The sequence below is a fragment of the Microcebus murinus genome, chromosome 2 (assembly GCF_040939455.1).
Source record: "Microcebus murinus isolate Inina chromosome 2, M.murinus_Inina_mat1.0, whole genome shotgun sequence".
Classification (NCBI taxonomy): domain Eukaryota; kingdom Metazoa; phylum Chordata; class Mammalia; order Primates; family Cheirogaleidae; genus Microcebus; species Microcebus murinus.
The window spans coordinates 96,476,266-96,764,623 of NC_134105.1; the positions used below are offsets into that span (position 1 = coordinate 96,476,266).

The 288,358-nt window shown below is 41.0% G+C and overlaps 2 protein-coding genes and 1 long non-coding RNA gene across 6 annotated transcripts; all 3 read right to left on the minus strand.

Annotated features, from left to right (window-relative positions):
• Positions 1-27,455: 27,455 nt before the first annotated feature.
• TBX15 (T-box transcription factor 15) lies at positions 27,456-132,960 on the minus strand. Of its 3 annotated transcripts, none has more exons than XM_012761841.3 (8): positions 132,250-132,960; positions 75,475-75,688; positions 71,240-71,341; positions 69,394-69,565; positions 68,152-68,319; positions 55,711-55,775; positions 40,797-40,894; positions 27,456-28,508 (listed from the first exon to the last, which is right to left on the minus strand). In XM_012761841.3, the coding sequence occupies exons 1-8, from the start codon at positions 132,452-132,454 to the stop codon at positions 27,724-27,726; spliced, it is 1,809 nt and encodes a 602-aa protein (XP_012617295.1). In that variant the 5' UTR covers positions 132,455-132,960; the 3' UTR covers positions 27,456-27,723. The 3 variants fall into 3 exon arrangements, with proteins under 3 accessions (XP_012617295.1, XP_075856134.1, XP_012617296.1); XM_076000019.1 differs by lacking the exon at positions 132,250-132,960 and adding an exon at positions 128,190-128,623; XM_012761842.3 differs by lacking the exon at positions 132,250-132,960 and adding an exon at positions 88,240-88,904.
• A 10,624-nt stretch (positions 132,961-143,584) lies between these two features.
• LOC142876887 (uncharacterized) lies at positions 143,585-145,178 on the minus strand. The gene is made up of 2 exons (XR_012923739.1): positions 145,077-145,178; positions 143,585-144,578 (listed from the first exon to the last, which is right to left on the minus strand). It is a non-coding gene; the product is annotated as an uncharacterized LOC142876887 (long non-coding RNA).
• A 22,488-nt stretch (positions 145,179-167,666) lies between these two features.
• On the minus strand, positions 167,667-252,917 carry WARS2 (tryptophanyl tRNA synthetase 2, mitochondrial). 2 transcript variants are annotated; one of them, XM_076000020.1, is made up of 7 exons: positions 252,813-252,911; positions 252,367-252,715; positions 207,745-208,002; positions 182,978-183,058; positions 179,653-179,738; positions 171,837-171,955; positions 167,667-170,948 (listed from the first exon to the last, which is right to left on the minus strand). In XM_076000020.1, exons 3-7 carry the CDS (start codon positions 207,808-207,810, stop codon positions 170,500-170,502), a joined length of 801 nt encoding a protein of 266 aa, XP_075856135.1. In that variant the 5' UTR covers positions 207,811-208,002; positions 252,367-252,715; positions 252,813-252,911; the 3' UTR covers positions 167,667-170,499. The 2 variants fall into 2 exon arrangements, with proteins under 2 accessions (XP_075856135.1, XP_012617297.2); XM_012761843.3 differs by lacking the exon at positions 252,367-252,715 and having other exon boundaries at positions 167,675-170,948; positions 252,813-252,917.
• Between the last annotated feature and the right edge of the window lie 35,441 nt (positions 252,918-288,358).

The window sequence follows — 288,358 nt, forward strand, 5'->3', positions numbered from 1 at the left end:
CTGACATCATGGCCAAGGCAAATTGGAGAGGCAGCTGCCCTGGGTATCTACAAGTTCCTATGAATTACCTTGTTTGGAAGGAACATTTGAAAATTGCATCCTGAGTTCACTTCCTTTGTGCTTTAAGCAAGTTGAGGGTACTGAGAAGCTGACCAGTCTCGTAGGTGCCATAGCGGGGACAGAGAGAGTTGGGTCCATTCTGTCTACACAGTCACTCTACAGCCTCAAGTCCAGAATGGGAAGCGTCTGTGGCCAGGTGGAGAGCTCCATGAGGTTGGCAGAACATCCAGTAGCAGGGATCACAGGCCCAAGATCCGTGTTCTCTTGGCAAAATAGCAACTTCCTGCTTCAGCGTAAATAGGCTTAAAAGGCTTATGGAAATGGTTCTGAAGGATGATTGGCTATCCAAGAGCTCTTACAAAATGTTTTGATAAGTGTAAAAGAATCAGAAACAGATGGATTAAGTTTCCCACAATATACCTAGGGCTTAACAATTGACAACAACCAAAAAAAGTTTTTAAAAAGGCAAAAGGGGAACCACGTTTGGTGATTATCCAAATCTGAACCCTTGAAGGAGGGTTTGGGATGTTCTGCCAAATACCTAACTGTCAGCTTCTTTATTTTCTGCCAAATACCTAACTGTCAGCTTCTTTATTTTCTACCATCCCCAAACTATGGAACCTTAAATTTGTTTGTGTGCTATTGCAACCTTTTCCAAAATTTGAACCATGAGAAATGAGTCAGACTCCCTTTCGTTATGTAGATTTGTTTCCCAGTACGTGCTCCACAGACCAATTGTCCCAAGGGGCAAAGCCCTCCTGCCTTTGCTTACACCATCATCTCTGCCTAGAAGGCCCTTCCCTGCTGAATTAACCCCTCATGGCCCTCGAGGCTCACCTGCAATGCCAAAACCTGGGAGACATATTCTTTGGCCCTCTTTCAACCAGGTCCCCTAGCCAGCCTGACAACTGCACCTCCTATTGCAGTTACGCACCTCCTAGCCATCCTGTGTGGATGACTCCAGACAGCTGCCACCAAAAGCAAAGCCCTAGTTATCCACAAACCGAAGAATGAGCAAAGGCCAGTGAACACCTCTGAGAACTAAGTCTGCACTCCAGTGCCACACTGCTGCATCACTCCAAGGGATGTTGCAAACCTTGCATTCTATGAGGATGACACCCTCTCTAGCAAAAACCAATGTGCACAATGCCTTCTCGAGATGTGAAAAAAATCAGCCCTGCTGCACTCATTCATGGCCCTGCCTCCCCACACTCAGCCATGTGTGTCTGATGGCCATGCAACCCATGACACTGCAGGGGCAGGAACAAGCACTCTAGTTGAAGTGGAAAGGAAAGCAGAACCCTGTGGTTGCATGGGGGAAACCAAGATGTGGAGTGATCTGTTCACTGGTCCAGATTTCATGTAGGTCAATATTTCCCAAAGTGCATTCTGTGGATTGTTTGAGGTGTTGAGCAAAAATAAGATTCTCTGGTCATATTAATTTGGGATTTCTTCAAAATTTCTTAAAACATGTAACATGTTGTTTTGCATCACAAACTTCTAAAGGGGTAGTGGAGAGACAATAACTAGGTATGGTGGTTCCCATACTCATTTGACCAAGGAACTTATTTGTATAAAGCATCATTGTGGCTTTCTGAGAAATACATAAAACAAGAAAAAGATATAATGATTTCTGACTGTTCTCAAATAAATGGTACAGTGTCCCACCTCAATCTGACTGCCTGATTAGGAGCCCATAATAATTTTCTACACCAAGTGTCCTCAATGTGAGGTCTGTGTATGGGTTCCAGGAGATTTGTGAGTGCCCTGAAATTGCATGCAAAATTATATTCATGTAACCTTGGAAAAGGATCCTTCGGATTTGTGGAGGTGGGGACTTCAAGGCTCCAAAGTAAGGCAAATTCTCTACCAAGTCCTTCTTCATTACCTTGGTACAATGCAGGGGAAGGAAGGAGGGTATTCCTTTTATGCCCAGATAAATGGGAGCACAGAAACAAACTCAAAAACACAAATGTTTATCTTCATATTATCATCCTCTGGTCAATGTGAGTGATGCTCCTAATTTGATGCAGAGTCCTTTTCTAAGCAGGGTGTGTAATTTCCACTTTGAAAGGCCTGGTTTGGCATTTAGCCTCTTGATGAGAATTCTGGTTTCCAAGGCCCTCATCTTCTGCCATTCCACCTGGCTAGCAAGTGCATACATGGCAAATCCATCGAAAGGACTCCAGATGCCTTCAGGCATCACAGAAATGGGTCTCATTGTATAGGAAAAGGATCCAAGATAAAACGAGCAAGTTCAAAAGATCAAGATGCATTTTCATTGATCTTGGACTTGTAAGAGCTGCACCATCAATCACAGTCATTTAAAAATTCCTATTAATGGCCCAGAGTGCTGGGGCTCCCATATGGTTTGTCTTTGTAACATTTGGTCTTGGGCATCTCTTTGGAATCAGCATGAGAATCTGTCAGTGTCAGATTCAGACCCACGCCTGCTGCCTCACTCCTGGCAGCAGTGTAGGGGAGGAAGGAAGAACGTGGGCTTAAATATATGCTTCAGGACAATAGATATTTAAGGTTCAGCTAAGGAGCCAGAGGACTGACGATCCCTCAGCCTTGGGAGGAAGCAGAGAACTGAAACGAGATTCAGCCAAACCGAAGAGAAGGTCTTAGGACAGGTCCTGGAACCATAGTGAGGAAGCAGCAAGTTTGAAAAGGAATTTTGCCCCATTCCATCCATCCCAGATAAGCTGGTGACACTGGAACGGGCCTGACCTGATGTTCTCTGGTGGTGAAGCAGTGGGTATTTGATGGGCTGTGCATTTGGGACAAATCAATAGGACCTGAGGGAACACAAGGAGGTACAGCCATAAAGGAAAAAGGCTTCCTTCTTGCTCCCTCTCCTGCCCTCACTGAAGCAATGCAGTACACAGCAGCCTGACAGGTAGAAGAAAGTCCAGCCCTGCACTATCCAATATGGAAGCCACTAGTCACACGTGACAATTGAGGACCTGAAATGGCTAGCATGAATCTGAGATATGCTATACATGTGAAATTCACATCCAATTCAAAGACTCGGTATGAAAAAATATTGTAAAATATAGCATTAATAATTTTATATGGATTATGTGTTTAAATGATTTCTTTTATTTCTAGTTAACAAATAATAATTGTACATATTTATAGGGTACAATGTGATGCTATGATGCAGGTATACATTGTGGAACGATTAAATCAGGTTAGTTAACATATCCACCTCATCACATACTTATCATTACTTTGTAGTAATATATTTTTTATATTGAGTAAAATTAAATATAGTGCTGAAATTATTCTTTTTACTTTTTTAATGCAGCTTCTAAAATACTCAAAATTGCACATGTGAATCACATTATATTCCTATTGGAAAGCACAGTTCCAGAGCATGGCTATGTTAGTTTCCTAGGGCTGCCTTAACAAAATACCACAAACTAGGTTCCTTAAAACAAAAGAACGCTATTCTCTCCCAGTTCTGGAGGCCAGAGGTCCAAAATCAAGACATCAGCAAAGTGGATTCCTCTGGAGGGCTCTAAGGGAAAATCTGTTCCACGCCTCTCTCTCAGCTTTCAATGGTTGTTGGCAATCCTTAGAGTTTCTTCACTAACAAATGCATCACTCCAATCTCTGCGTTCCCTGTCATAAAGCATTCTTCCTGGGGCGTATCTGTGTCTGTGTCTCTTATACTCTTTTTGTAAGGGTACCACTCATATTGGATTTAAGGTGCACCCTATGCCAGCATGACCTCATGTGAGCTAAGGACATCTGCAAAGACCCTATCTTCAAAGGTCACATTCTGAGGTTCCAGGAAGGATATGAATTTGTGGGACACTATTTAACCCAGTCAAATGCTAAAACTTGTCCTTTTCAGGAAACAGGAGCCCAAGGTGCCCTTCCATGGGGAAGACACATGTTCTCAGTACTGAGTGGTGAGGCATGCCTGCAATGTCCCTTCCCAGCCTCACTCACCTGAACTCAGGAAGATTATAGTTTGGTGAGGGGTTTGCTCACAGTCAGGGCTAGAATTAGGAGACTTGGGTTCCAGCCCTGGCTCCATAATTAACCACCACAATGGGCATGAGCAAAAATGCTAACCTACTCTGAACCTCAGAGTTTCCCTACTTCTGCAATGGAAGTACCAACCCCTGCACTTCCAAATTCATAAAATAGCTGTGAGGATTTAGTGGGATAATTGTAAAAGTGCTTTTAAAAGTACTAAAAATCTAATGTCTTTGCTACAGTCTGCTGCCCACTCTGGTTCTTTCTCCATAGCTTTGAGACAAACAGGAGAATCATTCCACAGGCTGGAAAATCTGGGATCTCTCAGCTTCTAGCACAGATGAAGATGGACTTCTACAAAATCCTCCCTGCCCCCAGAATTGCACCTTTCAATCCAGTCTTCCCACTGTGACCAGAGGAATATTTGCAAATTTTTCAAAAAATCTAATCAGGTCATTTACTCCCTGCTTAATGAATTAACGAATGACACAGAGCTTGTCTACTTCTGGCCCAGACACAGAAGAAAGTTGGGATGGTGGGATGGTCTTCTGCTAGTCTTCCTCTGGTTAAGTCCCAGGATTGGGATTCAGGCAAAATAAACAAGATCTTAGTGAATGAAAGATTTGAAAAAGTTGTGCGATGTATAGAGGAAGAAATGCAAACTATGCTACACAGAATACATGCAGCCACACAGAGGAAGCCCATGACATCCAAGCCAACTGTGGAGCAAACCCAACTGGCTGGGCAAAAAGCAACAACTTCATCAAGACCAGATTCCAATGGCCCATCGAGAGAGAAGGATCGAGGAAGCCTGAATTAGGAACACTTGCCGTTTCTCGTTAGGCCCAAAAAATTATTTATTTTGTTTTTTCTAGACTGTTTTATTTGGCAAATCCTGAGTGAAATGGCATCCTCTTTCCCCAGGGTGCTTGAAGCTGCTTGTTTGTTTTTGCAATTGGCCGTTTTACAAGGAGGGGTCACAGGCACTCACACTGAGACCCAATGCCACCAGTGAGCACATTACTCTGCTGAAATAAAGGGTGTGGGTGAGGTCCACTGAGTGCCCCAACGGCCCTGCTTGAGTATGGCAATGCATTTCCCACCCAGCTTACTGATGGCTCCTGTCTGTAGCTCTGCCAAGGAGTCTTCCAAAGTCCTCCTCCCTCATTGTGCAGAGAATCCCTAAGCCAATTGGGAATTTGCTCTTGATGCCTCCTGCATGCCCAGCTACAGTCTCTATCAATTCTACCTCTTCCCTAAAATTCCCAGTGCTCTGAGAGTCTCCCATCCAGCCTGTTCTGGAAGAAGCTATGCCTATGTCATCTAAGTAGGGTGACCTGATGTCTTCAGTTTACCTGGGACGGTCCTAGTTTACACTCATTATATTGATATAATGATGCCCCATTTTCTCTAAAAAAATTGTCATGGCTTGGATGATGAATTACACCCTATTTTCAAAGTACGTTTTCTAAAAAGAGTTTTTTTGAATAATAGTGCCAGAAAATGCCCCAGAGCACTATGTTTCCTCACGCAGTAAGTTTGAAAAATGTCACTCATCTTTAAAGTTATGATTTATGTTAGCAAATTAGGAGTTCTCATGAGAAGTCCCTGCATAAAGATGTCTGCTTAACTTCGATAAACCCAATATTCCCAATATTTATTAAACCACACCCCTTGGTTTTCAATAAACACCTATTAACAATTTATGTGTATTAACAGGTTTGGAAGAGACTTCTCTGAAGTGCAAGGGACTCAGCATGCTGCTCCTCTCAGAATTTCAAAGTGATTCCTCAGGGAGAAGCACATGATCATCTAAAGGGTAGATGGTGCCCTTTGCAAATTACCCATGTTAGTCATAACCATATTTTTTAAATTAAAAATCAGACAATATGATCTGACATGTTGATCTAACATGGTCTTAAAATGAGATAAGATATTTGGAATCAAGACAGGCACAAACAAATATGTGACTTCTCTATGTGCCCCTGCCTCCACTCTTCCTCTTAGTCAACCTCAGGACAAATTTCAGCCCCTCACCAGAAGCCTGTGCGACCATTACCACTAATATGCCCCAAACTTATCTCTGACATGCTCAGGGGCAGTAACTGGTGCTGTTGCTCTCTCCCACAACCCCGCCTGCTATACCTGATGGCAATCAGCCACTAAGAGGCCGTGCCTGGACACAAAGCAAGCAAAGGGAGGTCCTTGCAAGGGCCTCCCTCCATGGGGTTATAGCAGCCTCCTCTCTGACTCATGGGGTAGAGATGTGAATGACTGTATCCCACCCACCCACCCTATAATCTTTGCCATGGAAACTGCAGCCTGTTGTACTTCTGACAAATTTGTGTGTCTAACAGAGCTAGAGCCTTATTCTGTTGCACAGTGCCCAGGACATAGGCAGCAATTGCAAACATTATAGGCTGGAGACACTTACAGCCTAGAGAAACTGACATCTGTGTTTCTTAACCATGAACTTCATTTTTTTCTGTCATATCTTTTATTTGTCTACTCAAAAGATCTATGCTAATGAAGTTCTTTTGGCTTTGAAATTTTTTTTCCATTTGATTACAGACTTGGTCATGGTTTTACAAGTCATCTTTAATGTTCTTCTGAAATCTCAAATTGTTCCTAGGTAATGTGCCAGTAGCTTTGTCTTACTAAGTAACTGCCCCATGGCCCTCAGCAGGAATAGGGAAATAGAATGGACTCTGAACATTTCCAGGTATCAATAGTGGATGATCATTTTCCGAAGATCTGGAAAAAATAATTCTACACTTTGTATGGAACAAGAGAAGACCTCGTATAGCAAAAGCAGCCTTAAGTAAAAAGAACAAATTGGGAGGCATCACTTTATCAGACTTCAAGCTATACTACAAGAGTGTGGTAACCAAAACAGCACAGTACTGGCACAAGAACAGAGACATAGACCAATGGAACAGAACTGAGAACCCAGATACAAAACTATCCTCATATAGACAATACAGACAAAACATATACTGGGGAAAAGAATCCCTTTTCAGTAAATGGTGCTGGGAAAATTGGATAGTCACATGTAGAAGACTGAAACAGGATCTGCACTTCTCACCTCTCACAAAAATCAACTCACAATACTTAAACCTAAGGCATGAAACCATATGTATTCTAGAAGAAAATGTTGGAAAAACTCTTATAGATATTGGCCATGGGAAAGAATTTATGAAGAAGACCCCAAAGGCAGTCACAGCAACAACAAAAATAAATAAATGGGACCTGATCAAATTAAAAAGCTCTGAACAGACAAGGAAATTATCATCAGAGCAAATAGACAACCTACAGAATGGGAGAAAATATTCGTATGATACACATCCGATAAAGAACTAATAACTAGAATCTATATAGAACTCAGGAAAATCAACAAGAAGCAATCAAACAACCCCATTAAAAAGTGGGCAAAGAACATGAACAGAAACTTTTCAAAAGAAGATAGACTAATGGCCAAGAAACATATGAAAAAATGCTCGACACCTCCAATCGTCAGGAAAATGCAAATCAAAACACGATGAGATAGCACTTAACTCCAGTGACAATGGCTTTTATCAAAAATACCCCAAACAACAAATGTTGGCATGGATGTGGAGAGATGGGAACACTCATACACTGCTGGTGGAACTGCAAACTTGTACAACCTTTATGGAAGTTAATATGGAGATAAATATGGAAATACCTCAAAGAACTAAAAGTAGACCTACCATTTGATCCAGAATTCTACTACTGAGTATTTACCCAAAGGAGAAAAAGACATTCTATAAAAAAAATCATTCTATAAAAAAAGACATTCTATAAAACATCTGCACTCAGATGTTCATAGCAGCACAATTCACAATTGCAAACATGTGGAAACAACCCAAGGGTCTATCAATACATGAGTGGATTAATAAAATGTGGTATATGTATACCATGGAGTACTACTCAGCCATAAAAAAGTGATGAATTAATACTCCTTGTACTATCCTGGCTGGAGCTGGAGCCCATTGTTCTAAGTGAAGTATCACAAGAACTGAAAAACAAGCACCACGTGTACTCACCATTAAATTGGTACTAATTGATCAACACTTACCTGCACATATGGAAATAACATTCATAGGGCATCAGGCAGGTGGGAGGGGTGGGGAGAGAATTGGTAAATTCACAACTAATTGATGCAGTACATGGTGTCTGGGGCAGGGCACACTTGTAGCTACAACTTAGGTGGTGCAAAGGCAATATATATAACCAAAGCATTTGTACTCCCATAATATGCTGAAATTTAAAAAAACAAAGGAAAAAACCATGGATGATATAAGTACTGTAATCCAGGGCTGGGCCTCTGGCAATCCACAAACTATCCTCATTTGTGGAATTATTTAAAGACATTGATTTACCTTATCCTGAGTCCCAAGACAAAGGTCCCCTTTGATCTTTGGGGAGAATGTTTCTTCTCACTCAAAGTGGACACTAGATCACATCCCACCCAGGAGTGACTTTGCAGAACTGGACAGTCTTTGCCCCTTCAAGTCACACTGACTGAATCCTGGCCTCTGACTGTCAAAGACTAAACTGGAAGAATGAACCCTATCATTGGTATGTCTCATTCCTGTAGAAATTTCTGCAGAGAACACGGAACGTAGCTGAAAGTTGAAAAGTAAGGTCTATATGACTTTATTAAAGAATCAAGGATTGTTTCTCTGTGAAAAGCAAAGCCTGAGTATGGTCCACAGTTTGTTATATAAACATAATATCTGCATGTCCACTGAGGCCAAAATAAGAGAAAGCTGGACTAGGAAACAATGTGGTTCTGCAGAAGGACACTGAGAGAATACTCTGAGTATGGGGTGATTAATTCATTCATTTCTCATTCGCCAGTCATTTAATGAAAATCTTCCATGTTTTGGCTACTGCAGTCCCTGAGCTTATGGAGACCAGGAAGAACAATTCCAGTTCTTTAAGTAATCACCAACTAGTAGGGAAGACAATATGCAAATGGATAGTGACTATCTGGGAGTTAGCACTAAGAGAGAAGAATGAGCCCCTGGAGGATGGAGCAAGCTGCTGATATGTCTGAGCAGCATCTTAAAAAATAGGAATTCTTCACACAATCAAGGTAGGCTGGCATTCCGGGTCAATTAAATGATCTCTGCAAAAGTGAACAAGTGTAAAACAGTATGGCCTTAGTTAGCACAAAGAAAAAATGAGGAAGTGGTGAGAGATGAGGCCGGTGCTAGATTGCCCAAAGGCACAAGGGTGGACAATTGAGCCCCCTCATTCAATAACTCTAAGATGCATGACCATTTTCCTACAGGCTGTCACCAGCTTTTATGCCATGGAATGATAAAGTAGCTCTTATTAACCATGTCAAAAGCTCAAAGTGGAAGGTCAAACCCAAGCAGGAATGAGGACAATGCTGATGGATTTCTATGGCCAGTTTAAGGGGATCCGTATGCTTACTGGAAACTAGCTGCACCATGGGCCAGGGTGATGTGCACATGTAACTCATACTGCCTTGTGAAGAGGCTTACGTGGGCTTTTCCAGACAAATGGATATTTCACCCAACCAAACATGCTTCCAGCCACAAGGGGAAACGTACTGGATTTTTTGCCTGGCTTAAAGTGTCATAATCATACCACATCCAGGCACTTTTAATGAGGCTGCTTGGGTCCACAGAACCATGGTACCACCCATCCAGTTAAGTGGAGTGGGTGTGGGTACCCGCTGGGCCAAGATTAGCATTTGCCCCAAACTTGAAGACAGCAGCACTACCCTCAAGAGAGCAAGCTGCCCTGAAAACTGAGCCCAGAACTAATTTAGCAGGCACAGTTTTATATAGCTCAATAGAAAAGGCAGCAGGGCCTGTGCTTTTCCATGAGCTTAAGGCCTGGAGTGAAGTGCCCCCCCCCCATGTCTTTTGATGAAGCCTGGGTGTGCAGCACAGAAACACTGGAGCTGGTAAAGAATTACTACAGGCACATCCTGCCCTTTGCCCCACGCTTTCTCATAAACATTATTGTATCCCGTTGGCCCAGAAGTCTCCGTTTTTGTTTCACATGCATAGTGACTTTTCCTAAAGATAGCCAGAGGCCATGTCCCTGGCACTGAGAGCCTCAGAACACTAGCGCTCTCTTTGCTACATTATCTCTCTGAACAATTAATTTTTAAAATGTATTCTTCTAGAAAATTTCCTACAAGATCAATTCGAATGCCCCTGTATTAAAAATTCTGCCATTACCAGGGCTGTCTTCATGGGTCCCACATCCAGAAAGCCCCACAATTGGTTTAATGCTCTGCTGTTGCCATCTTGAAATTCTCAATATATTTGAACAAGAAGCCTCACATTGTCATTTTTCACTGTCCTGCATATTATGTCGTGGTCCTGACTGCAACCAACAGAAATATGCCTGTGGTTTTGGAGTCATACTTTTTATATTTTCAAAGGGCATTCACATTTGTTATTTTATTTGATCCTCACAAAAAAGGCAGCCAGAAAAGGAGAGAAAGTGGTAGAAAAGATAAAGCCTTGCAGTTAGAAGAGGACTAAGTTCCAATCCAGGCTCTGCAGTTATTAGTTACATAAACTTGAACCAGTTATTTTAATTTCTCTGAACATTGGCTTCCTCTTCTGTGAAACAGCAAAACTACCTAACACACTGCAGTTGATGAGATAATAATGTATGTGACAATGCACAGCACGTGGTAGACACTGAATAAATCTCAGCTCCCCCTTTCTTTTCTAGCGCCTCTCTCTGTGTCCCAACTCTCCCAATTTGTAAGATATAAAAGTTGCATGTGAGAGGTGTAGATGATCTGCCAAGTGTGTTATTCTGGGCCCTGTGAAAAACAGAAGTCAAGGTGGGATTAAATGTGCAAAGATTTTATTAGAGGAAGCGCCTGTGTGAGATAAATGAGAGAAAGATGGCGGAGTTGTTAGACCAGGAAGCAAGTCTGACCCGGAGTGAAGGGGAGAGGGGGAGATGTTGGGGCAGAAGGGCCCTAGACTGCTGTACCATCTAAGGAAGGTCTAGCGAGCCTGCTGGGGAGTCCTTGAGCCGCTAGAGTTAGCTCTCAGCCAAGTCCCACATCTCCAAGGAATGATCTTGCCTTGGTACTCAGCTGCCCTCTGTCACTGGCTAGAGCAGCTTCTGGGAGGTGTGGCCTTGGAGCAAACCAGGCTGTGGATTTCCTGGAGCAGCATCTAGGCCCTTGGTCACTTAGTCTCCCTGTATTTGGAGGTCCGTAAGGTGCATTTTTATGGCCACGACATCTAACTCCACATTGAGTTGGTGACAAAACCAGATCCACCCTTGGCTCTCACTGCAGGGGATTCAATTAGCCCAGCATCTCCCTGTAATGTGAAAGAGTTGTTCTGGAGCCATTGTTTTCTCAAAAAGCAGAACAGTGTTTTGTTGGAACTGACAATCCTGCCTGGCCCTGGCCACAAAGGGTCCATCTGCTGAAAATGCATTTGTCCTGTCTCTCCGAGGAAGTAAAACTTCCACCCAGAATGCTTTGATTACTGCTCAACTCAACTCTACTGGATTTTTAGAGCCCAGGAGAGAAGACTCATTCAGTCACAGAGACATAACCCTTCCCATAGCCTGAAAGACATTAAGGTTGATTCAAGGGAAATTGTGCAAAAGTTAGGTATCTTTTGGCTGTTAGGGTCTATGAAATAACTTTTAAAGGAAATAAGGAAAAAAAGAAAGAAAGAGGGGATGGGGGTGAGGGAAGAGGAAAGCAACTTCTACTTTCAGAGAACTTTCATAAACGTTACAATATAGATACATTACTCTGAAACGTGGGTGGAGATAGGCAGGTGATCTTATTATTCCTATTTTTAAAATGTGGTTTCAGAAAGTTTAGATCACTTGCCCAGGATTTCATAGCTCATGGAAGGCAGAGCGGGAACTCCAGCCCACACCTGCCCTCCTCCAGCAGGACTGGGTCTGCATGACACCAATAAAGTCCTTCAGTTGAATCATAGAAAATGTTAGTCATTCCAGCAAACTGTTATTCTGGCAGCTCCAAGTCCTCTCTCTGCTCCATACACTTCCTCCCAAGCGGATTTCTTAGGGCTCTAGAGCCCAGGATACATAATCACTGCCAACACTTATGGGAGGGAAAAGGGATCACAAAAAAGTACAAATTTAATTAATCAAGTGTAAGCAGATGGTAGGGAGAGAAGAAGGGGAAAGAAAAATGAAATAAGAAATTCAGTCTAATTAAGAATGAATATAAATAAAGGAACATTTTAAAAGTAAATTCAAATTGACTTTGTTTTCACCTAAGTGAAATAATGACATGTAACTTGTCATTATTTTTCTTTATGTTTAATACACAAATCTGAACTTCACCGCCACTGTATTTGTTTTTCCTTTTTCAAAATGGGGTTAATATCATCTCCTCACAGGTACATGTTGGATATTAAAAGACATAATCTCAACTGTGGGTTCTTACCAGCATACCTAAGTGAGGTATTAGTAGAAATTCCTCAAAGATTTGCCTCAAGAAACAAAAACGATTTATAATATATGTCTCTCATTCATTCAAATGTTCCTCATTCAGAGTTTTGAATACTTCAAACAGGGCCAGAAATCTAGTTTGCATTTCTAATACATATTCTAAAAAGATGGACTTTTAAAATGTGGTAGGGACAAAAATATGTGGAAATTTGCTATTAACCCACTTGAATGCAAAACAACCATTTACCCCATTTAGAAGCATTGATTTGTTGTCCCCAGAAAACACACACAAATGTCAGGCTTATTCACTAAGAATCGGTCCAAAAGGAGATAAAATTAATTTGGGTGAAAAATAATAGGATAAAGCCAAATTTCTTTTTTTCAAATATCATTTTATTCATTCTTAATAGCTAATTCAGACCAGCTTGTTTATATCCTACTTCCTCTTGGCCACCACCCCCACAACTTCACACATACACACCCTGCCCAGTTCATCTAAATTAAAGACGTTTTACTGTGTTTGCATGGTAAATTTGTAGAAGCCTGTTTCCATCCGTGATGCCAAGTGAGAAAATGGAGACCCATGGCAAAAATTTAAAATAGGCATAGTGTCTTTTTATCCCACAAAATCACAGAACCAAAGCTTTCTCCTAATTTGGAAGCCCCTTCAGCAACATCCTTCGGGGATTCTCCTTTCACTTCCAAAGGAACTCTTAGACAAAGAGTTCTTAGAAATGCCGGAAATCATGGCCTCTAACTTCTAGAAAATAATCTCTTTACATTAAGTTGAAATCATCTCTTCAACTACTTGAAAGATGTTTATCATAGCATCCACTCACCTTATCCTTTTCAGACTATACATAAACAGCTCCGTCAAACTTTTGCTGTTATATGAAGGTCCCATTTCATATATAAAGGTCTCACAGGACATCTATGAATATACAGGTCCCATTTCTTTGAAACATGTAACTTGTCATTATTTTTCTTTATGTTTAATACACAAATCTGAACTTCACTGCCACTGAATTTGTTTTTCCTTTTTCAAAATGGGGCTAATATCATCTACCTTACAGTTACATGTTGGATATTAAAAGACATAATCTCAACTGTGGGTTCTTACCAGCATCTGTGTTCTGTTCGTCCTCCGGGGAGCGCTGGACTCCATGCTCCCGTCTCCGTTATAGCTAGGGGAGACGGTATGACTGAGTTATAGACAGTACAAAGTGGGCACAAGTGATACATACCACTTTCAGACTTATTCTCTTGCTCCCCACTTCCCAATTTGTTGTGTAAGATCCTCCCTTGCTTTCTCTATCTCCCTATTGAATGGAAACAACTCCAAGGACCTAGGAGAGGTGGAGTGGAGCTGCAAGGTAGAAAGAACCCAAGTCTCACGCATGACCCATACTGGTGTGCAGCGTAGGCAAGAGTAAAATTTTATTACATTAAGTCACTAAAAATTTCAAGTTGTTTCAGCTGGTAACCTAATACTGGTATGTATATTAGGCTAACACTTTCGAGTCAAAGCACAGTGCCAGGTACAGAGAAATGCTCAATAAATATTAGCTACTGTTACCAGTACCTAACAGTCAGATACCACCAAAAACACCTCTATCACTCTTGCTACTACTGTTTACGACTACTGCAGACATGAGACATGGTCTGACTGGAGTTCAATATAGTATCTTACTTAATCTACTGATTTCAGCCTAGAATTGAACCCACTATTTTAGGAGTTAGAGCATACTTTAACTCCTATTGAAATTCTAGTTAACTACTCTTGAAACAGAGTAAAACATCTTTTTTCACATTTTTTTCAACATAGTTCTCCTCCTTTTTGGACTTTAAAAGTAAGAATAAATGTACAGCTTTGTTAAGTTTGCTGGCCCATTTTGAAGACAGTTAACATATTTTTGATTCTTGATTCCCTTGTCCAGTATGTTATTTTCCTCTCTGAGTTTTTATATGAGCCACAAATTTTTCTGACATGCAATCTGTTTTCATCCAAACTGCTAACGAAGACGTTGAAGATAAGGCTAAGCACAGAACCCTGTGGTGTAGCTCTGAGGGGTCCCTGAAGAATTTAGAGCAGTCTAATCTTTAACAGTATTCCAACTCTACAAGCTTGGGCTGCCTTGTCATCCAATCCATATCTCCCCATCGTGTCCACAAAATATCTTGAAATCTTTGTCAAATGTCACATGAATAGTGTGATTAGCTCAGCTACAGCATTCTCTTAATGAATTAGTTTAGTAATTTTGACAAAAAGATAAAATGACATTTTCTTAACAATCCCAGGCTGACTTTTAAGTCATCATTGCTATCTTTCTCTAAGCACTCTCAAATCATCTTATTGATATATTCCAGACTATTGCCTGGGTTTGACACGAAGTCTATAGTGTTTAAATTCTCTTCCTCTCGACTCCTCTTTCAAAATAATGACATTTGCCCTGCTCCAGTTTCTCTGGGCGAAACTCTCTCTCAATATCCAAGATTTCATAACCATGACCAACAGTGGTTTCTTCACCTCCTATATACGTTTCTCTAGTAACCAGGTTATGGTTCATCTTGATCTAAAGGATTGAACATGATGAGGTCTGAAGCCCCATTCCCTTAGGCACAGAAAGTGCTTGTAGCTACCAAATACTGTAACTATGACTACAAATCACCCCAGCAATAGGTCAGGAAACTTAATCTTTGTTATGGAGCATCTCCAGGCTGGGAATTTAATTCTAACCACAATCCTCTGAAAACTAAGGTTCAAAGAAAAAAGTTGACCAAGGTTACACAACTAGAGTCAGGCTGATTCAGGAGTCAGCTAGGTCTTTTCAAATCCAAAACTCGGATTTTCCCCATTGAGTCACACCTACCTTCTTACTAGGGCTCTAATACTCTCTCCTCACCTATCTTGAGACACTTCTTCCTGGTGAAGAAATATGGAAATCTGTCAGAAACTGAGGTGCATTGCTATTCCCTTCTCATGTCTGTCATACATTGAAAGTGTTCACCAAGTGCTTGAGCGTGTTCTAGCAAAAGGATCTTTCTCATTTTTTTTACAAGTTTCAACTTACCCTGTATTTTTATTTTGACTCCAATCTCACCCTACATATTTAGCCTAAAATACCCTTGATGATGTTGAAAAGCCTTGGTTTCTCTGGGTCCTTGGGATATGCATTCTGCTCTTTATCCAGAGGTTATCATTCTTCTATGAATACTGTCTTTGAATTCCATTCTCCAGAACATCAGGGTTCTTCCCTTGCCCTCCTTTCTGCACTTTTAACTAGATCTGATCTTTAACTGTTCTGATCTTTAACTAGAAGATTCTTCTCGATCCCCTGCCCACACCCCCATCAGGCCCACTCTATACTGTAGCAGACTTGCAAGCTAAAGACAGCTGTCAAGTAACTATCCATCGATATCAGTGGATGAAAACTTCAAATCTCCCTTTACCTGGAGGCCTTTTTCATCTGTGGAATGGGCTGATGAAATGAGTTTCAGTGATTCCAAGCATAACTTCTAGAGAAAGACTATCAGGGTCCAAATACTAACTCTACCCCCTACTACCTTGGTGAACTTGGACAATGCACTTAATCTCTCTTGGCCTCAACTTATTTATCTGTAGGATGAGGATAATAATTCTGCTAGGACAAATGTTGGCTTTTACTTATAATCACATGAATCTTAATGTTGGCATTTTTGTCTTCTGGCAAATGAAAGAAGAAATGATTGAGGGCTAAGCACTCTAAAAGTTGCCTCTCAATTCACACCATGTGAGTGATTACCTCTTGTGCTTCGTGATAAGCAGGAACAGAATTTTTGACTTGTAAATGTCATCACAGCCAAGCCAGAAGTTACAAACTCAAATGCCAATGAAGCAGACTAGACGAAGACTCTGTCAAACTGCAGAGTTCATGACTGTTCTGAAGATGGCAGTCCTAATCAGCATCCACATAAAACTGTGACCTCAAAATTACCAAACTTTCCTTTGCTTTTGTCCCAAGAGATACCAGAAATCCAGGCTTTTATGTAAAATCTCCACTTTTTTTACATTTTGGCAAGTTACTCTTTAAACATTTAGCATTTCACATGTTTGTTAACAACATACCACCTGTTTGCAACCTCTGGCTTAAAGCCTGAAGTCTGAAGCCTTCACCCCTATCCAGGTCACAGAGTGGACTTGTGGCTACCACATGCTGTAACCATGACTACAGATAATCCCAGAGATAGGTCAGGAAACTTAATCTTATTTATGGAGCACCTCCAGGCAGGGAAACCTGCGTGTCCACTCAGCCATGTGCTAGAGTCACCCTTTTTTGCAACAGCTATTAGTTTACCACAAGACTGCTCTTGTCAGATCCCTCAGAATCTCCAGGTCAAATTCCTGGCCCATCCCAAGATTCCAGCCACTCACTGGTGACATTATTTATGGTATCAATTACTAATGCTCCTGAGATTAAGAACCTGGTAAAACAGATGCCAGGGATGCTGCTGCTAAAATTGTCTATGTATGGTTAGAGGCCGGGAGAAGCCCGCCCCTGCCCTGCGCATCTGTGGAAGAGAGGGGGAGGTCGTTGGAGCCAGCATCCAATGTGTTTTCACAGTCAAGTCTGCTGAAGCCCACAAGATGATCCATTTGGGGAAACCATGGCTGGTGGCAGCTGTTGAGTAAGCCTTGCTCATTTTAGGATTATGAGAGAGCTGAAGAAGCCTTGTTAAGTCGCTAAGAGCCAAGCCTATCTTTGGAATCCAACATAATTTTCCTGCAGATTTGATCCATAAAGAGCTAGAGCTAGGGGTGGTTAAGATTTAATGCCTACAAGGCGTCCAAATATATATTTTAAAAATTAATTTCAGCACGGTACTTGCAATTAATTAATTAAATTTAATTAAATAAAAAGCAACCTAAATGTTTATCTGCTGAGAACTAGATAAACATTCAGAGAAGCTGAATGCCAGCAAGTCAAGGAACTGGTTTCTGATTGAAAATGTAGGAGTTTCACTATCAAATGCTGAAAGGGAAATGTCTTCTTCTTTGAAGTTCTATACTTCTTAGAGTTTCTTGGCTGTGAAAAGAAATTTCAATAAAAACTATTAAGAAACAGTTAGAAATGCTTGGGCCAAGATGAGATACCTGAGTTTTCAAGTTTAATTTTCTATTCAAGTGAGATTTGTCAGCTTATTCCACTGATCTTTCTTTTCGGTTATTTCTTTAAGCAGAATCTACCCCAAAGATTGACCAAAAATTATGGATGAGCATCAGAGATGGCAAAGACCTTAGAAGCCACCTTGTGTGACACCTCTATTTTACAGACAGGAAACTCAAGCCCAAAAAGACCTGGAGACTGTCATAACAGCTGATTAGTGGCAGAGCTGGGACATGAATCTGCTACTCTTTCAGCCATGCCATGCTTATCCTCATGAATGACCCAGTGAAACATCAAATGACCCCAGTTTACCAGGAAAGCACTCCCATCTATCGCAATCTGGTCTAAGCAAGATTCCCACTGATTTAAAGGTTCCCCAGATCAACTTTAATGGAGCAGGCAGTCATGCTATTAGAATCATGTCTTTTTCGAAACACCTTTTTTGCTGACATGTTATATTCTGTCAGAAAGTCAAACGGATAAATACCAGCATAACTCACATTTATCAAGTACCCGTTACATGGCGCTCACTGAAATTAGGGTTTGGGGTTGCATTATTTTAACATTATCTTTAACAATCTTGGAGGTAGATTATGATCTCCATGTTATAAATAATAAATGATAGAACCAAAGGCTCAAACCCAGGCTTTTTTTTTTTTTTTAACTAAGTCTGGGACACTCTCCCTGTGTGCTGTCTTCCATGGTGTAGCAGAAGAAGCATTGGATTTGGTCCACAGACTGTAGCTTCTTTAGAAGCAAAACATGCTAATAAAATCTCTGCTTCCAGAGGGGAGTCAATGGAAATCAAATAAGAGTGCATTTCATTCTGTCATCTCCTGACCTATAAAACTGAGTTAGAAGATCAGACTCCTGGAGAGTTGCTGCCTCCAGGCCTTACAGGACTCTCTGCTCATTTCTTATTGCTCCAGATTTCTGAATCTTGTCTTCAGGCCAGTTTCCTGATCTCCTCTAATCACAGCAGCACTCCATTCTGTGCTTGGACATTCTGTGAAATCCATGGCCTCTTGGAACAGATGACAAGCCTTGGGCTTAAAAATCCTATAAACCTGTCCTCTGAGTATTTTGTGATGGGCAGGTAGGAGCTCTGAAGTCAAAAATAGTTGTTCATTTAAGTTCAAGGTTTACTCTACCATCTTCCCACCTCCCTCTTAATGTCACCTAGCTCTAATCCAGACCTACTGCTTAATGCAGTGGGGGGATAAGGATAGTTTTATTTACAAAAGTAGGACTCACTGGGACTTATGTTCCTATAATACAAACTCTTTGCAAGGCAGCATTTTCCCTGAGACAGTGGGCTGGGATGAATATATCCCCTACTACATTCTTCTTTAATCATTTCTCTGAACAGAAAGGACGATGTCATTGAAAGCTTAAAATGCACCTAAAAAAATATTCTTCAGTAAAGCCCAATAGAATCGAGGTGTGACATCCCCAAGAACAGCCAAGTCACAAAAGAGCCAGTCATGCTGGAGGCCAAGTTAAATAACTCATAATTTTGGATCTCTGGGTCCTGCTAGCACCCTTGAGTGTGGCCTTATAAAATCCCTGAACAGGCAAGACGGCCCCTGTTCAATCTTGCTTGACTTGGCCCCTACATGGGTGACTCTTCTGTGAATTGGCTTTCCCCACACATCTCACACCTTCCCACAAGTGACCTTTTCACTCTGTGCTTGGCTTTTCTGCAGTGGGTTAAGTGTCTGCACACATTCACATCATCAGGTTCCTGGTGTGAAGATGACGTGCTCATTGGTGATATTGCTCTCCAGATATGCAAAAGAGATTGGAGTTCTGCTCCAATCCCTGCAATCTTTTCCATGATAATTATGGATATAAGGATATGGCAAGATTATGAATGCCCTACATGTCTCCACTGTGCTGCTTCTTGTAGCCCCAAGCTTCCACATATCTAATGGTGCCTAGTCCCTTAGACTCTAAGTCTTAGACCATGTATTGTTATTTCCTAACACCCCAGAGCCATTTCCTCTGATATGAAATTTCCAGAACTCCACAGGCATGCTGCATCATGTGGCAGTGGGCTTCTGTATTTCCTTGGAGCATTACTCTACAGGCCATCCTAATTATAATCACTGATACCCTGCTTATCCTATGTGTGTGTTAAGCAGTCTCACAACTATCCATCATCATCTGCAGAAAGCTTTTCTGGAACTCTGGGTTGACCCAACTGTTCCCATAGTGTCCATTTTTAACTTTATCATAGCATTTCCTTACTACAGTAATTGTTTCTGGACTGTCTCCACACTAGACACATGAGAGCTCCAAAATTGTATGGACTCGCCTCTCACTTATCTGTGTACTGTCAACACTAAATCCTACGCAAAAAAAGTGTTCAGTGCATGTTGATAAGCCATTGTTGAAGGTTTAGTTGAACAGGTTAGGGTGAAAATTATTTCCAGGCCTATGAGTTAATTCTATTCCAGAAATGCTTTCTTTTGCCAGTATTACTTTGTCATGAAATATTAAGTATGACTTGTGTTGACACTCAGACAGAAGGACATCCATCCAGTTAGAGTTGTCAATGCAGAAAGGCTAATTCCTTTAACTCTCGAAGGGTAACTTTATTATGTCTTTGGGGGAGCCGTCCTGAGGGGGGTGACTGACTTCCCCCATGCTTTCACCTTGTAGGAGATAAGGAATTTAGCAGCTACCCAGATCAGCCTTTAGTTTGGTCTATAGTTCAGTATCCTCTGGCAATATCTTTCATAAATCCTCCCAAAAGACTGTGTCAGGCTTCATGGACATTGCCAAGCCAAACTACCCCTGATAAGATATATGAACCTCTTTCTCAACGTTTTTAGCCACTGCTCCCAAGCCCCACAGGCACGCAAGCATGCTCCAGGCTTACATACAGATACGGAATCCCAGAGATAACCTTCACCAATCTCAACACGCACCTTCATTTTTTTCTGTTCAGCTACATAGTAGAGGATGTTCCTGAGTAATTAAGTCTTGAGGAATCTTGCACCCTGGTGGTTTGAGCAGAAAACTGAGTTGTGTCAACCCTGAATCCTTTTGGCCTTTGCCCTGATTATTTCACTAAGGCCTCAATCTTCTCTAATTCTGAGGAGTTAAGGAAGCCCTTCTCTGGCCATGTTTCAGGGGAATAAGCCCTTGTTAGGGTGAGCTTTGGGTTTATGTAAAGCCCATGTTACAAAGAGACAAGACCAGAGTTTAGGAAAAAGGCTCAATTGATGCAACATGAAACCCCCCTCAGACCAGCAGACCCTGGAAATGAGAAGTGGAACCTGTGGCAGTTTGCCTACACGTTTCTGGGAGCCATTCTGGATGAGGGAATAGCTAGTTTTCCTCCAAAAAGAAGACTAATTAGTGAGGGGACCCGCAGTATTTATTGCTTTGTTGTGCAGAGTGCTTCACTCTGAGAACTCCCTCTTTGAGGAGCAGCATCAGCCACATCCTGAGGTCAAAGGCCTGAGCACTGTCACAGGGTTAGACCAAGCCCACTTCCAGAAGCTCAGTATGGAAGCCATGTGTGAGTATGGTTCCCAACAGACTGGGTCTTTAGGGATTGCAAATAGCGCTACATGATCAGGCTTTCTATTCTCCTGCCTTGGGGTAGGACATGCTATCCAACCACATGCAAAAATGACAGACTGAATAGAGTGCAATCCTAACCCTCTAGAGATGAATTCCACGGGCATGTCATCCTTGAACTCTTTCTGAATGAAACCGATGAAGAGGTGATTCCTGTTGCACTATAAGCTTTTTTAGGCTATGACTTATCTATAGCATTCTCAGCATTTTTCTCAAATATTTCTTAAAAGTCTGCTTTAACCAATTTATCATGCATTACTTAATAGAGCAGGCTTTAAAGTCAGACTGCTGGTGTGTGACCTCAGCAAGATTCTGCGTCTTTTTACATTTTTCTCTCATGTATGAGGTAGGTATAATAATAATATCAATCTCATAAAGTTATAGTTGAGAATTAAATAAGGTAATGTACTATGTACAGCACTTAGCTGACATGAGCCAGGGATGGTGGCTCAGGCCTGTAATCCTAGCACTTTGGGAGGCCGAAGTGGGAGGATTGCTTGAGGCCAGGAATTCAAGACCAGTCTGGGCAATATAGTGAGACTCTACCTCTACAAAAAAAAAGAAAGAAAATTTTAAACAGCTAGTGTGGTGGTGGGTATTTACAGTCGTAGCTACTCTCAAGGCTGAGGCAGGAGGATCCCTCGAGCCCAGGAGTTTGAGGTTACAGTGAGCTATGATCATACCACTGCACTCCAACCTGGTGAGAGAGTAAGAGAAAAAAAATAAAAATAAACAGAGAACTTAGCTGGCATGAAATAAGCACTTGGTAAATGTTTCCTGTTTTATAGTTCTCACTTGAGAAAAGTTCACTCTGCATTTTATGACTCCTCGGGATGTTTTAGGAGAATAAAAAGGAATTCCTACTGAAAGTTCTCTCTTAGAGATGAACTGAACTCCAGTGGAGTAAAGTCAACTGTTCCAGATTGTTTTGCAAAGCTGCTGAGAAGCTAGGACTGGAAGTTAGCCTTACCTTTACCTGCTGAGTTTATAGGAAAAGAAGATTAAGATTGGCTCAGGCTAGATTGGCTCAGGGGCTAGCAAAGACTCCCTAATGCCTAACAAATCTGTTTCTGTTTTTTCCCAGGCACACAGCTAGACCATACTGCACAGCTTCCCTTGCAGTTAGGTATGGTCATTGGAGCTCTAACCATTAGAATGGGGAGGGAGTCGTGTACCAGTTCTAGACCTGGCTTTTAAATAGCTCCCATGTTCAAGTTTTCATTCTTTCTCCATCTGCTAGCTGAATGGAGAGGGACCAAGCTATGTGTTGAAGATAATGGGGCCATGAAATGAAAGGAGCTGGATTTCCTAAGTCATCACTTGCAGAAACGCCTCCTGACAAGAAAATCCATGTAGGATTGTGAGATGGGTGAGACACAAACATTAATATGGTAAGATTCAAGGTTTATCTGTTACATCATCTAGAGACAGCATAAGAGAGACTTCACCTGTCCAAGTGTGGAGGAAGGAAGGATATGGAGTATAGCAAGATGGGGAGAACTCCAAGAATCCCCTTTACAGAGTTCAAAAACTGCCCCTACAATGAGAACTGCCAGAGATTGACTTGGCAATCCTTTGGCAGCCCCCTTTGTCCACTTTGGCTTCACTTGGTGAAAATACTGAAAATGACTCAAAAACCCTTTGGTTTTCTGTGCCTGTGCAGGGCCGCCAATAAAGTCTAATAAAAGCAGAAAGTGTGAGTAGGAAGCATCTGAAGTGGGAAATGCCGTTAGGCTGGCCCATAAAAGATGAGTGCTATGAGCAGTAAAATGAGCTAAGAAGGAAAACATGATGAATGTTTTCTCGGCTTTAAGCAGCAAGGTCCCCTTTCACCGTCCCACGTGGCACTGCGTGCCTGGCTGGAGAGAGCAAGGGGCTCTGTGCAGAGCCTGGCTTGTGGAGTGTGGCAGCTGAGCCTGCCCCTGGGGCCCTGGCTGGGGGGGGGGGGTTGCAGCTTGACCTCTCCATCGCTCCCCGGCCCCCACTAGTGCTTCCCAGGCTGAAGGTTCCCACCGAGACACCGTAGGAAATCCTGAATTGCCCAAGTTACAGAGCCAAGACACCTCACATAGGAAAACGGAATCCAGAGTCATGGTGCCAGGAACAGCAGGGAGAACATTATGGGATTTGACTCAAGGAAGTGAATATCCTCTCCCTCAGTCCCACTGCCATTCCTCATTGTCCCACACGGAGAATACATGTCTTCACTGTACTGGCCCCACCCTCACACTGAGACACTCTCCTTTTCCTCAGTTTATACAATTTCCATGAATTCTTCAAAGTATCATTCATGTCTAACCTTCTCTGTGAACCTATCTCCTTTCATTATATTCCCTATAAATCTCAGTTTTGGAAAAATATAGTAGTGGAAAGGCCTGGTTTGGAGCCCTGTCTTTGCTACTTGCAAGCTCTGTGATTTTGTGCACATTACCAACTTCTATGAGTTTCAGTTTCTCCATCTATAAAATAGGGATTGAAATACAAATCCTATAGGGTGGTTGCAAAGATTACAGAATATTACCTTGCATAATGTATAACACATAATAAATGTTCAAAAAAGTTAGTTTCCTCCTGAAATTCTGCAACATATATTCTCTTTCCCACCAATGTAATACTTTTATTGTTCACTATTTCATATGTATAATGTCTTAACTCCTTAACCAGGTTGAAATCTTCTTTCAGAAAGAATTTTTCTGTATCCCTATAGTACATAGAACAATTCTGAGAACATTATATAATAGTTTTAATTCTAAAAATATTGTTTAATAATTTTGCTTATGAATTATCAGTTATTATTAATCAAATTGTTATTAATTAGTTAACTGATCATTAGTTTTAACTTTTTACAAAAGTCAGAAAAATGGGATACCTCTCATCCTCTGCTATGGAATGACTATATTGGAGCCACATAAAAGATAGATTAGGATTTGAGGGGTTTCTAAATGGCTCAGTCCTATTGCAAATTAGTATCAATGCAACAAAACCATTGTAAAGACAAAAATGCCTGGCCCCAGCTGATGCAAGACTGACAGAGCACACCTTCCAGTGATGATGGGCCGCCCTCAGCATGAGTTAGAGTAAGCAAGCTCTGAGAAAATGTCTGCCATTTGCACTAGTTCAAATGTTACCTGCTTACAGCAGCCCTTTTAGAAAATCCTGCCCAAGAATAAGCCTTCATCCTCATTCCCCAGTCATTCTTTATTATCCTATTATTTTTAATTTCCACAAAGTAATTACTGCCATCTGAAGCTATATTATTCATTTATTTACTAATGTATTCGATATCAGTCTCCTACCAGACCATGAACTCCTTGAAGGCAATAGCATGCCTGGTTGTTCATTGCTATGTTTTCAGTGCCTATATTAGTGCTTGACACGGAGCATTCAATAAATATTTATTGAATTCAACTGGATGCATGAATGAAGCTGGTCGTGGGCATGGAGACCAAATCTCCAATTGATGATCTTAAGCCAAAAATCTCTTGTTTGTGAAATTTGTCTTTGTGGCTGGGTTTCCTTGGGAAGACAACTCTTCTTTAGCTTACTGAATGCAAATGGGTACAACAGAGCTTCTCTGAAACCCTCAAAGTCGCAAGCAATGAATCAAACATTTGGCATCAACCAAACAGCTCTGCTCTTGGATCTCAGCTCTCAAAACTCCCACTAATGAAAAATACTCCATAGAAGGAGATTATTAATTTATAGGCAAGAAGGTTCTGAATATCTCTAGCTTTATTAAATTGCTCGTTTTGAGTTTAGATGCTATCATTTTTCCTCAAAAACTTACTCGTTATTTTTTAAAATGTTATTTTGTTTTAAAACCATTGTTTCTTATTTCTATTAAAATTCTAAGTATCCTTCAAAGCTCAATTCAAGTTCTACTTCCTTAATAAAACAAACAACACCTTCTTATACTAAGCATCTTCTCTGAATTTTCAGTCTTTTATATCATTTGCCTCATATGTGTACGGTTACCTGAAAAGCGAGCCCTTTCAAGAAAGAAACTATGGCATGTATTTTTTACCCTCTGTTATGCGTAGTGGATGGTTACTAGCTCCTATTTAGATTTATATTAATTTATCACAGAATACTATATGAAGAACAATAAAGCTGTGTTAATTTAGGTAACCTTTAACTTGTAGAGAATAATAATTCAGCCGCACAACCATTTTGCATTATCCTGGAAAAATGGCTTTGATGGACAAATCCAACAATAATAATACGTACTGAGGTTCTATTAATATCATAGGCCAGGAACTGTCCTGGGCACAGAGGATGCAAAGATGAACAAGACAGCCCTTCCCTAAGAAAAATGACCAAGGTTGGAGCATCTTAGCCTATAGAAGAATAATCCTTCTACGAAACAGCCCTTTGTATGTAATCAATATGCCAGTTTATAATAAATTTTCACTGTTTCATTAAAGAGAATTGTGGGAAGATGAGATAATCATGTGAAATACATGGCATAGTGTCTGGTGGCACAGAGCAACTCACACAGGTTTCTGCTGCTAATGCGAAAGCAAACATACCATCAGAGTCAGACAGTGCGGTTTCAAGTCCTAGTTTCCTTTCTGCCAGGCTGCATGATCCTGTATAATTCGCTCAACTGGAGTACAGTTACTAGTTATAAAATGAGGATGAAAATGTTTACTTCATGGGGTCTGTATAAAGATCACATACAGTAATGTATATGAAAGTTCTATACTGATTGTAAAGCATAATGCAAATGCACACGTCATTATTTAATTCTTCTATATGAACAAACATGCAGAAAACAATTGCAAAGATTTTATTTAGCGGCTTTCTGTGCTTGGCACTTAGAAACAGAGTTCCGCACATAAGGGCAAATTTTTATACACCTTTTCTTCATACATATTTTACATACCCTTTTATTGCCCCCTTTTTTTAATATTCATAATATTGGATTCCCCACTAGGCACATAAATACATTTATCTACAACACCTCAAAACCAAAAATCTTAATAATATCTGTATTATTTTACTTGGTATTATTTTCATTTCCACACCATTTAAAAATTTTAGCTTGCACCAAGCTTCACTTGTTTTCTTATCATTAAAAGATTTGAAGGGAAAGGGAAAGATGAAGGGAAAAAAAAACCCAAAACTTCAAAATGCAATGAACTATTTTGATAAAAATAGAGCTCTAAGGGCAGGTGGAAGGGTATAGAAGACCCATCTGCAATTCCTGGAACATGAGGGAATTTTTCCTGCCCTTGGAGCTATGGGCAGGCATTCCAGGCAGGGGTGTCTGGATCCGGCATGTTTAGGCCAGGCCTCTATTTGTCTTTGCTCTTGGTATCATCTGCCAAGATTATAAAACTCTTCCTTCTTCGTACCCTTCGATTTCCCTTCCCTGCCAGGCTGCATGTGGTGGAATCAGCACTTCCCACGTGCTGCACCTCTCTTCTGGATCGCACATGTCAGAGCTGTGGGACCAGAGGCATTCCTCACCCTCCCTGCTCAGTGCCCTGCCCATGCAGTGTCCCAGAGAGGCTTACTCCTCAGTAACGCCATGATTCTTTCCATAACCTGTTGGGGGCCAAAGGGGAAAAAACCAAAAACAAATTTCCTTGGTGAATTAAAACTCTCATCATTGCTCACACTTTCTCTCTCAGTCTTGCTCTCTCCACCTCTCTCCCGCTCTATATTCTTTCTCTTTCTCCCTCTCCTCTTCAGCTGCTCTCACTCCCTCTTTCCACAGGTACCACTGGGAACGGTCAAAGACAGCATACTGAGCAAAGACAGCCAAAGTTCAAAAGCAATCTTCCGGAGGCCAAGTCCAGTTGCAGTAGATGTCTTCCCACCCTCATCGATGGGGAGGGGTTCCAGGACCACATGGTTCATTCCAGAAACAGGGGAAGCTGCAGGGGAGAAAGGCTGGCAGCTACTGCCGGCCAGTCCATCTAGAATCGTACATAGACAAATTCTTGGTGAAAGCACCCATGCCGGGCCTCCCTCCGCAGAGTTCGCCCAGTTCAGAGTCAGTGTGCATGTATGTGTGTGCACGTACAAGTCTGTGTATGAATATATGTGTGTACATATTCATGTATGTATGCATAGGTAGGTCTGTATGTGTATGTGTGTGTGTATGTGTGTAAATTTCCATGGCTGCTACACGCTTGCATCTCCCTTAACGTTATTATGAAGTGATTATTCAGTCTCTTCAAAGGCCACTCTGGAGCAGACAATGCTTTATAAAACTAAGGTTTGGGAAGGCAGAAGAATGGCCACTGAGTTATGGATGATTCTACCACAAGTATGCTTCAGTGGCTTAAAGGTGTCTCTGTTGTTCTTGGGTATGTGTGTTTTCCTTCTCCAGAAAAAAAAATAAAAATACACAGTTCCTGTTTTCCAAAGGCACTGGGCTCCAAAAGAGAAGGATCTGCCCACGGAGACTCTGGGGCCTTGACTGCCATAGACTCCGTGGTGTTCAGACTGGCCTTTAAACCATGTGTACAGACATCTGGGAGGAGGAGCCTGGGACCGCCCCGTACTGCCGGCCATCGCAGGTGTTGGCTGCCTGCTGATTGTTGGGCGAAGGGCTAATCATGTGCATGCTGTGCTCCATCCCCGAGGGCAGATACTGCCTCTCCCCAAAGGCCCCATTGGAAGGAGAAGAACAGAGTAAAGTGCTTTGAGAGGCGCTCAGTTTTTCCGGGCTTGCAGCTAGCCTAGGGGAGGTGGGGAAATTGTATCCATACAGGTTGTAGGGGTTGTGGAGGGAGAAGGCATTGTAGGAACTCTGCTGCATGTGGCCACCCCCGAACATGTGTGGTGATGAGGAGCTGGAAGCAGCATTGCCTGCCTGCATGACATACTGAAACTGGGATGTGGGGAAGGACCCCAGCTGGCCACCGTAGGCTTCCATCTTGCTGTTGCCAGGCAACGAGGGAGGAGTTGGTATTCCTGAGATCAGGGATGGAGTCCTCTGAGGCATGAAGGTTTCGGAGGGCTGAGTGGCTGAAGCGGTGCCACTCTGGAGCCTGTTGTAGCCACTGTCACTCAGCCCTGGGTAGCTCTGCAAGGCAGCCATGTTGCTTCGGGCACATGGTGGGTAATCAGAGAGGTTTAGGTTACACAGCTGGCTCTCTCGACAGCCCACGTTGAAAGTGTTGGGGGCCAGATGAAAAGTCGGAGGAGAACAGGATGGAGATAAAAGATGAGAAGAAGCCGAAGGGGATGGTGTCCCAGTGCTGGAGGTGGTTGGGGAAGTGCCTGTGCTGCCCCCTGAAAAACAAAACATGAAACCATTGAAACAGAGGCCTTTTAAGATGAGTCAGTCCAGGCCAAATGCAAGCCGTACAGGAGGTGCCTTCAAAGGTCCAAGACGGGCTGACTTTTGCAGAACCATGATTTGTTCTTAACTCAGCCAATGTATGCTAAGTGATTCCACCTGTGCACACACACACACACACACACACACACACACACACACACACACACACAGGCTCACATACACACACACTCTAAAAGGGAGGACAAAGAGGATGACAAAAAGTTAACACCAACTCTTGTTTGTTTCTCTCTTAGAGCTTTAGTAAGTCCTATGTTTAAAAATAATAATAAACCTTCCCATATTCACTTTGCCATTTCTCATGATCAAATTCACTTTCTAATAAGACCTCTGGTGATCAGCATTAAAATCCACTAGCTCAACTTTTCCTATTCTCAGTGGAAATGCACTAAATATGTATTTTAACCAGGGACTGTTGACTACTTTGCAATTATTAGTCTTCCAGCTAAAAATGTAGGAAATCAAAGGAGGACCCCAATTTCAGAGGAAGTAGGTATTCAGGCAGGGTAGCAGGTCAGGACTAAGGCCTGGGAGGGCAGGGCAGAGGGGCCCAGGTAGTGGGATGGGACAGTGCGGAGTGAGATTAAAGTTGTGTCATATGGGAGGCATTGGAGCACAGTTATAAGAACTAGGTCAGAGTAAAGCAAGGCTGGCCCCAAACGAAACCAATGATCCAGAGCCTCTGCTGCTCTTCCTTTATAAGTTCCTTCCCAGTTTCATAGACTGGAACAAAGACTATGAAGTGGAGTCTTTGGAGTTTTGATATTTATGAGCACAAGAAGCCCAAAAGGCCTTAAACTGACGGAGAGTCAGGAGATCTGAGTTCTACTCACAGCTCTGCTATACTAATCACCCATGACCCTGGGCACATTACAGTTTCTTCACCTAGAGATGAGAAATTGAGTTAGATCCATGGTTCTCAAGCTGAGAGGACCTGCCAGCTTTAAAAAGTGCTTATGTTCCAAGATTGCACATAGGACAAGCTGAACAAGCGTTTCTGGGCATGGAACCTCCATGTCAGTATTGTTTTAAAAGCTGACATGTGTAGACAGGGTTGAGAACCAATAAAACAACCTGAATTCCTCATTTTTAAGTACCCAGAGTAATGATTCTTAAACTTGAGTGTGCATCATAATCAGCTGGAGGGCTTGCTAAGCCATAGATTGCTGACTCCATCCCCACAGCCTTTGATTCTATAGGTCTAAAGAAGGGTAGTTCTAACAAGTTCTCAGGCAATGGTCCAGGGACCACACTTTGAGTTAGAGGATCGACCCCCTGATCTGTATTTGAAAGAGTTGATCTTATGCCATGTGAATGTTAAAGCTAGACAAGTGGGTGATACACCAACAGGTTGAGGGCCAATTCAATCCAACCTACTTTAAATGTGTTCTTAGATGTTTAAGAAGACCCAAAATGACCTTAACCAGCCTCCTCTTTCCTGAGGCCAGGAAGCAGCATTCACTTCCTCTCTCACCCAGTGGAAGTTAAAGACAGTGGTGAGTGCTAGGGCTGCTGGATCCTTTATTTGATTCCAGAATGAGTGGAATCATTCCATTTTGTCTTCCATAGGAAATCTCCCAGATGGAATTCTCTCCTTCAGAACAAGCTTGGGACTTGCCCAGAATTGCTGAGACCTGTGATCCCCCAAGGTACATGGTGCCTTTTAGGTCACCCACAACTCATGTTGGCACTCTTAGAAGCTGAGCACTAGAAACCAGTAAAGGGTATTTTAAGTGGAAAGGAGCAGGAATAAGGATTTTATCTGTGACGAAAAAGTTAAGAGAACCAGCAGGGTTCCAGAGATACTGGCATACAAAGAAACTATCCTCAGTGTCTTAGGAAGGGGTGTGGTCCCAGATGTGTGAATTAAGAGACAGATGCCTCAAAGACGAACCTAAAGTTAATGTTTAGCAGGCAATAAAAGCCTCAGCCTACCTCCACAGATATAGGTAATAGTATTGTGCAAGTACAAATACTACTGTACTATAATAGCCTTAGAAGTATAAATTCGGTTCTTGTTAGTAGTTTTTTCAGAGTTTAAGTTTTACAAAGCTCAACTAATATCATCTCTTCCATGATCAAAAAATTTCTCCAGTGAACTCTCAAGGTAGAATTGGATGGCTATAAATAGCTGCTGATTTTAGAGGCATTTCAGGAAATTGTCTTTGCTCATTTCTAGTTCACAACTTAAATTCCCTTAAAAGAAGTAAAAAGATTTTTATTCCACAACTTGAGATAAGGCCAACATTGTAAATACCACTGGGAGAAGGAAGCCAGCCGCTGGCCATGGTGGGAAGAGCCCTGGGCCTGATCGATTCGAGGTCCATTGACCTCTGTGCAGCTCATGACCACAAGCAACACAGGCCACCTCTTCAATCTCGTCAGCTATGACATGAGGGTCTTGAACTAACGGGACTCAGTTTCTGTCCTTCTCAGAATTAAATCTGTATCTAAGGATTAAAGTAATATATGGTGTAAAAGGTCAACTACAAGTACTCTCCAAGGAGTCATTTTAATATAATGAAGAAATTTAGAAAGGGGAAGATTCTAAAAGGAGGAAGATGAACATCTCATGCTTCTTGTTTTTGTATGGCTGAATGGCCAAGCCTAATGTGCCTTGCAGAAAACTCACAGATTCATTTTCTACAAGCCTGTGCTTCCTCTTTGAGGCATTCTGCAAATTTTCCTCCTTTTCCGTTTTAAATGCCATGAGCTTCACTAAAATAAGCATTATGGCACAAATGGAGAAACTTGACTCCAGCTGTAAAGAGATTTGTGTTTTATAGGATATGTATCTGGTCTCCTCTCTTTGAAAATCCATCCTTGCTCCCCCTGATCTGGTGTTTATGTGGTCCCTGAGGAGACCACCTGTTCAACATGCTGTACTGTCCTGTTATAGGTATGCTCCATCAGGCACTGGCCCTAGCCCTGCAGCAGGAAGTGCAAGATGAAGCAGATGACTTTCTACAACTCTAAATGGTTTTCTCTGATGGCCCAAGATTGAGCGAATGGTACTGATTTAAGGCCTCCATTGGTTTCACTACAAAAAATAAATAAATAAATAAATAAGAAGGGAACTATTAACAAGTTACAGGGATTTCTGCTGAGCAGATGAGAGGCACATGTGAAAAAGTTTGTAGTCAGCTTGCTTTGGCTTTTAAATGACATTCACTGGAAATGAGACTTGGTGGCCTGCTCAGCTTCAGGGGGGTGGGAGCCTCCATATGAACCAGTGTCTGAAGGGGAGGGCAGGTCTGTCCAAGAGAAGATCATAATGCTTCCATTCACTTTGAAGAAATGCCCTTATGCACTTATAGTACTCAATAGAGGTAATAGCTATTTTTAAGGTCCATATAGAGAAAGAAGAAAGACTATGATATTCATTTTGCAAAGAAGCACACTGAGATACTGAGAAGTCTTTATTCTCTTATTATCTAACAGCTTGTCAACTCTTAGACAAGATTGGAAGTGCCATCCAAGTGCTAAATAAGCATAAAGAAAGAGGCCACCCTCCCTGTGCATTTCAACATTTGGCGGACTAGAGACTCTCATCACAGAAAAACTAGGGCAGAGTGGGAGGCCAGGCCTCCCTGCCATAGAAGGGTCAGAGCTGCCTCTCAAAGCAAAGTAAGCCCCTCTCCCCTTCACCTTCCTCCCATCTGTACCTGCCAGGTCCTGAATGCTCTAAGAGTCCTGAAATAAATTTTTTTTAATAGATGAGAGTGCACTGTAGAGTCAGACAAACCTGGTTCCAATCCCAGCTGTCTTACTGATTATGGTACCTGAGCCAGTTAGCCTCCCCAAGCTTCAGGTTCCTTGATCATATAGATAGTATTGCTAATATCTACTTTGTAGGGATATTTTGAGAAATAGATGAGATATTACAAAGTGCTCATAACAGTACTTGACACATAGGCATTAAATATTCTCTTCTCTGAGAAAAGGAGTGAAGGGAAGAGAAAGGATCTTGGGGCATTTGGGTTCTAATGCAGATGGATCTCAGGTGTTGACCTCCATCCATGTGCTGAGCATCTTGGTCTCTCCACACAGTGATGAGCATGACATCACAACAGCCACGTGCCCATTGCTACAGGATAGAGGAGCCTCAGTGGCCGTGAGTGACTGAGCATTGCACCGAGTGGCAGCTGTGGGCCCACCCCAGCCATATTCCCAAAGGCTAAACCAACTTTGGTTCCTCCCTGAATTATCTATCCCTCCTCCACCACCAGCCCAGGATGAGAGTGGGCCGCCCCATGGCTCCATCCCTCCTCAAAACTGACAATACAGATGGGTAGATTGGTAGCTTTCCCACTTTTGTTAAGGGTCTTAATTCCCTTCTGAGAGGAGATTAATATGTAATGCCCTGAGTGGGCTAAAACTGTCAGGAGTTCTAGGACCAATCTCCCCCAGTCCCCACTCCCTGTGTGCTATTTTACCCACAGACCAAAGCGAGGACATACACATTAAAATTCACATATGACATTAACTTGCTCCAATATTCAGGGCTAACAGCCAAAACAACCAAAAAGAATACATGTTTAGCAGTGATCCCATACAACGACAATAACCTAGAATTTACTTGTGTACCATGAAGACAAGTTAAATGTGACCGTGAAAATCCTGAATACCAAACCTGCTGACTTCTGCATCTTTAAATTCATCACTTCCAGATTGTAATATGGGGGCTTTCACATACAGTTTCCTTTTGGATTTATTTTGTTATGCCTTTCTTCCGCCCCACCCCCACCCCCGCCAAAAAAATTTTGAAAAACAGTAAGACAATACCCCATCTGGGCCAGTAAAGAATAAATTTCCATGTAATTACTTGGTTCCACGAGCCAGACTCTTCTCTCCTATAACTCAATGGTGTCTGTCCCTCAGGAGTGCAGATTCACTGGGTATCCTTAAGAAGCCTTCTTTGATGCTTTCAAACAGGTAAGAGGTAAAATATCAACACCCTCTGGACTGATCCCAGGGAATAAACCCAGAGGCCATAAAATTTAATGAGCACAGTAACCTTCAGGTCAACTAAATAATTCCTTAGTTGAGAGGAGTACCCTTCTCATAATGCAAATGCGAACATTATAGTGCTAATGGGAATTGTGTGGTTTCTATCTTAGAAGGATTCCTAATGCATCCTTCTCCATAAAATTTAAATATATGATACATCCAAACTCCTTCCCTTTAAAATACTTTTAATATTTTCACCCAGTTCTCAGTTTTCACATTGGTCCTCTGTGTTCTGAGTCTATTTGCTTCTTAGATGGTCCCACTTTACACCTACCACATTCCGTAGGTGGACAGCTCCAACTTCTTCACTTTCCATTAACTTATGTTTTTTCTGCTACTTGTCTTACTAACTTGCTTGCTGCAGGGTATATCTGTTGTTATGGTCATTTAAGAATGAATCTGCCTCTGGCAACAATACCCAGTTTTCCCACTGGGAAACACCCCTCACCCATTCTCACCCCTTCACCCCCACCTCCAGGGAAGGTGCATGACCCAGGTCTAGACAATCAAAGCATCATATTCCCCCCACCGCTGTAATTAGTTCAGGGGTGACTCAATTAGAGTCAAGGAGATTCAGTGAGATGTTGCTAGAAATCTTAGGAGAAAGGTATATATCCTTTCCCATCATATTTAAACTTAAAAGATGTAGAGCCGGGGGTGCTGGCAGCATGTTACTGCCATGGGGAGGCTGAGAATGCAGTCAGCAAAGAGGAGAACAATGTTGAGAGATGGAGCCAGACCTGGTGATCTTTCTTGGGCTCCCGGATCAGGCTTTGCCTAAAATCAGCTACATGAATCTTTTCAGTTTCATGAACCAATGAGTTCTTTCTTATTTTGCCATTTGGGTTTTATTTTACTTACAACACTAAGAATCCTAATTGATACAGCTCTCTCTCTAATTCTACAGGTAATTCCAGTAGAATCCCTTCATGCAAATCTGAAGGGCTGAGGATATTAGGATAAAGCTGGAGGAGAAAGAATGGAAATGAGACTGAAATGAAAGTGTGGGCCACTTTTTCAGATGGAGGCTACAGATGATGCCTTCCTAAAATATGATAGATCACCTACAAGTAGTAACCAGGGCGTTCAGCTATCTGGATAGATACCTGGATCTGTAAAAGAAAATCTGATAAGACACTAACCTTACTTTCAAAAACTGATAATTTCTTAAATGGTTAAGTGATTAGGAAGAGCTGCTAGTCTGACCTCATTCTGGTCAATGAGAACAGGCTAAACAACAAAATGAAACGCTGGTGACTTTTCAAAAGGTGATTTTTCATATTAGCCTTCATGACAAATAAGGAATATAATGTAGAGAATAGAAAAACAATAGGTGCTGGGCTTTTTAAAAAAAAATTTCTAAAAGTTCAGGGGAAAGAAATGCACAAATACAGCAATAGAAAATATAAACGGGATGGTAATTTCAAAACCAACTTCAACCTCACAAATGGTAAGAAGATAAAAGAGGAACATCTAAGGACATCAGAGTGGCTATTCTCTAATAGGTTTGTGAAATGCAGGTACATAACACATAAGGAAAGATATATAAATAAAGGCAGAGAAACAATGGAATGATCTTGTGAGAATAACACTGGGAAGCCCAGAATTAAGCAGAGTTTTTAGATTTCCCTGACAGCAATAGCCATGTTCTTCCTCCTACTGGATTTATTTCTTTTGAACAAAGCACATTGCTTTAATTTTCTATTTTTGTCATTATTTCTGCCTCAACAAGATTTAACATTACCTATGAAAGCAAAAGAAACACTAATATTAATTGACTAGAAGGGTGAATAAGTGACACTTATGTACTTCCTAGTGTTAAAACTTCAAGGTCATTTTATTTACTCCCCATAGCATGTATACTAATACATGATCACCTGAAACCCTAAGTAATTCACCCTTCCTTGCTATTCTGTTATTTTTACTTAAAAATTTGGGGGCACTTTCTTCACTGTTCTTTATTTATTTTATTTTATTTTCCAATTTCCCTGTCCTTCAAATTTTAGCCTAAGGCTGTCACAATTTGGTGAACTTTTGCAGAACACATGGACACCAGTCCCTAGATACAGAACCTAGCAGAGTTGATTCACTCATTCAACCTCTGTTTGAGTTCCAAATATTTACTCAACCAGGGAGTGGTTCTACCCAGAGATTTAATCATGAAGGAAAAAATGGTGAGAAAAATGTGGATGAGAGATGTTAATGAAAGAATGATACAAATAAACAAGAGCACACCCTAAGGAGACTTAGCCTGCTCTCCATGGCAGAGAAAATTTCCCCAGGGAAGTGATATTTAAGCTGAGATCTCAAAGATAGACAGAACTAACTAAGAAGACAAGTGAGTGGAAAAGAGCCTTTCAGGCAAAGAAACATGTTGCTGGAAGGAGCTCAGCATATTTGAAAAATGGAAGTAATATGAGTGACAGTAGAGCCACAGGGAAGAGGGAAGGTGGTGTAGGTTGAAGCTAGAGTAGTAGTAACAGCAATACTAAGGATAATCACAGGGAACAGTTATTGAGTACTCTGTCCTAGGTGCTTTCTAAGCACTTTACGTATATTATTTTATTTAATTCTTATTGTTACTGTTTCCATTTTAGAAGTAAGGCAGCAAAAGCCAGAACATGCAAGGTCTAGGGGGCTATGTTAAGGAATGTGTCTTTCATACGTGAAAGTAAATTGTGGCCACTCAAGGGTCTTAAGCAAGTTGGGGGTACGGTATTGATGTGAAAAGATGCATGTTTTAAAAATATGACTCTGCTATTTGGAGAATAGCTTGGAGGGAAAAGTAGAGACCACAGAGGACATCATTGTCATTCAAGTGAGAGGTGTCAGCTCAGAGTGGGGGTGATTGGAGATTAGAGATGTGGACAGATAAAGAACTTGGCAATGCTTGGATATGGGGGTGGCGAGGGGAATATCCAGAGTGTCCTTCTCTAAGAAGAGGGTGCCAGGCCTGGGAAGTGGGTAATGTATTCAGCTTTAAACACACTGAGCATAAGGAACTTTGGGAACAAAACAGAATATGTAATCAATTACTCTTTGTTTTAATGGGCTGATTGAGATGCTTTCTGCCCCATCAGGAGCTCCTCATTCTTATTAGTGTGTGCCATGCTGCAGAATTGAAGTCTTGTCCTTTTGTAGCTAAAAAAAAAGGTGCTTTAAAAATTTCTACGTGAATATTCAATTACAAGTTGTACAGATGGGTATTAGTCCTCATCTTGGCGATAGATCTGTGTAAATTGGCTGTTTTGATCATTACAGTGGCCCCACAGTTCAAAAGCTGATGTCCATTGAATTGTCCTTCTTTCCCAATATTTTACCAGTATGACTTGCTTGGTATCTGATCCTTCTCACTTACCAACCTTTAACGAATACAGGTCAAACTGGTGAAGATCCAATCATCAACAGAGGCCCTCATGATCCTAACTCTGTTACTGCCTCACAGACACTGAAACCCCAGTGATATTGAAATCTGTAGTATGTCTGCTAGCACTTGAAGAGAAGGAAGGGCTTCTGTCAATGGCAGGTCCCCTCGTTTCCACAAATGGAGATGTAGTGCCACCTCTAGCATCCCTGGTCCAGAATGGTTCCTTTTAGCACAACAGGTATCAAATCACTTGAAGTCACTGCTCATAAAACTCTCTCAGTTTGGGCCATACCTATAGCTCTGTTATATATGAGGAAATGTAGGCACAAATTTGGATCAAGGGTATCCATTGGAACAACAGAACTGCATTGCACTTGACTATCACTGATCTAGGCTCTTGCTCCTTTTTCCTTCTGTGTCTGTATTGCCTCGATCACCTTCTCCAATCATAACCTATTTGGTTAGTTCATTTCCTCCATCTCTAGCAGTTTCCTAGCAGAAGGCTTTCCTTTGCTTCCATTTTTATCTCCAGGCCCTCCAGACTCTCCAAACATATAAACATCCTAGCTGATTCTAAATAAAGACATCTGAAGCTAAGACCATACATTTGACTTCATAAAAAAATGAAATATGGACCTATTTAGAGTTAATGCTCAAGTTGTTGAGCAATAAACCATCAATAGGAAGAGTAGATTAAATTCTTTGAGGAAAATTAAAGCTCTAGTAAGTAACAATGAAGAGAGATAACATGGTCTTGTGGAAAGGAACTGTCTTGTCATAAAGGAGATCTGCATGACTTTCTCAAGTCAGTTCTGCCACCACTTAACTGCAGAGATGATACCAGATGGCTTCATGCCTCAGTTTCTTTTTTGTGTCAAAGACAGAGGATAATGAATCCCATGTATTCTTCTACAAAAGAGAAAACAACTATTTAGAACACTCGAGTCAATATTTTTTTAAATAGTAGGATTTGAGTTTTTACAAAACTATGGCGAATATGTAAGTTCTTCCTTTGAAATTCTATCATCAGATGAGTCTTAATGAAAGAGAAATAAAAATGACAGCAAGAGCAGAATCAAAAAGGCATCATTAACCTCATCTAAGCAGAAAAGTTGAGCCGATCTTCATCAGTAACAACACAAAACTGTCTTAGGCCTGCTCTTTGACAGGACAGATATTCATGTGTTTGAAGCAATGAAGTAATATGGACAACTGAGTGAGTCGGTCATGATTTGGATCTTAGGTTCAGTGCCAATACTCCCCTCATTAATAGGGAATTTACTGCAAAATCAGTCTGCCACTGAAGTTTCCACTAAAAGTGCATCGCTCTCTATTCCTTCTAAGCCACAAAGCAGCTCAGCACAGATGGATGTGTCTCTTTCCTTCATTTTATGAGTGATGCTGTCCAGAGTTACTGGGCAGTTTTTAAAGGAAGAGAGAAGAATGGGTGTTGTTGCTTTTATGTCCTCTGTTAGCATCAAGAAACTGAGCCACATATTTTTTAATAATGAGAATCTGGATCAAGTTCAGTGTATACTTCAAAATATATTCCAATTAAACTATTTAATAGAGTTTTGGCTTTCTTCTAGCCCCATCCCACCACCATATGTATCCAATAATTCAACCTCTTCCTCCTTTCCAATAAAATATGGGGTCACTGAAGTGTTTTGAAAGTTTGGTTTCTCTAAACCATTATTTTCAGAGTGTCACTAATAAGCCTTCATATTGATAATATTGATTTTTGTAGTAGAAGTACCCTGAAACCTACTGTGCTGAATACCTAAGCAACTCATGCAGGTCCCCTGTCCCTGCCCAATGGCCCTACGTGTATTACAATGCAGGTAGCTATCCCCAATGATCACTCTGTATCTATATCCACACACAAACTAAGTGGTTGTGCTCCAAGACAACAGTAATCCTGCCTACCTGAGCCACAAGGCCAGCAAGCGATCTCACTCACCATTCATTAGGCACTTACTGGGTGCCAGGCCCTGTGGTAGATCTTGAGGACACAGCAGTAAACACAATAGTTGATATCTGCGCTTGCTCTCAGGAACTGGCAATATCCCTGCCAACCTCCTCATACCAGCCTCCTGCTCAGCTAGAGCTTGGAAAGCCGATGAGTAAAGCAAAAGCAGATAAGCAAAGCAGCACCTCAGAACTCATTCGAATCAAGTAAATGTTTTTGAATGATACTTTTTTGGTTATAAAGCATGTTTCCATAACTTGCTTCACAAAAAATTATCCCTCTTTTGTAGGTGAGAATACTGGCACTCAGAGCGAAAGTAAATTGCCCAAGGTTTAGAGAGTCAGTGACCATCAAATGTGAGAGTGCAGGTTTTCCTGACTCCCACAAAACCTCTGCCTCTTAAGGGCCATGAGGGCCTGAAATCTGTATTAACACCCTGAATAATTATTGACTCTGCTTCTAATCACAGCTTTATAGGGAACAATATAGTAAAGAGATGGAAATTCTGGATCACTTACCTCACCAGATCCCTGGGAGGAGCAATAGTCTAATCATGTTTTGAATAATTAATCATCAGAAAGGCAATACTTTCTGTCCCTAATACATCTTTCTCTTAAGCATCCACGTACAGGGACATAAGGGAGTTGAAGATGAAGATGATGATGACAAAGACAACAATAACTAGGAGTATTAAGTGCTTACTAGGATTTTAAATGCATTATCTCATTTAACCCTCACAAAAATTCTATTATATTCTCCCATATAAGGCAGAAGATGAAAATTGGGTGTCAGAAAAGTTGAAGGACTTGACCAAGGTCACATAGCTAAAAAGGAACAGTGATAATAGCCTTACCCAAGTTGTCTGACTCCAGAGTCTATGCTTTTAATCAGTACATTCATCTTAAAGCCTGCCATATTTCAGCAATTTGGGTCACAAACCCAATTCAGTATACAAAGTGCTAGATGTTCACCTGAGAAGGGGATGTAATATAATATATTATCAAGTCCTAAAATAGCCTTTCAAATGGCAGAACCACAAATTCAAAAATTGAGCTTCTATTCATGGCATCCATTTGGTGGAACAACATGAGCTCAGTCTGTAAATGCTGATCACTGCCACCCTTAGGCAGGGGCAGTTTGAAAGAGACTCATTAAGTATCTGACTCTTTGGGAAGCTTTCATCCAGGGACCCATGTGGATGGGTGCTGTGCCTGGGGAGGCCACAGATTAGCCTGAGAAAAGGAGTTGAAATCAGCCTGCAAACTGTCTGTACACATGGCCACAGCTTTCCCAACCTGAGTTACCAGGGAAAGGAGATTAGAAATTGGGTAAAAAGTACAAAACATCACGGTGAAAAGTCACTTGGCCCATCCACCTGAGAGGGGTGTTGTTTCAGATAAGCAAAAGGAAGAGAACACAATTTGCAAGGTTCAGATGAGCTCACAGCAGCCCACTCCTCACGGTGAGACCTGATGTCACATGTATTCCCATTGTCCAGAGCTAAGATTTTGCCCACTACAAAGACTAATGAGGCTGCCATGAGGAATGTATGAAGCTCTCTTCAAATAGCAAGGCCTATGTCAGTGCTTAGTAATAATAATAATAATTTCATCACCATCATAACCGTAAACATATAACCATGTTTTTAGGAAGGGAGAGGGAATTTTGAGTGCCAGGTGAAAAGCTGCCTCTGGAGCCAGCTTGTTTGCTCAAGTGGTGATGCTTTGGTTATTTATGGAGCTACCAAGTTCTCTACATTCCAGGAGAATTGGTATCACCCATATCTTGGCCAGGGGTCAGATGAGCTATATTCAGTTCAGTTCCCACTCCCTCCTCAGTCCTATCACCAAGTGGAGGCCTCATCCGGGGCTTTACCTTGCTGCTTTTGCATGGTGGTGAAATCCTCAAAGGTAAGTGTGCGCACAGGAGGTCTCCAGAATGCATACGTCTCCATGATGGCTTCAAGTCCCGTTCTGGAGGAAGAAAAACCAGCAAGGGACGCTATAAATAATCCTAAGAAATGCACTGACTTTTTAAAGATCCAGAGGTGGTTTGTCTAACAAGTGGCATAAACACAGGCACTGAGAGATATCACATCACCATCAGAATGACTTAGTCTGGAAAAGCACACGGCACAGATGATGCTGGATTGCGGGAGGAAGAACAAATTAACCCGATTCAGAATGCCTGCAAGCAAATCTACAACCATGATGGAATTTCACTGTGACGTTTCTTCAAAGAAGGTTCAGTCTGCATGAAAAAAGCATGTTATACGTTAAAGGTCAGGGCCACTACTCTCATGAGTACAACTGAGCAGAGAGCAGCACTGACTGTTTCTGTAGCCCAGGACAATGTCATAACCATTACCACGGTGTGCTGACGCAGCCTGTCCCACAGTCAACTCCACACCTCGGGTATGTGAAGAGTCCATGAAACTGTCAAACTGCTGTGGCTTTAAAGGCTGCTTAAGTCAACAGAAATGAGAAGGACAACAGAAATAAAAGGAGAGGTAAGCGATCAAATACACTCGGGTTTCTGTTGCAATAAGAAACACCTACCTGAAGGCACAGAAAGGGCTTGGTCTTCAAAATTATACCTCAGGCCAAAGGACCAGTGCATTTCTCCAAATATTTATCTGTGTTTTTGTAACCCAATACTCAAGTTGGTCTTTGAAAGTCACAAGCTGTCAGACTTCAGGAAATATCTGATATTTTACAAGTACATTCTTTTAAAACTTCTGGTTCACTGGAATTGGGAATTCCATAAACTGGACTGTGTGCACACTGTCTACATTACTCTTTAGTTAATTACGTCTGTGCCATATATATGAGATGTTGATACGTATCATTCCCACACACTTACTCATGTTATGCAGACACATTCTTGCTGATACTCCGTGTCCTCAAAACAAAGTATTGGTTAGAACTTTGTTTAAAGCTTTAAACACAACTTCTGATTATTGACTTTTCTTTAAAACTAACTATTCTACTTCTAAATTGAGGGAGTGGAAGCGCAGGGATTATGGAGAAGGAGAGTGGGAAAGAGCAGATGGCTTCAGTCTTTTCATTGCAAAGCCACTGAACAGTGACATGGTGTTCCTTCCCCAAACAGACAAACCTTCCCTTTTGAGATGAAATATATGCTGCTTGTCCTTCTCCTTGGGTAATACATTTCCAGAGTTCTCTTCAGCCTTACACACCAGGAACACACTGAAAAGTTTTATTTGAAGTGGGAACAAATATCCTTTTCTTACCAATGACTCTAGGATCCCTTGAGGTTCTTCTTAGATGAGCTGCTGATACACTGACTGACTCTTTGTGTTGGAAAATTTCCTCTCTGAACAGGCCTTACTCACACAGTTAACTTTCTAAAGTCTTCCCTGGAATCTGGGAGGCTTTAAATACGCCAATGTTGGCAATCCAAACTCTGTATTTTAAGAAGAGGTTCGGAGAAGAGAGTAGTGCATGGTGTTTATTAGCTGTTAATCTGTTAGAAGTAGGAATAGAAAACATCTCCACATAGTCACTCTGTATTAATGCTGAATACAGTACATGAAACTATTTGTGGAGAGAAAGAGCCCAGGCAATTAGGGAGTTCAGAATAATAAGGGGATAGGCAGATAAAGCCATGCTGAGCCTTGGTGGATAGAAGAAATAGATAAGCCAGGCTTAGGTCTTACTGCTTTGTTTTGGAATGTTGGCCATCCACCAGAACATCTTAGGATTCCTTTGAATGGCACAGCAGGCTCACTGCAAATGGCAAGGTCTTTGTTGTTCCACCTCCTGTCCCATTCTTCCCAGGAACATGCACCAATGATGAGGACAAACTATTAGCTCAAGGACAAAGAATATTACCTTCTTTGTTCATAATAAGGTGCTAGAAGTCTATAAAGTTGCAATAATACACTAATACACTACCAGTAGTTTATTTATTGAATAAATAGAAAATCAACCTTATATTCTTGGTCCATTTTGTGCTGCTATAACAGAATTCCACGACTAGGCAATTTATAAATGATAAAAGTTTATTTGGCCCACAGTTCTGGAGGCTGGAAAGTCCATGAACATGGCACTGGAACCCAGCCAGGGCCTTTGTGCTGCATCAGTCCATGGTGGAAGGCAAACAGGCAAGAGAGGACAAGAGCAAGAGGGAAGGTGGCTGAACTCACCCATTCCCATGATAATTAGTCAATTCTTGAAGTAATGGCATGAATCCATTCATGAGGGTGATCCCTTCATGACCTAATCACCTCTTAAAGGTCCCATCCCTCAACACGATTGCATTGGGGGTTAAATTTGCAACACATGAACTTTGATGGACACATTCAAAACATTGCAGTTTCATTTTTATAACAGGCAAAAAGGCTGTGGCAAAGATATTATCATTTTATTTAAGCATCCAACCCTATATAGCATAATGAGCATTGCGCCACCTATCCAAATCTAAAATCCAATGAAAAGACTGAATTATAGAATCATAGATTTATATTTTGGAAAGGATCTTGGATATCATCTTCTCTACCTCTTATGATACCATGCTGGATGGCTATCCAGCCTCTGTGGGTATACTTTGCCAGGAAAATTTCAGCTTTTTGATAGCTGTGTTTCTGACATGAGGCTGAAATCTCTGACATAGCTTTCACCCTCTGGTTCCATTATCAACAGGTAAACAGTGAGAGTGCTAGACACTTCCCACAAGTAGTCCATCTGCCACATTCCCATCCAAGAGACCTTCTTTAGCTTAAGAACATAAAGTACAACATGACACATATGAACTGGGGGTCTGTCTGGGGGTCTGTCACGACAAGGATCATTTTGGTGGTGGAACTCAAGGGAGGGGTTGTGACTCCCATAAACTAATAGCTAAGGCCACACATGCCTAACCACACCTTACTAATCCACTGTGGATCCATCTCCCACAGATTTATCTTATGTAGGATATAAATTATCCTATAATATATATTATCCTGCAGGATAATATAGACATTATAAATTTATATTACTGAATCTATTTATGTATTCAGCATGTATCTCTTTTTAGAAAAATTAATCCTATTTGTCTACCATATGCCTGATCTTTTATTTGTACTCAAACCCTATTAAGCTTCATTGGATAGCTCTAACTGTTAGAAGTACTCGTTCTATATATCAGGATTTGGTGTAGTGCCACAGAAAAATTAGATAATTCGTCTCTCTCCACAAGTAGCATGTATGAACCTCAAGAGCTTTGGATATCATGTTTTCTATGCCCCCTTGCCTAGCATAGTGCTGGTTACATGTTAAGATCTCAATTGATATGCACTGAATTAATAAGTAGAGGAATGAATGTTTTATTATTGGTCATTATTTCATAAACTGTTTAACCAGCATTTATTTTCTAAGCTTAAAACTTAGGAAAACAACATAGTATAAAACAAAGTCTCTGAAGACAGAAGAAATCCTCAGTATCAGAGATTTGGGAATTGTTTCTATAGCTGATTGTGATTGTTCCTTTATTGACTTCAGTCTCAGAGAGATTTCAGTTTTCCTTTGGTTTCTTTTGTTCCTGTCATGGAATTTCTGACCTTCAGCAGAGTCTGAGTCCCCTAGCAGAGGATAGTCATTTCTACACCTCATCTTCCCTTACAAGAGCTTTTGCCAACTACCCATTAACATCCTTAGCCACTTGGATGGCTATTCAAAGTTTATCCTGTGGTACACATTGTTTACTTATGCATCACCATTTTACCCTAGTTTTGTAAAATGTTATCTCCAGGTTTTTAAAAATGAATTCATTGTCTAAAAGATGAAAAAAGCAGCCTTAGGTAACCACATGCCACTAACGTGTTCCACATGGTGGGCCTCTCGGGGTCTGCTGCACACTGCTGATGTCATCTCTGAGGTTTCCAATCAGAAATGGTCAAATTGGCAAGTGTCCCTCTCTTACTTACTTTTCCCTATTAGCTCCAGTGACAACAAAGCCCACATCCAAACCTCCTTTGTTCAGTGATTTGGCTATAATCACCTCCCTGGCTTCCAGACCTCTTCTTTTTAGACCTTTCAGTCTGCTCATTGGCCAAACCAACAGAATATGCTGAAGAGGAGGGGGGAGAGGAAAAAAAGGAAGCAAGCCAAAGAGTTCTTTTGCAAATTGATGGTGCCTTGAGATCAACTGATTTAGAAAAATAGCCAGACTGTAAAGAAATATCCTTCCAACCTTCTCATTCCAAAAAAAAAAAAAAAAAAAGACAGTAGGATCATTCCTTTGAAGTTCAGCAAATATTTGATAATCACAACAAATATAAAAACATTCATGACCCTGTGAGGTAGCACACCAATGTATATTCCTGCTTTTCACTTGTCTTGAGATAGGGAGTTAGATTGTTTGTTTGTTTGTTCTGTTTGTTCTCCCTTTAGTTCTGTCTTTCCTAATTTTGAGTCTTCCCCATACTATTTGCTGGTGATAATGGTAACTAAGTGAACATATGCTATGAGTTGATTGGGCCACTGGTCATCTCTAAGTAGAAGACAATCAAGAGCTAAGGGAAGACTATTGAGTTAGGAGTCTTAAAGTCATAAAGGAGTTATGCAGCCAGGAAAAGAAAAATATGTGCTAAGTTCTGGAGATATAAAGGCAAAAAAGACACAGGGTCTTTACCCTTTAGGAGTGTTTAACAAGAAAGAGAACAAGATATAAATGACTAGTTACTGAGCTATGCAATAAATACTACACAGGACATATATATGCCAAGATGCCATGGAGCATTGAACAAGAAGTACTTAATACGCCTGGAAAACTCAAGGAAGATTCCACAAAATGCCAGTTGTTTAAGCTTAATATTAAAGGGTACTCAGCAGTTTTCCATGCAGACAAGAGGCAGAAGGGGGTTTTCTAAGTAGAGTTAAAGGTATGTGCAAAGACTTGGAGGAATGGAAGAGAAGGCATGTTTTAGTGACTAAAAATAGTTCAGGGTGACTGGAGTTCGGGGACAAGATGGGGAGGGTAGACACCAGGGACATTTACTTCATGTTAGGTGCTTAGATTTTATCTCATAGGCAGTGCTGTGCCTCTGATCTCCATTCATTTCCCTTTTTGTTCCATTAGCTGAAAAAAAAAAAAACAGAATATTCTGTTCATTCAGATCTAATTACCACAGCTCAACATTCTTAGACTGTCCTTGCTTCACTGTGATAATGTCAAATTTTCCACACTCCCTTCTCTTTACTGGACCTGAAATCAAATTACTCAGGTAAAATTATCAAGATTACTCAGGACATTTGATGTCTGGGGATAGTCTAAAAGACCTCCAGACAAAGGTCTGCAAGTTGACTAAACACCAAACCATCATCCAAAACTTGGTTTTGAATGGTATCATAAGCATATCCACATGATGAAGTAGCTATAATCGAAGTGCCTTACAATGGCTTGGAAGAGCAGGTGCCAACGGAGAGATGCTGGGAGCTGAGTTAAAATTGTTCCTCACCCAGTGGTTCTCAACTTGGGAATCCTGCCCTCCCTTGGAGTATGAATTAGTAGTAATGGCAGTCCATAAGGAGTTTTCACAGCCTCAAAAATATAATAAAAACCTATGACAACACAAAGTAGGTGAACTAAAATATTGTGTTCCTTTGCATTTGACTGGAATGATCTAACTTTAATTTGGTGATACTAAAATCACACAAGGGATAGATTAGCACAAGCTCTGGATCTAGATTACCTGGGCTCATATTGCAACCCCGCTGCTTATTAATGCAACCTTGGCCAAGTTATATAACCCCTTCCTGCCTAAGTCTCCCTAAGTATAACATAGAGGTAATGATAATACTTCCTCCTGTTACTTAATAAATGCAGATTGATTAAAGACAAAATATTCCAAAACAAGAGGAAAAGACAAAAAAAAGTTTGAAAACCATTGGTTTAACTTAAGCAAAAGAAATCCAACTGTTCTGCTCAGGTTGTGACCTACAATAGGAGAATGCATTTTTACCTTACTGGAATTCAAAGCTTTGTTAGCCCTTTGGCTCTGGATTAAATGTGGAGGAAGCTGTATGGTACCTAATTCCATTTTTCATTCTCTCCTCAAAGAACCAAAAATGTGTCCTTCGAGTCCCTGAAGGCCTCATTATCTCGCAGATATTAGAGCCTTCAATATGTTAGCCATTAAAAAGACATTGCTCTGTTCGATGACACCATTCCTGGGCAAGAGCCATAGATAACAAAACAATTGCCAACTTTCCCTGGCAAAGCTACATGGCCAAGAGGACAATGGTGGAAAAGGTTCATGACAGGAGAGGGAGAGCAAATAACAAAGCAGGAAAAAAAATGTTAAGTACTGGCTAAAAGAGCACAAGCCAGGGGACATGATAAACAGCTATCGCCTGGATGAACAGGAGTCCAGCTGCCTGTTGCTGCCAGAATCCAGCACAGGGCCAGCCACCTCGAACTGGAGATGCAACAGCGCCTGAGAGGGAGTCCAACACCGATTGCTTCCATAGATCTGCAAAAGAGCAAAAGCCGCCCATGCCAGGGATAACAAAAGGGTATGCAAAATCCACAGGGGCTGGTAGGATTGCCAGGAAAGAGCAGGATGAGATTGACTGGAAAAATACAGCCAATGGCTCTAGGGAGACGAAATGAAAATACAGAAATTGAAAGTGAGGAAGGTACTTGGGATGTCATGCTGGTTGAAAAAAGTCAAGTGGTTGGCTCATTGGCTCTAAGCTTGCTGCGTGAGACTTCAGGAGTGATGGGAAGTCAGAGATGGACCATGGCACGGTCTCTACAGATTGGCAAGCTGTGCCCAACAGAAGGGAGTTAAATCATTCCCCAGATGCTGTCATTGGCTGGATTTACAAATTCTGAAAGCTAGTACCTCACCATATTCAGTTTTACCATCAACAAAATGGGAAACACTGTGCTGACACCATCAACTTAGAGGTAAAAATGGACAAATTGAACTACTATATGAAATAATTGTTACTATTAATTGTACTTATGATTTGATTTCAGTGGCTAGAAATAAATATATGAGGTTAAACTGTATGAAATTGCTAGTATTTTGCCATTTTGACCTATAAATATAGTAATTCTCTATGTTTAGCTTAATAGATAAAGGTATAGGCAGATTAGAGTTAATTGGTTACAACAGAGAACTCTGCTAATGGATTTTTTTTTTTTTTTTTTTGAGACAGAGTCTCGCTTTTGTTGCCCAGGCTAGAGTGAGTGCCGTGGCGTCAGCCTAGCTCACAGCAACCTCAAACTCCTGGGCTCGAGTGATCCTTCTGCCTCAGCCTCCCGGGTAGCTGGGACTACAGGCATGCGCCACCATGCCCGGCTAATTTTTTTTTTTTATATATATATCAGTTGGCCAATTAATTTCTATTTATAGTAGAGACGGGGTCTCGCTCTTGCTCAGGCTGGTTTTGAACTCCTGACCTTGAGCAATCCGCCTGCCTCGGCCTCCCAAGAGCTAGGATTACAGGCGTGAGCCACAGCGCCCGGCCCTGCTAATGGATTTTAACTGAGATCCATCCTATACCCTTTCTCTTTCCACTCCCAAGGAAAAGTTGTTTTAGATTTCAACAAAGGTGAACTGGCCCTGAAGTTAATTTCTGGCTTTTCCATGTCCCTTCTTTTCCTTCTGTTAATGTGAAGCACTTTGATTCCTCATCTCATACTCCTTTTTCCACTGGGTGTTGTGAGGAGGAGGTTGGCCTGTAACAGGCGGCTCCTGTTTCTGCCCAAGAGAGATTGTTCTTTACTCTATAAACACGGCCTTGGGCCAGCTGCTGCTTGCGGGGGAGGGGGTGTCACAGGAAAATTCCCTACTCCCAAATATTTCCCCCACAGCCATTAGAGGGTAATTCCTTTCCTCGGGTTAAGTATTAACCTCATCAAACATCCTCTTTCAGCAAGCAAATATATCCATTCCCGTAATGCAGTGAATGACTCCATTTTTAGATCTCCATCCCCTGAAACATTACGTAAAGGGACACTGGGCACCAAGAAGGACTGCGGCCAGCCACATTCCCAGCACACGGCACTGCTGGCGGGACATACTCCGAGAATGAGCTCAGACTCAGATTTCCTCCTACACCTCATCCTGCAGGTCCAATTGTTTCTTCATTGAAGGGCAATCCATTAAAACTACTTATCCGCATGAACCAACCTCCCCATGATACAGGGCCTGCCGCTGGCTCCTTTCTTACGGTCCCTGAGTTATGGAATTAGAGTGTCCTTGCTCAGGCCTCCAGTGATGGCCGCCATAGAGAAAAATATCCCCTTCTAAAAGGCTGCACCAATTCCCTGGGCCAATGAAAGGCCACTCCACCTGGTGCCAACAAAAGTGGCTTCTAGGGCACTGCGCCATCTGGAAATGTCACATGGGACAGTCCGCCTTGCAGTTGTCATAAATGCAATGTAGCTGTAAGAGTAAAACCCAAGGTCAAAGGCAGGATGAAGGGCATCGATAGAGGAGAATCCAGAGTCTCTTACTCCATGGCACTTTTAAGACAAGTTCATAGAACCCCTCACTCCCCAGACAGATGATAATTTTAATCCTCTCCTTTTTATGTATGTGTTTGCTTTGGAGGAAGCCCCTAGAAATCACATAAAATTTCCCAAGCTAACTTGGGCTTTGTTGTAAAATCTTGGCAGCCATCCCTAACAGAGACAAGGCTTTCACATCAGCTGTAGGCTTAGAGACTTGCAGAGTCCTCTTTCCTTCCACTTCTTTGGCTCCCCCTTTAATGTGCAGGGCCTGGCATTGCCATACTCCCTCTAGCTGAGTACACTGGGCTCTCCAGGCATGTGGGCGGATGCACCTCCCATGGCTGCTTCTCGACAATGAGACTTAATGCAAAGACTCTTGCAACTCTTTGGCTTCATGACCCTTATAGTACAGGCTCCCACTGAGATGACCACCCCCAAAGACATAATTTTACCTCTCAGTTTACTACTGGGTGACCATTCTCAAACCCTATTCTGCTTTAACTCAGCCTCTGGGAACCCCTTCTTTCCTGAAGCTCACAGACACTGAAAATTGCTGGGTGTCCTTCTCCAGGGAGCCAGGCTGCAGGGGTGTGCCCCCACTATCCAGGGCCAGATCAGATGGTCTCAAGGGTGTGTGTGTCTAATCTACAGCTGGGCTAAGTCAGTGTCTTACAGCAGTAATCTGTCTCAGACCTGAATCAAAATCAGTGTTAGTCTTTCAAACTAAAGATTTGAAAGATTCACCTATTTAAAGATTCACCCATCCTTCCCTCCTAATGTGGTATCCAAAACTAGCTCCCCACTGCTGTTCTACCTGATTGCCCCTGGTTGAGATAGGGCTTTCTCACTCTAGAGTTCCTGGTTTTTAATTTCTCTGCCACTCATCAACACTGTTTACTGTTTTGTAAGTAAATAAACAACTGTTATTTTATTCTGTATACCTGGCACTGTAAGGGAAAAAAATCTAACAATAGGAACCTGGAAAAAATACAGTCCCAGTCTTCCAGGAGCTTACTTCTAGCAGGGGGCAGAGCCCAAGAACACAGACCACAAAACAGAAAAAAAAAAAAAAAAAAAAAAACTCAAGCTGAGGGAAGCTGTTTTTTGTTTTTCCCCAGCAACAGGAGGGTGTCACTCTCTCCCTCAGGGGGAGAAATCTCCCAAAGGTAACTGGATATTGTGTACTGGAACCAGCTTTGATTATTGGTGAATATATATTGACCACCACCCAAAACTGGATTTAGGCCACACAGTTTCTGAGAAATCTAGAAATAGCAACAGCTTAGAAGTAAGCACAGTTTCCCTCCCATTGCAGAGGCAATGCCTGGAAGCAAAATCTATCAGTGTCTTCACACCAAGAGAAATAGCCATGTATTACTCCTCCCCACAATGTGAACACACACATACACCCACTCTCAAGTTCACACATATACTCACATGATCACATTCACATACACACACACACACACACACACACACACACACAGGCTCCCAGTGAAGACTGCTAATCAGTGACATAATTACATGGGAATGGAAAGTAGCAGCTCCAAAAGTAAAGTTTCAAGGGTGGGGACCTTCCCACACCTCTCATCTGGCACTTCCTAAAGAAGCAGGAAGAGCTACATCAGGCTCTGACAATGGTGACACCATGGGTCTGAAAGGTGGACTCGCTGGGGCTCCTACTGGGGTCCTTGACAATTCAACGACTACCACCTCTTGTCTTCATCCAAGATCACAATCAGTTCTGAGGAAGACATGGAAGCCTAATGCAGTGGAGACCAAAATACCAATGTCACTGTTGTTAACGTTGCCTGGAGACTATGGCATAGGTGAGAAGACTGAATGAGCTGGGCAGAACTCTCCCAGAGCAAGCTGACTCTCCCAGACTGCAGGCCTCCTCTGCTAGGCTGACCACGCAATGCAAAGACAGCCTGGAGTGTGCTCTGCAGGCGAGCAGCTCCCATCAGCTCCCTCCTCCCAGACTCAGCAATACTATCAGTCACTCTGGTTCGCATCAAGAGGAAGAAGGGGATGGGGCTCGGAGCCAGGAGTACTTCTCCATAGATCTCTCTCTACGTTGACATGTCGAGAATGGGAAGCCAGTGTTCTCAGCCACAGGTCCCTCAAGCATTCTTCTCTACATACACTTTAGAGGACACGGCCGTCAGCCGGGGGCACACTCCGATGGCACTGAGTGTGAGAGGCTTACAAGACTCACATGAGACATTCGAGGAGCGTGCAGTGGGTGGCTGTGTCCTCCCCCTCTTTCCTTCCTCACTCCTCCCTTCCTGAGCCTCCAGATCACACTGGGATGGATGGAGATCGACAAACCTGAACGTGTTTTGGTTTGAGGTTTGGCAAACGCTGTAACTCCAAAGTATTCCACAAATGTTTTGTGTTCTGCAAAACCAAAAAACATTGGCCAAGCACTTTCCCCCTTAATTTTTAAGCCCATGTGTTTTTAAAGGAAATGTAATCCGTATGTTTTGGGTACATTTATATGCAACTCATCAAACCATGCTCCTCTGCATGAGCCACTTGATGTCTCAGACGCATGAGGAAGATCTTAGACGTGTAAGAACTCTGTTAGCACAGAAGAGGTGCTGGCTGGAGGGTGGTAAACTGGGTCTTGAGGCTGGCACAGAACCACCAGTTCCCAGAAGATTTACAAATAATTCTTTATATCCTCATCCATCAATCTTTCCCATCTGCAAAAGGGCATTAATAATTCTTCCCTTCATCAGATCCTGTGGGCAACTAATGAAAATTAAAGTGTGGTTATCAGGCAATTTTGAGATTTTTAAAGAGGAAAAAATGCAAGAGCCCCTGTACCTTCCCTAACACATTTATTTCAATCTAGCTTCCCAAAGTGCTGGAGGATAAAAATGCTTTCTACCTTTAATAATTCATCCATGCTCCATCATGAGACATAGAACTTCAGTGTCATTATATCACAGTTTCACCTGCTAGGAAATTTCAACCTGGCTTCTTGTCCTCTGCTAGGGAATCCTTTGTTTATAGGGGATAGAAAATGGATGATGAAGTCATGGGGATTAGTCTACAAAGACAGGCTGGAAATATACAGGTTGTTTTATTTGGAAAGGCAAATATTTTACATGACTTACTAATGTTTATAAGTAGATGAGGAGCTTTTAGAGGAAGGGGTTGTTCTCAATACTGGTTGAAGATAAAATAAGACAAGAGTAAACTGTTAGAATACAAAATGCACAGGCTTTGAATTCAGGCCGACTTGGATTTTAATCCCTGCTCTAGCTTTACTGTGTGACAGTAGGAGAGATGCTTAACCTCTCTGAGCCTCAGCTTCCTCATTTGTAAAATGCAGCTTGTTTTGAAGATTACAGACAGAATAAGCAAAGGGTCCAGAACACAGTAAGTGTTCAATCACAGTTAACTGATGTAATTACTAGTAGTACTTAAAGTAGCCTGCAGGTTTTGATGGGGCACAATGACAAATTCCCATGCTATCAGAAAAAATAAATAAATAAAAGCATTAAAATGGGATAATAAGGATCCATAGTTCTGCTTTCCCGGAGTCCTTATGAAGAAGAGCAGGCCACTAGGAAGGACAGACAAATAACTGTCTGCCCTGAGCAATAAGACATTCATCAGCCTCCAAGCAGGCAAAGGCCAGGGTCAAATGATATGCCAAGGTCCCATCTAGCCTGATGAGGAGACAGGGGGACTTCAGAACTTGAACTGAGATGTCATCACAACTTCCCAACCAGTGGCAAATCCTTCAAGATGTCTTTTTCTCAAGGTTAAAGAGTAGCTCCAATTTCTATAGCATAGATATAATGCTATAGGTCAACATGGCTTATCTCTCCCAATTTTCTGTTCTAAGTCATGCCTCTGCACCTCCATTTTCATGCAACTCAGTCACATTCATGAGCAGAGACTACACTTTGTAGCCCTAGGGCCTGTTTGATGTTGCACAAACATGCCTGGCACCTGTCTGTCTTTGCACTTGCTGTCTCCTCTGCCTGAAATACATACCTGGAAGCTTCCTTTATATCATTCATGGCATCTTATCAGAGAAATTATCCCTGTTCACCCTGTAAAAGTGGCTCCCACTCTCACTCTACCTCTTAACCTGATTTATTTTTCGTCTTAGCATTTATCAATAATTGACATATATATTTCTTGATACCTATGCAATATAGAAAACAAATGGTCAAAGTATATCCAGATGTCAATTTCCAAGGACAGGGTGCCTGTTAATAGAAAAGTGCTTATTAAGTAATCAAATTTAACCTTAGAAAAAGTGACCAAAAACTCTGAAAAATCAAGACTCCAATGGGAGAAAAAAAGCAAAGAAAATAAAACATTATTTCAAGTGCCAATAAGAAAGCAAACAAATACTAAATGCTACTGAGGATACAGAAGGAAGGTAAAAGAAAGAAGTAATTGAATAACTAAGGTCTGTAGGTTTGGCCCTTGGCCCTTGTGACAGTTGTGTCTAGAGCAGAAATTCTTAACTTTTGGACCTTTTTGAAAATATGAAGAAAGCAATAGATCTGTCCCCAGAAAAACATACACCTGCTCATCCACACACAGTTTTATTTATAATATCTGGGAGCTCACAGAACCCCTGAAATCCATCCATGGGTTCCAAACTAAAGATCTTAATGTCCTCACCACACATAGTCTACCTCCAGAAATATAGTCTAAAGTGAACATCCTGCCCCAAAGAATCACCACCAAGGAAGGTCTAATGGTTTCTTTATGAAAGGCCAGCTTCTCTTTTTCACTTTCTTATCACTAACAAGGTCCTCAGTAAGCCCAACATGCAGAAGCTACAAAAGGAGGCAATATGAAATAGCTCACAGGCACATTCTGACCTGGACGTGGAATATAAGCTAATGGAAACGAAGAGGATGGCCCCTCTGAAACAGAAGGAATAGATATTCATTCTTTGTTGGCTAAATTTTGAAAATAAAGGCCTTTGTCTTATTTTAAACAAAGAATCATGGAACAGGAAAACATTTGGCTTGGAGTCCATATGTCTGAGTTCTAGCGTGCTCTACCACTAAATAATAGTTGCTTGACCTAAAACATATTGCTCCATTTGTTATCTGCAAACTGGAAGTTTAAGTGAATTTTACGTTACTCAATAGATGTGACCTTAAAAAAATTCTGAGGTAAATAAAATTTTATAGAAATCTAAATGTATTTTAAATATATGATGTGCTTAATAAAGGAGTGATTCATAAAATATTTTGTGAAGGAAATTATTACCATGACTGATTTTTAGCATAAATCTGGGTTCTAATATAATGCATTACACATTTCATGAAGTGCTTCTAAACAAAAGTTTTTGGCTTATTCAAAAACCCTTGCAAAGAGAATACCAAAGATAACTCCAGACAATCTGTCATTCAGATGTAAATAGACACCCCCAAATTATGAACAAACATCTGACCATTCAATCGTTTTTGCAAAGCCTGTGCACTTTGTGAAACAGACGTGTCACATTTGCTGATTCAATATTGTCTATATAAGATGAAAATTTCTGACTGAATAACCTTAGATACAGCTGATTTCCCTAGCCATTTCAGTTCTCTCGTAGCTTTCTATGAATAACAGATTTTAATTTTATATAGGAAAAGTGAGATCAAACTTACAGAGAAGAAAGAATAATTATCAACCAGAAAAACAACACAAGGCCATTTACAGCAGGAGTAAATAGTCCTACAAATGTCAGCAATTCCTAAGAGTTTCACTCTACCACAACCTAGATGATCAAGTAGGTGGCGTTCTATAAACTCTCTTTACTAGAGCAGGAAACATCTAATGTATTTTGGAACGATTTCCTAGGAGAAAAATGGTTAAATTTTTTTCATAAAGCTTTAGCTCTTAATGGTTGTAATTTTCTGAAAAGTTTTATTTGTCCGCAACTCCTTGTTTCCTGATAATGCAAAACACATGAGATATCACTGCAGGTGTTATAGCCACCTAGAAGTGATTATCAGAAAAAGATAGCAATCTTTTGATGATAATAAATTACCATAAAATTTGTTTTAAGTGACTGAATTACCAAGTATAATATAGGGAGGAAAACAGGATGAGGAATTTGATCTGGTGATTTAGATTGCGCTAACAAAGAATTTGGAAAATTCAGCCTTTGGGGCAGGCAGTTTTTTGATTCTTGGATTAGCTATCCATTTTTCTTTGCCTAAGTCAGCAGAGTGGCAGAGCATGCAGGTGTCTTCCAAAAATCAGGAGCCAGGATCCACCAGTAGAATGTGGGGAAAGTAATGCCACATAGAAAAGAAATGCCAGTTTCCCCAGTTATTCTTACCTGTTTCTCCCAGAATCTCTGAATCCTTTAGCAAAGGGGTTTCGGTCAATTTTTAATCTTGTGATCTAGAAACAAACAAATAAGTATGAATTGTTTTTATATTAACTGATTTATTTTATTATTACTCCTAGGAAATTAACAACAACAAAAAATACACTCTGTTAATAACAGCTGTTGTTTTTATTTAGTTTCTGTTTAGTTTGAGATTTAAATTAAAGCTTGATATAAAACCTGGCCTGCCACACAGATGTCTGACCTACCTAACTCAGTTCTCTGTAAAAACCAATGTTTGCCCAGGATGTGACTCTGTAAACTCTCTTCTACTCACCTTCCTTGCCCCAAATGGTGATAAATCACTTGCTTAAACAGACATTGACATGGAAATTAGGCAATGGTCAGGTCCACAGTAAGTGACACACATTAGGTACTTAAAAAAATGCTTGAATGAGTAAATGAATGGTGAGCAAGTGAGTGAATAATGAATGAATGGAATCAATTCAATCAGGTGGAATCGGACTACCAGACAATCTGCCCCAACCTGAAAGACCCAAATAACTGACTGCATTTTCCATTTCACTTAAGTCATGCCTTGCCTGCTTCTAGGAATTGTTCATTTAATGACCTGAAATGTGCATGCAAAAGACAGAAAAAGTAGCTAGACTTTTGCCAAGATTTTACCCACAAGAAAGCTTACAAATGTGAGTCCGAATGGGGCAGGATACAGCACATCTCATTTAATCTCCAGGACTCACAAGCAAATCTGAAGAAACAAGGTAGCTTCACAAGGCTGGGCAAACACAACAATCCAATTGTGTCACCCAGGTTGGGGCCATCTGGTTCAACCTCCACTCAATGCATAAGTCCCCTTCCATTACATCCTATCTTAGCCCAGCAAACCCAGCCATGGTTGTATATATTACCCTCATGCCTCTAGACTAGAGCAAGCCTGACCAACATATTCCATATGCACTCTCGTGTTTTCACTCTCAGCCTTGGTCATGGGAGGCAACCCAGAAGTTTACGACTTGACTCGCTACATTCAAGCAATAGAGACTTAAGGGTAGGGGCTAGGAATCTCAGGAAAGAAGGAAAGGTACTCTCAATGAAAGTTAATCCTAAGAAGTGAGGAAATCTCATTATTTTAAGATGATCATCATATTCCTGATAAATGCAGAACTTATCACTAAGACCGCTAAAGTTATTTCCTATGCATATTGCAAAATATTTCCCAGTCTTTCTTCTGCTTCATTTCATCAGAGCAGAATTTCCCAAAGCCACAGTCTTTAAAGGTCTTTAAAATGCAATGCGAGATTCTGACAAACAGACTCTGACTTGAAAGAACCATGCTGGCTTCAAGGTTATTTTTCTCCCTGAACAGTCCTTGCCTTTAGAATGGCACACTAATAATGTAGCACTAATAATGTAGCCAAAGCAATTTTACATATATTTTATAGACCAGAGCAGGAGCCTAAAGCTTTGGCTTTCTAAAGTCCAGTGTCTGCCATGTGAATACTGTATTGAGTTTAAAGAGTGTCACTGCTTTTCTGTGCTTGACTTAAAATCAGTTCCTTCTTCCTCCATAATCCACAGCAATAAACCACACACCATATTTTCTTTTCAAGTTGGGGTTATAATATTTTATTTTCTCTTTCAAGTTGGCTTATCCTGTCCAACTCATTTATGATAGGGGGTTTTGATATATGATTGTGCTGCCATGTTTTGGGGGTCTCCACAGACCCCTGCAAATATAACAACACTCTACTTCATGGGCCGGGGAGAAATGGTTGAAAACTTATTTCCCACAGCTCATGGGATCCCAAACCAAGGGGTCTGTGTGGAAATTTAATAGACAAATGCCATCAAATGTTAGGAAAAATAATGCCTCTAACACTTGTTTCAAAGCTTTTAATGTGAGATTTAGAGAGCTTTAGGAGGAGTGTGGCTGTGCCACTCATTAGTTACTACCTAGTGCCTTTTGTGTGTGAAGCAGTGTGACAGGCAACACAGGTGACACAGAGTAGTGTACAGTGTGTGGCTATGTACCAACCATCTCTTCCCCCAAGAAGCTGATCATCTAGAAGAAAAAGCAGACATATACACTAATAATTACAGAAGATGACAGGGTTCACAATAAAGCCAAAGTACCATGAGAGCTTAGAGGAAGTAGCAGTTGCTTCAAGTCAAAGGGCTCTGAAGTTTCCCATTAGAGGTAGCATGTGAGCCAGGCCTTGAAGGTTGTATAGGATTTTAATGAAAAATACAAGAGGGGGGGAAAGGGACAGGGGAAGCATTTCATAAGGTTATGAAAGCCAGAACATCAAAGTGGGAAATAATATTATATATTTGAAAAACATTGAGTAGGCCACTTTGACCAGAACTATGGGGAAAGAAGCAGTGAGAGAAAACTAGAAAGGCCAGCTTGAGGTCACTTCATAGAAAGCCCTTATTAACCTGCTCAGGCATTTAGATTACTCAATAGGCAGAAGACAGCAATTTTACCTATATAAGCCAAATTATTATCTCAGTTAATGCTTGTGCTGACAACTTTGGCTATGTCTACAAATACCAAGGGTAATAAGACAATTTTTGGAGAACTAAACCAATGCATTTTTAATCTTGATAATCTTTAGTTTTAGCCCATGTCTCCTCTACCAAGAGGCAGCCTGGCTGACTCAGATCTGACATGTGTCTTCCATGGTATGGAAAGGAATGCAAATAGTAGCTGGGCTATAAGGCTTACCGTCCTATGGAAGACAAGGGTACGATAAGGTGAATTCTCATCACATAGGGAAAAAAAGTTAAAAAGCATCCCCTTCACAAATCCCAGGAAGTAGGAGAAAAGAGGAGACAGACCAAGGAGAAGCAAGCAATTAGATTTCATGAGCTTTAGCTCCCCCATTCAAACCAAAATCCAGGGGTGGGGGTGGACAGAGTCAGAGAAACTGGCAGGGTGACCTCCTTACATACATGGGGGTGGCTGTGTCACAGTAAAAATGCCACCTGGTCTGATTAAGCAGGAAGACGCCTAAGTTTGTCTCTCCAGGCTTCCCATGGCCCTTCTGTGGTAGCTAAGGGACTCTGAAGTCCTCCCAAGCCGTGATGGAGAAGGCAAGGTGACCATGACACGGATGTGCTACAGCCTTGCCTGGAGGCAAATGGAGGACCTGAGTGAGAGCTGAGGTGAGGCTGAGCCAGCACAAAAGACCCACAGGGCCCCGACTGAGGCCAGAAAGCAAAGCACAATTCATTTCAGCTGTCTCTTATCAGGAGAGCGTATCAGCACCAGGGACCCACAGACAGACCAGACCAGGGGCCCACAGCAGAGGCCAGTGAGCCCAGAGAACAGCACAGGGACGCCACAGGCAACCACAGAGAAGTAACATAAACCCCTCCTCCTCCATGCCTGCATATGCACTGTGCACCCAGAGGCCATGGGGTAGAGCGAGGGAGTGGGCAAAAAACAATAACTAAACCTTCACCCAAAGTAAATCAAGTTACATGAAGAGATATTCAAGCCAAAACAGAAAGTTTACATTTCAACCTATCCTACCCCAATACAGGGGCCAGGGCTTTTTAGGAAAATTGGCTGTAGAAAATTTTATATATATGTGTGTGTGTGTGCAATTACATATATATTTACATAATATAAGTAGTTACTTTTCAACCCTACTCCACAAACATGTTTATCAGTTAGACCCAATATGGCTATCTCCACTTCCCTGACCTTGGAGCAGATTACAGCCCCCTCTTGACTAAACTACTCTAAATGGCCTTCTGGTCTTGTCCCTGTCCAATGTCTTCTCTACACAGCAGCCCAAGTGATCTTTGTTAACATATAACTGGATCATATCATTCTCTTTAGTGGCTACTGCTGCTCAGAATTCAATCCAAGCTCCTCACCCAGCCTTGCAGGCCCCACGTGCCCTGGCTCCAGCCCACCTCTCCAGTCTGACCTGCACTACTTGCCCTCATCCACAGGCTCCAGCCAAACCGAGCTGCTCCCAGTGCTGGAATGAGCCAAGCTCTTTCTATGCTCAAGCCCTTCATATTTGCTCTACACTCAGATAAAAGAAAAAAAAAGCTCTTTTCTCTACTTTTTGCATAACTGACTCTTCGTCCTAAGTCTCACATTATCTCCCGAGAACGATCATCCCTGATCATCTCTACAAAATAGGATACTTCTGCTACTTTCTCTAATTGCACCCTCTTTAATTCTATCTTTGCTCTTAACTTAATTAAGTTAATTAACGTAATTATCAATATATATGCTGTTGGTTATTATACATTTATTTTTTATTTACATATTTACTGTCTGTATCTCTCACTCAATAGACAGGAACCATGTCTATTTTACACACCATTTAATGAAGCAGAACCTAGTTCGACATGCTATTTGTGCTCAGTGAGTATTTGTTCAACGAGTGAGTGAATGAACAAATGATAGTGTGGGAATCAGGGATTACCCATCCAAAAGATCCATGACAAGCTTTAGAAAAACCAGACCAGACAATTCTCTCAGTTCTATTTGCTTTCACTGCAGGCATCATAGACAAAAATCTTAAATGTCCTTTCAGTCAGAACAAGGTTACCTCTTGTGCAGCTAAAACTAGTCCACAGCAGTTGTGTTCATACTTGGTCCAGTGATAGAGAGAAGGAAGACGGAAAATATAGAGGTTGTGGAAGCATTTTTCTTCACTGATTTTATTTCCATAACCTTATACTGATTTACGTAGTCTGAGTTATTGAGGGGGTGGTTGCTGGCTTGCCACCATTAATTTTATTCATTGTCACTGACTTTTTGCCTAATAACATAGAGGCAGTTAATAAATGAGGTATACTTCACAATGCACAGTGCACAGGTAAATAGCACAACCTACAAAGGAAATGAAACTTAAATATCCTGAGTATGAGTTTACAGTACCAAAGCTAAAAGGGCCATCTCTTATTAACACTCTCTTAGTTATTTTTATTTTTTACCATATTGCTTGAAAGGTTTTCCATCAGAAGAAAAACAAAACAACAACAAAAAAAAACTTACCCCATATTCAAAAAAAAAACAAAAAACCTGCACTGATTTGATTGGAAAGTTAGAGCAAAACTGGCTTAATAATGTAGACTATAATGAGTGGCTCAGAAATCCTACTGGATTTGCTTCCACAAGCCTGGCTATGGTTTCAGACTTCCTATTTGGTTCATGTAGCCAATTCTCATCAAGAAGTGAGACTGTATTACCTGGGGAGAAAAAGACTATGCCTTTTGAGAATCTAACATCCTATTTAGGGGGAGGGGAAAGAAATCAAAGCTTAGCAGTCTTTTTCCTGCAGAGAAGACAAAGACTTTGCAATGGAAATTTCCTGTTAATTGCATGAGGACATGTTGGCATCAGTCTCTTTTAAGAAAAAGCATACACTATTGAGTCACCTTGTTCCCACCTCTTCCACCTTATTCTCCATGATGAGATTCTGGGCATGGTGTACCTTCCTCTCTGCCATAGACCTGCCAAGTTGGCACTCCAAGAGCAAACAATAGTAATAATAACTTCAGTATGCTAGCAGCCCTAAGAGGCTATAGGTCAGTCAGCAAGAGTGGGAGTAAGAAATGGAGAAAGGGAAAGAAAAGCACAAAATATTCCATAAAAATAGAAACATTTTCTTCACAGTTCACTACTGCTTGTATCCAAAGAGGCAGCACCACAGAGACAAAAGGGAACCAGTGGCAGAGATGTGTTGGGGAATCATTTGTTCAGTTATTTCATCATTTGCCAAGCCATGATTTCAGTGCTATGCACTATAGGACAGACACAAATATCTTAGAATTATGGAGGTGAGCTTCAGAATTTTATAGGCCAATTTAATCCCTCCCTCAACATTTGAGGTTCAACATTTATATCTCAATTTTTCATTCTACCAAGTGAAGAGAGTTAACATCTATCTATTCTCTCCTGCCATCATTATTTCATAAAATAAGTGATATTTTGTATCAGAAAAATTGAAAGGACAAAATAGAATAATGTAAAGTCTATAAAATTGAATTTTTACATCCATAAAAAGTCCCCATTTTTCTCATTTTTCAGTGGACCATATAAAACTTCTCCAAAGACTAGCACTAATTCAGACCAATCATCAGTTTGCAAATGAGAATACCGAGATGGAGTGATTTGTCAAAGGCAATAGAGTCTGTCAGCTGCAGAGTTGGGTCTAGAACTCAAGTCTCTTAACTCCCAAGTGATGATTTTACCATATCATGCTGTGGAGTTTTTTGGTAAAAGGCACAACTTTTATACTTTAAAAGCTTAAAGCATCAAGAAGATTGGACACACACACTTAAGATTAGGAGGTAATATGGCCATGAGAAGTACAGTGCCTCAACACTCCTAGAGTACATCATTTGCAGCTGAAAAAATAAAGAAGGTTGTAGGGCATGGTATTTTCACCAAACTTAAAGAGTGTCTAGACAGATAAAGATGAAGATGGGGGGAATTCCTGGAAAAGAAAACAATACATACAAAAGCAAGGCAGCTACAAGTTCAGGCAACAGTAGAAACCAACTTGATTGCTGTACTCTTGTGGATGCGTGATAAGGAATAACAGAAAATGAGCCTAGAAATGGAGTTGGTGATTAGCCACAGAGGACCTTATTGATGAGACTTGGGATCCTGGACCTAACTCCCTAGGCACTGAGCAGTCACTGGAAATTTCTGATGCAGTGCTGTGCTTCAGCAAGATCCATCTAGCAATGACATATGGGCTGGTTTGTGAGACATTAAGCTGCAGTCCAGGTGAACTAATTGAAGCTATCATAAGAGCCCAAAGTAGGGGGAAAGCAGGAACAGAACAAGAACAAAAGTAATCAGATTAAAAAGAAGAAAACACTCTGTCAGTAGAAGCAACAGTTAAGTGGCAGACTGGGTATGAGAGAGCCAGGTGCCCAGGCTGCATGACAAGATGGAAGTCAGTAGGAATATGGGCTTTAACAACTGGGAGGATTGGGAAGAGTCACAGATAAATAGTATAGTGTGGTAATCTTGCTTACAAAAATACCATGTTCTCACCTCTCAAGTGTGGACTTGATAAAAATGTATTGGGCTATAATATTGTGGATATAAAAAATAGATTACAAACTTGAAGGCTCTAATAATTTTCAAGCATTGACAATCATGTGTCAACTACCTTAGTTTGATGACAATAAATTACTCCTAATCCTCATTAAAAATTATGCAAGGGGCCGGGCGCGGTGGCTCAAGCCTGTAATCCTAGCACTCTGGGAGGCCGAGGCGGGCGGATTGCTCGAGGTCAGGAGTTCGAAACCAGCCTGAGCAAGAGCAAGACCCCGTCTCTACTATAAATAGAAAGAAATTAATTGGCCAACTAATATACATATATATATATAATTAGCTGGGCATGGTGGCGCATGCCTGTAGTCCCAGCTACTTGGGAGGCTGAGGCAGAAGGATTGCTTGAGCCCAGGAGTTTGAGGTTGCTGTGAGCTAGGCTGACGCCACGGCACTCACTCTAGCCTGGGCAACAAGCGAGACTCTGTCTCAAAAAAAAAAAAAAAAAAAAAAAAAAATTATGCAAGGAAATAAGAGGGATAAATTAGAATTCCACAACTATCAGGGGCCTTGGAAAGCCTAGGACAACACTTCATTTTCTAGAAGAAAAAATTGAAGCCCAATTATTGTGAAAGACATGCAAGCTTGCTCGGAGTACATAGGTAGCTAACAGAAAATTTAGAACTGAATCCCAGATTTCCAAATCGCTAGTCCATCACTGTCTGTGAACAGGACACTGCTTTTCCTTAGGAAAACAGGGTACCATTTCATTTCAATTGTATTTTCTCTATTGTCTTTTCTTCACTGTCTTCCTCCAAACAAGTTTCTGAAAACACTGAAGACTTTGTTCCTCTTAGCTCTCTCATAGGCCTCCTAACCATTTCCTTAAAAAGAAATAGATAAATGAACAGAGTAAATAGACAACCTACAGAATGAGAGAAAATATTTGCTAGCTATGCATCCAACAAAGGACTAATATATCTACAAGGAACTCACACAAATCAGCAAGAAGAAAACAAATAATACCACTAAAAAGTGGGCAAAAGACATGAACAAAATTTTTTCAAAAGAAGATAAACAAATAGCCAAAAAACATTTAAAAATGTTTACATCACTAATCATCAGGGAAACACAAATTAAAATCTTGATGAGATATCACCTTATCCCTGTCAGAATGGCCATTATTAAAAAGTCAAAAAACAACAAATGTTAGTATGTATGTGGTGAAAAGGGAACACTCATACACTGTTGGTGGGAATGTAAATTAGTACAACCTCTATGGAAAACAGAATGGAGGTTTCTCAAAGGACTAAAAGTAGAGCTACCATTCAATCCAGCAAACCCACTACTGAGTATCTACCCAAAGGAAAAGAAGTCATTTTATCAAAAAGACACATGTATTCATATGTTTATTACAGCACAATTCACAATTGCAAAGATATGGAACCAACCTGAGTGTCCATCAATGGATGAGTGGATAAAGAAAATATGGTGTGTGTATATATATATATATATATATATATATATATATATATAGCACAGAATTCTACTCAGCTATAAAAAAGAATGAAATAATGTCTTTTGCATTAACTTGGATGGAACTGGAGAGCATTATCCTAAATGAAAAATCTCAGAAACAGAAAAACAAATATTGCCTGTACTCCCAAGTGGAAGCTAAACAATGAGTATAAAGTTGTGTAACAGACTTCAGAGACTCAGGTGAAGGGAGGGTAGTGGGGTAAGGGATCAAAAATTACCTATTGGGAACAATGTGCACTATTCAGATGATCAGTACACTAAAAGCCCAAACTACACCACCATATAATTCATCCATGTAACAAAAAACCACTTGTACCCTCTAAATCTATTTAAATAAAAATAAATAAATAAATCCTTAAAATTGTGAAGAAAAAAAGAAATAGTAAAAATCAACAAAATTTTATTCCTTGGTTGAAATAAAGGAGGTATATTGACAGGTGGGACGGAGTTGGTGAGGAGAGAGGCAATAAATGAACAGCAATGCACAATACCCGTGTACCACTTTTATGTGTCCATAGTAATGTATATATACAAACATGTCACAGTTTAATATTAGCTAGAGTAAAACAGGGGTAACTAACGATGGGATCAATGTTGAACCTTTAAAAAAATTAAATAGATAAAGGAAACAATTTTGCCATATTGATTCTTCTCATTCTAGAATGTCAAGAAGAATAAAGACACAGTAATCAGTGAATATAGCTCACAAAAGAGAAGAATTTATGCTATCTAGCATCTTCAGGACAAATCTGAAAATTATTGTTAAGTAACAGCTCTGACCCTACAGGATGCAGACTCAAGATTCCTGGGGGAAAGACCTGAGTTACCTTGTATTACCAGAAGGTACTGTATTATAGTAAATCACATCTTCGTAGCCAAAGGGAATGTTAAACAATCATGCCTGTTGATTTATCCAGGGATTGGGGGCTTGTTAAACAGGCAAAAGTATTTATCTTGATCCCAAAATGGGCAGAATTGTGCATGACTCATCTATTTTTGAATGTCAGCACAACGTGAGTTCACCGATATAACAGAAAGACAGATCCAAGTAGGTACCTATTGTTAATAATCCCCTCGAGAGACAATGCAGCTCCTCCAATTTCCAACAATCCACTTTTTCCTTGATGGGAAATTTATCCTTTAAAATTTCCTCTATGCCCCACTCTCCCTCATGCCTGTGCACACCCTGCATGAGACTATCAGTGTGGCTGACTACTGGTCACTGGATGCCGGGTTTGTGTCAGGGAGTTTATGCACATTCCCTCATCCAGTCCTTGCATAACTCTCCGAGGCAGGTGCATTTGCAAACCAGGAAACACAAGTTGAAAGGAATTAAGAAACTTGCTGGAGGTCATTCAATTTGTCAGTGGAAAGGTCAGAAATCAAACCAGGTATATCTGCTGCCAAATTTCATGATCTTAACAATGGCATCCTGCCCCTACCCCAGCCCAGAGGCAGACAAAATATTTATATGAGTAGAATGTATTCACATGCTGAAACACTACCTGTAAGAGAAGGTAGAGGAAGTGAAAGGGATTTCAGGTACCCATGCTGGATCCCCTTTCATTGTCAAAGTGAGTTACAGCTTTCTAGTCTGAACTTGGGTTGAAAAATAATGGCTCTCCTGGCCTCTCAAACTGATCTCAATGAGTCAATAGAATGTTCACTCTTCAGTGTTCTAGCTTCTTCTACAAATTAAATTCTAAAGTTGCAATATTTATTGCCATATCACTACCTTCATGAGAAACTAATAATTAAAATATTGGCTGATACAGTCTTAGAAAAATCTAATTGGTTATTCAAAGAACTTAGAATCTTACAAGAAGGGGTTCTTCTGATCCAGCTAATCCCAAGGTCCCAGTGGCTCCCGAGGCCATGGCTATATTGCTCCTATATCTTGTATCAGAGCTTGAAAAAGCTTGATTATTAAAGTTTTCTCTATAAACCTTCATAACCTCTGCAATTTTACTATATAAGGAGGAGTTTTATAAGGTTAAATAGTTTTTAAATAGTACCCAAAGCAAACTAAAGCTCTTCCACTTTAGATCCAATGTGGTATCCACAAGAAAAAATCTGAGGTTGGGAACACTTTTCAGCTGCGGCAGAAGTCTGATAACCATATACCGCACTTAACATTTACTGGACTAAGCGGTTTTTTACGTCAAGTTCCGCTGAAAGTAAGGACTAGCTGAGGAATTTTATTTAGATGGACCAGGAAAGAGAGAAATACCCTTTTTTTTTTTTTTTTTGAGACAGAGTCTCGCTTTGTTGTCCAGGCTAGAGTGAGTGCCGTGGCGTCAGCCTAGCTCACAGCAACCTCAAACTCCTGGGCTCCAGTGATCCTTCTGCCTCAGCCTCCCGAGTAGCTGGGATTACAGGCATGTGCCACCATGCCCAGCTAATTTTTTATATATATATATCAGTTGGCCAATTAATTTCTTTCTATTTATAGTAGAGACGAGGTCTCGCTCTTGCTCAGGCTGGTTTTGAACTCCTGACCTCGAGCAATCCGCCCGCCTCGGCCTCCCAAGAGCTAGGATTACAGGTGTGAGCCACAGCACCCGGCCTGAAACACCCTTTTTAAATGAGCCAACGATTACATAAATCACCTTCACATGCCTGGTACATCTTACGCACTTAATAAATAATTAGTAAATGAACTGTTGTCCTCTATTGCTTTCACTGTCAGAGCACAAAGCAGAGAATCCAATACAAAGGGTGTTGAGTATAATAGTGTCAGTTCATTTTGCTTCAAGCAGGCCCCCAAGTAAATGCAGATTTTCCAGCAAGATAAGCAAATGAAATTCTCTTTGTTTCAGAAAAGGTTTACTGTAGGAGACTATTAATTAGACAATTTGCCAAAATATTAAATGCAATCTAATTTACAAAAATTGGATTCACATGTAACTTTGAGTAAATTCATAAAGTGAGCTCATTATAAAACTACCTAGCCACCTTCCTTAAAAAAAAGAACAATGTTTAGAATACCCACAATAATTCCAGACTTGGCTTCTCCTTTACCTTGCCTCCCCCCATCCACATTTCTCCTGTCTTCTTCTGGCTAGTTCATTTTTTTTTTTTTTTTTTGCCAGTGTTAGAAAAAGTGTCAACTTTCTGAGGAAAGCTTCCCTTATTCACCAAACCAAGAAACACTCTGTCCACATCTCTGTCATTGAATTATTCCATTGTACTATCGTCACGTATTTATGTGCCTTGTATTCAGCTAAAACTGTTCTTAAGGAAGAAATGCATCTTCATCAGCTCTGTTTCTTTGCTATGCCTGGGACATAGTAAGCTCTCAATAACTATTTATGGAATGAATGAACATATTACACAGATAAAAACTTACAGATCTTAGGAAGTGGCTGGCGTTCACATGGGGGTAAATTTAGTCTGAAAGTGTAAATGGAAGAGGTGGGTCTTAAATAGAGTTTGAAAGACTTGATGACTTTGATGTAGCCTGGTAGAGGGATATATAGAAAACTGCAGATAAGAGAGAAGGCACCAATCAAACCCCCATATTTGCAAAGGAATTCCAAATGATGAGGATCATTTGCTACCATGTAGTAGAAACCATGATCACATGTGTAAGTACAGAGAAACATGAAAAGAACTTAGGTGGTTTGGTCCTCTTGGTCAAGATCTCTTCTCTGATCTAAATCTAGACCATGCAAACTGTTACTAGGCATAACACATTGTCATCACCAATGCCTCATGTGCACTGCAAGACCGATGTCTTTCCTTCTTTCTCCTCAGTGCCATGTAGAAGGACTAAGCATTTCTTGCCAAAAGCAAGAATAAACTGTTTTAAAAGCAGATGCAGCAGGAGATTCTCAAAGGCAACCTCTTACCTGCTGGTTCTGATAGGCCGTGACTGTGGTGAACACAGTCTCAGGAAAGTTGAAGGTTTTCACCCCATCGCCAACAGGGACAGGCTTGGTGGGGGAAAGGTCACTGCTGAAGTCCTTGCGAATCACGTGAACTCGAGGCTGGTATTTGTGCATAGAGTGCAGAATGATCTGAAATGAGAAGGGGAATTACATACGGACTTTAACGTCCCTACATTTTTTCAAGCTCTTAATGCAAAATAAATCACAGGATGGAAGCGTTACCGGAAGAGCATAGATTGGGGGTAGAATGTACAGGAAACTGGAAATCAGTGTACTTGCCCATGGCAGGAAGGACTAAGTGATTGGAGAGCATTACATAGAACCATATAGTAGGGCGTGCTTATCATGGATGGTAGATGTCATATGTTTGCTTTCATTGGATAAATGCTGAATGATGGTTCTAGTACCAGTGGACAACACTTCACTAAAAGGTCTCAAAACCTCTGCTATGTGACAAGTTGTGCCCTCTACCTTCAAATTTTCAGCATGGGTTCATGCTGTCTGTAAACTCCATGTGTCATTATTTGCATACATAATTGAATTTATTAACATTCTTTTAAGTCCTTTAGGAGTGAATGGTAAACATGTGTTCTCACTCTCTCAGAAAATTGTCATTTCCTTTTTTTGTCATTTCCTTAAAGATAGGAGCTATGGTTTTAGCTTCTTCAATCTTCCCATAGCACCCAGTACAGATACCAGCACTCAGGGAAAATTCAGTACATGTTTCACTGTCAAAGATAAATTAATAACATCAGGTGCTCCAATTATAACCTGGAAAGACTTAAAACTTAGTTCTCTCTTATAAATTCATAAATTTCTTGACAAATCAGCCAAAACTGATATTCTATTGTTTCCTCTAGTTTATTGCCTTGTGAGTTATTCTACTGAATGTTGTGATTTCTTTTACCATTGTTTAATTTGTCTTGTGTTTCTGTACTGCCCCCCTGACTAGACTGTAAGTCCCTGGAGCACAAGGACTTTGTCTGATAAACACAGCCTGATGCATAGCAGATGTTTGCTAACTGTTAGATTTGTAATAAATGAAATTGAACTGGAGAAAGAACGTCTACGCTTACTTACTTAACATGACTTAAAGTGGCATAGAGATTCTTATTTTACTGATTTGAAAAAGCCTGGGGCTACTCATGTCTAAAGCAAAAAGGGGAACAGATAGGAAAGGGGAGATGGGATTCTTTGACTCACATGTCCTTGATCATCCAATTCATTGTTGGTCAGCTTCAGTTTGTCAAAACTGACCACCTGTCTCATCCAGGTGTCTCCAGAAGCTAGAGAATCAGGGTGTATATAAACTCTTGGGGGCACCGGGGAATCAGCATTGCCGGCCACCATCCACTTGGAGCTATGATACACATATCTGCGTGGGAGGGGAAGAGAAGAGAATTCAGAGACACATGCAGAGAGGGGACAGAGGCCCAGGAAACAAGTTGAGACAAGAAAGCGGAGAGACAAAGAGGTGACAGGAATGGAGAAGTAATGGGAGTGAAGCAGAGAACCAGAGGAGAAAATGAGAAGGGCAGATAATCAGGGAAAATGAAGTGTAGATAGAAGTGGACAACAAGATGGTGGGGGAGGGCGAGAAGTTTTGCAATTAATGATCAAAGCTACAGCTCTCACGAGGAAAACATTCTCACAGCCTTTTTCCTTTCTTCCCTCTCTCCTTGCCATGCACCCCTGTGTGCGCACACGCAGCCTGCACTCACATGTCTAGCTATGGAAAAGACATTTTACTGCAACCTTTCACCTTACAAATGCAAACCATATAATCCCTTGGCCACTTGTTCAGGATTTTGTTCCTTATTAAAAACATCTTCCATATTGTCCTATAAAATGCAGCCATGTGCAGAGACCCTCCACTCCCCTCACTGGGTTAACCATTTCCTTGCTAAGAATCTGAATTTTGAGGCATTCTTATGAGAACGGAGGGCCTTTTCCTTAGTGCAACCATTCCCAGAAATACCACCAAATATTCCTAGTTAGTGTTTTCTTTGATGAACCTCGTGTTAAACTTCATCATCTTCCACATTGGTTTCCCACAAAGCCACTGGAAATGCAATGCTGTTTGTAGTAAAGGAAGTCCATTTTCCAGACTTTGCCCACTTTCCCATAGTTCTGAAGAGCTGTGTCTGTGGATCTGGCAATTCCTGTTTCTCACTTCTAAATGACCACATAGGACCTGGACCCTGACAAACAGAGGTGCTCGGTCCAAATCACAACTCCCAAGGCCCTATAAACCAGACAAGAAGCATCCTCTCTCCTATGTCCCGCAATCCAGACCATGTCTCTCTCGGCCAGCTCTCTCCCCTTGCCGTAATAGTCCCGGCCTTCTCCATTCATCTCTTGCCTCCAGATTCATGGATTTAGGGCCAATTTCTCAGACTTTAGATATTTCAAAAAATGAGCCATGATTCACTGATTTTATTAATATTTTAAGAGGTCAAATAAGTCACAACTACATATAAGCCATCCAACAGACATGGAGACTATGTTGGCTTTTAATGGCTTTAGGGGAAAGTTATTTAACAAACTCACTCACAACCCACATTAATGAACAGTAATTCTCCCTAAGTAGATGTTCTTCTTGAAATCTTACCTAATTCTCCTATTCTTCATCTCCATCATCTACAGGCTGATCCATCAGATATATGACTGAATGTACTGCACTGGTCCATTTCCTCCTTATCTTCTCCAAAATAAATCATCCCAACTCACTTAGCCTTTCATAAGTCAAGTCATTCAATATATTAATCGCTTTCAATGTTAACTGAATGAATTTTAGACCTAAAATCCATTCTATTTTTGCTACCCTGGAAGAGACATTATACAATCCCATTCTGTTAGGAAATACAAGTAGGATCGCAGACCAAAGTTACTACTTCCTGGCTTGTGCACTGCCACAGGCCATTGGTACACCCTCCATTCCTTGTTCCCTATAGTGTGCATTTGTTAAAATGCTTTATCTAGCGAGTTTAAAGAAGCATCTTGGAATGCTGGTGATGCCCACAATTCCACATCCCAGACTCACTGTTACCTGTATCTCTTATTGTCCACAGGCACAATGTCCATTGCTATGTAGTACTGCTGGTGTGGATCGAGGCCGGTGATTTTCACTCTCATGGCAGGAAACATCCTCCTATGAAGGGGAATAAAGTAGTGACCTCCACAATCAGAGGGGGAGAAGTAGAAAAAGTAAAAGCTTGAAGAGTGTTTTCTTATTATGTACTCTAAACACACCAAAGTCCAATGTCTTCTAATTCTCAAAATTGGTTACTTTTTTTCACTCTGGAAATTATCACTATGAAATACATTGGGGACTTATACTGCTGAAATAGCATCTTTTCTAAACTTAAATTGACTTTTAATTTGGTGATTCATATACTCAAAGGGTTCATACCATACCTGATTTATATTTTCAGTTAATCTTGAATGTGATATAGAAGCATGTATAGAGATCTGTGTGTTGTGTGTGTATCCATGCATACATTTTCTATTAGTTATAATCTTCTTAAAGGTGGGTACAATAACTTACACTCTTCTCGTTACCCAAAAAGCTTATCACAGTTTATAGTAGGTCATCATAAAATATTTTTGACTGATTGAGTTTATTGGAAAATGACCACTCTAAAAATAATCTCTCAAGAAAAGAAGAAAAAGAGTGCTACCAGTCCCCAAACAAAGGGCCATCCTTTTTTTAATGCATAAAACTGTAGAAAAATTTCTGCAAGTTCTCAGGCTGTCAACGTGTGTGTCAGAGGAAGGACTCTGCAGAATAGGGAGCAAATACCAAATGAATTCTAGTGGCCTCTGGGCAATACCTTGTTTCTACCACAATGGCTTGTTAAACTTGCCAAAGCAAGTAAGGTCAGGATATAGCACTTTACAACTTCTCTCATAATTGAAGAGAGGAGGAGGCGGAGCAGCCCAAAAGAGGTATTGAGTTTCAACAAGTCTAGAATAAAGTTTACCATTCTTCTTTAACCATAAGAAAGAAGAAAAACATCAAGTTTTTTTATATCAAGCCAGACATAAAAAGGCTCAGTTCAAAAATTTGGATTTCCCTGAATGTACTTACTCTAGGGTACTTGTATACAAAACATTGCATTAAGCTTAACCATCTGGGGCTAGTTAGTCGAGCTGGGCAGAACACAGTGCTAATGAGGTCAAGGTCACAGTCTTGATCCACATATGGCCTAATTGGCTTTGCTCCATTTCACGGCCATAGACCATACCCTGACCTCAGACAGCCATCTTGCAAATGTGTGCTGGATGGCTAAATGAGAGGTTCTCTGTGCTAGTCACACACTCACTACTCATCCAGGAAAAGCAACCCAAAAATCAAATGTCCTATGGCAGTGATATGTTCACCATATTTGAGGAAAAGCACAAGAGAAACCATAGACCTTCAAGAGGGGTGATGGCTAATTCATAAATAGTTGTAAAGAATAACATAAAGCCATTCTGTCTTTCCCACTTTATTACTTTTCAGAAGCTTCTGTTGGTATATCATTTTAAATTTTCTCTTCTTACCCTCTCGAATTTAATTATAAAACCTTATATTTTAGTCTTACGGTGGGCTAATGAAATTTGATGGTAGGCTTCTCATAATGACTAAATCTAACATACACTGTAGGTTAGGCACTTTGATTCACATTAATTATTTCCAAAAATTTAAATGCAGATCAGTAATTCCCTTCTTAGTAACACTAAGTTTATAACTGCTCTGTTTGGAGGTCATCTTGTCAATGATGAGGCAAAAGTCCTCTCATTTACTTCCTGAGATAAAAAAATATTCCTCTCAGCCACCTGCAGAGGCTATATTACATTAAATAGATTTCTTCTCTTGATGGCTTCAAGAAAAAGGGTTATATGTTTTTAAATTCCATCTCTGTTTTGTCTTGGAACACTTATATGACTTTCTTTGAGTGAATATACTACCTATCTTTTCCCAGCATTCAGGTTCTGAAATGAATGAGCTGTCTGGCTTAGAATAAGTCATTCAACTTCATCATCTATAAAACAAAGGAAAGTGACTAGATAACCTCTAAGGTGCCCTTCTGCTTTAAAATTCTATGACTAAGTTTCAATTCTCTTCTTAAAAACTTTGCAAACATTGCTTTTTCTTTTTGTCAATATTTTAGCACAGAAGTGAAGTCATGACACCCTGGAGAAACATTAGTCTTTCATATTTCACAAAATGAGATGTATTTGCTTTTAATTTTATGGCTAAATTTAGGTCAGTTCTTTTGTCTTCCAAACCCATTAATCCCTATGAGCACCTCTGTCCATGGTGCTGATCATACTGATTGTGTTGGTCCGTTAGAAGATTGAGAGCTCTATAGACTGCAGTAGCTCTGAATCAACAGAATTACAATTTGGGGTGTGGGAAGAGGTAGATGGTGACTAAGATTTTCTGAGTGTGAAAACAGATAGACAGTCATATGTAATTACCAATGGAAACTGGAGTTAAAATGAAAAAGAATACTGCATAGGAATGAAAATGAAGTGAGAAGGAAGGAGTTGGCCAAGGGAATGGGGAGGGATAAAGAAAATTTGCAGAAGAGAAAGCCTTCTTTGTATGCTTCTGAGTTGTTTCAGAATTATCTAACCAGAATCACGTGTAGCAACAGCAACAGCTGAGCAATAAAATAGAGAAGTGACGAATGTAGTTTCTAAACCTAAACAAAGGAGTTCAATATAACTAAAGAACAAATTGTAGGTCTGTGCTGGGGAATATGTTAATGTCTCTGGGTATCAAGGTGAATTTGTAAAACCAGAGGTGTTGAGAAGAAAATAGTACAGAAAAATTACAAAATGAGTTATGTGAGGGTTATGTGAGAGTGAGGGGAAAAAAACAAGAAATTTTCCCTTGAATTGCTTTGTTTTCTTCCAAGTTTTAGCACCACAAAATGTAGAACCAGAGTACACTAAGATTCAAGCAACAAAAAAGAGATGGCATTGAAAGTAATTCTCCTACAAAGTTGCTCCACCTAGGAAGTCCTAGTTTAATGGTTTCATCCACTATAAAGTTTAGTGAAGGAAAAGAGTTCCAGAAGAGAACAAAAGTGAACAAGATTTCAAATTCATTTAAACTTCATGCTTTTGTGATGTCTTATTGTAATGGGATATTTCTCTCTAGGCATACAGGTAGGTGAACTGGACCCAATCAAAATATTCTTTTACTTCAAAAGACAATATTTATAAAAATAGCTTATAAGCAGTGAGGTGGATCTTTTGGTCCACATGACAAGTGAGACTATTCAGACTGGCTTCGAAAACATGAAAGTAGCATAATTGTTTTTGCTTAATTTTACTTAACTATTCCTACATCCTCAAAGGCTTCCTCCAAATTTAGTTTTATCTAAATCACTTTCATTTTTAATGTAAGGGGCAAAAACTACAACCATTTCTTAATAGTGCAGGGTTATAAATAGTTGAGACCATCATTTTAGAACCACATAGATTTACATAGAATTCTAGAGCTGCCCCTTACTACCCTTGTGCCTTAGTTAATTAACTTCTTTTGGCCTCTGCATCCTAACCCATGTATTAGATGATCATATCCTCCTTCACAGGATTCCTGTGAAGTTTCAATGTCATATGTTGAGTGTCCAGCACAAAACAGTTACCCAACTATGAAAAATTGAAAGATGCCAATACAGGAGTATATTGACTAAAAGTGCCTATTTCAAGAGAAACTGTGTTTTTAAAATTTCGTTATTCTAGATAAATACGTTTTCAAGAGATCCCATGGGTTGCTGTTAAAGTTTTGTAATAATTTCAAGTCAACAATAAAATACAATGGACCAACAAACAGGACTCAGAAGATGTACAAAGCCCAATTCTTAAAAAAAGAAAATTCTTACAAAAGCATCTGATTGTTTTAAGTGTCATAAAAGATGCAAGCTGTTGTTTGGGAAGCAAACTTCTTGAAAACTTTGAATGATGAAGTAAACACTTGCTTTGGAAATCTACCTTTTGGCTGTTGCGATACTCCAGGCCTCCAGTATTAGCTGAAATACATTTGTAGGTGGAAAATGTTTGTGCGGGTAGAGGTGATTTAGATTTGAGTGGCCCTTGGAGGAAAACAGCAAAGATCACAGTATGCACAAGAGGACCATTTTACCATGATGTCCAAATGCAGCAAAGCGAGTGTGAGTTGCTTTGGGTTCACTGATGCTACCACAAATAAATGGGGGGGGGGGTATGCAATGGCTCCTACTTCTGTAGATTCTTTGAATCAGGCCACTCAAAAGAATTTGTCCTTACCTGCCTGCTTTGGTGATGATCATTTCGGTTCCAATGTCATGGAACCTCTTCCAGAGGTCAGCACATTGCAGCTCCACCTGAATCTCCTCCATGGAAGACATGGCAGCAGGCACAGGGCCTGCGGCACCAGAGGCCAGGTCAGTGTGAGTGTTGAAGGAGCAGGAAGTCCGCTCGGTGAGCACCTCAGAGTCTGAACCAGTGCTCTGCTCAGAATCTGCAAAATAGACAATCAAGCCTTAGGTGAGAAACTGCAGCAGCACTCCCCCTTTCCCACCCCTGGCCTTAAAAGATGGGGAGGGAGTTGGGGGATGCAGTAAAGTGGGGAGAGGGGTGAACAAAAGGAGACTGAAAGGTGGGAAGCTCCAGAGCACAGCATTCAGGGTATTTTATTATTTTTTTATGGTTTGTTTTTGTGATTTATGACCTTCTTTCAGGTTTTGTGTTTCCAACATGACATCTGGCATTTTAGTAAGCTTTGGCAACAGCTGAAGAAAACTGGTCCACAACAGGCAATATAAAGAGCACTAAGTACTAATGTCACCATGTTGAAGGGAATGAGGCCAAACTGGGGTGATGCAATAAATGCCAAATTAAAGTAAAATAATAATTACAGACAATAGGTAAAAAATATAAATTAGACTATTTCACTGGGAGGAGTAAATTTTCAGTGCTAATGACAACTTGCTCTTCAATTGCATACCACTCAGCGTCACTGCCCATCAGTCAGTTATTTTTAAACACAGCAATTTTTCCTCTACTTATATCTGCCCTGGCCATCAAAAGTAATGAAAATCTGTTTGGGGTCTTTAGAAGCACTTTGTCATATATTGGAGTAAATGGTTTTTCCTAAGAGTCCAATCAGGCCATTTTTGGATGAGGAAAAAAAATCTCTGTTGTGAGGCAAGTATATAAGCATATGGAAAAAGTTACCCAAGAAGGCAATTGAAACAAAGCGAATAAATGAGCTCAGGAGACGCCTTGATTGGTTTCTGAAGTATGGGCAGAGGGGAGGGGTGATCCAAACAGGAAGGTGGGATTGAGAGCAACCAAATAAAAAGTTGGCATGCTGGGCCAGATGGTCCTTTCCCGTGTCTTCTGTACTCGTGAAGACAGGTGGGGTGGGGAGACAGGAAGTAGACTGAAGGAGCAAGCTGGAATCAGAACTACCCAAGAAGAATTTTTTGATATTTAAAAAACTCACTTTTAAGAGCCTGATGTCAAGAATTATAGGTCTTAAGATTTTCCAAATTCACATTAGCTAGTATAACTTTCTTAGGTCAAATGATACTGCAAACCAAAACTAAGAACCCATTTCTTTAACACATCATTAATGTCTAGGATTCTGATTGCTTTCCTGTAAATAAATATATACATGAGTAAGGTTGGAACAGCAGTGTCTTACTCTGACAAGTGACTTTTTAATTCTGTCCAGGGTCAGAGCTTCTTAGGCATCAGTCTAAGTCAACACTACTAAGATGGAAAAAGAATGAGACCGAATGCCAGACCACCTTGCTGCCCATGTCACTTACCTATAGCAGGTTTATGGACCTACGAACAACACATCCCATGGTTCCTTTATTTTTCTTTATGTTTATCCAAGATATTTTTCTTTCTCAAACCCAGACAGCATCTCTGGCAAGAATACCTCACAGTTTTGTCAAAGCCCACAGGGAATAAAGTGCTCAGAGTGAGAAAAGTGTCAGTCCTCTCCATCCTCCTCAATTCCTCGCCTGTCGTTTCTGAATATAGTCAGTTTGCTGGAGAACTGAACCAAGCTCCGAAATACAAGAGATGTTTCTGACCAGAAACCTTAGTTTATCCACAATCACTAGTCCAATTACTATCTTCATCCAAAAAAAAAAAAAAACCTATAAGGTTTTATAACTGGTTTTACATGTCTAAGCACATAATTTTAAGCCTTGGGCTAAGCAGCAGCTATTTTTGGTCTCCTTTAAGTGCAGAAAAGTAGAACTACTTATCTAAGATGAGAGCTGCTGCTGCTGCTGAGTGACAATCTCGACCCTGGCCTGATTCTATATGCTACTCAGTAGCAGAGTCGTGTCATCACACACTGAGCCAAACACAGTCATTCAATTGACCTGAGACATGGATTCCTCAGTTGTGTTTTGTTTCTGTGATATTCCAAGGTCTCCTCACTTATCATGAATATTGTAACTTTTTCAAAAGCTTCTCAAAACAATATTTTAAAAATATAGTCTTGCCCTATCCTTGGGAGTAAAGTTTTACAAATCTCTTCACCACAGTGTACCACGATTACAAAAACAGTTGGAAATATATACCCTTAGTAGGGCCCAGCAGCAATTTTTGACATATTTCTCCAGTATATGTTGAGGAAAGGGGAGGGTATGGAAAGGTATCGCTGTACTAAGTGATAAATATTTGATGGTAGCCAAGTTGAGGTTTGGATTTGAATGGGGGCTATGTCTGGAGAGTTAGGGAATAAGAGACTCTTAATTCACTATATCACCTGGAATTAAATAGGGACTCAAAATGTAACATCAAATGGATTAACAAATAACCTTTGACAAGTAATTTAACCACCAGGGGCCTATTTCTTCCTTGTGCAATGAAAAGGATTGAACTGAAATGTTTTAGAACCTCTTCTACCTCTAATATCTTGAAGAATATAAGAATCTTCTGGGATGCAAGTGATAACCCGGGTAACCTCAATTAGAGGCATCAAATTTAAAACTGTTCGAGCAACACAAGTTAAACAAGGAAAAAAAAACTGGGGGCTCAGATTCACATTATCATAGGAGTTAAAGAATTGAATGGGTATTCTCTAAGGGTTTACAGTTTCAACCAAATCAATCAATACGCACCTATCAGCATATGGCCCTAGATGAGGTACCATGTAGATAATTAGAAACAGAATCCCAGACCTTAAGAAGTTTCCCAGCTAGTGTTGATTAATTATGTGTTTATTGAGTGCTTACTGTGTGCCCAGCACTGTGCTAGATTCTGAGAAATACCAAAGTACACGATGAGCTGCCCCCTTAAAGCATTTACAGTGCGGTGGAGACTGGGAGCGTTCGTAGTCAGAGACCAACACAAATCACTACCACAGTTTTCCACACCATTAACTACTGTCTCAGATGTCTCATAGGAGTCCAGAAAACAAAGGGATCTGAAAGGGTTGGGACAGTCCTGGGGAACCCATCGTTTCTGGGCAGGAAGTGAATAAGGTTGTGGAGGAATAGGTGGTATTTGCCCATGAAGAGGATTTTCAGAGACAGTTATTTGTTTCCCTGGAAATACTCTGAACTTCTAGATTCTTCCTCCCTCACAAAATAGAGCCCAGTGACTTTTATATACAGGATGTAGGCACCAGCCCACATTCACCATAACGCAAATGCACCATGCAATTTTCCATTCTTGATTGCTTCTTAGTATCATAGTTTGGAAATAAAATTAATGGTATATTTTATATAGCTTTTAAAAACTTTGAGAGGAGTTAGTGCCACCTGTGAGGTAAGCTACCCTACAATACCCTTAAAATAGTAATCTCAGAGTCAAGATCAATAGGCTAGGTAAAAATAAAATTTAATCCTTTGTAAAATACATGTCTAAGTTATAGTTATATAAAATATTTTGGCTAACCAGATAAAAAATTTTAGCTATTAATTAGAATGTATAATCAAGTTACCTAAGTCACAAATGTAAGAAACACATAGCTGGTTATTTTAATCAAATCAGATCATCCATTCAGAAACATAATCAGTCCCTTGAAGATGAAAAAACATCTCTGTGTTTTCAAGTTTGTTTATTCTGGGCAATTTGTGACTTTCTGTCTTCAAAAACTAACCATTAGAAACTCATTTGAATGACCCAGAAGAATTTCTTGGCTATCAGATGCCTCTTATGAATAGTATTTCAACAAGAGAGGTTTCAGTAAATCAGGAACATAAAATGTTACAGGTAACCAAGGCAGTTAAAGGAGAAAATTTAGGGAACCTAACACTGAGCCAGTTGCAAGTCACTGGAGAACATCATGTGATTCATAGGGTCAAACCAACATATCTATTCCCATTCCAAAAAAATCCTTTAAAAAAAGCTTTTAATCATCAGTTCATAGTGTCACTCTCTGTCTATCTCTGACCTATTTCACTTTGACAAAATGAATGCTGTAACACTAAATTCCCACAGAAAGTTGAGTTTAGCTTAGAGTGAGTTCAATTCTCATTCTAGCAATAATAATAAAAGTTTCTTAATTTTTATTTTATACATTATCTAATATAGCCTTCTGATGGATAAGCTAGACATAGCATATACTTTTATGTCTATTTTGTGGATGAGAAAATTGAAACTAAGAGAAATTGAAAACTAACAAGGACTAGAACATAGGTCTTCTGCCTCCTGACCCAGGGATCAGACCTTTCCAAGATCATACTATGTTCAACCCTGGCCAAAGCAGCTGACAATTCTGCAACAGCCCTCAACTATTTTAACCATCCCCACAACTAAAATGGCTTAAACATGTTTAATCTTAGCCAAGTCACATGACTATTCTGGTCCACAATTTCCTTAATCTTTATAGCACAGCACATGCACATTTAATTACACATGCTGTAAAGTCCCTTTTAACTCTAATGTTTAATAGATGGATTAGTAGTGCAGCTTAGAGACCACCAAGTCTAACAACAGCAAACTAACCACAATAAGTTTATTTGGTTCCCACACATAGAAAAGGCCTAAACTGCATACATTTTTATTTTAATGAACACAATATCAAAATTAGACATTATTAAAAGATATTTTACAGCCTATCAGGTGATTTGCATCTCCGCTTAACAGATAATTTTGAGGAATCATCCATTACTACAGTCAGTGAATGAAACACGTTTACTCCTGGGGCTCTGCTACTCACCAGCAGTGGGACCTTTAAAAGTCTCTTTGGTTCATGGGGCCTTGGTTTCCTTGTCTTTATTATTAGGGGTTAGGGGTCTAACATACCTTCCTGCACAATAAGAATGATATTTACATCTTTATAATAAAACATAATCTAGGCCAGGCATGGTGGCCCACACGTGCACTCCTAGCACTCTGGGAGGCCAAGGTGGGAGAATTACTTGAGGTTGGGAGTTCGAGACCAGCCTGAGTAAGAACAAGACCCCTGTCCCTACTAAAAAATAGAAAAAAATTAGCCAGGCAACTAAAAATAGAAGAAATTAGCTGGGTGTGGTGGCCCATGCCTGTAGTTCCAGCTACTCGGGAGGCTGAGGCAGGAGGATTGCTTGAGCCCAGGAGTTTGAGGTTGCTATGAGCTAGGCTAATGCCATGGCACTCTAGCCAGACAACAGAGTGAGACTCTGTCTCCAAAAAAAAAAGTAAAAAAAAAGAAAAAAGAAGATAAGAATTATTTTAAATTTTAAAAACCCCATAATCTAATGATTCTGTTGATAACAATGTTATTGACTTTGGACAGTGAGATGAATATGAGCTCACAAGAACTATCCCAAAGAGTTATGGTCAACATCTATTGAGCTCTTATTATTTGTCAATCACTCTGCTAAGACTTTACATGCATAACATCACTTAGTACTTAAAAAATTTAAGAGTTATTACTATTGTCTCCATTTTATGTATGATTCATTCCAAAGTCCAGGTTACATCAATCCTACTGCCTAAGGAGTTCAAGGACACATGACTACATTTAATTCCATTTTTATTTCACCAAACATTTCTTCTTTGAATTGCCCAGGTTATATGTTAATGGGCCAAGACAAATAAAACAGGTTCTTTCTCTGAAGGAGCTCAGAAGCTGGTAGGCAGATACAGAAACTGTCAAAGAAGGCTGACTGTGATAGGTACTCCAGCAAAGGTAGCAGCAAAGTGTTAAGGAGCTTTGAAGAGGAAGTAAATCAGTAATAAGAAGATTGAGAAGACTTCATGAAGTGACATTTGAGTACAGACTTGAAATATAAGTACAATATCAATAGTCAAAGAAATAATGGAGAAAGAATTTCAGATACTGAGACTAGCATGTGTAAGGATTTGGTATTTTTAGAGAATCACAAGCAAACTGGTATTGCCAGAGTTTAGAGTATGTAAGGAGAGCGGGGAATGAAGATGGAAAGTCAGGTTCAACTTGACCAAATGACCATATATTGAACATCGACTATGTGCTGGTCACCTTTCTATACTCTTGGGACATCAGGAAATAAAAAAAAAAAAAAAAAAACCATTCAGGCCGGGCGCGGTGGCTCACGCCTGTAATCCTAGCTCTCTGGGAGGCCGAGGCGGGCGGATTGCTCGAGGTCAGGAGTTCGAAACTAGCCTGAGCAAGAGCGAGACCCCGTCTCTACTATAAATAGAAAGAAACTAATTGGCCAACTGATATATATATAAAAAAATTAGCCGGGCATGGTGGCACATGCCTGTAGTCCCAGCTACTCGGGAGGCTGAGACAGAAGGATCGCTCGAGCCCAGGAGTTTGAGGTTGCTGTGAGCTAGGCTGACGCCACGGCACTCACACTAGCCTGGGCAACAAAGCGAGACTCTGTCTCAAAAAAAAAAAAAAAAAAAAAAAAAACATTCTGACCACATAGAGTTTACTTTCTAAGAGGATCTTGGGTATCAGAATACGGATTTTTAGACTTTACTCTCTGCATACTAGTCTTTGTTTACATGAAGGCAATAGTCTTCCCTCCAGACTATGAATTCCATGGGCTCAGTTTAATGCTTTGCCACATGTCCTGTATGAATGATGTGTGCAGGCCTGGTTTCAGTGTGGAAGACAGGTGGTAGAAGATGACTGTAGAGTCAGATAAAGATGTAGAATTTTCTGAGATTAGATGCACAGTGCCACTTCCATAAGACTGTACCTCAGCTGTCATATTTTCTCCAAGGAAGAAAATAGCTTGAAACATCCAGATGATAATCAAACACTTCATCTGATTCTTTTTTTCTGCCAAACACTGGTACATGACCACATTGAGTGTCATCTCCCATCTGATATTAGTAGGGCAGCCACTCCTTGGTCTAGTTCATAAGTCCCAAAGTCTCTAAAATCAAAATTCCCATGGCCATCTCAGGGCTCCCATTTACCCCAGGGCAAATATCAGAATCTTATGACCCAGGCAGCACTCTCTGTACCAGGCATAAGTTAAACTCCTATTTCCAGAGGACCTCTGCAGTGGGAATTGGTTCTCGGCTGTCAGATTTTATCAGCAGCTTAGAGAAAGCCGGTGATGAAACTTTCATAGAGTAATCTAAATATGGCAGAAGCAGAGCATTTGGCACCGACCTGAGTACGGACTGAGCCCAAATTTGATACTCAGTCCAGAGCTTCAAGGGAATAAACTATAACCCAGGTTGGATTAAACTAAAACTATGATGATAGCAAACACTAAAGTGAGCCGTTAGATGACTTTAGTAATGGAATGGAGTCCCTGAGCTCTCCGTGCCCTCCAAGTTCTATTTGGGAAGAGTGGGGGGGAGGTAACCTGAAGCCTGCGATTCCCATGCCAATAAGCCAATTAAGGAGACTAAGAGCACATATCTCGCCAGCTGCCTAAAGCACTCTCCACCTAACAACAAGCACCCCTCTCAGCGATACACAGAACCACAGCAAGGACCGAAAGTCATCCCTGAGATCTAAGCCTTTTAAAGAGTCTACAAAAAAGTGGTGGCAGCAATTTTTTATATCTATTTCTTTTTGAGCAGACAAGGCTCAATGCCATTACAGGTTCAATCTCTAGTGTTCCTGCATGCTTTGAAAGTGAAAGCAGGCTAGCCATGGTGACTCACATCTCTAATCCCAGCACTTTGGGAGGCCGAGGCAGGAGGATCACTTGGCCCAGGAGTTTGAGACCAGCCTGGGCAACACAGCAAGACCCTGTCTCTACAAAAAAATACAAAATTAGTTGGGCATGGCAGTGCATGCCTGTAATCCCAGCTACTCCTTGGGAGGCTGAGGCGGGAGGTTCACTTAAACCCAGGAGTTCAAGGGTATAGTAAGCTATGATCACGCCACCACACTCCAGCCTGGGCAACAGAGCAAGAAAAAAAAAGAAAAGAAGAAGAAGAAGATAGAAGCAAAAAAAGAAAGAGAAGTGACTACTCTAGAACTTTATATATACCTTATCTCCTGTAATTGTCACAGAAACTCTATGAAGTAGACATTATTGTTGCCATTTCACAAATAAGGAAACTTGAGGTGAGGCATAAATAAAAGGCTTTTCTCACATTATATAAGTAGGAGTTGTCAAAGTGGGGTTTGAATTAGTCTGACACTACTAGAGTTGATTCTCTTTTCACTATTCACTGTTTGCCTACTTTTCAGAACCAGAACTGCAGAGCTGTGCACTTTCTACTCTGAACTTAGAAATGCAGAGTTACTGCTCAGGCCGCTCAGTTGGAGGGTAGGTAGCTCTATGGAAACTAAAACACTATCCGTTTTCTTGGGAGAAGAGAAAATTCAAACCAAAGTCAGATAGGAATTTTCCTTTCTCAGTACCAGGGCGCTTTATTTTAGGTCCCATCAACTTAACATTATTTAATAAATGTATGCAAAAAGCTTCTTTTGTTGTATTTCGCTTCCTATCCCCAGTCCAAGGTGAGTAAAAGATCCAAATGTAACAGACACTGAAGATCAATGCCAAATCACCCTTTCACTTTTTGGCCTAGGCCAATAAGCAAAACAACATTAGAAGGTACTTCGAAGATGCTTGGGCGTTGAGACATTTTTAATGACAGCACTGAAAGACAGGAAAAGGCAGCTGAAGTAGCTCCTATTTGTGCAGAATCTGGTTTATTTAGGCTTAACTCAGGTCAGAGTTCAGGGCCCAAAAGTTTTTGATAGTGCTAAATGAATGAATTTCTATGCTTGAGGAAAATTAAGCTGATAATAATGTTTGTGAAAGCACTTTATAAACCAGTAAAGTGTCAAATTAACATATAAGATTCTATGCCAATGACCAAGTGTATCAGGAAGAACAAGAAAAAATAAGGAGTAAACATGGGTCCTGGATTTTCCAAAATAGTCCTAACTTCAAATATTTTGTTTTATTCTTCCCATAAAATTAATATTTGTGAGACCAACTTTGGGTTCAGAAAACATTCCTAATGAATACACAGATAATGCATAAAAGGGATCATCAAAAATTGGCCACAAGCCACATGGCAATATCCAATCTAAATACCTCTTGCACCAGAGGTCCTCCATAAGTTGATTCTGATTAACTGGGTGGTCTTCCAGATTTACCAGTCAATTTTAGGTGAGCAGCTGTCAACACAGGCATTTCCCTGAGGCTCTTGGCAATTTTCCTGAGTGAAGTGACACATTAACTCATCCCCAAGCCAGTGCTTATTTGTTCTTTGCAACCACTACTTCCAACCTCCTACCACCACCCCCCCCCCCAACGTCAGCCACTGTCATGGTACCATTACACATCTGCCATCTCGATCTTTTAATTTCTGTGAAATGAAATGTGGCCTTCCTGCAAAGGCCTTGAAAGCACTTGCCTATACCTTGTTAGAATGTTCCCACTGAACACCAATAAATAAACAAATTCATGCTGGTATGCTAAAGGGGAAGGACTAAGCAGCCAGTTTCTAAGCAACAAGTGTAATTTAACCATGACTCTGGAGACAGAGTCCCCAGAGGTGACAATTTCAAACATGTGAGTAGACATTTCAGCACAGCCAGGAACATCCTCCAAATGATACCAGGAGACCACTAGCTACACTGAGTTTAATACACTCAACCTGCGATGCAAACATAGAGAACCACCCTATTTAGTAAATACAGGAGGTTCATGACTAACAACTCTATAACAACCTCTCCAGTAATCTTCTGAGTTCATCCATTCAATCATTTATTTGTTCAGCAAATTATTATCAATTATCTAGCCTGGGCCTGGCAATATACTAGGCGCTGTAAAGTGCACAAAATTGAATAAAGAGCTTACAAAATCACTTAAGGAGACAGGATAGGTCCATAAATAAGTCTAATAAAAGTAGAATAGTCAAAACCCAGCATGGCACATAGAACACTGGGGTTTGGCATACAAAAGACTGAGTTCTACAATTCACCTTTTCTCCTTCTATCTAACCTTGAACAAGTCACTTAACCTCTTTAAGCCTTAGCTTAAGATGAGGATATTTGTAAGATGAGGATATCATTAATACCTATTTTGTGAAACTTTTATGAACCACTAACAAGGTATGTGTATATGTACTTACATAAATGCTTTATCAATAGAAAAATATCTGAATATATGAATGCTAATTTTCATGTACTATTATCTAAAAGAAATAGCAACAAAATTCTATGAGACTTTAGAGATCAGAGGAACCTCTTCTAGTCCAGGAGTCTTTTCTGGGCATAGTAAAGAGATGTCTACAAGATACAAAGGCAGAGAAGAGGAAGAAGGAGAAGGATCTTCTAGGAAAAGGGAATTTTGTGACAGAGGAATGATAGTAAGATCAACCAGAAATATTTAGAGAACAGCAATCTGTATAATTCAGACCATATTTGTGTTATTCCTCTTGTATCTTCATCACCTGGAAGTGTCTAGCACCTATTATGAACTTAATAAAATATTGTTTTTGTTGAATGAATGAAAGAATGAAATGCTGTAGGTTTAGCAAAGCAAGAGAAGAGATAGCTAGAGGAAAGCTGGGAGGGTGGGCTGGAACCAGATGAAGAATCTTAAATGCTATTCTTGTGATCTTCTTCCAGAAGACAAATATATCCCTAGTAATGAGGTATCTTAATTGCACGCCATGTTCCTAATAAAATCCCTATTAGATCCCAGGGTCACCTCCTGACATCATAGCCTGAACTTTTGGAATCCTACCAGCTTTTCCTTCCATGACTATGAGCTGCGTTAAACTGATTGGCAAGGCCTGCCCTGAAATCTTTTGGGGGCTTCAGTTTGAGTTCAGTGAGTTCAGTCACTTCCGTGAGTAGCAGCCACAGCCAAGCACCTAGAAAATACTCCAATACTAACCGTCCTCCACATGGACCTAGGAAGAGAAGGTGCTTACTGTCATGAGGACAAAATGGAGAAAGGATCAAGCCCTTCCACAAATGCTAGAGCTAGTGATGCTGAGGAAGAGGTAGAGAGGCAGAGATGTCCTCCTCCTTTGGGAACAGAATGACTCCTGCACAGACAGCTGCTGTGCTCACGAGATCCCCCACGTATCCAGCGTCCCTGCTGTCTGCAGTGAAGTGGGGTTTCCAGAGACACTGCGAGGCAGGGGAAAGGTCACAGGTCTTCTTTAGGATCACACAGGCCCAGACGTGTGACTGGGCAAGCGATTTAACCTTTCTGAGCGAATCTGCTCATCTAAAATGGGGATAACAGAGAGACACCCACAGCTCTCAATAAAGCCCCTGGCATGCAGTAAGAGCATATTTAATGTTAATTCCTTCCTTCATTTGGAAAGAGGGGTGGCCATCGGGTTAGGTGGTTCCCCAATGACTTCCCTATCCATATTTGAGAGGGAGAAGAAGGTTTGTGTCTTCTCAAATGGAGAAATGCAAATCTCGATACAGAAAATGTAAAATGTACAGTGGGAAAGATGACATGGTAAAGAAAATATTTCGGGGCCTGGAGCAAAAACTATCAAAATTGAATGATGTGAGGAGAAATGGTGAAAAGGCAGAAGGAGAGAAAGCACAGGAACAATGGAAGTGCCAAATAAGAAGGCCTGTTTTCACATGGGTCTACTTAAGTGCTGCTCTCCCGGTCAGCAAAGGCTGGCAACTATCTGAGGAGGAAAGTGAGTAGGTCTGGGAGAAGAGAGAAAAACGCAGACCACCAAGAAAAGATGTACGCTGGGTCTTCAGTAAGGAAAATGGCCCAGGCACAAACTCCAGCCTTGAGCCAAGAAGCAGGGGAGCAGCTGAGGCTGCAGACGCAGCCAGCGCAAGGGGCTCTGAGAGGTGGGATAGACAAGATGGGGCTAGGAGGCTGCAGGGAGCCTTGACTGCAGTGGGACAGCCTTGTCAAGAGCACTCACCCTCCGGCTCAAGGTCAGGAAAACACACAGGGGAGGCAGGAAAGATCTAGTGTCTAGATGAGGTCCCCAGGCAGCACAGCAGGAGACCTGACCGGCAGGCATTTTAACCCTATTTCACAAGTGCGGTCATTGACCCTTAAACAAGGGAGCGTGCCTGATGCCACCTGCCCGGAAGTATGAGAGAGAAAAAATGGATCCGGGTCTATCTTACTTCAAAACATGAACTCATCCACCATCCCACATCACTTTCAGAAACCCTAAAATCAGATGTTTTGATGGCAGAAAGAAGTCCACTTTGGGGGCACAGGGCAAGCACTGAGAGTGGAAGAAATACACCAAATTAATTGTACTAATGGCAATGTCTTTATAATCACAACTCTCCAACCTCAGCTTAAGATGACTGCAAAGCTTAGAATTCCATTTTCACATCCCCAGTCCCCAGACCCTCCAGGAAAAGCCCACCTCCCAAGTCTCTCCTGTCTTTTTCTTTTTTTCTTTTTTCCTCTAAAGCTTTTCCCAAAAGAGAATGAGTCATCAAAGGACATGAACCCCAGGGTGAGTTTTTGGTGATGGCCAAGAAGAGGACAGGGTAAGGCATTGCCTTTACACTGCCTTCTGTGAAGAAGGCTGATTTGGGAATCCCAGAGTCAACATGTTATTCTTAACTCCATTCCTGACTACTGGAGTCATCCCGGCCAGGGAGCCTAATTCCACACGTTCCTCAGCCAACACCCTGGCTATAGCATGCCTCTGTTTTTCCCCAGGCCTACCTACCTTGAAGGGTCAGAATGACCCTTGAAGAGACAGTGTCCTTCAAGTGTGTCAGCAATTCAGAAACTGACAGCTTCTAAAATAGTAGCTGGTGTGTTGTTGGGTGTCCGTTGCCTTCTGAAGCAGTGATAGTGTCGCCGAGACAGCAGGATTTCCTGGCCAAAGTTGCTCCTACCCTCCTCCCCACAGGCTCTTCGCTGCCTCTGCCTGTCCCAGCCCAGGAAGACTTTGAGCCCAGGGGCCATGGCATTTAAGCACTGTCAGAGTTCCCACTTCAACTCCCGTCGTGGTGCCAATACAGCATCTGTCATGATGACCCAGCCTGAACTGTATTTAGAAGCTTTGGACATGGCACTGTGTTCCCAGCCCATCTCAGAGTGACAGGAGATTTCCTGAGCACCTGGGCTTGCGATTCGAGCACTCCGCCTCTCAGGGAATGGGGGTCAAAATGACATTCCTATGATGGTCTGTTTCCTTCTCAGGATGGTGCCCTTGTGTTGGACGTCTCTTCTCAGAGAGTCACTCTCCAGCAGTGCTATTATATAACGCTAGTTTAAAAATCCATACTTTTTGTAAAGCTTGCAATACATGGCAAGGGAAAGAGAGAATAATGGGAAAATCCATCATAAAATGAGTTTAGTAGCCTGTTCATGGACTATTCTTACAAAGATAAATTTCCCTGGAAACATATGCAGGGAGTGCTCAGAACCCACCAGATATTGCTAATGAATAGAGAGAGCCTGTCTGTGACTCAACGTAGTGGGTCAGTGTATAATAATTCTCTTCATCTTCTTGACAGCATCCATGCCAGTCTTGAAAGTAGCCTACTAGAACCACCACCCCCAAATTATCAGTTAATTCTGGCTAGTGGTTAAAAAATTAAGTCCCATTTATTTACACCTTAATGTTAATCTCCACCTAGACAGGCAGACTGAGAACTGTGTAGCACTAATCAGGTTGGCTGTCAGTTGTGAGAGTTACTGCCCACATTGTGGGTCCGGGTCCTCAGTCCCTGATAGATCTCAGGAGAAAGAAAGGCTTTTTCCCAACAGATTCCCAACTCTCTGCCCCAGTGTTCCTGACCAGAGTCCCATGGAGACACCCTGTCATTTAAAAGGCATCAATGTTTGGCCTCTCCCCATTCCTGGGCAAGGACCCAACACTCAAGAGAATGTGGTTTTAGGATCATGGCATCTAATCCATTCAAGGATTATTCTCCCCCCCTACTGCTCAGATGGGTGTGTTAATCATCACCTCTCTTTGTTCTGTAATAAATTCAACCCTGGCTAATTCCAAGCTTCTATGCATCACTGGAGTTTAAAGATGGCATTTTGACAGGTCAGATATTTAGAGTCAATGGACCACCAACCAGTCAAAAATCTTAAGTAGTTTTAGGGACATGTGGAAGTAATTTTTTCCAAGAATTCACAAGTCTGGAGGATGAGATCTTATTGATGGCATATGAGCTATTGTATATATTAAAGCATTACTTTATATACCATATTCTACATATAATCAAAATTAATTTAACAGTGAAGGCATATTTTCTTCATTATACCAAGTATAATACAAGTGTTATCAGATACAAACTACAATGTAGTACATACTATATAGCATCTTTAAAAAAAGACTAAGATAAAATTATAAGTGAATGTGCAGTGATTACATATTTAAAATATAAATGTTATATGCTAGGAAATGTCATATAAAGTAGACTGTTTTTGTGACACTGACTATACACCTACATTTTAACTAAGATTATTTCAAATGAATGCAGTGATTCTTTTTATAATGAAAAAATTATTCCATAAAATATTAGTTTCTAATTTTTTTAATGAAGAGGCTATTAACCTAAAGTCAACAGATAGGCTTTGGGGGTTTATTAGTCACCTAAAATTATAAGCTAAATCTGTGAAAGCTTGCATTTTTCTGGGAAGAGAATGTGTGATATGTGTGATTTATGGGATTCTCAAAGGAGTATATGACTTTAAAAGGCCAAGGACCCCTCTGGTTCGATAGGCTTTCTTCAAGTGGGACAAATGTCCATCTTTCCAAGCTCTCTTATGCTGTAATGTAAAGCATTTCCTCTCAGCCAGATATTTACAATGGGAAGAATATCTGAAAGCATATGACACAGAATACTAGTGGTACATCTTCATAAAAATAGTTTTTGTGTCCCTTAGGAAGATGAAGAGGTTGTGTTTCTATGTGTAGTAGTGAGTATTAAATGGCCACATGAGGCCACCTCGCTTTCTCTGTTATGTTTCCGTATTTCCCATTTATCTTTATTTTAACCACACACACATGTATATATCAGTGGAGTAAATTATAATCCATATTAAATCTTCTGGGGAAGTGAGTGGATTATAAATTATTTTTAATCCAATGAAACTGGGGCTTCTCCTCTGGCCTTGCTGCTTTTATTCTTTCATACTCTCTCTGTCTCCTTCTCCCATCTCTCAAAAAAAAAACATCAGTAGGCCAGGCGCGGTGGCTCACGCCTGTAATCCTAGCACTCTGGGAGGCTGAGGTGGGCGGATCACTCAAGGTCAAGAGTTTGAAACCAGCCTGAGCAAGAACGAGACCCCGTCTCTACTATGAATAGAAAGAAATTAATTGGCCAACTAATATATAGAGAAAAAATTAGCCGAGCATGGTGGTGCATGCCTGTAGTCCCAGCTACTCGGGAGGCTGAGGCAGGAGGATTGCTTGAGCCCAGGAGTCTGAGGTTGCTGTGAGCTAGGCTGATGCCACGGCACTCACTCTAGCCTGGGCAACAAAGTGAGACTCTGTCTCAAAAAAAAAAAAAAAAAAACACATCAGTGTCACAGGCACACAGGGCTTGTCAGGCTCTTTCTCCCTATGTGTGCCAAAACCACAGCAAGTTTGCTATTGTGGGACAGGCAGTCTAGTCGCCTCACCAGAGATGTGCTCTTGGTTGGTGGTCCCCATACCTCAGAAAAAAATCCCTCCACCCCATGTCCCCAAAGGCAGTGCCTGCATCTGGCACTGGAGCTGTGAGGCAGCTCCCCAGGGAAAGCTGGACGCGGTGTCAGTGAGGCCTGCCAAGGCTTTCCTAAAGGCCATGGCTACCGAGCCTGCCCGCGGGAGGAACATTTTGGTGAGCTCAGTTTGTTTGCTACCAGAAACCTCCTTGCCCTCACAGCTAAACATCTATTTTTACCACACTGTGACGCTGAAGACTCTCTGCTGTCATTAAAGTGAAGGATAAAGGGAGTCAATTCTGCATTATTTGTCATTCTAAAGTAAAAGGAACCCTGGATTCAGAATCAGAAGGCGGGAGTGTGAGTCCTAGTTCTGACTGTTCCTAGAGATACGGCCTTGGGGAGACGTTTAACCTTCTGTGAGAGGTAGATAAGGAATCCCCCGGCTTACCCAACTCACTGAGTCACCAGCAGAGTAAAATAATGCAGAGAAAAGCACTTTGTAAACTATAAAGCGCCTCAGAATGTGAGTTTTCAGCTCTGTGTTTCTCACCGTGCTCTAAACACTGTGCTAAATCCGTACTTGGTAAACCGGCGCAGTGCCCATGAGAGATGAGGAAACTGGGACTCTGAGAAGCAAAGTCGTGAAGTGAGAAGACCTGTTTGCTGGGAGCCTGGAGTCTCTCCTCTCCCTCCTCCACGCCTTCTGCCTCCTGCCTTCCGCAGTTTGAGTACTTCATTTACTGTTGCTGAGCCACTTACTGCTCACCTTTGAAATGGAGATGATAATGGCTTTCTCCGGTGAGGCAAAGATCTAGACAAAAGGACCTCCCCAGCTTCTCATTCCTTGCCCTATGGTTCTGTGAGATGTGAGCAGAGTCATGGGTTATCTTGTGGTGACGTGGGGTCTAGTAGCAAGGTTCACTGACCGATGGACCCCATTTGTTCCTTGGGTCTCTGAACCACAGCACCTGGCCATCAACCCAGTGGTGACTCAATGAAGAATCACAATGTAATCATGGTCTCTACCATGTTAAGTGTGTTTTGCTATATTCTGATTCTCTGTAAATTAACATATATAGCAACTTCTCACTGATAATGAAAAGTAGCCCATCTTCTAATGGGGGCAGGCAGGTATCATCTTAATTGGTCAGATTACAGTCCACTGCAGGAGACTGGCTCTATGACATACCCCTTGATATAGAGGTCACTAGACTGCAGGGTAATTATTATAGTTATTATTTTTTTATATATTTTTATTATTTTATAGTTATTATTTATATTTTTTTTTTGAGACAGAGTCTCGCTTTGTTGTCCAGGCTAGAGTGAGTGCCGTGGCGTCAGCCTAGCTCACAGCAACCTCAAACTCCTGGGCTTGAGTGATCCTTCTGCCTCAGCCTCCCGAGTAGCTGGGACTACAGGCATGCGCCACCATGCCCGGCTAATTTTTTTTTATATATATATATCAGTTGGCCAATTAATTTCTTTCTATTTATAGTAGAGACGGGGTCTCGCTCTTGCTCAGGCTGGTTTTGAACTCCTGACCTTGAGCAATCCGCCTGCCTCGGCCTCCCAAGAGCTAGGATTACAGGCGTGAGCCACAGCGCCCGGCCTTATATTTATTATTATTATAAATTGCTTTAATTACTATCAGCAACAGGAGGCTTTGCTCAAACCAATGGCAAAGTATTCTGCAGACAGGACCCATGGTGTTCTCAGATCTGCAGCAGAGCTGGCCTTCTGCCCCCTTAGGGTGAAGGGAAAGTCAGACCCAGGAAAACCTCAGGCTTTACATGAAGTTGCTCTGCTTCTGTAGGGTCCAACATTCCTGTCTCTCTTCTCTGGGCCTCAGTATAGTTCTCCTCTCAAAGCATACTTCCCTCCTCCTTTGCCATACAGAGTCACTGCATGCCTAATGCCTAATGATAGACATTCCCATTGATTCTCATTCCTCAAAATGACCTTCTGAAACATGCTACTTGTCACCCCAGAGGAAGCAACTTCCCTTTCCTCCAGAAAGACCCTATCATGGTTCAAATTATGATTATACATCTGAATTCAGTTCTCACAAAACGATACATCCCTAGAGATAAATGTTCTGCTAACTCGGTCCTTAGAGAAAAAGAAAGTGACATATTTCTTGTCATGCTCCTAAATTACCTATGAAATCTTCCTTCTTATCATTATTTACAATTTGATTATGAGCCAATGCGATCCATGATAAAATATACCTTCTTAGGCATGGAGGGCAAATGAGTTTTAACATGTATGTCAACTCTGGTCATTTGATGGTGGCAGTTGAGACTGCAAAACTGAGAAAAATGAGGCCCAATCCAAGCTTAGAGGGAAGAGTACCAGATTGATTAGTGATGTCTGCCATGGACACAGGGGTAGGGAATAGCAGCACATGTGTTTCTTATTTACTATTACATTCTTCCTAACGTTTCTACCTGAACGCTGCCATGCACAAATTGTCACAATATCCCTCTTAACTGCTTTCAGAGAATAAAGGCTATTGTGTCATTGTTCATATTTTATGTTATTCTTTCCAAGTGGTCTAGAGGCATCAGAGAGGCCACTAATATCTCTGCTCTAGCATTAAGGTCATTATGTTAGCAAACTTCCCCTGCTCTGACACAGTTGTGGCTTTAATGGAGAACTAATGTCTTCATCAGTATCTGTGCTATTTCACACTTCATTTCCTCCCCAACTCTTGGATGAAAACCATCTGGTCCTAGTGATTTACTTTGTGGGAGCTTCTTTCAAGTCAGTTTCCTTCTCCAGGGATGCCACGCAAGCATTTTCAGGGCTCCAGCTGGGGAGCACCCAGCCTTGAAACATCAGTGTGTGATCAAGTCATTCAAGAAAGCCAAAGGCGTTGGCAGGGAACTAGCCATGAGGTCCCTTAGCCGAGGCCCTCAAGGCTGAGGGTAACAGAAGCAGCTGCTATTTTTCTGCCTCTCTGTCAGCACTGGTTCAGTGGCTCAAGATGGTCCAGACTGCCAGGACCCTGAGAACTGAGACCAGACAGGAGGAAAACACAGACGCTTTGAACTTGTGATCCACAATTCAGGTTGTCTCTGGATCTCTCAATGAATTTCACAAAGTCTCAAAATGACCTCAGGGCAAGAATGGTCTTAAAATTCTTTTATGTGACCCATAGTTGTAGCTGTCACCCAACCCAGATTCTCCAAGACAGTACTAACTTCCATTCTGTGGTCCTCGAGATACATTTCCACTTAAAATAATACATCTCCTAATAATCCGGCTTGAGAAACCAACCACTAGCATGAGTACACAATAAATACTTTGCTTTTAACTTGATAAAAGTCTGGCTACAATGGCACAACTCAGAGGAGTGAACGGAGAGGGTGAAGGAAGAAGTGTTACAACTTCAACACAATTTTTAAAGGACTGCTTTTCAGGGGCAGAAGGTACCTATTCATGGTAACAGTAGTACCACCTCGGGAGCTAGGCATACATGGCTTATGAAGGAGACATTTCTCTGCTGATCATCAAGGTAGGCCCATGTCTGACTGTCTCCACTGAGAAGGGACAAAGAAAGGATTGAGGATGAAGGATCCAAGACGAAGCCAGCTAATGCTGAGCCAAGACTCACTGACATTAAGAAGACCTCTTTCTTCATACAGAAGCAGAAGCCCACATGATGTGGTCTCATTATTGGCCTTAAATATAGTGTAAATGAAGAAAATAGAGCCATGTTAGGCCATGAAAGTATCTGCCAATAGCAGAAGAAGAAAATACATAAGTACCTTCCCTCTGAGAAAACTCCAAGTGCAAGGCAAGGCTAAGTCCTTCCCAGAGAAGCCTGTTTAAAAGTTGGCACTGGCCAGAGCTGTATGACCTCCAATGTGGTTTTGCTGTTGCTGTTTTGTTTTGTAAATGAATATCTGACATTCATACTTTGAAAAGTATGGGACTCTCTTCACCATTCTCCAACAGGAAAGCTTTACTCAGAATGCCAGATATAGTTCAAATACCATCACCAAAAAAAAAAAAAAGAACAACAACAACAACAAAGCTAGCTAGTGTAAAAGCACAATATGCTTTGTCTTTCTCATTGCAGAAGCAGATGGGTCAACCTAAACATCAGCAAGTGATCTTAGTTCCTTGCCAAATGAGGCAGTAAAGATTTTTTTTTTTAATTTCAACACATCACTGTGTTATTCTACAAAGACACTGGCATCTACTGCCCCCAGAAAGCAATAAATGAGCAATTCTTATATCGTAACAAATTTCAACTTTTAAGAACAGATAGAATCATTACACAGTTCAGATGCCATGAAAGTAAACACTGTAAGGACAGACTACTCCAGAAAACAACGACTGGAAACTACTAACTATGACTACATCTTTAATATCATAAAACACTGGTTTGAAATAAATTTCCTTAACAGGAAAGAAAAAACTCTCCTTACCCAGAGAATAGAAATGTTTAAACTCTAACTGTCATAAGGGTAACAAAATAATGGGGCAGAAGTTTATCTCCCAATGTGGGTGATCCCTCCCTCAATTGGCTGCATATTCTAAATCCTTGGAATTGTCCTGCATTCAGTTCTGTGGAGTTCTACCCACAGGTATCAGCTAACACATTATTTCCCAGAATAAGAAGCAGGAACATCTCTCTGCTACGGGATAAAATTAACCTGTGCCCGCCCCTGCTTCTCCCAGCTGGAGAAAGGCCACTGGAGGGGTTTTGAGTAACAATAATAACAGCGATTGGCTCTGAGCCCAGGCCAGGAGATCTGTGGAATTCCAGGCCCTGGTCCTCCCTTCTGGCTGGCAGGGTCTCCAAATAGTTCTTGAGGTCTCCTTGGCAGTCATTAAAGTTCACCTGCTGCAACCACGAGTGCCATTTTCTGCTTTGCCTCATGGCCTTGATTGCAACACTCCATTGTTCCTGATCCCAGGTGACAAAACCTAAAGGTCACAATTAACCTGGGCCAAAATCGCTTCCTGCTCCCATCCCTGCCAATTTGTGCCACACACTTCAAGGGTCACCAACTGGATGCCATTTCCCCCATTCCTATGTCAGCCTTACTGCTTCTTCATATCTACCACCCAACAAGGTTATATCTCTGCCTTGTGCCATCCCTGCTGCAATTGTGAGAGGCCCTCTCCCCCCGGTGTTAGAAATATGAATGTGACTCCCTATCAGTGCCTTCAGTGCACAGGAAGGTAGGGCTATGGTGAAAGATGATACACACACACTTGACCCTTGAACAACACAGGTTTGAACTGTGCCAGTCCACTTATACACAGATTCTCTTCCAGCTCTGCCACCCCTGAGATAGCAAGACCAATCCCTCCTCTTCCTCCTCCTCAGCCTACTCAGCCTGAAGAAAATGAGGATGAAGACCTTTATGATGACCCACTTCCACTTAATGAATAGTAAATGTATTTTTTCTCTTCCTTATGATTTTCTTAATAACAACATTTTCTTTTCTCTAACTTACTTTGTTGTAAGAACACAGTATATAATGCCTATAATATACAAAGTATGTGATAATCGACTATTTATGTTATTGGTAAGGCTTCCAGTCAACAGAGGCTATCAGTAGTTAGGTTTTGAAGGTAGTCAAAAGTTATACGCAGATTTTCGACTGCTCAGGGGACTGGCACCCCTAATCCTCATGTTGTTCAGGGTCAATTGTACACTATAGGAGTGCAACTTTTTGGGGGAAAAAAAAGGTTTTTCTGTGCTTAAAACCAACCGTGTTTTCAGGATGAAAAGCGTGAGTGACATTTTTCCATGTTGCCAGAGACTGGTTTCTGAGAAAAACCTATGGCCAGCTAACCATATTCTCTTTAATATTTGATTTTGTGACCAAATTCATTAAGGCCACTGATATTTTTTTTCAAGACTAGTGATTTCTGGTTGTCCTTTGAACCTTACCCTCATAAATGAGTCATTGGAATTTAATTCATTCCGAATGTTCTCGTTGATTTTTAACCCCTATAATGCCCGATTCAGTCAGCCAACCAAAGATAAAATACAAGATATGGTAGGAATATAAAACAGAACATAAAAATAAGAAGATATAAAATAATATCTGGGCCTATTCCAACTGTTCCACACTCCCAGCAGAACCACGGGGTCTCACTGTCTCACTTGTTCCCAGCCTCCCACTATGGCCCCTGGGACCCTCAGAGCCTCACTCCAATTACAAAGAAAGCTAAAGATGAATTACTCAAAATTCTAACTCTAAAATACATTTAAAAACGTTATTTTATTTCACAGCTCACACGATAAGATTTCAGATGAGAATGGGAGATAGACGAGAAAGGCCATATGTATATAATATGTATGATGTTTCACATAAGGGAATTATCTGGAACCCATGTCTTCCTAACCCAGCACTAGCATTTTATACACAGGGTTGTTTCAAGTTTCTTCTCTTTTGTTTTTTTTTTAAGTTTATTGGCCTTTACTCTCAAAAATGCCAACAATTCTCTTCCTACATGAAACTTTTTATGAATATTTTCTTGCCCCCTGCAAAGGTAGCAGATTAGCTCTAAATAAACAGCTTGAAATTCAAAGGGTGAAGGAGTCATCTTTATTTGGACAAGGAGTGGACTTAACATGAATATTATAAAGCTGTCTGTAGTGGCCTTTGCCCACCCTTCTAAGTTCTTATAACCAGGAAGACCAAAGAAGGTCCAGGTTCTCTTTCTTGAGAATTGTCACATGACAGCCAGGCGGTGACTAGGAGAAACACTCATCTTCACGTGGACACTAGGAAGAGCATCATTCTGATCATCTCCTTTCCAGTAGGCTGTCAAAGCCTTCTTTTCCCCCAGTCTGTAATCAAGCCAAACTGTAATGGGAAGACTAAATGTCAGAAATCGACAGTCAGATGAACCTTTAAAAACCAAGGAAAGCTAAGGAGTTTCCCTGCTTGGCTTGCCAAAGTGAGGATCAAAGGAAGCTTGGAGTAGGTACAACATCACAGCCCTGGAACAGAGGTCAGGTATTTTGCCTTTTCCTGGCTTCCAATGATATTGAATATAACAGATAAATTAAGATCAAGGCACAAGGCAGTTCTAAAAGCACCAGCCTGTCCCCAAGAGATCCCAGGGGCAGAGCCATCATCCACCATGGGCCAGATAAATGCCTGTTAACTTAAGGGTGGATTACATGCAACAATGTCTAGTCAAAAGCCCTATGACAGGATCACAGAAAGGGGCAAACTCAAGAACATTCACTTGGCCAAGGAAGAGATCTTAATGCAGACACGGGACAAAGTCAATGAAATTTACTATGCCCCAGCTCCTGATTAAGCATGTATGTAGAGAGTTGATTACCCAAAATAGCAAGAGAGCTCAAGTGCTTACAGGAAAATCTGACCCTTTAACTTAAGACAAGCATGGCCTACCAGGAAATCTCAAAGGCAGGAAATATTTTTGGGATTAATAACTCAAGCCAACATTCATTTCAAATTGGGGGATTTCCCAAATCCAACTGTTGGTTTCCACAATTGATATACACAGGCCCCTCAGCTGGGAGCACTGCATGATTTAAGAGGTCCTTGTTCAGTATGGCCTTCAAGTTCCAGCAGAACCTACCCCCAGCATAAAGAGGGCAGAGTACCAAGAACCTCCTCGGCTGGAAGAATTACAAGATATCAAGCTCCAGGTTTCATCAGGTCTAAGAAAGGGGCCAAAGAAGGGAATATGGAGAATGTCAGCCATCCTTCCAGAATCCATCTTCATGGACAGCACAGGAGTCACCTACATGGCGTCATTTTAGGGTTGCCAGAAAGGCCTCCCTTCCCCTAAGTTTGCCTACAGCTCACCATTGGAGATCATCTAGGGCAGGCCATGGTTTTATTTTTATTTAAAAGGGATTTTTTAATATATAGAAGTTCCCTTCTTTTAAAATGCTATCTGCCCTTTAAATAAGAACAATGTGTCTTTTAAAAATATTTAGGAAAAGTGAGATCTGGAACTACTATAGTGATTTTGCTTCTACAAGGGAAACTCCAGACCCATACCAGGGTTATAAGGTTAAGCTAACACAGAAAAACTTTATATTTACACAAGTCAACAAATCTCACCATATCTCCTATCTCACACATCTCAACACAGTTGGGATTGTTCCAGAAAACCAATCAATCAGTGAATAATTATTATACTATGCACATACAATGGGGTGATGCCAGTGAGAATAATGCAGGGCCCTGCACCCAAGGCATTTACAATCTAGTGTGTAGACAGTGTGGAAATATAAAACTGTTGGGCCAGAAAAAACCCTGGCATGCTTTTCTGCTAGGCTATACTCTTTCTGCTAGAGTCTAGAAAAACAGCTCTCAGAGCAATTTTACAAAGAGTAAGAGCTCCCTGCTCTAAGGCCAACAGGGAGCAAAAAAGTCAGAGAATCACATAGGGTCATGCTCTTCTGTTTCAACTCCCTGACCCTGTTCTAGACTCCATGGAATGCTTGTGTATGGAAATGTAATGGGACCCAAGGCTTAGTTACAGCAGCCTACTCTTCTCTACATGTGTCCCATAGAGATTTATAGTCCAGGTCTAAAAGGTCATATATAAAATAGTTCATCCTTCTAGGAAAGGTAAATGAGCACAGAGTTCATCCTAGGTCTACATAGACTTCTTGTCCAAATCGTTGTAAGCTGTGGGTCTTTCCTGCCTTCTCCATACATAACCTCCTTCTCCAAATTGCTACAGACTTGCTGTTGATATCCATATAACATGGTGCAGAGTTATATGCATTTATACAGTATTTGGCATGGTTTTCATGTACTCTCTTGTCTTCCCTGCTAGACATGAAGAGCAGGGACCATATTTTATGTTCTGTAGAATCAAGAAGGGCTAAGCACAGAACTGACAGAAGCATATTAAGCTAACTGGGGGATTTATTGTGACTCTTAACAAGCATAACCAAATAAACCAACTACCGAAATCAAAACGATACATCCACGCAACAGTGTGAATCACACCAAAGTTTGCCATGCCAAACCAAAGCAGAATAATGGATTCCAAGAAGGCTCACCCTCTTTGATGGTGCCTTTTCAGGGTAAATGCAGATAGCATTGCATAAAAAATATGCTGCATAGTACAACAAATGACATCCAGATAATCAACTTTCCACATGGAATCCAAACCCCATCCTGGGCTAGAATAGTCTCCCATAGAATAAACAGTTAATGAATTAAATTTTAATTATATTGTTCATGGCTGGGGCAGGAAAAGTAAAAATGAGCCTGGAACATCTTGTTGCACCAGAAGGTAAGGAAGTGCTCAAAGAATGATGGTGTAATGTCACAAATGAACACACAGAAGATCATCTGAAAGGACTCCCATTGGCCAAGACAGGAACAATGAGTATAGAAATAAATTATGGAGGTTCCATGGTATAATGGTTAGCACTCTGGACTCTGAATCCAGAAATAAATAGTGATAATAACAGATTACAATCTGTTAAATAAAATAGTAACCCATGAATCCACAAAAAATTAATAAATAAGGAAATAAGGAAAAAGTCTTTCTTACAATGGAAGGCCAGCTAATAATTATAGGCAGAATGATGTAGATTAAAAGGCATTAATGGACACTAAAACAGGTGAGTGAAATTTGATTAGGAACAAGGTGCTTAGTCTCAAATATCTCCCCATAAATTATTTATTCATTTCAAAATGTAAATAACTTTACAGTGGAGGTGACTGACACCACCTGAAACAAGTGATCTATATTAACATCACCAAAATTTGGATAAACCAACATCATGGGCTCTTGATATGGTACACTGAGGACAAATCATTTCTGTGGTATTCCTGCCAAAAATGTATCACCTGAATCTAAACATGAGGAAACATCAGATAAACCCAAATTGAAAAACAGTCTACAAAATAACTGGTTTGTGCCCTTCAAAAAAATAGCATGATCAGTAAAGACAAAGGCTGAGGAACCGTTCCAGAGTAAAGGAGATTAAAGGAGTTTGACAACCTAATGCAATGCATGGGTCCTATGGTTTGAATGTTGTGCCCTCCCATTCAAATATTGATACCTAATCACCAATGTGATATTAGTAGGTGGAGCTTTTGGAAGATGATTAGACCATGAGAGCAGCTCACTCATGAATGAGATTAGTGGCCTTATAAAAGAAAGCTAGAAAGCTGCCTTGCCCCTTCTCCATTTGAGAATACAGATAGAAAGCACCATCTATGAACCAAGAAGAGAGCAGCCCTCATCAGACACTAAATTTGTCAGCATCTGGATCTTGGACTTCCCAGCCTCCAGAACTGTGAAAAATAAACTAATGTTTATAAGCTACCCAGTTGGTATTTTTACCATGGCAATCTTAATGCACTAAGACAAAGATCTTGGATTAGAACTTGGGTCAGAGAAAAAGAATATTGGTAATGAATATTAAAAGAAATGGTAAAATTTAAATACAAACTGTAGATTAGATGATATATTGTATCAGTGCAGGAGGTCTCAATTTACTAACAAATGGTTAAGAAAAAAATCAGATATGTATGTATAAATGTGCAGACACACACACATACAGAGAAAGCAAATGGAGCAAAATATAAACAATTGGTGAAACTCGATAAGGGGTACATAGCCAAGAGTCCCTTTACAGTTTCTGTAAGTTTTCTGTAACTTTGAAATTATATCAAAATTAAAAGTTAAAAATGTTTAATCATTTTGGACAAATATCCAAAAGATTTTGGAAAAAATAACTATATCATTGGAGAGCTGAAAGACATTCATAGTCATTAAAATTATTAGTTTAAGACCGGGCGAGGTGGCTCATGCCTGTAATCCTAGCACTCTGGGAGGCCAAGGCTGGTGGATTGCTTGAGGTCAGGAGTTCGAGACCAGCCTGAGCAAGAGCAAACTTGAGGTCAGGAGTTTGAGACCAGCCTGAGCAAGAGCAAGACCCCGTCTCTACCAAAAATAGAAAGAAATTAATTGGCCAACTAATATATATAGAAAAAATTAGCCGAGCATGGTGACACCTGCCTGTAGTCCCAGCTACTCGGGAGGCTGAGGCAGGAGGATCACTTGAGCCCAAGAGATTGAGGTTGCTGTGAGCAAGGCTGATGCCACGGCACTCACTCTAGCCTGGGCAATAAAGCGAGACTCTGTCTCAAAAAAAAAAAAAATTATTAGTTTAAATCCCCTGACACTTCAAAATTATAGAAGTCACAACAAAAGTTTGCCTAACAAAGCTGAAGTTTCAGAATGGGTTCCTGGCTCCTGTCTACCTCCATTCATATAAGAAATTTAGAAAATTGGACTTAGTTATTGAATATTATATAACTAACCATTGTAATGTTTGGCAAAATGCAAACTGTTGTGGAACAATGAAAATAATTAAGCATTGAAAATGTAACCATGCACTCAGCAAAAATTAAGGAAGAAAAAGGACATGAAGAAGTTGGTTAGTGTTGGACCAATCCAAAGAATGATCAGACCTTGCCCCTTTAGCTCATAGGGATGCCTTGGCCCAATGCCCCCACCCCAAATCCAAGAGTTAGGGTTTCCTTAGGATAGGGCTAAGACTAGGGTGAGGCAAGTAAGGCACTGGCCTAGAGTGTAAAATATAAGGGGACACCAAAAAAATTCAGTAATCAAGATAAGTAATATTTTAATGCAACATTTTTAAAAAGCAAAGTTAATACAAAAATCCAAGATGAACAAAATTATCAAAATATTAAATTCCAGACACAGTGCCTCATGCCTGTAATCCCAGCAACTCAGGAGACTAAGGTGGGAGGACTGCTTGAGGCCAGGAGTTTAAGACCAGTCTGGGCAACATAATGAGACTCTGTCTCTAAAAAAAATAAGAAAAAACCTAGCTGACTATTGTGGCATGCACGAGCTACTGGGGAGGCTGAGGCAGGAGGATCACTTGAGCCCAGGAGTTCAAGATTGCAGCAAGCTATGGTGACACCACTGCACTCCAGCCAGGCAACAGAGTGATACCCTGTCTACCAAATTAATTAATTAATTAAAGATAGTGCTATGGATTGATTGTTTGTGCCCCCCCCCCCAAATTCAACCCCCAATATGACAGTTTTAAGAGGTGGGTTTCAGGGACATAATTAGTATTAGATAAAGTCATGGGAGTAGGGCCCCAGTCCAATGGAATTAACGCCCCTATAAGAAAAGACACCAAAAAACTCGTTCTCTCTGTCCACCATGTGAGTACACAGCAAGAATGTGGCCATCCACAATTTAGGAAGAGAACCCTCAGCAGAAATGAATCCTACTGGACCTTGACCAGGGACTTTTAGCCTCCAGAGCCGTGAGAAAATAAATCTCTGTTTTTGAAGCCACTCAGTCTCTGGTATTTTGTTACGGCAGCCTAGGCAGGCTGATACAGACAGGGTCGGTGTTACTGATTTTTGCCTTTTGCCTCAGGTTCCAATATCACTCCAATATTTAGTTCATCATGGATTTTGTACATTAATTTTGAGTTTTTAAAATAAAGGCTAAAATATTATTTATCTGGATAAGTGAGATGAGTTTTGCCTCACCCTAGTCTGGGCCCTGCCCTAAGAAACACGATCTAGAGCTTAACTCCGCTCCCACCACAAATCCTCCCGTGTCCCCACCAGCCACACCTCCCACAGAGAAGTAGACAAATCCTCATGGTTTCTCTTGTCTTGTTAGGCCACGTTGAGGTGCCGACAAACCTCCTACCAACTACACCTGACCAGCCCTGCCTCCTCTGCTGTCTCATGGCCTGGTTCCAAAGAGGGAAAACATTAAATAGCTGTCTCACCCTAGGAGAAGCAAAGAGAGATGTTAGAATATTCATAATAAGCGAGAGGGAAGATTCACAAAGGATGGGTAGAAGAGCATGATTAGTATCACAGCATTATAAATATTAATTAACAGGGAGACTCCCTAACTTGGGGAGAAGGTGCCTTACCATTATCAAAAGGTGTAACATTTTCCATTAGATACATATAGCTTAGATAGATAGATAACATAGAAACATAGAGTGAAATTAAATGCACATTCTGGTATCTTTCCTTGTGGGAGAAGGCAGCAATAAGGGAAAAAGGGGAGTGTGGAACAGAGGCGGGAAGGTCACCAATTCCATGTCTCCTCTGCACCAGGATCTGTGCTAGATGCTTCCCACATCACCTCACTGAACACTCCCAAATCTGAACGCTGGGCCATGGAGGATAAACCCTACCCCCCGCCAGAAAGCCTCCAGGTGAATAAGAGTACGCATTTATAGACATCTGCGAGAGAGGCCATCAGCTCTCCTTTGGAAGGCAGAAAGCTGTGTTCTGCCAGGTGTTCAAGGCTTCTGCATCTGAACATGAAATGTATGAGGTGTCTCCCGCTGGTGCCTGAGAGATGATGGTCCTTGATATTTCCAGAACCTGACCTCTGTCAGCACGGCAGGGGCTCCAGCCTCCGTGGCTGGAAAAAACACACCCTCCCTGCCAAGCTGATCCCAGCCCTCCCTGGAGTTACTGCCGCTGCAACACCTGTTTCATTACCATTATGTTTTCCCATCCCTTAAAATCACCTTAACATTCTGAGCACTCGCAAAACATAGAGCTTTGTTTTCCAGAACAGTGTCAGTCCTGCTGCAGCCCCCTAATTCATCATTATTAAACAGTGAATGAACTCTGCCCAGTGAGCAATGAGAGCTGCATATAGACCAAGTGAGGAGAGGAAATCTGACTTCAAAACCAGAAAAAGCACGAATATCTGCAATAAATTCAACACATCCAAAGACACTCTCATGGAAACTAGAGTTAGGAGCCAATTTCTCCTCCTCGTACAGACACCTGGAATCCTGGAATCTATTGCCTTTACGTGGAGCAGAGAGGCGTGTTTCCTGTGGCTTCCCAAGGAGAAGCCCTTAACTGAGACCAGCATCTCTGAATCTCCTACACTCCAAGAAAAGGCCCCGCAACTTGGAGATTGGCAAGACAACCACAGGGCTACCTGAAGATTCCCTGGAGCAAAACAAAAATTGGAGAGAGAAAGGGAGAGAAACAAAGACGAGAAAGACAGAAGGCAGAGCAAGGGAGAAGAATGTCTGGCAGGAGCCTGTGGTTTGAGTGAGGCGGGATGGGGGACCCCCCAGCTATTTCTGCCTCTGCTTTTGGCGGCCTCTCCATCTTGCTGTGTTTATGGGCCTGGCGTGACTTTCCACCCAAGTACACCCGCTAGGCTTGCACTGGAAAACTCGCCACCTTCCGCTCAGTTCAGGTTTCATCTGATTCGCACCAGGAGGCTCTGGTTTCAAGAGCCCCATGCATTTTTGCAGCTGAATGGAAACAATTGAATGCAAATCAGACCTAGAGAACACCTGCAGCCCTTCCCTGCACTGGCACCTTCATCTAACCTCTGAGGCAACTGACTTGGGTGGCCAGACCAAGCTTCTCCAGGCTTTGGTGCTCACAGCTGCCAGCTTCCCAGGACCCCAGAAGAGGGAGCCAGTCCCCAAAAGTGCCAAAGTTTGCACAACGTGGTAGGGTGACCAGAAGGCTAAACTGGAGAATGAGGGGAAGGGCCACAGGGAAGGCCTGCCAGGGCAGGAAGCGCAAGGTTTAATTTATAGGAGATGACACAGCCTCCCAGGCAGGCTATCAAGTGAGCCGGCAGAATCTCCCTCAGGATTGAGGCTTCATGTTCCCAAGTCGGGCGCGTGTGAGGAAATAGGGACAAGTGGCCACTCTGACTCAATCACCCTGAATGTTCGCTACTTGTTGCTTTGAAGGAAGGAGGGGTGGGTAGAGCCGAGGTCTGGACAACACAGCAGTGACTTGAAGTGCAGGAAAACAGTCCTGGACTCCGTCCACCTCATCTTCTCGGTGTGAGGGAGGAGCAATTTGTTACTGCTGCTGTCATCGACAGAGGCGGCCACAGCCAAAGATCTGCAGGCAGCAGCAGCAGCAGGAAAGGCTGGGGGAAAAAAGAAAGGGTGTGGCAGTGGTTCAGGGACAACAGGAGAGTGGTGGCCCCTGGGGACTGGGAGTTCACACAACGTCTTCCAACCCAGGCTCTGTGCTCCCACAGACTGTCCATGTGCTGTCAGGGCACCCATCACCCTGCATTAATTTATCTTGGTCGAGTCTCTTCTTAAGAGCAGGGACTGTGTTTATTCATCTCTGTGCTTCCCAGCACTTAGTATCCTGTTTGTTGAATGAATAAACGAACTGTTAGTATGATGAAAGCGTGATTCTTTCTCTCAACTGACACTGAGGGTATGCTGCTATGCTGCAAATCAGTCTCAGTATTTGCACAGCACTAGTTGGGATAAGGCGGCCATCTCCCTGGGGGCAAAGGAGCGTTTCTCACAGTGCATGGGGGGAGGGAAGGGAGATGTCAGAGGAATGCTGATTTAAAATTCAGATTCCTGGGCCCTCCCTCTGACTCTCTGAAGCAGAAATTCAACAATAGTAACCTAAAAAGGAACCAGAATTTTTATGTCACTAGATCCCCTTATTTGAATACATGTGAGAATCCTGAGGCTAGGGGAAGAAAGTGGTATGCTCTGTCTCCTATCTAGTACTGGCAGAGGTAGCCCCTGTCTCTTCTGTAAACATCTCCTGAGTACCTGCCACGTGGGAGACCCTCTGCTGAGCTGGGAGGGGGGGGAGGGAATGCAGAGAAGGTGAAAGCACATCCCTGTCCTCAAGGTACACGAAGTCTAAGTGCTGAGATAAGACTGTCTCCTATAGTCAAGGAAGACTATGGCGCTTGTCCTGAAGCAGATGATAACAGCTTTGGCTCTCCTACAACCCAATATGTGCATGCTTAGAGAAGAACTCTTTCAGTTTGGTCAACTTTCATATTTCTAGAAAGACTGTAAAGAGTAAGCCAGGGTTAACATTTATATCGTGGGGATATGCCAATTTTCAAAACTTTCTACTACATTAAATCCAAATCCAAACAAAATGTATTTCTTCTTTGAGGACAGAGTTACACAAAGGGCACACATTCATTTTTTCTGCAGAACTCTGAGGAAGATTGTGTAAGGGTCAAGTATTGCTGACCAGTACTGCTAAAAATCTTGGCTTACAATTTGTTCCAATTTCAGATGAATAAGAGTTGACTATAGCTTTTTTAAGTAAAGCCTGGAAACAGCCTTGAACATCTCTCATTTCAAATGCTGCCTATATACTCTGAAAGTACAATAATAACTCAAAAGATGATAAGGGCACTTATCATCACTCCCCCAAAAGTGAACCAAGCTACTAAATCTTGTCTTTGTGGCCAGAAGCAATCACTGACCCTGCCCTATGTATTTAGATGACAACGATGCTTTGTCCCAAGGCCTCAAAATCTTCTAGATGGACAAGAGAACCTATGAGGCTCTATGAACTTTAGTGTCCCATCTCACTGCCTCCAGTTAATTACAAAATACTCGCCCATCACACTGAGGGCCTTAGCGATAAACCAAAGTGTTTGTGTCCCCATAAAGTATAAGCTCTGGGAGGTAAGGTACTTCTCTCTAGCCCTCCACATAGTTCCCTGAGCTTCCTGGTTTATTTAGCTGTATAATGGAGAAAGAATGCCCATCCCTACTTCAATGGGAATCTGTAGAATTGATGCCAACGATGATCTTTGGAGAAATATCAATCATAAACACTGACCAATTAAATATATACATTTAGGAATGGCCATTACATGATTAAATTACAAGATGGGAGGAGAGATCTCAAAAGCAGAACCAGTTCATATCAACCCTTCAGTTCCATTAAAACTAAAACTTTCCAGATAAAGGAAGAATGAGACTTTGAAACAGCCAAAAGAGAGACTACAGACATGTGTCCCTCTTATGCCATCTCAGAAATAAATTTGGCCTTGCCACTAACATTTCAGGGCTTGTTTGTCACTGCCATGAGACCTAACCTATCCTGACTAAACTCTGATCTCTCTATTTGTTATCTTTCCCCATTTCACACGTTAGCATCTCACTTACTGCTGTCATGAATCTCAGACATAGCCCTGATTGCATAGCACTTGCTAACAATAATTGATCACTAACTATGGGTGACTTTATGTAATTCTTATAACAAATCTTCATAGATAAGGAAATTGAGGTCAAGAGAAGTTAAGCAACCTGCCCAAGTTTTCAGAGCTAATAAGGAATAGAGTCACAATTCAAACCCAGCCTGAGCTCATAACCACTATCCTTCCCAAAAAACTTACAGTAGCTCCAAACACCTACTCAGTTATCCTTTATGTCTCGATTTTAAAGTTCTTAAGGCAGGGACTATTCATCTGCATACTATAGGTATTCAATAAATAGTCGTTGAATTTAATTGAATAAACTGTCTTAAGCCTCTTGTAAAAACAACCTGAAGGCTGTGCATGGGTCAAAATAGGCATAAGTGTTGGGACCAAATCAGCTACATGGCTGATAGCTGCTCACAGCAATTCTTTGGAGAAAAGTAGGAATAGCCAGTCAGAGTCAGAGTCTGGGTCCCCTCTAGGCTTTTCCAGTGGTTCCAATTCTTTCCTACTACAGGAAGAGATAAACACCCTTCATATATTTCCTCTCACCCCCAACTGCAAGGAAAACAGTAACACTAATTAGTTGTAACAGGGTGTTCATTTCACATAGGTCTCAGCATGTTGCCCTGCCATTCTTTGAAATGGTCTGGAAACGGCCTTGATTTTAAACATCTGAAGATAATTGAACTGAAGTTGCACCCAGAAACCCTGAGTGACATGCCTTTTATTCTCTCCCTCGCTAACAAGAAATGTTTGCTGCCATTTCTTATTTACTCAACACCTTGAAAGCCTCTGGCATTGAAGACTTGCACCCCAGGATGCTAAAAGAATAAGTTAAAGTAATGATTGGTAATAAATGGAGGAACGGGGAAGCCTGAGAGATTAAGGAAAATCCTATGCATGTTTAAAGGGAAGAAGAAATTGCCCTACAGATCTATAAAGTTAAGCTCTGTATCTGGTAAAAATGGGGAAGTTGGGGAGAGAACTGAAGAGAGTCCATGATGAAATAAATTTACAAGCATTTTTCAAAGACAAGGATATTAGTTAGCAAAGATGAAAATACGTTCTAATATACTGTTGGCAAGTGGATAGGAAATAGGCTGTCATACAACTGTGGGTGGAAGTATACATTGAATGACTTTTCTGGAGGGTAATCTGGAATAACCATCAAAATTTTAAATGACTTCAACTATAAAACTCTACTTTTGGAATTTACTCTTTATTTGGAGATAGGGTCTTTTAAAAAAGGAAAAAAAAAATTAAAGAATTTATTCTAAAAATGCTATCACAAGAATGCCTCAAAATAATCATTGAGATTTATTTAAAGAAGCAAATATCTGAAAACAACCTAAAGGTCCATCAAAATAGGTTCAGTAAAAAGTTATAATTAGATCTACACAATGGAATACTATGTGACTTTAATAACAGGGGAAAGAGGGGAAACTGCAAGTATGACTACTGAACAATAGCAATACAACAGCTCAAAACTAAAAGTGTAAGGTCTAAAGTGCTACATATGTTATGCCACAATTTGTGGTTTGTATATGTACATATGTGTGTGTGTGACTATAACAATTTATATACATCATTCATACAATGATTCATATGCATGAGTCACACATATATTTGCAATGATGCAAAGGAAAACTGGTGTGGTTATCCTGGGCTGATATCCTAGGAAACTAGAGATGGGAGATGACTTTTCACTTTATGTTTTTCACTGTTACTTTTTGGGCTGTTGGGATTTTTTAATATGTATAAAAATTATCCGAGTATTATTAATTTGTGAGTAAAAGAGGAGAATACATAACAACTATGACAGCCTTTTAGAGAATGGAAACTGTCAGGCCAACATGATCTCAGGCACAGAGGTGTGCCTGGTACTTTAAGAGGAAAAGAAGAATAGCACTGATCTTGGGATTTTGAGGCTTTGATTCAGTTTTTCAGGGAAAAACCTATGAATACCATTTGCCAAGCAGAGATTGATTTAATGGGTATAGAGGTAACCAGAGGTCCAACCCCAGAAGAAGGTATTAAGGCTCACTGCCATGCAGCAGGAATTTAACAAATCATGCAGAGAAGTTGCTCCTGGACCTGCTGGGCAGCAGCTGAGGAAACATACAGGTAGACATTCTGAACCTGGAAACACTGGCTCCCCAAAAAGAGTGAAGGAAACCCTCCACATCACTAGCACGTGCCTATAGGCCCAGCCCTCAACCTGACCCCACAAAACTAGGAGAAAACCCACTGCCCATTCAAAGCCTCTGAGAATGCAAACAGTATTCTCCCTGTCTCCAGCATACCCTTTGAACTCCCACCCCAGTGCCCAGGATAAGAAAAGGAGGGTGTACTGAGGCTGGGAGTTTTAACAGGAAAGAAAGAGATCTATCCCCAGAGCTTGGCTCAGACCTGGCTGTGATCTTGGTCAAGTTGTCTTCATTTGTTTTCCCACTTCTAAGATAAGAAGACTAGTGACTTCATTTTATATGATTTTGAGAAAATCCAATGAAATTAGCAACATGATTTTCCACCTGGGACAGACAGTACTTTGAGAAAATAAACTGCCACACAAATATAAAATATTAGCAGTATTATTACACAAATGATCTTTGCAGTGAAGAGCCAGTAATTTGACTGAATTTTCCAGCCATTTGGTTCAATCAAAACAGTTAATCTGATAGCCCAACACACACACACACACACAAAAGCTATAACTAATTTGTTAATTGCCATACATGTTTATTGAGCATTTATTGCAAGCCAGGGATGGTATGAGGACTAGAGATCCAGAGATAGAGAAGGCAAACTCCTGACCTATGGGAAAGACAAGTCTAGTCAAGGTGATCAATGTAAACAAACAGTTGTACTCCAACACAGTCGCTGCCGTATACTATTAGCGGTACAAGCAAAGTGCCACAGGAGAAAATGAAAAGGATCGACCCCCTGTGACACCTACAGTATTGACCTTCTCATACAGGCTCACAAATATCAAGGTATACAGACCAATAACAATTGCTCACCAGACTGCACATTTATTTACTGAGGAATCCACATTTATTTACTGAGGAATCAATAGTAATTTTTTGTAATAAGATACTAAATCAACATGTTTGTTTGGTATTGTTTTGACTTAGCCAAACATCTGACTGCATAATTTCAAAACTGAAGGATTAAAATAATCCATAATGGGTGGTCATTTCAGATTTCACGGTGATAGGAACACTGTATAAAAATTATAAAAATGACCTATAAGTAGTGGCATTATTAGACAATATTTCAAACAAGACGTTTTAAAATAATGTGTTCACCACCACTGAGCTAAGGTTTTATATTCTCCATGTGCCTGAGAAACATAGCTATATTCCATCAAAACAGCATTTCATCTGCCAACTCAGTAAATCAAACCCATCAGTGAAGTGAAGGAGAGGGACAAGTAGAAGATAAAATAGTCAAAGCAGTTGCTTAAAAGCATGTAGACAAAAAAAAAAAAAGAGGTTACCCAAATGTTTCACTTTTAAACTTGTGTTTTATTCAAGCTGGTGTTTCATTCAGGTCTAAATATCATTTGAAGAGTTGCAAATGTTGGGCATAGCTCCCTGCGTTAACCTGCATAAAATTAAATTTAATTCTAATTTAATTCACTTCCAGCATGCTATCCTCTTGTCAATGTTAAAACCCTGAAGGAGTTTCATTTCCCATGACCTCTATAAAATAGCAAGTTGTATTTGCCACAACCAGAAAAACATCTTGAGCCTCACTTGCCTAGGAAGCCTGTAATCAGATATTACTTTCTGCCCCCACATTATTTCAATAGCCACAGTTCATTTCTATTAAAACAAAAAGTAATTTTCTGACCTTGCTACAGTAATGAAGGCTCTCAGCTATTACATTTATTTGGGTACTGGTAAACTGTCACAATAGCTTTAAAAATTCAAGTTCCAGAGCCCTCTGACCAATTGCCAAACATACGTTTTCTAGTCTTTTTTTGCTCACAGGCCTTCCTAAGACAAAGTTAGTGGTATAGAACAATGGTTTCCAAACCTAGCTGCGCATCAGAATCATCTGAGGACCTTTCTGAAACACAGACTTCCATGCTTCCTCTTCATTCAGATCTCCTGGAAGGAGTCTCTGGGGTGAGCCCTAGAATCTGTACTGGCAACATACCCTTCAGGCCCGCTAGGTGGTCAGCCTTCTATAGGAACCTGTTTGGCATGTGGCTTACTTGGAAGAACTATAAGCAGATCAGAAGATCATGGTGGCAATGAAGGCATAACTGTTTCTGAATTAATCATGGAAATTTGAGTATGGACTGACTGAGATGTTATCAAGAAATTATTATTAATCATATTATGTGTGATGATGGCATTGTATTTCTGTCAGAAAATGACTCCCCCCCTTTTTTTTTGATGTTTACTTGCCTACTGAATTACATGGCGGTGAAATGGCATGATGTCTAAGGTTTGCGTTAAAATGTTCCAGCGAAAAAAAGAATAAAGAGATGGGGAACAAATATGGCAAAATTTTTGATGGCATTGAAGGTGGGTGACGGGTGCATGAGGGTTCATGGTACTTTGGTGTTTAGAAATTTCCACAATAAAAAGTTTTTCTGATTGTCTGGAAGAGAACAATAACCAGAGCTTGCCTGTGCCATGCAAGGCTATTTCCACTACCTCTGAAAGATAGCTGGTTGGCATACTGCATTCTCCCCTATTCTCGTGGAGAAATAAGGACTTACGGTAATGATTTACCTGGGTTGCCAGTTTCCTATTCCTAGTAGGTGTCTGACATTTTCCCATAGGTGCCTTTCCATCCAATATTCTTTTCTGAAAATGGAATTAGGAATATTCCCTAGCCATAACTTAAGCAACGTTTTCAAAGTTTACCTCTGTAAAGCATATTACATTTTTCTTTAAGGAACTCCCTGAAACTGGACATTCTTATTTCCAAGCAGAAATACGCTGAATCTGCCAGCTTGGCAAAGCAAGAGATGGAATTCAAGTGATCAAGTGATACAAAATGGGTCAATTTTCAAGCCCCAACTAAAATGCAAAATCCATCATAGAAGATATTAATATAACTTAAGTTTAGCAAATTTGGTCTATAAAAACCTGGCTTTACCAAAGCAACAGAAATGTGTCTTCATTTTGGATTTTTTTTTTTTGTCCTGCATAGCATTTCACTCTAGAACACCTAAAAATAACAAACACTCTATGTACGTTGAAAAATAAATGTATCACCCAAAAATTACATGTACGCATTTGGTAAAAAAAAATTACATACTTCAAAAAGTGATGTATAGCAGCACATAATTATAAGTTCCACTGGTCAAAATAATGTACAGCTTTATTTCCAGAAACTATTCAGAATATCAAAAAAGCTGGTGCTGATAATATTTTGCACTCATAAGTAAACAGGCTGTTTTGCCAATGCTGCCAGATGAAGAAGGAAAGGTCTAGAAGTTCTCAGCATGGAAATTAGTTTGAGGGTCTGGTGTTTCTGTTTTGGGCTTCTGAAACAGGATGCTGGAGTACCACACCTCCCATCTATAGAGTAGCATGTGATGTGGGTGTTGGATTATAGTCTACAGTGAGTACAGCCCCTGAGCCAGGCACAGGGAGCCTCGATGTTTGCCCAGACCCTCTTCCAGGTGAAGACACCAGGCCTCAAACTCAATCTTGAGTACCAGGCACTCCAAGCTTTTTTGTAAAGTATAAATGTGGGTAGGATTAGAAAGTCGTCAGTTTTTTAGGATTTTCCTAAGACAGTATAGCTCAAATGTCATAGGTAATCAATACCCCACCTAGCATGGATTGTTAACAAGATTTGAGTTAAAGAGAAGCCCGCTTGCAAGTCATGAAGAGCAACTGGCACCATAGTCAGAATATCTCTTTCCCTAGAATATCTGCACCAAGTTCCTTAGCATCCTGGATAAATGTATTTACTCCCTGTGTCTAGTGCAGCCCAAAGGATAGGCTTCTCCCAATGCCCTATAGCTCAGGTTCATCCCATCCTCTCCTTCACTCTGTAGAACGCACATCCATGTGAGAAAGACAGGAGAGAGCTCAATCTGTGTGGTTAGTATAGGGCCTCAAAGCAAAGTCCTTCTGGGGTTGCCCTCTGTGACTGTTGATCCTGACCTAGATCACGAGAGACCTGAAGGGACACCTATAAACTATCAGATCAGGATGCCGATGAATGAAGAATGAATGCACTTTCACACCTTTATGGGCAATATGTACGCCTTGGAATACACTTCAGCATCTGAAGAGTCTTGTCCTTCAGAGGTGTCAAATTGGGTCCTTCAGGACCTACAACCAGACCTTGGTGAGTTATCCTGTGCCTCCCCTCTGAAGTCGAGCTCCTGGGTCACATTCCCTTTCTGAAGAGGATCCAGAATAAGGACTCAGTTAGAGTGGTGTTCTCCCAAAAGACACCAGGGCATCTACAAATCCCTAGAGTCTGTTGGCTATTAACATTTAGGGGCCCACAAAGGTATCTTGAAGAAGTGTCCTCATGGTTCAGGATCAAAGATACTCAACTAGAGAAAGACAGACTCAGTCATTCTGCTCCTTTGCATATAAGGTGCAGAGAAACTCTCTTTTCCCATGCTTGGAGCTCAAAGCATCAACCCACCCCTGGTCTGTCAGCCTCCTTGGGTAAGTCTGGCTCTCCAAGGCTGTCTCCACTCTTGCAGGGCTTAGAATACAAAAATGGCTTGGAAGCTGCCAGCCCTGCAGAACCCACAATAACACTAGGTCAGCCTCAGCAATCCGCCACCATTGTGGGCATAGTGGCTGAGAGTTTGAACGAAAGCAAGTTTGGAGACCATTCTCTTTTAAAGCAATTTCCAGCTCAAGCCACAGCAGTAAGGCAGGTCCTAAGACATTAAAAATATGAAATAGCAAAGTGAGGTGGTTTTTCTCCTTGACCATCTGCATCAGGCCCAGAATAGTACTAAGCATTCTACGTATAATTTAACAGGGACCAAAATGTACTTAGCCCTCTGTGTATCTCAGTCCCTGACTCTTTTGACTGTGCTGTTTTTCAAATGCATTCTCCCTGAGCTTCCTCCTATTTCTCAGCCCTCCATCATGCTCAACAGTTACTTTGTGTTTCTGAGGGCTTTTCTCCTTTCTTCTCCTGACAGTCTGCCTTCTCCCCTACCATGGGGCTGAGCCCTGAGCTGGAACCTTCTGTCAGTTCACTCAGATATTCCCCACTGCTTTGGGGAAGGAAAAGCCAGAAGAATTTCTATCGTTCCGCTCTCTCAGGCAAACACATGCGATCTGTCTTTCATTTAGAGATATTTTTTTGCACTTCTGTTTAACACTGGGGATTTTCAGCTTGCTGTTTATTCTACTGCTTTTTCTCCCTCACTGGGCAGAAAACAGAGACTGCCATGCCATAAGTCTGAAACAAATAAGGAAAGGGGAGGCAGAGATGTTCCCACAAACCAATCATGCTTCTAAATGCTAACACTTCATCAGGCAAGAGTTCCCCAAACAGACTCCATGGAGAGAGCATTCAGCAATTTCTGTCTACAGAAATGCCTTGCTAATAGTACAGTGAGATATCTTTTCTTTCTTAGTCAAATCCAGTGGTCTTATCCCCACTATAGATAGAGATTCCTGAGTATAGAGAGATCAGCTGACACATCCAAGGTCACACCTACAGGTGACTGGCAGACACCTCATGCTGAGCCTCTAGGACCATCTTGAAGCCAAGTCATCTGCAAAGTGACTGCAGTGGTTACAAAACCCATCACTAAAGTTTGACAACTATGGATTCAGTTTTACAAATGTGCTCTGAGTGCCAACAGCGATTCAAAGATGAGTAAGACATAGTGCTCTCCGGGGTTTTCCAGTTCAGTTGAGGCTTGTAAAATAAATATTCCCTCCAAAAAGTTATAATTCACAGAAAATGTGTGGTATGTCATAAGAAAGGTATAAAATATTAAATTGTATAGACTTTTACTTTACCCATTCTTCTGTAACCATTGTAAAATGTAGGAAAGGCCAATCAAAAGCACCATGTGTGTATATATTTACATGCACAAAGATAGTCACAGAACAGGAGAGACAGCCAAAGTCAACATCTCCTTGAGTATAGACATCAATTATCCCAGAGTCTAAAGGTCAATGCCAATCCAATAGGGCAAAAAGAATAGAACAGGTGTGCATCCTTCCAAGGAAAGAACAGCTTCCAGCCAAATTACTGGCCTGTTGATACCGTGAATCCTGCAAGTATTCTATGAAGACAAAAGAACGACAGGAGCCTTGCTCAGAAATGGTCCAGTCAGGATACTTGGTAAAAACCTCCTCTCAAGAGGAGTTTTCTGATGACAGTGGCCAAAGGGGGACCTTTGCATTTTGTACAATCCTTGGCTATACCTTTGAGAGTTACAGATTAACTAGCTGGGACTCCCTTGTGACCATAAAATTACAGAAGCACCCTGGCACCAGTTTGAGAGAAAACCATAGAGAGGTCCCTTTAAAAAAGCTCCCTATAGCAGACTAGTGAAGATAAAATTGGTGGCATCCCAGAACTTTCTTTCACTATGGTATAGTACCAAACACACGAGCTCTGCATGGACACATGTAATTTTCTGAAGCCATCACATGTTTGCCTTTGTATATCTAGTAACATTTATATCAAATTGCCCTTCTCCATCTTGAAATATTCCTGTCATATTTGGTGCTTGGGTCTTGAAAGTAGGATTAACTTTCTTCAGAAAGAATGTTAGGGGAGAAAGCAGGAGGAAAAATGCTCCAGACAGAAGCAGGAGTGGGATGGTTATACACAGTGGTATCATGGACACTAGAGACTCAGAAGAGGGGAGCATGGGAGAGGGTGAGGGATGAAAAATTACCTATTGCCTACAATGTACACTATTCAGATGGTGGACACACTAAAAGCCCAGATTTCACCACTATACAATTCATCCATGTAAAAAAAAAAAAAAAAACAAAAAAAACAAAACTCCACTTGTACCCTCTAAACCTATTGAGAGAAAAACAAAACAAAACAAAACAAAAAAAAAACAGCAGGAGCAGGAACAATGGCATGGAGGAGGGGAAGCGGTCAGCCTGCGAGGAGGGACATGCTATGAGTAGAGCAGCAGTGCAGATCAGGCAAGAAAGGTAGTTTGAAACAATCCTGTGCCCAACACTCTGCAAATGGTTTTTCATAGAAACACAGAAGAGTGTCTAAGTTTTCTCAGTTTACCGAAAGTATAATGATGAGCAAGGTAGACAGATGATAATATTGAGCACTTGCTCTGTACGAGGCACTGAGCCAAGCACTTTGCACTATTATGTCACTTAATTCTCACAACATCCCTGCAGCAAGTATTATTATGCTCGTTTTACATGTAAACAGCTGAGGCACAGAATGGCTAAGTCACTTGCCCAAGGTCACACAGCCAGAACTAGCTGCTCAAGTCAGGTCCCTGACTCCAAAGCCAATATTCTTCTCTTCTGTGCAACGCTGCTTCCTTGGCCTCCGTCTACTATCTTAGTTTCCCATGCTAGCCAGCTTCTTCTGCTTCCAGGCTATGAAGGACTGTCTGCCTCTACATAACATTTCATATTCATTTCCCAACTGCGGCCATCCAAGGCACTACAGGGTTAGTAGTACTCAGCTGGCAAGATGATGGACAAAAAGGCCTTGAAAAGTCAGAAAAGATGCTGAATGGAAAGCCCTCAAAACTCTATACCTATACACATGCCCCCAAATTGCCTTTGTTATGAAGCAGATTTTTCATTCTCAACACTTACCAGCAATGAGCCACACAGCTGTGGAGGCCTAACAGTTTGGGCAGGAAAACAGACAGGCAAAGAAAAAGAAGAATGTAGTCAAGCCCCAAGGAAAAAATGTTAACATCCGGAACCAATTCACCCACGCAGGCTGGGGAACCGTTACACCCAGCTCTCCATAACCCCTCAGCACTCCCCCCCATACACACACACACACACACACACACACACACACTCGTTGACGCTTGGTTTACTATTTGCCCCCCCAAGAGCAGTCAAATCGGCCTGTGTCTATAGGAAGCACCTCCTGCAGTACCTACCACCCAGTCAGAACATCACAAAGATGCCTTAAATCTCTGTGATGTCACAGTCTAATCTGGGTAATGCACAGTTGTACCAGATGGGATCTAACGTTCCCAGGATTAATGCCGGTCATGCAACCAGTGTTCTGAACGCTAAAGGAAAAATGAAATGACCAAGGCCTGGCTGGTTGCATATCTTACAGAATCTACATTCCTAATTGAATAGATCTTGTCAATGAGATCCAGTAAATCACCCAAGATAGCAGCATTCATCTCATCCTCTGCCACACTCTATATTTCAAGAGTTTGGCTCCATATGGATTCCTTAGGAAAGGAAATGGGCCCAGGGATTCATATGCTTCTGTTGCTGCAAGAGCATATCAAATCCCATCAATCAGTTTGCCTGTACAGAGTAGGGCTGGCAACAAGAGAAAGCAAAGCTTTAAAACAGAGATGGACTTGACAACTTTCTCTTTTTAGCTTCTAAAAGCCACTTTTTTTTTATCACCGAGTACAACAGACAGGAATATGGCAGACCATACAATTAAACAGACAAGAAACACATTAATGCTAAAGTCCACACACTGAAATGGCAGGGGGAGTGGATTTTCTCCAAATCCCTGTTGGAGACATCAGACTTCCTAGGAGAGGAAGGTTACTTGGAGTGGGAGAAAAAGTGATAGAAAGACAGTGAACAAGGCCGGGCGCGGTGGCTCACGCCTGTAATCCTAGCACTTTGGGAGGCCGAGGCGGGCGGATCGCTCAAGGTCAGGAGTTCGAAACCAGCCTGAGCGAGACCCCGTCTCTACCAAAAATAGAAAGAAACTAATTGACCAACTAAAAATATATATACAAAAAATTAGCCGGGCATGGTGGCGCATGCCTGTAGTCCCAGCTACTCGGGAGGCTGAGGCAGCAGGATCGCTGAGCCCAGGAGATTGAGGTTGCTGTGAGCCAGGCTGACGCCACGGCACTCACTCTAGCCTGGGCAACAAAGTGAGACTCTGTCTCAAAAAAAAAAAAAAAAAAAAAAAGAAAGACAGTGAACAGGTGGACCAAAAAACCTGAAACTGCTGTTAAGTTCTCTGAAACACTGCTGGCATCCCGCCCACTTCCAGCGTTAAATGAAGCATGGGGTGTAAGTGTTTATCAGGATGAGAGATTTCTGCAAATAACTGATTCCATACCAAACAAGGCTGCTCTAGATAGAGCTGTTACAAAATAAATGAATCAGAGCAGTCACTCAGAGGTTAAAGTTAAAGCCGAGACTCTAAGAGCGAGTGTACTTGCCGTGGGTCCTCAAGGCGGTTTTCTAATCCTTGGGCATTAAAAAGAAGCCACTGTGGAAATCAGAATCTCTTCCTTTGTAAATTCAATCCATGGCAAAGGGATTTCAGCTGTGATTGCCGAGTTTGAAAAAAATCAACAGTACTTAGAAATGCACGAATTGCCCGTCACTGCAACTGATACGTTTCTAAGCTGTTCCATTTTGAACCAATTACCAATAAGATTCCATCTATCCCGTTGTGAATGGAGAAGGGAATGGGTAAAACAGAGCAGTTAAAATTTCCCCTGAATTTCACTGCATGAGAGGATTTAGGATGGGAAGGTTTTAGATTCAAATTCAATATATGTCACTGTGCCTCAGACACTGAGATTTCTGTGCATTAAAGTCAAAGAAAAGCGGGTCATGTTGGAAAGGCTGCACGTGCCCCATTCCAAAGACCATGGCTTAGAGACACAGTTCCATACTGTTGACACTCAAAGGCCTCTGCTAGCAGGTATGGGGAAGTCACTTAGAACTACAGAGGGGCTAATAACAACAAGCAAGGAAAGTAAAGACCGAGAAACTGTAAATAAGCTGTCTCTCATTCATGATTTAACAAATTCTGTTTGGGGGACAACAGGAGCAGCAAGCATGAATTTCCACCTTAAAGCACTTAAGAGTCATCTGCAAGAGAGGCAATATTGTCTAGTGGTTAAGGATGTTGACTCTGGAGCCACACAGGGCTGGGCTTAAATTCTGGCCAGGTCACTTAAAGTAGACTGGAGCTGTGTGACTGTCAGTGAGTTATTTACTTTGTTGTCTCAATCTCCTCCTTTGTAAAATGGAGAAACAATCACCTTCCTCCAAGGACTATTGGATGGATGCAATGAGAGAACATAACTATCTGCACAGTACCTGGTACAGAGTGTGCCCTCAATCCAGGAAAGCTACTGCTGGCTAGAGCTGTCGACACTCTGAGTGAAGATGATGCTTATAAGATTGGAGAAGTATAGGAACATCTGTCTTGGAGATAAAATGGGGAGTAAAGAGTCTATTTTGAAGACTGAGACCTGGATTCCAATAGGAAAAGGTAGCTCCCTTCTTCTCTGGATGGTCAGGGCCTCAGCACTTCTGATGAAGGGCTCTGAGCTCCTTGAAAGAAGCCGAGGCAAGGATCTCCTCTCTGTTCCTCTTCCCTAGGGAAGGCACCTTCTCCTTCTGCTGCCAGGAAACAATATAAACAAAGTCTAGGATGAAACAATTTAAAATATATATATATATATATATATATATATATATATATATTAAATGATTAAATCCTGGCTTCTCTTTTCTAGAAGGAAGAAAACAGAGCACACCGGGGCAGCCAGATGTGGATTTCAATAAAATGGGTGGGGCTTCTGCTGTATTTCTTTAAAAAAAGATTTCCCAATCTCTTCTTCCCTGACATTCAGCTTAAATATAGGTTTTTCTTTCATTTAGTCCCTTTCCTCTTTTTTTTGTTTAACACAATCAAGCAACATCCATTAATCCTTTACTGCAGGTTGAACTAATTGGCACAACTGGCTCATTTTGCCCAGAATTCTGGGGGTACATCAGAATATGGCTTTACAAATAAAGAATGAAACTTCCTATTTCTTATCAGATAAATCCTGACCTCCCAGGGATATCTGGACTGAAGGTAGTAATATCAGAAACTAACCAAATAGAAATACGTTTGTGTTATTCCACTTCCCTGCATCCAGAAAGGCCCCTCTGTCTTCTCAGGGCTGAGTTGGGAGTGGAGGGCTGGTAAAGTTGAGTCTCCCTATTGCCCTGCTGCCTGTCCCTCTTCCTACTGCATGCCAGCCAGCGGATCTCCACCCTTCGACACCCTCCCTCCCTCACGTGCTCACTCAGGTGCTGGGTTTTTGCCTTAGTGGAACCTTGAATAGCAACAGTTCTCAAAGTTCGTTTTTATTTTATTAGCCACAGGTACTCAGATTCAGTACTGTTTCTAACCATGGGCTATAAACAAAGTGAGCATCCACTTCACATCCCAAACATTCCATTTAAAGCCAAAGAACGGGGAAGTGGGGAGGGGGGCTGCTTTAGACTGCAATTTGCAACAATTTCTTATCCAAGCTGGTCACTAAGGTGAGTAACCACTATCAATTCAGTAGATAGGAATAACAGGCACTATGCTAAATCCTTTGTTCCTGTACATGCACTATCTCATTTAATCCTCAAACAACCCTTTGATGAACACGTTTATTATTCCAGTTTCACAGATGCAGAAAATGGGGTTGAGAGAGATGAACTAACTCGCTTTAACATGATACTACTAGCAAGTGTTAGAACCAAGACTCAGACACAGCAGTCTGACCCTAAGAATCTGAGCTTTTAGCCACTATGTTGTATAGCTCATTCATTCATTGCACCAAATAGAAATGATAATAAGATAACTATATCATAAGAGTTCTGATATATTATTTTTATTTTTTTGTTTATTATGTTTAGGGGAGAGTTCTGATATACTATTATTTAGAATGTATATATATGTGTGTATATCTATATGTATAAACATATATACAACATATATATTGCAGTGGCTGGCACATGGTACATGTTCAATAAATGTCACTACTTTTTGTCCTTATTGTATTATCATTATTATTATAGTTTCATTATTTATTAAGTGCTTCTCATGTACCAGACACTTGTGCTGTGTTACTGGATCTACAAAAGCAATGAAGACAAGCTCCCTGGCCTACAGCAGTTAATCAGGTAGTGGTGAGAGAAGATGTCCAGGAAATCCACAGGCTCCATGATTACAGAAGTCTGCACAGGGGCTGTACAGAATAAGGGCATCAAATGAGGGTGGGGAGCCATCACTAGGGTTTGAACCCAACTGCAGAAGTCTGTAAAGAAATAAAGTCCCACAAGGTAGAAACATGAGAAACCCTCCTAGGTGTGTGCTGGGCACAGTTTTGCCTCTGACCCTGCCCTCAAGTTCAGCAGCTATGAATAGAGGTCGTGAATGCTAAGCTGTCTTCTGATCTATCTTGTTGACAAGCAGTTTTGCCTGTTACTAAGTCATCCTTTTAGCATTCTCACATCTCTGCCAGATCAAGATCTCAGCTTAGCAGACTAGACATGGAAAATAGTTACTAGTGCTTTCCATCACACTCAAATAGTAATGAGGGGCAACCTATATATATATATATATTTTTTTTTTTTTGGCCCACCAATTTACCAATGATTAAGTTGCTTTTTTTCAAACCTCACTTTTCAAATCCACCGAATTTTTCTAGTAATTCCTGGGAATGGCATGGAAAATGTTCAAATCATGAATAACTTACATTTCCTTTAAATTCACTAATGCCATAGAACTCGTTCAAAAGTGTTCACACAAGCAACAACAGGTTACACCATACACAAAAGACTAGAAATCACTGATCCAGGACTTCTGGACATGTGATATTAATATAAAAACTTTTTCAAGAACCTCATGAAAGCTCTTCGTTCTAGCTCTAAATCCTTTAAAAAAATTTTTTGGACTAAATAAAATTTTTGTGTTGCTATTACTGTTACTTTCTACAACTGTATTAAAACTTCCCTCATTCCAACAAAGTAAAGGATGGATTGAGTGATGGCCAAGGTGCAGTAGGAGGAAAACATTAATTTTTTTTTTAGAAAAAGTTAATAGGATCATAGCATCTTACAGCTAAAGGGGCCTCAGGTGTCATTTGAGCCTGTCTCCTTCGCTTCACGAACTAGAAATGGAGGCCCCTCATCAGTGGCTGTGAAATAACTGTAAAACATTTTTTTTCAACATTAATATGTCTGCCTTTAAAACAAATATCCCCGGTTCCAACATTAATAGCAAAGCTAGCACTAGAATCTTTAACTCCTAATGTAAGCTTCTCTAGCCCTCTTTCTACTATAATTCATGGATATAATGTAGAATATGAGGGTCTGTGGGGAAAGTTTCTTAGTACAGTGAAGAACTCATGGACAGCCACATAAGCAATTAAGGATTCTGAAATGTTTTACAGTTCAGTTTTCCTCTGCAAGTTTGTTTATGCCTTTAATTTTCTAAATAAATCTTTCTTTCCAGTAGAGCTTAGTTATAGCCCCTGTACATATAGCCTATCCCAGGCTTTACTGGCAAAAAAAAAAAAAAAAAAAGTCAAATTATTAATTAACCTTCTGAATTGAGGAAACTTTGTCAAATCCAGGGAAAGTACTGCTGTGTTCATAATCACTTATTGGCACAAATGCTTGCCCCTCTCCACTGAAAATCAATTATTTATTTTTCAGCAGCAAGGATGGAAACCCTGAACCACCCAAGCCACCCAGCCCCCAGGCTTACAGTTCTGGGCCCTATAGCCTGGTTAGATTAAAACTTTGGAGCGAGGATGACCTGGGACAGGACTTCCCTCTAAAAGGGAAGCCGTTCCGCGGGCTTCTTGCAGAACGCAGTTATTTCTCAGCGATGAGTAGCCACTTCTCAGCCCACTTTGTACAGTTGGGTGGTTTCTGCTTCTTTTTTTTTTTTTTTCGAGAAAATAATTACTTCGTTGTTTTAATGATATTTACATTTTTTTTTTCAAGAAAATATGAGAGTACAAACACTGTGGTTGCACTTTATATCTTTGCCTCTCCCTAGCTAGGGTTAGAGGTATGCCCTTCCCCTCCACAATGCTCTGATTAACACTATGGTACTTCGTTGTTTTAAATCCCCGAGAACTTCTCTCGAAGGACGATCCTTTGCTGTCCTTTTGTCTGGGGGGTGGGGGGGACCCTGCCTCTTAGGCACCCGGGGATCCTCTGCGTCTCAACCGACAGGATGACTTTCCTTTTTAACAGACGGATTACGATATTTACTGACCCTAGCATTACCCATTTGGAAATGTTTAGGGATTAAAACTTCTTCGGGCCGAGGGATTCTTGGTTTCTAATTGCTGATGTTTGAAGTCAGTTTGATTCCTCGGAAATCTGTTCTGCCTGATGAAAGCAAAAGCTCAAACTCCCCTCAGGGCGCGAGGTGTAGGATCCTTGGGTTCCGTCTGTTTTTTGGTTTGTTGTTTGGCGCTGGAGGGGGGGGGGTCCTGCTGGTGGGGGGAGTGTCATTTACCGAGGCCTTCCCAGTTGCCCCAGAGCCCCCACATTTCTCCAGGAGGTAATTAGAGCTAAGAAGGGCACACCGGCCAAGCCTCAGGATGCCGAGCCCCTGTTTCCAAGGCCCGGCGGCGACCCCGGGCGCACGCAGCCCTGCAGGGCGGCGGGGCCGAGCGGAGCGGGGCGCGGGCGCGGGGCGCGGGCAGGCGGGGCCGGGGCACCGAGGCCGGGCAGTCTGGGCGCGCCTGGCCGGCCGCCGCTCGCGCCCCGCGGCGCCACCGAGGCCGAGGCGAGGGGCGAGGGCGCGCAGACGCCGCCGCGGCGGCCCAAGTCTAACTTACGAAGGTCACCGAGACTGCCCTGTTTCCTAGGGACGGGTTCCCTGGAAGAGATGCAGTCCCAGTTCCTTCCGCGGTGGATCGACCTCTGAAATCCTTTGGGTGGGGGGAGAAATGGACGTTTTCAACCTGCGTGGAGGAGGCAGTTGGGGTGGGGTGAGAGCGCGGACGTGAGCGGCAGGGAGAGGACATCAAGGGGGTCAGCTGTTTTTTCGAGACCCGTCTGGGACTTTTAACTGTGCATTCCTGGCTGGGGGATAGTAGAGAGAACGCTGAGGTGATGGGATCAGGAAAGTCGGTTCCCCTAGTTAAGAACCGGGCGCTGTAACTCCCAGGCTGTGGGCGAGGTATATATAATGATGACCTCTAATGTTCCCTTTCAAAGGGAACTCTGCGGTTATCCGTTGTGGGTTGTTTTTGTTTTTTAATCCCCTAAAGTGTATGTCAGCATTTTGGAAACAGCTAGCTCATTTGAGCTTTGGCAATTACAGTGTAGAAATAAATACAAGACAAATAGAAATACGAATGCACTTCTCATGTTCTTAAATGTATTTCCCCAAATCGCACTGTTTCTCTCGCAATGTTTCTATAAATTGTTATTATTATTCAGATTTCTCTTCGTTATTCCGTTTACTTTCTACATGGAAGAACGTGACACCGCTCTTCGCTCTTCGGAATAAAAAGCAGCATTCTACCCATCCAAAATGAAGATGGCATTATTCACAAAACAAAATGCCAAATTTAGTTAGAAAAATTTCCACTCTCTCTGTTCTTTTAAATCGCATCTGTACAGCCTCGTTTTCCGGTGCTTTCTTTCAGACTTTGGTCAAAGTTATTATTTAAGGATCAAATGAAAACGCCCATTACCTAGAAGTTTCAAATCTGGGATTCTCTAGAATTGTCAAATGATACCTAGGGGTGACAAAACTTTTGGCCTCCCAAATTTTACATGGTCCCAATTTGTTAAACTGGTTCCACACAAACAAAAATGGCAGTTTCTTATCTCTGAAATATTATCTATATCCCATTCAAAACTGGCATTTTGATGTGGATATAGTGTTCTGGTAGTGTTATGGTGTTCACCCACATAAATTTGTGTATAAACACATATACTTGTGAATATACTTTTTTAAATGTTTATTTGTAAACAAAGGTAAACACTGGCTAATATAAAAAGTACAAAATGAAAAGTAGTCATCGCAAGGCCTGTTTTCCCTTCTGATATCAAAAGCTCATTGCCAGTTTGTAGTCAGCAAAATATCCTGCCTGGAAGTGAACCCGTTAATGGCACTGAATAAATGTTGATTGGTTGCACTAGTAGCTTGAATTCCCCACCTTTTCCCATTTCACAGCAGGTCCTCCCTCCAAGTCCCATTTTCCACCCCTGACACTTAGAGCAAGGGCCTCACTTAAATTAACTAATGATTATCCTTCCCCCAAAGAAGTGTAAACAGACACTGATTTATAAATTTGCTAATTGTTGTTCCCAGTGCAGACCCCTGAGTATCTCAGTCATGCACATATAAAATTCCAGACTTACTAGAAACCAGAAAAAGCAAAGCAAAAATAAACCACACAGATGAGAAAGAGAAGGAAAAGAAATTCCACATTCCACCAGTTTCTCACTTTTCCCTTTTGTGGAAAGTGTCCGAAAAGGTCAAAACATAAACCTCTAATAAGAAAAAATCACTTAAAATATTCTTTCCTATTGAACAATTTTGTCTTTTGAGAGTAAGAAAGCAAGAACCAGCTACACTTTCAGAATAGTCATTGAATGAATTTCTGCATTTCCAGAAAGGAGAAAAGAAGATAACGGGCCAGTCTGCCCTTTATCCCTGTGGAATCTGCAATGTTCAGCCTTACTTTTTTTTTTTTTTTAATATACAGTCATCCTGAAAAGGAACTCACAGATTTAAGAAGTAATTGCTTTTCTCTCAAGTGTGAGAAATAAAGTTCTACCAGAGTCCATAATCAGGATCTCAAAAAAGTCTTCCCATCTTATTAATATTATTTTTTGGCGATAGAATGATTGTGATGAACCTCAAATATTTCAGTCCTTAACAATAGCAATGAATGCCTGAGGAGAGGCTGGGATGAACACAATGTTTAGGTCTTCTGAGCCAAAATGTATTTGTCCCTTTCTCCTTGTGGCCCAATATGAAGGATTAATGAGGAAGGACTTGATTTCATTAAACTCGTGTTTACACACGCCAAGGAAATTATACAAATAAGCACAAACCACCGATACCCAATAGTTTTAGTTTTAGTCCCCAGTTTAGGAATTTCATGGCACTCTTCACTTTCTCCTCACATACTGTATTAAAGATATTTTAAACTAGTTTCTTTTCATAATTAAAAGATCTGTATACCATTTGAAGTAATTGATATGAGGAGGACGGGTGTCAGGAAAACGGCAGCGGATTTGTGTCAATATAATTTCAGTCCAAACTCAACTATAGGAAATTTAACTCCCCCTTTCTCTCAGCATGAACGTTGACCCATGAAATTTTCTTTCTGAGAATTTCACCTATACGATTAGGAAACCCAAGTGGCCAGCTCGGAACCCAAATACAGTGTTCAATAAGAAATAGCGCTGGGTTGGGTGACCCGAATTCAGAATTGCAGCGCCGCTAGTCTGTGCGCTGAGCCGTCTAGGAAAGCCTTCGCTGTGTATTGCGTTTGTGCTCCCTGGGCGGGTATCCGAGGTGCAGAGATGGGCGGCAGAGACGGGTGAAGGGCAGCCCTGCACCTCAAGGCAGCGAAGGGAAAGAGCCCCCTCCCGCCTCCACCCCGCAAGTCTGCTTGTTATTCCTAAGCCTGACACTGCTGGCTTCGGAAGCGCTGGGGCGGGCGTGGGGGTGGGGGACCTGCAGAGGTGCAAACCTCCTTCCTCCCCGTCACAGCCCAAACTCCAAGCATTGCAGTTTTCCCCATTCCCTGCCCTTGAGCAGTTTGCTGCTGTCATTTCTTTAGGTTGGAGAAGGTTAGAATTTCTTCCCTTTTCCTACTGGCTTCTATTATGCCACAGCGCCAAGGCCAGAGTTTTACACAGGATGTCTCCCTAACCCTCCCCAGTGCCCTGGAGCCGTGGCGGTGAGCTCTCCCAGCCCCACGCACCCGGAAGGTGTCTGATCTAGTCCGACTAGTGCGTGAAAAGGACCCTTGGCAGTCATTCCCCAGCGAACAACCATCCTCGCTGGCCAATGACAAATTCAGACCTCATCTCCCCCCTCCCTTCCCCTTCACGCAAGGTCACTTACCAGAGGGGTGGCCTTCCCGGAAGACAGTTTTGACCTGACAGACTTGTCGGCGGGCGCCAGGGCCGGGCACCTTGAAGGCCAAGGCAGAGCAGGGCCGCACGCGGCACTGAGGAACCAGGGTTCCCTGTCCCGGACTCTACCCCAGCCAGACCCCTGGGCGTCTCACCCAGCGCGCCACACGCCCAGTCCCTACGGTCTGAGCCCCACGCCTGTGCCCCGCACAAGCACATTCTCCCCGCTGGCTTCAAACTCATCACTTTTTATCCGTTACTTAAACGTCAGTGAAGAGTCACTTCCTCCGTTTCACCCTGTTTCCCTATTGGGGGTTCGGGGTGGGTAGAGAGGTGATGTCAGGATTAAAATCTCAGAGTTTTACTTTGAGCAAACAAACCATAAACTGGCAGATTAATTCATGCAACCAGTTGATCTCAGTAACTCGAAAGAGAAAGTGCCTTGGGGCAGCCGCGGTTTCTGCGCAGGTTTTTCCTGTCTAATTTCACTAGGGGTTGCGCGGCCGGCCGAGTGCACGCGAGATTGCGAGCGCATAGCGGGTGTGCTCGTGTGCACAGCGCCGGTCTGCCCGCGTGTCCTTGGGTGTGCCTACCAGTGCGTGCCCACCCACACGCGCCACCACCGCCCAGACCTTCGGGGCGGCGCGGCTGCAAGGCTCAGGCCCAGGACCGCAGGCTCTGGAGAAGAAAATCTCTCCGCAGAAGGTTTAAATTATTTCGCTCCGCGGGAGACCCGGCTTCGGCCGCGCTCTGCGGAGGATTTTGGCGGGAAAGGCCCGAGCCAGAGCTGGGGAAGCCGGGTGGAGCCTGCGCTGGGGTCCGAGCACAGATGGCGCTGCCGCACGCCCGAAATATACTTGCAAGGCCGCAAACAGAGCAGCTGTTCTGGCCGATCTCGGCTCGAAAGTTTCCTCTGTTGCTCTTGGAGAGGGTGAAGGCAACAGGCTTGGGAGTCAGGCTCCCCTGACGTGAGACCCTCTTCCAGCTGTAGCGGCTGAGTCCTAGCGGTTTCCCCAAAAGACGAAGTGCCAGGGCGGGTATGCCAGAGAGGGTACCTTACAGGCCTTTGTTCAAAGGCCGATGGGCCTCGTGATTTTTCGCGGCCACCAGGCCCGGTGGAAAATTTGTAAAATACATACTGTGCCCTGTGAGGAGTGTCTCCAGCGCGCGGGCCAGCCTGGTCCCCCGCTACTGCAGGTTGGCGCCCCAGGCTGCGGGTGCTCGGGCGCCAACTAAAGCCAGCTCTGTGCAGATACGGAAAGCAAAATGGGCTGTGAAGAAGAAAAAGGCCGTGCTTTTTAATAAAAAGTCAAACATCAAAATCTGACCCTTGGGTTGTCTGAAGATCCTGGGATTTTTGAGGCTCCGGTAGAGTGGACTGAAAACGGGGATATCAGAGAGAGATGGTATGAATGATAAATACAGTTGCTCTAGGCGGGTGTCCTGCGTGCGAGCGCGGGGCGTGTGTGTATGTGTGTGTGTGTGTGTGTGTGTGTGTGTGTGTGTGTGTGTGTTGCTCCCCCGCCCCGTGGTAGTTTTGTTTTTATTTTTGTTGTGTTTTGTTTTTTCTTGTTCCTGGCTTATTATCAGCCTAAAGTGGAAGAGCCGCAGCGGCCTCTAGGCCCTAAGGAGAAGACAGTTTAAACAGAATTGTGAGGCCCAGCAGGACAGAGACGCCGCCCTGGGCACGGCAGGGTTGCCTGTGCTACTCCTCCACACACACATCTTTGAATGTGGCTGTGTGTACGTTTGTTAGGGTGCTGTTTTAGAGAAAAGAAAGGCCTATTAAAAGGACCCCAAGCCCAGGTCGCGACTTCCTGCTACAGCCCGGGTCCAGAGCCCGCAGCTCCGCCTCCCCTGCTCCCGAAACCGCCGCGTCTCCACGCCACGGAGCCCTTTTTCTAAAAGATCTTTTCTCATCTTTTGTCCAGATCCTAAGAAAGCCTTAAGCTCCAACTTAAGGATCCTCTCGGCCCAAGACAAAACCAGGCCCATCCTGTAGCCTGGCTTCACAGAAGGCCCACGAGTGCTCTCAGCTTTCAGCTTCTTCCTTTTGGACTCTGGCTCCACAAATATATTTCGTTTTCTCTAATCCAAATGCCCATTTTTTTTCTTTAAAATATTATAAAGTAATGGGAACTGACCAACTGAACTCACTCCATGTTACATAAAGTTAGTTCTAAGTTAGGTCTTCCACCCCACCCCCATCCCGCAGGAGCGAGCGAACAGAGTTCTGGAGTCCAATTCTCCATGTTCATGGCTCTGGAATGGTCTCTTTTTGCCCCATCCCTTCGCTTGTCTCTCTACTTCCTGGGTGGAACTCAGGCTGAAGAAAACAGCAGAAAGAGCAAACTGGGATCCGAGTCCCTGATTATGACCACACATATTAGCCCTTTTGGACATGCGACCGAAAACAGGCTCCAGAGAACGGGAGCCTCCCTAGAGAAAAATTCCTGCGGACACAGCGTCTGCCATGCGCAGTTAAATAACTTCTGTTTTTTCCACAATCGGGAAAATAAAGGAAGCTCCGACATAGCAAATTGTCATAAGGCCTATAAGAACTTCTAACTCTACGAAGGCCCAAGCCAGATTTTGATAACAGATAAATGAGATGAGGAAATAGGCTCTAGCCGGAGAAGGGAAACGCATATTAGCCATGCGTTTCTTTCTGGATTGCCCACGCAGGGGTCCGCATGGACCGGCACCCGCATCCCAATACAGGAAAAGGCTCGAACGGACGAAATAAATCTCCTTTTAATTTTCTTTTCATCGACTAATAAAAATAATTCCCCAGCACTAAACCCAAATACCGTAACGGGCCGCAAGAACACGGAGAATTCATAAAACCCTGTCTCTGCAGGTCACCCACTAATCGCGTTATTATTAGCCTCTGGAGCATGGAAATTGAACTGTCACTGCCTGAAGAGAAAATGTAAGCGACAGCTGTCCCTCCTCGAGTTGGCCAGCGTTCCAGCCGGCCGGGATCCCCAAGCTCCTGAAGCCGGGGCCGCCTCTACCCCAGTGCGGGCGGCCACCCCCTCCCAGGGCTTGCCAGGACGCGGACCGGGTCTCCCCCCAGCAGTGGCTGGTCAGCACGAACCCCTCCAGCGTGATTTTCAAAGTCTGGGCTGGAAGGTTTTTGAAGCCACTAAACCAAGCTGCGAGCGGTGTGTGTGTGTGTGTGTGTGTGTGTGTGTGTGTGTGTGTGTGCGCGCGCGCGCGTGCAAGACGCAAGATTCTTCTGACAACAGCTGTTCTGCCAAGCTGTTTTGCACAGTTGAAACCATGGCACTTAATACAAAACGTTAAATTGTATTCCTCCCTCCTAGGGTTCTTTTAAAATACACACATCGATATCCGCCCTAAGTTTTACGTGTTCTGTACATGATATGCATAGGATACGATTAGATACCTGACACAAATTAATTGCACCCCCTTCTCCCACCCCAATTCACAGAGATGTGGGCCCTGAAGAGTGACCCACGGCGCAGGGTAAGGGGTCTAACATCCATTCCTGTTTCCGTAAACGCCAACGGAGTAGAAATATAATTATGCTTCACCCTCGAAAAGTTGTGGGGAGAAGGGTGAGGACGAAGGTTGAAAGCTAAATGAGACAAACAGCGCATTCCTCGTGACTGAGGCATGGTCCGGGAGCACCGCGCGCGGGTCCTCTGGAGCCTTGAGAAGTGCTAGCTCCTCTCCGCCCCCGCCATTGCCTTCGGCTCGCGCCCCTGCTAACCCCGGCCTGTGGCCCTTCCGCTGCGGGCGCCCCGAACGCTGCGCTCTGCTCCCAGAAGACGAGATACGAGTAAACAGGCCTCCTTGCTTGAGTTTGGCGACCAAAAGGCAAAGCTCCAGCAAGCCCCCCCACATTGGTTCTGGCGAATTTAAGGGAGGCCCAAGGCATTTGCGCGAAGAAAAAGAAACCGGTGTTGGAGTAAGGCAGGGTGTCAGCGGCAGGGCCTTCCTCCTCACCCGCGGACTGGCCATTCGTTCGGCGTCCCTTCTCTGCCCGCCTCCCGCGGTCCGACCCGACGCGACGCACTCACCCGGGTGGGGCTCCAGGCCGTGTGCGGCCGCGTCCTCGGTGTCTCCGAGTGGGCCCGCGGGGCTCAGCGCCTCCATGGACAGGTCCAGCCCTTTCTCCTCCCAGTCTCTCAGTTTCCGCTTTTTATTTGAGCCGATCAAGGCTTCAACGGAGAAGGCATGTGCTCTCGAGCTCAGAGCGACTGCAGATCTTCTCCTTTCACTCATCTTAGCCGCCCGCACCCTGGCCCCGGCTCGCCCCCGCTACCGAGGGAGCAGCCCGCGCCCTCTCGCTCTGAGCGCCCGCCGGGCCCAGCCCGGGAGAGGCGGCGGCGCGGCGGCCGAGGCTGAGGCGGCCGCTCCGCGAGCCCTCTGCACCCTCCCCCTGCGCCTCCCCCGCCCTCCGCCGCCGGATAGGACCGGCGCCCCTAGCTGCCCCAGCCGCTAGGAACGAGCGCCCCGAGCGCCGCTCGCTCGCTGCATGAGCGCCCGAGTCCTGCTTCCCACCCACCCGGGCAGGCGCTCACAAGCTGTGCCTACTGGGCTTCATCTTTTTTTTATTATTATTATTCTCTCTCTCCTCCCTCTCTCTTTTTCTCCTCCCTCTCTCTTCCTCTCTTAGTCTTCCCGTCCTTCCTCTGATCCAAACTTCTGGGAAACTTTTTTTTTTCCTCTAAATTCCTCCCTTCCCTAGGAACAGGGGGCAGGCGGTGCGCTCCTGTCCGAGGGGTGAGGGAGAGGGAGGGGGGAGAAAGAAAAAGACCGAGGGGGGAAAAAGCCAGCCCCCAACCAATGGCGAGGAGGGAACAGGAGAAACCCTGAGAGCGAGAACCAATGAGAGGAAGGGAGAGACTGAGGCTCGGGCCAAGGCTGAGCGCCTGTCGTCCTCTGGATGCTCCTGGGTGGACTTTAACCCCTGGCTTCCCGGTCCCGCATGGGTTACTCGAGGGGGCAGGGAGGAACGCTGAAAGTCGAGGTCTGATCGCCCTTAGAAACTTCTGCAAATCTCAGATCCTAACGTTTGCCTCCCAAATCTGGGCTTCATAGGCGCTGCAAGCCCGTTGTCATTTTAGTTGCAGATCTGAAATTTGGGGGCTCTGACAAAATGTTAACCTGTCCAAAAAACCCCAGAAAACGATTCTCATAATCGCGCGCCTGCCCCCAGGTGCTTTTAGATCTGCTGGTTCCGCCCGAATTTCGCCACGCAAATTTTTACGTTCCTGTGGAAGGTTTTATGAGCAACTCTGTCTAAAGCAAAACGAAACAAAGTCCTGTTACTATCTAGGGTCTTGGAACTGAAAATTTAAAGACTGCTTCCTCCTTCCAGCTCTACCTGGTGGAGGAGGAGACACGGTCGCCTAGAGAGCTACATGCAGGCGGGCCGTGGAGCGCCTGGCTGAGGGCGCGCTCCTCAGACCTAGCCCGGCTGGGCCCCGCACGCAGCAAATACCGCCTTGCCCTGCGGCGCAAACACTGGGCTGCACTTCGCCTCTTCCTGGCTCTTTTTCTGGAGAACCACGGAGCGGTGCCAGGCGAGAGCAGCTAGGAACTTTGACCGAGAAGAAGGAGCTTTTTCAAAATTCCCTGCAAATCCTCACCTCGAGAGCCTGGCTCTCCCCGCCCTGCCGATCTCCCCTCACTCCCACCCCCGCCTTTTAAAAATTTCAGGACGGTGTGTTCGACATGGATTTCTAAGGAACTTAAAATGCAACACTCCAGGCCGCTCTTATTTCCCACACCTCCTCCCAAGTGACGCCACTGGTCGCCGGCGGCAGGAGACCCAGGGCGCAGTCTTACGCAGAGGCAAGCTCAGACCCGCGAAGTCGGTCCTGCTAAGCTGGAAAAACGTCTCGGATTTCGCGGACAGCGGCATAGATAGACACAGCCTGATCTTCCCGTCCGAACGCCCTCATCGAGACGGTTCTATGCCTGCGCAGTGAAGCCAGAAAGCCAGGTCCTGGGGGCTGGCGACAAACTGAGAGGCGGAGCAGAGAAGTCGCAGGCCCCGAGCAGGGTCCGAACCACAAGTTTAGGTCAGGGAAGCTCAGGGCGTGTTGGAGGCCCCGGGGAACCAGCTCTCGCCGGTTCTTTCACCTGAGGCAAGAAGAGACGGCCCGCCCGGCCTCTGAGCTGACGCTTTCCCTGCCTGACCGCCAAGGGGCCCAGGGAAATCTAGTTCTTGCTATTGTAGTTGGAAGTTCTCTGGTGCTGAAGATAACTATTGAGTGTTGTGAATGCGCCTTGAGCCTCTTTGAAGGAGAGCATTAAAAACTACTTCGGATCCTTTTGCTCCAATCTAGACGAGAGGAAGCTAGCTTCGTAGCGAATGCAAAAGTAACCATGTAAAAACCACCGGATGAGTGCGATTCAGCCAAGCCTGGCCTCTTGGGCCTTGCTGGACCCTGTGTCTCAGGCTTGTGGATCCCCAGGGAGCATGTACAAGAACTCTGGGGCGCTTGAAGCATTTAGGCCCTCAGCATCTCCTCCCGCTCTGCCCAGCGGACTTCCAGCGCCCGGGTGGAGAGGCACAGGGTCTCCCACCTCAGCCATCTCTCATCATTGCATCCAGAAGCCGTGTCGGGGAAAGTGATCTCGAATTCGCTGCTACTGGGCTTCAGCAAAGGAGTTAGAAACAAGGCAGGCCAGGAGAGCGCAGTTTCCCTCCCAGGCGGCTCAGGACTCCCTCTGGGCTCCCAATCCTGGTGTCACCCGGCGTTTCTCTGCTTGCGGCTGAACCCTGCTGCGACCAGACTGTGTGGGGTAGGATGGGGCTGGCCTCTAAACTTTCCCAGCTTTATTCCTCCCCGTGAGTCTGTATCTCCGGTTTCTCTCTCTGACACCCTCTTGCCTTCACGCCATCTCACAGGCCTGCTTTGGATTGAGAAGTGGGTACACCATAGACCACACACCCTCCCTGAGACCATGAAACTCACCAAAAAAGGAGGATTTTTCGGTTATCCATGAACCTAAATGTAGGTTCAGAGGCCTGAACAATGTACGTGTCCATAGTCAGTGTCTGAGAGACATACATGGAAGAATGAGCAATGCCTTCACAGGCATGCATATGTACCCCGCCTCAACGCATATGCCCAGCATACATATACTCCTGTCTGAGGAGTTCCTACACACCCTTCAGCTTGCACATAGGCTGCTCCCACCCCCCTTCCACATACACATATGTCCTAGAACTGCAGGTTAGGTAACTAAAACCAATTGACCCAAACGAAGGCAGGCTGATTTGTAACAGTCACGAAAATAGGGGTTTCCGCTAGGTAAATGGGAAGGGCAGTGAAATTTTCTGTGCCTCCATAGCATTCAATGTAAGTTTTATCCTAGAGGCATGCACTCCTTGGTGTGTGACCCTGTGCTGATGGGGAAAAAGATCTGGAGAAAGATTATGCAGGATGGCTTAATATGTGTGACATAGGTGTATAATCATATGCTGTTGAGGGGAGAAGACAAAGGGAGGGTTGTAGGATTAAATGTAAGAATCTGGAAGTTTGGTATACATTTTCCTCCCCCTGATTACATCAAAGGTTTTTTTTTAATCTCTTCTCATTACCCCAGTCTCTCTTTCCTTTAACCTTTAGGGAAAATAGTGGGATACCCAGTTTATGAGATTAATTTCCCAAGCACTTCCCAGGTTTCCCAGCTACAGTTTCTGATTTTGTGCCCTGGGTGGATCCTATAGGTGATTCACCCTGAAATGGGTCCATTTCAGGTCCATTTTAGTCCTGGAGCTGACTGCCAAGGACTAAGCTAAAAGCCCCCACATTACCTCCTGCAAGACCCCTAAGAGGAAAGGTTGATGAGTACCTGTGAAGTCAGAGGAAATCTTGGAGTATCACTGACCACCTGCAGGGACTTACAGGGAAGTGGAAGTCTAAGCCAGGCCTTGACAGGAGGAAAAGTTAGGAGGAGAAGGGCAGCACAGTAACTGCCCACCTAAAACTGATCATGTACATATATTTTGATTTTTCAAAGGTAAAACAGAGTTTTGCAGCATCAAGAAAAGTCATAAACACAAATAGGCATTCCCAGAAATGGAGGTACCACACCCACCACATCTTTTTCTCCCATCACCCCATACCAGATACCACCATTTTAAATACCACCACTGCGAATGCCTCAATAGAAAGGTGACCCAAGAGGCAGCTTTGATTTTGGAGTTTTGAGTAATTGAAAACAAAATGAAAAATCGTTGGCCAGCAGGACATATGAGGCTGCCCCTAAACATGTGGGCAGGATGCCCTGGGAGAGGCAAGGGAATTACAATGAATGTGGCCATCAAGGTAGGTATAAAACATTATGAGGCATCTATGGGGTGGAAAGAAACCATCTTGAGACTCCAAGGCAAGCTGGAACCTAGGGACCAGGTCTGGTTCAGCCCCAAACTGCATGACCTTAGGCAATTTGATTGATTGATTAAGGGCCTGTGCCTCAGTTTCCCTGTCCTTAGAATGAAAGTGTTCCAAATACTTTACAAGTAAGAAAAGCAGGCAAGATATCAGTTGGGGGCTGGACAGACCTGAGGTCTTACTATTGCTGTGATAGAATCTTCCGGCAAGATGAGGGCAACGTTTCCTCTTTTCACTTCTTTTCCCAAATTGGCGCTCCAAAGCAACAAAAGATCATGAAAGGGGGGTGGGGTGGGAGCATCACTGATCTGCAGCCAATGGGCGTGGTGAGAGGGAGTCGATTTCTGGAAACTCCTACCCAATGCCAATTCCGTGTTGAAGGCGCGGGCCCACTCTTATTGACAGACAGCATTTTAAGTCGCCCAGGTTCGTTCAGGTCGCCGAGAGCTGCGGGACCTTCATACGTCGTTGACTATTCAACCATCCTCTCACACTTTTTAAAAAATAAAGTCCATGGGGGCGAAATGTCTTTAATGATGTTTTTTTGTTTTCGCGAAATAAAATCTTTTATTTTTATTTTAAACCAGCAGCGTGCCCATCTCTCGGTCTTTCCAGATGTTTGCAATAAAATCGCAGGTTTTGCCTTTGGGACTGGAAATAAAATTTAACGGCCTTCACCCTGTAATTATTCTCTTAGCTTGCCCTTCATAAATTTATCTGCTTTCTATCGGCATTGGGGCAAGAGGCGAGCGAAAGGGGGGAAAGTCCCGATTTTATATTTGTGACTATAAAAAAGCGCCACCCGGTTTCCTCGCCTTCGGCCGCCGCGGTGTGGCCGACAGAGCCCGGCCCGGCGGGCGGCAACATTGCGCTATTGTTCGCTGACTTCGGTCTGCGCAGGAGCAGGGCCCCTCCACAAAGAGAGCCTTGTGTGTCCAAGCCCCGAGCGGCCGCGCCCAAGAGGCAAGGAAATCCTGCTCCCCCAGGCCGAGCTCCTCTTTCCCCCGGCCTTTCGCGCAGCGCCGCAGCCTGACCTCCTCTGCAGCGTGCGCCCGCCGCTCCAGGCGCCAGCTCCGGCCCTACTAGCCTTCGCAGGATACGAAACTTTGAGCCTGAGCTGAGCCCACTGAGCGCGAGGGGGGAGCCTGCCTCTGGATGCCATGGCGCAACGGAGCCGCGGGACTGGGGCGCAAGGCGAAGAGGCTTCCTGGGAGGCCCTCCAGGCCCTCTCCTTCGCTTTGCTTGGGAGGGCTGGAAGGTAATATTCCGCACTCTCAGGACCTCAGGGCTGCTTGGCAGCCCCAGAGAACCTTATCCAAAGTCAGCAATTTTGAGATCACCAGTGTGCACCCCGAAATAAATGTGTACACCAGAGACTACCATATACTTGTATAAGAAACTTGTAAGTACGTACGAGGGCCATGCATGTCTCCTGTGACTACACAAAGCCATTTATATGTCCGCCAACAACCCCGTGCATGTATACACTTTGTACACGGGTGTACCCACGTACCTTTCTGAAACCAAACAACACAGATTTGGGTACATAGCCTCACATACAGGTATATGGGGAAACATCTTGGCCACACATTCAGTTGCCCCCAAAGTCTGCAGAAATCTATACACATTCTGCCTGCTGCATCTCTTGGCCCCAATCCGCAGCTTCCTTGGGCTCTCCCTGGCTTCTTTAAAGTGTAACCCTTGTGGCTGTCCTGTAACCTTCTCTCCTTTATCTGCACAGAGCTCCCTGCGTGGTTAAGGTATCTAAGGCAACAAAAGAAGGGAAGAATGAGGAGCATGGCCTCCAAGCCTTGCCCATTGGGAGAGCCATCCAGTGTCTGGGCGACATTAGAGCTTTTGCCAAAGCTCCAGGATCCCCAACAGAAACTGGCAGAGAAAGGGAAGGGCCAAGTGAGCAGCAGGGCTTTGTCTTGTTTTGTTTTTAATCACGTGCAGTCCCTTCCGCCCTTCAGCCAGTGGGCTTTGGGCCAGAAAACAAAATCACAGAAGCCAGATAATTCTTTTGGGTTCTTTCTGGTCTCAGGACCTTAGCATTTCCAAGTTCACCCCTATATGTGATCCCATCTTTGCTTTCCTGCTGGGGTTGCAGGTGGTTGGCTAAGCAAAGAGTTATCCCTTTGGTTTTTCCACTCAGAGGAAGAATTATCTAAAGCTTATGGTGGAGAGACTGCATCAGCCCCTGAAGTCTAACTCAGTGACAACCCTATGTCTAACTCAGGGACATACATAAACAGGGTACCTCAGTTCCTACAGGGTGGGGAAGCTGAGTGGGCAGAAGGTGAGGCAAGGGAAAGAGGCACCTAGCACTGAAATCTATTGGGGCAAGAGGGCTTGAAGTAAAGGCAACCTATCTGAGTCATTAGGGCCTTGATATGATGATGACTTTTTTTTTTTTTTGCCAGAAGTGGTTGGATTTCATTTGTCACTAATAAAATGGCCACCTAGGAACAAAGTGGCCTCAGTGGAACTGCAGGAGCATACCCAACCCTGAGCCATCACCTGCAAAACCCACATGTGGATTTTTACAGCCTCCTTATGGTCAATCTCCCCTCAACACCAGTAGAGAACGAACTGTCCATTATTCAAGGAGAGTAGAAAACAAATCTCTACACTGGACCAATCATGCAGCTCAAGGTGGGGCTGGGAAATTAGATCCTGCAGCCTACCAAGGGGGCTGTCCCTCCTCCCCATCAGCTGCAAGAGGCATTGCACTCAGGCCAACAGCCAAGTATCCCAGAAAGCCAAGAGTGAGGAAAGCTGTCTATCTCTAACCAAGAAAAATACTTAATTCACATACCTTCCAAGGACTTCATAGGACAGCCAACAAATCCAGACAAATGAAGGCGTTTCCAGAATGGAACAATCTGTGAATCTATGTTCTCCTAATTATCAATAGTGTCTCCAGCATTAGGGGCCTACAACAAAGTTTGAGGTCTCTGAGGGGAAAGGGCCAATGGCACTACACAGGTGGGAACTGCACCAACACCCAATATTGTTGTCCTTGGTCATCTTCACCACCGAAAATGAGGACTTTGACCCAGCTCAGAAAACAGCAGAAGGCAATGCTATCCAGAGGCCCTTCCTTCCAGGAAAAGGAGAGAGAGAAAAGATAAGTGTTTATTTTCACACCCTTTCTCTCTTGCCACCAGGTCTCATTCTGTGTCTTCTCTCTTTCTGGTCTGCTCCAATCATGAAGAGTTAATATTTATTGAGCTTTTTACTCTGTACTTGGCCCTGTGCTGAATGCTTTACAAGGGACTAACTCACTCCACCCACTACAAGTTCCATGAGCCAAGAACTAGAATTACTTGCCCCATTTTACACAGAAGAAATGAGAAAACCGAAGTGTGGAGGAATTATGCAACTTGGCAAAGGTCTCACAGCCTTTAGGGCAGGTAGTCTGGCTCTAGAGCCAGAATTCTTAACTCATATACCCCCAGGCTCTTTCCCTGCACAGGTACCTAACAATGTAACTTTGCGCATGTGGGTTCTCTCTGGCTGCCAAGTGACTGGGGTGAAGATGGGAGCACTCATGAAATTGTCTTATACAGGCCTAAAAAAAGCCTGCCCAGATCTAAAATCCACACAGGAGGGAGGTCTTCCCACCTCGAGCCCAGCATCCTTGCAAGCAAAGGGATAATGTGGCAGGGGTTCTCATCCCGACTTTACTCAAGGCGTGGCCTGGACAAGTGCCCAGCAGAACAGCGGTCACGGCAGGAGCCACAGGGGTTAATCGGAGAAGGGAAGCTCCAGGCAGTTACCCCTCCTGGGCTCAGCCAACTAGGATCCTGTTGCCCACCTCAGGCCGGACCTGGGCCTGCTTCGTGGGGCCGGGCCCCAGTGGGCCTGGGTTGCTTCACTCCAGAAGCGTCTGAGAAGCGTCTGCTTTCCAAGGCTCTGACCCTTTTTTGGCTCAGTCCCAAAGCCACCTATTCCCTGCAGGCTTCCGGAGCTCCAGCCCCACCCACCAATACTCTCGGGGCTGCGGTCCCGCACACACCTGTAGGATGGCAAGCGAGAGAGTCGGAGGCAACACGGAGTCTTCCGAGCGAGCACCCAGCTCAGCTCGAAGCACCTGCTCGTCCTGAGTGGAATCTGTCCGCCCGGTGGTGGCCGGTAGCCAGTGCCGAGCAAACCGTCTCTGCCATCAGACCGGCTTGCTTGAGGACCGGGGGTGTTAGCACTGCGGGGCCACCATCCCCGCAACTCCGTCGCCACTGGCGGGACGCTGCGGCCTGCGAAGGGCCCTCAGTGTTTTCAAGCCGAGTCCCGCTCCCGGGCCTCCCCCAACACACACACACACACACACACACACACACACACACACACACACACTCCTGGGGTTTCACTGGGGGGGGGGGTCCTTGAGACGCAAATGAAGAATGGGTCTCCATGCTCCCAGCACTTGCAGGTTTATTTCCCAGAGTAGCTGCGGCCTCAGAAAACAGAGTGGTCGCGGGGGAGTGGACCCTCAGGTCCTTGGGGCCAAACGGAAGAGGGCAGAACTCTGAACCTCCGAAGAAAAACCTCCACTAGGAAGAGAAAGCTGGCTTAATTTGGCCTGACAGGGGAGCCCAAGGAGGGCCCCCGTGAAGCCACACACAGGCTCCGGGAAACGCGACTGGGTGAGAGGTACAGACTCCCCGTGGGAGTCCTCACCCCTCTAGGGCGCACGTCGGCAGCGGTGCCCAAAAGTCCCGCGCGGTCTCCTGGCTCTGAGGCGGCTCCGGTTTGGGGGACGGAGTTTGGTCTTGTTTTGGCGACCGGGCGGCTGCAGCCTCCTCCCCTGGCAGAGGCCGCAGACCTAGCTCTCCCCCGCCCCGGCCAGGCCCGACCCCCAGTAAAGGCCGGCCTGGGGAGCCCGAGCCTGGGGGCACGAAAGAAGAAGGAAGCTGTGGGGGAAAGGAACCCAGTCCCTGGGACCCGCACCCCCAGGCCGGGTCCAGGCCCCAGTGGGCTGCTCTTGTGGGATCCAGAAGGAGAGGGAACAGGGTGAAAGTCAAGAAGTCTCCCCCCCCCCTTATTTTCCCTTTTTCCTTATTTTCGGTTTCTCAGTGGAATATTGGCAGCCTCTCATCTTGAGTTACTTTTTCTCTCCCCTTAATGGCAAATCTAATCTCACTCGCCGACTTGCCTTAGGAAAACGCTGCATTAAAACTCCTGGGAGGTAATGCGGTGTTGCTCGGTATCCTCAGTGGGGCTGTTGCCCCAGGCGTCAGCTCCCTGCTGCTCCTCAAACCCCCTGGTCTCCCTGGCTTCCTCACGAGTAACTGCCCAGGTATCCGCCCCACCGGGAAGCTTCGCCCTGTGCTACAGGTGCATTTTTTTCACCCAACCAGCTGACTGCGCCAGCTCTTCTACCAGCCTGGGATTCCCGCTTGTTATTTTTCCAACTATTTTTTTCTAAATTTTTACGTGTATCTAGAAGTCCAGCTAGCATGCATCTTGTGGGTAAGACTATGGGGAGGGAGGTGAGTGAATGGGAGTGTTAGATGGGCAAAGGAGAAGAAAGGCACAGGCAGGGAGGACCAATAGCATCCTTCACCTGGGCATGGGGACCCCAGGAGACCCTGACAGCACTAACACTCCAAGAGCAGCTCCTGTTTTCTTCCCAATTTCCCATAGCACCCTCTGCAGGCTCTATCTAGATGCAGGTGGGCAGGTCACCCTAGCAGCCACCTTGGAGATGAGGAGCATGGACTGTGGCCTTTTAGGTCTGAGTGAGGCTCAAGACTGCAAAAGCCAGGGAAACATGAGAGAAGATAAAAGGAAACAAATGGAAAGAAAAATAGAAGGAAAGAGGCCAGGGAAAGAAATATAGAAGGAAAGAGGCCAGGACTGCCTCAGAATTACTGAGGCCCCTGGCCTGGCGCAAAAATAGGTGCCCCTCACCCCATTTCCCCTAAGCAGCTCTGAACTATCAAGATTTGGGGTAAGAGCAGAGGACTAGGGGTCCTGGAATGTGTCTTCTGTGTAAGCCCATTAAGTCCTGTGCAGCAGAACCAGGGTGGCCTACTGCCTGGGGTTTGAAGCCCTCTACTAAGAGTTTTTAGCACAAAGCAGACTCCAGAGAAGACCCAGGTAGCCTGCAGGGGCCAGTGTGCAGATTCATGGGCAGGTAGAGGTGGGTCCTCCACACCCCTTCCTCAAACCACTGATATGTTTCATACAGAGTCCCCCACACAGCAAGAGAGGAAAGAAAGGTCCCAGTTACAGAAAGAATACAATTATGGGGAGAAAGGGCTAAGGGGCTGAGGGCACTAGAGAGTGGGAGACATGGAAGCAGGCCCTAGAGCAGTGAAGTTTGGCCCAGCTGGCCTAGGCAGAGGAGGGAGGGACTGACCTTGGGCTGGAAGTGAGGGTGGGAGGAGTTGGTGGGAAGCCAGAGGTGTTTGGTGCCTTCCCATAGTTTAATACTTTCCTGAATCTTAATCCAATTTGAGATTATTATTATTAGTCAAAGTACTGGGGAAGCTTGCATGTCGGACTTCTTTGATTAAATCCCCGGGGAAGACAGATAACTGGCTGATATTGGCCCTCCCCCGCCCCCCAGGCTGCTGCCGTCCCACCCCTCCACCCTTGGGAAAGAGGGTGGACGGCTTCAAGTTCTCTGTAAGACAGGACGTGTTTTTCTCTCTGAGTTCCTTCTCCCCTCGCTCCCAATTCACTTCTCCGCACTGGAGCCACTGCTTTAGCTCTTCCTCTTGCATCCGGCTCCCTACACCTTGCCTCCCAGCATCTCTTAGTCAAAGACAAAGCCTAGCTTCCTGCCTGGGGTGCATCAGGCCAACTGGTCAGCCAGGGGAAGGGAGGAAGAAGAAATAAGAAAGAAGAAGAAAAGAAAACCCTGGCGAAGAGGAATGCGCTGCAGACCCGGCGAACAGATGTGCCTGGTGCCCCGGCCGTGCTCCTGCCCGGCCTAGAAAGCCGATTCCCAGCCCCGTGCCCGCGGAGTTACTTTATCTTCTCCTCGGTCCAATTATTTTTTTGCAGGGAAAAAAAATTAAATATAAATCGCTGCTTTGTAAGATCAAAGTGCCGATTTCTGGTGCATCTGGAGTAGTGGGGAGATGAGAAAGAGGGGGAGAGTGGCCCAGTCGTAGTTGCCCAACTTCAAAGCGTTCTCAATAGTGAATTTTGGCCATTGTATTTTCAATTCTCTTCCTCCCCAACTTCACAGGGTGCGCAGCGGGGAAGGGTGTAGCTTCTGTGAGCGCGGAGAAACCTAGCCTTGGGCAGCTCTGCGCGCCCCCACCGGACTCGAGCCCTGTGTAACTCATCGAGGGCCCGCTGAGGTGGGGGCGTGTAGAGGGAGAGACTAGTGTGGGGGCTTGATCCCAGACTGTCAAGTCACCAAATATCAGAATAAACCCCGAGAAGCCACAAAGTCAACGTGTCCCTACTCATCTAACTGCTGGAGGCTCCTTATCAGTTTTGCCTGGGCTCAGGCTGGCTGTCCCGCTGTAAGGACTGGGGAGAACTAAGTTAGGATTCGGATTATTCGGGGAACCCGGGTCAATGCCCGGTTTTCCAGGCAGAGGTTAGCGGGGCTCTTCTTGATGGTGGGCTTGTCTCTGTGTGACCCAGCCCTTACGCAGGCCTGGAAGACGTTTTCCATGCGCCCTCCTTAATCGAGGAGCGAGTAGGAAGGAGCCGGCCAAGTGGAGGGGTCGGAAGCCGCGAGAGATGCGCAGCGAGTTCGCAGGGCTTGGGAGGTTTTGCAGCGGAAGAAACTGAATTGAGGGTGGGCTGGTTCCCCGGGCGGGGCTGGCCGCCTCCAGGCTTTCCTCGGGAGATTATTTTGGAGCCAAGCGGCGGACGTGAGTGCTGTTTCTCTGGTATTCCGGGGAACCTGCCTCTGGATCAAGGCGCGCAGGGGGCCCGCCACGTCTCCACCGAGCTCCCTCTTCCCTTTATGCCCGACCAGGGGCAAGCCGCAGGACTCGGCTTCTCCCAAAGCGCGGCGGTCTTTCCTAGAAAGACCAAGTGCGCAATGTCAGCCCGATTGCACTTGATCTGAATTGTCCCTGCTTGGCCATTTCTGTTTCAAATTTCAGATTTTTCTACTAAAGCACGGTGGATTAACAGCTGAGGAGAGCGCCCGCTTTTTTCTGCCCTGGGTTCAGCGTTTCCACAGCCGCTCACCAGACTGCACCTCCAACCAGAGAGCTGTCACCCTCTTGGCAGGAAGCGGGCAGCAGGGTGTTATTATTCTCATGTCTAGATAAGGAAACCACGCTCCCTACAACTTCGTTGACTGTCCCAGATTCCTGAGCGGCAAAGCTAGAACCTTCACCCAGGTCACCTAAAAATTCTTGTCCTCCCACACCTCCATGGGTGATTCTGCCCTCCTCACACTCCCTTCTCCCGCCCTTCATTCGTCATTCGAGGTCATCGACCCCGGAGCCGCCCAGCAGCTCCGTGCGGGGCTGTGCGCACTGCCCTCACCGCGGACGCGCCGGGCATCTCACCTCAGCCAGGCAGGTGCAGAGGTGGCTGGTGCGTCAGCTGCGGGTCATCCGGCTGAGGGGCAGGAGAAGGCAGGCTGCCTCCTGCTGCTGCCCGGTGGCTGAGGGGGCAGGGGAGAGGGGAACAGGGCTGGGGAAACTGCCGTCAGCGAGTCCCAGCCCCGCCTCCTGAACACAACGTCCAGGAAACTTTGGAACTTTCCATTGTCTGAGGAGCTTCACTAAATAAATTGTCCCTACAATTATAGGGCTGAGAAGAGTGGGCCAGGGCAGGCTTTGGTGCAACCCTGTGCCCTGGAGCCTGCCTACCTGCCAGGAAGTGTGACCAGAAACTCTCCACCGTCGCGGCACCTCGAGGAGGGAAGATCGCAGCGACTTAGTGCCTCCCAGCGCCGCGGTCAGGAAGCAGAGCACCTGACGCTGAGACGCCCCGCGAGGAGCCGGGTTCAGGCCTGGACTCTTGGGTTCCGAATGGGCAGGGGGCCGGAGTGAGGCAGCAGCGGACTCCTGCAGCCAGCACATCTGACTTGGAAGACCCTTGCCAGGCGACTACCCAAAGTGCCAGGTTTCCTGGCATTATAAGGAAGTTGAATTTTTCACGATCCCCTAACCAACAGGGTGGCCTGTGGTGAAGCTTCCCCCTTCTTGAAATCAGAGAAAGAGAGAGAGGGAGGGACAGAGAGATTTGCTTTCCTATCTCTGCAAATCTCACGCATCCCACTTTTCCTGGTTATGCAACTCTCTGTAGCCCCTTTGGAGTGGATTCCCGGGAGGATCAGGGACTCTCTTTTATTTTTCTCCCCATCTTGGTGAGAAACTGGCTGCCTGCTCTCAGGAAACAGCCGCCTGTGGGTGTGGACCTGACTCACTGGGCCACTGAGGTGGAGTTAAACTTGCATGAGTCTCTCAATTACCTAGACCACATTCCTCATTTGTAAAATTGGAGTAATGGGGCAGCCTAATGTTTCTTGGGACCTGTCAGCGCGGGCACCCATTCAGGGGACATCTCACACATGTGCACATCTACATTTGAATTTCACCACCTGAGCCAGGCTAACACCAGTGCACAGACCTACACTGTCTTTCCATCCCTCCAGCTACTTTTCCTGCTTGCTGTTTCTGCCGGGTGATTAACGACCCCGAATAGTGTAAGGAATTCTACTTCTCAAGCTCAGCATTTTCAATTCCTTAATTTGTCCCCAGGTGACCGTTAGCGATCGTGGCTGTAGATCACATCGGGGCGGGCCAGGTACAGTGAGCAGCTGATTCAACACTGTTGATTTGGGGTTTGGTTTCGTTTTTTAAAAGGCGAGTCGGAAAGTAGCCCCCGGAGAACATCAAGAAGGCAGCAGGCTGCAGGCTGTGGAGGTCCCTGCATTAGACGCCTTCGGGTTGTCACCACTCCCATTCTTTATAAACAGTAAAGCGCTAGCAAATTGTAAAGCCCCTCTGGGCCTTAGCCTCTGATGTGGGCGGGGCAGGTAGGTGAGGAAACTGAGGCTCACAAGTTTACTGCTCGAAATCAGAGGTCTCACTGGGAGAACTGCACTCTGGGTCTAGCCTGTTTCCTGTGTGGACCCTCATATACAGCTTCCTGGGGGCTAACAGGGAGTGTACTGGGGGTGACAGAAAGTACTCACCACAGAGCTGCTCCACAGGCAAAAACACAGGTTGATATTTCTGGAGCAGAGTTAGAAACAGGTTAGACTCCCCTCCGCTGCCTGACCTCTCCTCCTCCACTCTACTAAATCCTGACCATTGTTCCATCTCATTTAAAGAAGGGATGTTGTCCCTCCTGAGGGGCTGGAGTCTGAAACTTCCCATGTTGCCCCAATAGCTGCCACTGTTTCTCTGGAAGTTTGGGCTTTAAGAGAAACTTTAAAAATACTCTTTCTCTGCCCCTGCCAAGCTCCTGATTAAGCAGGCAGCTGCTCTGGGGATAAAACCTAATTTAGAGGTGACTTCCTTCATGGACCTCTGGTATTCCCAAATTTTGGAGAAGTATGAGAGGCAAGATGGCAGATAAGGAAAGGGAGAGCAGAGGCGAAGGGGAAAGAGAAGAGTCTTTAGCCTGTTTTCCTGGGTCTTCAGGCTGCAGAAGACTGATTCTGCTCTGAGAGAGCAGAAATTAGTTCCTTCCCTCCCATGCACCCCATGGGGGATGGGGAAGACACTAGTTGGCTGCTTCTTCCTGCCTGCTATCCCTCAGAAACGCTCTGGAAAGGTGGGAAGAAGGGTATCAGCATCCTGTAGGTGGCAGCAGACCTGGCTGGGGTACAGAAGGGGATCCCCCAATTGCGTCAGAGGGATGAGGACTTGGGATCCACTGGATGGCAAGAGTGAGATCCACTAAGCTCTAAGGTTCTGAGGTGACAGGTTTGTAATTTCTGAAGTCACACACTATTGTGATTAAATACATGCTTTTTCTAAAACTCGGACTATGAGACTAGTCTCAACTCGCATGGACAACAGTGGCTCCATCCTTCCTGGAAGTGGCAGTCCTCTCCAAAATTAAGACCCTAAAGCTTTCCTGAGAACTTTAACCACTCTGTGAAAATGCTGACGGAGGCCGGGGTGGGCTAACAAGGACGACCTGCCCGTCTGCAGGCCTCTGAAACCCAATCAGCATACCTCCTAGAGAGAGTGTAAAGGAACGTGGGGGTGTGCAGTATGAAATCAGCTGAAGAACCTTTATAGAAACATGAGTGCGATCTGTGAGGAAAGGAAGGACCTAACCAAAGCAATGCATTTGCTTCTACTGGCTGACTGACAGGCTTTGGTGAGGGTCGGATACATTTACCAACTGGTTGCAAAGACCTGAGCCCCTGGCAGGGCCGTGGGGGAGGGGGTAGCTTAAGAGAACTGGAAGACAAAAGAGAACAGATATAAAAATCCTCCTATAGTCTAAGTACACAATTCTTTGTCACATATTTATTATATGTGCATATACAAGCTTATTTAGTTTTTCAAAAAAACTTTACCTTGAACAGAATAGATATGCACATAAGTTCATTCATTCACTCAATAATCACTGAATATCTACCACAAACAGGGCTCCTCTCTGTAAATAGGTGTAGGCATGTGTGTGTATCTGAGTACAGATTCAACCAACAAACTCCAATTTGGCTTCCTGGCAGGTGTGTGTGACACTGCGAACTCTCAGAGTGATGGGGCTCACACTCTGGATCTTTGCCAGAGGTGGTAACAGGGTCTGCTGGTGCCCTAGGAGTTCACACTTTTCCTCCTGTGCAGTTGTGGAAGGTGGGGAGGAAGAGCCTTGACCTCCAACTTCCAGTCCTTACTACCTTTGGGGGTAATGCTGAGAAGCAGAGTATGTAAATCCTTTTAAAACAATGCTTTCCATTCCCAAAGTCTGTTCCTCTTCCAGAAGTGTTCTAAGGAGTTTGGGAATAACAAACCCTGCAACCAACAAATTTTTTTTTTCAATGCAAATGGCATTAAGGAGAGATGGAGGACAATTTCTATAAGTATACACTTCACCTGTATACATGCACACACAGGCAAATGCATACACAAATACACATGACTATACAAATGTACTTACATGGAATATAATCATGCCTAGAAAAAAAAGCAGAATGGGGTGAGGGTGGATTTAGTTTTTCCTGCTTCCCAAATTCAGAAACTCCATGAGTAGCTTCAAAATATCCCTTGGCTTTTTAAAAAATTATTTCATTGACAAATTAAAAACTGTAAATATTTATCTTGTATATGTTGTTTTGAGGTTTGTATACATTGTACAGTGGCTAAATTGGCTAATTAACATATGAATTACCTTTTGTGGCAAGAACTTAAAATTTATTTTTAGCAATTTTCAAAAATATAATACATTGTTGTTATCTATAGTCACAACGCTCTACAATGGATCTCTTGAACTGATTCCTCCTACCTAACTGAAATTTTGTATCCTTTAACTAGTCATTTAGCTTTGTTTAACTGTCATTTTCACATGCCTTTACCAACTTATCTGCTATAGGCAATCAGACCAGCAGACACCATGCTGGCCTGGTAGTAGCAAATAAACCAGTTGCCCGTGGCTTCATCTAATAGTCGGTAACATCTCGACGCTCCCATCTATCCATTGCTCAGACCGGCCTACCAGAGCTAGTGGATAGTGTTCAGCAGCCTTGGCATAGGCACCTGCAGGTGGAAACATGTCCCCGACTTTGAATCCAGGCCAAGCAAAAACAGGTACCAATACCTTCAGTCAGTAAGTGCATTTTTCGGTCTAATTGGTGAGGGTGTGTGGGACAAAGGAGTGGAGAGGAAGATAGAACGACCCAAGTAATAGAAATGCCAGCCACAAGCTGCAGTGGAAAATAATGCCACCGGAGGGATCAGGGATAAAGTTGAGAGTGGGGGTTGAATGCCGCCCGAACCGGTTCAGATGCAGCTGTGTTCAAGCACACCCCTCTGCCGTGGCCGAGATAGATTCAATTCTCCTAATGCGAAGGCAGCGAGGAGAGGGCACTGTGAACCGGAGACTTTTCTTTTTACCCATTAAGAAGTCATTGTAAACTGCACACGACCTCCCTAATGGTCGTCTTAGCTACTAGTGAAGTACATCAGATAAAACCTTCCAGCTCTATCAAGCCGGAAGCTTTTTCATTTTCACCTTAAATTAGGGAGCAATCGGGTTTTTCTTTTCTGAACATCGCTCTTATTTTTCCATCTAGCCTTTGAGGATGTAGCCTCAATCTTAAACGCCTACGATCATTTCCACTGCACCTGTACAGATGAGACCTGCTCGTACCTCTGCGGCGTCGGAAAGCTAAATTACCTAAGCCTGCCGCTACGACTCAGGAAGAGCCCTGGCCAGGAGCTTCCCTCCCCCACCCGAGCTCAGCAGCAGGCTCCTTTGCTGCCTCCGTGGGGAGGCAGGGAGGCTGTCGGCGCCCGGAGCTAGGCGGCAAAGGAGGCCGGCCGTCCGCCGCGGCAGCGCAGGAAGCGGGCGGTGCCAACCAAACACACTTCGCTGCAGCTCTGCGCTTCCTGCCGCTCTCGGAGAAGCGCAGAGCCTCGGTGTCAGGCTCGTCCGCAGCGAGCGAAGCGGAGGACGTCGCGCACTGCTCCCCGCGTCTGCGATACTGAGACGCAGACCCGGCTGCCGTGCCTGCCTTTGTCCCAGGCGGGCAGCCGCGGCGCGGGGCGCGGCGGGGCCGGCTCTCGGCCGGGGCCCTCTAGAAAGCCTGCTCCGCGCCCAAACGCGCCGCTCGGTGCGTGGCCGACTTCGGACCCGACGCTTCCCGCGATTGCACACGCTCCGGGCCCCGCAAGGGCCTTGCGCGACCAGCGCCCCGGCGCCCCGTGAGCCGTCGCGAGGTTTCCGAACTGGGGCTTGTCCCTCTCTAGCCTGGCCGCGCTACTTCCCCAGGTGAGCCGGCCTCGAGGGCGGGTTTGGCAGCCGGCGAGGGGGCAGAAAGGAGCCCTCGCCTCATTCCTAGAGGCTTGGAGACAAAGAAGGGCCAAGTCTCCTCGTCCACACTAACCCAGGTATATTGCCCTCTTCTCCGTCTTTTGGGGAGGAGGGGAATGGCAATTTTGAGCTTAGACGTTTTTTTCAGATTGCGAAAAGAGATTCCCATGCCCTTCTTTCCTGTAAGAGCCTACAGGGCAGGGCACAACTGCTGGAGGAACAGGACGCGCCGGCTGCACGTGGGAGGCTGAGCCCAAGCAGGCCTCCAGGACCCGGTCGTGGTTAAGGCCAAGGCCAAGCCCTTACAAATGCTCTGAGTTCTCTGCCTGACATTTCCTCCCTCAGGAAGCTTCCCTTTCCTGACTTTCGAGGGTGCCCCCTTCGTTTACAGGGTGGACCTGCGGGGCCGGTGGGGGGCGGGAAGAGGAAGCCTTCCCTCGTAAACTCAGGCGCAGGACCGAATCTCCACCGCTGTTTTGTGGAGGGAGGATCTGGCTTTGTTTGGTCTCAGCGTTCTCAGGTTTTATTTTGCGCTTTCTAGCTCACGTGCCTGACTTCACTCGCGCTCAGCCGGTTCTGGGGCTGCCCCAACACACATGTATACCGAGAGGCATAACCGTCCCCGCCCCACGCACCGCCCAGGGAAAGGCCACTGCTTCCCTCGCACAGCTTATACTCTGCCACGTGAGGGTCTTAGGGGCTCTCCACGCTAAGACATTATTAACCCCTCTGAATCGGAAACAGCACGAGAAGTCCAGATAGCCAGTGGCCCTGACGGCGCAGGGTGCGCTAGGGGAGCCGGGATCCCACCAGGCCCGCAGGAGCCTCCCAGCCCGGCGGCCGGGCCAGGCCCGGGCAGGAGGCGGGCGTGCTGGGCCGGCTCTGCGTCCTGAGGGTCGGGATGCCCAGATTCGGGCCGGGAAACGCGCCCGAGCGAACCAAGGAGTGCATTCGGTTGTGCACAAGAGCATTCCAACTGTGGCCGCGGCTAGACTCCCAGCTGGCCTGGGAGCCGGGGCCTCGTTTCCTCGGCTCGAATGAGCGGCCTCGTGAGGACCCACGAGTGAGCGTCCACGCCCCTCTCTCCTTCGGCTGCAAGGCCCCGCAGGGTCCTGAGCGAGAGCCAGGGGTCTCGAACAGGAGGGGCTAGCCGGGCGCGTGGGTGCGCCGTGGTCCAGGATGGGAGGGCTCCTTAAGTTCCCAGGACCCGGGACCCCCAGCCTCTGTATCTCTTCGTCAGGCGCGGAGGTCGCCAGGGCCCGTTAGTATCGACAGCCCCACCCGCCGCCGCCTCAGCTTCGGAGGCTCTCCATTTCGCAAGGCCCAGACTTCTGTGACCAACAACCTCCTGCGCATTCACGTGGTATCGCCTCCTGGCTGACCGAGGAGGGTGCAAGGCTTAGCTCCTAAGCCTCCTTTCCCATTGCCCGTTTTTCTCACCTCTCAACCTCAGATAAAGAAACGGAACACATTGGGGGGTGGAGGGTGGGAGGAGTAGTAAAATCTATACCAGAGTGAGGCAGAGGAAATTTAACAGTCACAAGACTGCCCCCAGGTGATGGTTTTCAGCAATAACATTTCTGGGCAATCTTAGATCACTTTCTCTCTCTGGAGCTAATGTCATCTGTGGTGGAAAAGTTATTGAATCCAAACGTTTATGTTAATCCACCAAGAAAAGGAGAAATGGCCCCGAGAAACCTCCTGCCCACAGACGCTGAGAGTTTGTTCAATTTGTCTTTCTAGTTTTACTGCCATTAACATTTGATAACTGCGCTTTCAAAATCAAACTCTCTCCTCCCCAAGAAGCAGACACGCTCCCACCCATCCCCTTTTCTTCTTTTTTTCCCCCCTCTTCTTCCTAGTTTCCTCTTTCTGAAACAATAGCACGGGCTGCTGGAGTCAGTCTGATGATATAATCCTTAAGGCATTCACGGGCAGACCAAGGGCCAAGCTATCAAAGGGTTCAGCTTTTCCTTCTTTTTTTAAAGCTGTTTACTATTCAGGAAATTTGGTAATTATTTTTTTTTCTCTCCATGTAGTGGTATTACCCTCTTCCTTTTGATATTAGATCCCCTATGGGCCCCTAGCATCATGCTGCAGAGAAAGGAGAAAGATGAAGGGACCGAATTCTGCATCAGAATGTAATTTTCCTTTATGTCATCATTGCTGCTGAAGACCAGCTGAGGGCTTCCCAACCAACGGGAACCCCCAGAGCAGGCAGATCCTCATGTTTCTAGGGTTAGAGGAGAACGCTAAGTCCATTTATTCTCTTATACCACAAGCTTATATTTTTTTGTATATCACTCCTCCAAAATACTTTCAGTATTTATACTGAAAGTATAAATATACTTTTATACTGGGATTGAAAAGTACTTTTCAACCCCGTACTTTTCAATCAGTATACTTTTATACTGGGATTGAAAAGTCACACCAGGAGGGGAAAGGAAAGATAATAGCAAAGTTTTTTTAAAAAATCATTTCTTTAGAATGCTCCCCATTGAAGCATGGTTTATTTGGGAGGGGCAGTTACTGATTAATATTAATATCCTTGGAATGTTATCATGTTTACCATATTTTTTCCTGTGCCCAATACAGTGCCTTGCTCATGACAGGCAGCATTAAATAAATATTTGTTGACTGAATGTTTGAAAAGCGTAAAGCAAAGGAGAACAAAAAGATTGGATATTTAACTCCATTCAGTTAAAAACCCCTCCACGACAGACAAATTTCCTGAGCTAGTGTGTCCTACAAAGCAAAACCATTTCTGCTGGATTGTGAGGGACTGACTATGTTTAATCAGTTTAAGTTTTGTCTCCCCAACTAAAATGTAACATATTGAGATCAGAGACTCAATGTTAATACTTTCATTATAGACGACATTTTGCATATTGCTGGGTATATTGATCAATCATCTTAGAGTGTGGTGAAGGAGAAGACTCACCTAAAGATGGAACATGTTAAGTGAGATGTCATGTGCAGGCAGCCCTTTGTGTGGTGCCAATACCCCTGTAGATGGGCAGCAGTGGTCCAGGGGTAGGGAAATTTCTGTTCAGATTTCCTTCTTCAACTGGGTCACATCTCCTGCTCAAATTCTCTGCAGAGCTAACAGCTTTTCCTCCTCACCCTCCCACATTAGGATATGAAAGCATGGAGAAGGGGAGGAGTTGAATTGAGATAACTCTTCCATGTTACCCCTCTCCCTCATAGCTTTTCTAGTTATGTGTTGTAAGCTGTGATGACTGGTTAGTAGCGGGTTTGTGTGGGTACTAATGAGATCATTACAAAGTTTCTGTCCATGTGGGCACAGTTATTTCAGACTTATTCCAAGCACATCCATGACAGCTTTTCCTATAAATGCATGCTGTTTGGGCAAAGAGAACTGGGGAAGAGCCATCCTTAACATATCCTCACAGAAGTTTAGGTTTTTGAAAAAGGTATCAACCAATGGGATTTTCCCATAGGAGCCAAGGCATTGCATAGGCTTACACGCCTGTGTCAGACCATTTGATAAACAAGACACAGAACATACTTTAAGGAGCATTCTGTTTTCTCTTCTTTTTATATTTTTCATTGAAAATCTCCCCATGGCAAACATAGGTACTGGAGATCAAGTTAAGGTTTTCTCAAAAAGACTTCTGTTTTCTTGACTTGCCATCTCATTAGCAACCTGCAATCTCATTAGTACCCTGCACCTAGAGGTAAAGCACAATATGCAAACATTTAAAATGCTGGCCTTTTTAGCAATGAATAGTTTATCATTTAATTTCTCATTACATTTCTGCTTTGGCATGTGAAAAGAAAACCTCAAATAGTTGAATTGAATGTTGGCTAAATTAGAAGGCAGACAATGATGAGTTTAATCCTAATTCCACTATCTCAGCCACACACCCTATTATCTCATAATGGTGAAGAGCAACTGCCATTAAGGCAAGGCTTTTTCCTTTGGTCAGTTAAGAAATTTTAAAGAATTAAGGATTGAAAACTGAGTAGAGGCTGGCACGGTAGCTTAATGCTTATAATCCTAGCACTTTGGGAGGCTGAGGTGGGAGGATTGCTTGAAGCCAGGAGTTCAAGACCAGGCTGAGCAAGAGCAAGAGCCCAACTCTCCAAAAAATAGAAGAAAGAGCTGGGCATGGTGGCATGTGCCTGTAGTCTGAGCTACTCAGGAGGCTGAAGCATGAGGATTGCTTGAGCCCAGGAGTTTGAGGTTGCAGTGAGCTATGATGATGCCATTGCACTCTAGCCTGGGCAACAGAGTGAGATCTTGTCTCGAAAGAAAGAAAGAAAGAAAGAAAGAAAGAAAGAAAGAAAGAAAGAAAGAAAGAAAGAAAGAAAGAAAGAAAGAAAGAAAGAAAGAAAGAAAGAAAGAAAGAAAGAAAGAAAGAAAGAAAGAAAGAAAGAAAGAAAGAAAGAAAGAAAGAGAAAACTGAGTAGAAAGCAATGGAACTGATTTTTTTTTTAAAAAAAACACCAGAATTTATTTACACAAATGAGAGCTGTCCCTTAAAGAAGTTACCGTGGGATTCTATGTCTTATTCAAATGATTGCTCAAAACGTTTTTGGAATGCCTCTTTTGGAAATGACTTCCAGAATTGTTTACCAACCACAAAGAAGCTATGCATCATCACTTACTCCAATGCTCTTTTCCCTCTTGCCAACTGATGTGGGAGCACTCTGAGAAATCAAAGCTACCCATGCTGAGGAACTAACTCTAGAAGCTACGAGTGTCAGGCGTAGAATAGCATCTTCACCTGGAGAAAGGGTGTCATTTCAGTGGCGTCCCTGTGATGGAATTTATAGCAAGCAAAGTGGTGGCCTAAAGCAACCGTGGGCCAGTCCCAATCACATCCAGCGGCTCCAGACCTTGGCAACATAGCAATCCCTGGAAATCAGAGCAGGTCCTAAAGGGAGCGTGTCTGCCAGGGAGCCCCAGGTATCCTGGGTCTCCTTATTTGAGAGAGAGCTTGTTCCAGGACAGAACTGCTATCTGGACGTTTCTGAAATATTCTAGGAAAATCTAAGAAGAATTAAATTAGCTGTAAATTCTTTCCCTTTCCACCCATTCCATATAAAAAACTGAAAAAACGAACAAAAAAGCTACAGACTAGTAGGTCCAAACAGGGCTAAACAGTGGAATTACAAAAGTTGCCGATGATTTACATAATGATAGAGCATCTATAGTTTAAGAAATCACAGCCTGATAGCCAAGCACAGGTTTCTGAATGCCTCCAACATACTATTCCAAAGTGCAGACCAAGAAGAGACTTCTCACCCAAGACCCAGGTCCCCGCTCAGGCAACCTAGGCGGTGCTGGAAATGTGGGATATCTCATGTTCCAGCCTGTGCACAGCACTGGCAACTGGAGGAAGAGGAATGTTCCCTTTGCTCCTTATTGATACGTCTAGATCATTATCCCTCTCCCTTCCTCATGCTATCAGCCTACAGACTCCCAAGACCACTTCCCCCGTCATGTCTTGAAGACTTTATCACTGGCTCACTCTCACTGCCTCCAGTGCTATTCTGGCATAGTTTTTGTCATTTCACATTGGATTAAATGACCTTTACAATATGCTAGCCTCCTGGACTTCTCTTCCAGAGATCATGTTTTTCTACCCAATATCAACAATCATTCTCTGGGTAGACATACCCCAAACTTTGTCATTACCAAACAGTTCCACTCCTATAATCTTGATTTCAAGCTATGATCAACATTGCCTGTCTTTCCACCCCACTTCCTCAATTTTTGATACCACTGGGATCTTCAATCAATTGTTGTTTTTTACCATCTTTCTGCTGTCCACACACCTCACATCCTTACTTGTTCCCTTGCCCTGTTTGGATATTATGGCTTATTGTTAAACTCACACCCTGGCATATGTACTCAGGTCCTTGACCCCTTTGTCCTTTGTTGCAGTCACCTGGCAGAGCCCAGCTCTGGGTTAAATCCCACTCTGCCTACACACTGCCGTCAGACACCCACACACCAGAATGTGGCTGGAACAAAACCGTCAACTGCGCGGACTGTTCTCATTGTAAATTCATATTCCCTAGCCTCAAGAGAGCCTCTAAATGCTGCCTGGCAGTTCTACTACATTTGTCTCCTCTATTCCCTTTCCCTCTTCCCTAGATGACTATTTCACACTTCCGCCTCCTCTCTCCTCAAACCTCCAACACATCTTCCCTCACTCTAGCTCTCTGCTGATTCCTAATTCTCTCTTGATTCCTCTTTCACTAAAAAGATTGAAGGAACAAATAATTTCTACTTTTTTTTTTTACCACATGTAAAAATCCATCTGCCTCTGTGTCTGTATATTCTTCCTTCCCTCTTCTCTGGTGTTCCATCGAAACCCAACCTGTTCGCATGTGCTCTGGATCCCATCTCGTCACACTTACTCGGGGACATTGCTTCAGTATGTCCTCTCTCCCTCCTGTATCATCAGATTTACTCTCTCTTACTGGATCCTTCCCATTGGCATACAAACATGCAATTATTTTCCCCATTCTAAAAAGTAACTGCTATGGTGTGAATGTGGTTTTTCCCCTGCCAAAACTCATGTTAAAATTTAATTGCTGGCTGGGCACGGTGGCTCACGCCTGTAAACCTAACACTCTGGGAGGCCAAGGCAGGAGGATTGCTTGAGGTCAGGAGTTCGAAACCAGCCTGAGCAAGAGCAAGACCCAGTCTCTACTATAAATAGAAAGAAATTAATTGGCTAACTAATATATATAGAAAAAATTAGCCCTGCATGATGGCACATGCCTGTAGTCCCAGCTACTCAGGAGGCTGAGACAACAGGATCGCTTGAGCCCAGGAGTTTGAGGTTGCTGTGAGCTAGGCTGACGCCACAGCACTCACTGTAGCCTGGGCAACAAAGCGAGACTCTGTCTCAAAAAATAAATAAATAAATAATTGACAACGTAATGGTGTTGGGAGGTGGGGCCTTTTAGAGGTGATTAAGGTCATTAAGACAGATTAATGTCTTTTTGGGAAGACTAGGCTAGTTCCTTGGGGAATGGATTGGTTTGCATGACAGTAGGTTGTTATAAAGGAGGGGATCCTCTCCTGCTTTGCCCTTTATTCCACATGCCCGATGCACCTTCCATTTTTCCACCATTTTGATGCAGCATGAGGCCATCATCAGAAACTTCCATATGTAGTCGACCAATCTTGGAAGTTCCCAGCCTGTAGAATCATGAGCTAAGTAAACCTCTTTTCTTTGTAAATTACCCAGTCTCAAGTATTCTGTTCTAGCAACAGAAACCAGACTACAACAGTAGCAAAATCCTCCCTCGACTCCATTTTACTGTTATCCTGTTCCCTTTCTCTGCTTTCCTTTACAGCAACAATCTATGAAGGGGCTGCGAAGGACACTGTCTCCAATTTCTCTCCTTCCATTTCCTCTTTTTTTTTTTTTTTTTGAGACAGAGTTTCACTTGTTGCCCAGGCTATAGTGAGTGCTGTGGCGTCAGCCTAGCTCACAGCAACCTCAAACTCCTGGGCTCAAGCAATCCTTCTGCCTCAGCCTCCCGAGTAGCTGGGACTACAGGCATGCGCCACCATGCCTGGCTAATTTTTTTTTATATACATATATATTAGTTGGCCAATTAATTTCTTTCTATTTATAGTAGAGATGGGGTCTTGCTCTTGCTCAGGCTGGTTTCGAACTCCTGACCTCGAGCAATCCGTCCACCTCGGCCTCCCAGAGTGCTAGGGTTACAGGTGTGAGCCACCTCGCCCGGCCCCATTTCCTCTTAAACATATTGAATCATACTTTGACCCCACCATTCACCCAAACTGTGTTGATCAAGGTCATCAGCGGCCCACACATTGCTGAATCCAATGGTCCTTTTCCAGTCCTTGCCTTACTCCATAAAGATTGGTCTTTTTCCTAAAAACAGCTTTTCCGCTTGCCTTCCAGGGCAACACTCTCCTCTGCTTTTCCTTTTGTTACATTGGCCTTTCTTAGGCTCTTTGCTATATATTTTCTCATTTCCCTCTACCTCGACAGGATCAGTTTTAGATCTCCCCTTTTCTCTGTCCATACTACTCATTTACAGATTTCGTCATGGTTCCTGGCTTTAAATGCTGTCTGTATATTGATGACTTTATAATTAACATCTCTAGCCTGGACCTGTCCCTGACTTCTAGTTTTAAATATCCACCTGTCCATTCAACATCTCCAAATGTCTAACACTAAACTCCAAGATTTTCCAAACCTGTTGCAGTAAATGGCCAATCCACCCTTCTAACTTCTCAGGTCAAAAACCTTTAAATTATCCTTGACTTCCTATTTTTTTTCCCTCTCAAATATTGTAACCAATCTATCAGTAAATCCTGTTAGCTCTACCTTCACAGAGGTATCCCAAATCTCCTGAATCTTACCACCTCCATCATCATTATTCTACTCCAAGCCTACCTCCTACGTGGATGATTAAAATAGCCACCTAACTGGTCTTCCCACTTTATGTCTGACTCCTATAGTCTGTTTCCCAACATAATAACCAGCATAAACCTTTTATAACTTAAGCCTATAATGGCTTTCCAATTCCATTGCCCTGAAGTAAAAGCTTAAATCTTTACAACAGCCTATAAGACCTTGACTCCACTGATGTTCCAGGTTTATCTCCTACCACTCTCCCTCTCATTTACCGTACTCTAGCCACACTGGTCTCCTTGCTACTCTTTAAACAAATCAAGCATTATCCTGCTTCAAGTCCCAATCATCTGATGTTCCCTCAGTCTGGACTGGGTTTTCCTCCAGCTATTACATTGCCATCTTCTTCACTTCATTCAGTTTTCTGCTTAAAATATCCTTTGCAACTCCATTAAAACAACTTACTCTGTATTAGTTTGCTAGGATTGCCATAACAAAATACCACAGACTGGGTGGCTTAAGCAACAGAAATTTATTTTCTCACAGTTGTGGAGACTAGAAGTCTGAGATTAAGGTATCAGCAGGTTTGGTTTCTTCTGAGGCCTCTCTCCTTGGCTTTGCAGATGGCCGCCGTCTCTCTGTGTCCTCACATGGTCTTTTCTCTGTGCCCACACTCCTCTTCTTATCAAGACACCAACCAGATTGAGTTAGGGTACAGCCTAACAGCCTCATTTTAACTTAGTTACCTCTTTAAAGGGTCTATCTCCCAAAACAGTCACGTTCTGAGATGATGGGTATTAGGACTTCAATATATAAATTTCGAGAGAACACAATTTAGTCCATAACACTGCGTTCCTGTTTTCTTTATATTTCTACATAGCACTCATCACCTGGTAACCTAACATACACTTTCCTTGTTGGTTTATTGTCTGTCTCTCTCCACTACAGTGTCAATTCAAAGACAGCAGGGATTTTTGTCTCTTTTGCTCATTGCTGTATACCCAGTGCCTAGAACATTGCCTGGCACATAGTAAGCACTGGATAAATATTTATAAAATGACTTAATGGATTTATATATTTATCTGTTCCCTGCAGCCATTTAAGTTTGCAACCTCTTACTTCTCTCTTCTCAGCATTGTCTTCAATCAATGAACATTTATTTAGCACATACTCTGTGTCCACTGTTGTCTTCATACTGGAATAATTTACAAAAATAAAAAAAATGCTAAATATCCTCAATCTTTTTGTTCACAACAATTTGTGTTCAAAGACACTTATAAACAAGTACATGTAAGATTTTTTTAAAAGGGATAGTAATTTATGGTACAAACTTCAACTGCAATAACCAGATTAATTCGTAAGGGAGTACCCTGGGAAAATATCTGTAAAATGGGAATAACAACTCTTATGTAGATACAAGTTGGTGAAGATAAAATATGGTTATAGTTTACCAAACACTTCTTCATAATAGGAAAATATTTGAAAATTATGAGAAGAAAGACAGAGACCTCTGGGAGCCATATAAGCCTTCTTATGGAAGATTCCTGAAGATCAAGAAGAAGTTAACCTGCCTGGCAGTGCCCAGGGGCCTGTTGGGCCTGGTGGGCCAATAGAAGCAGGTCACAGCTGTAATTCTTGTAATATGAATCCTTGCTGGGGTGAAACAGTGGGGCATGCTGGAGCCTTACAGAGGAGCCCCTCTCTAGCCTGCCCATGCAATTCAATTTACTCTCAATAAAAATGCAATAAAAATCTCACTTGCCTCCAGACTATGGAATACTTTTGATTTCAAATTATTTGGAATAGAAATCCTGACTGATAGTAATTTTGGAAAAAACATGAATGAAGTATCCTTAAAGGAAAAAAAAGAAGGGGAAAAAGGAGTTAAAGTAGCTGTCTTAACAAACCAGATGGCAGTTTACAGACGTTGCAAGATTTTTAAAACATATGAGGCAGTGCTAAAATAATTTTTAGCAGCAAATGGTGGACTTTTGTGTTCCTAACAGTAGGTGGTAAAATTAAACCCTTTTTAAGGTTCACATAGTTTGGGGGAAGTTGAGCAACACTAACTGCTACTTCTTCATCATTGTAAAGAATCTAGATTCACTAAAGTCTCAAGTTTGGCTAGATTTTCGATATGCTAATCCTTCTTCTATATGTTAGCACTATTCAAAGTATTTAGCTCCTGTGCCAAAGACATAAGATCAGTTTGCTGTGTATAGTATTAAATAATAACAATATTTTATTTAGGTTTTATATTATCTGCAGATTTCAATTATCTGGACTGTCTCTTGTTCGTAAGAATAATGGCAAATCATAATTCTTTTATGAATTTCATCCACTGTCTCCTTTATTTCCTCTGCCTTTATCATCCATGAAATCTGAAGTGTGCACAAGTTTTATACAAAGCACACAAGAGTCTTTATTCTCAGGCAGCCTGCTTATTAGCCCACCACCAATACCACAGTAGTCTAACCTGGTCTCGCCTAATGTTCTAAACACTAAAGATTATGATAATAAGGGTGATGACAGCAAAGATGTTAGTTTCCTTCTATGATATTGATGTCAGACACTTTCAGAAATAATTTGAACATTCCTAACTCATGCTTAATTCAATTTTATGACTTTCTCACTCATAAATCTAATCCATGCTCAACTATTTTTATTTCTAGGCCATATAACACTTTACAGGGTAATAAGTACTGTAATTTTACTACCTACTGTGTAAAATAACTCCCCCTTCTTATTTGTCTCTCTTGACTTCAGGAAATCCTCACTAATTCTAATATTTGTGATCAAATCTCTCTTCACTCTATCTACAAATAACTTCATTTATTTCCTCTTTTATGATTTGCATAGACCCAAATGACCTAAATTTGGGGGCTGTCTATAAATAATGACATATGTAAACAAAAACAATCTAAGTTAAATTATTTTGAGTTAATCTGATGAAAAAGGGAAACAGACAGGAAATAGCACAAAGTAAAGACAATAGTTATGTTTTTATGACTGATTCTCTATTTGTACCTCCCTCTCTTCAATGCAAACTCCTTGAGGATAGAGGCTGGTTTTTATTGATATTTTTATCCCCATCCTGCCCTGCCCCTGACCTCACCCCAGCAAAACATCTGAACATCCAGGTCACCTGGAGGGTTTTGTTAAAACTGATCACTGAGCCCCACTCCCAGAGTTTCTCATTCAGTAGGTGTGGGGTGGAGTCTGTGGATTTGCATATCTAACAAGTTCCAAGGTGTCTGCTGGTCTGGGAACCATACCTGGAGAGCCACTGCCTCAGCCTATAGAAGACTTCCACAAATGCTGGCTGCACTGGATTGGAGCAACCTGATTGGAGGGAAGGCATTAGACAAAGAGGCTAGTAAGATTAGGGTATTAATTGGGGTAGTACCTATGGTACTGGAACACAGAGATCCCAAGATAAAGTTGATTAAATATGATAATAAGTTATTTATCACATAACAGAGTAGAGGTAGGGAGGTAGTCTAGGGCAGAAAGGCAGTCCCACTTGCCAAATCCAGACACCCAGGCTGAGGGGTCCACTGTGCCCCTTTCCCTTGTGACTTCTATCAGTGGGTGGAACATGCCCCGGGGTGTGGAGTCAAGGAGGAACAATTTCCTTTTAAAAAGATGTGACTTAAAAACTCCATACATCACCTGTGGTCATATCTCCTCAGCTAGAACCAGTTCATAGGGCCATACCTTGCTGTAGGGGAGGCTGGGAAATGAAGTCTCTACTGGGGCCTGTGTGCTCTGCTAAAATTCAGAGTGTGAAGGTCCCATCATGGAAAAGGAGAAAGAAGAGACTGGAAACTGGGGGATAGTTAGCAGTCTCCATCACAAAAACTTTATGGCAAATCTATGTATAAAGTGACAAAAATCTGAGCAATAAATACAGTTAAGGCCGGGCGCTGTGGCTCACGCCTGTAATCCTAGCTCTTGGGAGGCCGAGGCGGGCAGATTGCTCAAGGTCAGGAGTTCAAAACCAGCCTGAGCAAGAGCGAGACCCCGTCTCTACTATAAATAGAAAGAAATTAATTGGCCAACTGATATATATATAAAAAAAAAATTAGCCGGGCATGGTGGCGCATGCCTGTAGTCCCAGCTACACGGGAGGCTGAGGCAGAAGGATCACTCGAGCCCAGGAGTTTGAGGTTGCTGTGAGCTAGGCTGACGCCACGGCACTCACTCTAGCCTGGGCAACAAAGCGAGACTCTGTCTCAAAAAAAAAAAAATAAATAAATAAATAAATACAGTTAAGTTGTCTCTGTGTATTTGTACTCTTTTTTTTGGAGGGGGGTCATGGAGTAAGGTGGGGAAGAGATTATGCTGGATACAGAGGTTGTTAATGTGGTATTAATATGGACAAAAGGCAAAAATACTTCTGTTTACCTGGACATGTGAATATGCCAGTGCATCAAAGGGGCATCAGAATGTGCTCTCCTCAATAGAGGACTATGGAGGAACAGACGGTTTGAGGAATATGAAGTTGTGGGAGGCATAAGGAATGGCATGGAAGTCATGACAGTGGCTGGAGCAGAAAGGGCAATGGGACTGACAGTGGGCAGTGGGGAAGCCCACACAGTGCAGAATAGGGGTACACAGACACTCACACACACTATGAGCACGTGGAGGTAGCTTGCCATGGCTGCAGTGGTGCTAGACATCAAGCTTGGCAGTCTGTGGGAGAGAGCAATAAAACCTACACAGGAGGCGAGGAAGATCTCGACAGGAGCATTTTATACCATGACAAACAGCAACAAACAGTGTGGGTGGGCGTTAGGAAGCATTGGGCTCAGAGAGTGCCAAAGTTGAAAAGGTCTCAGGAAGAGGTTTGTTTTGTTTATTTCTCTAGCAACCAAACAGAAAAAGCAACAGGTAAGAGAAGCGGCAGCAGTGGCGGAATTGAGCATCGACCTAGATACAGGGAAGTGGAAGAAAGCTGGGTTCGGGACGCCCCAGAGGCAAAAGCCAAGGGCCATTATGCCCAAATGTGGATGCACACACTGCTCAGCAGGGAATTCCTTGTCTTTGTACTGAGCATGAGGGAGCTTTAAAGACAACTAGAAGACAGCAAGTAGAAAAGGCAGGCATGAAAACAAAGAGTAATAATTTACTGAGGAACCGGCAACCTCAGAAATTCCACTAGTTGTTAATTTTTCTATAAGGGGCCCAGGAGAAGAAACCATAATAAAAGAACTTTGTGGCCTTGTATTCTCATGGGTATTTACCTCCCCTTATAGTGCAAGAACTTTGTTCCAGAATATTGCTGAGGAACAACACCCTTCTTGCTCCCTGGCCATCTGGTTCATGGTGGGAACACGTCTCTTCCCAGGGTTGGTTCCCATGGTCATGTCTGGATAAGCCACACAGTCTTTCATGTTTTGTTAAAATCATCACAGAATCCCCCCTTTTTGTGGGGGAGGGTACTGCAAACTCAGGGAACTCTCCAGATAACCTGTGTATTTGAACTGGCACTTGCTCTCAGTGGGCTTCCCTGTGGGGCAGGCTGGTGTGGGGAGACCTGGTGGTAAGGGCCAGGCACGCAGCACTTCTTCATCACTGCCTTTACAGATAGGAAACAGGACATGCCTTTCTTCCCACAATGAGCCTGTATTTTTATATATTACTCAAAAAAGAGAAATCTGTATACTTAGACCAGTTTATTCCAAAGTCACATCATCTCCCGCTTTTCAGAAATACTTCTAGAAAATGACAACTGTGGGCCTGCTTTATGATGTGCATACTATGTGCATATGTGGGCAGGGGCAGGGAGGGTATATAAGAAAATGAGTTTGGGGGCCATACAGCCAACCTGGTTATATCAAATGTTTACTTTTTATTCAGAGTGGGACATCTAGAAGCCATATTCCAAATAATTAGGAGTTAATGCCATTACTGACGTACTCAGGAGAGGGACAAGACTCAGAAGACATTGGTTTTAGTTCCCATTCTACCTCTCACTGGCTTTCCGTGTTCATCTCCACACCAACAAGGAGCTGGAGGGTAGAGAACTGTGCCTCATTTCTAATTCTTGCTGCTCAGAGAGTGCCTACAAACCAGGCACTCCACAAATGCTTGTTCATTGACTACATTATGTCGATCCACATTTCCACATATTTTTGGTAAAAAAAATAGTGATCTAATATTACAATTTAATAGGGTTCAACCTAATGTTTCCACTCTTATTTTGCCCATATACTGTGTAGATTTGCTTTTCCCTAAATGCTCTCACATTTCTTTGTCCTATTTTTTGATTGGAAAGCCCTTTCTCCTATCCCATATCTACCATATTCCTTCCCTGAATATCCTTAATCACTCATTCCCTACTCACGTAGCATTTGCTAGATAGTATCTCTGTGTGTCCTCCTCTGAATTATAGGCATAGCGTATTTCCCCTGTGCCTACATAAATATTTGTCGTAATGTTGAATTACTTATCCGAGGATAAGTCAGTAATGCTCTGAACCCCAGTTTCCTTCCTAGAGAAAGAAGATAATCCCTTCCTAGCCAACATAACAGAATTGTTAAGAGTTAACATATGAGGGCTTAAAATGATTAATAGTAAAGCCTCCAGGTTGTTCTTCCTATGGGGATGTTTGAAAATGTTAAGTGCTAGTGATAGGCAATTTGTTTTCAGCTCAGTCTCAAGGAGAAATTGACTCTTCCCAGCCAGAAAAGTTCAAAAGACATATCCAGTTGACAGAATGAAAAGAGAATGTTGATCACACAGGGGGAACACATAGTCAGTGAGAACACAGACACAGAGTCCTCACGTTAAAGAGAGACCCAGAACTGCCACATGGCACAGTCATTCCCTTTGACTAGTAACACAGGCACACAGCACTTGACAGACTGAACTGAAATAAAACAAAGGCTGCATTTGAAAGCAACCTAAAGACTGTGCGGAAAAAAAAAAAAAACTGTACTGTGTGCACAAATGAGAAACTTTTGGGGGAATAATTAAAAGAGCATTGAAATAAGGAAAGGGGAGGAGGTATGGATGGAAGCAGAGAGGGTGATGTGAGGGCTAAGAATACCACAGGACACATGAGAGAGGATCATAAGTACTGAGAGAAGGTTCTAGACTCGGTGAGAAGGGGCAGACCACTTCCTTCGGCATACTAGTTAAGGGGTATTACTTGGTTCCTAATAAGGAGAAACTAGAGACTGATAATAAATGTGCAACTTTTGGCAAGTTTCTAAATCTTACTTTAAAAAACTGGTACTAATAGTTCCTATATTGTAGAGCTGGTATAGATATTAGATAGATGAGATATTGAACATAAATACACTTACAAAGTTCCCAACATATAGGGAGTATATAATACACACTAGCTCTTATTAGTTAATATTGTTTGGGAAACTAGATGGTTGCTCATGCTCAAGTAATCCTTTTACTATCTTCATGAGTTCTCCAGTTGAAAAACCCTTCAGAAGGAGTCCTGAATGATGTGCTTGACCTATTATAAGCAAAATCAGGAGGCTGAATGCCTTGAGGCGGCAGTATCCATAGACAGTTCTGTGATGATGGAAGCGTTCTCCATCTGCACCATCCAACTCAGTAACCACTAGCCATGTGAAGCTATTGGGCATTTGAAAGTGCTGCTAAGGAAAAAAAATTTATTAATTTAACCCTTTGCACTCGGATGTCGAGTGTGACTCGACACGGTTAGCATCGGTAGCAGCTCACAGCATGAAAAATTATAGAGATTAAAATTACTCTTTGAATGTATCAATAATTCGAAATATAAAAAAATCCAAATAAATAAATTTGTATGAAAAGAAACTCCAGTTTTTTATTCTACTGCTGCGCTTTGTAAAATCTGGGGTATTTAAAAAATTAAATCCCAAGTAGAATAAAGGAATCAAGAAAAAAGCAAGTGCAATGGGTTAATTTTATTTAAACTTAAATGGACCCATGCCATATTGGATGGTGTTGCCTTAAAGCACATTACCCCCATGCATACCAAAAAACATTATGTAGAAAGTCACTGTGGCCTAGTGGGGCTCTGGATCACATGACCTGGGTCTGACTACCTTTTAGAAGCTAAATTATGTTGGCAAGTAACTCAACCTCCTAGGCCTCAGTTTCAACTTTAGTAATACAAAATTGATAATAGTATCTATTTTGTTGCCTTATGAGGATTAAATGAAAGTGGTTCCCAAAGTTTCACATGCATTAGAATCACCTGGAAGGCTAAGACACTGATTGCTAGGTTCATCCCCCAAATTTTTAATTCTGTAGGTCTGAGGTAGAGCCAGAGAGTCTGCATTCCCAATGAGTTCTCAGGGGATACTCATGTTGCTGGTCTGGGAACCAAACTTGGAAAAACTAAGTTATGAGACTTCAGGATGGTGCCTGATGCATAGTGAGAACTTGATAGTGTTAACTATTGTTTTATGATAAGCATCTTTATGGTATGCATCAGGAGGGTTTCTGGAAGAAAATCACATTTATTAGAAATCTCTAGCCCATTTTCTGATATTCCTTTGATAAATGTTTATGAGGCACCTACAAAGGGCAAGAACACCCCCACCGTGTTCTGAGTGACCAGCTGTGGGTTTGAAGTAGCATTTGTCAGTAGGTGGAGCTACAGAGCACCAAACTACCTGACCATCATTACTACCATCTGAAGTATTTTTCACCATTTCAACTCTTTGCAAAGCACACATAAAAGAACAATTGAAATCACCTTTTGAGGTGAACCACAGATTTCTCTCTGATTCTTCATCTCTATTGGAAAGATTGTGAGGGACCTGTAAATGATAAATGGAAGGGATGTGAAAATAGATCCAGGTTCCAGCCTGGTTCTTTTTGTCAACTTCTTCAGATCACTGGGTGTGATGGTAATTTTGTGTGTCAACTTGACTGGGCTAAGGGATACCCAGCTAGCGGGTAAAGCATTACTCTGGGTGTGTCTATGAGGCTGTTTCTGGAACAGACTAGCATTTGAATTAGACTGAGTAAAGAAGATCCACCTCATCAATGTGGGCGGGTGTCATCCAATCAGTTGAGGCCCCAAATAGAAGAAACTGGAAGGGCACATTTGCTCCTTTCTTGAGCTGGGACACTCACCTTCTCCTGCCCTGGAATTTATTAGTTCCTGCTTCTTTGGCTTTCAGACTCTGGGACTTAGCCTAGTGGCCCCCAGGTTCTTAGGCTTTTGGTCTCGGACTGAGAGTTACATCATTGACTCCCCTGATTCTTCAGCATTTGGCCTTGGACTGAATTTACACTATCAGCTTTCCTGGGTCTTCAGCTTGCAGACAGCATATCATGGGATTTCTCAGCCTCCACAACTGCGAGCCAATTCCCCTAAGAAATCTGCTCTCATATTGCTCTCTATATCCTATTGGTTCTAATTCTCTGGAGAATCATGGCTACTATGCTGGACAAGACGGTTAATCCTTATGGGCCAATTTTGGAGTTGTGCACTCAGGTCACTTTCAAAGAATAACAACAGGATGCACACAAATCCAACCTTGCCAGTGCAAACTTTGTTCCTTAGAAGTTATCACAAGTTATCTGTTTTTCTGAGATTCTTTCACAGTACCTTTAGTTCTTTGGAGGAAAGGTGTTGCAGGGAGTAAAAATCACACAGACAATGGTTTGTTCCACCTTTAATTTTGTCACTTTCCAGTATTCATAATCCTTTCAAAGTTTCCTTTGAAAGGGGGAAAAAAGTCTTGTAAGAAATATGCTCAAAGAGGCTCTAACACTATAGATATCCCATTCCAATATAAGATTTAAAAGGCAAATTGTTTTCTTTTCCCACCATCCAGGTTAGCTTCAAAAATCCTAAACAGAGTCTTTTAATTTGGATTCTGAGATGCAGTTTTTTGTGGTTTTGTGGATTTATATCTGTTCTGATACAAGGACCATTCTACTTCTTTCCCTTAAAGAAACATGAGCCAGGCACAGTGGCTCATACCTGTAATTCCAGCCCTTTGGGAGACAGGTGGGAGGATTGCTTGAGGCTTGGAATTTAAGACCAGCCTGGGCAACATAGCAAGACCCTATCTCTATAAAAAATAAAAAAATTAGCTGGGTGTGGTGGCACACACCTGTAGTTCTAGCTACTCGGGAGGCTGAGGTGGAAAGATTGCTTGAGCCCAGGCATTCAAGGTTACAATGAGGTATGACTGGGTTACTGAACTCCAGCCTGGGTGACAGAGCAAGACCCTGTTTCTTAAAAGAAAAACGAAAAGAATAAAAACATAACTTAAAATGCCTTGCTCATCATGGTCTTATTGGCAAAAAATTTACAAGCAATTTCCGTCACAAAATCAATCTTGCTAACAGGTCTTGGTGTGTAAATCTGGATTATCATTTGCAGGTGTGGGAAATGGAAGTACAGAAAAGCTGGATTTTAGGGTGACTTGTTATTACTTAGAGAGACTCAGGTAGAGGTGAGATGAGAAGCTACCACTCATTGGGAATATTTGATTTGTCAGGCCTCACTGCTACTGTAGTCTGGTAGAATATATTTTGAAATGTCTCTGCAACAAGTACAGAAGAGGGAATTTTTGGACCTGCCTTGGGGATTTTGACTGGAAAAGGTGACCAAGGTTGGCTGAATCCAGATTTAAAGCAAGCAGCTATTGGCTGAATGGTTGATATAAATAAAATCATTAGTTCTAGTCTCATATTTCCAGTACCCACCTTCAAAATCAGAATGTTTGGAATCTCAAAAATGCTGCCTGTCAAGGTTTTGTGCTGATGAAGGAAAGAAAGCACCACTCTTAGGAATAAGGAGTTACAGTTTTACTCTTGGATTTGCTTCTTACTTATTGAGTGATATTCTACAAGCTAATTGTACTCTCTAAGCCTCACTTTCCTCATGTGTAAATTGGCAATAATTCTCCTGTATATTTCACAGGGGGCTGATGAGACTAAACTGAAATGAATGTAAGGAGTGCTTATTAAGAACATAATTCAGGGACTTGGGCTCTTGTACAATAAATAAATCAAGCTGAAATAATGCAACCTCCTTAGAAGATCATATCCCAAATCTCTGAATTAAAGAACAAATACTTGCCACAGGAGTCAGTGTGGTCTCTCAGAAAATAAGTTAAGCAGCTTAAATACATTAAAAAGCAGGTATCATCTCAGTGACAAGTGAACTATAAAAATGAACTTATTTTTATGAGCTCTGAATACAAACTGGATCAAATGGCATCTCAAGAATTATAAGTCTAAGACCGCTCCACACTGCTTTCTAAAAGGGTTGGGATAGATAAGTGAGCACTACTCCAGAGAGCACAAATGATACTCTATTTCCCAAATTACTGCTCACCTCAATCACATTTGCGTAGATATATTCAGGCCAATGAGTGTGCCTCAAATAATCAGAGATTCAGCCAGCTATGCCTTGATTTTCTTTTCTAGCCACAGCATTTTGTTCATGAGATTTAGAACATTATTCTATTTGAAAGCTACAAAACATTATTCATCAAATGAAGCCAATAATCAGCTACACCAAATCAAATGTCCCAAAACCATAATTTTTTTTTTTTTTGCTTCTGAAGAAAGCGGCCTTTATCGAAGTGCACAGACTGGAAGACACGAAAGCCTTTTTGTGATTAGTGGAAACTTCCTATAAAAACCCCACCAATTTCTTCACCTCCTGGCACACAGGGTATGCTAGTTCTCTGGCTTTTGCAGACCCAACTTGTAAAACCTTCTCTAAGTGGCCCTTGTCCATCTTCAGCTTTTCAATTTCGCTCTTAACTGGGGCAAATTTCTCAATCACGGCATCCGCCACCACCAGCTTGTAGCGCGCAGTGTCCAGACCCGCGCTGCGGCGGACCACCTCCTCCACGGACAGCCCGGTCACCGCCGCGTGGATGGCGACCACGTTGGAGACGCCCGCGCGGCCGGCCGGGTCGTAGGTGACCTGCGAGGTGCAGTCCGTCACCGCCTTGCGGAATTTCTGCACGATCTCCTCGGGGCTGTCTGTTATTCTGACGGTAGCCAGTTTGTCCGGGTCTGATTTCGACATTTTGGCAGAAGGGTCACGGAGGGATTTCACCTTCTTCATCGATGCTAAGTAAAAACACCGACACACGCATGCCAAAAGCAAAAAAACGAAACAAAACAGACAAATCACCAGGAATGTTACTGTCTGGAGATCTTTAAAATGCCCAACAATGCCAAACGACTATTATTTTTCTCTGAGTATACAGACAGCAAATACTTAGTGTGAAAATTTCAAGCAATTTATATATGCATGGAAGTAAAGGTCATTTGAAATATGTGATAATATGTTAACACTGTTGATATTTTCAGCATCTTTTAATACATATATCCATATAAAAATGTATAATCTTACACAACGAAAATTGTGTCAGCGTATGTTTTTGCTGTGTGCACCTTTTTAGAAAGTACTGTTTATTTCTTCCCTCCTCCTCTTTTTCCTCTCTTTTTTTCCCTAGTAGTTAATCACCCCCTGTCTACAACCCCTGCCCTTCCTGTCCCCCCCAACTGATTTTAATAATCTGTGGCAATCCTTCCATTCTTTACCCAGAATTATATAAGTAATATACCAACACACACACATACACACACATGTGCACATGCACAACTTGTTTATTGCTCTGACAGAATCAAGATGTTAAGCTGTGCTACAAATCGGTGTTATAAATAACTACCTATTTTATGGCTATTACAGAAGCATATAAAATTGAAATAGGTAAAACAGTAATAGGCTAAAACATTAAAATATTACTTATTGCTAAAAGAAGGTTGATTTCAATGCATGGGGTGCCCTGAATTTATGTGTGTGAGCTGTTGGAATAACTTAGAAATTTATATCTGCCTTACATTTCTAAATTGATATTAGGCACACATTACACTCCTTTACAATGCTGTCAGCTTAATAAAGATGGACAGTAGTTAAGACATAAGATTTGCAATCGTAAGTTTGTTACTTACTTAGAATGGACTTGGGCACTGGAAAGAACTCCCCATACTTTTTGTTGAAACCTTGTGCTAGATCTTGAGCTAGTTCCATGTGCTGGACTTGATCCTCACCGACAGGAACGTGTGTGGATCTTTAATAAAAGACAGAAAAATGTAGAAAGGCTCCTTCTTAGACACAAGTGATATCACAAGCAGCTGCATTTCCTGTGCCTATTTTATTGGTGGTGTTCAACAAATGTTCGCCAACTACAGACAGAATGTTGAGACCCAAGTCTTTATCCATGTATCAGACAAATGCCAAAGAGATGTTTGTCTACTTTAGTTGTGTTTCTTCCAGAGCAGAGAAATACAGCCATCAACACCAGCATGACAGGATCCTGCTGGGAGGGAGGAATGGGATCTTACACAGCAGATGCTCTAAGCATAATTGTATTTTAAAACCACTCCACGTTCCCTCACCCAGTCAGCACGCATTATCCCAGCCTTGGCCAGATGCTTTTTACCTCAGAGCTGTGGCTAACACTTGAAAGACGCTCCACCCCACCCTTCAAATCAAAGGTGGCAGAAAGCTCTTCAGGTAAGAATTTTTCCTCCTTGACACACAGGGAGAAATTCAAGATTTTTTGGAATATGCTTCTTCATTTTCAAGTAAATTGCAATCACAGGACAGTTAATATGCTGCAGGGAACTTAAATGAACAAAATCCTTAGGTATAATGTAGATGGATCTCGAAAACAATGTGAATGCTTGAATGAAAAATGCAAACTGCAGAAAACATATAGCATACACTGACACTGATGTAAGTGTTAAAAGTATATATGAAAATGCAACGTGTTATTTACAGATGCATATATCTGTAATAAGTATAAAAAATACTGGAAGCTCCTCTCCAAATTCATAATCGTGGCGGCTTCTAGAGACTGAGGGAAGGAAATGGATCTGAGGAAAGGAACAAAGGAGACCTGAACTTTATCTGTAATATTATATTTTATTAAAAATGAAGATGTGAACAAAAAAATCAGACTATAGGGAATCTATTTATAACGCTTTAATACCATAAAGTTTGCAGTGTTCGATCATGATGTGGTACATCAAATAACGAAAATGATCCTGTTTGAAAATGATCACAAGGTACCTTAAATCAAGGTCCCTTATAGTATCTTTCTTCTACCATTTTGTCCTTTATCATGTCAGCTATTAATGAATATTTGTATCAATAGTTAGCATTTATCAAGCTTTTACTGTCAAGTACTATGCTTGGTAATCCTAAAAGCAGCCATATGAGATAAGCACCGTTACAATCCCCATTTTAAAGAGGAAATGAAGGCTTAGAAAAGGTACTTGCCTGTAATAACTCGCTCCTTCTTTCACAGGACATTATTAACACATTAACTGCCATGTGAGTTGTAGTTAACTATGCTAGTTTTGAGCCCTGGGCCTCGTGAAGCACATGTAACTCACACATGTCTTTACCTTGGAAGCAGTGTGAACCATTTTTCAGGTTGCATAAAACTCACAGAAAACAATAAAAAATAATAAATTTTTCATTAAATTAGAAAGGATTGTTTTGTTTTTGAAGTTTTTATTCTATTTTTGTAATAAAACATCATGGTCCCAAGGGAAAATAATATTTTTTTTCCAGTGTGGCAGGCAATGTGTTAAACTTCTTTGATCAAGAAACCTCAGCACTTTGTTACCTGTATTATCAAATATTGAACAGTCGAGCACTAAATACTTAAAATCACCTGCTTTGTCACATAATAACATTTCAGTACAGTTTTCCCCATCAAGACTTCTCTATAATGGTCTTTCCTTATTTGATGTACCACATCATGATCGAACATTGCAAACCTTATCTATGGTATTAAAGCATTATAAATATATTCCCTATAATTTGATTTTTTTGTTCACATCTTCAAACAGGATCATTTTCCTTTTTAATTAATAGCTGTCATACCACAAACACAAATATCATAATCCCAGAGACAGTCACAGACCTGTGCAGCAATCCTGATATGGGTATTATTATTATTATTATATTATTTACAGATACATATATCTATAATAAGTATAAAAAATACTGGAAGCTCCTCCCCATACTTGAAACTAACGGTTCACATATCTGATTGGGTAATTATATAATATAAATGGTATGTTACAGGAATTCTGGGAGTTCTTTTAATTTAAGCAAAAAAAGGGACAGAATAGTGAATGGAAAGGCCAAATGCAAGGACCATGACAGTGGATCCGGGAGTGGTTTCTCTTCTTCTAAGGTCAGTAAATAAATATAGGAAATTCTACATAATGATCATTAGGACCATATCTATTGCTCTCTTCCACACAGCTGGAGCAGAAAGCCCCTGGCTCAGTGAGCGATAAAAACAAAAATGCTCCTTTTTATGTTTCCCTCAGCATCCGTAACCCTGCATGGTGCCCCTGAGATGTACATGCACATGGCCCACCTTTGCAAATCTCTCATCTTTGCGTGGACTTTCCCACTCCTGCCTTGTCATTATAGTGAGGCTGACATGCAGAGGTCACCTTGACTCCCCCAAACCAAATTAGCCAGCAGAGCAGGTTAAAAAGCAATTACAGTAGCCCATAGGAAATCACAGTGGACTGCAAATAACACAGAAAAAACAATTACCATAATCAATACACTTTAAGCACATCAAAATGAATATTTCCATATGTCAAAATGGTTCCAGATTCAGAAAGCAACCAAACTAAACAGAAAACACATTTAGTTTTCATAATGACTCTGCGTGCATCTTTGCCTGATGTCGGATCCTTGCCTCTTTTCTAACAATTCTGTGGGGTTTTGCTTTTTAAAAAAAGGATTTAAAAAATTTTAATTTTTTTCACCTGGCCTATTGCTCCACTTGGCTTTTTCATCTGATTTTAGTTTGTTTGTTTCTAGTCTTCCCTCCCTGAGCTCCTGCTGCTCCTTTCACCTCCCATAATTTATCTTGGCCTTTCCTTCTCATCCATTGAGTTTACACTTTACATTAATTCAGCCTGTCTTTGATTTTACTCACTTATGGGGCTTATTCTCTTCACATTTTCAACCACTTTCCCCATAGTGTTCCTTTCACTTCAAATAATTTAGTGCTGTTCTTTTAAAATTTATACCCTACATAATGATATCCATATTAATGTCTTCTCTTTTTCCCTATTTTCTTTCTTTTTGTACTTACCCTGACTGTGCTTTCTTAGACACAACATAAAACAAAAGTCTTTCATAATTTTGATTGTTATAACTTCTGTCACATAATAATGCCTCTGATCTTCTTTGGTGATGAAAACTATTTTTTTTTTTTCTTTTTCTTGCTTAGTTCCTTTTTGCATATACGTTTACTTGGGATCCCACCCCAGCCCTCTGGCAGAATTAGTGTCCAGATGAATAATCATTGCCTACATATATCTGCTCACAGAAACTTGTTCTCTCTCTCTCTCTCTCTTTTTTTAACTTTTTTGGGCTGTGTTTGTAAGTTTTCAGTGCTGCTGTCTTTAACCAGGAGTTTGTTGTTGCTTTCCTGTCGTAAAAGTGTTAATTTCTCATCACCGGTTGCTTCCTAGATATGCTATAATGACTCTAATTCAGCAATTACTTATTGAGGTGAAATGCCTGGTGCTGGGTACTGTGAGGGAAATAATAAAAGTTATACCTTCTAGAGATGTAAGGCCTTCAGAAGGAAAGATAACCCTGAATGAAGCCAGAAATTCTTCTGGCTAGTCCCCTTTCAATATCCCCCATCTCAGCGAACAGCAACACTATCAATCAGCTGCGTAAGTCAGAAATGACACATCACTCACATACACATCAACCCATTATTAGAAAGTCCTATCGGTTCTACCCCCTAAGTATTTCTTACATCTAACTACTTCTCTTCATCTTCACTGTCACCATCATGGTCTAAACTAGACTAGTGAAATAGCCTCTAAATAGGTTGCCCTAGATGCTTTTATCCTCCTAAAATTCATTTTATGTACTGTAATCAATTCTCTTCTAAAAGTATAAGTCATATCAAATTTACTGTGTTCTTAAAATGTACAAATAGCTTCTCACTACTTTTTGGGGAGTGTACTAGTGGACTGTCTGTTGACATCTCAATACCATTCTCTCCCTTCTATGCCATCTCTTGGTTTTCAGGGGCTAGCAGCCTGGAAACTACATTTCTCAGATGACCTTTCGGTAGTGTTCTGGTTTAGTGTAGGCACTTTGCTGATGGAGGGAAAGTGGAAAGAGAAAGAGAAAAATACCATGGCTCAGGGTATGTGGGCAAATATGTGGATATGTGCAGATGGCTGAAATGAGCAGCTTCCAGGATCTTATAACAATCCAGGCTAGGCTGGTCTCACAAAGAATGAATGTATTTCAAGAACTGGAAGTCTTCAAAGCAGCTTTAGGAACTCTAAAATTTTTAGAAAAAGCTCTCAAAAAGCTTATTTTAGATAGTCTTCAGTAGCAGTAGTCTGATCCTCAGATATTATGATGACTCACCCCTTCTCTGACTCAACCGCCTGAAGCTTCTGGCTAATCATTTTACTGTATACTTTTTGGGTTTTGGTTTGGTTTAGTTTCTGCTTACTCAGTTTCTTGAGGCCTCCGTTACCTCACTTTTTTTCTATGTCATTTGAGCTTTTGCTTTCACTCTCTTCTTATGTTCTTCCCATATTTCTCAAATTCTTGATAAAGATAATCTGATCAGCCCAGGTGTTCACTCTCATCTCCATGTGAGTGGACTTAGTGGTACCTGTCTGAAACTTTGCATCTTTATCTGTAAAATGAGGATAACGCTGCCTACCCATTTTATAGAGCTATTGTGAGAACTGAATAACTTGTGCATGGCAGCTAGTATGGCGCCTGGCAGACATGTCAATTCTTTCCTTTCTTTTCCCTCAAGGCCATGAATAGTTCCTTTCTCTGGATCAGTGTCAATGCAGGTGATTAACAAGTATTTACTGTATATTAATAAAAACTATACATGTATGTGTGTGTCTTTATAAATACGTATATATACATATACACAAAGAGAAAGATACACATAAGCACATGTACACACATACATAGAAAGGGAGAAAGAAATATTTATTATATAGCCAGCAATTTGAAATATGGCATTCAGAAAAATAATACAGATGCAAAATGAAAACTATGAACACTTGCTATTCAAGTATTTTATTTTTCTTCAAATATATGCTACTTATCATACTCTCAAACTAAAAGTTTTCTCAGCTCTCCATTCCTGGGTTCTGTACCAAGTTCTGCCAAAACAGTTACATAAATCATTTATAAACTTATCTGAAAGACTCCTTTTCTATTCCTTTCCCTTATGTTTGTTTTCTGGCCAACCATCTAATCATCGAATGCTGATTTTGATAAAAAGCAAACACTAAATTTATATTTGACTTGCATCAATATTTTATGAAGAGGTCACACACAGATTGGCTGATAGAAAAAAACACAAATGTTTTATCCATCCTTCAATCTATCATCCAACCTATCTATAAAGAAAATATTCATAAACATTCTGGCTATGACCTTTTTCAAAATCCAGAAATACCTGAAACCAAGCAAAATAAGAACAAATGAAAAATAACCCCAAGTGCTTGATCTCTGTTACAGGGAAAACAACTGTATAGGCTAAAAATCAGAGCTGGGTTTCAATTCTGCTTCTGCTACTTATTATCAAGCAACTAGGAATTTCTAATATTGAGACGAAACATGAGACAGAGGAGAAATGCACCTTAGCAGAAAAAGTACTGTAGACTCATAATCATGCCCTGAGGTTGCACCGTCCACTGACTGGCTACATAACTTTGGGCAAGTTGCTTAACCTACTGGTCTGCACTTGTAAAGCAAGGACATTAAAGAAGAAGCTCCTTACAGCTCCTTCCCACTCTATGCCCCATGGTATCATAAAGAGGGCATTCATTCTTGTTAAAGTTTACTCTTTTCCACAGACCTGAGCTCAGAGAACTCTCCCATTATAGCTGTTGAACTGTTAGGGACATCTACCATGTTCATGTGTTTTCCTATTCTGGTGCTGAAAAGTCTCAGCTTTTGGTTGTTGTTTGTTTGTTTTGTTTTGTTTTGCTGTTTTTTTTTTTAGAGACGGGGTCTCACTCAGTTGCTATTAATAGACTTGAACTCCTGGGTTCAAGCAATCCTCCCACCTCAACCTCCCTAGTAATTGGGACTGTAGGTACGTGCCACAACACCAGGCTAGACAGTGGCTCTATAAAGTAGACCTTGAAAACAAAATTAAACATAAGATTGTAATCATCAAAGACATAATTATCAGCAATCGTGCCCAAATAACAACTCCCACTCACAGCACTGCCTGGCCCATATTTCATTTTAATCCTCTAATAATTATTCCCATTTTATTGGTGAGAAAATCAAGATTCTTCACAGAACCTTTTAAAGTAAACAACGTACTCCTTTAGGAAATATATTATTAAGACTTTCATTAGACTTTGATATGCTACCTACTAGAGAAAAGTGTTCTAGACGTCCCCAAATAAGTCACTTATTACAAATAATAAATGTTATCAAAAGTCCAGCATTCAAGTTAATAAAACAAACAGATAAATAATCCCTTTAAGTTTTAATTAGAATTAAAGATAGGCTACATGTTCCCATGGACATTCCCTATTTGTAGAGTTAAGCAGCTACTCTTCTGGCTGTTTCCATCCTAACTGCATACTGTTATTTCTAAGCTGTTATCAGACTTACATGCAAAGAATTCCAGTTCTCCTAGGGAAGAATTGGGGCTTTAGGGAAAGGGGGTACAAAAACACTAATGGAGTTTCTTTTCCTCCAGAAGCTTTCACAGCAGCATGGCTAAGACTATAAACACACATCAGTTGGGAGGTTTTATCTCTAGAAAGCCAAATGGGAGACAAGGGAGGCTGCTGAGGGGTTAGCAGGGAAGAACTGGGAGGGGGATGAGATGGGAAGCCCTGACCAGCAGCACAGGGGTCAGCATCCTTGCTTGTATATTTCTGACGCCTTTAAGTGGTGGCAGTAGCTGACTGTATGGATTATGGGTCCAGGAAGAATAAGGATATTATTTTTAAAAAAAACTTACTCTCAATACAGTAGCTACTAGCCAGAGGTGGCTATTTAAATTTAAATTAATTAAAATTAAATAAAATTTAAAATTCAGTTCCTCCATGGCACTAGCAACACAACATTTCAAGTGCCCAATAGATACCTGAGGCTAGTAGCTACAGTATTAAAAAACAAAGATATAGAACATTTCCATAATCACAGCAAGTTCTACTGGACAGTATTGTTTTAGAGTCTGGATTATCTAAGAAATCAACATTTAAAACACATGAAGCTCCATTATTCCTGGAGAAATATCCATGGCATAATGGTTAAGAGCACAGGCTCTGCACTCAAAACTTCCTGGACTCAAACCCTACCTCCCAGCCTTGCTAGCTATATGACTTTGGGCATGCTAACCACTCTGTGTCTCAGTTTCCTCATCTGTAAAATGGGGATGATAACAGTGCAAACTTTAGAAAGTTTTTATGAAGGTTAATATGCATAAAGCACTTATAATGGTTTCCAATACATACTAAGTACTATTTAAATGTTATTTCTTGATATTATTAGTTTCTCATTGAAACATACTTTAATAATCTAACACCTATTATTGGGGAATAGATACAAACTGATTTATGTGTTTGATCCTTCCTGCACCCCCTACCCCACCCCACCCCACCCCACCCCACCCATGCCTTTGTTGGATAGGTTAAAACGCTGTCTTGTCATCATAAGTATGGATAAGATCAGAGTGGACTCTCTTCTTACTTGTACAACAGAATGTCAGCTGCCTGGAGTACAGGGTACGTGAGCAGGCCCACCGTTCCATCGTGCTTCTGCTGGGCAGTCTTGGCCTGGAGGGGGTGAAAAGAGAGGAGGGGAAGAAATCTGACTTAAACCTAATTAAATTGCTAAATTAAGAAATTTTTAAAGCAAGCAAAGTATGATCTAAAGCCACCTGTAATAACATTCTATCTTAGTTCCTTTTAGCAACTCTAGCCATCTTCTTCTGGCAGGCTTGCCTTCATGCTCCAGGATTAGGTAGAAATAAGGTGAATCCATCTCACCACTGCCCCTTTGAAGGGTCCTGCACTACCACTATCTCTTATTCATTTTATTAAAATAAGGACATAGGAGTTTTCTAGGCTCTGAATCGGATCAATTCCAGATTTCACAGCCAAGGTAATAAGTTCTTATGAAATTAAATTTTTACAAATTAACAGGAGTTAACATCAAAAGCCCTACTATATATTAGTAGAAACCTCCCAGAAAGTCTTACACCATGCTACTGACAAAACTGGAATGTTCTCTTAAGATCACATTAAAAAAAATAATAACAACAACAAAAAAGCATGACACTTAAAAAAATGAAACTAAATAAGAGAAATTTTAATCTAACCAATCCTAATGGCCTGTCTTGATCTTTAGGTGATTAAGCACACTGAGGCAGTGAGGGTAAAGTGATTTCAATGATCAGTACAGGTTGTACAGACCAAAATATTTCTTTACTGGAAAGTTGATGGAAACACCAGAAATGACAGTAGAAATACTTAATAACTGGTGAGCAAATGGACAACTATAAACTGCTAGCATGTACCCACTGACCATGTGCCCCAGCCATGCTAATTCTCTTGCTGCAGCTGAACATTGCTGACATGTAATTTGTTTCTCTGAGCAGAGCTATTTATCACAAACAAATATTGTGTGCTGTTCCAGGGCCTGGGTCTACTAGCTCTTACAGATCAAGAGGATATTTTGGGGTATAGATAAATCTTATACGATTAGTTAATATGAATCACTTATCTTAAGTGTAATTATTTCTGAATGAACAATTCAATTTATAAACTTGCACGATTCCAGGGACCAAGCTCACAAGTCCACAACTCAGACTTCTCCCACCAATGTGCAGACACAGCCTTTAAGGCCCAGTCTGAAAATGCAATAGCTTCTCTCTTTAGCCACCTTAATTTCACTGTTTTGTAATCTACTGACAAACTTAACTTTTCTGGTTATACTTCAAGTGGTTTCCAGCTTACAGCAACCAATGCTACAATAAGCCATTCAAAGGAAATTTGAAAGTTTGAACATATAATTCTTCAGTACATCTCCCAATTATAATGTCCATGATAAGGGCTAGTTCACAATTAACACCAGGTAAAGATAATGAAAGTTTAATTTGGAAATGAGGAAAGGGGAAAAGAATTCAATGTTTAAAAGTTGCTACTGCATTAAGTTTATACTCCCTCTGTATCAGTATACTGGACCTTAAAATTACAATGGAAGAAGGGAGGTGTGGAGAACATTAATATTTATTGAATGCCTATTATGTGCCCCAAATGCCTTGCATGTATGTTACTGCTTAATCCTCCAAATAACCCTGGCCTCAGCAGCCCTGACCCCTCTTCCACATCACCGTTCCACTCCTCACTGTCCTAATCAAAACAGAGCTGAGTGTTCCTATCAGATCCTCTCACAACACTAGAATCCTGCCCTCAGGGCACTTTTCACACTTTCTTATTACTTGTTTAATTGTCTCTTTCCCAAATACACTACTCGCCTCAGGAAGCCTCTTGTTGACTTCTGTATCTCCAGCACCTAGCATGACATGAGACTCAGAAAGAATCACAAGAAGAAATCACCAGAGGAGGCAGCAACATGCCCTAGGATAGGTGGGATTTGATATCCGTGTTTTTCCTACAAATAAGAAATCATGAACTAGTGGAAAGGCTTTTCCAGAATACCAGTGTTTTCACTAGTAATGTGTTAGGGGTTCCTTAGACGCTATTTTTAAGTGGCAACAGTTCCTATTAAATTACTATTCAGTTCCTGCACAAAAGGATTTCAGCATTAAACTTAGTGGTAGAATATTATGACAAAATGGGAAAGTCTTGCCTAAAACCAAAACATGATGGAGAACATTATGAAATTTAGTTTCTAATTCCTGGCACGTAATGAATCTGTAGCATTACCAATACTGTCTTATTTATTTAGAGTCTTCTTCCCTTGGGGCTGGAATAACAAAATACCACAGACTGGGTGGCTTATAAACAACAGAAACTTGTCTCTCACAGTTCTGAAGGCTGGGAAGTCCAAGATTAAGGCACAGTCAATGTCTGGTGAGGGACCCCTTCCTGGTTAGTGGATGGAGCTTTCTAGCTGTGTCCACACATGACTGACAGGGCTCTCTTGGGCTTCTTTTATTATATAAGGGCTCTAATCACCTTCATGAGGGCTCCATTTGCATAACATAATCACTTCCCGAAGGCCCTACCTGCTAATACCACCATCTTGGAGGTTAGGTTCAAACGTATGAATCTGGGGTAGGGAGGGGACACCCACATCCAGAGCATAGCATTTAGGCACTGTCATTTTAAAGCTCTGCCTGCTTCTTTCTGTAGCACAAGTGATGGCTTCTAAAGACCAGCTCTTGAGGAAACACATGGTGCTGAAAATATGCTTGAAAAAAGCTTGAAATTGGAATTAGTGTTGACGTAGCTGGGGACTACCTACCCTGGGGTTATCCGATTGCAAAAATAAATGCAAGTAAAGTACTATGAATTATCCAATTTCTCTTTCTTGGTTGAACTCCTTAGAAAAAAGTACAGCTTTACTTTTTTTGTGAGTTTGAACTGTTGCCTGGACTCAACTTGTTTAAATGTTAAATAAAATATGTTGTCTCTTCTCCTCCCAATGAAAACATTCTTTCCTTACTGCCAGTTAATTCCAGTGAGGTAGGAGGCAACTTACTCGCATTCAGTAATCCAGAATTTGTGATCGTGCGTTAATTGCTAAATATAATGTGATAGGTTCAAAATCATTACCAAGTCTATCCAAAGTGAACTCTGATTAAACCATACACAGATAAAAACAAATAATTAATGCCTTTTTTTTTTAAGTTGGAAGGAATCTTGGGAAACCCCTTTGTTCTGTTGAATACCCTGAAGCGGAGAGGTTAAAGATGCTGTCCCAGCCATCAGTGAGCAGCAGACCAGAGAGGAGAGTAAACTCAGCATTCCCAGAGCCTAACACAAAAATAAACAGGATGGGAAAAATAGTTTCCTTTCTGTCTATCAATCAGATCACTGGCATTTACCTTCCACTGGTGTAAATGTTGTAACCGAGGTAATCTGACCATGCAGGAAAGGATCCAACTTAATTGTGTGTGTTCAGGTACCTAAAGAAATAAAACAGAACATTAACAAAGGTGGTGAATGTTTTCTTGCATATAAGAAAAAACGAAACAGGCAAGTATTATGTTACCTGAAATGGCTGAAAATATCTCAAAATCAAGGTTATTAAAAGAAAGGTAAAGGGGGCTTAGCTCTGATTCATGATGCATAGACTCTAAGAAGAAGAAATCATAAAAGCCAGTGATATGATTACTAATCTAGTGTTTCAATCCTCTCCAAAACATCCCTAGCAAGTGGGTAACCAGATTCTGCTTCAACATCTTCAAACAAAAGGGTTTCATTATGTCCTGAGGCATCTATTCTATCTTTAAAAAGCCAACGTTGGCCAGGCACTATGGCTCATGCCTATAATCCCAGTGCTTTGGGAGGCCAAGATGGGAGCATTGCTTGAGGCCAGGAGTTTGAGACCAGCCTGGGCAACATAGTGAGATGCTGTCTCTACAAAAAATTTTAAAAATTAGCCAGGTGTGATGGCACACACCTGTAGTACCAGTGACTTGGGAGGCTGAGGTGGGAGAATCACTTGAGCCCAGGAGTGCAAAGTTGCAGTGAGCTATGATGGCACCACTGCGCTCCAGCCTGGGCAACAGAGCAAGAGACCCTGTCTCTAAAAACATAAAATAAATGAAAATTTAAAAGTAAGTACATTTTTTTAAAAGCCAAGCTTATTAAGGAGACACACATACACAAACATACTCACACACACTGGTTCTAAGTCCTCTCTACATAACTTCTAAATATATAAAAGCAGCTATAATACCTTACATGCAAATGGTAGAGAAAAGTACTGGGCTTAAAATTAAAGATTGAGCTCTTTAGATCTAGAATGATTTGAAAGTTAGGAATCACTTGACCATCTCATCATCCAAAGGAATATGTTTATAGTTTCTAGTTCTGCTGCTTCCTTTCTTTTCTTCTTTTTAAGAGGCGGTCTAATCATCAACACCACCAACAACAAAATAGAAACTTTCCCAAATTTGTTTTTAACAAAATTTAATCAAGTAAACAAACCTGGCAACAACCGGGATGATTCATGGGCCCAGGCCATGCTCTGATGACCTAGAATTTAAGTCCTATGCATCTCATTTTTGTACCCTGGGCATTCCTAACCCTTCATTGATCGTGGCTTTTTTGTGTCCATATGATTTCCTTAAAAAGCAGAGCCTGCTGCCAACTCTGAAAAGTAGCCCCAAATGTGTTCTCTGTGGGTTTTACAAAAGGAGCATAAAGGAATGGAGCTGCATCAGCCGAGGCCTATTTTACTAGCAAGGAATTGCCATCTGGTGTAAGATAGTCTCTTATTTTTTTTCCCTGAAGTTATAGAGAGGGAAGAGTTGTTTTTCACGTGTTTGACAAGGAATCACTTTTAAAGTTTTGCAAGTCCCTGGGCTGAATCTGTCATCTTTCTTCCAAGAAGCATTTGGGTTTCATTGAGGGCAGTGACTCTGACAGCACTGTCCATGCAAATTGCTAACTGCTGCTGTAAACAAACAGCTCTCAGACAAAACCAGCAACCCTGGATGGAAGCAAGCAGATCAGTTACTTCCAGTCATCAAGAAAAACACATTCCCATTAGAACTAATAAAACAAGAACTGGTTTTTGGCATGAATAAGTAGGAGAGAATTTTTTCTTTTTATTCTTTATTGAATGGGGGGAAAGGAATGAAAACAGAAAATAACCATGGACATGTGGAGAGAGACAAGATGACGCCTCTTTAACTCTGGCTCAACTGCTTAGCTTTGGTGATATGCAAAAAGCTACCACCATGTCTCCATGAAATCAAGTATTTTCCTTGGAGTGGCTTTTTATTTGGACATATGGAATGAAACTTATTTAATATTCTGCAGAGATCTTCCTGGTGTTTCCAAAATAGGGAGCATACAATTAATTCAAATTATCCTCATACAGAAAAAGTAGGTAAAAGGTCAATGACAACTATATTTTCATAATTCTTCTTTAACAATTACATAAAAAGGGTGGTATATTCAGGATTTGGTTCTCTTTCTTCATTCATATTCATGACAACTGCTTGGAAAGTTTCAGATTTCTACTTGGGGGGGGAAAGTAAAAATGGTATCTTAAATATAATATTTTCTGACTTACGTTGTGAAACCACAAGCAAACTATATAACCTGTTTTAGCCACAGAAAAACAAAGGCATGGAACAATAAAGTGGCATATTGACTATCTACAAACAAGTCAGCAGCGAAGAGTAGAAAAGAACTGAAGATTTCGGACTTTCTAACTGAAACAGGTAATGACATGTGCACTCTTCAGTTACAGCAGTTTGGCCTACTTTGTTCACTGCTAGAAAACATAGCCTGGTACATTGTATGTGCTCAATAAATATTTGTTGAATGTATGAACAATACTAAAGGCTTCAGAAAAAATATGGCCATTAGATTTGGCAACTGACTTGGCAATCCAGGCAAAAGCAGTTTCAGAGGAGCGATTGGGATGGAAGCTAAATCATAGTGGGCTGAAGAGTGAGACTAGGAGGCAGGACATGAAGACAGGTATGCAGGAAGCATAGCAGAGTAGTTAAGAACTCTATCTTTGGAGGGAGGTTGCCTGGGTCTGAATGCTAGATACACCACTTATTACCTGGGGGACCCTGAGTAAGTGACTTAACCTCTTTCAGTGCCTCAGTTTTGTCATCTATTAAAGGAAGTTAACAATAACATCCACTCAACAGTGCTTAAAACAGTACCTTGCACATAATAAGTACTCAGTAATGGTGGTTATTATTATTATATTAATAAATGATTTTCAGAAATACTTTTTAAGATAATTGTATATTCACATATAAGTGGCCCGTTTTTTTAAATCTACAATATCTTTTATTTTTATTTATTTATTTCAGAATATTACAGGGGTACACATGTTTTGGTTACATAATTTGCTTTTGTACAGTTTCAGTCAAAGTTATAAGTGTGCCCTCCACCCGGATAATGTGCACTGTACCTGTTAGGTGTGAATTTACCCATCCCCTCCTTTTCCCTCCCACTTGCTTGATTTCCATTGAGTTTTACTTCCATATGTGCACATAAGTGTTGATCAATTAGTTCCAATTCAGTATTGAGTCCATGTGGTGTTTGTTTTTCCATTCTTGCGATACTTCACTTAGAAGAATGATCTCTAGTTCCATCCAGGTTGTTACAAAAGATACTAGATCACCATTTTTTTTAATGACTGAGTAGTACTCCATGGAATACATATACCACATTTTACTAATCCACTCATCTATTAATGGGCACTTGGGCTATTTCCACATCTTTGCAATTGTGAGTGGTGCTGCTATAAACATTCAAATGCAAGTGTCTTTTTTATAAAATGTCTTTTTTTCCTTTGGGTAAATACCTAGTAGTGGGATTGCCGGATCAAATGGCAGGTCTACGTTTTGTTCTTTGAGATATCTCCATACTACTTTCCATAGAGGTTGTACTAGCTTGCAGCCCCACCAACAGCATGTAAGAGTTCCTTTTTGATAAGAGCCATTCTCACTGGAGTGAGGTGATAACTCATTGTGGTTTTGATTTGCATTTCCCTGATGATTTGAGACTTTGAGCATTTTTTCATGTGCTAGTTGGCCATTATAAATCACATCAGTTCTCTGTTCAAAATCCTTCACTTACTTTCCATTTCCTCAGAGTAAAAGCCCAAGTCTTCATAATGGACTATCAGATGAGGCACTATTGTCTCCTCTCTTTCAATACTGTAACCTTTGTGATTCAAACCCTACCCATGGACCCCTCTGTCCCTCTTCTCCAGCCATTCTGGCTTTCTGGTATTCCCTGAACACATCAGGTACACTCATACCTTAGGGGCTTCATACCTACTCTTCTCTCTGATAGGAATTCTCTCAAAAAAATATTTAATTAACAAAACAAATACAGGATAGCATGATCCCAAAAGATATAGCTGCCAGGTATCAATCGAACCTATTCAAGCAATTAGCTAGTTCAGTAAACCCAGGATCAAATCTCTGTGTCTCTTAGGGTTTTACTTTTTCCCATATAAATGTTATCTTCCCAGGAATCATGCCCTATAAGTTTTAGTTAGGACACTTGGAAGACTATTCAGACTCACAAACTCCCATTTATTGCTTCCTCTCGGAAACGAGCAATTTCATGCTGTTATTTTTATTAGACTCTTATCATCCCCATGACAAATCTCCTTAACAGAAACCTTGTTTGGAGTTCTGATTTTAATTAAAAGAACTCTGTATCAATGATAAACGCCCACTCTCTTCAGCTGGTCTGCCTCCTGTCAGTACTTGTGTTTGCCAATGAACATCTGTACCTATTTGGAGTTCCCTATACTTTTTCTTAGTCTAAGACTTCCAAAGCTAAATAAACAGCTTCCATCAGCCTTTTCTGCCTTAAGAGTCACACTCAATCTAAATTCTGTTGCTTATTGTGTGTGTGTATGTGTGTTTCTTTATCTGTAGCAATACATTCATCAGCTTCTGCTAGGCTATACTGGGTAAGAAACAACCCCCAAGTTTAAGGGGCTTACAGAAATTGTCTCTTTCTTATTCACATTATATATTGATATCTATAGATTGGCTATAACTCTGTTTTACATATCTTTTCATTACAGGACCCAAACTGAGCAAATGGCCTCTTTGTGGAATACTCCATTATTCTCGTATCAGAAGGAAAAACAGCAAGAGAGCTAGAGCAAACATGGAATGGCTTTTAAAGATTCTTCCTGGACATGGTATATATTATGGCCCCTCACTTTCCATTGGCTAATGCAAGTCCCATGGACAAGCCCAACATCAGCAGGGTAGGAAGAGATACTTCTCCCACAAGATGCTCAGTCAGTGACACAGCAATGGGTGGAGACATATCCTACTTCTAAACAGGAGTTGGCAAACTACTGCTCTTAGTCCAAATCTGGCTGTGGACTGTTTCTGTTCCACCCATGGGCTAAGAATGTATTTTTTATGCTTTATAAGGGTAGTCAAATTTTAAAAAGAGGAGAAGCAGAAAAAGGAGGAGAAAAGAGAGGAGGAGGAAAAGAAGAAGAAAGAGGAGAAGATGAAGAAGAGGTGGTGGTGGCAACGGTAGCAGTGACAGAGACCACATGTGGCCTGCCAAGCCTAAAATGTTTACTGACTATCCCTTTACAGAAAGTTTGATGATCTCTGCTCTTACAAGAAATGAAATTGAATAACTGGAAACAATAATAATCTACCACAAGTGTATCTGCAAAAGTAGCTACCTTGAGGAGTTGACCTACAGAGAACCTGATGGCAGATAGTTGATTTTTTAACCAACCCTATCTTTTCAGTAAGTTTTTATTTTAAATTTCCATGTGGATATATTTGATAGCTCCAGGAACTCAGGTCCAACAAAATAAATTTTAGACTACACCAAAATTAAAAACTTCTTTGCATCAAAAGATACAGTCAACAGAATGAAAAGGCAACCTACAAAATGGGAGAAAAATATTTGCAAATCAGGTGTGATAAGCAGTTAAAATTCAGAATATACAAAGAATTCCTATACCTCAACAGCAAAAAAAAAAAAAGCCAATAACACAATTAAAAAATGGGCAATGGACTTGAATAGATATTCTTTCAAAGATATATGCAAATAGCCAACAAGCATATGAAAAGATATACAACATCACTAATCATTAGGGAAATGCAAATCAAAACCACAGTGTGTTAACACTTCACATCCATTAGCATGGCTGCTAACAAAAAACCCTCCAGAAAATAATAAGTGTTGATGAAGATATGGAGAAACTGGAACTTTTGTACACTGCTGGTAAAGATGTACAATGGTACAGCTGCTATGGAAAATAGCATGGTAATTCCTCAAAAAATTAAAAATAGAATTCCCACATGATCTGACAATTCCACTTTTCAGTATATATACATTAAAAATTGAACCCATTCTACTAAGTGAAGTATCCCAAGAATGGAAAAATAAGCACCACATGTACTCACCAGCTAATTGGTTTCACTGATCAACACCTAAGTGGACATATAGGAATAACATTTATTGGATGTCTGGCAGATGGGAGGGGGGGAGAAGGGAATGGGTATATACATGCATAATGAGTGCGATGCACACCGTCTGGGGGATGGACACGGTTGAAGCTCTGACTCCGGGGGGGAAATAAGGGGAAAGGCAACACACATAACCTAAACATTTGTACCCCCATAATATGCTGAAATTAAAAAAAAAAACAGAATTGAAAGGAGGGTCTCAAAGAGATATTTGTACACTCACGCTCATAGCAGCATCATTCCCAGATGTCCATTGATGGATGAATGAATAAACACAATGTGGCATATACATACAATGGAATATTATTCAGCCTTAAAAAGGAAGAAAATTCTGACACATGCTACAATATGGATGAAACTGGATGACATTAGACTAAGTGAAACATTATACTAAGTGAAATAAGCCAGCCACAAAAAGATAAATACTGTATCATTTTACCAGTATGAGGTATACATTAGAGTAGTCAAACTCACAGAAACAAAATATATAATAAAATGGTAGTTGCCAGTGTTGGGGGGCGGGGAGGGCAAGGGTTATTTTTTTAATGTGTATAGAAATTTCAGTTTTGCAAGATGAAAAAGTCCTGGAGATTGGTTGTATCACTACATGAATAGACTTAAAACCACTGAACTGTATATTTATAAATGATCAAGATGGTAAATTTAATGTTAAGTATATTTTATCATGATTTTTTAAAAAACGCTATGTAAAGAAAAATATAGATGGAATATTTTTCAACTTGGGAAAAATGGTTAAGTTAATGTTATGTAATTTTGTTTCAATGAATTAATTGTTTTTAAATATCAGATGGAAGGGCTAGTTTGAGGCAAAAGGGAAAGATTTGGTTTCAGACATGTTGAAATTGAGATTGTAAAAAGATATCCAGATAGAGACATTTAGAAGATAGCCAGAAGTACACATCTGGAATTAGGGAGAAAGGTAACAGCTAGAAACAAAATCTGAGAGAAAATAGCTGAAAGTTATGAAAGTAAATGAGACTCTAGGAGGGCAGACTACATATAGACCTTTTTTTTTTTTTTTATCTCATAGCAGAACTTCTAGGGATTAAAGAGGAGTCAATAAAAGAAACGAATGAACTGTCAGAGGAATAGGTGAAAAATAAGTTACTGCAGTATCACTGGAATTAGGATAAAGTTGTGAAAGGAACAAGTGGTCAATGAATCAGAGAAGTAAAGAAATATATGAATGGAAAAAATTCTAAGCCCAGGTAATTTGGAGGTCATTATTATGCTTCATTAAAAAAACAAAACACTGAGTTATGTGCTATATCCTATAATATAAAGTAAAAAATACAAAACATATTTGTATATCTCTTCACAGAGTTTTTATCTTTTATCATACAAATTTAAGGTATACAACATGATGTTTCAATATACATACACATAGTGAAATGATTACCACATGTAACTAATCCATTATCTCACATAGTACCTTTGGTGTGTGTGTGTGTGGGGGTGTGTGTGTGTGTTAAGAGCATCTAAATTTGTTTGTTTTTATTCAGATAAACAATGCTTAGACAAGGAAAAATATCGATTAAAAAAACACTTTGAAAATGAAAAAAAAAATTAAAGTTTCAAGTCATAAGATGGTTTTCATATTTTTATTTTAAGCCCAATTTAACTCTTGCCTAAAATTCCTGGCAGTAAAAATGCCTTCAGTCTAATTCAAAGCACTATCTGAGACAAAGCCGCTCTCTTTAATACTTTCCTAGGACTGGGGTCAACAGTTGAAACATGGTTTTGTGGTGCTTCTTGTTGATTTACAGTCTACAATATTTGAAGTATTACAGAGAACACAATATATCGACAAACCAAATAATTAGTTTCCTGACTAAACTTGTGAGCAGATTGTTTCTTCATTGCATGAGTGTGAGTGATTCAAAGATCAGATGAGATTTTCATGCTGTATCTATTTTGCCTTTGACAATGTAAATGTTTGATAGCTACACTAAACTACCTGCAGTATTCCCTATGCTACGAAATTCTATGGGCTTTTCTACTTTCTTTTGGTTTATATAATAACATCCTAAGAGCCTATTCATTTAAAAAATATGTATTAAATCAACTCTAGTGAGGCATAATTTACAAACAATAAGACATATCCATTTTAGCTGTTCAGCCCAATGAATTTTGACCAATCTATACACACACATAAGAATACACCAATCAAGATACAGAACATTTCAATCCCCCTCCCCCAAAGTTCTCTCATGCCCCTTTGCAGGCAATCCCTGAACCCCACTGCTCCTGCAAACAACTCATCTGTTTTACTGCAATGGAATTAGTTTTGCTTATTCTAGAACGTCATACAAATGGAATTATATAATATGAACCCTTTCATTCCTGGCTTCTACCAACTCAGCATGTTTCTGAGATGTCTCCATGCTGTTACATATTTCTTTTTATTGTTGAATTGTATTATATTGACTGAATATGCCACAACTCTTTATCTGTTTACCCACTGATGAACATTTGGGTTGTTTTTAGTTTTCCTCTATTATGAATAAAAATACATGTCTTTTGTAGACTATGTTTTCATTTCTCTTGGGTAAATACCTAGGAGTAGAATTGTTCGATCATGTGGTAAGTATATGTTTAACTTTGACAAACTGTTCTCCAAGGTGGATTTACCATTTTATACTCTTACCAGTACTTCTAAGAATTCCAGTGGTTCCACATCCTTACCAAAACATAGTATTATAAGCATTTTTAAGTTTAGTCATTCAAACACAATGGTATCTCATTGTGGTTTTATTTTGCATTCTTCTCATGACTATGATGTTGAACTCTTCATGTGCCTATCAGCCATTTGTTATCTTTGTTCATGAAATGTCTGCTTAAATATAGTGCCCATTTAAAAAATTAGGTTCTTTGTCTTATTACTGAGATGAGAGTTCTTTATACATCTGGATACAAAGCCTTGTCAGATGTATATATTATGAATATTTGCTCTCACTTTACAGGTTACCTTTTGATTTTCTTAATAGTATTTTTTAAAGAATAGAAGCTTTATCTTTTGATGAAGTCAAATGTTATTAATAGTTTCTTTTATGTTAAGTACTTTTCATGTAATATTTAAAAAATATTTGCCTATCCCAAGGTCTGGAAAACTTTCCCCATGTTTTCTTCTGGAAGTTTTATAGTTTTCGTTTTTACATTTAAGTCTATGATAGTTTTAAGTTTTTTTTAAAATTGAATATTGTAAGAGGTTCATTTGCCCCTCATATGGATAGCCAGTTAAAGACCTAACACTATTTGCTGAGAAGACCATCCACTCCCCAACTGGATTGTTTTGATCCCTTTTTGGAAACATTTGACCATACATATGTGGGTCTACTTCTAGATTCCCTATTCTTTTCCCCTAATCTATAAGTCTATTCTTATGTCCATACCGCACTCTCTCAATTATTACAGCTGTACAATAAGCTTGAAATAAGGTAGTATAAGTCCTATAATTGTGTTTACTTATTCAAACTTGTTTTGGGTATTCTAAATACTTTGCATTGCCTTCTACATTTTAGGTTCAGTTTGTCAGTGTCTATGAAAACACATGTTGAGATTTTAACTGAGATTGTGAGGAGTCTATAGATCAATATAAAAAGCACTGACATATTAATAATATTGAGTTTTCCAATCCAAGAACAAGTCTTCCACTTCTAGGAAAGGCTGAGTAGCTCTGTATCAGTCTTCTTGGGCTGCCATACAAAAATAACATAGACTGGATTGCGATTGCTTAAACCAGGGGTCCTCAAACTTTTTAAACAGGGGGGCAGTTCACTGTCCCTCAGATTGTTGGAGGGCCAGACTATAGTTTAAAAAAAAAACTATGAACAAATTCCTATGCACACTGCACATATCTTATTTTGAAGTAAAAAAACAAATGGGCAAAAACACCCGCATGTGGCCCGCAGGCCGTAGTTTGAGGACCCCTGGCTTAAACAATAGGGATTAAATTTTTAACAGTTCTGATGGCTGAAGGTCCATGATCAAAGTGTCTCCATGGTCGGGTTCTGGTGGGGGTTCTCTTCCTGGCTTCCAGATGACTACCTTCATGGCGTGTCCTCATATGACAGAGGGAGAGATAGAAAGAGAGAGGGAGATAAAATATATGAATCTCTTTCCCTCTCTTCTAAGGCCACAGACCTATCAGATTAGAACTTACCCATATGACTTCATTTAACCTTAATTATTTCCTAAAGATCCTATCTCCATATACAGTCACGTTGGGGGTTAAGGGTTCAACATAGGAATTTGGGGGAACACAACTCAGTCAACAGCAAGTTACTATCGAATGAACCCTACCACATATAGCAACTAAAAACTCTAGCAAAATAGAAAAATCAACTGCCTGAAGGCACCAGAGAGCAAGCAAAAGCAGACAGAATCCAGAGGGGCGTGTCCCTTATGAAAGGGACAACCCTGAATAAGTGTCCTATGGCTTTCTGACTGAGGAGAGTCCTCACCAGTCCTCAGTTGAAGGCATGAAAAGCATCTAAATATGATAGAAACCTGCATTCTTACTGGCTGGAAGAATCAGAGGACAAAGGTTGGGTGGCGATAATGGCTGGAAAATAAGCAGAGAGATTCCTAAATGAAGAGCCAGAGAGTGGCAACCTTACATTCTATGTATAAGCTCTACCCAAATATCAGGCCAACTCCTGAATTCCACATGCACAGGACAGACTCCAAGCTGCCCAATTATGGCTAAAACAACTGGTAAAAAATTTCAGATGCTGCTCACCACTGGAAAAACAGTTTGGAGTTTGAGTCTAGCCAAGTTAATTGCCTGCTAAAACAACAACATTTTTTTTAAAACATATTCTTAAGATGAATACAATGGAATTCAGAATCTCTTTGTCATTTAAAATACTCAAGATACTAGCCAAAATTACTAGACATAAGAAATAAATAGGTAAACATAACCCATTCTTAAGAAAAAGCAATTAATGGAGATCAACTCTGAGATGTTCCAGATGTATTTAATGGATGCTAATGTTGAAGCAACTATTACAAATATGTTCAAAGATAAAATTAAAATATTCTTAAAATGAATGAGAAGATAGGAAATCTCAGCAGAAAAAAAGTTTAAAAACTGTAAAAGACACTAACTAAAACTTCTAGAATGAAAATATACACCTGAAATAGCATAGTGATAAGGACTTAACCACAGATTGGGAAGAAGAAGAAAGAGATGCTGAATGAAAAGACAGATCAATGAAATTAACCAACCTAAAGAAGACAGAGAAAAGAGATTGAAAAAAATAAAATAAAGAGCTGGGCTTGGTAGCACACGTCTATAGTCCTGATTACTCAGGCACCTGAGGCAGGAGGACTACTTGAGCCCAGGAGTTCGAGTTCAGCCTGGGCAACATAGAGAGGCCCCATCTCAAAAAAAGAAAGGAAAGCAAAAGAGGGAGGGAGAGGCCAGGCCTGGTGGTTCACGCCTGTAAATCCTACCACTCTGGGAGGCAGAGGCGGCAGGATGGCTCGAGGTCAGGAGTTCAAGACCAGCCTGAGCAAGAGCGAGACTCTGTCTCTATTAAAAACAGAAAGAAATTAATTGGCCAATTAAAAATATATAGAAAATATTAGCCAGGCATGGTGGCGCATGCCTGTAGTCCCAGCTACTCGGGAGGCTGAGGCAGTAGGATCGCTTGAGCCCAGGAGTTTGAGGTTGCCGTGAGCTAGGCTGACGCCACAGCACTCTAGCCCGGGCAACAGAGTGAGACTCTGTCCCGAAAAAATAATAAAATAAAATAAATAAATAAATAAATAAAAAGAAAGAAAGAAATTAGCTAGACAACTGAAAAAATATAGAAAAAAAATTAGCTGGGCATGGTGGCATATGCCTGTAGTCTCAGCTACTTGGGAGGCTGAGGCAGAAGGATTGCTTAAGCCCAGGAGTTTGAGGTTGCTGTGAGCTAGGCTGACACCATGGCACTCTAGCCTGGGAAACAGAGTGAGACTCTGTCTCAAAAAAATAAATAAATAAAAATGAGAGAGAGGAAGGGAGGAAGGGGAAAGGGGAAAGGAAAAGAAAAAAGAGAAAAGGAAAGAAAGAAGACTAAAAGAAAGAAAAAGAAAAGAACAAAAGGAGAGAGAGAGAAGGGAAGGAAGGGAAAGTAAGAAAATAAAGAAATACGGTTTCATGAAACTATATTTTTTTAGGATCAGGAAGTTGGCTGCTATTTTCTGTATTAGGGAGAAACTACTTCCTCACAGTTATTTTTACAGCATTAAAGCGTTCACAAGCTATAGCTCTGTTTGCAAGTATAGAAATGGTACTGGAAGATGAAACTCAGCAGCAACATGACTGATGTAATGGACTCCATTAGCTAATGGAGTCTAGTAGCTGAGTGAGCAAGTTAACAAGACATTTTCACCTACTGCGTGAGAATCTGACCCTGGATTAACAACCTAGTTCTATATCTACCAGATAAAATAGTATGTATTAAGGACACTGCTAGGCAACATTACTTCTGATAAAAATAACTCCCAGTTGGTAAACTGGAACTAGACAGAGAGAACTATAAATACCTGATGGAAAGTCATAGTTTGAGCTTTCTTGAGTATAGTGACACTTGTAACTGGCATCTCTCTTTCAGGAACTCTGAAATGTAAAAATGGACACTGGCTCTTATGGGGAAATGAGGCTTCTATATCAAGGTACACCCTTGATATATCACTGTATACCCACTGATGTGGATCTCATCTTCTTCTACTTGACCTAGAGAAAAAAATACCACCTAGACCTTTACGTGTATACCCAGAGAGAAAATAGCTCCTGGACCTATATGGTCCTGTTACATGGACTGTTACATGGACTGCTGCAGCCAAGGACTCCTGCTTAGAGAAGCTACCCTGCTGGCAGACTGAAGTTCTTGTTCTATGCCCTCTTAAGTAGACTGGTGCCAAACACAGCCTGTGGTAGTCTAATGATTCTGAATATTTACTTGATCCAAAGAAGATGGTGGCTGTTGAAGATGAACAATTAAAACACTGCTTTCCAAAAATGGAATTTATGATTCTCAGAGGATAAACAATTTCTGGCGAATAGTCATAAAATATTAGAACTTGTACTTTATGTTCATTTTTTATCCCATCTGTAAAATTTTTATTTTATAGGTAAGTTGTACAATGTATAGTATGTACATATCTTAAGGGTTAGTCTCAACAACTTTTTATTGATAGGCATGAACAATCAAAAAATTTGAAAATCGGCCAGGCGCGGTGGCTCACGCCTGTAATCCTAGCTCTCTGGGAGGCCGAGGCAGGCGGATTGCTCAAGGTCAGGAGTTTAAAACCAGCCTGAGCAAGAGTGAGACCCCGTCTCTACTATAAATAGAAAGAAACTAATTGGCCAACTGATATATATATATAAAAAATTAGCCGGGCATGGTGGCACGTGCCTGTAGTCCCAGCTACTCGGGAGGCTGAGGCAGAAGAATCGCTCGACCCCAGGAGTTTGAGGTTGCTGTGAGCTAGGCTGACGCCACGGCACTCACTCTAGCCTGGACAACAAATCGAGACTCTGTCTCAAAAAAAAAAAAAAAAAATTGAAAATCATTGAATTAGAAAATAGAAATTATTTTCAAGCACAAATAGAACATCTATAAAAATTGACCATTTGCTAAATTCAAGTTTTAAAATTACAAAAGAACTGAAAGCATAGATACCATATTCTTTGACTAAAATACAATAAAATTGAAATCAATCTTTTCAAAAAGCTAAGTGTTAAAAAGGAGCTGTATATTTGGAAATCATAACATACTTCTAAATAAACTATAGGTCAAAGAAAAAATAATAGAGAAAATTAGAAATTATTTAGAACTGAGTTATAATCCACAACTTTGTGGATGCTGACAAAACAGAACTTAGAAGGAAACTTACAGTGTACTCTTGAATGTGTATATTAGAAAAAAAGAATGACTGAAAATTAACAAGGTCTACTCAAGACCTTAGCAAAAGAACAATGAAGTAATTTCAAAGAAAACAGAAAGAAGGGAAGAGATAATAAAAGTAATGAAATAGAAAACAAAGATACAGTAAACAGCCTCACAAAACCAAAAGTATAATCTGGAAAAAGATTAACAGAGTAGCCTCTAGGAAAACTCAAGGGGACACAAAGGAAGAAGGGCATTTCAAAGAAAACAACCCAAAGAAAGTATTGATAATGATAAAATTTCAGCTTTCTAGTAAAAATTAGAAATTTAGAAAATATGCATCCATCACTAAGTTAGACAGTTTCCCAGTACTTAAAAGACTTTCTTGAGGATATCTGTGGTAATAATAACCAATGTGATTTTTTTAAAGATTGTACATAAAACATGTCAAAATTTGTAAGATCTATATAATTCAGTCTTAAATGTGAAAAACAAAACTTAAAGGAGATAATAAAGAATAGCTTTATGACATTAAACCAGAAATTAAATACTTAAAAGCACATCCCAGAAGCACAAAACCATAAAAGACTGAATTGACTACATTAAAATGAAACCTTCTGTACAACAAAAGACAGCATTTAAAAATTCAAAAGACAAGTTATAGACTGAAAAAGATAATGTATACAAAGGATTAGTATTCAGAATATAGAAAGAATCTCTACAAATAAATAATAAAATGTAATGTTGATTCTACCGATCCATGAGCATGATATGGTTTTCCACATGTTTGTATCACTTGTGATACCAACAACATATTTCACAGGACTAGAAAAAATAATGCTATGCTTTGTGTGGAACCCGAAAGGAGCCTGAATAGCCAAAGTAATCTGAAGCAAAAGGAAAAAATTGGGAGGCATCACATTACCAGACTTCAAAGTATACTACAAGGCTATAGTAACCCAAATAGCATGGCATTGTCAGAAAAATAGTGACATAAACCAATGGAACAGGAAACCCAGATATAAAACCATCCACATACAGTCAACTGATCTTTGACAAAGCAGATAACAATATATAGTGGGGAAAAGAATCCCTATTTAATAAATGGTGCTGGAAAAATTGGATAGGCACATGCAGAAGAATGAAATAAGATCCATAACTCTCACCACTCACAAACATTAATTCAAGATGGATAAAGGACTTAAATGTAAGGCATGAAACCATAAGAACTCTAGAAGAAAATGTCAAAAAAACCTCTTCTAGATATCAGCCTAGGTGAAGAATTTATGAAGAAGACTCCAATGGCGATCACAGCAATAATAAAAATAAATAAATGGAACTTGATGAAATTAAAAAGCTCCTTTACAGCCAAGGAAATAATCAACAGAGCAAATAGACAACCTAAGGAATGGGCGAAAATATTTGCAAGCTATACATCCGATAAAGGACTAATAACCAGAACCTACAAAGAACTCAAGCAAATCAGTAAGAAAAAATCAAATGACTCCATTAAAAAGTACACAAAAGACATGAACAAATGTTCTCAAAAGGAGATAGACATATGGCAAATAAACATATGAAAAAATGCTCAATGTTGCTAATCATCAGAAAAATGCAAATCAAACCACAATGAGATATCACCTTATCCCAGTCAGAATGGCTTTTATTAAAAAATCCAAAAACAATAGATGCTGGCATAGATGTAGAGAGAAAGGAATGCTTATACATTTTGCTGGGACTGCAAATTAACACAACCTCTATGGAAAACAGTATGAAAATTCCTCAAAGAACTGAAAGTTGACCTACCATTTTATCCAGCAATCCCACTACTAGGTATTTACCCAAAGGTAAGTAAGTCATTTTATCAAAAAGACAACTGCACTCGACTGTTTATTGCAACACAATTCACAATTGCAAAGACATGGAATCAACCCAAATGCCCATCAATTCATGAGTGGATTAACAAAATGTGGTATATGTATATCATGGAGCACTGTTTGGCCATGAAAAAGGATGAGTTAATGACTTTTGGAACAATTGAATAGAACTGGAAACCATTTTCCTAAGTGAAGTATCTCAAGAATGGAAAAACAAACATTACATGTACTAACCACTAAATTGAAACTAACTGAGGAGCACACATATGATAGAGGGAAATAAATCTCAAAGGAAATCAAGCACAAAAGAAAATAAAGCAGTTAAAACATAAGAAAAAAATGCTTAACCTCATCAGTAGTATTCAGGGAAATACAAATTAAAACAATAACAAGTGGATGGTATATTTCATCCACTGTAATGGCAAAAATAAAATGTCTAATAACACCAAATATTGCCAAGCACTTAGACTAACAGGAACTGCCCTGTTGGGAATGCAAATTGGAATACCACTTTGAAGATCAGTCTGGCAACAACCAATATGGTTGTTGATGTGTATATGATATATCCTCATGATTCCACTCTTAGGTATATATACCTAGAGAAAATCTTTCACAGGTACACAAAAGGCATATACAAGTTTTCCCACTGTAATATTGCTTGCACTACCAAAAAGTTGGGAAAGCCCTAAATATTCTTTGTCAAGCAAACAGATAAATTATGAAAGAGCCAGACAATGGAATATTGTACAACAATCAAAATAAATAAATCCCAACCACATAACATCGCATATACACACACAAAAGATGCAGGAAGAATATATGCAGCATGATTCCATTGGCATAAAGTTTTAAATCTTGTAAAACAAATAATATAGATTGCTATGGCAATAAAAATATAAACACAAATGTGGGGATGATAAATATCAAATCAATGTGGTGGTTATCTCTGCAGAGGTCGAGGGGAATAGGATTAGAGAGAGCTAAGCAGAAAGTTTCTATTATACTTGTAATGTTTTATTTCTTAAAAAGCAAATGCTACATGAAGCAAATATGCTAAAAGTTTAGCATTCCAAAACACATTCAGCTTCATACTTTTCCAAATGTCTGAAATATTTCTTTAAAAGCACCCCGAAAACCTTCTACAACAAACTATTCCAAAAATGTTTTACTATTGAGGATAAAGAGAGGCATTGTCTTTAATCTGATCTCCATCTTCCAATCCTAGTCTAACTTTATACAAATCCTTCACAATATCAGAGAGCCTAGGGTGGGGGCAGTGTGTGTATAGTGGATCAAGGTGATACAAAGTTAACATTTTCCAGGCATTATACATGATCTTATTTAAATCTCTATAATATATATGAAAAAGGGAGTTCACAGAGCTTGAGTAAATTGCCCATTGTGTGACAACCAAGAAGAGGGGATAGTGAGATTCAAGCCAAGTATGTCTGGCTCTAAAGGCTGTACTTTCCCCACTGTTGCTCTGATAGTAAAAAAAGAACTCTTCTCGAAGTTATAATTAAGCTACAACCTGTTCCTATGTCCAGAATGGAGGTTACACAAATACTGCAACTTGTTCATCAGGTGACACAGGACCTAAGCAAGGAAGTGGTACTAGTGGAAACTTCGTAGAGAACGAAACACATGAAGAGTGTGATTACATAACAATTGCTCTAACTTCTCTTTATTATTTACCCCATGGGCCACTGAGAATCTTATTTTCCCCTAGGAACTTTGGAGGTGATACCAATTTTACAAATAGGTTCCTCAAGTCCCTTAATCTATGCAGATGTTTGCTCCCTTTCTACTATAAGCTGAAAGTGCACCTGTTGTTGATAGCTAACAACTTGAGAGTTCAACAAACATAAATACATACTCAATTATGCTTTAAAAATGTCAGAATAAATGAAAACACCAGAGAGGCTGTCCAATTTTAGGCTTTTATACCTCTAAGATAAGGGCCAATGGGTTAGGTATCACTTTTGTTTGTATACAGTGAGCCAAGATACATGAAGTCAGTGCCTTTGGCTTTCATTCAGAAACTGATTCCTCCAAAGTCCCCTTTCCTTTATTATTATTATTATTAATATTATTGATTTTAGTTTCCTGGGAAACAAAACATAAATCTAATTAGAGAACGAGGCCACATTCCAAAGCTGCAGATTCCATTCTCCTCCCATGACTTCTCCCTGCACTGTTTTAGAACGTCTGATGGTCCAAACTGTGCCTTCCTCCTAGCCTCGGCAGAAAGCCAGTGCCTAAAGCTAAGTCCTCCACCGTTTTTATCTTCCATCTGCAGAGGGATTAGACTGCAGGGAAAGTAGCAAGGGAAGATGTGGAGACCTGTACCTCAGAGAAATCCATGGGACTCAGATTGGATCTGCACCCAGGCCTGCTGGCCTAGTAGAAATAAAAGACCATTGACTTTGGCATTGTGATGGAAACCTCTGCCAAACACACATATAGGTGTTCTCTCTGTCTCTCTCTTTCACTCTCTCTCTCTTACACACACACACACACACACACACACACACACACACACACACACACACCTTTCAGAGGAGAGGGTCTGTAAAACTCCCCACATATGGCAAACATATTTTAGGGGAAGTACATGACTAGAGGCCAGTGGGAGACAAAGAAAAAGAAAATAATGAGAAAAATCTTTGATAAGTCTAAATTGTTCCAGTCAGACTGCTGAGAAAGAATGCAAAGTATTGGAGATAAAAATTATTGGTAAAAATCAGCATTATAACAGAGCTAAATTCTTTCCCTATTTCAAATCATTACTAGAACTTTATCTGATTTACAACAATAGCATATGAGAAAATAGTCTTTATAATTTAGCTCTATGTACTTTGCTTAACACATGGATATACCTAAAAAACAAAAGCACATTATATAACACAAAAAGATATTTTTCTCTAACTCACAATTTCAAAAGTTCTTAATTTCATTTGTAAATAATTATGTGGGGGAGATATGGGTGTAATTAATTTTAACTGGCATTGGCTCCCAAAACTTCGAGGAAAATTGTTTTCTAAGTTCCTATCCTCTCTATTGCGTATTTAATGATCAAATAAATGCTTCAATGTACTACAAAACTCCCAGCGTAAAGGAACTAACAAAAAAACTTCTAAAAAATGTAGACAAATGATCTCTTAAGTATTTTATAAATTAAGAATTGGTTATCAAATTTTCTCACAATAAAAGCACAAAAAAGTATTTCAGCTTCTGCTTTAAAGACTGAAAGGTAATCAGGTCATCTGAAAACAAAATAAACTCATGATAAAAAGTCCACATAACTTAGTGGTATAGTGGAAGAAACGCTAGCCTTATGTTCTCTGGGACCTCCTTCTTGAAGGGCTTTCTAGCTATTAATAAACTGAGTTTGGATTGTTACCTGAGGGCAGGAGAGAGGTGCTGATGTATTTTTAGTAGAAAGATGACTGTGGCTGCCACATAGGGAATGAGCTGCCAGCATGTGAGACCAGAGCAGGAGTGAAAAGGGTAATTTAATTGTGTAGGCAAGAAATACTGAGGGCCTTGAGGTCAGCTCCTGCTCCTCTTTGTGGCTCTGCCGGCAGCTCCTGAGGGAAAGACAAGGGAGCTGGGGAAGGGTCGGCAGGCAGAGGGCAGAACAAGGTTCCAGCCCATGAGTACATCTTCCAATAGTAGTGCTTTAGTGGGAGACAAAATAGAGTCCTGGCTTTGGCACTTACAAGCTGTATGACCTCAGGCACCTGATTAAGAAGTTATATGTGTTGAGCATTTCCTAAGTACAGGCACCTCCTGAAGATGGTTTTACGTACATTTTCTCATTTACGTAATCTCTTCATACCTTAATTTATTCATCAGTGAAAGAAAGATAACAGTAATATCTGATTCCTAGAGCTGTTTTCATGATTAAAAGAGAAGTCATATATATGAAATGACTTGGTACACCTTACTTATTTAAAAATAATCATTTTCTAATAAACACGACTTTTAACTTTTTTAAATAGATCTAAAAATGCCATAATTATTTTCTTTTCAGCCCCCATCTATTGGGGACTTCACAGGTTTATCACCTTATACTTGTTAGAGTGGCTATAATCAAAAAGATGAAAGATAACAAAGAGTTGTGGCTGGGCACAGTGGCTCACATCTGTAATCCTAGCACTTTGGGAGGCTGAGGCAGGAGGATTGCTTGAGGCCAAAGAGTTCAAGACCAGCCTGAGCAAGAGTGAAACCTCATCTCTACAAAAAATTGAAAAATTAGCCAGGTGTGGTGGCATAAGCCTATAGTTCCAGCTACTCAGGAGGCTGAGGCAGGAGAATCACTTGAGCTCAGGAGTTTGAGGTTGCAGTGAGCTATCGTGATACCACTGCACTCTAGTTGGGGCAACAGAACAAGACACTGTCTCAAAATAAACAAACAAACAAAAAAATCAAATGTTGTCAAGGATGCGGAGAAAAGGAAACCCTTGCACACTGTTGATGGGAATATAAATTGATACAGTTGTTATGGAAAATAGTATGGAGTTTCCTCAAAAAATTAAAAATAGCACTACCATATGATCCAGCAATCCCACTACTGGGTATATATCCAAAGGTAATGAAATCAGTATGTTGAAGAGATATCTGCACTCCCAGGTTCGCTGTAGCATTATTCACAACAGCCAAGATATGGAATCAAACTAAGTGTTCATTAAAATCAACCTGAGTGGCCGGGCACGGTGGCTCATGCCTGTAATCCTAGCTCTCTGGGAGGCCGAGGCGGGTGGATTGCTCAAGGTCAGGAGTTCAAAACCAGCCTGAGCAAGAGCGAGACCCCGTCTCTACTATAAATAGAAAGAAATTAATTGGCCAACTGATATGTATATAAAAAATTAGCCGGGCATGGTGGCGCATGCCTGTAGTCCCAGCTACTCGGGAGGCTGAGGCAGCAGGATCGCTTGAGCCCAGGAGTTTGAGGTTGCTGTGAGCTAGGCTGATGCCACGGCACTCACTCTAGCCTGGGCAACAAAGCGAGACTCTGTCTCAAAAAAAAAAAAAAAAAAAAAAAATCAACCTGAGTATCCATCAACAAACGAATGGATAAAGACAATGGAATAGCATTTAGCCTTAGAAAGGGAAATCCTACCATTTGCAACAACATGGATGAAACTGGAGGATATTATATTAAGTGAAATAAGCTAGGCACAGAAAGACAAATACTGTATGACCTCATTTATATGTGGAATACAAAAAAGCGAAACTAATAGAAGCAGAGTAGAATGGTGGTTATCAGGAGGAAGATGCTAGAGGAAATGGGAAGATAATGGTCAAAGGATACAAAATTTCTGTTAGGAGGAATAAGTTCAAGAGATCACTGTACTCCATGGACAGTTGGCAAGCACAGTTTCTATTCAAATTAATGAAAATAGTGATGAGCAACTTTGTGGGACAGTAGTTTGTAGTCGAACTTCATAGCAAATAAAAGAAAATCTGATCAATATATCAAAGTTACAAAAAAAGTAGAAGCATAAAAATCAAAATTTTAAATTTTTTTTAAGTGCAGAAGGACTAACCTTATAGGAAATAAATTAAAATTTGATGAACACATCAAAAGGCATATACAAAAAAAGAGACTTTAGATCCATAATTGAATGTAATGTGTGGACTTTGGTAGATCTTCACTCAAACAAACCAAATATAAAATATATTTTTGGGAGAATGAGGGTAGTCTAGGTATTAGATGATAATATGGAATTATCATTAACTTTGTTAAGTGTGATGACAGTATGGTGGTTGTATAAGGAAATTTCCCAAATCTATAAAGAGGTACACTAAAATATTAAGGGAGTAAAATGCAATGACATGTGAGATCTTTTATACTTAAAATATTTCAATAAAAAAATCACATCAATGCAATAAATCATAAAATGTTAATAATTGATGAGGGTACTATTCCATTGTCATATATATTTAAAACTTTTTCTTTACTTAAAAAAAAAAGAAGCCTGATAAAATATCCAGTCCATCCACAAAGTTGAGTCAAAGAAAAGGAAACAGCTAAGGCCAAGTTTTGTTTTTTGTTTTTTTTGAGACAGAATCTCACTCTTGGTAGAGCGCCCTTGGTAGAGTGCAGTGGCGTCAGCCTAGCTCACTGCAACCTCAAACTCCTGGGCTCAAGCGATCGTGTCTCAACCTCCCAAGTCGCTAGTACTACAAGGCACATGCTGCCATGCCTGGCTAATTTTTCTATTTTTGGTAGAGATGGGGTCTCACTCTTGCTCAGGCTGGTCTTGAACTCCTGAGCTCAAGCAATCCTCCCACCTCAGCCTCCCAGAGTGCTGGGATTACAAATGTGAGCCACCGCGCCTGGCCCAAGTTTGTCTTAAGGTTAGAAAGACAGAGGAATTCTTTCATAATGCTTTTGTGGGACAAATTATGAAAAGTAGGTGAGATGAGTACTTTTCTCAGATTTTATTGGCAAACTACTGAAATTCCCCACAAGGGAGCTGATGTCAGAGATGACAGTAGGAGATGGTGAGACAGCTTTAGAACTGCACTAAAGCACTGAGGAGAGAGTGAACACTGGTCACCTTTACTCTCTGGCCTGGACCCACACCATCTTGGAGACAATAAGCTCATTAGGTTCCATTCAAAGAGAAGGTAAATTTTATTATCCCTCATTTATGAAGGAGTCCTTATAAAATCTCTCATATTGTGGGTTACTCTTTCCATTACTATTTTGAACAACTAAGTACTATGTGGAAAAAGATATGTCAGTAATTGTACATTTTAGATGCTTATAGAGGTCATTGCCAAAAATCCTTTTCAAAGGAGAAAAAAATCTGTAATATGGTAATCATTCCTGAGGGAACAAGCTCAACGTGTAAGTATAGGAGGATGTGGTTGTAAAATAAACCTTTAATTTTTAAGATCACTTAAAAAAGCAATCTGGCCCTTCACAATTGGTTAGCTGGTGGAGATTAGACATATTCGCCTACAAGAAGTATGGAAATAGGTCCTTGTGGCTGGGAATACAATTTTTAGAAAAACTATCAAATGAGGATCAAACGATAGCTCAGCTGGAGTGAAGATGATGTGCTTTGCAAAACGCATTAGGCAAGTCAAAAAGTAGCTCTAATGGTGACCACCTCTCCAATGTCAATGAATATGAAGAGTCCGAATACACATTATTCCATGCAATGTGAGAGGCACGTTCCTTTCAAAGAGAAGATGAGAGTGCTTCTGGGTAGGATGACCAAGAGGGTGAGAGATCTGAGCACAGCTAGTTTGAAGAAGGTAAGACCTAATAGGTAATGATCCATAGGATAAAGACCTCCATAAAGTAAGGATGGCACATAATAAATGTCTCCAAGTATTTCAAGAGCAATTGTGTGGAAGACAGTTGATTTATTGTGTTTTTTAGAAAACAAAAGTTAAATGAATGGATGGAAATTATAGGGAAGCAGATGTTTGCTCAACAAAACAAGTATTTTATAAAAATTAGATCTGCCCAACAATGAATTTGAAAAGTCATGTGTAAGTAAAGCCTTCCTGACAAATTATAAGGAAGAAAGTTAAGGTAAATTGCCTTTAAGATATTTTTAATGATTAGATTCCATTATTTTATCAAACTGTCTTCAAGCTAGCAACAAGCTTACAATGACAACTACATTTGTTTTTTTAAGGTACAGTTAGTTGTTCCTCTGTATCTGTGGGTTCTACACCCAACTGCAGATTCAAAATATTCAGGGGAAAGAAAATAATACAACAATAAAAAATAATACAAATAAAAAAGAAATACAGTATAATAATTATGTATATGGCATTTACATTGTATTAGCTATGATAAGTAATCTAGAGGTGATTTAAAGTATATGGAGGATGCGCATAGGATATATGCAAACATTATGCCATTTTATAGAAGGAACTTGAACATCTGTGGATTTCGGTATCCTGGAACCAGTATCCCGTGGATACCAAGGGACCACTGTACTCTTTTCATTTATTACATACTTTTTAACTGGTTGTTTTGTGTGAATCCATTGAGGTCTGTGGGTAAGAAAACATACATAAAAATAATGACAAATTTATGATCAAAAAAAGTCATATGTATGCATACATGATAATATGTACCATAGCATGGATAACATACTATTACTTGGCTAGGCTCTGTCACGAGGTTAAAGCAGATATGTAATGAGGGCATGATCCAGTTAAAATTTTTCATCTTCTTTTTCTAGGGTGTATCTTAATTGCCTTGTATCTGGGCCAGGCTATCTGCCTGTCCAAGAATAAACTGATTCATCCATAGTAAAGATATGAGTCAAGCATTTTGGCTTTGCTCTGAAGGCTTTCTTGGCTTAGATACAAAACACTGGGATTTTGTATTCCAATTTCCCAGTTTGTTCTATCAAATCTTCTCAAAAGCTATTTGTTAAAGAAAGAACAACAAGAATTGTCCAATAGTCCCTCCAAATGCAATACCCAATAATCAACATTGGAATTATGTAAAACCACTGGTCACTAAATTCTATCCTTGATCACAAGGAGATTAGTCAACAGCATGAAGTCATCAGTCTGAATGCAAACCAGCATAGAAAAACAATTTCAGATTTAGAAGTACTAAAGAGATAAAACTCTTTGGTATATGAATAATTATAAACTTACCAACTATAGTGGAGGAAAAGTTGAAAAATACTATTGCAGTATAATGACACCTTGTGATATGAATATAGGCAAAACATTAAACTGAAACAATCACATTTGACGAATGCACCCTCAATTTTTAAAGATCACAAACAGGAGCTGTTATGAACCCTTGCAACATTTTTCCTCAAATAATCTGAAAATGAAAGTTTTCTCAGTTCGAATCCGAGAAGCTGACCTGAGATTGCTGGAAAAGGATGCTCTTCTCTGGGTTTATGCCGCAGGCGAGAAGAGCAGCCGTCATGTCCAGGATGCTCTGCCGGAGGATGGTGGGGTCTTGGGGCACAGTGAGGGAGTGGAGGTCAACAATACTGTACAGCACAGAGTGATATTCATCCTGCAACCTCACCCAGCTCTCAATGGCTCCCAGGTAATTGCCCAGGTGGGGGATTCCTGTAGGCTGAATGCCAGAAAAGACTCGCTTCACACTGTCTTCCTGGAACAAAGGAAAACAAATATATTTGCTTTTGAGGCAGAATCCACAAATCCTGTGCCCAAGTTGCCATAGCTGTGATAGCTAGTCCTATTTCTGTAATCTGCAGCCTGACAGACATCATCATCATCATGCATTTATTTTATGCCTACTCTGTGAAAATCATTATGTTAGGTGCCATTAGGGACAGGAAATGATATTAAAAATGTTTTTTGCCCTTAAAACCTTATCATATGAGACACATAAAAAGGTCTGCATCCCAAAGAGAATATAATCTAATTGGAGTCAGAGAATAAGTTTATGAAATGATAAGTAAAGGTACAATGTGGCAACATGATCATGACCAGTTTGTAAAGATAAATAGTGGGGTACAGGCGGGAGTTCCCAAGAGGAAAAGATGACTGTGGTTATGGCGGTCAGTGAGAAAGACTTCAGACATAGAGTCAAATTTCACTGAAGAATAAAGGGGCCTCAAGGGTTTGTCATGTGATTTCATTTATTTTACAGTTAAGGAAATGAAAGCCTTAGCATTAGAGCTAAAGGCTACTGCTATATACTTTAAAAAAAATAATTGCTCATATAATTTAGTGTACAGGATCTTGGGCTAGAAGTTAGGAAACATATAATCTATTTCTAATACTACTTCTTGATAAAGTTATTTAACTTTTCTGTACCTTGGTTTCCTTTTACTTTTGATAAAATCATATTTGGGTTTTCACTTCTTAAAAAGGAGATTTTAAATCTATATAATTATTTAAATTATAAAAACATTTTTGTCATCGTCATCTTTTCCCTTGGGTTTGTACTTTCTAATATTGAAATTTTAACACAAAAATGAGAAGAAAAAATGCAATACAGAGTTAAAAAATGCCATTTTTCTCTTGAATTATTTTATATTATATATTGAAAAACCAAAATTGAGTATTAGTAAATGTGCTGTAACTAAGTGGTTCTGAAAAAATAAAATAATGCATCATTATCTTTTTTAGCCACCACTACAACAAAATATTAAGAATAGCAGCCATAATTTACTGGATGTAATTTTTGACTATAAACTGTGGTGTCATAGAAGAAACCTTTCAATATCCTGAGGTCATGAAAATATGTGTGCATATATATACACACATATATAAAGCAGGCACTCACGTGTGTGTGTGTGTGTGCTTTAAAGTTTTATCTTTCACATTTAGGTCTGTATCCATTTGGAGTATTTTGCATATGATGTGAGGTCAGCATCTAATTTATTTATTTTTTTCCTATATGGATATCTGATTTTTCCAGCACCATTTACTGGAGACTGTTTCTTCCCACTGCTTTGAAATGCCATTTCTGTCATAAATCAAGGATCCCTGTATGAAGAATCTGGTCTTTCAATTCTGACCCATTAGTCTATTTGTCTATATCTGTGCCAGTATTGCATTGCTTTTTAATTAGTCTTGAGACCTAGTGGAGCGAATCTTTCCCTGTCCTTTTTCTTCAAGGGTACCTTACCTATCCTTAGCCCTTTACACTTCTCAATGCATCTTAGAATTGTCTTGTTAAGTCCCAAGAGAAAAAAACCTGTGTGGGGCAGGGGTTGACTGGGATTACATTGACTCTATAGATTGTTTTGGGGAGAACTGACATATTCATATAACTGACATCTTCATCTTCCTCAAATCTAGGAAACCACAAAACATATTAAGTCTTTATCTTTATACCTAACACTAGCTCCCAAGAGCTAATCTACTTTAGATATGTGAGTGTCAAGGCTACTTAAATTTTGCCCTTTGCTTTTCCCGAGAATTCTAAATCTTACAAATACAGTCTATTTTCTTCTCTATTCCTAAGATGACAGCCCTAAAATAGAAAGCTACATCATAGTTCTGTGGTCCAGAATTGCATTTGATCCAAGCATTCAGGAGGAAACCCAAAAGATTTGTGGCCCTGAGGATATAAAAAATACCTCTTTGGTAATTGAGAACAAATACAATCTTACCACTCAAAATCATAACATACATATATACACACATATACAAAATAGGTCTTTGAGTGACTAAATTCCCAAATCCTGATTTAGAAATAATATTTTAAAAATGGTTTCTAGTTGAGAATTGAGAGAGAGAGAGAGAGAGAGAGAGAGAGAGAGAGAGAGAGAGAGAGAGAGAGAGAGAAAGGAGCACAGAATAAATACATATCAGTGAGGTTTCCTCCAGTACCTAGGGACCCTAACCAGCTCTGGGTTCCTGATATGGGAATAAGCAAAGAAGTTTTCAGTGTAGTAAAAAAATGATTAATGGGCTTTAGGGACTGATTGATGAAGAGAGAAAGCAAAGCAAAAAAACAAATTCTGAACTTAATAAATGGAAAGAAAAAAAATACTATCCAGAAATACTTGACCTGGGAAGAAGAGGGACTGTTTATAGTAATGTAAAGGGTTACGAAGACTAGGAATATTAAACTGAAAAAAAGAATATGAATATTTCCACATAAATTCCTCCATGGTCAAACTCAGAAATAATTCCCCAGGAGAATGGAAGAAACAAATTCTTGAGAAAACTAGAAGAGAAAAGCAGTAGAGGAGAGACTGTGGGAAAAAGTACTGCGGCCAGTGGGAATGGGTTAGACATGATCTAATACATCTTTTCCATTCTCTAGTTTCTGAGATTCTATACATCAGTGCAGGGGGAATGATGTTATCAAGAAATAAGAACAACAAGACATGTTTTGTTCAATTTTCAAGGAGCTATTAAAAAAAATACAGTCTCCAAATGGGAACTGGATTCCTGGTCTTAAAAATATACAGAGAGTGTCCTGCTCTTCTGTGTTGAGTTTATGTTCCCGTCTGTTCCCCCTGCAAGAGTCAGCAGGTGGCCTGACGGCATGGCAGGGGAGACACGTCTGGTACTATGAAGTCACAGGGTTGGAATGTGAAGTTTAGGTGGTGGGAGGATGGGGGTTCTGTGTTCAAAAGCACTAGAGTTGGAAAAGAATAAAAATGAAAGGAGAATGGGCTTCCTATGGGTTTGGAAAGGAGACAAACCACAAAGAAAACAGCTCCAGGGCTAGCCCACAGGCTTTCATTCCTGAGGAAGACTGGAGCATTAACCTGCAATTCCATTGCAGAGTACACAGGATGAAAAAAAAAAAATGAGCATTTTACAAAATAGGTCATCACGTTTATTTCAGGTATATTTCCTTAACAAATGCCACTTCCAACCAATACATTTATTGGCTAGTTTTATAACAGAACCAACATTATCGATAGGAGGGTCCAGGGATTTGATACATAACAGAAGAGAGAGTGGGTGTTTGAAGCAAAGGTAGAAAATACTTGTTAATTTGACAGACATTGCTGAAACTATTTCTGTTTACTTTGCTTTTCCCAAGAATTCTAAATCCTACAAATACAGTTTATTTTCTTCTCTACTCCTAGGATGACAGCCCTAAAATAGAATGCTATGTCACAGTTCCATGGTCCACAAGTGCATCTTGATCCAAGCACTCAGGAGAAAAGCTGCACATATCCAAAATTTATAAGTTTCTTAATTTTAATTACTGCACTCAAAAGCAACTGAAAAATTCCAATATATTAATTTTGGCTAAAGACAATTTTTATAATTAACTAAAGAGAGCTGCTTTCTTTAATCCCAAGTGAATCAAATACATCAAAAGAAGGCTGCCTACTAGCTTTGAAACACTTTCAACTTCAGCATGGTGGTGGGAAACAAAGACTTCAACTAAAGATTTCAAGACTTTTCTTACAAAGTCCTGCTTGTATCCAGCTGTAACATCAGTTGTTCATTCATCACACTTATTTTAACTACAGTCAGAGGTAAACCAAAAACTTGGCTGAATGGCAGCTATGTTTTATTGGTTACATGAATGGCATGTTATCACAGATTGTAATAAAAAAGTATTCAAAATAGCATTACCAGATAATTGGGATAGAAATCTCTTTCTGTAAGTCTATTTTTCTTATTGTGTATAAATTAGAAATCCTGTTTAAACTTCTTACTCCTTACCTCTCATTAGTGTATCTTAAGTCTACCATTTTACATCACCCTATTTCAATCCTAGGCTCCTGAAATATATCGACATTTTCTTGAAAATGCCTCTACTACCAATTAAGGGCTTAAAAGCCCTGGCTGGGAGAGCCAGGTGGCCCTCAGAAGGTGCTGGCTATAGCTCAGCACTGGCTCTGCCACACTCAGTTCTTTCCTCCAGAAAAGACAGAGAAACACTCATTCAGCACCAAGAAAAATGGGCTCATATCTGCTTAGAAATGAAACCGGATGCTCAGACCTGGGTGGGAATCAATATGATAAATACTAATCCAGTATAAGAGAAAGCAAGTCTTGTATCACCCCCAAATAAGAAACAACATGTAGGCGAACAATTAAAACTGAAGGAAATTATTTTTAAAAAGAAAAAAACCAGAGTGACTAACCAATTAGGCTATAAGTTCTTTAAGGGCATATATGATAAGCACTTAATATATATTATTAGTCCGGTGAAAGAGTTTAAAGAGAAAAAATTAATTTTTGAAAAGTTTCCTACAGGCTAATTTAAGCCACTTCCAAATTTCTTTTGTTGTTGTTGTTGTTATTATTTTTTATTTATTTATTTATTTTGCTTCTAGATAGACAGGGGCTCACTATGTTGCTCAGGCTGGTCTTGAACTCTTGGCCTCAAATGATCCTCCCACATCAGGCCTTCCAAAGTCCCTGGATTACAGGCAAGAGACACTGTGCCTGGCCCCTCTTCCAAATCTCAAGAGTTATACATCTATTTTCCCCACATGCCCTGTGCTATACTTCCATCATGTGATGGAATACTTTTGCAAATGTATTTTCCTTCTTATAGTGAAATTTAGCTATCAGAAACATGCCCTGGCCCTTTTATGTCCCTCATCTCGTTTAATAGGGGTAGGAATCTCTGGCATCACTTTCTAGGGAAGGACACTGCAAGGTTAAATAACCCGCACAAGGTCACAGGCAGGTGAGTCAGTTCTATATCTGAGCTCTCCCCACTGGATTCCCAGTTCTGCCTTCCTTTCATCATATTGAGCTGCATCCAATTTAGAACTTCTTGACTTCAAGATGAGCCTGGCCTTTAAGTGCTCCCATTCTGACCAAACCTCTCTCCCCAACACACTTCTCAGAAGAGCAAAGAGAAATTATGGAGATGTTAATCAAAAAAGGCCAAGGGCACCAACTGGTGGCACAGCTAGGACCAGAATTCAAAACTCCAGCATTCTGCCCCACCAGACCACACAATGTCCTTCCCCAGGTGCCATGGTTTGTATATGTGTCCCCTCAAAAATTCATGTTGAAACTTAAGCCCCATTGTGGTGGTGTTAAGAAGTGTGGCCTTTTGGGAAGTAATTAAGTCATGAGGGCTTTACCCTCATGAATAGATTAATGCATATATATATATATATATATATATATATATATAGAGAGAGAGAGAGAGAGAGAGAGAGAGCTTCAGACAAAATTTACACTCTTTTGTCCATCCATCTCTTCTGCCATGTAAGGACGCAGCGTTCCTCCCGTGGAGGTTGCAGCTACAAGGCTCCATCTTGGAAGCAGAGGGCAGCCCATACCATACACCAATGCCAGCACCTTGATCCTGAACTTCTCACCCTCCATAACTATAAGAAATAAATTTCTGTTCTTTATAAATTACCTAGGATGTGGTACTTTGTTTAGCAGCACAAATGAACTAAGACACCAGGTTTGTACATTTATAATGTTCTTTTTCTTCTGTAGCTACTTCTTTTGTACCTAAATATCTCTTTGGGCTATTTTCTACAGGTCTTTTTTTTTTTTTTTCTCCTGTCAAACAGCACCTCATTGTCTCCTTACAGACAGAAATGATAAAATATAAACTCATGGGACTTTGGCTCCCAGGAAAGATTACATCGTAACTCCAGGGCAGTTAAGCTACATTTAAATGCAAAGGTTACATACAAGTACAGAATAAACTGGTTAAGTCCCTTTAGATTTTATTAGAAGATGACTCAAATCAAATTAACATGTTATCTAAACATGACATAAATAATTATAACATGATATGTCATGCAAAATGTTTTTAATTTCTAGTAACACTTCTTGCTTAACCAAATCAGCAAGGGTCATATTTTTGCCACAAACATCTAACTACTACTGCATAATTTATTTTTATATTGAGTAGGACAGTAAATATAGGTAGATCAAGAAGTACTAAAATTTTAAAAGTATAAAGAATGATCTAAAATGTTTAAGAAATGATTAATTTTTCCTCATAAGAAAATTCTAACATTGATCTTAAAGTGTTCATTCTGGGAAGATACAGTTTTATCATTACCTCTGTGGCCAACTAAAGACTCATCCTACCAACCATTACCACTGTTCTCACACACATCCACCCCTGCCTGATGCCCCTTCTTTAGCTGGTTGTCTGAGAACACTTATCCTTTGGCAGCAGCTGGGGGAATCTGGCTATCCACGCCAAGGCCTCAGACTGTTACTAAATGCATGACAATTAGATGACACTGGTTTTAAACCTTTTTCTTTAGTTATGCACAACTAAATAATGTAATATTCCTATTAGTTGTGCCCAATGTGTAGAGTGGTCCAAAGAAAAGCTTGGAAGGTGGATGGACAATGGGAGAATCCATGAGGGCACCCTCAGTAGGCCTTCGTCTGCTCTTTTGACCTCACTTAAAAGGGACTTCCCAGAGCACAGTTTAAAAACCACTTGATTCAAGACATTTTCAAAATATTAATATTTCGTGGAAATTAAAACCATCTTCCTCAGGATAGTGGAAAATATACAGGAGAAGAAAGTTCTTTAAGAAAATCTAGGATAGAAAAATACCACATACACTGACTTAGCATAACTCTTCTCACTTCTTCCTCTGGGATAAGGCTCCAGCTTTGTGGGGTAGATAATGCCTTTTCCAGCCATTTTCCAATGACACTGCATGGGGAGCTCACCTGATTACCTGCCTTTCTTGGATAGCTCATTCCCCTCTGCATTCATACTGCTCCATCATCCTAGAGTGCCCTTCACCCCCTTTTCTGCCTGGGGAACTCTCCTTGGTCTTCAAAGCCCTACAATCTCTTCCTGATTCTAAACTTCTTAAATGCATCCTTTCCCTATTCCAAACACACACACATAGACGCCTTACCGTCAGTCTCTTTTTCTTTCTTTGTCCAAGAAGAACAGATCCATTCTCATCAGTTCGGAATTGCACATATCACATTGGTAACTTGGTAAATATTTTCTTATTTGCTTAGTAAATATTTCCCCACTTAGAATATGAGCTCCCTTCTTTTATCTTTATATCCTCAGTAAATACCACAGTGCCAGGTACATCATGAGAAACCAATAAATGTTAACTGAATGAATGACAAATCTTTTCTTCCCCACTTTGGCTCCAAATGTAAATTGTACAATAACGATAAACAAAATGAGCCAAATATTCCAGTTATAGGTAGTTGCCAAACAAGTCATGTTCTAAGAGTTTGTTTAAAAATTGGTTTTCTGAAACTCAAAAATCAAATTCTTTAAATGATGGTTAAGCTCCTGGGAGAGGGCCATGAAAACCCTTTGAGCACATATATTTCTGAAGAATTGTTAAACAGCATGATTTCAGTTGTACCTAAACACTATTCATAAAATTGTTTCTGTAGGAAAATGAAATCCAAGTTCCATTTTTGGACACCAGAAACCTATCCAGTGGTGGTTCCAGTTTTGAAGTAGAAGGGACTTTGGGGGAGTAATTTTGTATGAAGAGGAGATTCCATTTGCATATAGAGTAGATAAGTAAAAGTAAAACTACCATTTATTTTGGGTTTTTTTTTTTTTTGAGATATAGTCTCACTTTGTCACCCAGACTAGAGTGCAGTGGTGTGATCATAGCTCACTGCAATCTCAAATTCCTGGGCTCAAGTGATCCTCCTGCCTCAGCCTTCCAATTTAGCCTCCCACCATGCCCAGCTAAATTTTAATATATTTTTGTAACAATGGGGTCTCACTATGTTGCCCAGACTGGTCTTAAGCAATTTTTCTGCTTTGGCCTCCCAAAGTGCTGGGATTACAGGCATGAGCCATTGTGCTAGCTAAATTCTTTTTAATTTACTTGGAGGTGCAGCAACATGCTAAAGCCTCCTGAGGGATACATTATCTTTCCTAACACTGACACTATGAGTATGGACCACCCAAGGCAGTTGCCCTGGTCACCACCGGTGGAAAAGAAAAGAGCAGAAAGAAGTTGAGAGAAACGGATTATAGCAGAGATCCTCAAAGTGTGTTCCAGGTACCAGCAATATGACTTGAGAACTTATTAGAAATGAAAATTCTTGGTTCCCATCCCAGAAAAAGTTAGGAATTCTAAGTGTAGGACTTGTCCCAGAAGAAAAAATGAGAAAAGTTTTACAATCTATGCTTTAACATGCCTTCCAGGTGATTCTGATGCATGCTAAAGTTTGAGAGGGGCTTTTGGGCACCAATAATCTATTCGTAAAATTCACTTCAACTGCATAAAATAAGGTACAGATGAAAACAATATGAATTAAAAAGAAAAGGTACCTTTTAAGCCAACAGTTTTCAGTCTTGGCTGCACAGTAATCACCTGGGAGCTTTAAAAAATACTGATTCCTGGGCCCCAACCCCAGAGATTCTGACTTAATCAGTCTGGGATTTGGCATGGGCATTGGGAGTTTTAAAAGCTCCCCAGGTGATTCTAATGTGAGGCCAAGATTGAGAAACCACCATTCTAAGCCAACTACTATATAATTATTTTCCAAAGCTGCCAACCTGCTAGGAAACACAGAAACACACACACACACACACACACACACACACACACACACACACACACACACACACAAATAAAAGACTAAAAATGTGAAGAGTAAGTTCACTTGCTTATAATTTACATTTCAAGGTATTAAAAATCCCTGATACAATGACTTATTAATGTATGGTCAGAGGCCCTTTTGGCTCTAGGTAGTTCAGACATCACCTTCAGCAGCCACGAAGGTCAGCAGATTATGAAGGTGTGGTCTAGTCAATACGTTGGTGAGAGAAGACACCTGTGACAACAAGTAAGCACACCATCTTCGATGGCTAGGTAGATTTACTTGGCCATGTCCAGTCCCATAAATCCTTATGGCTCAGGGAGTCAAAAAGCATATAAGCCTGCTTATCACCAAGAAAATAATCCCACTAAGAAGTTTTTAACATAAGAACAGATAGAAGACAAAATTATCTCTGCCTAGAATGCTCTTTTCTATCCATTTCTCTGCTTGGCAATCTTCCTAACTCCTTCTAAAATTCTCTCCTACCAGAAAGTCAGGATTTAACACACAAGCAGATATAGGTGGGTCTCATGGTTAGCTCAGCTGGTTGACCAAACCTGGCCTAACAACAGGTGGCCTTGGCTAAGTGAAGCTGAGATGCCAGAAATTCTTATATATGTACAATGTATGAAATATTATTAATCCCATGACTATCTCAAGTGTTCTGAACCTTTGAGAGACAGCGTGAATTTTTTACAAGGTACCCATACTACAAGCAGAGAAAAATATTCATAAAGTTATTTTCCTGGAATAAAGATAGTTTACCAAAAAAGGAATCTTCTGGCTGTTATTTGACCTCTACTAGGTGAAGTAAGTCTCATTTTCCAGCCAACCATGGCTCCCTTTCTCATCCAACCGGTAGACTGATACAATACAGACAGTTGTTCCAACCACATCTGCATCAGTTCAGACCCTCCAGTCAGCTCAAACTGTTAACTCAAATTTACAGTAAGTTAGAAAGATGACAAAGTCAAGCAGTAAAATATGGTAGCTAGTTTGGTTATTAACCATGGATAAGAAGCAGAATCTAGTGCCAGATTACCTGGATTCAAGCCTTGCTGTATTATTTATGTGGCCTTGAACATCTACAAAATGGGGATAATAATGGCACCTACCTCCTAGGGTGATTAGGAGGATTGTGACGAGTTTACTAGTATAAAGTACTTAGCGCCTGGCATGTAGTAAGCTCTCTATAATCTATGTGACCATTTATAGAGGTCAAAATTTTATTTTGATCCAACCATTCAATATATGGAAATCTGTATTACAGAAATACACAAGAATGTAAGGATATCTGGTGTTCTCCACATGGTTATTTAATTGCTAAAAAATTACAAGCCACCACTGTCCATCATTAGAAGAAATATTAAGTAAACTAGAGTTTTCTTTTTATATAATGAAATACTATGGACCAGATAAGAAGAATGTAGGTAGTGTTGAGTACTGAGAGCACAGCATGGTGAGCAGCCCAACTCTGGAGCCAGAACATGAGTCTAATACCCACTCTGCTGTGCACTAGCTGTGTTTTCCTGTGCAAATCACAGAACATCCTCATCTGTAAAATGGGAACAATTGACAGTATCCCCCAAGGGGCCAAGAATAGTGCCTCACCCACAGTGGTTCTATATAAACATTTGTTAAATAGATAAATGCTGACAAGGAAGAAAGGATATACACCTAACTTGCCAGGGGTTACTCCAGGGAATGGAAGTGATGACTTCCTTTTCGACACTTTTGTATTAACTTTTTTTTTAAAGGACATGCACTTTTTCTGTCACCAAATTTTAAAAATATGTCTAGTTTCTCAGCATATGACCTGATTAAATTAGTTGACATGTAACTACAAGAGCATACTAACAGAAATGTCAGTTATTACTGTTTTCATTCTACATAAAGGGATATAAAGACATTTATAAAGTTAAGTAATTTATTAAGCTCACATTTCAAGTTATTTGTAAATGGAACTAAAATGGAAACAGTATAGTGCAATCTACAGGACATGAGTTTTGAGGATCAGACAGTGCTAATTCAAATTCCTTCTATGCCTACTGGTACCTTTCACAAATTATCAAACCTCTCAGAACCTCAGTTTTCTTATTTGAAAAACAAGGTTAATGATAATTAGAACTAACATTTATTAAGCTTTTATTATGTGGTAAACACTACAGCAAGAGCTTTTAATGTATTATCTCATTTAATCCTCATAAAAACTCTCAGGTATGTGGTACCATCATACTTGTTTTACATAATGAGAAAATGAGGCATGCAGGGGTTGAGTAGTACATAGCTAGTAAGTAGTGCAGACAGGACTTGAACCCAGGCAGATCAACTTCAGCCATATACACTTCAGAGGGGAATTATGAGAATATAGCAAAGAACTCAAGAAATTTTTTGCTTTTACCCCTTTGATCCACTGAATAATGCTACCTTCTAGAACATATGACCTGAAATCTAATTTATGTTATAGTAAACTTCTATGGGGATGTATGATTCTCTCTTACATGGCTCACACTACAGATAATTGCTTGATGTACTTGTTTCACTGAGAAGTGGTGGCTCATGCCAGGGCAGGTGACAGGGACAGTGGTTCTCATTCATCTGGGCAGCAGCTTCAGTGCTAATTCTAAACACAGGTGGTGAGAGAGACAGCCAACAGGAAGGGGGAAGGAATCGCTGCTGACATGTGCAACCGGGAAGATTGATGGTTTCCCTCTCTCTTTTTCCCCAATGTGTCAGCCTGGGGGCAGAGACTAGGAGCCGCTGTGCTGGGGACAGTAAAATACACAGCACAGTGTCTGCCTTGCTGCAATGCTGATTAATGAGAGCAGAATGACACAGAAAACAGGCGGTGCTTCGCAAGGAGAATTCACAGGCATTTCTTTCTTTAATGATTTCAACAAAAGTAGTTTCCATAAACCACCAGGCTTGAACTAGAATACCCCATGGTTAGAGTGACACAGGGGTATATTTGGGGGGATGAGTGAAGCAAAGGGTGAGAGTGTGAGGAGAGTTTGTGATGAAGTAAATTCACTTATGACCAGCTGGTTACAAATTTATCATGAATTCCTCTCGTCTATTTGATTGGCCCAAAAATTTCACAAAGTTCCACATAAGATAGTTACTTCTCTGTCTAACTTAATGTGGAAAGGACACAAGAATGTGCTTTCATAAAGCACATTCTGTTAAAGCACTTTCGCTTTTTAGGACTAGTAGACATTATTACTAATTCTTCATGTTTTATCACAACTGCATAATGTATACATTAAAATAGTATTGTCTTTATTGAGAAAAGACAAAGTTTAACACCAAATGTTATTTTCAATACTTTCTATCAACTATCTATTGGACATATCCATTTTTATTTCCCACCAGCACCTTTGGATAGATATTAATACTGTATCCAAAACTAAATCTACTGACTCATGAACTTCAGGCCGACTCCCCCCCAAATCTGTTCTGTTTTTGTATTCTCAGTCCTGGCTAAAGACACACATTCACCCAGTCTCCCAATCTTAAGAGTCATTCGTGACTCCTTCCTTTTCCCACACCAAATTCTGTGGATTCAAATCCTGTCCCCCTCTAATTACTAGTGATGTGATCTTTGGCAAGTATGTGTGCCTTAGTTTCTTCACTTAAAAATTTTAATAGTACTACTTCATAGGACTATTGCAAGAATTAAACAAATTAGTACAAAAAAGTATTTAGAATGGTGCCTGACACATAGAAAGTGCTTAATCAAGATTAGCTACCAACATCATCATTATCTAATTACTAAATAATCAAGGATGTTACTCAATATAATTTCACTTTTCCATCTCCATCAATGTAGTCTAAACCCCAATCATCTCATCTGTGCTGTTTCAATAGCCTCTATCTGACTTTTGTATCTTCCATACCATCACCTGAACTATCTTTTAAAAATAATCTCCATTGATTCTTCCTTTCTTACAAGGTCAAGTCCAAACTCATTAATTTAGTATAAAATCCTTGATAATCTGACTTCACACACATACAGGTTACTTAGACATGGCAGGGGCAATTATCCCCATGAATAAATCTTAATTAAATAAATGAGAAGTCATATGAGAAATCTGGGATTAAAGTTTCATTATACATCTAACATTTTATAGCATGCTTTTTTCATTAGTCATCCTAGCACTAGAGTCAATATCATATTCATCTAAAACCATAAAAATAATCTTTAGGTTCTATAATTTAAAGCTCAAAATGCAAAAAATATTTATATGCCAACTGATATTATTCTAAATAAGATTAAATTTATAGTACCCCCATTGTTTGGTATATGTGTTGAATATGTCCCCCCAAAATTCATGTCTACCTGGAACTTCAGAATGTGACCTTATTGGGAAATAGGGTCTTTGCAGATGTAATCAGTTAATATGAGGTCACACTGTAGTAGAGTGGACCCTAAATTCAATAAATAGTGTCCTTACAAAAAGAGAAGACACACAGAGACAGAGTGAAGACAGCCACGAGGCAAAGGAGGCAGGACTGGAGTGATGCATCTACAAGTCAACGAACACCAAGGACTGCTAAGAGCCACCGGAAGCTAGAAAGAAACAAGGAAGGATTCTTCCTTACAGACTTCCAAGGGAGCATGCCCTGCCAACACCTCTATGTCAGATGCCTCCAGAACCATGAGAGAACAAATTTCTGTTGTTTTAAGCCATCCAGTATGGTACTTTGTTACAGCAGCCTTAGAAAAATGAATACATTTGACTAATGCTTTAAACTGACAGGGTGAGTAGTTCAGGATCTGTAATCTGGTTACCATTCTGGCCAGAAAGTCATCATCTGAGACACTGAGCTCCTCTTCCACGGCTGTGCAAGCCCTGAGGCAATGCAGAGCAGCTGGGTAATAAAAGTAGAATAAAAGCATTCTGTGCTGGCCATCGGGACTGACAAACCACAACCACAACTGTGTGTAGGCAATAGTGCTGACTACATTACTGGGTAGACTACATCAAATAAACAAACAGCCAAGATCAGCCAAGGGGGTGTAATCACAGATGAAGCTGCTGTTACTTTGTTCTGGGATCAATTTAAAGTTCTAGGACCATATTTGTATTGACTCCATAAAATTACTGCACATCACTGGCTTTGCTCCATGGATTTCTTCCATTTAAATAGTAGCTCTAAAATTTTCACTATCCTGTAATCAATCACTCAGAAAATTATAAATTGAAATTTGGCAAGAACTACTAATATTTCCTTTGGTAAAAAATATTGATTGTATACTATTTTCCAGATGAAGTAGTATGTCATGTACTATTTGAACTTCCATGATCTATTGTTGCTCTCTGAAAGGACTTCTTTTTTTCTTTGAAAGCTTGAGATTGCTTTCTGGCATAATTACCCCAGCCCAAATGGTTTGAGATACAGGTTTTCACAGAAAATAAACAGTGAACTATTTCTTTTACTTTAAAAAGCCAAGTATACATGTCTACAACTTTTCTTTGAAGCTCTTTAGAATTTTTTTTAAAATATAAATTATTTTGTGTATATTTAATGTATACAACATGATGTTATGGGATACATATAGATAGGAAAAAGGTTACTATACTGAAGCAAATTAACATATCCATCACCTCGCATAATTACTAATTGTTTTTGTTTTTGTGGCAAGAGCAGCTAAAATCTACTCAATTAGCATGAATCCCAAACAGTGCAATTTTATTAACAAGAGTCCTCATGTTGTATGTGAGATCTCTAGACTTGTTCAGCCTATATATCTGCTACCTTGCATCCTCTGACCTGCATCTCCCCATTTCCTCCCCTAGAAAGAGTTCTTTTTTTTTTGGTTTTTGGTCAAGAAATTATAATTTTTCAGCAGCTTTGCCACAAAATTAGCACTCATACTCAAACTGTAATGATTTTAAATGCAATTTACTTATTAGTTTTTCAGACTATGCCCTTCCCCAACTGGAAATTTGTTTATATTGTACATAAATCTCCTCTATGACTAAATTTTAGTAGGTAAAATAATAGTGCTTGTTATACACCACCTATATATCAAAACATCAAATTGTACCCCATAAATATATACAATTACAATGTGTCTATTTAAAAAAAAGAACATTGCTCTTATTTTTAACAATTCCAAACACATGGTTTGACAGTATATCTTGAAAGAGCAATTATTTTTCATCTACTTGGATGACAAATTCCTGTACACTGAACAATTATTAATAATAAAACACTTGGTACCACAAGTGATATCACTGCTTACCTCAATTGGTAAACTTTTGGACATTTCTGAGAAAAATAACACATAAACTTTTGTTTTTATATTACTATCATCCCTTTCTTGATCTAACAAATTTCAATTTATCTTTTAAGACCCAGTTCAGCTGTCACATTTGCAGAGTATTCTCCAATTCCCCAGGACAAGATGAGTCTCTTGCTCCTGTGAGCAGGAGCTGGAAGTCGTGGCTTAAGTTACATGGCACTCAGTGGCCCCAAGGAAGAGGAGGATGAGGGAAGGCCATTTACCAACAGGAGCAGGGGGAGTTTCCAAATTCCCCCTTCTCGGGCTGCCTATGCAAATGCTAGCCACCTTTTAGTTAACAGGACCTACAACTATCAGAACACTTTTCCAAATTCCTGATTTATTGTAATTAATTTAATAAAATATTCTTAGAATAATGAGCTTAAAAAACTATGTTTATAAATATATGTAACCTAAACATTTGTGCCCCTGTAATATGCTGAAATAAAAAATATATAAACCCCTTATAAAGTTGCTCAACTCTCCTTAGAGTTCAAGCAATCTCATCTTAAAAGTTCAGAGTGAATTTTATGTGATAATTTCCTGACATTTTAACAATGTGCTGTTGAAGAGGCATTCACAATTACACAGGGAGCTCACAGTATAAAGTCAGCTTGATTTTTGACTAGTTCTGCCCTTAAGTAGAAGGTATGTCTACCTCCAATACAGTGCTATTTCCTTTTCTCTGGATGACAAGACTGCGTGCACCCCACTAGGCACCCCTGAGCACTCCTAATCCAGCAAGGGCGGAAACAGAAGAACAGCAGTATCAGGATGTTTTGAGTTGAGTTAAAGGATGTGATTTATGAGAAAACTGAGTGGAAATGCGTTTATGTCTTTTTAATCTGAACCTTTAAAAAAGAACAAATTAAGAATCTCAAAATCAGTATCAGATGTTATGTGATGACTTCAACATGACAACATCTTAAAACAAAATATTTTGAAATCTAGTTCCTTCCTTGCTCACCTGCTGCTGCTGTGGTTCAAGGATCAGGGTTTCCACTGTGAAGGTTCCTAACAACCAAAAGCAACATGGAGGAAAACGCATTGGTCCTACCAATGTCCTCAGCAGTAATGAAGAAACAGCCAACTCCTAATGTTAACTGGTTAAGTAGAGGAGAATCATTTCGACTTTCCTTTATTAGGAAATAACAAATTTGGAATATTAGTTCACTGATTTAAAATCAAAACAAGACCCATGCTATTATTTATGAAAGATAATCAAGAGTTTTCCCAGTGAACAAGTCACATTTTACTCATCTCACCTTAAGTAGACGTAATCTGCAAAGTACAGGTGCTCAATATATAATTATTAAATGAATGAGTAAATGAGAGAATTTCATCATCACCCTCATATCTATTCTCACAGAAGAATAAAAGATAGAAGCCTTTGTCTTTTCTCTTTTCAAGCAGTGACTGTCCCTCCTTTCTCTTCAAAGATTTTTACTAAAGCATACACCGTTAAGTACGGAATGTTGGTGTTCACTTACCACGCCTAATGCAGGAGTCCTGAACATGAGCTCCCAAGCCTCTCTAACACACATGCTAGTCATTTGTTCAGTTTTAGACAGGGAGATCTGAATTATCTCAAAATGACAGGAACGTTGTCATGAGGAAGCAAGAGCAGGAAGGTACAGGCTCCTCGGGGGGCTATTGAAGCCACAAATAAGGGCCCAAATATGACATTTCTGAACTTGGGCCAGATCCCAGAGCTGCAACAAGCAGCAGAATGATGTGTGCTAGATCTAACAACCCGTCTTATCTACCACTGCCAAAACAAAATACGACTGCTATCCCTCATCCTAAGGAAAGCCAACAAATACAAGTTGTGACTTATAAAAAAGGTACCATCTACCGTGTTTCCCCGAAAATAAGACAGGGTCTTATATTTATTTTTCCTCAAGAAGACACCCTAGGGCTTATTTTCAGGGGATGTGTTATTTTTTTTAAGTACAGTACAACAATCTACATTTATTCAAATATAGTTAAGTCGTCTTCTTCTGGAACATCATCATAACTCTCCAAACCAGAATTCCATCCTGAATTTCTTGCGACTCTATTTTCTTTAGAACCATTGGCCCCAATCTCTCATGTCGAGCAATAGAGCTCTCATGGGGCAGATGAGAAGGACTGCTTGTCTTCTTTACCACTCTGCGACAAAATGTATGGGTTGTGCAGATATGGTGCATAGCCACACCCATCACTAGGTCTTATTTTCGGGGTAAGGCTTATATTATGCAAATGTTTAGAAATCCTGCTAGGGCTTATTTTATGGGTAGGTCTTATTTTCAGGGAAACATAGTACTTTATCAAGTCCTGTTTCCAAACTACAAACCATTATGGGCTTAGCTTAATGATTATATTTAATTTCACCCAGGCCCTGCTTAGAGGTCAATAGTAGTTTAATTCAATAAAAACAAATTTTCAATGAGCATATACTAGATACCAGATCCTTCATCCATCCATCTATTCAAATGTTTATTGAACACTGGTCATGTGCCAACCACCATGTTGGGCAGTGGGGATATATTAATAATAGCAATGAAACACAGTTGCTCTCTTTGAGAAGCCTATAATCCAGTGAGCATTGTGCCATGTGTGGCTAATTCATTGGCTCATTGTACCACTTAAAGAGCTAACTTTAAATCTCTAGCCCACATAAGCTCCCAGGAGCCTCCCTCAATTTATCAGGTAACCCCAGTTCTTGCTTTCCTAAGTTCAGTATGCAGTACCCTCTTTTCTACTTTAGACCTCCAAATATGTCCATGTAGGTAATCATCCTCTCTCACTTTTGTTTCAGAGAAGGTATACCCTTTAAAATTAACCTTTCCCACGGCTACTGATTCCATCTTTCCCGTGTTCTTGAGAATATTTCTACATCAAGTTTTCCTTTTCCTTCTTCTATCTTTAATCTTTATCTCGTTACCAGGTCCTCTGAAGTCTTTCCTACTACATAGAAACATAAAGAGGTTTACCCCTATCTTGAGTTATTTCTCTATCCCACTCCTCCCAAATATTCCTATGAGAACGCTATACCTGCCACCACTATTTTAACTCACCATAATCTATCTGCTACCTTAACTTTCCCTGCAAACTAGTTTCTTACCCGCAGAATTGCTAAAGCTTTTCTAAAACCAAAAATGGTCCCTAATCCTTTAATCCAATGACCTTTTCTGTCTTGTTGTGCTTCAATGATCTCTTTGAATATATCAACTGACAATATTATTTATAAAAACATTCTCATTTTCAAGAAGCTACACTGTATTATTTGTATTTCATACTCTGATTTCTCTAATTTTGTCTTTGTTAGTTTCCTGTTTTTTTTATTCTCACTCACTAAATGGGGACCTAAAGCAGCAGTTTTCTACTTTTTTTCTGCTATGACAGGTAATATTCACTGAAAAGAGAGCCTCCTTTATCTGTTCTTGTCCATCACTTACATTAAATTGATCATCAAATTGATCAACTTCAAGGACAATCACTAGCCCATGTTTTTTACCAGAGGAGTCTTGCCCTTTCTATCATCCCCATAAGCCTACCCTAGAGCCAGGCTTGCCTCCCTGACTCTCTTCCCTCACTCAGGAGCTCTCTTGCTCCTGCTATTTCAGGCAACTGGTAATTCATATCCCAACATTTGGGTTTGGGTTTGGGTTTGGGTTTGGGTAAAGACCCTTGGGACTAATCAAGTTTTCCAGAGTTACACACTGGAGTATCAGGCCCATACCTAGCTGATAATAAAATAGTATTTTAATTTTCATATGCCATTTTCCCCATACAGATATCTCCTTATAACCTCCTAGAGAAGGAAATATGTGGTTTGATGGAGAGTTTGTACACACCTGAAACGTTGGGCTATAATGCCATCTTTTTTCTCCTCTTCAGTTCACTAGATTTAAAAATATTCTCAAATAATACTTGCTTCTTATAACAAGTCAAATAATACAGAATTATATAAAGAAAAAGTAAAAAAAATATGTCTTTTCTTTTTCATATTATACCTAACTAAAGCCATCCCATTAAGATAGAAGAGTGTATACATCCATACTTTATCAAAAAATACTTTAAAATTTACATATATAGGATAAATTTTCAAACAACATTGGGATCATATGTTATTCTTCACTTTATTTCCACTTTCCGTATTTCCATAGATTATTCTGCTTTTATTTTCATCTTACAGTATGCTTTGGACATCTTTCAAGGTCAGTATGAATATGCAACAAATTCTTTTTAATTACCTGGTACCCATTATTAATATGATCTATTCCCCTTGTGCCTATATATTTTATAATAACCTTTCTATCTGGTCTCCTTGCCTCCATGCTCTTCCTTCTGAGACTCATAGGAATTAGGAATATTAAAAATAATTAAGTCAAACAGCAACAGATTTCTGATAAAAAAAACTCAACAGAAAACTGAATTTCCCAGGAACACTAAATTAGTAGGAGAGATAGTTATTCATTCAATCAATCAACAAATATTTGTTCAGCATCTAATATGAGGCCCTGGTTTGGTGAGGTTAAATTCCAGGAAGAGAGACATGTTAAGAATCAAGGAAACAAATAACAATGATAAATACAGAATGTGATTAGTGCCATGAAGGAAAAGCAGGGTGAAATAACAGAGTAATGGAGAAGTACCTACTTTAGATAGGATGTGCATGAAATGTTTCTTGCAGTACATGACATTTGAACAAGGAAACAAATTACTGTCTTACCTGAGGAATAAGAGAAAGAACAAAATGTATGAAGAGGCAAGCCAAAAATATTCTAGGGCAAAGGAACAAAAAAACCAAAACTGCAAGAATAGAGAGGAAACCAGGGTTCCTGGTGTGCAGTGATCACAGGGAGAAGAGTGGCAGGAAATGAGGCTAGAAAAGCAGACGGAGCAGATCACATAAAGCCTTATAGGCTATGGCAAGGAGCTTGGACTGGGAATTGATTCAAGGATTTAAAGTAGGGAGTGATGTAATCAGGTTTGCATTTTACAAGGATTATTCTGGCCTCTCCATCAAGAGAGGATAGAAGGCAGTCAAGAATGGAAGCAGGGAAATCATTGCAGGAGCAGAGGTAAGCAATGACAGTGGCTTTGATTAGAGTGTTGGCAAGCAAATAGAGAGATGTGAACAGATTTGACAAATACTTGGAAGGGAATTTCAATAAGACTTCCTGATGAAATGGGGTTAAAGAAAAGGGTGGTACCAAGGATAAATATTAACCTGTAAAACTGTTACCTGGGGCTATTTTCTGTGCTGGAACAAAACAGTGAAAATTATCATCAAAAGTTCTGTTTTGGACAAGTTTAAGATGCTTACTCGTCTTCTACATGGGAATACTAATAAAGTAGGTGGAAACAAACATGATACAAACGGGAGAGCTGGAGCTGTAATTTTAGAAATCATCAGCATATCCATGGTATTCAAAGCCATGAAACCAGAGGAGCCAGCTGAGGGAAACTGGGTGGCAGAGAAACCAAGGGGGGAGTCAGAGGCCCCTCCACACATGGAGGTCAGCATGGTGGGGAGTCAGGATATGTGACTGACGAAATATGGCCAGGGAAGGAGTGAAATCAGGAACGTGTGGTGTCCTGGAAACCAACACACAAAAAACATGTTTTAGGAAGGAGGATGTGGTCAACTGTGTCAAATGCTAATGACTAATAAAGCAACGTAAGCACCACTGGACCACTGGATTTGTGAAGGTTACTGACGACTTTGACAAGAAAGGGAGTAGGTAAGAAATAAGAGGAGAGGCCGGGCGCGGTGGCTCACGCCTGTAATCCTAGCTCTCTGGGAGGCCGAGGCGGGCGGATTGCTCGAGGTCGGGAGTTCGAAACCAGCCTGAGCAAGAGCGAGACTCCGTCTCTACTATAAATAGAAAGAAATTAATTGGCCAACTAATATATATAGAAAAAATTAGCCGGGCATGGTGGCACATGCCTGTAGTCCCAGCTACTCGGGAGGCTGAGGCAGGAGGATTGCTTGAGCCCAGGAGTTTGAGGTTGCTGTGAGCTAGGCTGACGCCACGGCACTCACTCTAGCCTAGGCAACAAAGCAAGACTCTGTCTCAAAAAAAAAAAAAAAAAAAAAAAAAAGAAATAAGAGGAGAAAGATAAGGATAGAAACCAGCTTGAAATTGACAGGTTTTTTGTTTTTTTTTTTAATTCATAAACTTTAGTATGCAGAGAAGTTTTAGGTTCATAGGTAATTTGAATCCAAAGTACAGGGAGTTCCCATATATCCTCGGTCCCCATATATGCACAGCCTCTCCAACTATGGACATCCTGTACCACAACAGTACATTTGTTACAAACAATGAACCTATGCTGACATGCCATTATCGCTCAAAAGTCCACAGTTTACATTAGGGTTCATTCTCACAGTTGTATATTCTATGGGTTTGGACAAATGTATGATATATATCCACCACTGTAGTATCATAAAGAATAGTTTCACTGCCCTAAGAATCCTAACTCCTCCCCCCATTCCTCAACCTCTGGCAACCACTAAGCCTTTTACTGTCTCCATAGTTTTGCTTTTCCCAGAATGTCACATAGTTGGAGTCATAAAGTATATAGCCTTTTCAGGTTGGCTTCTTTTACTTAGTAATACGCAGTTAAGTTTCCTCCATGTCTTTTCATGGCTTGATATCTCATTTCTCTTTAGCGCTGAATAACATTCCATTGTCTGGAGGTACCACAGTTTATCCATTTACCTACTGAAGGACATTTTGGATGCTTCCAAGTTTTGGCAATTATGAATAATGCTGCCATAAATATCCATGTGCAGGTTTTTGTGGGGCACGGTTTTACCAAGAAGCATGATTGCCAGATTGTATGATAAAAGTATGTTTAGTTTTGTAAGAAACTGCCAAAATGTCTTCCAAAACGGCTATACCATTTTGCATTCCCACCTTAGTAAATGACCCTTCCTGTTGCTCCATAATCTTGCCAGCATTGTGTGTTGTTAGTGTTTTGGATTTTGACCATCTAACAAGTGTGGAGTGGTATCTCATTGTTGTTTTGATTTAAAACTCCCTAATGATGTCATGTTAAACATCTTTCGATGTGCCTACTTGCCATCTGTATATCTTCTTTGCTGAGGTGTCTGTTGAGATCTTTTGCCCATTTTTCAGTCAGGTTGTTCATTTTCATATTGTTGAGTTTTAAGAGTTCTTTGTATATTTTGGGTAACAGTCCTGTATTAGACGTGTCTTTTGCAAATATTTTCTCTCCATCTGTGGCTTGTCTTCTCATTCATTTGGCATTGTCTTTTGCAGAGCAGAAGTTTATAATAAGGTCCAGCTTAGCAATTATTCTATTTAGAGATCACGCCTTTGTTGCTATATCTAAACTCATTGCCATATCCAAGGTCACCTAAATTTTATCCTATGCTGTCTTCTAGATGTTTTATAGTTTTACATTTTACATTTAGGATTAGGATCCATTTTGAGTTAATTATTGTGAAAAGTGTAATGTCTCCATCTAGATTCATGTTTTGTAAGTAGATGTCTAGTTGTTCGAGCACCATTTGTTGAAAAGACTCTTTCCTTGAAGCATTATATAGCCTTTGCTCCTTTGTCAAAGATCAGTTGACTCTGTGTGTGTGTGTGTGTTTTCTATTTCTGGGCTCTTTATTCTGTTCCATTGACTGATCTGTCTATTTTTTCACCAATACCACACTGTCTTGACTACTGTAGCTTTATAATAAGTCTTAAAGTTGAGAGTGTCAGTACTCTGACTCTGTTCTTCTCTTCCCATTGAGTTAGCTATTTTGCTTCTTTTGCCTCTTCATATTAATCAGTTCACTGATATACACAAGATAATTTGCTGGGATTCAGACTGGGATTGTGTTGAATCTATATAGCTCCAGTTGGGGAGAACTGACATCTTGAAAATAGTGAGTTTTCCTATCCATGAATATGGAATATTTGTGCATTTATTTAGTTTGTCTTTGATATCTATCATCAGAATTTTGTAGTTTTCCTCATACAGATCACCTACATAATTTGTTAGCTTTATACTTAGGTTTTCATTGGGCAGATGCTAATGTAAATGGCAATGTGTTTTTAATTTCAAATTCTACTTGTTCACTGATAGTATAGAGCAATGTGACTGACTTTTATATATTAACTTTATATTCTGCAACCTTGCTATAACCGCTTCACAGGTAGTGCATCTACCTAGTAATAGTAATAACAAAATATTCCTAATTCCTTCCTCTTATCCCCTGTATATCACTGCTTTCATTTCACTTACATATATGCTTTAACAAGTATATATACGTATAATCAAATATATTACTGCTATTATTTTGAACAAACTATTACCTGTTAGATCAATTAAGAATAAGAAAAATAAAAGTATCCATTTTACCTTCATGTATTAATTCTCTGCTGCTCTACTTTTCTTTATGTAGATCCAAGTTTTCGACTATATCATTTTCTTTCTCTCAGAAGAACTTCTTTTTAACATTTCTTGCAAGGTAGGTTTCCCAGCAACAAATTCCCTCCATTTTTGTTTGGCTGAGAAAGTATTTATTTTTCCTTCACTTTTGCAGGATAATTTCACAGGGTACACAATTCTAGGCTGACTTTTTTTTTTTCTGTCTAGACTTTAAATATTTTGCTCCACTCTCTTCCTGCTTGCATAGTTTCTGAGGAGTCAGTTGTAACTCTTACCTTTGCTCCTCTGTAGGGAAGGTGTTTATTCCCTCTGACTTCTTTCAGGACCTTTTCTATCTTTGATTTTCTGAAGTTTGAATATGATATACTCAGGTATAGTTTTAGGGATTTTGTTTTTTTGTTGTTGTTTGGTTTTTGTTTTGATTTATCTTGCTTGGTGTTCTCTGAGCTTTCTGGATCTGTTTGGTATCTGACATTAATATAGGTGAAATTCTCAGTCATTATCACTTCGAATATTGATTCTGTCCCTTTCTAGTTTTCTTCTCCTTCTGGTAGTCCTATTACATATATTTATACCTTTTATGGTTGTCCCCCAACTCTTAGATATTCTTTCTTTTTTAAAAAAATCATTTTTTTCTCTTTGCTTTTTAGTTTTAGAAGTTTATATTGTCATATCTTCAGACTCAGGGATTTCCTCATAAACCATGGTCAGTCTACTAATGAAATGAAGATATTCTTCACTTGTTATAGTGTTTTTGATCTCTAGCATTTTTTAAATTCTTAAAATTTCTCTCTACTTATATTACCTATCTGTTCTTTTATGTTGCCTACTTTTTCTATTAAAGTCCTTAATATATTCATCAGAGTTTTTTTAAACTCCTGGTCTGATAATTCTAACATTCCTGCCATATCTGACTCTGGATCTGATGCTTGTTTGGTTTCTACAAACTGTGTTTTTTGAGTTTTAGTATGCCTTGCAATTTTTTGTTCAAAGGTGGATATGATACATTAGGTAAAAAGAAATGTGGTACACAGGCCTTTAGTAGTATAGTGGTAAGGTATGAGGGACAGAAGTGTTCTAAGTCCTATGACTAGGTCTCAGTTATTCGGTAAGTCTGTGTCCCTGAACTGTGAAATTCACAAGTGCTTCTCAGTTTAGTTTTTTACCCCTCCCCCACTCTTAGGTGGGGCAGGATGGCTAGAGGAGGCTAGAATTCAGTATTTCTCTTCCTCCAAGTAGGTTAAGCTCTGACAAAACCTATTACGTTAGTTTTTGGTAAAACAGTTTCCTCCCAAGGGCAGCTCTTGTTAAAAAGCTCCTTTCCCCCTCTCACTGCTAGAGGCACTAGGGGATTTTTCTCTAATATGTGCTGTGAGAACCTGGTAAAGGTAAAGCTCACAAAAATGTGAGGGGGCAGAGTGCCTCATGACTAGAATTTTTAACTGTTAAAGTTGTCCACACTGAGCCTCTAGCAATTCATCTATTAAAGTTTGGGTTTCCCTACCCCACCTGACTGGTCCCGGGGAAGGTTTCTGCTCATGGGTTTCTTCTCTAGTAAATTGTCCAAATGTCCATCTCTCCAATTTGTGGGGATAGAAGTCTTCCCTCTGACCTCACTTCTTGACAGATCTCAGAAGAGTTGATTTTTCAGTTTGTTTAGCTTTTTAGTTGTTGTTAGGATAGAATGAAGACTTCTAAGCTCCTTATGTACCCAACTCTGACAAATGTTTAGAAACGTTTACCATGAAAGGTGGCAGAGAAGTATGGCAGTGGTTAAAGGGAGTTATAGGGCCAAGAAATGGTTTTTTAACTGGGAAATATCAGAGTAGTTTATATGGTGATGGAAATTATCCAGAAGAAAAGGAGACATTTATGATACAAGAGGAAAGAAAGAGAAGGTAATGGGTGTTAAATCCTTATGAAGCTCAGTAGGGAAGGAATCTAGAGCACAGAAGGATCGATCAACCAATGTGAGGAGCAGGAATTTCCCATTGTGACTTGCAATGACAAGAGAACACAGGCATGGATGCTAATACAAAAATGGGGCTCGTGTCTCGTTCTATTTTCTTAATGAAGTATGAAGTGAGAACATTATCTGTTTGGGAGGTAAGGACAGTTTCAGTAATAGAAATATCACAGAGCATCAGAGAGTGGGACAAACCAACTTACTAGAGAAAAATAGTTGCCAGGCAATTGTAAATGCCCATTTCAAAATTCTGGTCTAAAATTTACAGTTACAGCAGTTAGCTAATTGTAATATGTAATATTCTGCAGCCATGTTTGGCTGGCTGATTGAGTATAAGTGAGAAGAAAGTGAAGAGTAAGTTGGGTTTTGCTGAATGTACATAACAGAAGAAGAGATGCAAAGGGATTGAAGGTATTTGCAAGGGAGTGATTCCTATGGCTGACCATGAGGAGTGAGGTGATGGATCATGAGTAAGGAGTCAGTTCAATAGATTAGGGCACATGCTGAGGTTGAAACATAGTTGGAGTGTGAGTCACTGACTAAGTGAGCTAGAGGTCAGCAGGTGGGGTCTAGAGACTGGAATGCTAAAAGGTAACATTTGCGAAGTTATGCTATGGCTAGTGAAGATAACATCCAGAGTTGAAGCCATTGCACCATTCTGTAAGCAACAAACTGACTTTGCCTAACCAAAGCAGAAAAGACTAGGTAGCAGACACACCACAGTCAGGATGCTGGCACTGCCACTCTCTAGTGCTGGGGCCTAGAGCACTGCTACCATGTACCTCATCTTCCACACCTTCCTCTCTTAGCTTCCTGGGCAGGTAAGTCCTATTTCTTGAGCCCAGGCCATGTGCCTTCCTTTCTTCATTTCTACCTGAGAGCAGAGAAAGGGAAGATACCCCTCATCTGGCTTCCACAGTAACAAGATGGGGTCTTACCTTACACCAAAGCTCACACAGGAAGGGGATTCTTTAAAAATAGTAACGGATCCAGACAGATAATAGCAGTATCTTTTTTTTTTTAAGCAGGATAAAGGTAAAAGAAAAATGTCTTTTTTCAATCACGGGCGTTGAAGAGAGACTGAACTGAGATCAAGGAGATGACTGAAGATGAGGAAGGAGGTCAACATCTTGAGCAGCCAGGCACTGTTCCAGATACTAATAAGACAATAGTGAACAACAAAGATCAAATCTTCCATCTTTTTCCATTAGAGTTCACTTTCTTGTAAAGGATTAAGCCTATTGGCTGTCTCCAACATGCTATGCCTCTGTCACTACTTCAAAGCTGGCAAGATAATCATGTGACTTTAAGGATCTCTTTTGCTCCAACCTCTCTTGCTTGCTAATCCCTGAAATTCTTTCTGCAGAACTCAAAATCTTTTCATTTACAATAAATAATAAAGGGTATAAGATGTTAAATACTTGGTTGAGGTAAAGCTAAGTAAATCTATTTATTCTAAAGCATTAACAAATAAGAACAGCAGCAGCAAACACATGTAGTATTGAACACTGCCACACCCTCTTCTTCACACACATTACTTATCACAACAAACCCAGAACACAGGCACTATCATTATTTATATTTCACAGGTAAGGTGACTTAGGCACAGAGAGGTTAAGTAATTTAGGGGCCAGGAAGGGTAGCTCTAGTAATGACAGTCTTTCCTTGTTTTTTAAGCGGAGAGAGGGGATCTGAGAGCAGATAAGCACTAGAGGAAAAGCAAGTCACCAACCTACAGAAAGGAATAGGCTGGTCTGAAAGTGGCCAAATAAGAGACTGAGTATGTACACAAAGCTTGGCAGGGAGAGTATGCAAAGAATCATCAACAAAGCTTTCCTTGATTTATGATTTGGAGGAGATTTTGTTTGTTTTCTTAACTAGGAGAACTACCATCTTTCTTAATTAGGAGAACTACTTGTTGTTCTCAATACCAGGACATCTAAAGAAAGAAAAGAAAAACAGTAAGATTCTCAGAGTAAAGTCCCTGAATGATGAGAAAATGGGAATGCTGACATTACCAGTCTGGAACAGAATAAATAGTAACTGTGAGCCTAGCAAATAACCTGAACAAGATAGCAACCAGCCAGAACCCAGCAAGGGCTTCTTCAGCTTCCTAGGTAAGGTCGTTGGGAGAAGTGGGAGTTGCCCAAGGAAGCTTGGGGACCATTCCTGTCCTCAAGAAAAGTAATTTTCATGGTTAGGGTTGGGCAGCTCTTCTTGCCATCCTATCCTTAGATAAGAGACAAAACGGCAATTCCCTATAATCTTACCTACTACAGAAGTTATAAATTCATTCCTGAGTACACCCTGCAAAGACTCAAGCCAAAGCTTGCTTTATCGGAGCTTGATGGCCTCCGGCTACTTTAAAATGTAGCCATATGCTCCCTTACATTACAGGTCCTATTATGCAAGCTTCCTCTCTAACCTCAGAGGAGAGACTAGTGAACAGGCCACTGCTGTTGCTTCCTAGCCACACTTTAAAATAACATAATAATAATAATAATAAATCCAGCTTCAATTGGCTCCAGTTGGTGTGAATAATGAGAGGTGGTTGTCAGATTCCTGGAAAGCTGCCAGTGTGGTCATTAAATGGCCAGATACTAGGCCCACGTACAAAGAGGATAGTGAACACAATTTTAAATGAGGTCAACATTAAGGAGATTTTAAATTTGGGACTTGGATGCGGGATGAAACTACTTATGAACTAGAATCTTTCTTATAGTAGGTGCTCTCTGTAAGAAAGAGGATCAACTGGGATAAGGAGAGATGGAGCTTCCTCAATTTTGGAAATTAAGGTTTGCCAATTAAAATATCACCCTTTTTTTGAAGTCTGTGATGGAAGAATCCCAGCTTTGACAAGTTGGCAGTAATCCTTGTGATCTGTTCTACTGGGATATATATTGTCACTGCAAAAATAAAACATACTACAAAACTGGAGAGCAGACCCTGCCTGTGATCATTAGACAGACTGGACCAAGTGCCTCAAGCCTTTGATGCCCTGACATATTATTTTCTGGATGGTGTCCAGCAACCCAGTGCAGAATAGCTTTTACTCTACTGTATCCAGATGGCAAATGGAAGAGATCAAATTCAACTGTTTCAGGGCTAACCTTAATGGATGTGAAAGGCTGGTTCCTCTACTAGCTTTTCAGGGATCTACAATACAAAAAAAAAGGCCTTTGAACAAAGAGACAAATAATTGGCTCCCCTCAACCCGCCTTTTCAAAACTAAACCATGGATGTGGTAATCTGGTTCAAATCAATCTTCTGGTTGAAAATGACAGCCAAATATCTGATCAGTTCTAATCACTGACACTCCCATGACACTTTCTGTGAAGTTCAGATAGGTGTTTCTCTTAATATTCTACAAAGCTTTTTTCTCCCTCTTCAGGCAAATATTTTTACTCTTCCTCTATTTCCTTTGAAACTTTAACCAAATAGACATGTGTGTTTATTCCTAAATGTCTAGCCAGTGTCACCGTAGAGAAAGATTCTCACACCCTCACAAAAGCCTGAATTTCAGAATTGGCTAGCACGAGCCTTACACATCTGTGCTACTGTGTAGGCAAACACGAGAACTTCACTATAAATCCCTTCCTATGGGGAGGAATACATGGTATGAAGGTCTGCCACACTCTCCAGACAAGAGGTTTTACTTACTGACGTGCCAGAAATACCTCATTATTCACATAAAACTCCTATGGTGTAGGTCATAAGACCAGCTTTGTAGTTTGTAAGTGGTAGTGGAGGTAACAATGAGGAGGAGGGACCAATATTTTAAAGGGAGAAATAAGTTCACCTTCAAGTCATTCCATAAAACTGAAACTGGTCAACTTGAAGTAGGAGGAGTTCTTAACCTGAGTTTATGGACTCAGTTCTTAACCTGAGTTTATGGAATACATATACACAAAAATGTGTATATGTATTCTCAAAACTATGTATACCCTAAACTCAGGTACAAATTCAATTCAAGGTACAAATTTTAATCAAAGGAAATAGTGACCCTCCTCCTCCCTTAAAAGTATAAGAACTCTGAGGACAATATTTAATAGAAACAAGATTAGGCACATTAACATATCTAAAGAAAGAACAGAACCCTAGAGGGGTAGAAGCTTAGAGAAAGAAGCTCTCCTGGGAAAACCCTGGCCTTGTGTTTTGAAGAACTATCCAAGAGAAATGGTGCTGTGACAGGGGCCAGCAACATGTGGCCCAAGAAGCAGGTACGCCCCACACTGGAGATGGATCTCCGGGTTATTACAGCTTGATTACCTGGGCTCTGATTCCATAACCAACCAAGCTATGTTATTTAAAAACATGGCTTCCCATTTGGGTGGTGGGTACACCAAAAACCCAGATTTCACCACTATACAATAGATACATGTAACAGAATTCAACTTGTAGCCCCTAAATCTATTAAAATAAAAAATAATTATTTGGCTTCCCAATTAAATTTGCCTGTGGGCAGATAATCAGTGAAGAAAATAGCTGGTACTCTTGATTATCCTGTCTTCCTATGGGATATGTAGGGTGTGTGGATGTATGCATGAGCATGTACTTGTGTGTGTGTGTACATACACACAAACATGTTTATCTATAAAACATTTTCCTAACGTGGCATCTAGAATGTCATTACCTCCTACTTTTTCTTACACCTATCTGGATACTATCTTTTCTGGTTTTTCTCATCATCCTAACAAGCTCGATACCTGAACCTCGTCTCTTCTCTTTCTAAACCTGCTGCCTAGATACTCACAACCAATCTCCAGGCTTTAAGCACAGTCTACACAGAGGACTCTTAAATGTATATCTCCATCTATATCTCTCTCCTGAGCTTTGGTCTCATACATCGGACTTTCTACCTGACATCTCCACTTAGTAATTAATAGATGTTCACTAAGCATCTAAACTCAATATGTCTACAACTCAACTCCTGATCCTCCCCAAAGTCTTGTTCCTGTTGCAGTCTTTACCATCTCAATAAGAGGCAAATTCATTCTTCCAGTTCCTTTGCCCAGAAACCTTGGAATCATTGTTGACTCTTTTCTTTCTTTCATTTAATTAGCCAGAAAAATCTTCATGGCTCTACTGCCTTTAAAATAAATATCCAGAATCTGATCACTCACCACAGTCCAAGCCACCATCATCTCTTGCTTGGATCTTGTACTAGCTTCCCAACTGGTCTCCTCACTTCTACTCTCACTCCTCTATATTCTTTTTCTGTTTTTGTTGAGACAAGGTCTTGCTCTGTTGCCCCACCTAGAGTGCAGTGGCATCATCATAGCTCACTGCAACCTCAAACTCTGGGGCTCACACAATCTTCCTGCCTCAGCCTCCCAAGTAGCTGGGACTACAGGTGCTCACCACCAGGCCTGGCTAATTTTTTCTATTTTTTGCAGAGACAGGGTCTCACTCGTGCTCAGGCTGGTCTTGAACTCCTGGCCTCAGGTGATCTTCCAGCCTCAGCTTCTCAAAATGCTAGGATTACAGTCATGAGCCACCACGCTTGGCCTATATTCTGTTTTTAATATACAAGCCAGAGTGAGGCTTTAAAAGTTATGTCACATCACGTCATTCCTCCACACAAAATCTTCCAATGACTTCCCAACTCAATCCCAGTAAAAGACAAAAGTTTTTACAATTGCTTCTAAGGTTCTATACAATTGACCTCCCCACTTCCACCCTCCTATTATCCATTTAACTTCATATCCTATTATTATAATGGACAGTATAATGCAAAACCAACCCAAGGTTAGGGCACTGGCTCCCCACCCTTGTTAGCTATGTGCATTTTGTTACTCATGGACAAGTTAGTTTACATCTGTTTTATAGATTCTCATCTGTAATGTCTTATAGAATTGTTCTGAGAATGAAATGGGTTAATACTTGCAAGTATTTTGAAAAGCACCCAACACATAGTAAGTGCTATATGGTATTTGTTAAGTAAAGAAAATGCTCACTGTCCCTCAGCCACATTGGTCTCCTTGCTGGCCTCCAAACATTCATTCTTCTTTCTTCTTCTTGGCATGCTTTCCCCCTGGATATCCACCTTGTACATGTCCTCACCACCTCAGGTCTTTTGTTGAAAGTCACCTTCTTAGAGACCTTTCCTGACTACCCAATTTAAAACTGTAGTACCCCTCAGAAGTCCCCATCTCCTGTCCCTGCTTTGTTTTTCCTCCATATCACTTACTATCATCTAACATACTGTACATTTTAATTACTTATTTATCATTTGTCTCTCCCAGTGGAATGTAACATTTTTGCCCATGTATTTCACTATTCTATCTCCAATAGAATAGCACAATATCTCTAGCACATAGTAAGTGCTCAGTAATGAATGAGAGATAAGGAAAGAATCCACCAAGTGACAAAGCCAAATAATACTCCACTAAACATGGTCTTTTAATAGTTCAGGAGACACTAGGTACAAATGGTCCAAAATATCCTACATGATTATATAAATAAGGGAAAGTAGACGCTTCTACTTATTCAGTCCCTTTTTATTTTCCCACCTCTTGAATACTCTTCTAAATTGATTAAAGGATTAGGAAGCTGGTTCGCTTTCTACCCCAAATTTCATTATCCAAGACAGTTCAATTATCAGGTAGACTACCCATCCAATACACTAGCATTCCAAACATTTGTTTGATCACATCAACTTCAACCATTTATTCCCATGTCATACCTTGAACCTTGTCATCATACAGAATTACTCCATTTTTAAAATCATAAAGGTCAATATATTCTACTCAGTCTACAAGCTTCTACCTTTCAACTCTTTCATCCTTTCATTCCCACTACACCTGCTCTTTAAGCTCATTTAGAAATCATAACCTCTGATTTTTCCATTTTTTCCTCATGTAGCAGTCCCTATCTGGCCACCTTTCTTCTTTACCCAGCCTGGATAAAGGGACTGATCTCAAGGCCAATCACTTGGACTATATTCTGCTGAGCAACCTCAGGTCCCCTTGCCATGTGTCCCGACAGCCAAGCAAAACTCCAATCCTGGATCAAGGCTAGGGAGCTCATTTTTCACTTATGCAGCTTACTTGCTGAGAGGTTTGGGCAAAAAATCTCAAAATAATGCAGAATCTTCTTTAAAAACCTAATTTATGGTTTATAATTTCAAGTAGGCTCTTAACACTGCTTATCAAACCCTTTTTAAAAACTTATATAATTCTTACAATGTGTCCGGTAGTGTTCTAGACACTTATAACATGAACTCATTTAATCCTCACAGTAGCCCCCTGAGGTAGATATTATTATTGTCTCTGTTTTACAGATGGAATAATTAAGGCACAGAAAAGTTAAGTGACTTCACAAGGTCATGCTGCTAGTAAGTGGTAGAGCTTAGTAGCTCCAAACCCTGACAGTCTGGCTATAGAATTCAAGCTTTTAACTCTACTCTTCTTTATCATACACATGAAAAAAAATGAGGTACAGAGAGGTTCAGTAACTTGCCTAAGGACACCCAGTTATCAAGTGGAAAAACTTTGATTAGAATGCAGACAGTCTGACTTTAGAACCCATACAATAACCCACTGATCTATATCATTTCCTTAGTACTGAAGTCCTCTAAGAGAATTAAGCCCAACAGGTTTTGGAGTTCCTCTATTTCCCATGCCATTCTCAGCAAACTCACCTACTCCCATACCCATCTCTACCTTTCCCCCAGTCTCAGAGTTGATTTGTCTCTCCTGGTGTTCAATCATTTTATCTGGATTGCATTTCTTCTATTTTTTCTCTCTCTCCTGTATCCTCAACCTCTCTATCTTTAATGGCTCTTATGATCATGCTCAAGTTTCTTCCATCCTAAAAGACCTCACCTCCAAAAACTGTGCTTGATGAGACCGTTCTTTATACCTCCCTTTACTCTCTCTAATACTTCCTTCTCAATCAGGATGTTCAAAAGAGCAATCCTCACTTTCTTACCTCTTATCTCACTATAACTTTCAATACTAATAACTCTTCTAAAGCTGTTGTTGCTAGTATTATTAATGGGATACCAACTGTAAACTCCAATGGATAATTTCCAGTCCTTACCTTACCATACACCACTATTTTGCTCTTCATTTCTTCTTCTTTGAAAATTCTCTACCCTTTGGAATCCTGAGATCTACACTCTAATGACTATTCTCCCATCTCTGTCTCCTTTTTGGATTCCTCAACTCTGGCCTCTCCCCCAGGGTTTGAGGTTAAACATAAATTGTAAAAGATTTGATTTAAAAAAAAATTTTTGCCCTACTTTACATGCTTTTTTACTTCATGATCTCCCCGTAGAAGACACAAATTTCAATGGTATTCAGCTAACAGTAATTCCACCAGTGGCCATGGCTTTTGTTGCTCCTTTTTGAAAAGCCACTCCCCTCGTTCCCCATTCCTTCTAATATATGGTCTGAATGGAAGCTGGCTGACCCTATATCCACACGGTTAGTCTAAAGGTGGGCATTCGACTTTCAAGAAGACAGGAATCACGGAAGCCTGATCAAAAAGTCTATTATTTAGACAGAAAAATAAGACTAGAGGACAAGCTATACCTCTATTTGAGTCATAGACGTGTTAATATATTCCCAATCAAAATTAAGGATATGTGGTCTGCTAAAGAAGTTGTTCTAAAATGTGAATTTTAGAATGTGAAAAACTGTGTGGCAGATAACCATGTGGGTGCTTAAATACTGGAATTTTCAAGAAATCTAAAAAATTTATGGATATAATTAGTTCTGGATTTTATAAGATATCTGGCCACTGTAGTCACAGACTATAATAGACAATGTTTATGTCCTCAAATTCATATGTTGTAACTTAATTCCAAATATAATGGTATTAAGAGGTGAGGCATTTGAGAGGTGATTAGGTAATGAGGGTTCCACTAAGGATGGCATTAGTGCTCTGATAAAAGAGATCCCAAAGAACTTTCTCACCCCTTCCACTATGTGAGATTACAGTGAGAAAGAAGACAGCCTTCTATGAACGAGAAAGGAGGCCTTCACCAGACACTGAATCTGCTAGCACCTTGATCTTGGATGTCCCAGCCTCCAGAACTGTAAGAAATAAATGTCCATTGTTTAAGCTACCCAGTCTATTCTATTTTGTTATAGCAACCCAAATAGACTAAGGTTTATCAGGAAGATGTTATAATCAAACCCCTTCTCTCTAACACACATGATATTCTATGACAGTCCTACAATTATGCTAGATTTATTTAGGTTTTATTAAACATGTAATGACAAATTAGTAAGCAAGTATAGCAATAAAGCTTTCCTGGCCAGCCATCAAAATGCCACGAGCTACTTTAAAAGAAGAAAATATAAATTCTTTGCAAAACCTTAGTCATGCAGATATAAAATCTACTTGAATCACATTACTCCACACTCACCATGGTGCAAAGAAAAAGTCACATTAGATTGAAAGCTTACAAAGGGCCTTACTGTCCACATCATTTAAGAGTGCAGTGAGACTTAGGGCTGTTTTCTGTGCCTATCCAGAGCCTACAAGAGCTACAGAGCAAAGGTACTAGGCATGGTTTGACAAGTTTCTTTAATGGAGCTTATGGTGGGTAATTGAGCAATAAAAGGCAATATTAGCATAATAAATGAGATTTTCATTTCCTTCATGAGTTGAAGAAAGCATACTCTTGATTATAATAGCAAAAAACACAACATCAGTTGTGTAGATAATATGACACATTTATTAACCTAGACAGTCCTTTGAGGCAAAACTATGCTCAAAATAAAATCTTTTCATCAGAATCCTGAGTATGTCTACATTTTTCTATATACACAGGTAGCAAACTTCAGTATAATATAAAGAGGTAGCAAACTCCAGTATATTTAGCCATACCTGAGAAAAATAAAATTAGTGCTAGAGTGGCAATAAAAGTCAGTTCCAGAAAAAACAAGTTGGAAATCCATAGCTTACTTGGAAAATAATTGAAATAAAATTGGTGTTATCTTTCAATCACTTACAAACATCTGTGTACTGTGAGCAATAATATCAATCATTAACTGTAGCAAATATTTTGTATTTAAATACACAAATATACACAAAAATGGTTTAAATTTAACAGTCTTCTTGATGACAATGCTATGTACTCTTTCATGTGTTATCTCATTGGTTTTGTTGGTCACTGAATTTATTCCCTCATTAAATACTTACTGAGCTCCTTCTGTGATAGGAGTTATCATGTCAAAAATTTAAGTAATAACTCATTTTCTTGTACATATAGTTATCATAGCCAAGGATCAACAGGAAGAATGTTTCCTGTCTTTCATGACTGGCAGTGGCCTCCAGGAACATACCTCCTGGTGAGGTCTGCCTGCTGAGTGGCAACCTTTGGCTGCACCTGTGGCTGAAGGTATGCTGGACCACTTCCTGCTGAAGCCTGCACTAAAGGTCTAATGAAAAAGGGCATGTTCTTCTATCCAAAGCAAATGCCTATAAACACAGATAGGAAGGATGTATTCATTTCTATAAGAAAGGTACAAAATCCTATAAAATTTCAAAATGGGAGCAATCATTTCTAACTTCAGAACAAAGTTTTCTGGAACCTAAATACAAGTTCTGCTGTGGCTGTTTCTTTCTTTCTTTTCTTTTCTTTTCTTTTTTTTTCCTCCATCATTCAAGAATCAGGCATGTTGCTGTTTGTTTTAAACCACTTTATTAAGGTATGATTGACATGCAAAAAGCTTTACATATTTCTGTTTTGTTTTTAAAAAATGATATAATATAGACAGAAGAGAATGGGAAGGCCTTTCCAAGAAGAGGTAATGGCATTAATACAGAAGTAAAAGGGAACAGCTCTGACTAAACTTGAAAATTTTATGAACTCCAGAGCAAAGGGTCCATGTGAGATAGCAATGGCCTCCCTAAAGAGGTATTTTGGATCCAGACTGTAGAAGGTCTTGAATGTTGGGCTACAGGGAGTCTGAACTCTATGAGAAACCCCCAAAGTTTTCTGAGCAAGGAAAAAACATAATTAGAGCTGTGCTTTGGGGAGATTAATCTGGTCAGACTGATTTTTGGGGGAGGTAAAGGGAGGGGAAGAATAGTGTAGAGATGCGGGGAATCCTATTAAGATTGATAAGGATAGAGAAGAGAAAATCTGCTAAGCAAAATTATGTATTACTGAAGAAATAGTCATTATCAAGCAGAGAAGACCCACCAGGTGCTGTGTACTGGTCATATATATGGCAGAATCTCAAATCCACATAAAATTCCTACGATGTGGGCATTATTATTAACACTTTGCAGAGGACAAAACTGAGCTTTAGTGAGGTCAAATAACTTGCCTGGCATCACACAGTTAATATGTAGTAGAGTCAGGCCTGACTGATCCAAATAGTCATGTACTTTCTACTTTACCACACTTCCTCCTAATGAACAGCCAGTCCATCATAGGACGACAAGTATAATATTCATGTGAATGTTTAACCTCTACAAACTTGCTTCTCTAAGTTATTGAGTCTGGATATTTCACAGCTTGGTGGCATGAGGGTGGCTGGAAAAGTGCCAGCCATTGGAGAAGCCAAAGTTGCCTGCAGAGAGAGATTTTTCTCTATAACCAAGATGGGTATACAACTAGTATCCATGGGGGGAGCAGGTCAACCTGGCTCTCTCCCCAGAACTGGCAAGGGTTCCACTTAGTCTGGTCCTTAACATCTCCCTTGGGACTGCACCTTCATACTGCACACTTACCTCTAGCCCAGGGGACCCCTTTTCTCTTTTCTAACAAATTTATGAACTAGCTGCTTAGACCTCTTTCCCCATGGGAGGACAGGAATCCAAATCAGGGATTTGAGTAAACTGTTCCATTTCCCTTGACTAGTACATTCTCCTGCTTCCCAAAAGGGGTCCAAAGTAGCACAGCAGGTAAAAAGTGGGGCTGAATGAATACAAAGTAGAATGGTCCACACAAAGTCTCTGTTCATGAAGGAAATAAGGAAAAGTGCATGAGAAGCCCTTTGGTGTATAAAATTAGCTCTGCTCAATATTGCTTAATTTTAAAGCTTCATCAGTATCCTAATTAATGTACTAATGGGTAATAATTCATCTTAAAGCTCTATAATTACCAAACTACAGATCTCTTTTAAGAACTCCTTCAAATGACAATCCTTCAGAATAAAACTCTTCTTTTTCCCCTGCAGTAATGGGCAACGCTAATTCCTTTCATTTCTCCCACCTTCCTGCTTTGCACTTCTGCTACTTCTTGAAGAAAGTACTCTAGCCATAAATCCCAACTAGACCCTAGATAGTGGTCCCCTGGTCATCCATCAGCTTTAGCACTCACCACCTCCCTTCTGCCTGCAGGGCTCTGTGCAGGTTGACCTTTTGGCTATAGAATGTGTATAAACAGAACTTCCTACATGCACCTTGGGACTCATGTGTTAAAAGCCCTTATTTTATACAAGGTAATCCTAGTGGCAGTAGCCAAATAGAGACATGGAGATAAATTTACAAGACAGCTTTGCTCCTTTCTCATAATTTATCAAGCCAAACAAGACTGTAAGAACAGCAACAACAAAGGATGATTTATAATTTGTACTCTGCATGTCACCATGGTAAGATATATAAGTGGCTTTCATGGAACAGATTTTAAAGTTGCAAGACAGTTATCAGCAAATTAACATGTGTAATTTGTTTCAGAATGTACCATAGTTAGTGCACAGAGAATCAGGCTAGTTGGGTTTATATCTTGGCTGTGACACTTGCTACCTATGTGACCTTGGGTGAGTTATTTAGCCTTCTGGCATCCTCATCTATAAAATGGAGCTAATTGGACCTACCTCATTGAGTTGTTAAGATTAAATGAGCTAATGAATATTAAATGCTTAACACTATGCTTAGCACATGATAAGCATCCAATGAATGTTTGCTATTATTAACACATACTCCCATTATCATTATGTTTAGTAATAACTGAAATTATCATAGTTCTATCAGACCAGGACCTCAAATGAATTAAATATTAGACTAATTTGAGTACAAATAGGATAATACTCACTGAAATGAAACTAGAAAGAACACTGATACTTAGATTCATCATCATTTCAAAACTGTTTTTTTTAAATAAAAAAAAAGGTAGGGGGAAGGCACAACAAAAGTTTAACCAGTAAGTAAAAATTTTTGATAGCTAAACAGCAAAACTTTGTATGCTGTCTTCAAGATTAAATAAGAATATGTAAAGCATTTTGGAAAATACAAAGTGCTATTTTAGAATAGGATATTATTAATGAAGAAAATAGATTCCACTTGAAACTGTTTTACAAGGTGAGATTTATTTTATTTTATACTTTCAACTACCTTACTGAAAAATCTACAACTATCATTAAAAGAAAATGGGACAAGAAGCAATCTAACTAAGGTCATTCAAGGCTCCATCTTCAGTAGATATATCTAACATAGTAATGAGTCACAGTCAGAATATGAGGACAGGAATGTGAAGGAGAAACTGACATGCCCACATGCTGGTTAGTGTTCTGACAAAAAGAGCAAAGGATGTAGAAGTAGAAGTTGTGAGAATATCCATGGCTTAGAGACCAGGTTTGAGTCTGCCTTTTGGAAGCAAAGGTGCAGTCAAAGAGGCAGTCCCTTAGCCAAGCAGAAGTAGGTTCAATTATAAATGGAGGGATAGCTCAAGAAAGAATGCATGCCAAGAGAAAAGAGAGCTAGAGATGAATTTTGGTAAATGATTAGAGGTACAATAGAACTCAAGGGATGGGACAATGCAAAGACCTAGATATGGTCTTGCTTCACTCACTAAACAGGGATGTTATGAAAAACTGTGAAGCCCCTGCCTGGGGATAAAAGATATCCCCAGTATTAAGAAATGATTTAGAGAGAAAATTGTAAATGCCTGAGCAGAGTTAAATTAAGTCAAGCTGGGGTCAGTGTATCATCTCTGCCTATAAATTACCTCTTTCCATCTAGTATCTCACGCTGTGGTAGAGCAGCTTCTGCTCTAAATGAGTAAATTTCTCCTGTGGAAATTTAGGAGGAAGATGTAGGCCTCATGCCGTAGTCTACAGAAGAGAAAAGTCCTGAACTCCTGAGTGCTGGTTGTAGAATAGAATCAAGAGTGGAACTGGTGTAAGTGTGCTTTGTGAGGAGGCTAGAGGCCAGGTTAATTTAGTTACAAGAGTGAGAGTTAATCCATAGCACTATCTTTGTGCACAAAGATCAGCATATTATGCATAAATAAGCTGTGAAAGAGAAAGAAGGAAAGAGAAAGTTGTTTGATTGCTATTATCTCATGTACTTGCTCACATGGCTTAAGATAAATAGATGTTGTATTTTAGTTGTATAATACATACATATCAAAGTAAACACTCTCAAACCACTCATTTATAGGTGCAGCTCCTTAAAAATAATCCCTCCATCATATGCGCTTCTGATCAGCAAACTCAATTGGATATTTAAGGAAGCTGCAGTATTTTTCAAACTATATCTGAAGAAATCCAAGATTGTGTGGCACCATCTCAGGGGGCCCACTGGGTTGTGTGGAGGGAGGTAAGGGAGGAGCAGCCAAGCATGCAAGCAGAGCTGAAGAGACTCCTCTGCTTCTTAAATCAGAAAAGCCCTGCTTTTATCTGTTTTATCTAACTAGGATTCACGTAAGATTTCATTTGATAAGAAACTATACTGGGCAAGTGGGAAAAGCACAGGCAATACTGGTCACTGCTATTTGAATCCTGTCACTGCTATTTACTAGTTCTGTGACTTAGGAAGATTACCTAATCTCTCTGAGCCTTTATTTCCTCTTTTATGAAATGGGTAGAGTAATATTAACAAGCTTGTTATATGAAGTAAATAAGATAAAGTATTTTCAGCACATAGCGTAAAGCTTTAGTATACAGAGGTACTAGCTGTTAGCTCCTTTTCTATGTTTAAATATATATGTCTAATGCACAGTAAATATATATATGCATATATATATGTTTGTATAAGCTTCTGTAGACATCTCTATAGACATCTCTATACATCTCTATATAGTCATGCAAAAGATACATTGAGAAAGAATTTGGGGTCAGCAGCATCACTCTCTTTCATGTTTCTAGGCTGTGGCTGCCATAATAGTTGCTAGCATAAATCCTCACCATTTATCTACTCTTCTGCCTCTATATTTTCAGCAGTTTCTATCTATCAGTAGTTTTCATTAGCAGCTCAAAAATATTTTTCAAAGAACTGCAATATTATCATTTATAATAAGCTAAGTCAGTTCACAAGAGCAACCAACCTAAAGAGCATTGTAAACAAATGGATTCACTGATTAACATTAAAAGGCACTTTAGAGTGGATCCAAAAAAACACCCTTATTTACCATTGAACAAAAGCACAAAGATATGAAGTAGCCCAATCAAACTGACAGTCATCAACTAGTAAAATTCCCAGATGGCTATGGCAACTCCTGAACACTTTCCACACTGATTAGCTTATGTTGCATGGACAATACATGGCAGAGAAAAACTAAAAGTCACATGGAATACTACCCCAATTAAGATAACAGAAACCTACAAATAACAAATACTAATTGCAAAATACGGAATGAAGTGCCCACAGTAAACTTTACCAACCTAATTCCACCATTAAACTGTGTGATATTGGGCAAGTTACTTAACTCATGTTTGAAATAAGGTGCTAATACAGGCCTTGGCCTTATTATGAATAACACCTCTTCTGCCAAAATCTATAACCTCAGTTTAATCATGAGAAAACATCAGACAAACCTAAATTGAGAGACATTGTACAAAATAACTCACCATTACTCTTCAAAAGTAGAAAGGTCAGGAGAAATTGAAGAAATGTCATAGATTAGAGGAGACATGACAATTAAATGCAATGTGGGATCCTGAATTTAAAAAAAATCCTAGACCAGGAAAAGGGCTAGTGAAAAAACTGGTAAAATTTGAATTAGGTCCGTGGCTAAATTCCTAGTATTGTACCAATGTTAATTTCTTAGTTTTGATAATTATGCTTATTAAAGACAAAGCTTGGTGAAAGGTATACAGAAATTCTCTGTACTAATTTTGTGACTTTGTAAATCTAATATTACTTTTAAATAATTTTTTTAAAAAATCTTTGCTGTGAGAACTAAATGGAAGATAAAAAATGTAAAGCCATGTCTATTTTTTGTAGGCATGATTCCTTCATCTAATGGCTACATTTAGTGACCATTAACAATAGGAATACTACATTAATAGTGGCCAAACCCAGGCTGGGGATCACAAATAATGAAGCATGTTGTTCAACCACAATAAAATGTGCCTACTTTATACTTCAACTGAATGATTATAAATATTTTTGCAAAAATCTACTAACCATCAATATTTCACTCTTTGCATAGTACAATCGTGAGTTAGTGCTTAAAGAAGTATGGATTCTGTGTTTGGGCAACGATGACAGGCTTAAATTTTCCTAATTCCTTGAGCATTTAAACATAACATGTCAGATCTTCATTCCTCTGACTCTATGACTACTCTCATCTCGTCAGATTTCAACAGTTTTCAGTCAGGCAACACCTGGCAAAATAAACCATTTTCATATAAATTGTAGACATCCCATAATGAGTATGGCACTACATGCAGTTATTCCTATTTCTCTTTTTTGTTTTAAACTTGACTTTATATCTGGCCTTGAGGGGCAAAAAAACCTGCATTGGAGATAACTAAAGGTTCCCAATGCCAAGCTTTTTACCCAAGATTTTGTTTAACAACAACAAATCCCCAAAATGTTAGAATAACTTAGGAATCACAATACTGTACCAGTTACAGTTTCTAATAAAGCGCTGCTATAGCTCATCCACTTTGGCTTCTCACCTCGGGGATTAAGTGCACAGCCAAAACTAATAAAAAAGTAACTTGGCTATTTCTTGGTTTTTGATAGAACCACTCATATGATAAATATACATTTCTTTCTATTATACTATACTCTTGCAAAATAATTTTTGTTTTCTACAAAGGTTATGAGATATCGTAAAAATGTCTAATGCATCTGGTTTAAGAATCCAATTCTTCCTTCACATATTTCTGCATCTGTTCACAAAATCCCTTAGACTTCAAAGAAAGCTCTTCAAGAGAAAAAGAAGATACATACAGGAAAAGTGGCCATAAATTTTTAGTAGTCCTTTTCTAAGGCCCATTTTAATAATGGCACTGTGGGACAAGTATCTTTCTCAAACACTATTGATGACTACAGATTTGTATGGAGATTTATGCTTTCAAAACTTTTTTCTGGTTATAAAAGGAATATATCTTCAATTTAGAACATATGAAAAATACAGAATGCTTAAAGAAAACTTAAATCACTTTTAACTCATTATTTAGGAAGACCAAAGCAAAACAAAAAAGTTAAATATGGTTGTATCCTTCCAGTCTTTTTTTCTGTGTGTATATTTACACAAATATTTATATATAAGCATATTGTAATCACACTCTGAATGCAATTTTGTATCTTTTCTCAATTAGTCTTTCAAAAGATCGCATTAGTCTTTCAAATCACCATGTTTAATGACTGAAATTCTATGTAGATTTATACTTTAAAAAAAACATTTAATTCTTACTCTACTCAATGCTAAATAAAAGGATTGGAAACATTAATCTGCCCTGGAAATTCTACATCTTGAAACAATCCAGATTAACAATTAACTTTAAGAACAGCCCTATTCATAAATGCCACTGAAACAATAGTAGAGGTTTCAGAAATTTTTTCTTTAGCATTTATAATGATTTAGTGTCCCAAACTTCCCTGGGCAGTCATTAGTGGGCTCTAGTTTGTTTTCCTTCTCTCTTTGATTCTCTATTCTCATGACATTCTCAATCCTTTAGTCTGAAATGAGGGGGAGTTTGGGTCTAAGGCTTATTTACTTTGATAGCATAGGTTTCAATATGCTATTAACTATAAATAATCAACTAATTCTGGTTTTGCAGAATCAAACCCTCAAACTTAAAGGAGAGAAATATTTGATGGATTTGTCTAATTTTTGAATCAATTCTTACCTAACATTGCTGCTGAAATTTAAAATAACATTTAAATAGTTGTTTGTTGTCAAAGAGCTTTCCGTCATATTATGTCCTTTATTCTCATAAGAATCTTGTGAGGCTCACATCAATAAAGAATGCAGCAGCAGTTCAGAAAATTTATTAGATGATCAGAAAAATAAGTTGAAATTAAATCTTGGTTTTCATAATTACTCTCATTGGCTTTACTTTGGCTTCATAATCATGGCGCCATAGATTTTACAAACCTTGAAGGAACATTAACACGTCAATCAATCCAACTCTTCCTCCACTCAATTTGCTAAAGAAAATAAGCCCAGAGACTGTGACTTGTCATTGTCACACAGCTTGCAAGTGGCAGACAAAGCCCTTGACTTCTGGTTTCCTAACTTCCAGTCTAGGGCTGCTTCCAATACACCAGATACAATATGATACCTTCACACCTACTCATCATAACAATGAATACGCAAAGATGCCAGGAAATTATCTAGTAATCACAGAATCTCCTTTATCTCTAGATCCCAGAAGATATCTCCGTAGATAATGTACATCAAAGTGTTTAACACTGAGATTGCATTTGGAAGACGTTTGGTAAATGTGTCGATAAATAAAAGAGTATTCCGCCTCCCCATTTTTGTCATGAGGGTAAAAATCCCAAAGTGACAGGATGAAGGCCGCTTGTCTTGCTCTCAGTACACCACAGTAACAGCAGTGCTGTCAAGCGCAAGACTGGACCGCGCACTTTGGCAGCTTCCTGTCCTTCTTTCACAGAGCCTGCTAGATAAGGGACAAACTTGGGGCAACGAAGAGGAACTAGAGTGGAAGATGCACTGACACTTGCTCAAGTACCACACTGCCAGAGGGAGGACGTCAAGCAGCTGCACCCACCTAAACTGCCCAGTTACTAATAAGACGTTTTGTCTAATGTCTCCGCTGGCCCGTTGGCGTGCTATTAGAGAAAGAGGAGTAAAGAGAGAAATGGGACCTTGAGAAAGAGAGCAGTCCCGGAATGACTGGGGTCTCTGAAACGTAACACCAGGTGTTGGCTTTCCGCGTTGCCGGGCAACGGCGGCGGCGCGGCGCTCCTGCGGAGAGAGGCGGCGGCCACGAGGTCAGGCGGCAGCGCGCTCCTTCCGCCAGTGCTACGTCATCACGTATTCTTGCAACGTCGCCACGTTTCGAGTAGGAGAGCAGTGATAGGTGAGACGAGTCGACCTTACACGAGAAATGGCTGGTCCTGAGGAAGCGGGAAGGGGGAAATAAGTGGAGGGAGGGAGAGTGAGAAAGACCTCGCGGGATGGAAAGCTGGCGGGAGAACGGCCAGCCTCAGTTACCTGCAGAACGGGAGCAGCTTTATGTCCTTTATGAAGTGCCCGGATGAAGCTCCAGCACCCACGCGCCTTCCGCGTTGAGTGCAGCGCCATCTTAAGGAGGGCGGAGTCGTCTTGTACTGGATGACGTCTGCTCAGAGAGCCAGTCTCAGTCCCGCCCCTCCTGTGTTGCTGCGCATGCCCGTGTCCTCCGGGCATAGTAGCCGAGGGGGCGTGTTGTGTTTGCCGCGCAGGTGGGACGGGAACCCGGTGGGCCTTGGCTTTAGTGTTTTCTTTGGGTTTATCGTCTTTGCGTAGGCTTCCTTGGGTAACTCTATTTCGGGGACGCTTGTAACAACACTTTAAATTGGGAAGAAAGTAAAGTAGGTTGCCTTTCTGATCCTGCCTATCCAGAGGCAACTTTTAAGAAGTTTCTCCAGGAATGGGGGCTCCCATGTCTAGTAGAAGCTCTATGCGTGGTCTTTTGAGATTTGTGTGGCTTCATTAATTCATTCGGTCTGCAAAGTTTTTTGAACCCTACTTGTGCTAGTTACTGAATGTGCGAGGAAAGACATATCTTGCCTTTAAGAAGTGTACGACCAGGTTGGGTAGCAGATAAATAAATAATGCACACTATTTTAGGTGTTAAAGAAGCAAACGCCGGGTTTGGTGGGTGGGGGGAAGAAGTGGTTAGGACTGTGGTGCTTCGACCTGGTCCAGCAAAGGCTTCAGGAAGAAGGTTGTATATGGTGAAAGAAATTGTTTTGTTTCGGGTTAAATTATGAGAGAGGTTAATACAGTTCTCTTTCTTCTGTTAATGCACCTAAAAATCCCCCAAATTAAGAATCTTTCAGTAAAAATATAACTGAAAGAGATTATGTGTTTTGCTTTATTTATCCATTTAGCTCATATTGAAAATTACCAGGGGGAAGTAGGAGATAAGTTGTGTAAGAGATAGTGCAGATGCCTGTACTATTAAGGAGCAGAAATCTGGCAGGGTGAAACAAAACCATACAGTAAAATCTCAAAAGTGTACAAAGTACCGATGCAGTTCAAGCATAATTTGTGTTATTTAGAAGTGAGCAGGGAAGGAATTATAGGTGAAGGAAAACAAAAACTAAGAAAATCAAGTTTCATTCTTCAACAAAATTGATCTGTTTGCTTTGGGCTATTAAATTTGATTGCTTGTAGTACTTCCGAATGTGATGCCTATAAGCTAGATGCATGGGTCTGGAGCTCAGGAGACATTTGAACTACAAAACGAATGGTAACTGAAACCAAGGAAATCTTCGAGACCGCCAGATAGAGTTTGTGGAATTTAAAAGTGGTCAGATGATGGAAATTTTAAAAAGTAGCCAAGAGATGTTGGAGAACCTAAAGAATGTGGGATTGCTGAAGCCCAGGGAAAAGATCTTGCCAGGGGAAAGGATATATAGTATCCCTTTTAAAATGCAGTTTTATAAATGCCTTACATGTTTAGACTCATAATAGAACAAAACATTACAATACAGCTTTTTTACAGGTATATTTTTATTTAGAGTATATGACCCTAGGAATTTGCAATTCCTAACATCCTTAGCCATCCAGATTGCAAGATAAAACCCACCAATAAGACTGTGGTGCACCAAAAACTGTGAAAAGGTACATTCACTTTATTTCCTCAGGGAGTAGTTCTAAGTCTTATCTGTTGACTCATATGACTGATTATATTTTCATGGGAGATATTCCAAAATATATTCCCGCTAAAAAAGGGTATATCAGACTCCAAGTTTGATAATTTCAATATCCTGATATCTTAAATTATTTACTAGCTTTGAGACTGTATTAGAAGTAATAAACTGTTTTGTACCTCAGTGGTGACCTGGTAACTCTAAGGTGTCACTCAGCCAGCTAAGTTGCTTCTTGGACAAGGACTATAGTTTATAATTCTCATATTTCCCCCATCATTTATAATAGTGGCTTATGCAGAGTAGGCACATCTTTTAAGTCTAAAGCAGATTTGAACAAATAACACAACAATTTTCAGATTGTTAGTGCTTTTAACAGCCAGAAGGAACAATTGACAGCAACAGAAAAGACACAGGATCGTTAAAAGGGAACCAGTTCTATCTACTTTTGCACTTTTTTTCAGCATTCTGGTGTTGGGGAAAGTATGACCAAAAAGCTCACCATCTTTTAAGAGACGTATATATTCAGTCTATTTTAATAAGTTTTTAATAATGATAACTGTAAATCTTCAGGGAAATATATTATTCAGTATTTCTTTAAAGAAAAATACTGTGGTGCACTTTTGAAATGTTGCCGTATAAAATGGTTAACATTTTAAAAGTTTGGTTAAATGGAAAATTCACCTATGGAATACCTCATTCTCCAACAATGTTGTTTAAACGAAGCACCACTGTATTTAATGACAGTATTTTACCGCTGCTATCATTTTGGTAAACTGAAGAGCTTTAATAAAATGAGATATAAATGTCATATTGAAAGCAGACTTGTTTATACTTAAGATTAAAAACTTTTATAGTCCTATACTTATAATATGCACTATATGTCTACATACATTCATGCTTACAATTTTGAATACATGTTTAAAATTTGATTTCTCATCAACACTTTTATAGTAAGTTCTAGTAATTTTGCTCTCTCCTTAACATTCCCTGCAAATCCTCTCTTGCTAGAAACAGCAGATTAAAACCAGACTGGCAGTTGGGGAACAGTTTCTATTGCAACCATGTGTGTCAGAAGAAAGGATTAGGTTTCCTTGTCCAAGAACATCAAGGGGAACCTCCACCTCTGCAGACACACCTCTATTCCTCAGTAATGGAGAGTTTATACCTAGTTAGATTTAAATGGGATAAGGGAAGAGTTTAAATCCACTCTTAGCTCTAGTAGTATAATCAGCCCTCAAGTCTCAAAGTATCCAGTTTTGTTTCTCTAATTTAATTCTAAGTGTCAGGTTGGTATTAGATGCTGATCAAGGTAATGGAGAGTTGCCCTACACATTTATTCACTTAAAGAAGAATTTTGCAGACTGCAAAGACTAGTTGGCAATTGTATTCAAAACTTACTTAAAGCACAATCCATTCACCCCTGAACTTTCATTTATATTGAATGTGTTTTTCAAATGCAGAGAAGGAGATTTCATAATAAAAGCAAACCTTTCTCTTTGTAATTATGGGGATATAGCCACAAGTCTCTGGCCATTCCATCTCATGCTGGACCCATTGTAAGAACACAAATCAAAGTGAAGTATATTCTGCCCTTGAGTGAGATGACTTCCAAGAGCTATTAAAGTATATGTGAAACTGTAATAATGATTTGGAGATTGTTCTTTTTTCAGTTTTGGCTTAAGGCTTCATTTTGTAGCTGATGAAACTGATCCACAGATACTAAGTATCTTAACCAAAATCACAGAACAAATAAGAACAGGAAGTTGCAGTCCCCAGATAAATGCTGTACTTTAAATGATACAACTGTAAAGCTGAAGAGGCTAGGGCTGGCCTGTCCAAGTGGAGAAGGGTTTCCCATAAAGCCACATCCTTGTGTTAGTCTTCAAAGTCAGAACAAGTAAATGTCCGATTTTTAAAAGGCTAATACTCTCATTTCACCACCCCTAATGTTAAAAGATGCTGTCTTTTCCTAGTAGTTTTTAGGAGAGAGGAAATTATAGCATCTTAGTGTAATGACAATAATCAGAGGTTTATCTTATTTGGGGGACGATTTTTTAGGATTTTAAGGTAGTCATTCGCTATCACTTTCCTTCTGGAAGATGCCATCCAGCAAAATCAAGGGAGAGACTAAGTGATATAAATAGCAAAATGGGATTTTTCTCACAGTATCTTTTTCTTAAAATTAAGGGCCAGGCCACAATTTTTGTGTTGCCAAATTCAACATCTTGCCTTAAGGACTCTGTTTCCTACTCCACAAAAATGAAGCTATTTGGGGTTAAGAGAAGGTGGGGAGGGTGGGTAGAGTCAAAGCAGACACAAGTGAATAATTTGCATGTATTGTTCTTCAGTACCATGGCATGTTTCATGGAGGAAATGGAACTTAAAAATTAGCCAAATTAAACTTTTTTTTTTTTCTTTTTGTAAGAACGTGTTCTGTAATACAAATTAAACTTTTGAAAGTACATTTTACTTTCTTTTCTCTCTTTGTACAATGTATCTTTTCCAGGGGGTTATAGTCCTAAAGACAAGATCTATGTGCTATCTGCTCACCTATTTTAATATCACCATCCTTAGCTCCCAGCTACTTTATGACTCCCTGTTTGCCCCCTTGTTGCTCCCAGTGGGGCAAACAGGCCTCCCACTTCAAAGTTTCTCTTTCACAAAAAGAACTCTAGCAAGATCTCAAGAAACCTTCCCAGAGTGGCTTTTAGATAGGCTCTTTTCTGCTTTGTCTTTATAATCAAACTATATTAGATCCCTTCTGACATCCTATCTAGTGATGCTAAGATCCTAGCTGTGGCTACTGAAAGTAAAACAGTACTTAGATCTTGACCTTTCTGAAAACAAGATCAAAAGATATCTTCTTCTAAAAATAGGGTCTTAACCTCATTGTCTCAGTCAAATTCCATTTCAGCCAGCCAGATTCCACTGGACTTCTTCAAACCCCTGACAACTGCAATCAGCAATGTTTTTCTTTACTTTTTCTCATTAATAAATAGAACTGAGCATGAACTTGGAGAAAATCTGCATGCTTATGTAATTCAGATCTCAGCAAACCATTTAACCTTCTTGTGCCTCTATATGTGAATGAGTGAAGAAAGAGGAGGGCTAGATTACACCATTGTAACTCTTTAGCTTCTACTAGTTTTTGACTTGTCCCAAATAAGAATCATTTAAAGATACAGAAATAGGTGTTTTATTCAGGATCAATGTTTCAGAGCATATCTGCTGACCCCATGTCCATGGAAGATACTGAGATACAGATATTGAGAATGAGCCCCAAAACTATGGCTATGTACCAGGAAACTATGCTCAACCAAATAAAATTGGCCCTACTTGTCATCCTGGCATAGCAGGTTTAGGTTTATGAAAGACAGAAAATATGGAGTTTTTCAGCCACCTGTGGATATGAAGTGATAGATTGTTTTTCAAAGGGTAAATAGGGAAAATATCTTGACCTATTTTCATTCTGTTTAGCTACTTTAAGTAGCAACTTCCTTAGTTCCCAAATGTATTATTATTTTTTTTTTCTCAGACACATGCTCATTATTTTGTAATGGGCAGTCACAGTGATTTGTATGACAGCTGCCAGCCCAAGCGAAAGTTCCAGGAGAGGGCTACCTAACAGGTGCTGTGGCCTTTAGGAGAGGAATGGAGTCACTATCCACCTACACGTGTGGGGAACAAGGTATGTGTGTGGGGAGTGGGAAATAAATACCCCTGCCTCTCTCTCCTCTCACCCTCTGATCTTATCTTTTGTTCCCTCCCATTTGATGAACCTCAGGGCAAAGGAATCCGATTGATCTGGTCCATAAGGTCAGACCCTCCCACACCCCCAGATGCACAGAACAGGATACAAAATGGTAGACTGTGGATTTGGAAGGCCAAATGGAAATGTTCAGTATAGAGCAATCATCTATTTATAAAACTAGAAATATAACTGTACCAGTGTGATTAAAATCTAAATGTTAGGATAACTTTCTAACTAGGCATTGAGCTTTTTGAAGGCAAGACCTTCATCTTCATCTCTGACTTGGAGAACTTGGCACATCAAAGAGGAGCTCAATAAATATTGGCAGATTAATTAAATGAAAAAATCACATGTGAGGGGGAGTAGGGAGGTTTCAGTGGGATATATTAAAGATAGGCAGTGCAGGGAATTGGGGAAAATTTTTTCTGAGCCCAAGGTAAACCCTGGAAGCATTTTTTAATTCTCTGATATATGATTGCTTTCTTGTGGTTTGCTCTTTCTGCTAAAAAGCAGAATGCATAAAATATTCTGATTAGTTAAGGGTTATTAGGTTCCAACTAATGTTTTATATATAAATCTAAATTACTACTCTTCCTACATTCTGCTTCCCTTTCAGTGGGTTGAATCCCTGTGGGAGAAAGGAGCATTCCTGTGGTGGGTAAAATAATTTCTATGGAAACTTTTCAAAACACAATTTCTGTAAACACTATGTGAAGATATGATTTATTTCTGGAATCAGCCCTTGTGCTTGCATCATCTTCCAATTTATCATCAAGTTCTCTGTGTGCCAGAATCTCTTTTTAAGGATCTGTCCATATCAGTTGTAATATAGGAGGGCGAATTTCCACTTGGAGGGTTGAGGCAATGGGAAGCAAAAGAAGAGATTGTGTTCTAGGAGGCAATGGGTGCATTAGACTTTATTCCCAGTTCCATCTCTGCTATGACCAGGAAAGTGACATTGGAAACTTCTTAACTTCTGAGCCTCTTTTTTTAACCAAAAAAAAAAAAAAAATTGAGAGCTTTTGAACCAGACAGCTCACAACGCCCCTTACAGCCCTTAACATATAAGCTTACGTTCATGTAGGTGCTGCTTTTTTAACCCTAGGATCATCCAGTACTTTGGAAATACACCTGTAGAATAACAAGCTGAACTATGCTCCCCCTTTGCTAGCTGGTCCTGCTGAGACCTGAATGATTTTTTTTTTTTTATTTTGTGACCCTGGAAGGCCCAGAAACTATGTCTTAGGTAGTCTAGTGTTGTAGGAATTGAACTGAGTTGTGACTAACTTGAAGACAGAGTGGTTACTCATTAGATAAAATTCAATAGAAGAAATAGAGTCTTCTTCTATTATCCCATGTATCTCCTAGGGAGGGAAGGTGGCAGTTTGGGAGCTAGGGTTAGGGGAGAGCCTGGAGGCAGAGTAAGAGATGGAGGAGATAAGAAAACCATTTATTTCTAAAACTTGTTGGGCAAAGGTGCCAATACTTTTATTCATTCAAACTATTCATGTAAGGTTTTTCTGTAGGGGCAAAAAGAAAGGAGACACAGAAAGAGAAAGAGTGGGGGGACAAACCACGTGGCTTTATTATACACTCGTGGACGAGGTTCTGGGGCCCCAAGAGCGGGGTGCCCCGGAAGTCGCCGCAATTTGAAGGGGCTGAGGCCTTTTATACCCTTTGGGCAGGGCTAGGGACTTGTGGCGGGAAGAGCTGGGATTCTCTATTGAGACCTTGGATGGTCGTTGAGAAATAGGAGGGGCTGGAGGTATTGTGGAATCCAGGAGCGAATCCAGGTGGAGATCTGGGTGTGGTTCCTCTCAGTGGGGCCTGGCAGTTTGTCCTTGTCAGGTCAGGTCACTAAGCGTTTTCTTTTTCCATCTAGGGAGGGGAGGGGGCCCCTGCCACCAGCCTTACAATTCACTCATTCAGATATCATTTAATCCCTACTTACTGCAAGCCCTTAAAACTAAAGGACTGAAAAGGTAATCTTTGTGTTCTTCTAAGTACCACCTATGATACTTCTTGCATGTTATCACATGTATCACTTGTTCTTGGCTCTAGTTTCCTATTTCACACTCTGAAACCTCAGAGACAAATGGAATCAGCAAGCCAGTGTTCTTCCCTCCCTTGCTGCCATCCTTCCCACATTTATTGACCATCTCCTGTTAACATGGTCCTAAGTTACGGTGCTCGGTGGAGGATTGGGATGTGGATCCCATCATGGAGAAGCCCAGTATTGCAGGGAAGATTTCTTGTAAACTTATTAAAATACCATAGGATAGGGACCATTCTACAGCACAAACATGGCAGTGTAAACTCAAGTCCCCCAGTGTTTATATTATTAGAAACTAAATAGCTTTGTATAAGTCCACAAGGCCACTGACAGTCAGAATGAGGACACACTTCCTCTCTCCTGGTTGAGAAATAAAAATAAAATCCTAACCCCCAACCAACCTAATGGGCCTCCTCTTGGCCAGGGTGATCCCAGAGAAACTTTAAAATTGAATTCTTGGCCATGACGGGATGGGAGGTCAGACACACCTTGTCATACCCCCTCCCTCACTAACCACCTTTAGGCTTTCTTTCCTAAGGGTTGAATAGAACCAGCATTTTGTTTGTTTGTTTGTTTTGTTTTTGTTTTTATTTTTGTTTTTTTTTGAGACAGAGTCTCGCTTAGTTGTCCAGGCTAGAGTGAGGGCCGTGGCATCAGCCTAGCTCACAGCAACCTCAAACTCCTGGGCTCGAGCGATCCTTCTGCCTCAGCCTCCCAAGTAGCTGGGACTACAGGCATGCGCCACCATGCCCAGCTAATTTTTTCTATATATATTAGTTGGCCAATTAATTTCTTTCTATTTATAGTAGAGACAGGGTCTCGCTCTTGCTCAGGCTGGTTTTGAACTCCTGACCTTGAGCAATCCGCCTGCCTCGGCCTCCCAGAGAGCTAGGATTACAGGCGTGAGCCACCTCGCCCGGCCAGAACCAGCATTTTGAAAAGACTTGCTCCATCTCTGATTTCAATCAACTGCCTAATGCTTCTCCTCCCTTTTTGTGGTTTCTGCACTACAACTGACCAGCATTCCTTCCAGATAAGAAGCCACCACCCATGGAGTGGTTCTGACCAGTCTGCAGAGGATGTGCAGGGAGGGGTTTTGTGTCCTCTGCTTCACCTTTTGACATCATCGGGCTGAAAACCACCCTTGGATCATGCTAACACTGCCATTTTTTGTACCTACAATTTATGAAGGGGCATGAAGTTCAACCGCACATGCACATGTTTCTTTTTTCATAAGTATTCCTTCTCCTCCTATAGCTTATTAAATATGTATGTTTGGCCACTTCGCTCAACATAAATTCCTGTTCCCTGTACTGTCCCGTTCCTTCAAAGTATGTGTTTCTGGCTTCTGGCTGGAGGCTCTGCTTCCCAGCCTTTCAGAATGGTCACCCTGCAGGCTGTAACCCTTTGTGAGAAATAAAGTCTCCTTTCCAAATTATGAACCTCATCATTCTTCAGTTGATTTTATCAACACACACAACCCCACACTAGTCCTGACTACACTCATCACTTACATTATCACTGCTAGTTATCACCTCAGTAAGAACAAAACCCACTATGCCTAGGGTACAGAAGGTCACAGGACATGGTACTTTGGTTTCTCCTCAAAGAGTAGCATACTTTCAGAACTTATTTGATCCTTCTTTTCCCAGAACTGCTGAGGAATCAAGGAGAGAAGGGAAAAAAGAGGGTCTACAGCTCTGACCTTTACTGTGTTAGGAAGATCCCATTTCAATCCTGTTGCCACTCCTATTGTTAAGACAGTAATAAGGTCTCTTTTCCTAGAACACTCAGCTTAGCTCTCATAGATTTTTAGATCTTTCCAGTTATCTGACTTTTAACACCAAGAGGCAGTGGAGTGGGGGACATGATGCTAGTAACACACAAACACAGATTCTTGTGGGTTTGACATTCTGTTATTGGCTCACCTAACAAGTACTTATTGGGTGTCTGTTGTCCCAGGCACTATGCCAAGTGCACAATAAGATACTATCATTGTTCTTCAAGATCTCAGTGTAATGAGGGAAACTGCAAACAGAACTTCAAGAGAAATGTCTTTGTATCATGAAGACCTTTCAATGTCCTTTGAATCACACTCTATGGGAAGTCCTGGCCTCACTGGTTGCCATTTGTATAACCTTGAACAACAGGCTTCCTAAGGGTTCTGGACCCCAGTTTCCTTATCTGAAGATGGGGACAAAGGGCAACAAGTTCCCCGAATTTCCTTACAGCTCCACGATGAGCACAGAGTTGGATCTCGAAGGAGGTACTGAATAGAATTCTGAATTGGAAAGAGGAGCAGGGTGCCCTTAGGAGAGATAACTGCTTGAACAAAGCATGGATGTGTAAATGAATGAGGCACAGAGAAAGGCAAAAGTAAAGAGAATAAGGAATCGACACATCTCCCTGCTTCCACCACAGCCCCCTTCGGTATATTTTCAATCAGCCACCAGAGTGACCCATTAAAACGTAAACCAGATCATAGTCACTCCCTCTACTCAAAACCCTCCAGTGGCTTCCCATGCCATTTGGAAAAAATCCGAAGTCTTTATCAAGACCCTTAAGACCTAAATGACTGACATTCTCCATCCCAATCTCCCTTTCTGACTCTTTCTCATCTTCCTCTGCCTTCCTCTACTCTGGACACAGTGATCTCCTCTCCAATCCTCAGCACTTACCACCTAACATATTTTATATTATTTTCTTTTCCTCTAGAGTGTAAGCAGCGCAAGACTAGAGACCTTTGCTTGCTTTATTCTGTACCCCCAAAGTTTAGAATATGCACATCTAGTAACATATTTGTTGAATGAGTTTCCTCATTTTACAGATAAGGAAGCTAAGACCAAAGAGGGAAAGGGAATGAGACCACACTGCTCCTTAAAAGGAGTCTGTCTGGGTTAGCAAGTACACAGATATTCTCCCTTTCTGCCCCAAGGACTCTATGATAGGTAGAATAATGGGACCCAACGATGTCTACATCCTAATCCCCAAAACACAGCAAAGAGGACTTTGCAGATGTGATTAAGTTAAGACTCTTGAGATGAAGAGATTTGTCCTGTTTATGCTGATGGGCCCAGTAAAATCACAGGAGTTCTCAGAGGAAGGTAGGAGAGTCAGGGTCAGGGAAGGAAATGCAGCAATGGAAACAGGTTTGGAGATGGAAGGGGGTCACAAGCCAAGGAAAACAGGTGGAAATGTAAAGGACAGATTCTCTCCTAGGACCTCCAGATGGAACACAGCCCTGCCAACACCTTGATTTTAGGATTTCTTACCTCCAGAAATAAAATATAATAAATTTGTGTTGCTTTAAGCCACCAGGTTTGTGATATTTATTAGAGCAGCAATAGGAAACTAGTAAGTTCTGTTCATGCACTGTAAGAGAAGATGCTGGGTAGGTAAGGCAGAGATGGTACATTAATTTGTTATTTAATAAATAGCTATTGAGCACACCCCACTCCCACCGGAAACACACGCACACTTTCTGGTGAAACACTGCTCCAGCTACTGCACGTAACAATACAATGTAAAGAACATAATTTCTGCTCCCCAGAAGCTTACAAGCTAGCAGCTATGGCTATGGCTAGGGGATGGCAAACCCTGAATTCCAGGGGGAGGAATTTGTGCCTGACTCGAGACGGATGCTTAGGCCCCCGGATGCAGAACCAGGGAGCCTCATCCAGGGATATGATTCCAACAGACAAGGGTATGTTCTGCCCCTGATCTGTCACCCTGTAGTCACATATTTTCGATAAGCCTCCAAGAGAGGGTTACTCAAGAATGCTTCTCCCCTGAAGAAGGGATTTTTAGAACCGAGCCTGAGCTGGTGTGTTATGTTAGTACCCAGATCTTCTGGCCATCGTTCCTGGATTTTGTGTGTGCCTTTTGGTGGTTGGCCTAACTTCTGACATTCTTTTCTTTGGCTTCTTCAACTCTGTTAGATTTATTTATTCATTCATTTATTAATTGACTCAATCAGCATTTATTGTATATGTTGATAAATCTGTCTTAGCAAAGGAAAACAGTGAGGGAAGATTTGAGAGGGGAACTTTTACATCTTTATATAATTTTTTAAAAAGCAATAGGATTTTGTGTGTGTGTGTGTGTGTGTGTGTGTATGTGTGTGTGTTTCTTTAATTTGGGGATTTCCAGTGTTTTTTTTTTTTATTTTAAAAAAAGAAACACACTTTCTGAGAGCTACTATGAGCCAGGCACCATGGTAGTAAACAATGGGGATAAAAAAGCAGTCCTGAGCTACACCCACTTGCAGCTTAATAGGGGTGACAAGTGAATAGAGGATTGCCCCATCAAAAGAAAGCATGGTGATCATTATCAAGGTTTGGGCCTTTTGGCCTTGCCTATCCCTGGCCTCACTTGTTTTGTTAATCAGAGCCAGCTGTGTAGCGGGTATCTTCTCCCCTGTGCCTGTGTCCCTGCCTGGGCCCTTCACCGTTTGCCTCCCACACCCTGGCAGACGCAGGCATTTCCAGACCCGTTCCCAGGATTCTATTTAGAGCCAGCATCCTGTGCAGCTCATGAGGAGTCACAAGCCCTTGATGAGATAAGAGGAGGAACTTGGAAGAAAACATGATGAACATGGACAAAGCCAAGGGGGACAACATGCTTGTTTTCATTTGCTTTCCCCAAACAGGATGCTTTCATACCACTTTCTGTAATCCAAACAGTATGTTTCTTCTTAACGCGCTGCATAGACATGGGCCACCTTCCCAAGGTGGAAGTGGTGCCCCTCCTGGTGCTTTCCCAGTGCCCTGTGCTCCCACATTCCATAGGATCTCTTGCATCCCATCCCATCTCCCCACTGTTTGTGTTCTCCAGGGACCCCTATACCCTGTACACAGCCAGTGCTCTATAAATAGTTGCTTAATTGAACTGAACAGAATAAAACAGTGTAGGTACTAGTTTGGCCACATTTTGAAACATCTAAAGTTCAACTGTCATTTTGGAAAGCTGCAATGTGATTAAAATTCCATTTTAATTGATTATTTCTAAGAAAACATAGAAATGTTCCCACAACTCTCAAATAAATATGCACCAATGATGTTTTCAGCCTGATTTGATGAGCTGAGGAGAAGGGCAGGTTGCATACATCATAAAAACTTCGTTTTCATTACCCTCTGACTTGTGGTTGTGTATGAAAAAGGAGCGCAGGATATGGAAGAGGGAAACATACTTTGAAAGCTATAAAGTGGGTTGCAGAGGTTGGTTTGTTTTCACACAAGCGACACAGAAACTGTCCATGCATTCAGTCACTTGCAGACTGAAGCAAATATCCGTGTTTGGATGGGACAGAGGAATGGTGGGAAGAGCTGTCACTTGTTGTACAGAGCATCCAGTTGTGCTGTGCTTAGCCAGGACGCAGATGGTTTTCCATCGCTGGAATTGGTCAACGACTGTGGGGCAAGTGCCCAGGCTCTACTTTCCTTTCATCTGCGATGAAGGGTTTTCACTGTTCAGATACTTACTTGAAGAGATAAATTCTTGATTTTTACAAAAATTCAAATCAAACAAGTGACAGTGACATGTTCTGGCGCCATTTCATACCACTCTTGACTTCTTAGAAACAGTCGATGCCATTTGTCTTCTCTGGCAGGGATTGCTAGCCCTGGCTTTGCAACGGTCCAAGGAGCTTCTGGTTCTCCAGGGGAATTGCAAAATATTGCTAAATATTCTAAAAATTAAATTAAACATTCATTTTATTTTAATTTACACATGCCATCCAGTACTTTTAGAAGGTGTCAGCACTGTGGAATGACATGGCCAACAAGAGTATGTTGCAACTCTGAGATGCAGCTGTAAATTCTCAGAAGATGCTGGTCGTCCTGAAGTCCACTGGTGTCTGATTTTCTCCACGGCCATCTGTGACAGTTAGCCTATGCTTATCTCTCTGTGTAGCTATAACAATTTGTGTAGGATGGTAACTTATTATTTCATAAAGCCTTAGTCTAGTAAGTTATAAAATTTTTTTTTATCTTTCTCAAATAAATACAGGTCAAATCTTCCCCAGTAACAAAGTAACTCAGCATCCACATTTTACAATTATAATATAATTTTGGTATGAGAAAACTATTTTCTGGTCTCCAGGATCTAGAAAGTAAACATATAACAAACAATTAGATATGTTAGGATCATGTTCAGGGAATCAGATGTTCTGCACATCTCTGTCCTAAGCTTTGTACTACATCTTTCTTGCTCTTTTCCCTTTTATTTAAGCATATCTTGATGTGTTTCCTGGGAGTTGATGTATGTTATTAAAACAGGACAAAGAATTATGTAAAACAAATCCCAAAATGCTTTCTTTTCCCTAGCAGTCCTACTATAACATAGACAAAACTCAACTAGACTACTTTCCTCCATTATGTAGAATTGCTATTAAAAAGAAAGAAAATAGAAAAAAACATTTAGGGAATGGTGGGAAACTAATGCATAATGATCTACTTAAGAGGGTACTCTAAGTAGGAGTCAAGCTCTAATGTGGAAATTGCTTATTTAAAATATTTTTTTCAATTTTAAAAGGAATACATACATATGATTAAAAAATCAAACTATAAAGAAAAAAAAAAGTAAAAGTTCTATTTTCCAACATACTACCCCAACTCCTGAATCCCACTGCCAAGAGAAACACTAATAGCCACTTGTTGGGTACCTTTCCAGAACTATTCTATGCATATTACAAAGCTGTCACAAATACCCACATGCTTTCTTCCCCTACAACTCTACAACTTGATTTTTTCCATTACTGTATCCTGCACCTCTCTACATATCAATAAACATATATACCTTAGTTTTAAAAGAAATCAAAAGCTTCATAGCATGCCATTGAGTAAGAGTAATATTTGTTTATACAATCTCTTTTTAATAAACATTGGGACTGTTTTTAGATGGTTACTATTGCAAACAATGTGCTTCAGTGAACTCTTGTAAATATGTATTTGTGCACATAAGAGAATAAATCTTATATATGTAAATGTCTAAAAGTAGAATGACTAATTCTGAGATTAGATGAATTTATATCTTAATAATTATCCCTTAATGTATCTGCAAAGATGTTGACCAATGTACACTCTCAGCAACAATGCATGACAGTGTATTTAGCAACTGCTCCCATCACTGTGACTTTGTTGTTTTTTTAAAATAAAAACATATAAACATTATCATAATTTACCTCTGGAGTTCTGAAGAACTTTTACTTTTTCCTTTCATAGAAATCTACACTATGTAAACTTGATACAGTGAGGATGCTTTCTTTTGTCATTAAAAGACATTAAAGAGATTCAGAACGCTTGTTTGTAACTGTTTTTGGAACAAAATTCCACTTGTAAAATAAAAGCCTAGACTATGAGACCATTCATCAAAAGAAGAGCATGGGAGGGAGCAGTTAGAAACAGAGCCCTGTTGACCAAGAGTGGGCTCATGGTGGGGAAATGAGTAGGTCTTGAAGGCTGCTTACCTGTGAGCACTGGAGATGGTAACCCGGTGGTATCGAGATGCAGGAGCCCAGAGATAGGTATAAGCCTCTTGCAATGTTTCACCTCCCCAGGAGGTCATAATCCCCAGAATTAGAACTTATTTTACAGGATACACCTAATGCAAGGGACAATGGTCATATTGCACCTAGTTTTTCTTTCTTGCACCCTAAAGACAAAAATCTGTTTCTCATTTTAAGGTCTTTCACAATGGAGTGTACTTAATTCCTGTTTTCCTCACATACACTTGAAAGCATGGCTACTTTAGGATCCATCTCCAGGTTTACACATTTTCTTTAGTTTAGAAAACCCATGTGCCCCACTCTCTGAATCATCATCGGGAGATATTCAGAGCAAGAATTCTTTGTAAAACCATATCCAGATTCAAGGGAAAACATCTGTGTGATGGCAACTTGAAGTCCAGTCTGGTCTACTACAAAACATGTTTCTGTAACGTTAAGTATTTCCTTGGTGAAAAGGAAAATTATGTCAATATAATATGGAATTTGTAAAACTCAAACATAATTTTCTAGTTAAGGAGAGCTGAAATACAGAAATAAAATTATACCTTCCAGTATGAAAGGAAAAACCTTTAGTGTGGCTGGTGCTGAGCAGTAGTTCTTTCAGCTGTATTTTCATAAAATTATAAAGAAGTGCTTGATTGCTTGATTTCTGGAGGTTGTACAAACTTGTATAAACCCAATGAAGTGGAATTTGACCGTACCAGCATTTATTCTTTGGTATGGACTGAATTGTCTCCCTATCAAGTTAATATGTTGGGAGAGAGGCAACATGGAAGACAAGAAACACCTCCAGCCATAGGAAAAATTGTAGATGAAAGTGAAAAAACAAATAGTCACACAAACATAGATTGGATGAGAGTTGGAAGGAAGGGTGCCTGAACCCATAGGAGAGTCTATGAGAAGACGTTGAAGAGCAGAACTAGAAGCATAAAGGCATCCACAGGGTCTAAACCTCAAGAGGCTTGGAGACCAGGGACAAGGGTAGGTGGAGGTGTTAAATTTCCCCTCCCTTGTATCTCAGACTGCTGGTGGCCTCCTGAGCTGCTGGAGCGACCTGCTGACACCAGCCCAGAGATGGCTGCTGCCAGTGAGTGGAGAGCCTTTTATAGACAGGGCACTGGGGTCCCAGCTCCCTCAAGATACATCCCACCCCACAGACCTGAGCCAATCAGCAGGTGCCATTCTGCTTCATTCTCCTCTTCCCTTCCCCAACCCATGTATGTTGGAGAGAGACAATTTAGCCACCACCTGGAGGCATCCATAGGAAACTGGACCTTTCCTTTTGGGGCCCAGCAGCGGACTGAAGGGTACTCAGACTGTGAGCTCCCTACCCATCGGCCCTCCCTGGTGCTGCTTGCCTGATGACTCCAGCAGAATGGGGCAAACCATGAAACAGACAGACATTGATCCAGCTTGTGGATGACTTGAGACCAGCATTCTTCTCCCTGGCAAGGTCAGGGATTAATCTCTGGGACTGGGGCACAGGCCTGCAGGTCAGATCTGCTACACCAGGTATCAATCACATTGCCTGAGGGCACAGTAGGGATAATTGTGAACTGGACTACTGATGTGTATGTGCCTTCAGGGGCAAATCATAGTGGGTCCTAGCTGCACCGTGCTCGAAGGGCAACCCTCCTCCCATGGGAGAGGCATGCTCCCAGCTCAGGCTGTGATCTGGGCAGGTAACTTCCTGGCTCACATCACAGTCACGGGAGCTCTGCTAGCTTGAGGTCCTGCCTACCAGCAGAGGTCCAGGAGAAACCACAGAATAGGGGAGGGTGGAAAGAGTGAGGGCTGCTCCAGACTGCTAGACTGTGGGTCTCACACAGCCCCACCTCCACATGCAGACTTCTTGGCTGAGTGGGGCCATTTCAGCCCCTCCCTGGCAGCATTGCCCAGAAGCAGAGAACAGAACTTTGATCCCTGCTAACAGCATTTGGGGAGCTTGAGAGCAGGATCACCCAACCCAGCTCTGCCCAGCCTCACTCCCACACCTGCTCTCACTGAGGTGGAGAATAAGGACACACCTGGAAGTCCCAAGGCCCCACCCACCACCTGAAGAACTAGGGTGCCTCTCCAGAGGAATGAGAACTGGTTACAGAACCCAAAAACAACATTGCAGGTAGCTTGTCCCAGCACATGCCACCTACTGACAGGGAGGACAATTTGCATCCCCTTTTACTGCATTTACTGACTCATCACACAGGGTTTGGGCGAATCCCACCCACAAGCACCACCTACTGATTCAGAGACCAAACTGGGCATGTCATTATCTAAATGAAAATCCAAAGGTAAGAAGAACAGCTGCTCCAGATGGGAAGGAATCAACAAAAGAACTATGGAAGTATAGTATAGAACTATGGAAGACTGAAAATGAAAGGACACCGCCAAAGGAGAACACCAGCTCTCTATCAATGGATACAACCAAATTCAGAACATTAAAATGACAGAAGAAGAATTTCAAACATGGATTGTAAGAAAACTCAATGATGTGCAAGAGAAAATGGATGCCCAACACAAAGAAACCACACACACACAAAATTCAGGACGTGGAAGAAAAATTCACTAAAGAGAGTGAGATGTGCAACGTTTAGGGGATGGTTACGCTTGAAGCTCTGACTCGAGGGGAGTGGCATGGGCAATATACATAACCTTAACACTTGTACCCCCATAATATGCTAAAATAAAAAAATAAAATAAAATAACACAGAAAAAAATTAAAATATTAAAAATAAAACGGGACTTCTGGAAATGGAGAATTTATTCAAGGAATTACAAAACACAGTGAAAAGCCTCAAGAATAGGGTAGACCAAACACAAGAAATAATATCAGGGGTTGAAGATAACACCTTTCAATTAAACAAATCAGTTACAAACAGAGCAGAGAAATAAGAGAAAAGAGCAAAACCTACAAGAAATGTGGGATTATGTGAAGAGGCCTAACATGAGAATTACAGGCATCCATGACGATGAAGAAGAAAGTACACAGAGGTTAGATAAACTATTTGAAGATTTAATGGAGGAAAATTTATCTGATCTTGCTAGAAATCTACATATCCAGGTATAAGAAGCTCAAAGGACTCCTGGGAGATTCAATGAAAATAGGAAGACACCACAATACATAGTCATCAGACTGGCCAAATTAAACATGAAAGAGGCCCTCCTACAAGCTGTAAGGCAAAAAAAAAAGCAGGTAACCTACAACAGAAAACTCATCAGACTAACTGCAGACTTTTCAACTGAGACCTTATAAGCCAGAAGAGACTGGGGCCCCATTCTCACTTTTCTAATACAGAATAATACCCAGCCTAGAATCTTGTATCCTAAATAACTAAGTTTCCTATATGAAGGAAACATAAAGACCTTCTCAGACAAGCAAAGACTGAAGGAATTCATCAAGATAAGACGTACCCTCCAGGAAGTACTCAGAACAGCATCACACATGGATCAGCATGATAAACATTCACCAGTGTAAAATTATCCAAAAGCTAAAGGTAAAAGGCCAGATGCAATGATGGCACAAGGCAGGAAACAAAGCACAAATTTCAACTCAACAAAATGAACAGAAATCTGCCCCACTTATCAATTCTTTAAATAAATATAAATGGCTTGAACTGACCACTAAAGAGACATAGGCTGGCCAAATGGATAACTATACACAAGTCAAGTATCTTCTATATTCAGGAAATACATCTAATCCACAAGGGTGCATTCAGACTCAAGGTGAAGGAAACATGGAAAACAATATTCCATGCAAATGGAAGCCAAAAGAAAGCTGGCATAACAGTTCTGATTTTGAATAATTTAGTCTAAAAATAAACAAAAGTAATGAAAGACAAAGGTGATCATTATATAATTGTGAAGGGTACAATTCAACAAAAAGACATAACAATTTTAAATATTTATGCAATTAACTTGGGTGCTCCCAGATTCATAAAGCAAATCCTACTTGATGTGAACAAAATGATAAACAGCAACACTATAATAGCCAGGGACTTTGAAACCCCTCTGACAGAATAGGACAGATCCTCCAAACAGAAGATTAAAAAAGAAACAATGGATTTAAACAGAACTCTAGAACAAATGGGCCTGATTGACATTTACAGAACATCCTACCCCAAAACTACTGAATATACATTTTTCTTATCAGCTCATGGGACATTCTCTAAGATTGACTATATACTAGGCCACAAAGCATGTCTCAACAAATTAAAAAAAAATAGAAATTATGCCATGCATTTTCTCACACCACAGTGAAATAAAATTAGAAATCAACTCCAATAGAAACTCTTATCTCTACACAAGTCATGGAAACTAAACAACTGTCTACTGAACAGTTATTGGGTTAAGGAGGAAATTAAGATGGAAATCAAAAACTTCATTGAACTAAATGATAATAGAAACACAAGTTATCAAAATCTGTGAGATACAGCTAAAGCAGTCATGAAAGGAAAATTTATATCCATAAATGTCTACATCCAAAAGACAGAAAGATCACAAATCAACAATCCAATGAATCGTCTCAAAGAACTGGAAAAGGATGAACAAACCAACCCCAAAACCAACAGAAGAAAAGAAATAACAAAGATTAGAACAGAACTAAATGAACTTGATAACAAAAAAACATATGGAAGATTAATAAAACAAAAAGTTGGTTCTTTAGAAAACAAACAAAATTGACATACCTCTTGCTAGATTAATGAGAAGCAGAAAAGAAAGTACTCTAATAAGATCAATTAGTAACGAAAAGGGTTACAACAGATACTATGGAAATACAAAATATCATCTATGAATACTATAAAAACTTCTATGCACATAAACTTGAAAACATGGAGGAAAAGGACAAATTCTTAGAAACACACAGCCTCCGTAGGCTCAATCAGGAATAAATAGAATTCCTGAACAGACCAATCAAGTACCAAAATTGAGGCAGCCATAAAAGACCTTCCTAAAAAGAAAAGACCTGGACCTTATGATTCCACACCCAAATTTTACCAGACCTACAAAGAAGAACCAGTGTCTATCCTGCGGAAATTATTCCACAACATCAAAAAGGAAAGTATCCTCCCCAACATGTTTTATGAAGCCAACATCACCCTAATACCAAAACCAGGAAAGGATGCAACAAAAATAGAAAACCACAGATCAATGTCCATTATGAATATAGATGCAAAAATTTTCAACAAAATCCTAGCAAATCGAATTCTGGCGCTTATCAAAAAAATCATACATCATGACCAACTGAGTTTCATCCCAGAGATACAGGGATAGTTCAAATACACAAATCTAAAAATGTTATTCAACACATAAATAGAAGTAAAAACAAAAATCATATGATCCTCTCAATAAATGCAGCAAAAGCATTTGAAAAATTCAACACCTTTTTATGATAAGAATGCTTAATAGGCATGGTTGGTACCTACCTAAAAATGATAAAAGCCATATATGCTAAACCCACAGCCAACATCATACTGAATGGGGGAAAATTGAAAGCACTCCCACTTAGAACTGGAACCAGACAAGATTGCCCTTTATCACCACTTCTATTCAACATAGTGCTGGAAGTTCTAGCCAAAGCAATCAGACAAGAGAAGGAAATCAAGGGCTCAAGGGCATCCAAATGGAGGCAGAAGAGGTCAAACTATCACTGTTTGTTGATGATATGATCTTATATCTAGAAAACCCCAGAGATTCTGCCAAGAGAATTAATAAACAAATTGTTAATAAATAAGAATTAATAAACAAATAAAAAAATAAACAAATATTACTAGAATTAATAAACAAATTCATCAAAGTCTCAGCTTACAAAATCAATGTACAGAAATGAGTAGCATTCTCAGAAATCAGTAGCATTCTTTTTTTTTTTATTTCGGCATATTATGGGGGTACAGATTTTAAGGTTTCAATAAATGCCCATTTCCCCCCTCCCCCCACAAGTCTGAGTCTCCATCATGACCATCCCCCAGATGGTGCACATCTCACTCATTATGTATGTATATACCCGCCCCCCTCCCCCCTGCCCAATACCCTATTACTGTAGTACCTATGTGTCCACTTAGGTGCTACTCAGTTAATACCAGTTTGCTGGAGAATATATCTGGTGCTTGTTTTTCCATTCTTGGGATACTTCACTTAGTAGTATGGGTTCCAGCTCTAACCAGGAAAATATAAGATGTGCTATATCACCGTTGTTTCTTAGAGCTGAATAGTACTCCATGGTATACATATACCACATTTTATTAATCCATTCTTGGATTGATGGGCACTTGGGCTGTTTCCACAGCCTTGCAATTATGAATTGTGCTGCTATAAACATTCGAGTGCAGGTGTCTTTTTTGTAGAGTGTCATTGGATCATTTGGGTAGATGCCCAGCAATGGGATTGCTGGATCAAATGGTAGATTCACTTGTATCGCTTTAAGGTATCTCCATATTGCTTTCCTCAGAGGTTGAACTAGTTTGCAGTCCCACCAGCAATGTAGGAGTGTTCCTCTCTCTCCGCAACGACGCCAGCATTTATTGTTTGGAGATTTTTTGATAAAGGCCATTCTCACTGGGGTTAAGTGATATCTCATTGTGGTTTTGATTTCCATTTCCCTGATGATTAGAGATGTTGAGCATTTTTTCATATGTTTGTTGGCCATTCTTCTGTCTTCTTTAGAAAAATTTCTGTTCAAGTCCTTTGCCCACTTTTTAATGGGGTTATTTGATTTTTTCTTCCTGATTTTCATGAGTTCTAAGTATATTCTACTTATCAGTCCCTTATCGGATGCATAGGATGCAAAAAGTTTCTCCCATTCTGTAGGTTGTCTGTTTACTTTCATGACTATTTCTTTGGCTATGCAGAAGCTTTGTAGTTTGATCATGTCCCATTTATTTATTTTTGTTGCTGCTGTGATTGCCTTTGGGGACTTCTTCATAAACTCTTTGCCCAGGCCGATGTCTAGGAGAGTGTTTCCAACATTTTCCTCTAGAGTTCTAATAGTTTCATACCTTAGGTTTAAGTCTGTTATCCAGCATGAGTTGGTTTTTGTGAGAGGTGAAAGGTGCGGGTCCTGTTTTAGCCTTCTACAGGTGGCTATCCAGTTTTCCCAGCACCATTTATTGAAAAGGGATTCTTTTCCCCAGTGTATGTTTTTGTCTGCTTTGTCAAAGATTAGATGGATATATGAGGATGGTTTTATATCAGGATTCTCACATGTGTTCCACTGGTCAATATTCCTATTTTTGTGCCAATACCATATTGATTTAAATACTACAGCTTTGTACTATAGTTTGATATCTGGCATGTTAATGCCTCCTATTTTGTTTTTGTTGCCTAGAATTGCTCTTGATATTCGGGGTCTTCTTTGATTCCATACGAAGCGTAAAATTATTTTTTCTATAACTGTGAAGAATGCTGATGGGATTTTAATAGGCATTGCATTGAATCTGTAGATCAGTTTGGGTAATATAGACATTTTGATGATATTGAGTCTACTGATCAATGAGCATGGTATGGATTTCCATCTGTTTACATCCTCTGCTATTTCCTTCCTCAGTGTTTCATAGTTCTCCCTGTAGAGGTATTTTACATCCTTGATTAAGTATATTCCTAGGTACTTTAATTTCTTTGTTGCTATTGTGAAGGGAATTGAGTCTTTGATTTGGTTCTCAATTAGATTGTTGTTGCCGTATATGAATGCCTCTGATTTCTGTGTATTGATTTTGTATCCTGAGACTTTACTAAATTCATTGATCAGTTCCAGGAGTTTCTTGGTTGAATCTTTGGGGTTTTCTAGATACAATATCATATCATCAGCAAACAGTGAAAGTTTGATCTCTTCTGCCCCTATTTGGATACCTTTGATTCCATTTTCCTGTCTGATTGCTGTAGCCAAGACTTCCAGCACTATGTTGAACAGAAGTGGAGATAGTGGGCACCCTTGTCTGGTTCCAGTTCTAAGTGGGAATGATTTCAATTTTTCCCCATTCAGTATGATGTTGGCTATGGGTCTGTCATATATGGCTTGTATCATTTGTAGGTATGTCCCTTCTATGCCTATTTTCTTCAGTGTTCGTATCATGAAAGGGTGTTGAATTTTGTCAAAAGCTTTTTCTGCATCTATTGAAAGAATCATGTGGTCTTTGTTTTTGCTTCTGTTTATGTGGTGAATTGCATTTATAGATTTACGTATGTTGAACCATCCCTGCATCCCTGGGGTGAAGCCCACTTGGTCGTGGTGGATTATTTTTTTGATAAGTGTCTGGATTCGGTTAGCTAAGATTTTGTTGAAAATTTTTGCATCTATATTCATTAGGGATATTGGTCTGTAGTTTTCTTTTTTTGTTGCATCCTTTCCTGGTTTTGATATCAGAGTAATATTCGCTTTATAAAAGGTGTCAGGGAGGTTTCTGTTCTTCTCGATGTTGTGGAATACTTTCTGTAAGATAGGTACTAGTTCTTCTTTGTAAATGTGGTAAAATTCAGGTGTGAAGCCATCTGGACCGGGACTTTTCTTTTTAGGGAGATTTGTAATTGCTGTTTCTATTTCAGCTGTTGAGATTGGTCTGTTCAGGGAATCTATTTCTTCCTGGTTGAGCCTAGGGAGGCTGTGTGTTTCTAGAAATTTGTCCATTTCCTCTACATTTTCCAGTTTGTGTGCATAAAGATTTTTGTAGTATTCATAAATTGTATCTTGTATCTCTTTGGGATCAGTTGTGATATCTCCTTTTTTATTCCTGACGGAGCTTATTAGAGATTTCTCTTTTCTGCTTTTCGTTAGCTTAGCCAATGGTGTGTCAATTTTGTTTATTTTTTCAAAGAACCAACTTTTTGTTATATTAATCTCCTGAATAGCTTCCCTGTTTTCAATTTCATTTAGTTCTGATTTGATCTTGTTGATTTCACTTCTTCTGCTGGGTTTGGGGTTGGTCTGTTCTTCTTTTTCCAGCTCTTTGAGTCGTTTCATTAGATTGTCTATTTGTGATCTTCTTGTCTTTTGGTTATAGGCATTTATGGAGATAAACTTTCCTCTCAGAACTGCTTTAGCTGTGTCCCAGAGGAGTTGATAACTTGTCTCTCCGTTGTCGTTTTCTTCATAGAATTTTTTTATTTCCGTCTTGATTTCTTCATTTATGAAGTAATCATTTAGTAGGAGGTTGTTTAATTTCCACGTTTTGGTGTAGAAATGTGAGTTTCTGTTAGGGTTGATTTCTAGTTTTATTCCACTGTGATCTGAGAAGGTACATGGTATGATTTCTATTTTTTTAAATTTCTTGAGACTTACTTTGTGTCCTAGGATATGGTCAATCTTAGAGAATGTCCCGTGAGCTGATGAGAAGAATGTATATTAAGTGGATTTTGGGTAGAATGTTCTGTAAATGTCAGTAAGACCCAATTGTTCTAGAGTTTTGTTTAAGTCCATTATTTCTTTATTAATTTTCTGTTTGGAGGATCTGTCTCGTGCCGTCAGTGGGGTGTTGAAATCTCCGGCGATTATGGAGTTGCTATTAATCCATTTGCTTAGCTCCAGTAAGGTTTGCTTTATGAATCTGGGTGCACCTAAGTTGGGTGCATATATATTTAAAATTGTTATCTCTTCTTGTTGAACTGTGCCCTTCACCATTATATAATGACACTCTTTGTCTTTCACTACTTTTGTTGGTTTAAAAACTAAATCGTCTGAAATTAGAACTGCCACACCAGCCTTCTTTTGGCTTCTATTTGCTTGGAATATTGATCTCCACCCTTTTATTTTTAGTCTATATGCATCCTTGTAGGTTAGATGTGTTTCCTGAAGACAGCATATACTTGGCCTGTATTTTCTTATCCATTTAGCCAGCCTATGTCTCTTGAGTGGAGAGGTTAAGCCATTCACATTTATTGAGAGAACTGATAGGTAAGGTAGATTACTGATCATTCTGTTGGGTTGGATGTTGTTGCTATGATTTCTGTCTTGAGTCATTGTAATATCTGGCCTTTAATATCTTTGGGTTTTGGTTGTTTTTATATTCGTGGGTTATTATTATGATGTTCCATACGTAATGCTGTTTTAAGTACTTCTTGTAGGGCTGGTCTTGTCTTGGTAAATTCTCTGAGCCTTTGCTTGTCTGAGAATGTTTTTATTTCTCCTTCATATACGAAGCTTAGTTTTGCAGGGAATAATATTCTAGGCTGGGCATTGTTTTGTTTCAAAAGAGTGAGAATGGGGCCCCGGTCTCTCCTTGCTTGTAATCCTCATTAGAGAAGTCTGATGTTATTCGAATTGGCTTTCCCTTGTATGTTACTTGCTTCTTTTGTCTTACAGCTCTTAGAAGGGCCTCTTTAGTTGATACTTTGGTCAGTCTGATGACTGCATGTCGTGACGTCTTCCTGTTTGCATTGAATCTCCCAGGGGTCCTTTGAGCTTCTTGAACTTGTATATCAAGATTTTGAGCAAGGCCTTGGAAATTTCCCTCTATTATATCTTCAAACAGCTTGTCCAACCCTTGAGTGTTGTCTTCTTCCCCTTCTTGTAACCCTATGACCCTCACATTAGGTTTCTTCACATAATCCCACAGCTCTTGTAGGCTTTGCTCTTTTCTCTTGTTTCTCTGCTCTATTTCTGTGACTGATTTATTTAATTGGAGGGTGTTATCTTCAAGCTCTGAGATTCTTTCTTCTGTTTGATCTACTCTGTTCTTGAGACTTTCCACTGTATTTTGTAGTTCCTTGAATTGATTCTTCATTTCCAGGAGTTCGGTTAAACTTTCCTTCATTGTGTCTAATTCTTTTTCCATATCCTGGAGGCTTTTTGTGGTTTCTTTGTGTTGGTTATTGAGTTGTTGTTGCAGCTGGGTGAGTGTTCTTATGATCCACATGCGAAATTCCTCTTCTGTCATATTGGTTGCCTGATTTTGGTTGGTGTCCGTTTCTAGGGGGCTGGTGCTCCTCTTTGGGGGTGTATTTTCCGTTTGGTTCTTCATATTTCCTGAGTTCTTTCGCTGATTTCTTCCCATGTAGATCAGTTGTTGTTTCTCTCCTTTAGGTTATTGTTTGGGTATTCACACACCTTGTTTAGTTTCTGAGGCGTTAGGTGGTGTCTGTGGGTGAGATTGGACCACTCCCTGTATACTGAGTCAGTGGGTGCCGTGGAAAGGCTGTGCAAGATGCTGTCCCTGTCAGTAGGTGGCGTTTGCTTAGAGGAACAGGCTATGCTATTGATTTTGTGTCCTGTTGTCAGCTCTTGTTCTGGGCGGAGCTGGGTTGGGTAAGCCTGCCCTCAGGCAGTTAGCAGGGGTCAAAGTTCTGTTCTCTGCTTCCAGGAAAAGCTGTCAGGGCGGGGCTGGAATGGTCCTGCTCAGCCAGAAAGTCCAGGTGTGGGGGTGGGGCTGTCTGAGACCCGCAGTCTGGAGCGGGCCTCACTTCTTTCCACCCTCCCCAACACGCAGCTACTCCTGGGTCTCTGACAGCAGGCCAGACCACAAGCCACCAGGCCTCCCTGGACTGTGATGCCGGCGGGGAGGTTCCCTGCACAGGAACGCCACCTGGGCTGGGTGCACGGCCTCCTCCTGGGAGGAGGGTTGCCCTCTAGGATGCTGATCCGCCCCTGGAGGCACACACACCTCAGTAGGCTGTTCACGTATAACCCTTCTGTGCCCCGGGCAGGGCTAGCCCTCGGTGCAGGGGATCTGGTCTGCAGGTCCGACCTCTGGGTCCTAGAGTTCAAACTGTATCCCCACCAGGGAGAGGATTTCCGGTCCCTATTCACTCACAGGGAGCCCAAGCTGGGTCTATGTCTCTCAGCCTCTGAGTCGGCATCGTTCTCCTGGGAATACCGTGCCAGCAGCACCTGGGAGGGCTGGCGGGTAGGGAACTCACAGTCTGAGTTCTCCTGAGTCAGCTGTAGGGTCCCCAAAGGGAAGATCCCGTTCCCTGGAGGTGCCTCTGGCTGGTGGCAGTATTGTCTCTCTTGGCAGCTGCGGGTAGGGTCGGCGGAGGGGAAGAGGAGGCAATATGGCGCCTGCCGCGCGGCTCGGGTCTGTGCACACGGAGGTGCCCGGAGGAAGTTTGGAACCTGGTGCAACGTCTGCTACAGGCTCACCACTAGCAGGCGGTGGCCATCTCTGGGCTGGTGTCCGCAGGTCTCTTCACCCGCTGGGGAGCCCACCAGCAGTCCCAAATGCAGGGGAGGGGAAACAGCAAATCCACCTACCCTTGCCGCTGGTCTCCGGGCTGCTCCGGTGGTCTCAGCCTCCAGTTCTCCTCCGCAGCCTCCTCCCGTGGAGTCTCCCGGGGTCTCAGGTACCCCTCCTTCCGGCCCTCTTCCGCTGTATGCTTGTCTTCTTGCTTCTTTTTTCTAATTTCTGCTAGAATCTGTCTTTTCTGCAGAGACACTCTGTCTGGCGGTGTTATTCATCCGCCATCTTGCTCCACCCCAATAGCATTCTTATACACCAAAAACAGTCAAACTGAGAACCAAATCAAAGACTCAATACCCTTTGCAATAGCAAGAAAGAAAATAAAATATGTAGGCATATATTTAACTAAGGAGGTGAAAGACCTCCACGGAGAGAATTACAAGACACTGAGGAAGGAAATAGCAGAGGATGTAAACAGGCAGAAAACAATACCATACTCATGGGTCAGTAGAATCAACATTGTTAAAATGTCTATATGACCCAAAGTGATCTACAGATCCAATGCAATCCCTATTATAATACCAACATTATTTCTCACAGATCTAAGAAAAATAATTCTACACTTTGTATGGAACCAGAGAAGACCCCGTATAGCAAAAGCAATCTTAAAGAAAAAGAACATTGGGAGGCATCAATTTACCAGACTTCAAGCTATACTACAAAGCTATAGTAACTAAAATATCATGGTGCTGGCACAAAAACAGAGATATAGACCAATGGAACAGAGTTGAGAACCCAGACATAAAACCATCCTCATATAGCCATCTGATCTTTGACAAAGTAGAGAAAAACATACACTGGGGAAAAGAATCCTTATTCAATAAATGATGCTTGGAAAATTAGATAGCCACATGTAGAAGACTGAAACAGTATTTGCACCTCTCACCTCTCACCAAAATCAACTAACAGTAGATAACAGACTTAAACCTATGGCATGAAATAATAAGAATTCTAGAAGAAAATGTTAGAAAAACTTTTATAGACATTGGCCTAGGGAAAGAATTTATGAAGAAGACCCCAAAGGCAATTACAGTAATAACAAAATAAATAAATGGGACCTGATCAAATTAAAAACCTTCTGCACAGCCAAGGAAACTATCACAAGAGCAAACAGACAACCTCCAGGATGGGAGAAAATATTCACATGCTACACATCTGACAAAGGGCTGATAACTAGAATCTATACAGAACTCAGGAAAATCAGCAAGAAAAAAATCAAACAACCCCATTAAAATGTGGGCAAAGGACATGAACAGAAACTTTTCAAAAGAAGACAATAATGGTAACAAATGTATGAGAAAATGCTCAGCGTCTCTAATCATCAGGGAAATGCAAATCAAAACCACAATGAGATATCACTTACCTCCAGTGTGAATGGCTTTTATCAAAAATTCCCAAATCAATAGATGTTGGCATGGATGCAGAGAGTTAAGAACACTCATACACTGCTGGTGGGACTGCAAACTAGTACAACCTCTGTGGAAAGTAATATGGAGATACCTCAAAGAGCTATAAGTACAACTACCATTTGATCCAGCAATCCTATTACTGGGCATCTACCCAAAGGAAAAAAAGACATTCTATAAAAAAGACATCTGCACTAGAATGTTTATAGCAGCACAATTCACAATTGCAAAGATGTGGAAACAACCCAAATGTCCAGCAATACATGAGTGGATATACCATGGAGTTCTACTCAGCCACAGGAAACAATGGTGATATAGCACCTCTTGTATTATCTTGGATAGAGCTGGAGCCTATTCTACTAAGAAAGTATCTCCAGAATGGAAAAACAAGCAACACATGTACTCACCATCAAATTGGTATTAACTGATCAACATTTATGTGCACATATAGAAGTAACGTTCATCGGCTGTTGGGCAGGCAGGAGGAGGTGTGGGTGCAGTGTGTACTGTCTGGGGGATGGACATGCTTGAAGCTCTGACTTGAGTGGGGCAAGGGCAATACACGTAACCTAAACATTTGTACCCCTGTAATATGCTTAAATTAAAAAAGACTTTTGAGGGGAAAAAAACATTAACATGTTGAAGTACCTCAGAATATGATTGTATTTGGAGATAGGGCCTTTAAAGAGGTAACTAAGGTAAAATGAGATCATTTGGATGGATCCTAATCCAGTATGACTGGTGTCCTTATAATACGAGAAGATTATGACACAGAGAATACACAGAGACCATGTGAAGACACAGGGAGAAATCAGCCATCTACAAGCCAAGGAGGGAGGTCTTAGAAGAAACCAGCCCTGCTGGCACCTTGATCTTGGACTCCAGCCTTCAGAACTATGGAAAAATAAATTTCTGTCGTTTAAGCCATCCAGTCTGTGCTATTTCGTTATGGTAGCCCTAGCAAACTCATAACACACAGCTCTGGAGATATATCTCCACATAGACAAAACAACATAAAATTAAAATTATTCACTGTGGTAATTCTTATAGTAGCAAAAAACCAAAAACAAACAAACAAAAATGAAAACAAAGTTCCTTCCGTAGGAGACTGGTAAGTTGTAGTATATCCACACAGTGGAGTAATTTGCTCAAGTTTGTTTAGTTGTTTTACATGAGCAGGTAAATCCAGTCCTATCACTCCATCTTGGCCGGAAGCAAAAGTCCCACACGATTGGTTTTTATGCATTTTTTAAAAGATAGGGTCTTGCTCTGTTGCCCAGGCTAGAGTGCAGTGGTGTTATCATAATTCACTGCAAACTCAGATGCCTGGCCTCCAGCGATCCTCCTGCCTTGGCCTCCCAAAGTGCTGGATTATAGGCGTGTGCCACCAAGCAGACTTTTTATGCATTTTAAAATATCCCTTGTGCAAACTGCAGCTGATCTGTTCAACTTACCTCCCACAAAACAATGACTGTCTTTATTAGTGCTCTGGTTACAAAGCCCCATTCTCTTTTATTTTAACATGCAATTTTATAGTAGGTAGTGCTTTTAAAGAATGCATATATTGTGATATAGCAGTTATATACCTTGTCTAATTAAAGAACCTGTACAATTGTTGTATATGCTTGGCATATACTTTAGACAAAATCAAAGAATACGTAAAGATAAGACCTTTACTAACATTTTAAAAAGCGAAACCAGATAGTCAGATATTTGAAGGTGGGTTTCATTTTATATAAGTCATGGTATTCCCCTTTCCCATAGTGCCCAGCACATAGATCCTCAAAAACTATTTGCTGTTTTGCTATAAGAAACTTATTGGTTATCCAGGAATAATATGTTGTCATTTTAATCATGATTATTATAGCTATTATGTATTGATAGTCTACTGTAAGCTAGGCACTCTGCCAGGCACTTCGTATACAATATCTAATTCAATATTCACTATTGTTTCTGTAGTAGAACAAAATCTCATCAAACTCCTGCCCTAGTTCTCCTAAATTTTAATGTACAGCTTTAGCTCCTTCAGTGTGTAACAGTGGGAAATATTGTTTCCATTTCTCTATGTTTAAAATTTCAGGCCCTCATTATAGGCAAAGAAATGGGTTCCGGGAAATTATATATCATGCTCACAATTCCACAGCTAGTAACTGGTACTATTGGGAATCCAAACCTAGGTCTGTCTGATTCCAAACCCAAGTATTCCTTTGTCCTCTATTACCATGAAACATAATGAAGCTTCTTTTCTCTAACAGGAACTCTCTCATTTAGTCTTTCATTCTCTTAGAGAAGGGAATACAAAGAAAGTTGTTTGAGGACAAGACATTTCAGTAGGCATCAGAGTTGGTAGAGTAATTATGCATCTTGAGTTTTCTGAATTTACTCAGGATCAGATTCAAGTCAGGGTGATTTCAGATGGCTGTATTATACCTGAAGACCAGAAATAGATTATGTTCAATAGGCACAATGGGCTAAAAAATATGCCAGAATCCTTTGTTTCCTTTAAAATAACCTTTAGAGACACATTTGCTCTTCAGTCATGACAGGAAAGGTGTTTGACTTGGAGACTCTTTACGGAGCTATGCAAGAGGCTTCTCTTTGGAAGGACCTATGCTAGATGAAATGCTGAGGTTGGATCTCCAATAGTTTTCTTAATAACGTTGTGGTATAGGCTGAGCAGGCATGCTCCCTAAAAAAGAGAGGATAAAATTATATTGAACTCACAATGGCAGCGCATTTTACAATTTCCCACGTGTTGCTCCCCTACAACCAGTAAGTCAGATTTCATGTTACTTAGGGGTTGGGTTTGAGCCCAGGAGGGCCATGAACAGGGGGCCTGTCAGTGAAGCAAGCAAGGAACATGAGCCCAGACTGTCCTCACAAGGGGAAAAGAAGCCTGGATTCATGGCCAGGGCCCAAAGTTTATCTGAATTGCCTTCAATCTCAGTCAAGGTTTAGCATCAGGTCATTGGTGCCCATCACTGTGGCAATGAGGGATTATTTTTATTAAGCATTTTGTGTTTGTGCAAGAGGTTTAGTCATTAATCATGTAACTCCTGTTCCCTTGAGACTTTGGTAAAGGAAATGGGAAAGAAATAACACAACGCTTATTTTACAGATAGAGACATAGAAGCCATGTTGTTTGCTGCTGTTCTACGCTGAAAATGCTTAAAGCCACACATTAGAATTTGGGGGAACCAGGCCATGAGTTTGATGAGTTTTTGTTCCACCACTGAAGTTAGCTTTTTTGTTTTTACATAAAATGGACTTGTTCATTTTTTGTTTTCAAGGCAACATGATAGATACTGAGGTGTACTGAAGAAAAAAACAGACCCCACCTCCTTATATTGTATAGCCCCAAAAATTGTGTTGAGTTTCCACAAAGTTTTTGAAATCCAAATATGCATTTAAGTTTAAGTAGTAAAGGCTGCAAGGCATTGCTGATCTTGAGTTTTCTAATAAGAAAGAGACTGCTGTATAAGCAAACACATCCAGTGTGGTTATGAATAGCCTATGGTAAGTTACAAAGGGGCTCTAAGAGGACAGTGTGGAGATTTTACTGCCTGGCATTAATCTGGTGGGCTTCCTGGAGGGGGAGTGTTTTGAATTTCAATTACAAAAAAAAAGAAAAAAAAAGAAAAAAGATTTCAAAGATCCTTCAGCCCAGATACTTTGAAATATTCATCCTGTTTCTTTCTATGAAGTATAAACACCACAAAAAAATTGGTAAATATCACAAGAAGGAGGAATTACTGGAGGGGTCCACAAGGGCATATTGCAGAGTAATAGAGAGGAAATGAAGAAAAGTTTTCTGACAGTGAGATCTTTCATGTCTATTCATAACGAGGTAGTTCAGGGGGCAGATGGGGTGGAGTGGTAGAGGCAATGGTATCAGTGGAAGCCATTTGAGTCAGACTAACTAAGGAAGAGAAAGGTCCTGAATCAGCATGCCCACTGTTGGGGGCAAAGAATACAATTAGGGCTTGGGCCAATTCATTTCCTTTGGCATAAGACAGACCTCAGATTCAAATTCAGTCAGAAGCCACGTGACTAAAGAGTCCCAGGCTTTTCATTTGTAAAATGGTATAAACGAGGCCTACGTTATGAGCTGACGAGTTGAAATGAAAGTCTGAAAAATGCTTAGTAGGCACAAGGCACTAAGGGCAAATCCAGGTTACATGGGGTTTGCATCTTATCAATATTGGAGGCCTTTTTTAAGAAAAAGAATACACAATTCAGCCTACAAAATTAGGTGGCAGAGTGAATATTTTTTAGAGTCAGAAATCATAGTGAATCACTAATTTAAAAAACAATCTGACAAATACCACAAAAATCACAAAATCCAGGAAAATAACATGATGCTTTTACTTACTAACAGCCTGAAATACTTCTATTTTATATGTGTGTATACGCATATATACACATACAGATATATATGTATTCTGTATATTTAGATTGCCTTTTCATATGACAATAATTTTGTAAAACCATATTGTATAGAAAGAATAGAAACATATTTCAACTTTCCTTTAGTGTGGTTCATCAGAATTTGTTTTTATTGTTGATAGTTCAGGAAAAATTTTTTCATCACTACAACTTGCTGCTTGCAATGCCATGCAAAATTGTATGACTGTTGTCAGATTTGGGAAGACCTTTATTGAGGTTTTATATATAAGAGTTGTAAGATTTAGATAACTCTTCCATGACTAGCTTATGGCTCTGTACATTTCAAATCTTATTCCTCATCCACTATCCTCCTAATTTCGGGGCTGGGTGTCATAGCGTGCATTCACATCCCAGCATGGTATACCTCGGTCGCCCAACTCAATGGGTGAGCAGTTGATGGTAAGAGCGTTTCTAGAATACAACAAGTGGTTGGCAATCAACTCTACATAGAAGTAATGTGTTATACAACCAAGTGGTTAGCAATCAACTCTGCACAGAAGTAATGTGAACCACATTATACATTCCACTCCACTCAAGCTAAATGTATCTTCAACCCAACTCCAATGCCACAAAGGGAAATGTGACAAAGGAGAAGTCAGTGCAGTATTAACTAACTGGTGTTAAATACTTTAATTTTGTAAACTCTACAAACACATATTGCCATACCTACACATTGAGAGAGCCCCTACCAGGGACTGGGAAGGGGCTCATGCCATTAGCTTCATGGCCAGATGCCTCTACCTATCATACACCCGTGTGCCAAACAACTCCTCTGTCCACACTGGCAGTTGGTCCCCAAAGTGAGCAGGATGGTTGTGGGGATTTGGGGCCATGCACTCAGGAGATGCCCTTGAAAGCAGCATCTTGTCCAACCACAGCGATGAGGTATGGCCCCTTCAGCAGTGGTGAATCTAAACTAAACTGACTTCTGAGGATCTTATGGTTCTTATCAGACAGAAACTCTTCATATCTTTTATGTTTTGCCATATTCTTTCCCCAACACCGACTGGATGTATTTAAGTTCAAAACTATCTTTGAAATTGCTGTGATTTACCTGGCTCTGAACTCTTTCATCCTTCAGAACATCTCTTTTAGGAGTACCATGATTCCCTCCCCACAAAAGAGATGGTAGAGGTCAGCTGGTTTGTCGAACCTACCTCAGGCCCACTCCACAAGGTCCTGGGCAGAGATATTTTGAGGCTGGTGCAAGCAGTAGTTGAGAAGCGGGGCCTAGTGGTGTGTTGGTCATCCCAGAAATGTAAGCCCGCAGAAACGTGCTGCCCAGGCTCTTGGAAGAAGGTAAAACAAATAAAGCTGCCGCCTATTTGGAACGTACTCTGGCTCCTTCCACATCTGCAGGACATTTAGCTCCTTGCATCTGGTAGTGTTTGTGCAAATATAATTCCATATTCACTAATAATTCCTGGGGCTAAAGGCCCCCCCTAGGGTAACCTTGTTAATATTCTCTCAAGGCCTGGTGTGAACGCCTCATAGCATTTTGATTAGAATTCAATCTTGTATTTTTTTTCCCTCTCTGTCTCTTTCTCCCTCTCTCCTCTCATGCTTTTCTGGCCCCTGGTTTCCTGGCCACCCACATCAGGAGACATTCTCCCTCCCTTCCACTCTCCATTCTCAGTTTCAAGGAATTTCCTTGTGTCAAAGGCAAAGTGTGATTGACATATTTTTCCCCTCTTAAGAACAGTCATCTCGGGGTTTGATTTAACCATCTCCTTACGGGGCTCATGCAGTCATTACCTGGATGAAAGAGACCTGCTGCTCCCCTCACTCTCAAGCATCAGCCTCAGACCCAGGAAGCTCAACTTTTTTTATTAGACTTTTAAATTGATGCTCTTCTACCCTTTCTTTTTTTTTTCTTTCTTCTTTTTGGCACTGGCAAATGATTCCTGGCAAGTTGTACCTTGAGTTTTAAAGAATTTTAGTTATCTGCAAGCAGGTAGACCAGCTGGCTCCTGCCAGTGCCCTCCACCTGCCAAGAAAGGCATTTGCTGTTCTTCGCACCTGGGGACAAGAAAGGTATGCAATGAATTCTCTAGTTTGGAGTTCGCTAGCTCTGGGCAAGCTGTGCTCTTTGGTTCCTTAGTCTTACTTGACTAGGCTTAATTTGTCTCTCAGTAGAAAAGGGGTCATATGAAACAAAAACAAAAGCAAACTCGCCATAGTATGAGGAATTATATCTAACCCAAGAAGAATTTCTTGAAAGGAAAAGTTGTTAATACTGGAGCGAGTGACTCTGGAATATAGGCACTGGTTCTCAGGGTCTTTACCACAGGCTGCCTTATCACCGAAGTGCTGTGGGTTCTCAGGGTTTCTGCCTGAAGGGAATGAACTAGATGACCCTGGAAGGTCACTTGCAGCTTTTCAATTCAGCGGCAATTCCCATCTTTTCTGTGAAGGGCCATGCTTCTCACAGTATTAGCACAGACTCTGTCTGAAGGAAATTACTCATGTCTTTCCAGAAGCAGCCCGAATCCTATCCCGCTGTTTCTCTTTAATGAATCACATCTTCTGCTGTTAACTATGGTGTGCTACGTAGTCCAAGTTCCTAGTTGCAGGCAGTT

Excerpts from the sequence above, each read along its gene's own strand:
- WARS2 (XM_012761843.3), bottom strand. The coding sequence starts at position 252,902 with ATGGCGCTGCACTCAACGCGGAAGGCGCGTGGGTGCTGGAGCTTCATC. Across the intron at positions 179,739-182,977 it reads AACATTTACACCAGTGGAAG|GCCAAGACTGCCCAGCAGAA; the intron begins GTAAATGCCAGT and ends CACCCCCTCCAG. Across the intron at positions 171,956-179,652 it reads GCTGACATTCTGTTGTACAA|ATCCACACACGTTCCTGTCG; the intron begins GTAAGAAGAGAG and ends CTTTTATTAAAG.
- TBX15 (XM_012761841.3), bottom strand. The coding sequence starts at position 132,454 with ATGAGTGAAAGGAGAAGATCTGCAGTCGCTCTGAGCTCGAGAGCACAT. Across the intron at positions 69,566-71,239 it reads GTGGACAATAAGAGATACAG|ATATGTGTATCATAGCTCCA; the intron begins GTAACAGTGAGT and ends CCTCCCACGCAG. Across the intron at positions 40,895-55,710 it reads AGAGATTCTGGGAGAAACAG|AACGGGACTTGAAGCCATCA; the intron begins GTAAGAATAACT and ends TTCTTCCTCCAG.